This window comes from Melopsittacus undulatus, chromosome 4 (genome assembly GCF_012275295.1).
Source record: "Melopsittacus undulatus isolate bMelUnd1 chromosome 4, bMelUnd1.mat.Z, whole genome shotgun sequence".
Lineage (NCBI taxonomy): Eukaryota > Metazoa > Chordata > Aves > Psittaciformes > Psittaculidae > Melopsittacus > Melopsittacus undulatus.
The window spans coordinates 2,978,562-3,266,919 of NC_047530.1; the positions used below are offsets into that span (position 1 = coordinate 2,978,562).

The 288,358-nt window shown below is 41.8% G+C and overlaps 5 protein-coding genes across 6 annotated transcripts; 2 read left to right on the forward strand and 3 right to left on the reverse strand.

The window, feature by feature from the left end:
* The first annotated feature begins 6,303 nt into the window (after positions 1 to 6,303).
* On the forward strand, positions 6,304 to 19,066 carry LOC101872209 (acyl-CoA (8-3)-desaturase). Its single transcript, XM_034062330.1, has 12 exons — positions 6,304 to 6,514; positions 9,891 to 10,001; positions 11,431 to 11,628; positions 12,028 to 12,129; positions 12,288 to 12,416; positions 13,770 to 13,830; positions 15,614 to 15,690; positions 16,516 to 16,613; positions 17,153 to 17,249; positions 18,035 to 18,114; positions 18,542 to 18,667; positions 18,854 to 19,066. The coding sequence occupies exons 1-12, from the start codon at positions 6,311 to 6,313 to the stop codon at positions 18,903 to 18,905; spliced, it is 1,335 nt and encodes a 444-aa protein (XP_033918221.1). The 5' UTR covers positions 6,304 to 6,310; the 3' UTR covers positions 18,906 to 19,066.
* Positions 19,067 to 29,549: 10,483 nt separating this feature from the next.
* Positions 29,550 to 48,311, reverse strand: CAT (catalase). Its single transcript, NM_001281560.1, is given in 13 exon segments — positions 29,550 to 30,063; positions 30,525 to 30,611; positions 31,195 to 31,302; positions 32,086 to 32,216; positions 34,461 to 34,599; positions 36,009 to 36,161; positions 37,267 to 37,458; positions 37,941 to 38,066; positions 39,108 to 39,212; positions 40,008 to 40,138; positions 41,644 to 41,754; positions 42,693 to 42,864; positions 48,102 to 48,311. Coding segments are annotated over 13 exon segments (1,587 nt in total). The 5' UTR covers positions 48,168 to 48,311; the 3' UTR covers positions 29,550 to 29,997.
* Positions 48,312 to 70,909: 22,598 nt separating this feature from the next.
* Positions 70,910 to 208,792, forward strand: ABTB2 (ankyrin repeat and BTB domain containing 2). The gene is made up of 17 exons (XM_005154176.3): positions 70,910 to 72,072; positions 158,091 to 158,237; positions 160,892 to 161,102; positions 184,272 to 184,424; positions 190,173 to 190,338; positions 193,818 to 193,907; positions 194,376 to 194,477; positions 196,668 to 196,761; positions 198,000 to 198,135; positions 199,707 to 199,933; positions 200,614 to 200,792; positions 201,578 to 201,683; positions 201,789 to 201,891; positions 202,511 to 202,601; positions 204,399 to 204,467; positions 205,089 to 205,202; positions 206,539 to 208,792. The coding sequence occupies exons 1-17, from the start codon at positions 71,208 to 71,210 to the stop codon at positions 206,734 to 206,736; spliced, it is 3,051 nt and encodes a 1,016-aa protein (XP_005154233.2). The 5' UTR covers positions 70,910 to 71,207; the 3' UTR covers positions 206,737 to 208,792.
* A 6,791-nt stretch (positions 208,793 to 215,583) lies between these two features.
* NAT10 (N-acetyltransferase 10) lies at positions 215,584 to 240,947 on the reverse strand. The gene is made up of 28 exons (XM_034062012.1): positions 240,838 to 240,947; positions 238,557 to 238,648; positions 237,747 to 237,918; positions 237,320 to 237,442; positions 236,143 to 236,204; positions 235,210 to 235,324; positions 233,968 to 234,075; positions 232,974 to 233,107; positions 232,488 to 232,581; positions 232,024 to 232,122; positions 231,334 to 231,470; positions 230,102 to 230,226; positions 229,652 to 229,802; positions 229,081 to 229,177; positions 228,197 to 228,313; positions 227,416 to 227,517; positions 227,234 to 227,308; positions 226,686 to 226,802; positions 226,374 to 226,507; positions 223,985 to 224,033; positions 222,959 to 223,052; positions 222,756 to 222,866; positions 221,796 to 221,968; positions 221,292 to 221,411; positions 220,451 to 220,549; positions 219,974 to 220,047; positions 217,408 to 217,491; positions 215,584 to 216,336 (listed from the first exon to the last, which is right to left on the reverse strand). The coding sequence occupies exons 1-28, from the start codon at positions 240,943 to 240,945 to the stop codon at positions 216,243 to 216,245; spliced, it is 3,060 nt and encodes a 1,019-aa protein (XP_033917903.1). The 5' UTR covers positions 240,946 to 240,947; the 3' UTR covers positions 215,584 to 216,242.
* Positions 240,948 to 248,205: 7,258 nt separating this feature from the next.
* Positions 248,206 to 283,108, reverse strand: CAPRIN1 (cell cycle associated protein 1). Of its 2 annotated transcripts, XM_005154254.4 has the most exons (19): positions 282,952 to 283,108; positions 282,454 to 282,644; positions 273,304 to 273,366; positions 271,353 to 271,439; positions 268,899 to 269,137; positions 268,701 to 268,783; positions 267,025 to 267,162; positions 265,611 to 265,663; positions 265,438 to 265,524; positions 260,524 to 260,679; positions 259,600 to 259,708; positions 259,099 to 259,160; positions 256,926 to 257,036; positions 256,230 to 256,379; positions 255,895 to 256,045; positions 253,878 to 254,072; positions 252,607 to 252,707; positions 251,749 to 251,812; positions 248,206 to 250,622 (listed from the first exon to the last, which is right to left on the reverse strand). In XM_005154254.4, exons 2-19 carry the CDS (start codon positions 282,640 to 282,642, stop codon positions 250,558 to 250,560), a joined length of 2,103 nt encoding a protein of 700 aa, XP_005154311.3. In that variant the 5' UTR covers positions 282,643 to 282,644; positions 282,952 to 283,108; the 3' UTR covers positions 248,206 to 250,557. The 2 variants fall into 2 exon arrangements, with proteins under 2 accessions (XP_005154311.3, XP_030909457.2); XM_031053597.2 differs by lacking the exon at positions 265,438 to 265,524.
* Positions 283,109 to 288,358: the final 5,250 nt, after the last annotated feature.

Genomic DNA, 288,358 nt, shown 5'->3' on the forward strand with positions numbered 1-288,358 from the left:
GGGCTTTCCCTCTGAATTTCCAGCTTTTCCACAAATCCTTTGTCTCTACTGACCTCCACTATGTTACCTGACTTCATCTTTTAGAAATTAGTGCAAAGCAACACAAGCAGAAACCACCTCTCCTGTCTCATTGTCAAGAGGACCTGCCAACACAGTGCTAGGTAACTATTAGAGCACAGCCAAATACTGGGGAACATCTGGAAAGAGCACGGTTAACACCAGCTCTGCACCACATCAGCTGCTCCACTATAACACTATTTGTCAGAGTCTCACTCACCTGAGTCTTTTCTGTGCCCAGGAACATGAACAAAGTGCAGTGAAGAATTCCTAAAGGTTTACTAGAGGTCCTCGCCAGCATTGCCATTGCTCCAACAATATGACTTTGTTGTGTGGCTCTGGAGGAAGTGTTCAGATTGAGCTACATGCTGCTGGTGATATCTTCCATAGAACATATCTTCATATCCTAAGCAAAAAGGGAGATTTAATGGTCATCAAGTAGCAACAATAGTTGTGGCATTTTTAACTGGAGAGGAATATGGATCAGTGTCTTTAGGACTGGTTTCTTATCCACATGGTGTGCAACCTCTAAGGCTTTTTGCAGTAGTTTTGTAATCAACTTTTGTGAGAGCTATGAACAGTTTTAGAGATTCTCTGTTATACTTTTACACAAGTCCATTGCTGTTTAAGTCCTTTTGTCAACCAGTGAAAATGATGGGGCATTCACAATTTCTGTTGGCAATGTTGCTGTTGGTACTAAACTGGGAAGTGCTTTTGACTTTTTCAAGGGACAAGAGGCTTTGCAGTGGATTCTAGATATATTGCAGCATTGAGTGACAATCCATGGCACAGAATATAACTGGAATGCCTTCAGAGGAGGGCAACAAAGCCAGTAAAAGGGCAGGAGACACTCCTATAAGGAGTGTCTTTGGGTTTGTCTGGTTTGGAGAAAAGGAGGCTGAGGGGAAACCTCATCACTCTTGACAGCTTCCTAAGGAGGGGAATGGGAGAGGGAGGTACTGATCTTCTCTCCCTGGGATCCAGGGACAGAACACATGGGAATGGTTCAAAGCTATGACAGTCAAAACAGACTGGACATTAGGAAGCATTTCTTTACCAAGAGGGTGGTAACATACTGGAACAGCCTCCTAGAGAGGTGGTTGATACCCCAAGCCTGCCAGCATTTAAGAGGCATTTGGTGCCTTAATGGTTTTGATAACATGCTTAACCATGCCAAGTGCAATGTCCTACACCTGGGTTGGAGCAATCTCAGGCACAGCTACAGGTTGGGCAAAAAAGAGATTCAGAGCAGCCCTGCAGAGAAGGACTTGGGGGTGTTGGTCAATGAGAAAATGAACATGAGCCAGCTTCAGTGTGTGCTCCCAGCCCAGAAAGCAACCATATCCTGGGCTGCATCAAGAGGAGCGTGACCAGCAGGTCAAAGGAGGTGATCCTGCCCCTCTACTCTGCTCTTGTGAGACCTCACCTGGAGCATTGTGTGCAGTTCTGGTGTCCTCAACATAAAAAGGACATGGAACTGTTGGAACAAGTCCAGAGGAGGCCACGAGGATGATCAGGGGCTGGAGCACCTCCTGTATGGAGACAGGCTGAGAAAGTTGGGGCTGTTCAGCCTGGAAAAGAGAAGGCTGCGTGGAGGGCTCATAGCAGCCTCCCAGTATCTGAAGGGGGCCTATAGGGATGCTGGAGAGGGACTCTTCATTAGGGACTGTAGTGACAGGACAAAGGGTAACAGGTTAAAACTTAAACAGGGGACGTTTAGATTGGATATAAGGAAGAAGTTCTTTACTGTGAGGGTGGTGAGGCACTGGAATGGGTTGCCCAGGAAAGTTGTGAATGCTCCATCCCTGGAGGTGTTCACGGACAGTTTGGATGAAGACTTGGGTGCCATGGTTTAGTGTGAGGTGTCCCTGCCCATGGCAGGGGGATGAAACTGGATGATCATAAGGTCCTTTCCAACTCTAACTATTCTATGATTCTATGATTCTACTTTTGGTCAGCCCTGAAGTGATCAGGCAATTGAGCTAGATAATATTTGTAGGTCCCTTCCAATTCAACTCAAATATTTTAGTCTAGCCTAGTCTAGTTTAGTCTATCCTAGTCCACTCTATCCTTCTCTGAGCCACTCCATCCCATTCTATCCCACCACCATGAGAAAGTTCCTTCTTGTACAAATATGAAGGTGTGTGACCTCCCCATGCCTTTGGTGTCATCCATCTAGCTAATGTTTCTCTGGTGCTCAAGAATCTGCCATGTTCATGGCATGCAGAAAGGGAACTAACAGAGTTCCTTTGAGAGTCAGCAAATACATTAACCACCTAGGAGATGATGAGTTTGGAAAAGTCAGATTTTAACCTGCATATAGAATCCCTTTAGCCCTGCTCTAAACCATTATTATTATTGTCATTATTATTTTCATTTAGGCTTGATGACATATATTATCACAAGCGTTCCAGAAAGGACCATAATGCAGGTTTGGTCAACTTCACCCTGATAAAAGGAGAGGGAGAACAGACTACAGAGAATAACAACATGGGATATGTGACAGAAGAATTGGATATCAGGTAGATAGCAAATCATAACTTGATGTTTATCTTTTTAGCAGTTAAGATCTCCTATTGTGAAAAGTCAGATTGCAAAACATGAAAGCAAAGAGCTGCAATACTGTCAATGCCCAACTTTATCTTAAAGGGGAGTACCAGCAAAGTAGCTTTGTCTTCAGATCACTGGACTGGCTTATACCAAATGTATTGTTTCATTGTGAACACTGGCTGATATAATAGCAATTATTATAATCAGCATTTCTATCAGAGTATGGCTACAGGCTGATACAATAGTATTATTATTATTATCAGCATTTGTATCAGAGTCTGTGTAGAGGCTGATACAGCAGTAATGACATGAGTGCCACACAACCCATGTAACAATCAGTTCCTTCTCTGCAGAGGTTATGTGGCTCATTCTTAAGTAACTTCAGTTATCCAAGGGGTTGACATACATCCATTAACAGTCTGGCTACCATTTTAGGTGCTTGAGGGGTAGGTCTTCAAACCTAAAGCTTCAGTTAAGCTGTTGCCTATCTCTTGGAATCACCACGTTCCCTGTGATGTTCATTACCTCTCACTAACATTCCCAAACACCAGTTCCTGAATCATGCACAGAAGTTGTTTTGAGGTTGTTTTTAATGTCACTGGTGGCAGTCTAAGGGCACACACATCTTTCACCCAGTCAAGAAGCAAGCTGGGGGCAGTTGAGTGGCTGGGTGCTTTAATGTAATGAAAACCTCAGGGGAAAAAGTTTTTCTCATACTGATCCAGTGGTAGCTGCAGCTTTACAACAAAAATGACATGAAAAGAAGGCAATTTTATATACGGGACAAAGGGGAATGGCTTTAACCTGCCCGAGGGGAGACTGAGCTGAGCTCTTAGGCAGAAGCTCTTCCCTGGGAGGGTGCTGAGGCGCTGGCACAGGGTGCCCAGAGAAGCTGTGGCTGCCCCATCCCTGGCAGTGTTCAAGGCCAGGTTGGACACAGGGGCTTGGAGCAACCTGCTCTAGTGGAAGGTGTCCCTGAACATGGCAGGGGTTGGAACTGGATGAGCTTTAAAGTCCCTTCCAACACAAATCAGTCTGGGATTCTATGATGTTGTTGAAGCTTTTTAACTTTGTGCAGGATTTTAGGGTCAGAGGAAGCAGCTAACAAGATACGACCATAGGATAAGGAGGGGCTGGATTCTTACTCCTTTTCTGATGAATATTCAATATTGAGTAGTCAGTGTGAAAGGAAGATAAAGAGAACAAGTTCTGCTGTGCTCCTGAAGGTGTGTACTGGAGATGGCTTATCTCCTGTGTTATAAAAACATATTCTGTAAGAAGAACCAAACATAGAATTACAAAACCATAGAATGGTTTGGGTAGGAAAGGACCTTAAGATCATCCAGTTCCAACCCCTGACATGAGGAACAGCAAAGCCCAGGAGAAAGAAGGAAAAGCTTCTTTCTGACTGCCTACTATGACAGAGGAGAAGCAAAGAAGCAGATCAACGATAATGATTATTAAACTTCTTTTTAAGGCATCTTATTGCAGTGGGTATGATTGAGAGCTGGGCTGAGAAATCAATTTTAGCCTTTTCACATGTTATTATAAAGGAAAAGAGCCATAAACACTATTTTAACAACTTAACTGTGCCAATGATGTGAGATTTCTCCTGGTTCTTTGGATCAGCATTTCTAACTTGCAATACAGTCTACAGGACTATTCGCAAGTGAGAACTTTCCTATCCCAAGCAGACTCAAAAGTAAAACTGGACCTAGGAAATAAGCTGCAAGTAGATGTGTGAGACATGTCACAAATACATAGAAATTAATTCTAAAGAAATACTGAAAACCATCACACAAGAGTCATTCAGACTAATTAATCTCAGCTTTGATTATATGCTTTTAAAAACTCTCTTACTTGTGTGCTCCTCCACTGGGGTTGATGCTGATGTGTGCTTCAATGTGTGGTTTTCTATGGAATAAAGAAATCATAGAATGGTTTGAGTTGGAAAGGACCTTAAGATCATCCAGTTCCAACCCCTCTGCCAAGAGGCAACACTTAACAGGGACACCTCACACTAGACCATGTCACCCACAGCTCTGTCCAAACTGGTCTTGAACACTGCCAGGGATGCACTTTTCTGGGCAACCCATTCCAGTGCCTCACCACCCTCACAGTAAAGAACTTCTTCCTTATATCCGACATGAACTTCTCCTGCTTCAGTTTGAACCCATCACCCATTGTCCTGTCGCTATAATCCATAATGAAGAGTCCCTCCCCAGCATCCTTGTAACCCACTTCAGATACTGGAAGCTGCTCTGAGGTCTCCATGCAGCCTTCTCTTCTCCAGGCTGAACAGCCCCAATGTTCTCAGCCTGTCTTCATACAGGAGGTGCTCCAGCCCCTGAGCATCCTCATGGGGTGCTCTGGACTTGCTCCAACAGCTCCCTGTCCTCCTTATATTGAGGACACCAGAACTGCACACAGTGCTTCAAGTAGGGTCTCACGAGAGTAGAATATCATTGACTTAGTCATGGTTTTACAATATTTTCAGGACTTTGTGGTCTGTTTTGACAAGAGAAAATGTTGTGCATCCTATGGCTGTTCAGAAAGAGAAGAAAAGCTGACACAAGGATTGTTTTGCAATTAATACTGATTTCCCTGAGTCCCAAGTCAATAGTTTACATACGAATTTTACCACCAAGAAGAGGGGAAGGAAAAGCAGTTTCACAACCTGCCATCAGAACTTGGCATCACATTTTGTGTGTGCATCCCAGTCTTAGCCAAGGCAACGGAAGCATCAAGCTCTGGGAAAGAGGATTAGGTTTCCTGAGGCAGGGCACTAAGGAGGCCTCCTCCTCTCTGATCTCTTCCTGCTGTGAGTGATGGAGAACTGGAAATACTGGAATATGGGTTTTAATCAGGTTCTAAAAATAATGTTGAGATCTTAGCTGATGTGCTCAGAAGGTCAAGGGACCAAGAGTAGCCCTACTGGGTGAGATCCTCTCTGCAGTCCTGCATTCAGCTCTAGGGCAGCAACACAAGAGGGACATGGAGCTGTTGGAGCGAGTCTAGAGAAGGCCATGCAGATGCTGCAAGGGCTGGAGCAGCTCTGCTCTGGAGCCAGGCTGAGAGAGCTGGGCTGGGGCAGCCTGAACAAGAGAAGGCTCCTGAAGGGGAGACCTGAGAGCAGCTCCAGTGCCTGAAGGGGCTGCAGGAAACCTGGAGAGGGGCTTGGGACAAGGGCCTGTAGGGACAGGACAAGGGGAATGGCTTTAAGCTGCCAGAGGGGAGACTGAGATTCAGTTATTTGTATACGATTTGTTTGTTTTTTAAATTAGGCATAAGAATGTGGGTAATTCGTGTTTCTTTCCAAAGGGGCTCATGGACCATAACATCCAGACTAAGCTGCAGTATATTATTTCCGTGGTTGACAGCAGGTTAATCAGAGGTGTATTTTAATTGAGGTTTTCCCTGTCAGGAGCCCTGTAACCCTGTGCTGGAAACAGAATGAGCAACAGGTCAGGTGTCGGATACCCCTTACCTGTAGTAGCTGCTACTCTTTGCAACCTGGGGTTACACTGGTGCAGTGATGGAGCAGTTGGGGGGGGGGGGGGGGCAGGCGGGGATGCGGCGGGGGCTCTGCCCACAGCCCTTCGCTTTTCCCGTAATCCCGGGATGGGGCGGGAAAAGGGCGGAGGCCGGGCGTGCGCCACCATTATATGGATGGGGAGCGGGAGGGGAGGAGGAAAAGGGAAGGATGGAGCTGCCCGGGGACCCCGCTGCGGCCCCGGCGTTGCGGCACTTCACCTGGGAGGAGATCCGGGAGCGGGACGGCCGCGGGCAGGGGCCGCAGGAGAGATGGTTGGTGATCGAGAGGAAGGTGTACGACATCACCCGCTTCTGCCGGAGGCACCCGGGGGGAGCCCGTCTCATCTGCAGCCACGCCGGGCAGGACGCCACGGTGAGGGCCGCGCTCGGAGATGCGGGGCGGAGGGCGCCGGTACCCGGCCGGCACCGTGGGAGGTGACTCCGGTGGGATTTAGGGCATGGAGCAGGGTCTACGGGTATGCAGTGTCACTTTGTACCCCTAGACTTTGAAGTGCAAGCTTCCCAGCCTTATCCTATGGGAAGTGGCAAATGAAGAGGCTTTGCCGGTGGGACTGTAGCTGTTTATCCAGCTCAGATCTTCAGGATTACTCTTTATCTCCCGTTCTTGCTTCTGCACCTACTGTGAATTCCAGGGATTGCTTACAGCCAGGACAAAGCTGCCACAATCAGAGCATCAGCCCTGTGGCAAAAGTAGCTGCTTCCAGAAACATTCCTTTAGGGAAAGCATCCCTCCAAAATGCCACCTGGCTTAACTTTGAGGGAAAATCAAAAGACACCATTGCTTTCCCAAGCAGAATTCCAGAGAAGTTTCTATAGACATGGTATGTGGTCCTTCTGAGCCTGGAGATGAACAAAATCAAAAGGATTGGCCAGTTATAAGTGCCCAGCTGTTGGGGTGTCAGTGCATGGGTGAAAGGACTTCTGCTCATCGTGTTTCCTGGCTTGACTGACTTTCCTTGGCAAAACTTGGTGTTTTGTTGCCATGGAAGCTTGTGGTAAACCCACATCAGAACGTTCAGCTGATTCCCTGGAGTTCTTGCCTTTGGGCGTATGCAGGAAGGGTGGAAAACGGTGGTAAATTAACATCTACACAAAGGCGTGACAAATGCGATGGCTACCTTGGTGTCTATTGTAAAAGGAAAAACCCGAGACAAATAGTTCCCTGATCCCTCATATATACGGGATGTTTGAGGCTTATGGATGTAATATTCAGTGCACTAAACTTTAATTTCAGATTCTGTATTAGAATCCCAAACTGGTTTGTGTTAGAAGGGACCTTAAAGATCATCCAATCCCAAGCCCCTGCCATGGACAGGGACTCTTTCAGCTGCACTTTGCATTCTGCATATTTCTCTTATTAGTACTGTCTGACTTCTTTCAGTTTAGCCCCCTGGAACATGTTGGGTGATGGATGAACTTGGAAAACACAGATATTTTGTTTCTGGCATCTGAACTGGTCCTTATAAGTTGGCTCCACATGCAAATCATTAACCCCTGCAAGGCTTCAGCTGCTTTTGTTTGACACCAACTCTACTGCCTTCACACACAAGTATGAAGCACCTTAAATAAGCTGTGCACCACAGTGGAAAAATGCTGGGATATGCTGGTTTTTAAGCATATGTAATTTATCTCCAGCTTAAGGCCTGTAAATGGTATTAATAAGAAGGGGGTTTACTTTGCTCCCAGGTGGTTATATCCACGCTGAGTTGCTGTAGGAATATACCCAGGATATTGTGGGTGAAGTAAGAAACTCCTCTTTACTAAGATTAATTTCATGAGACTGAATCCAACAGGCTCTTTAGTCAGTTTGGGAGGCAGAGATAAAAAGAAAGGAAGAAAACATTAAATAAGAAAATCTTTAAGACTTTCTTGAGGTCTGTATATCTTGGAACAGGTCAATTGTTCAGTTTTTTGCATGTGTATTCTAAAATTCTTCAGAAATTATCTCATCTTTGACTGGCAAATTTTACCAAGACCCCATATCACAGAAAGATAAGTTAGAAGAGGGTGGAATACACAGAAAGTTCTCAGTAAGAAGAATGTGTGGAATGGAAAACTGAGTATAATGAATGCTACATTAATAATACCAAGTGTAACAAAACTGTGCAGAGGAGTCCTTTTATTGCTGCTTTTTGTTGTGGTGGTGTGGTGTTTTCTCACAAAGGGCAGAAGATCAGAGCTAGCTGTGGACTGAGGTGAATTAGAAAACAGGAGCAACAATCTTGACACTGGAATTTGGGGCTGAATTTGGCAAAATTTGGTCGAATCTTCAAACCTGTAAAAACCTCTGGTGTTGCCACATCATGAAATAACCAGGTAGATCATTTTGCAGAGAAAGTGCTTGCTGGCTCTTTAGATTCATCACTGTTGTGTTTGTGTGCATGGTATCCAGACCCACTGTATGTTACATATATGCTTCAGTGTTAGCCATGTAGTTGCCCAAACCTGAGTGCTTTTGGAGCAGAGAACAGAAATTCTACAGCAGTTTGCTCAAAGATTAGAGAAACAACTTCATTTTGTCACAAAACCATTTGCCCAGAGTAACTCTGGGGCTGGAATGCAGTGAAGCACTGATTCCAGTCTGTTCAGGATGACTACACTGAGTTGAATGAAAGATGCAGATCAACAGTTTAAAGGCGTGGATGTACAAAAGCAATTTTCCATTGTTGGAGAATCTTAAGGGGGATTTGGACTAGACATTAGGAAATCTTCCCTGTGAGGGTGCTGAGGTGCTAGCATAGGGTGCCCAGAGAAGTTGTGGCTGCCCCATCCCTGGCAGTGTTCAAGGCCAGGTTGGACACAGGGGCTTGGAGCAAGCTGCTCTAGTGGAAGGTGTCCCTGCTCATGGCAGGGGGTTGGAGCTGGATGTGCTTTAAGGTCCCTTCCATCCCAAATCATTCTTTGATTCCTTTTCTACAGACTGAACTTGAAGCTCAGCTCAGTCTCAGCTGTGCCTCAGGGCTGCAGCTGCCCCCTCCATGCCCTGTTGTCTCCCCCTCTGCTTTTTTGCATCCTGTCCTTTCTGTCCCCAGCCCTGCCTAGAAGCTGTCACCACTGCTTTGTCGTGCTTGCATCTTCAGGACTGATTAGCAACACCAGACCTGTGTTTATGTATTAGGTCCTTGCATTCATTTCCTTCTGAATACTTTGACGTACTAGAGAAAGTTCTCTGGTATCACTTGGTTCTCAATGACCTACTTCCTGTTTTAGTTAATCTGGGAGTGGAGTTCTCTACCCAGTGAATAAGAGGAACCACTTTTTCCTTTGAAGCATTCAGATTTAAAGGGCAATTTTGTCTTGACTAATTGCACAACAACTGATTATTCAGGTACACTAATATGAAAGATCTGAATGACAAAGAAGATGGAAAAGTCACTAATATTAGGGTTGAGAAGAGGGAAAAGAAGAAAGGCAAGGGAATTAGATTGTGCTTTAGGCATACAGTGGAGTTGAATTCAATTTGTTCTCTGGAGCTTGCATACCTGTAGTAATTGCAGTAGTGGAAATCAGACCTCTTCCATTTGCCAGCTGAAATAAGATCTCATTTAAGAGCATAGCACAAACACGAGAAGTAAAATGTCAACAAAAGCTCCAGGAGATAAAGGTCAAAGAGTCCTCTCTGCTGTTGTGGTTCCTCCACAGTGAATGTCTTGCTATGCACAACAGACTGAACTTGGTATCAGAGAATGTGGTTTTCTTACATCTTTCTTTTCTCTCATACATTGCAGGATGCCTTTGTAGCCTTCCATGTTGACAAGGCGCTGGTGAGCAAGTACTTGAAGCCACTGCAGATTGGGGAGCTGGCCCCAGATCAACCCAGTATTGAGCCCACTAAAAATGTAAGTCTATTTTGTAAATCAGATCAAAGGTAGATTAAAGGGAAATATTCTGAGGAGAGACCTTGCTCTTCTGTATCAACATAGCTCCTGGAGAAATGGGAGCCAGGTTCTTCACTTTTTGTGCTACTGCTTAGAAACAATGCATGCATATTAGTCTAAATCCACATTATGTGGCTGAAAATGAGATTCCTGAAAATGATTTTAAATTATCACAGCAACTCTACATGAATAATGGAGCCTTGTTTTGCTCTCATGGAAAACACAGCTATCACCTTTTCTTCCCCTTGCTTTGGGGAAGAGCTGACCAAAAATTAAGTAACCCTTTCTAGTTGATAGTAAATGTTCAGCTCCCTTCTGTTGTAGGTATCTGTAGGGAGAGACTGCAGGTAGAGTGTTTTAGCCTTGAATGATGTTTCACAGGCTGTATTGGCATTGCTGGTTTGGACAGCCCTCTTGTAGCTGTCTCAAGGCCATTCCCAGAATAATCATTCACAGAAGCACTGTCAATGGCAATGTGAGAAAACTTCGAGAGAGGCACAGACAACAGAACAAGAATAATCCTGGAGTACAAATATTCCCTGGGCTGTACGGTCCTTGTTGCTTCCCACTATCTAAGACTATTTGTTTTCCCCATTCCTGATAGCCTGTCCTGACTTCTCCTTTGCATAGCCCCACACTGCACACTGAAGATGTAACTCAGACATCAGAAACCCAATTCAGAGCAGTCTGCCTGTCCCAGGATGGCATGGCCACACTTCCTATATAGGTGGGAACCTCATGAACCATCTTACCTTGTCCATGTCCTGCCTATTTCTCAATTCCATAGCCGGCCTGCACCAGGGCCTGTGTGTGCCTTGCTCCTTGGAAACCCAAAGTGATTGGGAAAGCAAGCTGGCAAGCTCCTTTGTGGGTTGGGCTGTATGGAGACAGGAATTAGGCTTGGGAAGCATCTACAGAGCTGGGAAGGACAAAGATGGGTTGATCAGGCATCTTTGCTGTGCTCCTTTCTTCTTCCTTGGTGCTCACCAGCCTGAGGCCAGCTGGGCTGTAAATGTCATTTTCATACAGACATTTAACCCTATTAATCTCAGGAAGGGTAAAGTGAAGACATACATTCATCTATTGGAACTGGTCCAGAAGTGGAATAACTTCATACAGAAGAGCTACCACAAGGTGGCATGCTGTGTTAAGGCACATTCAGTACAGATGATGGAAGAAGCACCAAAGATACAGTCTTCGGAGTCTGGGGTACAGACATTGTGCCCTGAGATGGCTGCCTCTTGCTATTCTGCTCTTTGTAGACACAGAGAATCTTTGTAGGAGAGCAAAGATAAAGCTTACTAATGCGCAAGCCCAGATCCTTTGCCCTTTCTCCCCTCCATTGAAGTAGTGCTATACAGAGAACATGTAACACTGGTGCTTCCCACAGAAAATGCTGGTGAAAGACTTCCGTGAATTGCGTGCTACTGTTGAGAAAATGGGACTTCTGGAGCCAAATCAACTCTTCTTCTTCCTGCTCCTCACTCACATCCTCCTGTTGGATACTGCTGCTTGGCTCATCCTCTTCTACTTTGGAACATCCTTCGTGCCCTTTGTTGGCTCTCTGGTGGTGCTGACCATTTCCCAGGTAAGCAGCTAAGTCCACAGCATATGCACATGGGCTTGACTTGCACCAGCTTTCATACACATAGTATCTTGGCAGTTATCTAGTCTGTTTCCTTACTTGACATAGTTGTTTGCCATGAGAAAACAACCACTATATGACATGTGTATACAGATGATGTAAAGAAGGAATTCTGCATGTGGGGAGCTGTCATTAAACCTAGTCTGAGATTCTTTCAGCAAGATGTATTTGGGGGGAAGCCTTAAGAGTATCAGGATTTCATAGTTCCTTTCCAATTGTGACTTTGGAGCAAAGTCTGAGCAATAGGTCTCAGTATTGCAAAGGAAAGGATGAGTGTAGAACTGTCCTGATCTCAATTCCTTGTTTTCCTCCCCTCCCAATGTTTTCTTTTCCCTCTTCCAGGTCCAGGCTTCATGGTTGCAACATGATTTAGGACATCTTTCAGTATTCAGGGCGACAAAGTGGAACCACTTGCTGCATAAGTTTGTGATGTGCCACTTAATTGTAAGTACCTGATTACTACTACTACTTAGATTTGATGGCTTTCCCATAAAAGTGTGGGTTCTGAAGACTCTGTGGAGGACAGTGAGTTCAGTGTTGAGTAAAGGAGGGGAATGGGAGGAAAGCTGGCTCTGAAAGCATTGTGCTCTTCACTAAAACAGGGGGCATCAGCCAAATGGTGGACTCTTCTGCACTCCCAGCACCATGCCAAACCCAACTGCTTCCGGAAAGACCCTGATATTGATATGCACCCTTTCCTGTTTACTTTGGGGAAGAAGCTGTCTGTGGAGGTCAGTGTGTGTGTGTGTGTGTGCATTCGTGTACCAGGAGATAGGAAGAATACCCTGGTCAATGAAAAGCTATGCTATAAAGATCTAAAATTAAGATGTGATGACAGGCTCTGGAAAGAGATTGCTTTCATCTTGTGTCTACTTTCTTCAGCTTTTGTAAACAATTCACATTAAGTTCCTTTAAAGATTTCTTGAACAACTGGCAAGTAACTGCAAACAAATTACACATGATGGACATAGAATCACAGAATAGCTAGGGTTGGAAAGGACCTTAAGATCATCCAGTTCCAACCCCCCTGCCATGGGCAGGGACACCTCACACTAAACCATATCACCCAAGACTTCATCCAACCTGGTCTTGAGCACTGCCAGGGATGGAGCATTCACAACCTCCCTGGGCAACCCCTTCCAGTGCCTCACCACCATAACAGTAAAGAATTTCTTCCTTATATCCAGTCTAAACCTCTGCTGTTTAAGTTTCAACCCATTACCCCTTGTCCTATCAGTATAGTCCCTAATGAACAGTCCCTCTCCAGCATCCCTGTAGGCCCCCTTCAGATATTGGAAGGCTGACATGCCTCATATTGGGTGGAAAATCCATCAACAAAAAGACTATTAATGGTTCTAGCACCTTAATGATCTGGTAAAACAACTCAGTGGCCTTTACCATCATGAAACTGTCACTCAAATGTACAGAATCAGAGAAGAAAGTAGGGGCAAGGGGGAAAATACATTAGTATTTTTGACTAATAATATAACTTAGCCTTGAAATATCTAATATTTTACAAAATGAAGTATGAATATGGTAAGAACCCAAACCCAAGGAAATTCACCAGTTAAAATTCCCTCTATCCACCACCAAGATACTTTTTTTCATAACTTACTGATCACGCTATCTTTTAATGGATGGAAGGTTCTGGTATAGCTTTTACTGCATCATTCTCTTCCAAGCTAGTAAATAGTTGTATCTTTCACAGCAGTTTCCTTCCTACCACATACCAATATAGGAATTCCTTATGGGTTGTTGTCTCTGTTCTGGCTTGTCATAAATATATTTGGAACTACTTTTTGGCAATCACTTATTTTCCTTTTCTGGAGAAAAATCTGATGCTTGCTTAACAGTTTACCTCTGAAGGACTTTACAAAGCTGTAAGCCTTACATTAATGGAGTGAGGGTTTATGGTAAAGGTGTGTTATGTATGTAAACTAATAGGACAGGTACAAAGAGGGTGACGATAGGCTGTGGAAGTGTGCAAGAAGAGTGCCTGTGGGGAAGAAAGAATGGAACCCAGCAAGTTACCTGTGCAGTTTGCATAGCTTTCACTCCAATTGTTTTGCTGTTTCTTTCCACAGCTTGGGATCAAAAAGAAAAAATACATGCCATACAATCACCAACACAAATACTTCTTCATCAGTGAGTATCTTCATTCTCCTGCAATACAATGAGGGGTACTAATGGGGCTTGTAGGTCTTTTTACCTGTAGGATTTGAGCAGGACTCAAGTGTCCCCATCAAGGATCATAATAATCAATTCCCATCTAATTTTTGGAGGAGTTGGAGGCCTGAATGGATAAAAATCTGAGTAGCCTGGTCTAACCAAAGTATAGCTGCTGCTCTTCTGAGATCCTGAGCTTCTTTCCAGCCTGAATTATCATATGATCCTATACGAGATCATGTTTCTGTGCCCTTCCTGATTGGAAACACATTAATTTGGTTTGAGAATTCATAACCAAATAGCTTTAAGTTTGTTCCAGGGTAGAAAAAGTAGTGAGATAGGCTTACCCCAGGTCACCTTAAAACTGTGGTGCTTTGTAAAGAGAAGTCTGCATCTATTTGGACAAATACAATGAGAAAAACTCTTAACTCAGTAACTAAGGAAGTTACTTGAGAGAGTGAGATGAGGGCTGCAGGGACTGTTGATGTGAGCTGAGTAATGTATGGCTAATGAAAGCAAACATTCACAGTTTCTCCACTGTCAGTGCCCTGATCTCTAGGCTCACCCCTGGCCTCTTCTTCCCATCTTAGTGAAGCTTTTATTCCTTTGGCAAAGCAGCACAGTTTCAACACGGGTCAAGTCAAAGTCACCTCTTGTGACTCTCCAGAATAGCCTGAAGTCTCAGGATACTTGCTTGGAAAGTGGACAGTGTGACTTTGAAACATAAAACCCAGCAGCAATGGGCACTTCCAAGGTGTGATTCATCCAACCTGGTTTTGCCCTTGATCTCTAAAGATGGCAGGAACTCACCCCAATAGTGGCTTTTCCCTCAAGTCACTAAACAGATCTACCAAGGTTAGTTCAGATGTGCATAGCTCAGATGTACAAGTCAGAGATGCCTAGCTAAGGATGGTGATGGTATCCCAGATCTTCCATGGTGGGTCTGAAAGATGTGGTATGACATCGTAATTAGTAGTGTTCATATTTAGATACTAGTCTGTGGGGTTGGCTTGTTTTTAAGTACAAGTGAGATGTCCACTTGGAAGATGGAGTTTGCATTTGAGTTCTCACAACCTAAAATCCATGGGAGGATTTTATACGTACTCCTATTGCTCCTCTGCTTTAAATTACAAATGGGGAGCCAAATAACCTTTGGGAAAATACTCAAAATACTCATTTGTGGCTGTCCCTCAGTTAAAAGCCTAAAATAAAATCTCAGGTTTGTAACCACTATCAGGTTAATGGCAGACCTAGAAATGTTTAGAGATACTGATGTAGCATTCTAGCCAGTATCAGCCAGTTGCTCTCTTGCAAAGTGATTTACTGTGATGCTCAGAAGGATTCTTAAGTTTCTGGGGTCTTGTCCTCCTTATTTCTCAGGATTCTACACACTCCTTTTTGTTTTCACTCTTCCAAAAGAAGCAGTGCTCATAGCCTTTCTCCATGAGGAAACAGAAGGCAATGTACTGGGAGGTGACATGAGCAGTAGCAGGCAGTCCTGCTGAAGAGCAGCAGCTGTCCTCAATCAAGCTTCAGAGAGCTTCTTGTCTTGCCTCCGTTTTACCTCTTGAGGTCAGCAGGCTCCCATATTGCTCACTGATGCCCTGCAGTGATGCATACTGGTGTCATCCAGAAAATTCCATAGCCCTAAAACTTCTTGGGATATTCTCCGTATTGATTAATGGCTGAAGGATCCTTTGCTTCCAGTTTCTCTGTTACTCAGTCCATGACATTACCAGTGATAATGAATTCTCCCTTACAGCTCTGCCTCCACTCCTGTTTCCCACCTACTTCCACTACCACACGTTTTACATTGCATACACAAAAAGGTACTGGGTGGTGAGTATTACTGCTTGTGCAACCAAGAGGGGGTCAGTTGTGGGCCTTCCATCTTTCTTCTGAACATAGAGCTAGCTTCTGCCCAGAGCTCAGCCCATGCTGTATGCCATTCAGTTAAGCCTAACAGGACAGTTTTGTGCAGAGTTTTCAGTGTCTCTGCATACTTTCTGCTACACCATTATATTCCCCAGCTCAAGCATAGGGTCCTGAAAACAAAAGGCTGTTTTAGCTTGTACTGCTTTGCCTCATTTGCAGAACCAGGAAGTGTACTGTCCCCTTTAGTTTGGGAAGCAAATTGGAAGGTCTATAGTGGTAAGGAACAGGAGGATATGGATTTATAGGAACTGTTGTCCTTGATTTGTAAATGGTATGCATATACTTGGCATTATTTCCTATGCAGGCAGCCAGAATTAGTGCTTTGTTCTTCCTTCTCTTGTGTGTGTTACGCATGCAGGAGAACAGCAAACTCCAACCACAATGAGATCATTGTTGGTCTAACACTTAGCTTACTATGGAGTCCTGGGCAATGATTTGAGACAAGTCAAATCATGTTCCTGAATGCATAGTCATAGTCATTTGCTAATATATCAATCTACTTACCAGGTGTAAATCCTCACATTCATCTATATTATAGGAAGCTGTGAAAAAGTACTATCATCTTGTGTTAATTTGGATTGCTTCAGTTCTAGTTTTGCTGATTCAATTCAGCAACAACTTATAAAAGCTAAATGTAGATTATTCTCTTGTACATACAACATGAAGCTTAGAAAAAGATTTAAGCAAATGTAATTTCAATGATTCTCTTGTTGCCTCTGCTTTTGGTAGGACTTGGCCTGGATGATGACTTTCTACATCAGGTTCTTTTTCATTTATGGATCATTACTAGAAATAAAGAGTCTTGTGGCATATTATTTTATATTCAGGTAATCTTTCTTTAGCAGGTTCTTCAGCCTTCCTCTATATATTCTTTCCATCTCTGCCTGCCTGCCTTTCTCTGCCAGTTCAAGTTTTATGTCATCACATTGGCTCTGGAGCAAAGAGACTTCACTGAGTGCTGTTAAATACCTGAAGTAATTCAGTGCTTGGGTGTTGGGTCTGCTGCTGATTAGAGAAAGAGACCATGTAATAGAAACATCTTAGTCTGGGCTTGCAAGTGCTCCAGCAGCATTGGCTTGAATGGACACTAAGCTCTCTCCACTTGGAGCATTTTACTGATTCTAATCAGTGTGGTCCTTGGCTACAGATAAAATAAGATGAATACCAGGCTCCGTCAGTTTTATAACAAACTATATTAAATAATCATGGGTTTCATAAGGAAGTATGAAACTTCCAGGTTTTGGAAGTTCTTCCAGGTGCTGGATTAGCAAGGCTGATGTTCAGCTATGTGTTTGTAAGTCTGGTTGCGGTGTTATTTCAGTGGCTTGCTTACCTGTTACTGAATTCTGGCCTCTTGTCTGCACAGGATGATGGAGAGCAGCTGGTTTGTCTGGGTTTCACAGATGAACCACATCCCTATGGATATTTACTATGACAAGAATTTGGACTGGATGTCTACTCAGGTAAAATATTTTTCATTCTTAAGAGTTGTGACCATACAGGTACAAATTCTAACCACAGAACAAGCAAGTTCTCTACTGCACTAAGGGTGAAAACCTATTAGGAAGTGGGAAGTAAAGGTTAATGGTATAATAGTATTCAGCTATGGTAACAGTAAATAGGATAGCAATGAGATGGTCATAGGCAATTTAAAATCAAAGCTAGGTCCCAGCGCTATTAAGGTGTCCCTGCCCATGGCAGGGGGAATGAAGCCAGGTGACCTTTAAGGTCCCTTCTAACCCAAACCATTCTATGATTCCATCCCCTAAATATACCCATCTTCTCACTTATTGCATCATTCTGTCTTAGACCTTTTCCCCTTACATGGAGATGGAAGTTTGTATCCTGCTCTTGCAGAGCAATTACACTAGTAGAATGGCAGTGTGGTGTCCCCTCTTTGCAGAGACTTACTGGAGGCCAGCAGAGCAGTCTGACCACACAGAAGTACTCTGCCATCTCTGTTTTTCCTGCAGACAGATTTGAGAAGAGCCAGGAGGAACTTCTGACTGTTCACATGCACTCACAGGAGCACAGAGCCAACTCCTACTTTTACTAGGGTCCATGTTAGTCTGTCTATGTACATCTGCTGGTCCACAAAGCTGAAGGAGGATTATGAGCCCTGGCTTGATGTAATTCAGCTTAGGCTGAAAGAAAACAACAGAACAGAGTAGCACAGCATATTGTGCTCTTTAGAAAAAGGCTGCAGTCACCAATCTGTGCTGACTTGCTTTCCTTTCCTCTTTGCTAGCTCCAGGCCACATGCAATGTTGAGCAGTCCCTATTCAATGACTGGTTTACTGGGCATCTTAACTTCCAGATCGAACATCAGTGAGTACGCACCACAAGAGAGAATATTCTTCCCTCTTTAACAATGTGGTTTTCTTTTCCCTGTTCTTCTTTGCTCTGAATTCTACAATGAGTTCTGGGGCATCAATGAGTTTGTCTTTTAAAAGGCTGAAAACCCTAAACAGAATCACAATGCAATTCAAAACCTTCACTAGACCTCACTCGGGAGGTGAGAATGCCAAGTGAAAACTGAACATGGGCAGGACCTATGAAATCATACAGATAGCAACACAATCTATCCAGAGTAGTAGCTTGTAAGCATTAGTGAAAATGTACATGCTAAAGCACTGATTATAGTCTGACATTGTAATTTAAGCCTACCTGTACTAACTACTTACGCTATTACTCTAGAGACTGAGATACACAGGTGAAGAGTGGGCTTGAGAATTTGTCTGTCTCCTCTTCACAGCCTGTTTCCCACAATGCCAAGACACAACTACTGGAAGGTGGCTCCTCTGGTGAAGTCCTTGTGTGCCAAACATGGCATCGAGTACCAATGCAAGCCATTGCTCACAGCTTTTGCAGACATTATCCAGTAAGTACAACACACTGGCCAAAGAATTGCAGAAGGATGTAGGAGAGATTGGAATACTGAGAACAAGAATTGTCTTGTTCTCTCACAAATCAACACACACAAACCCTCATTTCCCCTATCTCCACCAACGTTCTCCTAAGTAACTGCATAATGTAGCTTCCTGTGCTTTCTCTTTCCCTCTCTCAGCTCTCTGAAGAGCTCAGGAGATCTCTGGCTTGATGCCTACCTACACAAATAAGAAGATGAGGCTTGATGGTACCGTTCACAGCCTGCCATTTCTTTCCATTCCCAGCAAGCTGAGGACCAGGGACTAGAAGGGACTCTATGGCAGAAAAAAATGGATAAGAACTGAAGGATATGATTCCAATAGATATAAAGTTACTTGAATTTTGCTTCTGATTTTGCCTGGTGTTTTGATTCAGATATGTTAAGAGTGCCTTTTAGATGTTTCTGGGTGATGCCTGGACAAACCCAAAGCACTGAGAAAGCCATGGTGCACATCATAGGGACCTCATACACCACTGCAGGTCAATTAGCTCTAGTATTGAGATAAGGATTAAAGTAACAGCTAAATTTAGGGTAAGGTTTCAGAGTTAGTGGGAGGCATTGGCTAAGCCAGAATCCAGGTCCAAAGCAGGTGCACACTGACTAGGGCTCCCACATATAAGTGGTCAGGAAGGTATAAAACATTAGCTTACCCAAAGAGCTTTTGAAGCAGATCCAACAGCAGCTGGACTGCTGAGGCTTTCGTGCTTCCTGGTGTGATACAGGGAATACCCACACTGTGATGGAGGAGGAAGGATGAGCACTCTCACTGCCAGCTAGGGAGCTTTTTGTTCATAGGTGTATGAATTATGGCTTGTAAGTTATGAAATCTTATGTGTCATGAATAAGTGGATTCACATGATAGAGCAGTCCAGGCAACAGGGGACTGATCCCTTGTTTGCCATGGGGTTTTGTGATGTTTCTTAATGAGCTCATGAAATAAAGTTTAAATCACAGAGCACATTGTCCTGTAACTCTGACAGATCCAAATGGACCATAACACAGGGGAGTTGACCCTGACCCAAAATACAATAGGTCTGAACACAAACCCTAATGGTCCTAACCCTCAACCTGATCCTAATAGGCCCTAACACTAAGCTAACCCTAACTGTAATGGCCCTAACCATAATCCTGACTCTTAGGCCCTGACCTAATAGTAACTCAAACCCAAATAGGCCCCAACTACAACACTGACAATAAACTCCCCTTCCTTAGTGGCTGTAACCCAAACACCAATAGGTCCTAAACCTTACTTTAACCCTAGCTTTGATGTCCCTAACCCTAAACATAATGCTAACAGAGTGTATCACTAAGCATAACTCTAATCCTAATGACCCTAACCTAACCCCAACCCTAACAATTATAGGCACTAACTCTAAGATCAATACTAATAGGCCCTTACCCCAACCGTAATAGACCCTAACCTAAACCTAACGGCTCTAGCACTAAACCTAATCCATTGAAACAGATTTGAGATTTTTTTTAACCAAATATAGTAAAACACAATTTTTACTTCCTGTTCCTTGATACATAGGAAGGAGTTTATATTACAACTACTGGAGCTCATTCCTGGTGTACAGTTACAAAAAGTCACGTCACGTTCCTAAGCATCCTGGAAAGTCTTAGAGGACAGTAAGCTTCCTTGCTTCCTGGTGAGGTCTACAGCTCTTAAAATGAACCTGAGAGTTAGGATTACAAATACAATCAGGTGAGAAAGGTGGGACAAGAAAGCAGCAAAAAGGGTAAAGCTGGATAGTTGCTTTAACAAGCCTGGCTTGCAGGAGCAGCCATGTGAACTCACCATGATGCAAAGCTGCTTAACCCAGACTACATCCTGGCTACCTTTTGAATCAGCATCACACAAGGCTGAGTGCTGGCTACGTATATATATTTGGACTCAAGCGAGGCCATATAATGTACGGGAACAAAAGTACAGGATCCAGAATCAAGGTTTTAAGTGAGACATGAACTTACGAGTGTCAAAGCTTACTAAGACAAGGCTTATTAAGCTCAGGCTTATTAGGGCAGACTTTGAGAGTTGAAGAGTAAACTGAATTATGAGTGGACTCAGATTTTGGCTCTCCCAGGCAGAAGGTAAGTCAGAGAAAGAGGCTAACCTGGGTACTTTGAATCATCCTTGAGAGGAGGCAGTATCTTTCCATCATATAGTAAGAGAGTGTGTTCTGATCCAAAGTGAGTATTGATTCGGAGAAATCCAGTTTCAGTATCATGGGGAATGTATACTCAGACCCTGAAAGAGAAGACTGACTTTGGGAAAGGGGACTTAGGGAACACAAAAATCCATTTGAGCATCAGCAATTAAGACCACTTTCTTACAATAATGGAAGTGATGAGGTTAATAAATAGAAATCTCACATGGTAAAAAACAAAATACGAGAAAGCCTCTGATTAGATAGTGAATGGACTTTGTATTGTTTGTGCAAGAATTGAATTACACGTGTCATGCTCAGCACCAACTTTTACTTAAAACCTTTAACCCAGTACAGTGAGCCAGAACATGTAAAAGATTTATTATTAAACCATTTTCTGCTTGGAAAACATGCAATGCTGCTTAGAGGCTAACAGCACAAAGTACAATTCCCAAACCAGAAGAGTAAAAGAAACAATTCCTGAAAATTTTGTGGGAACAAAGAAGGAATCAAAATGCTATCAGTTATTAAAAAAACATTTCCACTATTTTAAAAAGCCTTTTAGAATTACCTTGAGTAGTTGAAAATCATTTTTGTGGGTAGATAGGAAGTTGGATTTTGAACCAGCATCTGATTTTTGGACCTTTAGCATCATTTGGTTTCTCGCGCTATCTCAAGTCAAAATGCACCTAAAAAACAAAAAAGCTGCAAATGTTTTCATTAACTCTGGCCCAAGAGTGTGCAAATGAGGAAAATAGTGCAAAAAGGTTGAGCTAGATTGAGACAAAGAACTGTGAATAAATGCAAAATAAAGCCTAAGCAATATGGATCAACACCAGAGCAACTAGATGTTGTCAGATTTTCTCCACGTATCTTCAACCAATCTTATCAGCATGGTTTACATGAAAGGCTGCCTGTATTACCTCAGGATGATATTTAATAGCTTGGTGAGATTTTACAAGGAAGATATCACTGAGAGAACCAAGGATGGAAACATATACAAATACATTACACAACACAATAGAAAAGCACAAAACCAAAATGACTCATACAGAGGTTATGGTACATGAGAACAGAGTGGCAGTAATATTAGCAGCACCACCACTGAAGTATCTTCTTTAAATGTGAAGAAGATGGAAATAATATATCAACCAAATATTCTAAAATTTAGCCTTTATTCCTGCAACTCTGAAATGTAAATTCCATTAATTCCAATGAGTGTATCTTGAAATCCAAGGTCCAGGACAGGCAGTTTTAACCAGGAATAATATTGAGAGTTTGAATGAAAAATAAAGCACTTTTTCCAGTAAGATCTCTCTGGAAAAGGGTGTTTTAAGAAATCTTGGTGCACTTGAAAGATTTCATTCTATATATGGCACCTCAAATTAATAACAAGATATTAAGTAGATTAACATGATAACTAGATATTAAGTAAATTAAGCACAATCATAGTCTTCTGTGTTATAAAGCTGAATGGTACATAATAGTTAGGGTTGGAAAGGACCTTAAGATCATCCAGTTCCAACCCCCTGCCATGGGCAGGGACACCTCACATTAAACCATGTCACCCAAGGCTCTGTCCAGCCTGGCCTTGAGCACTGCCAGGGATGGAGCATTCACAACTTCCCTGGGCAACCCATTCCAGTGCCTCAGCACCCTTACAGTACAGAACTTCTTCCTCATATCCAATCCAAACTTCCCCTTTTTAAGTTTGAACTCGTTACCCCTTGTTCTATCACTACAGTCCCTAATGAACAGTCCATCCCCAGTATCCCTACAGGCCCCCTTCAGATACTGGAAGGCTGCTATGAGGTCTCCACACAGCCTTCTCTTCTCCAGGCTGAACAGCCCAAATAAGCTTTAAACAACTGCTGTATCTATTAAAATGCTGACAGATCTTAGCCAAACTTTTTATAGTATAATCATTGTTTATTTCATGGAAGTGCTGAAAGCATTCCTCATCCTGCAGTCTTAACAAACTTGTACATATGCACCTATCAGAGGCAGAATTTCACTAAAACACTTATAACTTGTTTGTTTTAAATCTAAAGAAAGCACTGCATTTAGGAAAAACAATGAGTGTGCAAAGCACCTTGGTCTCTGCACACATGCAATGAGCAGGGAAAAATGAGGAGTGATTTCTTCATTCTTGCTTTTCCAACTTCCCTCCAAAGTTTAGGCATTATGCAGACCCTGAAGACAATAAGAGAACTATGATTAGGCAGAGCTCCATGCTTTTATCTCCTTTGTATGTGCCAGTTTTGATTTCCTCCCCTCACCCCAAGCTACACAAAAGGTAACAGCAGGCTTATTGCCTTATTTAACTGGGTTTAACAAAAAGATTAGAAGAAAAACATGCAAGTGAGGCAAAACATGTTAGACTTCTGTTAAAGATTACACCTTTAAGCAGAGCAAGTATTGTGTAAAGCAGCACTTGTTTGGCCAGCTTCCTTGCCAGGGTTTAGGCTCCTTCCACTTGAGCAGAGGCAGCTGGAACAGGTCATGCAGACCTTTGCTCAGGCAGGGGGTCAGCCATGCACCATTTGGGCAGACATTGGCTAAAACAGGGAACAAAAGATGGGGTTTGGTCAAACAGGTAATTTACTTTGCATCATCTCCTTTGATCTATTATTTCATGACAATGCTAATGTGAAGAAACAACATGTTTCATGGAGTTGTTTTCTAAAAGCGAGGAGGAACCAGAAGAAGGCTGGATGGGATCAACCAGGGTGAAGTAACTGCAGAGAACTGAATAAGGCAAGCTGAAGGGAAGGCAAGAGATGGGGGTTTGGCTTCAGACTTCACAGTGGTCTCTGTCTCCTGGACACCCTAACAATCTTACAGATCACCACAACATAGAAAAGGAGATGCCAATTTCCACAAGAACTCAGTTACCTGCTTCTTCACACACTTCCAGTGGCAACCACAGCAGCATCTGAGAGTGAAAGCCAGGTTTTAAGCTGAAGACTCCCCTACCTAATATCCCCAGGGAAGGCTGTCTTAAGGATTTTGTATTTTCATTCTGTCTGGGGGGTGTTGCAACTGCAGCTTAATCTGTAAACAGCAGCTCCCATTATCCTTATTCCTCAAGAATTCTTACAACATCTATGCACAAGGTCAATGCGAGATTCCTGAGAGTTAAGTGAGGAAAATAGGAAAGAGATTATCCTTCCCCAGCTATTTATTTGTAGAAGAGTGTATCCACTTGTGCGTCAGTGTTGTTGCTGTCGATCCTAAATCAATAATCACTGTGAAACAAGGGTTTACTGCACTGAAGGGGGGGGGGGAGGAGGGGGGGGTTGGGTGTGTATGCAATCAATAGAAAAGTAACAAAGATCCCAATATTGATCCAAGTTTTAAAATGGTGAAATCAGAGCCATGAGCAAAGAAGAAAACACTGAAGTTGACAGAAAATCTATATCAAACATTTGTGATTTATCACATGCTACAACACAGGAAATTAAGTTTTCCTTCTGACTTGTTCCATTAGAGCTTTACAATATTTGAGTTGAACTTTGATTACAGCAACCGAGCTGTAATCAAAATGCCTTTTATAGCCTTGTAATGATTTGAATGAGGTGGATTAAGATAAAGGTGAGCATTTCTGAGGCTTTCAAAAACCTATGAAGACACTGCATGTTCTTCTGAAAATAAATGCAAAGTAACTGGTGCCTAATGTTTTTTTTCAAGGTAAAGAATCATAGAGCAATGGTGACACATTGCAAAGAGCAATGCATTGTCATTTAATGTAACAGGCTGCAAAACTGAGGATGAAAAATGTCACAATATATAACAGTACAAAACCTGGCTGCTTTGGTAAGCAGTATGCAAAGATATTTCATTATTACCATTAAAACAAATACAACTATCAGTTTACCAAGCTTCAGTGCGTGACCTGAAAACAAATTGCAGTACAGCTCCTGAGGGCCTGTTTACTCTCAGACTGCACTGCAGTGAGATTTCCAAATGCTCTGGGGTTAAAGCTTGACTTTGGGTGCAACCTCACCATGACAAAGTTCAAGTTTTTAATCACACAACCAAATCATATGGCTCTCTCCAGGCTGTAAAAGCATCACTGTTACCAGTGAACTGACTATCAAGCTACTTCACTTGTTAGTGTTATACCTCTGCTTTTGTCATTTAGCCTCGATTAGCTTTCCTAGAGCGCAGAAACATGCAAACATTGACAATCTTGTGCAAACCTGGGGCTTTTTCAAGAATCTTCTTCAGTCTAAATGATCCATCCCCCCAACATCATCCTGAACTAGAAGAGGACCTCAGAACATGACACATGAGAGAAGTTTTCAAAGGAAAAGTATATTGATACTTTCTTAAAGCAACAGAAGAGAAAGGGAGTGGGACAGATGCTTTGCAGGTGCCTTAAACAGCTTTGTGAGATGATGGTACAGCACAGATGGCATAGGTCTTTAGTTCTTAGTCTGGATTCAAGAGCTAAGTGAGAATCTAGCAATTGCTGACAGTGAAAACACACATCTGGCATAACTGCCTTAATTTCATTTACAATCACCCAAACAGAGCCTTAGTGATTTTCCTAGTTCTGTCCAAAATAGCTTTATGCAACTCAAGTTACACCCTCAGTGTTAACCGAGTCAAGGCTATGCTCAAGTCCAACTTTGCATGTCATGACCACACAACTGTGAACCCAAACGACAGTTCAGATAAAGTCCTGCAATATTGCCTAGGAGGAAAGATCAAACTTTACCATTCACTGCATATCTTCATGTAACTAACCATCAGTGAGAGATAGGAACATGCAACTTACCACCTCTGCAGTAGTGGTTTGAAGCCCCAAACCCCACAGCAAACTCAATTAACATTTAACTTGCAGATAAAAATGAAACTGTTTAAAACAAAGGATTAAGAAGCCTCAACTAAAGATATGTGGGTTCTCAGGCTTAAGATAGGCTTAACAGACCACAACCACCTCCTCCTGTGCTATTAGGTGAGGAAAGAACTCTTGCTTTCCTGTAATTTTGTGGGAATATGGTGACTCAAATACTTAGCTGAAAAATCACATATCAGATCTCCAAATGATAGCTTTCACCAGGTAATTAACTGGGTTTGAGACAGAAATTCAGAGCTTACCTTTACCAACATGCTTAAAATAGTAACTATCTGATCCAAATCTATCTCACCCTTGTTTTGCTGAAGAACATTTAGCAATCCCATACATTCATCACCTGGCACAGCCCACTTCAACAAACATCCATTTAGATTCTGGAATCTGCTCATGTGTTTTTGGCTATTCCAGTCAAAGTCTTTTGGAAAAGGGAAAACAAACCTAGGAATAAAAAGGAGTAGCCTATGAGAAGGAAAGGTATTCCTGGAGGAACTATAATTTCCAAACCATAAACTCATTCCCAGTAAATTCATTCCCAATTCCACTGTTACAGATGTGCATCTAAATAGGAAGATGTTAAGCAATTCTCCTTCACATGCAACTGGAAATTGTATTGCAGCAACCTATCAAAGGAACATTTGATTTTACTTGAACAAAACACAAAGTCAAAACACAAATGAGGTTGTGTTATGTCATATAAGCAGTCTTTTTATTCTCACAGTAAGTAGCTGTAAATGGATTTATCATCTTGTTTATTTGAAGAAAGAGCATTATTGTCCTTCCAGTGTGGCCTAACCCTCTCAAGTGCCCTTTGAAAAGGCTGAGTTTTACTGTATAATACTTGTCACGGGCAGTTTAGCAGCACAGAACATAGGTCAGTCTTTTAAACACAACTACACAAACTCGGAGGTTTCAAAACAAAGGCAGCTGCAGAAGGTACATAAGACCCACCCCATCCATTCTGTCTTCTCAGCATTACTGCACAAGATGTTTCCTGTCTCTTCCTCATATTCCCTAGTGCTTGATTTTCTTTTCCAACTTGACATCATTCAGATTTTAGCCTAACCTGTACTCTAAACTGGTATAAATTACAGTGAAATTTATTAGTAATAATCATTTATGGGCATGGTCAGATAAAGGCCACCTGGACAAAGTTTATAAATAGCTGCCCATGTTCAACACTCTACTAAAACCTCCACATGTCCATGTCACAGTGTCCTCTCCACCATGGGGTCAGTAAGTGTACTTATCACTGCTTTGTAAAGGTTACCTTAAAATGAGCACGTGTCCTTACCTATGAAAGACGCAGGAATATAGGAACAAAGTAACTGCAGTAAGAAAAGCAGAACTGAACAGAATTGGTAGAATAAATCTCCATACTGACAGCTTTTGCAAGGTAGCTTTGAGACCCTTCAATTCCACATACTCAAACTATTAAGAACTGTCCTCCACTAAAGTTTTAGTGAACTGCAATGAAAAACTTACATATACTTATGACAATTCTGTACACTACCAGCAAAGCTTTTAAATCAAATGTAACAAATGCCTTTTCAGTAAATAGAGGCTTAAGTAAAGCATCATCAATAAAACCCACAGTAAAGCAGGAGAGCAATTTTTCCCCTTTAATACGGTACATGCAATTGTAGATGCTGCTGTATCACAGATGTGAGCAGCACTCCCTTGTCTGAAGGTTTAAGAAATTAAACAGAAGATTCCCAGCAAGTAATTTCACATGTCAGAGCTGAGCAGAATTCAGTGCTTGGCCTCTAGATACGAATTCCAAGCATCAGCCTTGAGTCCAACACCTTAGCTGGCAGTCAGGGCCTGTGCAGACCAAATAACTAAGTTTTGAAACCAATACCAACTACCTGAGACTTCAACAGCTTCTGCACAACCTGCAAATAAAGAGATGAAAGCATCAACTTTCTACATTAAACTCTTTGAAAACATCAATGCAGAAAACAGGAAGCATGTTGCCAAGAAACTTTCAAGTTCAGTTTTATTTCAGAAATAAATGAGGAAGACAATGCAATCCATTTAGCAGACAGAACCAAAATTAGATTCAGCTTTGCTCATTCTCTCACAAATCTCATTAGGATTCTGTGTTTCAGCAAGAACTATTCCCACCCATTCATGTGGCTCTTTCAATTCCCAACTGCCTGATCAGGTAAAAATCCAGTTGATCCCAGAACAGAGTATGCTATTAGTTCATATTATTTGACTGCATCTATATCACAGCTAATTTTTCACAATAGGTTAGTAGATAAATGAGTTGGAGAAGTAGCAAGATTTCTACAATTTAAAGTAACAGCACTTCAGTATCTATATCTGCCATCACTTCTTGGAATGCCAAATTAGGAAGGACTCCTATTCAAAACACAACTCAACACACACCCTGAAGTGTACTGCATAGTGAAAAAAAACCTGCCATGACTTTAAATTCATATTTGCTTAAGAGCTGGTAGCTGGACTCTGAAATCTTTTGTATCATCATTCATGCTTTCTCCAATCCAAATGCTAATGAAACAGTATCAGCAGGCCAACGAGGAAAGCAAGTATTTCAAATGAGGGGTACTGATGCACAAGGATCTGGCCTAATTATGTATACACCGATCTTCCTCTTTGACAAGGTTAAGAGGAAGAAGGAAGAGGCAGGGTCCTTATTATAACTAGTCAGGCTTTCAGAAGCATGGTGAATTGCCTGATCCTACTGTGTACACTTCTGAAACACTTCGTCCTAACAGACCAACTTCAATGTGCAACAGGTATGACATTCTTTCATCCAAAGCTCCAATAGTCAGCTTGGACACTGATTCCCTCACAACTGGCTAACACTTCCCGAAAAATTCTCCAAAGAAAATAAAATACTAGGTGAGATTTTGACCCTTATAAATCAATGGTTTAAGCCTTGATTTTGTTGTATGCTTGTACAGTAAAAGCACTCAGATGCTGACAATGCACTTTCTTAGGCAACCATGACTCAGATTCAACTAAGGCAGTGGCCAGAAATTCCATCATTATCATTTAATTACTGCTCTAAGTTCTCAAAAATAAACACTTTCATTTTGTGACAGTTAGTCAGACCTGATTGAAGATCATACTCCGAAACTGAACACAAGAAATATTACCAAGCTAAACTCCTTTGGCTGTAAGCAATAATAATATGGAATGCTTTTCAATCCAAATTGCACTAAAATCTGTTGCACTGATTAACTAAATTGCAAATACTAGGCAACATAATATGCTTAAAATCAGGCCTTATACATATATCTAGGTATAGATACCCACACTCAGACAAACATGCCACTTCAATTAAATTTTAACTCTGAGAACTAGCTCTGACTTGATCAATAGGTAGCAACAGCTGATGACAGCAGTAACATAACAGAATTTCAGGAACCACTGAGAAGAGTTTTGAAAGTGCCTGATCTTAAATTTGGCCAAGATAAAAATATTCAAGCATTTGGAGGTTAATTTCTCAGATACTTGGAGCATTAATATTTTTCTATTTAAATTCTGGCAATTAGAAAGAATAATTCCCACTCACCCAAAGAACTGTGAGATACAATCAATTTTGTTGAGAAGTGTATGTAGTAAGAAAATCCTTCCCTATCTCTAAGGTCAGTTATATCCCAACCTAGCATTAGTAAGCAAAGGTTATCTTAAAATATATATCAGGAATACAATTTACCTACATTCAGAATAAGCTTTGTCATTAGTTTCATTTTGATCATGAGGAATGAGATGCAACTAATGTTTTAGTCAAATTATTGCATATTATTTTACTTCTGAAAGGCCAAAAATGAAATTCAAAAGGAAGCACCTACAAATGCATACAAGTATTTTATTAGACATATTGTGCAACAGCAACTTTTCAATATTAAGAAGTTTATCCATACGGATAATCACAGTTTCATTACAGAAGTTCTATTGTGTGACTGAGCCAGGCAAAGTTTTACAGTAAAAAAGAGACCATATTTTCATTAAACTTATGTTTGCTTCTACAAATGAAGAAGATTTTTAATCATGAGTTTCCTTAAAAACACCATATGTTGTTAACAAGCAGTAAAGCACTAGTGTTGAAAAGGCACTAGGTTGTTGGCTTCTGTTACCTAGTTTCCAATACAGATACAGGCACTTGAAAGCTTAAGAAATTGAGCCTGTAAAACAATTCTGTATTTGTGCAGAAGTTGCTACATTCATTAATCTCTTCCACAGGTTGTCCTGCAGTTGTTAGGACGCAAAACTGATAGAGTGGATCTCTGCAGCACACTTTACAAGTTGGATCTCTCTTTGGCAGACATACGAGATGTGGACTGTGTGTATGTCCTGATTACATCCTAAAAACAATACAAAAGAAATATTCAGAGCAGGTGCCATTAAAAGTTATTAGGGGAACTTCAGAAAAAAGTGAGTACTTGAAGCAGCAATGTTGTTATTCTGCTTAGCAAGCAGAGGCTAGGAAAGGCTTGTGGAAATGTTTCATTACCATTACAAAGAGTGTGTAATCAGTTGGTCTGTCTGTAGAATCAACCTGAACACATTGCATAGCACATAGTCATCTTCCAGAAACCTCACAAAAACCCAACTAAAACAAAGTAATCGCACATCACTGGTTAATCAACATTTAATTAAATGTAATTAGAGTGATGCTTCCTCAGTCTGCGATTCTACACACATTGACTTCTGCCATTTAAACCAAATTGGAATCAAGACTTACTTCTCACTTTGCTGGATTTACAAAAGAAGCTAAGCCAATCCACAGTCACTCAAAATTCAACTACAGAAATCATTAGCATACCTTCTTCCCACTGTCAGCATTGTACTTGTCCAGCAAAGCCTGAATACGAGCACCATAGTCAGGATGAACATCAGTGAAGTTTTTCACCTGAACAGGGAGACAGAACAGAAGAAGCAACAAGAATTTTTTCCTCCACTCTAAATGTATCCCTTAACACATTTTCTGCTCTGTGCTCTAGAAGCAATAAATATCATAAGGAAGGGGATGAAAACTCTTTTCTAAAGAATTTAATCCTGACCAGCCAGAAAGGAACTATGAAGATCTACAAACACCATTTCTATTACCTTTGCACAGAGCTTTTTCCTAATTTGGACAAAGTTCCACTGGGAAGGATAAAGATCCAGTTCCTCCTTAGCCCTCCCTGCCTTATCCTTTAGAGCAAAACATTACACTGGCAGTCACCCTATTTTTGAAACACAATGACATCCTTGATGTTCAACATCAATCCCATTTTTCCTATCAGGGAAAACTTACTTTAACATGTTATACATTATTTATACCTATGTGCCTATTTACACAAGTGTTCTGTATTGACAATCTCTGTGCAAGAAAAATCCAGAAGAATGAAGAATTCCTGATCTTCCTTTCCATATGGATACTGCCAAAGCTACTAGACTGCAAGAAAACCTGGAATAAAAAGCAAAGGCTAAAACCCAAATAGGCCACTTACAGCTCTCTTCTGAATGAAGAGTTGTGCATCCTTAAGATGATCAGCAATGTTTTTGCACAGCCTTTGGCGTTCATCCTCTTTCAGCACTTTGGTATAGAAGTCTCGCACCTTAGGATTGTAAACAAAGTTTTATTTTGCAATTCCCAAAACCATGGTGATCAGGCACTGGAACGTGCTTTCCCAGGAAACTCATGGAATCGCTCTCCTTGGAAGCATTCAGAAACTATGTAGATGAAGCCCTCAGTGGTATGCTTTAGTGGTTGCCTTGGCAGTCCTAAAGTAATGGTCTGACCCAATGATCTTTTCCAACCCAGTTGATTCTATAACACTTATTCTGCCTGTCAATAATACTTATTAGACTTTTAAGATTCATTACTACTGAAAAAGAATAGTTTTCACTTACTAGTCATGCAATAATTACAATACTCAAAACTCAAAAGGCAACCGATATGTGGTGGGGTTTTGTTTCTTTTGTTTTGGCAAATCTACTAACAGCTCCTTCCATTACTAGCTTGAAATAACTGTTGCTTACTGAATTAATGGAAACAAATATTGCTGGTGTGCTCCAATTCAGGAACTGACTATCATTACATGTATACTCTAGTTTGCATATCTGCAGACACTAATCTCAAGATGACAGGCACAAACTCTAGATATTGGTGCCCAGAATAAGGATGGCAAAGGTCTGTGATTTCACTAATGATCCTGCCAGCAAAAAAATAATCAGTTATCAAATTAAACTGTATTGAGATCTTCCAAGCTCTCTCAGGTTAGCCTAGATGCTTCAGAGAGGAGCCACAAATGAATGATTCTTATTACTGTTCTCTAAACCCATCCTATAAACTCATCTTATGTGAAATAGGCAATATAAATCCTTTTCATACTTCATACCTGAGTCACATTATCTTCATTGGCACTGTTGAAGCGCTGCACATCTCCTGAAATAGACATGCGGCTCTCCTTCCACACAGGCTGATCTTCTGGACCAGTAAAACTGTTTGGGTAATAGTTTGGGGCACCACCTGAAAACAAAACCCCACAAAACCAAAACAATGAGACACCAGCTCAGATTACTTCATAAGACAGAAAATGTTCTTTGGCTAGAAGAGGCAGAGCTAAAGCTAAATACTCTTGGGTATAAAACAGTCACTATTGGGTAAACACTGACAGAACACAGGCTGCTGAAGAGAGGCAAAGCTGAAGCTTTAGTTTTGCCTTTCACAACCTCTTGGAAATCAGACAGCAAAGCAGTTCAACAAATGGACTGAGTATATGGAAGTAAACTTTTAAATGTAGAAATGCAAAGACATTTAGGCCATCTCTATTATTATTAGAATAGATATTTTTGCCTAGAAGTAGAAACAAAGTAGTAGTAATGAACTTCAGTGAAACCATTTCTCTGACATATTTCTGCATTTTGAATAGTTAATATTGTAGAACTTTTTCTATCAAGTCCCCTGTAACAACCATGTTTCTAGAAGTTTTTAAAGGAATATAAACTAGGGACATTACTGAATTCATTTTACTGCAGGTGCTCTCCTGCAAAACCCCTTTCTGCTGAAGTCTTATTTCTAAGTTTTTATACACATCTTAAGCTTGACTTGGTCTTCACACCTCCAAACAAAGTCTCTTTTCCTGGATTAATAGAAGAGATATACACCCATTCTAAATAAGTATGTAAGGATGACAAACATAGAATCATAGAATAGGTAGGGTTGGAAAGGACCTTAAGATCATCTAGTTCCAACCCCCCTGCCATGGATAGGGACAGCTCACACTAAACCATGTCATCCAAGGCTTTGTCCAACCTGGCCTTGAACACTGCCAGGGATGGAGCATTCACAACCTCCCTGGGCAACCCATTCCAGTACCTCACCACCCTAACAGTAAAGAATTTCTTCCTTATATCCAATCTAAACCTCCCCTGTGTAAGTTTTAATCCTTTACCCCTTGTCCTATCACTACAGCCCCTAATGAATAGTCCCCCACAAGCATCCCTATAGGCCCCCTTCAGATACTGGAAGGATGCTAAACATTGTGCTTTCCAGGAGCCAAAAAGAATTCCCCCCTCCTTTTTACCCATTCTTTACAAAATTGAGTCTCTTTGTAGCAAAAAGAAGTTATATACATCAAAACTGAAAAACAATTAAGAGACTATCAACTGCTTTAAACAAGGCTGAAGTTCTATAAGGAACGTGCATGTGCTTCTTGTATAGTCTCAAAAATGATGAAGATAATGCATTCTACAATCTACACAAGCAAGCTTGTTTTTCACAGCAAAGCTTTGATTCTCAGTTCTTGTACAAGATTGATGAGATATACACTAGGTCCATAAATAAGGGTGATGAAGGCAACACAGCAGCATGTTCAGATACCAAATTTCTTTCAACAAGATCCCTCAAACAGGAGATAATAGGATGAAAGCCAGTATCTTGTCAATTAGCATCATATCAAGAACACAGGAAACAGAGAAATAGAAGTTCACTTTTTGTGCTAAGAAGAATTAATCCAGTTGGCCCTCCTCAAGGATCTATGTGATGATTGGTACTATTCATCACAGTCATAAAGTTACCTGAAAAGGGAGCAAATAAATTGATAGCTTAGCTTCTACAAACTTCAACTCAGTTAAAAATCAAAGCTAGCTTTTTATACTGACACAATGTGTCATGATACCAAAACAGTGGATGAAAAACTGTTTTTCTTAAAACTATTTTATTTGCCATGTAATTCAGATGAAGAACAGAAATGCATGCAACTTTATATACGCACAACTAAGGGTTCTAAGATATGTCATTATATCACAAAACAGATCTTGCATTCATTTGGATAGGTTGAAGTAAATTGCTTTCTGACTGCTGGTGAGCACCGAGTTAAAGAGAGTATTGGGAATGGTATATGGACAAATGCAAGGCACTCTACAGGAAAGGGTATATGGAAGATTTGTATCAACTGTAGGTAAGGCCAACTCGTCTCAGAAAAGATCTGGTAATATAAGTGAAGGTACTAAAAGGTTAACAAAGATTATGAGAGGTAAGGAACAATTTTCACATAAAAGAAAAAACAAGAGTGGAAAGTTCAGGAAGTTACAGTGATGTTTCAGTTGGGGGGAAAAAGTCAAAACTGGATGGTTGAGGAGAAAAAGTAGCATTTCTTACAGCGTAAGTTAGTGATATCAAAAATCCCCCATCTGTTAAACAAGCACCTTAAATCCCTTGTGAGCAGAAAAGAATTCTACAAGTACATGCATAAGATATTTTTGTTAGTACCTTGGTTGTCAGAAACGCACATCGGTCCATCCCTCTGGTAATTGGCCACACGAGTTCTGAAGGGGCAGTTCACAGGAATTTGTAGATAGTTGGGTCCCAGACGGTGTCTATGAGTGTCAGGATACGAAAAGAGACGACCCTAAAACATTTATCAGAAACATTATCTACTACTTGCTGAAAGAGATCACCCAAGCAGTGCATATGCCGATTCAAAGCTCTATATATAAAGTAGTAAAAGGGAGAAGAATATTTTCTTTGCATATATATTCTTGACATACTTCAAATTATGTCCAAAGTGACACTGGGCCACAGACTAACTTTACTGGAATACCACCAAAGAGTAGCAGGCTGAGGTGTGTTTATGCAGCTTGGGTATTTCCTATCAGTTTCAGAAAGCTAAACCTCTTCTGAAGGAGGAAAATGGTTACGCACGTACAGATGTGACTGTAATAGTGCTAAATGTTACTAATAAATAATGTATTATTTTTCTGCTTGTTTTCAACCTTAGATTTAAAAGTTGTTTGCATCTGAAATATGGGACTCCCTTATTTGCTGAACTGAAGCTGAATCACATCTAGTGACATCTGTGCCAAGAAAACAGACTTACTCTGATCATGAAGTCATAGAATAGTTAGAGTTGGAAAGGACCTTAAGATCATCCAGTTCCAACCCCCCTGCTATGGGCAGGGACAACTCACACTAGACCATATCACCCAAGGCTTCATTCAACCTGGTCTTGAACACTGCCAGGGATGGAGCATTCACTACCTCCCTGGGCAACCCGTTCCAGTACCTCACCACCCTAACAGTAAAGAATTTCTTCCTTATATCCAGTCTAAACCTCTGCTGTTTAAGTTTCAACCTGTTACCCCTTGTCCTGTCTGTGGAAGCAAAGAGGCCAACCAGATGAACTGCATGACAGTTCACGAAATTATCCTGTTAAACTGTCAAAATACCTTCTTGTTTCTATGGATATTATTTGAAACAACAATCTAGTTTTAATCTGAAAAAACATAACATGCAAACATTCGGGATTCTGCAGACAGTACAGACTGCAGCCAGCCTTATCACACACTTTGACCTGCAAGCAATGTGAAACTACGTCTAAAGAATAGTCTTACTGATTCTATCACGGATTAGCTATGTCTGTACTTCAGAGCATGTGGAGTCCACCTCTCACACTTGTAAGAGTTTCTAAGTCTAAGATATACTGTAAGAGCATTAATGAATATGCATTGCTCCTTTGGTTTTATCCCATACTTCTTGCCAGACTGACAGATCTCCTCACCAACTTTGCTAGCTGCTTCAGATGCCCTCTTTAATTCTAGATTATCTATCCTTTTAGTTCTTTCCCTTCCCTTTTTTATTCCCATTTTAGGTGAGCACATCAAGTGGTGATTATTAAAAACTATCACCAAAAAAGTAAGTTAAAAATTGCTTTCCATGGGTCGGGTTTACTGCTTCTACACAAACAGGGATAGGAATGCTTTAGAAACAGCAATGTAAATGTAACTCTTCAGGTGAAATCTTACATGCTTTGTAGTTTACCTGCAGCATTTTGTCAGGGCTAGGTTCAATACCAGGTGGCATGTTGCTAGGATCAAATGCCATCTGTTCTACCTCTGCAAAGTAATTGACAGGATTCCTGTTCAAGACAAGCTTTCCCACAGGGATGAGGGGGTAGTCACCATGTGGCCAGATCTGCAAGACATAACAGACATTATAATCAACATTATTACAGTATTATACAGCATAATTACTAGGCAGCTATGCCTGATTTAAGTCTTGATTAAGAAAATATGATACTAAAGAAATTAATTTTTTCCTAAAATTGATAAATGTTTTATTTTAAGAAGTCTTTTGCAATTAACACAAAATACTAATGCAATTTATTTCATCATCCCAGCATAATCTCAGCTGCACTTGACTACTTAAATGGAATACCCAAAGGCACTTGAAAACCAGCCTAGGAATGCAATTTCATAGGTGGAACTTGGTAGCATGATTGTTTTCAGCTACTTCCAAATGCAACCAGCTTAACAAGCCTTTTCTTTCCCATCTTAACTTGTACTTTCAATTTTAAAAGTCTTTAGCCATTTTGGGAGAGGAATATTAGAGGAAAAAAAAGCAATACAAATTGACCTTGGTATTTTCAACATGCCATTCCTTGGAACAGCAATTCAAAGTTGGACAAAATCAGACCAACAATCAGAAACAACATGATTAACACTTAAAAGTAGAGAGCTCAGGGTGTGACTACACGATCAGAGATCACACTCTTGAAGGCCAGTGCAGTTATAATCTACAGGCCTGGAATCAAGCCCTGTCCATATTACACTGAGAAAGAGTAACATCAGATATAACATCAATATAACTTAATTTCCAGAATTTCTGACTCATGATAAACACATAATAAAGAGTACACTTAAACAGAAGGGGGGAATAAAAAGGACAAATTAACTTTATTAAATAGTAATTAGAAGTAAGTAGCATAGTAAATAGAATTAACTATTTAATTTATAAAATACTTATTTATGTTTATATATATTAATATTTAGATTTAAATTATATTTATTAACTGAAGTATAGTAAATAGACTTAAATAGTAAATAGAAGTAAATGTTCTATTTACTCTAGAATAAAAGGGCTAGATGAACTAGCCCTTTGTTTATAGGGCTAGTAAGAAAACAGTGCTACTCCATGGAAACTGCTACTCTTAACAGATAAGCTCAGATCTGGCATTTTGATCTTATAACCTTTCTTAAACTACCTTGAAATAGAATATTCACAACTGTATCACAGATACCTTAGTTAAATCAAAAGGATTAAATGGAAATTTCTCTGCTTCTTCAAATGTCATAACTTGAATGAAGAAAGACCATGACGGATAGTCCCCTTTGGCAATGGCATTGTAAAGATCACGTATTCCATAATCAGGATCAGTAGAAGCCAGCCTTCCTGCTTCTTCAACAGGAAGATTTTTGATGCCCTGATCTGTCTAAAAAAAACAATTAAAAGCAGTAGCACCAGTTACAACATGAAGAAGTACTTCAGACATCATTAATAGGAACAAACTTTAAGAAGTGGATTTGTGCATGTGCACCAAATGATAGCAACAGAGTCTGATGGGATGTTCTTGCACAGCCTCACACCCAAAACATCTAGTTCAGAGCTCAGCATACAAGTAGACAGAGTTCTTCAATAACAAGAGACAGTCCCCCAAATAAGAGTTCTTTAGAGTCTACTAAATACCTATGGTGTCATAGCAGGAAAACTGATGCCCATTATATTTGTTAAAGACATGCAACTGATATAAAATACCCCACAGACTTTTTTGGTTGAGTCTATGCACTAGAAGTCTCTTGTGACTTGTCAAGTTTAACATCTTTAGACAATCTATTTAACCTGTTTTGTGGATTCTGTGATTTATCCAATCTGATGTACACTTCCAATAGATAACTGGAAAATATATATCAATACCTTTGCATGGAATTTGCAGTAAACTGCTCTTCCACTAGCATTCACCAGTTTAAAAGTATGTGATCCATATCCGTTCATATGGCGATAACCATCCGGAATACCACGGTCACTGAACAAGAAAGACACCTAAAGAGAAGAATCAAACAGTATTAATGGACTCACCAGATCAAGGATAAAGTGACCATTCAAGATAGAATTTGTTTCTTGCATTAATCTGCAATTGCTGGAAGCTATCTTAATGTTATGAATTCCCCAAGGAATTTCTAGTTTAAGAGTATTAAATAAGACTGCTTTGGTTTTTCACAAAGAACAATTGTGAATTAAACCTATGTGAGGTTTTATGCCCACATAAAATATTCAGTCAAGTACAAGGCATTAACCCCAAGGCATTAACCTGGTGATAATGTTACAAATTCCCCTGCAGCAGGTAAGCATGAATAACTTCAGTTACAAACATAAGTGATGTTTCTTTGCAGGTTAAAGACAAAAATCTGAAAGTTGAAGCCTTCAACAACTCCAAAGTCTTCAAGCTGTAAAAACACCACCATGCAAACATATTTAAAATGCTGATTTTCTTTAGGCTTGTGATCATAAACAATGCTTGTGGTACTACATCTGTACTGCAAGGCTTCTGTATGTACCCATTTTCTTTAAAATACATACAACTGTATTTTTAATTATATATTAGCTTTTTTGCATAATATCTAGATAAAAATACACATCAGAACAATTAGAATTCACTGTGAATTCTAGTAATTTTTGAGTTTATCTCATGAGCAACACAATACACAGCTTTAAATAAACCAGTATATCATAGCATCACTTTCCCAGTCCTTTACTGTTCTCTAACATTAACAGTTTGTTGTCATCAGTATCTCTGCCGCTTCAGTGATAGAAAACTTAGCAACTTCTCCTTCATCCAAAAATATAAAATATGATTGAAAATGGAAAATCCCACCCATTTCATAGTCATTAAAAGAAGAAAGCCTGGACACATATATTAATAGCCTTAAGCTACTGTTGGCCTTTCACCTTTGTACTGTTCCCAGAAGATTATATAGACTTCTAGATAAAACATGGAAACATGGAAAAAGAGATTGAAAAAAAATATGCAGTCATAACATGATTTTCTTAATTATACAAAAAGAAGCCAAAGGGGAAGCTTACTTGATGCAAAGACTCAGGGCGAAGACTCCAGAAGTCCCACACCATGTCTGGATCCTTCAAATGAGTCTGAGGGTTCCTCTTTTGGCTATGGATGAAGGATGGAAACTAATTTGTCCAGAGAGGAGGAAAGGGAAAAAAAAGAAGTTCTTTAAGACCTCCAAATTACATGGGGTATACTAAGCAACTCCTGCTACAAAACAAGACAGCCAGTTCTTTCATTACACGTAACTGTGAAAGGAACAGCAAACAAAGATGAGACAGAGTTGCTAGATCACTGAAAAAAAAATCTTCTACTGTCATACCTCTCCTGCAATCAAATTCATTGTGTGGTAAACTGAAACATTTACAATTAGATTGAATAGGATGTTCAAAGCTAAAGAATGTTTTCATTTTGTGACTGATAAAAAGAGAGGTAAATCTCTTCCACACAAAGAAAGCCCCTCTACTTATAAAGTGCTGTTAAACATATACTAAAAGACAAAAATAAGTCAGATTTAATAAAAGAACTTGAAAGAAGTTTGTAAAGTGAAAAGTCTTCCCCTCCTGCAATAGCCTCTGAGTGAAAAACCTGTTTACAGAGCAGAACAGCCAGTTTGAACACCAGTAAAACTGGTCAGATCCAAAGTTAAAAAATTAAAACCATGGTAACATACTTATTTACTGGCACTAGCAAACACAGCTAAACGTGTGCTATTTGCACTATGAAATCACATAAGTAACCAAGCATTGGTTCTTAAATCAAGTAGCATCTTTTCAAGTAAAAGCCATTCAGACCATTTAGCACACAACAAAGTTTAAGTGTGTCAAAACAACCAGTTTTGTTTTTCAGTGAAGGAAGAACAAGATATGAATGAACTTTTGGACTCTTTCAAAGTACCTTCCTCTTTTATGCTTACTCACCAGCATTGCGTCCCGAATAAAGAAGATGGGAGTATTATTTCCTACAAGATCCCAGTTACCCTCTTCTGTGTAGAATTTCATTGCAAAGCCTCGAGGGTCCCGAACTGTGTCAGCTGACCCAGATTCTCCAGCTTGAAGAAACACATATACGGAAGTGTTATGATAGGAAATGCCTACAGATTGTAAGCCTAAGCCTACAGAACTTCAGAATATGACATAAAATCCTAAAAAGGTGGGGTTTATCAATTTAAGTCTTTAGCATATAAGGAATTTTTGCCATATTTTCAGTAATACTTCAGGTATTGAAAGTTTCCAGTGAACAGATGCCCACCCAAGCATCTGGGCCACAGTTAAAACTAAAACAAGTATATCCACTTGAGCCAATTCAGAGTGCAATTTGCATTATCAAACAGAAAATGTTAGATTGTAAGGCTGAAACACTAGTTTCTGTGCTTCAAATCCCAGTGGGAAAGTTCACATTTGGAAGGTAGCAATCTAAATAACATGCTTCAAAAAAAAAAAGGGAACTTCATATAGAAGAGTTGTAACCCTTTTAATTCCCCTCCTGCTTTATCCAAAGCAGTCTTTTCAATGGGTAACTTTATACCAGAACAGAAGTGCTTACTACAATACCGGAGGAAAGGTATTCCAGAAATATACAGAAACAGCTAATGCTAAACATAGTGATAAAATAACAAGGACACTCATTCTCTCATTAAAGTAATTGTGTAGTACAGAAGAGCTAGGAAGAAACACATTCAAACAGAGGGGAGAAAGGGAAAGTAATGATGCAACATCACGCTGCAGCACACACAGGTCAAACTCAGCTGTATGTCTTCTGCCTACTACAAAATTACACAGTCCCTTCAGTTTTGGTGACACAGAGAAAAGCTGGTAGGCTAAAACCAGCGGCTCCTTGAGCCTTTTTGAACAACTCCCTCTGCAATACTACTTCCAGAACTGAATCCTCATTAGGATTTCTCTTCTTTTAAATAAAATGGTAACACATACATTTTGAAGGATCTTTTTTTTACCAGACAAGATATTGATCATAATGCATGATTAACTAATATAACTTAAGATTTTGCTTGTTTATGCATTCAGCTATTATTTATCAAAGATTGGTTATTTTTCCCTGCCTCAAACTTACTTACAGCATTCATCCCCAAAGCATTCCTACAGAATAAGGGGTGTTGAAGGCCAGGTTGAACAGAGCCTTGGGTAACATGGTTTAGTGGGAGGTGTCGCTGCCCATGGCAGGGGAATTGGAATTAGATGATCTTAAGGTCCCTTCTAACCCAAACTATTCTACAATTATAGATATTTCACTTTCAAGTGTTAACCTGAAGTAAGTAACTGTTGATTATGATCCATCCAGACAATCTTTCTGTCAGGAAAAAGTTTGCTCAGGGTATCCTTTCACTCACATTCCAGACTGAAAAGTATCTGCAGAAAGCTCTGACAGAAAGATGCAGAAGGTGCTGAAGTCTTGAAATGTAAATGAAAGTCACAGAAGAGGAACTGATTGGCAGAAAGCATTTCAACTACCTTAAGTATTCAATAATAATGTAAATACTGCTGTCAGTGTAACTGCAGTACATATGTAAGAAGATACACAGTAACTCTAGAGCCTTACCAACAGTGGAGAATCGGATAGCAATCGGAGTTCTTTTTCCAATGTGTTCAAACACTTTTGCCTTGCAATACTGGGTAATATCATGAGTAACTTCAAAATAACCAAAGGCTCCTGAAGAAAAGTAAGTTCAACATATCAGATCTAGATACCTTCCTTCCATTCACAGTAGATCTGCTATTCTATTGTGGTCCAACATACTTGAAGTAAAAAGGAAACATGAAATATACCATGTTTTGGTGCAGAAATATGAACGGTTTAACACTATTGTTACAAAATAGGATTTACATAGCACAAATTACTGTCTGCTAGGTGTTCACTCTCACCTCCTTAACTGAGCATTAACAGCTGCCAACAGCAACAGAAACCTTGCAAAATAACCTAGCTTTTGGGATACTCTTCTGCCAAGATTTGCATATTTATCTTGGAGCAAGACAAGTATTTCTTTAATGCTGGTACATATTGCAGAATTTTGGTGCACCTGGAAGCTGGATGAAGCAACAAAAATTCTTCCCACCCCCACAGAGGTATTTTTCCCATGTGTATTTATATTACAAATTCAGTAACATTTTCTTCTTCTAGGGCAATACATAATAATAAAATCAGGTGCCAGTTCTATCTTACTAAGATCAATAACAAATTTTACAACTGTTTCAGTTTAAGTATTAGATCATCATCTTGCTTTAGCAGACACATTGAATTATAAAGACAAGAATCTCTACCAAGTTACATGCAAACAGACATTAAAACAGAATTAGGAAAAGTCTTCAGTTCCACAGGAATGGGGTACTATGTAGGAACAGATAGTGGAAGCAGAGATTATAATAAATACAGTAAAAATCTAAGGGCTTTTCTTTTTATCATTTTTTCAGTGCTTTGAGTTTTGACATTGAGTTCTTTTAAACCAAACCATACCGCTTTGTTGATATAAGTTTATTATAATCAATAATGCTAAATTATATAGAATAAAATGCACTTTATCTGTCACAATCTACGAGTGTTAACTTCACAGTCCAATTCGACATCAAGAAAAAGTATGTTTTGAAACATACCTGCTCCCTTTGCATGCACGACTCTTTCAGGAATCCTCTCTCTGTCAAAATGAGCCATCTCATCAGTGAAAACAACATCTTGAACAAGAAGAGGACCACGTGGCCCTACTGTCAGGATATTCAGCTTATCCCCTACAGGGTTCCCAGCACCAGTGGTCAAGACATCTGGTTTCTGAAAGCAAGAGAGTCTCAATTACAACAGTAGAAATTAAAACTCCTCTATATTTAAGACACACAATGTGCATGCCTATTCAACCTTCCATGTCACAAGACATATTAACAAGTATATAGCAAAATGACACAAGGTTCTGGAACAAGTTACAGAGAATACAAATGTCTAGCTACATCAAAGCAGCTGGGGCTATTTAAGAAGGGGAGACCAAGTCACATATCATCAAAGATGTTTTCCATGGTTCAGTAATGTTACTTAAGACTACATTTTTCTTGAAGCAAGATAGATGAAGTGCCAACTTTAAAATGGTTAAGGTTCAGTCTGCCCCCACCTCAACAGAAGAGGATGGAGAACGAGATCTAGAAAATGAGTAACTGATGGAAAGTAATGAGGGAAAAAGGAGAAGGTGGTAATGGCAGTACAGGAATGGATGCACAAGGGAAGAGCTATAGTCACACAGCATAAAGACTAAAAGGAGGTACCCATGATTACTGTTGGTCTGGAAGAGCTGTAGAAAATACAAGAGCATCTGAGGAATCATAATTCTGGACTCCTGACCCATGGAGGGACAAAGATAAACAAAAGCCCTAAGCAGCCCTACTGCCAACAAACATCCCGTCAAAAGGACAGAAAACCACAACTTTTTTCCTAACATCATTATTGTCTTTAAAGAAACTGCTCAAGACATCACATACTCGTCCCTTCTCCCTCTCTTTCACATCAAGTTTCAGTTAACCCTTCTCATAAGCTACTTACAGCTGCAGCATCTTGTACTATAGGAGTGACCCTGTCCAAGACAACATCAGAAAACACCTTCTGGAACTCTGCAGCATTATAATCAAGTGTACTTCCACTTTCTTAAAACAAATCACAGCAGAAAAGACTATCTCAATCATATATGGGGTCATAGGCTCCCCTAAGGTGACAACCCTGTTTTACTGGATGCTGTAGAAAATGTAGCAAGAAGAGTACATCAGCTCCAGAGACCCTGTGGTCACATAAGTCAGTCTTTCCTGGACTACATACATTGTTAAGAGCCAGGGCAATGTCCACAAAGTACTTCAACCATAAGTTAGTACAAAAGAAAACAAACAAAAGAAAAGGTTTGCAAGAGGGTGAGCTCAAATATTCGGGCCACAAATAATGACCAGGTAACAGTAAATCAATGGGCACACATTGTACTAAACTGATAACCAGCCACACTATGCATACCATACTAATCTCTTCTCCTAGCAGGACCCATGCACCTGAACTATGGGAAATACAAGAGGCAATCCACAGAGGCAGAAGAAAGAACAATTATTCATATCCACAGCCAGAATTCTGGATGAGGCAGGATATACAGGGGGAATTGTATACACCTTTAACTCATGTACATGAATAACCACATAAAAGACATTTGACAGGGTAACTGCATTTCCAATGTGTTCTTACTAATACACAATACACAATTCCGCAGTTGGCTTGAATTCCCAAAATATCTAGGTGCTTTATTCTTATTCACCACTTCTTTAGCATAAAGTTATAAGCATAAATTCAACTCCTTCAGGATGCCTGAAACCCTAGACAGCAATGAAATCTGTACAATTAAAAGAGACAACATATATCCAGGTACAAACAGGAACACTATATTCAGAAAATTACAAGGAAGTTACCACTTTAGTTTTATTTCTGAAGTTAACATCTGCTTAAATCAAAGCATTCTCTAGTTTGTCAAGGGAAATATGCAAGAGTAGAAACTGTTCTCCATGTTCTTCCTAATGCTCACATATCACATGTTTTCTACCTGATATTTTGCTTGGTTTTAAATGAGCCAAAGGAAACTATTCCACTGCTCGCTTTGAGAAATCACCTAGTTAGACCACATGGGAACTTCTCCCATCCCATAAATCTGTACGCATTATTATGTATGCTTTATTAAGTTTTAGCTATCATTTTTAAAAAAGGAATTGCTTAAAAATTGGCATTACAAATTAAATTTCTGAATTGGAATTTTATTTCATACATTGAAGTAGCATACCACCACATTCAAGGAACTTTAGGAAAAAGAAATATCATTCATCCATTCCATGATTCAGTCGGGTAGGCAGAAATAGTCTGCTTTGGTATAATCACCCAGCACAAATTAATGTTATCAGCTAATTACAACTGATAATTGTAATTATATTGTATTAATAAAAATACAAATTAATATTATCACCTCATTATCTTGACCCATTTTCTGTACTGAGGTATGAAAGCTACAAGCGACCCCTCTTAAAACCTATTCTGAGCCTCCGCTTTGAAAAGTCCCTTCTTAGAACACAGTGCAGTCTGCAGATATTGAGCCTATAAAGTACTCACACATCACATCAGTTTTAATTACACTTTTAAAGTCCAGAAACTTTTTCAGAGTTTGCTTTGGGAAAACTACTTTATTTTTAATCTAGCTTCCAGCACTGCCGGTATTTTTATTATTAGTTTTGCTGGTTAAAAGCTCCAAGTTTCTCACAGATAAAACCCATGTATTAGTTTTTCTAATTATAAACTCACTGATTTTTTTTCATACTGATAACTGTCATACTCATTTAAGATCGATAAGCTCACTGTAATGTGATGAAAAAGAACAGCTTCTTCCAATGGCATCCTTGACTTAGAATCATAGAATAGTTAGGGTTGGAAAGGACCTTAAGATCATCTAGTCCCACCCCCCCTGCCATGGGCAGGGACATCTCACACTAAACCATGTTACCCAAGGCTTCATCCAACCTGGCCTTGAAGCATTTTCCTCTCCCTGTGTTATTGCTCATTACAGACATTTCCATCATTCCCACGTGTTCTATGTACACAGACTCTTCCACTTCATTTTCACTCTAAGGCACCCTGTGACAAAACCCCTGTGTACTGCTTCAGCATAATTTGTTAATTGACTACTGTAACTCTGAGAACAGCAAAATTGGGGACTGGTAACACTTGTAACATGAGACATAGCTCTTAAGACCCCACCAGTCTATACAATGACTTCTAAAGTCACTAATACTTATGTCATCGTGAAGCAGCAACCAAGTTTTGCTCATTCAACTGAGAAACACAAAAGTTATGTTGAATTAGAGCCCTGTTTATCCTGGAGTTCTCCATAAATTCTAAGCAGCCCAGTACATTAAACCACACAGTGGTAAGTCTGTAATGAATATACATACACATGCGACATTCTTTTAAAAGTCCTAGCAAGAGCTTAGTAGAAGATAGAAGGAAGGGAAGTCTTTCCATAGTCTTCAGGAAATTTTGAGTCTGATTCACCTATGCCTTTAGAATACCTGTGGTGTGATCACCTCAAGGGTATAAAAACCCCTTTGCATATTAATTGTGAACTATGTATACAACAAATAATAAAGTTTTACAGAGGTACCACAGTGCTTCTCAAACCAATAGGATATACTGTTGTCTAAAACCCACTTCTCCTATAATGTTAACATTTAAGATTACTATAAATAGTAGCTAAAACCACAACTTTTTGAAACTAAGTCTGTCAAAACCCACAGCTTTGTGGTTCTTCGCTCTCTTTTTGTGTAGCTAGACCTTTGAACATGAAGTTTTGGGTTTGTTTTTTTTTTTAAGTGGCAGGATATAGTCACTTTAGCTTCAGGATAATGGTATGTAGGGCACACAAGGTAAGTTCCATCAGTGTGTAGCGAGAGAAAAAAGAAAAAAGGCAGTTTTAAGAAGAATTCTCATGCTACCTCTGGCCCTGAGTGTGTTTGATGCCTGTATTTTCATATGGTTGGGAGCTGCATGCAGTCAAAACCTTAAAAGATAAGAACTTTTGAATCTGCATGTGTGTTTTATTACAGCACTAACCTGGCATGACAGAAAGAAGAGAAACAAAGCCACGAGAATTTTAGTCACAGCTGTTGTAAACACCATACATCAAAGTACATACTTCCAGGCATTACTGATACCTTGCACCTTAATACAAGTCACTTTAAAATTCTAATAAGTCCTCTCTACTCTCTATCTTAAGGTCTCATGACTCCTTATGCAACACAGACTTTGGATTGCCTCCCAACCTTCAAATTAACTTTGGCCTGTATTCAAATACTGCTTTGTTATAGAAAAGCCACCATCCATACAAAAAAAAAGTATTATTCATGGTACAAAAAGAAAATATTATGACACATGTTAGAATACCATGAAGTTGCAATTCATCACTGGAAAGTAGTTTCACACAGTACCTTTTACAACCAAGGGGAAAAAAAACACATTCAAGATGACTAAGCAACTATGAACAGTGGGAACGAAGGCATCCAGTTGTGGATGTGACTACTGCTACTTGTATCTTGTAAGACTACTGCTTGTATAACCAGCAGAAAGAGGATTTCATGCCAAATACACACTTCTGTCAGGAAACACACAGACACAATGACTTTATGAAAACAACTTTTGCAGCATTTGTACATTTGTACATTTACCCAAATATTTTGGGGTATAATCTACATCTTCAGAAGATTCAAGTGTCATGCTGTTGATTACATCTTCTTATGATTTCAACCACTTGCCCCAAACCACTTCAACCTGGCTAAGTCTCCGCGTACTGCTGGATGAACTTGAGCTTTTATAGCATTCCCTGCTTACATTTTCACTGGGTTCTACCAATGTGACAGCAGAATCGAAAACATTACTATGTTATTTGAGACGGAAATGAAAAACAAACACATCGCTGCCCAGGGTCCTGCCCGCTGGGGCGCAGACGAGCCCCGTTCCTCCCCAAAGGGGAGGCTGCGGCCGAGCAGAGCTGCTGAAGCAGCCGTGCCAGCAGCGCTGGCCGCCCCTGCCGCTCCAGGCCAGCTGGCAGCAGCCAGTCCCTCCGCGCCCCGTTCTCCCAGGCACAGCACCGAGCCGAGAGCTCCGTGTTCGGGCCTAGGTCGCCTCGTCCTACGCCGCTGTCCCGGGGGACAAACCCAAGCCCAGGTCCTCCACCCCCCGCTTCTTCTCTGGCCAGAGGAACGCCCCTGGCCTCTACATCCTCCAACACCGGAGCTCACCCTCTTCCCTAAGCGCCCATGAGTAGGGCAGTGGCACCCACAGCCCCACAGTGCCCCCACGGTCCCTTACGCCGCAGGCCAGACCACTACCGCCCAGTGAGGTGAGCCGGACCGGCCGGACAGCGGATCAAGCAGCGAGCGGGGTGCCGTCCCTCACACCTCATCGCGCACCGGGGAAGGGGCGCAACATTCGCCCCCCGCAGCCCTGTCAAGTACCTGCGAGCCCCGCTGGCTCCGCCACTGCTTCAGCTGGTCCGAGGCGTCGTCCCGGTTGTCAGCCATTTTGCAAGCTTAGGAGACCCCCAAGACAGGAAGGGCAGCTCGGAGAGGAGCGAGCGTGGGGCAACCCAGCGGGACTGTACTGGCTACCAGCGCGAGGGCAGCGCCAGTGAGGTCACCCCACAGGGAACCGCCGCCGCCACCACCGCGCCCTGCAGCACCAGCGGGTAGCGGGAGACACCGCACCTACGCCTTCTACCACAGCACTACGCCCGCCCCCCGCTACCTCCTCAGCCAATAGCACCGCGCCTAGAGGGCAGAGAGAGCTGTGATTGGGTGAAGGGTACGTCAATTAGGCGGTCTGAGGAGGTGCCCGCCTTTTCGGGTTGAAGGGGTGGTGGCAAGTGGGCTTGTGGTGTTCTCTTGCTGCTCGTGTTCGTGTGTAGTTAGCTAGCATAGATATGTGTAAGTAACTTAATTTTTGGGGTGTGTTTTCAGTTTTGAGATGTTGGAACACAGTTGTTGGTGTGGGAGAAGGTAATCAGCGGCATAGGAAATTACAGGATTAGGGCACTATGAAAACTGCAATTACTTAGGGAGTTTCAGAGGCAGGGTTTGTTTCAGTGGGGAAAAAAAGTGGTTTAAATTGCAAAATCAAGGTTACCAAATGTAGAGTTAAGTGTTTGCTCTTGTACCTCAGATGAGGCTCAGGTGATGCATTAAATAGTGGTCATAATTCATATGTGCCTAATTGTAAACAGTATTTCTTTGGAGAGCTAAATTTGTAACCTTAAAATAAATCCAACTTGATTTAATAATAATACTCACTAGGTTATGGTTACAAATGATGAGGTAAATACAGTTCTGCCGTTACGCAGCTGTATCACTACAGGTGACAGAAGCAGCTTAGAGGCAGTTGGATTTCCTATTTCTGAGGTAAAACGTGATGTAAAACCCTTCAGCAACATGAATAATCTATCTGAAACTGTTAGGTTGTGTGACACTGGGCACTGGAAAGATGGATGAGTATCTCTATCTACCAGTTATTCTGTGGATTTGCACTTCAGTGTGTTTCGAGTTCCTGGCCCCAGACAGGTGGAGAAGACTACATATATATATGCTAGAATCATAGAATAGTTAGGGTTGGAAAGGACCTTAAGATCATCCAATTCCAACCCCCCTGCCATGGGCAGGGACACCTCACACTAAACCATGGCACCCAAGGCTCTGTCCAGCCTGGCCTTGAACACCGCCAGGAATGGAGAATTCACAGCTTCCCATTCCAGTGCCTCATCACCCTTACAGTAAAGAACTTCTTCCTTGTATCCAATCTAAACTTCCCCTGTTTAAGCTTGAACCCATTACCCCTTGTCCTATGCCTATAGTCCCTAATGAGGAGTCCGTCCCCAGCATCCTTGTAGGCCCCCTTCAGATACTGGAAGGCTGCTATGAGCTCTCCACGCAGCCTTCTCTTCTCCAGGCTGAACAACCCCAACTTTCTCAGCCTGTCTTCATATGGGAGGTGCTCCAGCCCCTGATCATCCTTGTGGCCTCCTCTGGACTTGTTCCAACAGTTCCATGTCCTTTTTATGTTGAGGACACCAGAACTGCACACAATGCTCCAAGTGAGGTCTTACAAAAGCAGAGTAGAGGGGCAGGATCACCTCCTTTGACCTGCTGGTCACACTCCTTCTGATGCAGTACAGGATACAGTTGGATTTCTGGGCTGGGGACACACATTGCCATCTCATTGTATCAGATGAGAAACTGGTACATTTTCAGATAATATTTTAGAAAACTAAAATATGCAAACCTTTCACTTTATTAATTCTTCTCTAATGAGAATGACTGGGGGCAATCATAGCAGATAGACCTTTCCAAACAAACAGAAATCACCCAGATCTGGTTTGCAGAAGTCACTGGTTTATAAAAGCAACTGAGCCAGCAAGTTTTGTGTGTGTGTGTGTGCATGCTCATTTGTTTCCTTCCCCCTGTCATTCTTTATCAAGAATCCCAGTATGGTTCTTTACAGAATACATCTTACAACAGCGAAGCACAGCAGCTCTGTTTACCCACAGCCTGTCAGAAATAAATGAAATGGGGAAAAATGCTTATCTGCCAGACTATGTTTACTTTTTTTTCTCTTAACAGATACAAAAATAGCATAACAGACATTTGCTTCACCTGGTATGTGTTATTATGTATTAGTGCTATACTGTATGTATGTATCTATATGTATAGATGTATACATAAGGTTTACTTACATACCCTATGTGTATCACTAATGGTATTCCTTTTCCTCAGTGGTAAGAACTCCCTTTTTTCTGCTTCGGCCTTGTTTGAGACATTTCTTTCCTGTCTTCAAGTCTCATAATCTTTTGTTCCTCAACATGATAACCAACATTATAAAGAAGAGCAAGAAAGATAGACTGCCTGTATTTCTAATATCTTTATACAAAATATATACCATCAGCCTACCTCTACCACAATGTCTGTGCAACCTCTGATCACTCCCACTGCATTCAGATGATCCTTGGAAAAGATAAACAGGAGGTAAACTTTAGTTTAAATATAGTTTAGCTTGGATTTCCACAAAAATCTAAGCAGTCTTTCTACTGATCAAAAAGCTTTTATACTATCAGTCAAAGAAAAAAGTATCCCAGCTTCACAACAAGGTGTCAAGCCACAGAAACTTTGGTTTCAAGATGTTAGCTCCCACTTTGTAAACTAAGTTTGTAGGCCTCACTGTCAGCTGTTTCTGAGAATATGAATGATCTTTTCAGGTACTTATTCAGACTTATGTAGTGTTCTTCCATGCAGCCTTTATTTTTTAAGATGTCTTTTACAACAAAATGGTCTTTTCTTAAGGAAAGGCTGGTTGACTGGTCCTGTAGATTTACTATTAGGAGTACATACACATATATTTTTTAATCAAGTAATTGATATTTCACTTTGCTTAACAAGCAAAATGAGGGCAATGTGGACATTTTAATGAAGAGTTACTGTTTGCTTTTCCTTTAAAGTTTAACACTTCCTATCAACAAATGGGTGTAGATAAACTTGTTTGCCACAAATTCATTTCAAAGTAAGAGTAATTGGCAAAAATTACTTCTCTTTCATTTTTCAAAAATCTTTATTATAACTGGAAGACTAGAGGAAAGGTTATATGTGTATATACATATATGTATGTTTGCATAAAAAAACCAAGAAGAGATTAAATATTGGCTAAGAAAATATGCAAAAAAAAAAAAATCCAAGGGAGAGCAGGTGGCAATATTGGTGGCATCAAGAATGTTTACATACTAGGTTTACTAAAACCAAGCAATTACATTTGATAAGGGCATATGCAAACCTAAGTATGAAACGAATATGAAAATTTTCTGTCTTCTCACCTTAATGTTCTATCTTTTCAGTGAAGAAAGCACTGAATGGTGCTTTAAATTCATAGAATTACAGAATGTTTTGGGTTGGTAAGGACCTTAAGATCATCAAGTTCCAACCTCCTGCCATGGGCAGGGATGCTTCACACTAGATCATGTCACCCAAGGCTCTATCCAGCCTGGCCTTGAATACTGCCAGGGATGGAGCACTTCCCTGGGCAACTGGTATCAGTGCCTCAGCATCCTCACAGTAAAAAACTTTTTCCTTATATCTAACCTGAACTGCTCCTGTTTTAGTTTGAACCATGACTCCTTGTCCTATCCAGTTCCTCTCCAGCATCCTTGTAGGACCCTTCAGACACTGAAGCTGCTCTGAGGTCTCCATGCAGCTTCTTTTCTCCAGGCTGAATAGTCCCAACTTTCTTAGCCTGTCTTCATACAGGAGGTGCTCCAGCCCCTGATGCCTTGCTATGGGTATCTTTATTCATTTCCTTCCCTGCCCTCCATTCTGATATTTGATTCCTGCGGCATCTTATTTGCCTGCGTAAGGCTCCTGTTATATATACATTAAGTCAACAAACTTCAAACAATTCCAAATTAGTCATCTTTATTTACCTGGGGAGACTGGTTCTATGTTGCTGCTTGCCTTTCCAAGGCATATTCCAAACCACACTTTACCCTTAATTAAGATTTTGTGAGATTAAAAGTCAGAATACTTAGCATTTATATTTTGTTTTCCCTATTTAAAGTGAGTTTAATCACAAGCTGCAAGGTCAGTTTCACTTACATGCAAGCATACACACAAAATCCTGCTGAATGTAAAGTTTTCACACAGTGATTTACATTCAAGTGGATGACGTAGAATTAGTTGAGTGGAAGGTCAGTAGCGTCTGTTGCTTTGCTAATCAAGTTACATAGGTACCTAAAGCTTTCATGCTACATATATCAGCCATCTCAGCTGGCTGACTTGATACCTACCTCCTGCTTATGATTAAATCAGATTCACAAATGTTCCCATGTTCTGTACAACATATCTGTTGAGTAGGTATGCTCAGAGTAACTCTACTACATAGCCAAAGCATTTAACTTCAGCACAGAGCACAGAGGCATGACTTTTATTCTAAAAGACCAGAAAAGAGAAAAACGGGATGGAGAGTGCTCATTTTTAATTAAGCTGATTACTGCTAAGAATAAATCACAGGCTTGGGAGTCTTCCTTTTTCCCCTTTCTACTAAAGATATTCAAACTTGTATCTTTCACAGTATCCAAAGTGTGTATCTAGAGATGAGGCTTGGATACATTTTCTACCTGTGCCTAGTCAGAAAGAAAAAAAATAAAGGCTCTAGTTTACATGGTAAAGGCTCAAGTAATAAAGATGTAATTGATATTACTGAATATATTTTCAGCCGTGAAAAAAAAATATATCTACTGCACCTACTCCAAATATGAAGTAATATAATGAAACTATTCTCAATACTTGAAAGAATAATTGGCCTTGTTACGAATATCCAACTTTGGGATATTTACAGTACCTCAGGAACATCTTCAAATGATTTTTCCAATGACTCTTTTGCTGTCATGTCTGATGTGATCATCGGAGCAGAGAAAAAGCTCCAAACAAGGAATATATACTACTATGAACAGTTCACCTACATGACAGAGGATTGAAGGGTAGGTATGGCAAGTACACTCAGAAAAAAAAAAAAGAGAAGCATTAATAGAACAGATTAATGTTCATTGTAGCACAGCAGATGGAACACGTTGGCTGTCTTGATTCCAAAGTGGAAATACACACCCAAACCAATTTTATTTGTCAAACAGGCAATTAGGTGGACATAAAGTTCATGCTATTAGAGGCCAGTCAACGTCTGGGTGACAGGTGGCAGGATGTTAGACATAGTATATGGTGAGAAGAAGAGATGGAATATGAGATAGGTAATAATAATCTGAAGGTCTGTATATACTCTGTAAGTTATGTCTGCTTAAGCTATCATGATAATAAGTTTATCATTTAGTAACTTGCATTATTTGTAGCCTTTTTGATTTTTGTATTTTCAGTCATCAAATTCAATGGAAATGCTGAAAACACTGAAATAAAACATCTTCAGAAGAGGTGGACTTTAAGGGATGGTGGGGAGAGCAGTACTAGTGGGAAAGGTAAGCAGGCATCAATTTAAGCTGGCTTTCATGGGAAATAAATAGCACATGTAACTTGCAATAATGTACTAAATTTTCATTAACAGTACTCCTCCTCATCATCAAGAAGTTGTGTTTCATATTTACTGCTGGCAAAACAGCTGCAATATACTTCTTGAGATACCTGAAAGAAGAACAGTAATAGGAGAAGTAATGCAGTATTCAAACATATATTTAGCATTCTGGATATCTCCACTTTTGTATTTTTATTCCTAGAAACTACATTATTAAAATTCACAACATATAAATACAATTTTCTGTCATTAATGTACTTACTTTTATTTGGTTTTCTTTCAAGTTAGTGCACCCATAAGTAAGCTTATGGATGGTTTTCTGCATTTCTTATTACTAGCAGCATTGTCTGAAGCATTTACCTAATAGCAGTTGATAAACCCTCTATTTTGAAACATGGTTTTGCCCATTAATGCTTCTGCATAAGAATTAAAGCTAGGCTCAGCAATAATTTTTTTCTGTTGTTAGAATCAGAATCTCTTAAGCTTTTAAATGGGTCAACCATCCAGTATGACTTAGTCACATGTGCTTTAAATTAGTCAAGTGTTTAATTGGCTTGCTGGATGTTTGCATGTATAAATATAGGTGCTTGATCCAAGAGATATCTTGATTCAATAGGTGTCATTTTATGTGTTCTAATTTTGTAGAAAGAAGAGAATAGTAAATGAACTGGTTTTTCAAGTCAGTTGAATGTTCAGAAATGTAAAGGCAATTAAAAATGTTGGCTGTACCACATGACTGGAAAATCAGGCTATTATTTCATTGTCAGTAAAAATGAGATACATGCTTCTGAAAATTTTTGATAGATTTCTGTAACTGAATACATCAGTACAGCTCTAGACTGGTATATAAGGTTTATTCATATAATCTACTAATATGCCAATAAAATGAACTAAATTGAAGCTGCTACTTGGATGTATGAACAGGATCTGTTTGCCCATTATGTATGTTCTATGATCCCTAAGGAGAAGAAAGCATAGTCTGATGCTCTGCTGAAAAATATCAATATAATACATCAGATTAAAACATAGAATGGAGAGGCACACCAGATATATGCTGTGTTAGAGGCCTACAGAATATGAACAAAAGAGACTGCACATCTACCTAACAATATCAACACTGCTTTGTCATTTGGGCATTCCATTTTGAAAGAAATCCACTCATTAGAGGCATTTTGAGTGCATGACTGACAGGTTACAAGGTGTATAACGCCTGTAATGATGAATTTAGGCAGGGTTCATACCTCAATTTTCAGTTTAAAACAGTGTTGAAATTTGTCATCTGATCACACATTGTTCTTTACAGTGGTGATTCCTGAATTTTCCTGTGAATATATTATCACAGTCATGACTGGAAGAGACAATAATGGAATCATAGGAAGCTTATGGAGAAAAAAACAAGCAAACCAGCCAGTGGAATGGCAAGAAACAAGATGGATTTGCTGTAACCTCAGCAAATGCAGACGTTGGGAAAGAAGGCGTGCTGCATTTGTAAGGTATGAAAAGAGAAAATGTCACTGTCTTTGAAACCAATGGGTAAGTAGCTGAAAATTTTCTGTACATGATCTAGTCACTAAGTCAAAACTGTTAAACCAGAGAGATTTAAGTTAGATATCTATATAATGTTTAGTTGTCTAAAGAAAGGCTTGGCTTGATCTTTTTCTGCTTAAGTTAGTTGTGAAAGCTGTGGTCCTCTGCAGGCAAAAATACATCAAAGACTGTCACAATGCATGTGACAGTTGTAATATGTACATGTGATATTAGTATGCTGAAGTGCCAGCAAGTATTTTACATGTATAATAATCCAGTGTGCTGACTTGATGGGTCAGTTTCCCACAGAATCACCTAGGGGTAATTGTTGCAAATTCACCCTCAGAGATTTGCTGCCAGGGTCCTATTAAGATAATATTTTCTAAGTTTAACATGTTTTTAATCCACATGTAGTTTAATATGTTCTCTCTTTCACCCTTACATTCCAAAAATACAAATATACTTTAAAACATTTCATAGAATCATAGACTCAGCTAGGTTGGAAAAGACCTTTAAGATCATCAAGTCCAACCGTTATCCCAGGACTGCCAAGACCACTACTAAACCATGTCACTGAGGGCCTCATCTATACATCTACATCTATTTAATGCAAGCTAATTTGTAATTGATTAGTTTTCAGTCTCTAAATTAGCTGAATAGGAGATGCTGAACATAACTCAGATTTTAAAGATAATTTTAATGAATTCTGAAATAAATGCAGTTTTAAAAATCTGCTTTGTTATAGAAGAATTGTGGCTGTCTTTTCAGTTGCTCTCTTTAAGAGGAATAACAGCAATAGACAAAAAACTTGAGGTTTGTCCCTTGAGATGGTCACAAATAGAACCAAGGAAATAATAAATCCTGGGGTTTTAACACACTAATCAGTATTGTTTGAATTGATGGAAATTGTAGGTCTCAGTATCTTTGAAAAACCTGCTTTTATTTTGTGTGAATATTTTAGCCTTTAAGTAGGTGTCATTTTATTTTACATCATAATAAGAGGCATTTAAGTATGCAATACTGACAAAAAGGCTGCATGTCATCTGCTTATCTATCTTAATTTTGGCAATAAGAAGGACTACCAAATATTCCAGGGTTTCAAAGAAGGAAGGGGCATGGTGAGAGTGAAATACAGCACCGTTAGCAGCATATTAGATACATATAAAATAGTTCTTCCAGCCTGGAATAATTGCTCCACCACAGTGCCTGCCAGATGGTCAGCAGCTTGTTGATGCCCTTTGCCCCAGCAATCTGTGTAATGGCAGCATCTGAGTAGCTGTTCCAGTCCTTCTAATAAAGGCAGTTTTTCACACTGACTAGTTATGTGCTGTTACAGGTTGCAAAGATGGCTATTATTTTGTTTAAGACTTATACACTTGCCAGGGGCTACTTCTGATTTGTGCAATCGTAGAATAAAAAGCCTTGACTGTGTTGATCACAGAGACATGCATGGAAAAGAAACCAAGCAGAATTTCTTCTGCGTGTTTAAATATTCTTAAATCCAAAGTTCTCTTCTTTACATTTTGCCTAAGTTTTCTAGGGTTTTCTGTTTATGGAAAACTCATTGCCTCAATAGATAAATTGATATTATCGAAGCATCTAACATACTTTTAAAAAGGCAAAATAATGACATAACTACAATAGTCTTCACAGGGTTTAGTTTGACACTGGGATCAGTTTTAGATATCCTAAAGCTCCTGATTTGTATGTGTGTGGAGGTCTACATTTCTAAAATGTGTGCCTACTTTATTAAAGTTAAAAGAGTTAATAGTTACTTTGACATATGAGCATACAAACTGAACTTGGCTGTTTCATGACACCCAGGAAATGGTGAAACTTATCTGGAAACTGTAACAAATTATTAGTTTGTTGTTGCCTATTTTTAATCCCCTTGAGGTTGACATTAAGTTACCAGGTTAATTATATTGATACATTTCTTTCTAGCTACTTAACTGTTCACTGCACACTGGCTGGCCATTCATAAGATATTTACAAGAGGTTTACAAGCCATTTCCATTGATGCAGGGATAAAAATAAAATACAAATCATAACTTACAAACCATCAAACTTATAAACATGCTGAAACCTTTTGAACAGATCATAGAATCATAGAATGGTTTGGATTGGAAAGGACTTCAACTAGTTCCAACCCTCCTGCCGTCTACTGTGATCTACCAGCATTCTTAGCTGGCTTTGCTTATATTCATGTCCTGGTTAGATTGGTTAATATCGGTGTTGTTCTGTGTTTGAGCAGCATAGTTGAGCTTTCATCCATAATGTGGACTTCTAAACAATTTTAAGACAAAATCACATTTTTCACTGAATGTGCTACCTTCATTATTTTCAATACTTTTAGTGTAAAAATGTTTGATAAACTTTTACAGCTACAAGTTCTACATGATACCAACCACGTAAATTAGGGCAAGTTTGGACCACCAACTACTTTCAATTTACCAAGAATGAAAGCAGCTCTTTTTCAATAGTCCTCTGGTTATTATATTATTTGGCTGAGAAGGGCAATATGATTTCTTTTCATTTTGTTGTTAGTACGGTAGGGGGTTCTTTATTTTTACAATGTGCTAATACCTTTTCTGTTTGGTATTGTTATTCATACACTTTCCTGAAATCTGAAAGGAGGTTTCAAGGTATGGAAGATTGAGGTATCTTAATTTTCTTCCTGTATAGCAGGGGCTTTCCATCATCATCTTCAATATTGATGGGTTTGTTCCTTTTCCTGATTATCAGTCATAGGGACTGTAACCAATACATCCTATTCACAAGTGGCTCCATCTTACTTGAAAGTTAACTGCCAACTACTCTCCTATAGATTGAAGATAGACCTTGGTCTTTCACCTTGTATTTTAATGCAGGAGTTTTTTGTTATGACCCAGTTCAATGACATCCCATGACATCCACCCACCATTAATCATTTAATTTTAATTCTTTTGTCAACCTCTGATACATCTCTGAATCATCATTTTATTGAGCACTGACGGATCCCATGCTTCATAATCCTGGCACCAGCCCCACTTCTACTGAATCACACAGACTATTCCTATATTTATTTCCAGGACCAGGTACTGAGATGTGCTATAGAACATTATATAGCACTGAGATACTTCTCTTAGGATGGTGTGTCACAGGTACACCTGCCCAGTGACGTAGGTGGAAAAAAAGGGAATTGGTAATTTCCTATTCATTGTTTACAGCATATGTTTCATCCTGAGTGCCAATAACAAATTGGCCTGTGTCAGTTGTCTCCTTGTTGGAAAAAATATTCCTGGGTTCTATGAAAACAGGCAACCCTGTGTCAAAACTAGAATTAGGTATAGAAGAAAGTGGATGGTGTTATGTTTCTGAAGGCTTTGCATGTCGTCTATGTGGTTCTCAAGCCAACAGCACTAATGAACAACACAGCTACATATGCATGTACTGAATTGACAATGAGTTTTGGAACCTTATTGTGTGGAAAGCCCCACTACAGTTTTTCACATGATTTTATTTTTTGGGGTTGGAATTAGATGAGGCCTTTACAAATGTGATTTAGTGGTGGCATTGGCAGTGCTGGGGAATGGCTGGACATGATCATCTTAAAGGTCTTTTCCAACTGAGATGATTCTATGCATGCTCTGCTGCTGTAGCAAAGCCATAGTGGTGGTATGCATATTCAGCATTTTCACAAGAATGGTGAGATGGTAAAATATTGTTCATTCACATAAAAACTAGGAACAACCATACTGAAAAACTCTGAAGAGTGTATTATGATGGTCCAAAAGTACCATCATATAAACCTCAGTTTTCATTAACTAGTACACTCAGCTGTGCAGTAAGTGTCAAACTACAAACTCCTGCTTCAACATACCAAGATTAAAACTTCTTGAAGAAGCTTTCTTAATATGGGCAATATAATCTGGTGATGAAAACTAGTTACTGTGCTATAATGGTGTTATACAGAGTAGAAAGATTTATCTGAAACTCTATTCAGAATCTTTGAGAGAGAGACAAAGATTTTCTTTATCTCAAGCTTTCATGTCTCAGTGACCTCCTAGTGTTAAAGCTTTATTTTCTGTTTTTTTGTTGTTTTTTTTTCCATAAAAATGCCAGTATCAATGGTCAGTGATACTTATGGGTGAGTTATATAGCACTTTTCACTTATGCCTTATAAATTTTAGATGTAATTTTATTAGCATGTCAGCCTCTTTTTTGGCAATCATTTATTTACCAAATCAGCATTATATGATATTGACTCTGAGGTATTTAAGCAATATGAAGTATATCTCAAGCTGAAACATTTGCAGGATTCTAGTCTAGTTTTATGTGCAGGTAGGCAAGGTTTCCTAGTGGAAATAACTAAAATCTTTTGAGTTTATCAGAGAAATGAAGGTAAATGAGGGGTCACAAAGTAAAAAGGGTAGTAAAGAGAGAATTCTGCAAGTGAAGACATTGTTTTGCTCTGGTATTTCCCCCTTATTCTAAAATGTTTCACACTGTTCTATTAATTATTTTGTTGCTGGAGTACTCATGTACTGTAATTTTCCCCACAAAGGTGATGTAATTTTTCTCTCCTACCTTCCAGATGAGTGCTATGGTGCTAGCGCTGCAGCAGTTTGCTTGTCTCTCTTGCTTGTCTTTTGCTGCTATGCTGGTTCAACATGTTACTGTTGTTTCACTACCAAACCAGAGCAGCAAATAGTTGGTGGCTGAGAGAGTTTCATGGAATACAGAAAGAATCAAGTTCAAACACTAAATTTAGATGAGACTTCAAATGAGCCGTGTGTGGTAGATGACTGTTCTGGCTACTGGGTCCTTCGTGGCGCTGAGGATCTCCTGAATAAATCTGCACTGTCGTTTGGCACAGTGCTCTCACTTTTCAGCTCAGGCGTGTGTAGTCTAAGATGTATCTAGTTCTCTCTAGGTGGACCTAGTCCCTCAGGTCTCTCTAGGTGGAATATGCTCAGGCCCTTGCTGATGAACCCCTGGTGTATCCGAAAGAATAGGTAAAAGACAATTTTAAAGACAGTATGGAGGGCTACCTCCACCTGACTGTCCTTCAGTGCCATCCCAGAACACATTATACTCATGGCTTTAAATTAAAAAAGGGGGAGGTTTAGGCTAGATATTAGGAAGAAGTGCTTCTCTGTGAGGGTGGTGAGGCACTGGAACAGGTTGCCCAGAGAAGCTGTGGCTGGCCCATCCCTGGCAGTGTTCAAGGGCAGGTTGGATAGAGCAACCTGCTCTATTGGAAGGTGTCCCTGCCCATGGCAGGGGCTTGGAACTGAATTATCTTTAAGGGTCCTTCCAACACAAACTCTGATACTCTTCCATGCTTATTACTCTGCCTTATTCCATGCTCTAGTATACCACACCCAGCCTAAGCAGGATGGCTTCTGGAGGGTTGCCAAGTAACTTTGCCAAGAAATTTGTCACTGCTCAGGATAACCTGAAAAACAACCCAGTAATTCTGAAAACAAAGCCATCAAGGGTTTATAGTGTTTTGGCTTGGGGTCATGAGAATACCTGGGCATAGCTCTGTTATATCTGAGATGGCCTAGACTGAGGTGCCAATTCCAGTTTCATCAGCCTTACACACTGCCAGGAGGTCTGGTGGCAGCTTGGCACTCCTGAATTCTGCCAATAGCAGTGAGCAGGGGCATTTTAAGTTTCAGAAAATTAAAGAGTCTATGTGAAGGAGAGCATGTGATTGCATTGAATGCATAAAATGTATGTCCTGGCAAGAAATAGCTCTGACTAGAACTGAACAACCAAAAGTTAGCCAACAGTGAGCACAGGAGGCCTGATAGGACGCTGTGGTAGAAACATGTCATACAGAGTGGATGGCATAGCATGTACCACAGCAGCCAAGAATGTACTCTGCTAATCATCCCAAAGGTGTATTCCAATGCAACATGAGGCATCTGATGTGTGACCAAGGTCTTGATTCGCTCCTCACTGAAGGCAGGTTAGAAAAACATAGCAGTGAAGTTCCCCTATGGCATTGCACATCTTACAGAATCACAGAATGATTTAGGTTGGAAAGGACCTTAAGATCATCCAGTTCCACCACCCTGCTATTGCCAGGGACAACTCACACTAGACCACGTCATCCAAGGCTCTATCCAACCTGACCTTGAACACTGCCAGGGATGGAGCATTTACCAATTCTTTGGGCAAACTCTGTGTCAGCTCAATTCTTATGCTCACTCAATTTTTCCCATCCCTGTCTCACTTGCTTTTTCCTTTGTTTTTCTTGCAGTTGCATCTTGTTACTCAGGAACATGTTACTGCAAAGAGAGATGCCTGTGTCAGTAGGCATGACACTTTGTCATGATGAACCACCTCATCAGGCACCGCTCTGGGAGCATGATATGTAAATGAGTAAGTTTAAACCTCCTCCTCATGCAAGTTTTGTTTTTGTGAAGCAAGTGTCTGCAACAGTGCACTGTGGTGTGTCCATCTCACCAATGTATTGTCAACAGAAAGGGGCACTCCTTTTTCCAGAGGTTTTATGTTAGGGATAAGGAAAGAAAGCAGATCTCTCTTTCTAGTTTTATAAACAGAAAGATGGTGGCTTCACTGGCCATGCAGTTCAGATGTTAACTTGAGCAATCCTGTAACTAGTCTAAGCAGCTCCTAACACAAGGCGTTGTGCACTTGATCGCTCTATGAGAGAAGACACCTTGTGGTGATAGTACCGTACTATAGGACATTATCTGTTAGAAAATGTGTCACGTGTGCAATGCCTCAGTTGACCTGCACCCCCGTTCCACGAGATGTGTCAAACAGCAGTTGTTCACACAACAATGGAAAAGCTAGTTCTCATCTTTTCCTCTGAGCATTCTTCATTTTTCAGTGAGTTGAATTACTACACATTTAATAGATATCCTGGAGTAGATTATGTACAATGTGGTATTTCCTCACAGACAGCCTCAAGAGGGAGTCAGTGGTTTACTGTGATACAGCGAAGCTGCCTGATGCTACAAAGCTTGGTATTCCTTGGGAAAATAAAGCTTTGATCAGGAATATTCAGGGGGATGCAGAATTTGTGCACAGGGCCTGCAGAGATTGTGTGAAAGTATTAGCACTTATGAGAGCTGGTAAGAACCTTGTGGAATGAAATCCTACATCAGCTGGGAATCTGTTGCAAGACCGATATATGGCAGCGCAACAATACATACAGCAACTGTTGTCCTAAGGTTCTGAATAATTTCAGACAAAGTAGAAGAGATTTCTAATACCTGGATTGTGCCTTTTCATATTCCCTATCATTTGTCTTCAATTCTTTTCAGCATTGTTTGCCATTGTATATAATCACTATTTTCAGCATGGACTAATAATGCTCTGGGGCATCCACTTTATAGCAGTGTTAGAGGATAATACTTTACCCGACCATTTCCTGACTGTTAAGGATTATGAAAAATACAATATTCAACTATAAATGTCTGTCTGTGTGGCCATTATTTCTATTGACTCTGTGATCATAGTGGTTAACTCTTGGGAATGTTATTGTCAATACTGTATTACTGGCTAAAAAAAGAAAAAAAAAGAGCAATCTGAGGACATTCCAGGAAACATGACAGATATCTGTGACAATCTATAGGTGTAATTTCTCTATCAAGTGCCTCATGAGACAGGTTAGTATCACAGCCAGTGAATGGCTACAGTAAGTACAGTTTTGACCTGCAGTTAATCCAAACGTGAGTATTCTGGCACATGGGGCTGTAGCAGGTTTTCACACATATGTACTACAGTAGAGGCAACATGATATGTGAGCCCCTGACCAGATAAGTGAGATTATTGCAAGTGCATCCAGAGAATTAGTTTACATTGGTAGCTAAGACTATATAGACTTGTCAGTGCTGGTGTTATACCACAGCTAGATGTCTAGGTGACTAGACAAATTTAATCCTAGTGGAAGGTGTCCCTGCTCACGGCAGAGGGGTTGAAACTAGATGATCTTAAGATCCTTTCCAACCCAAACCATTCTATGATTCTGCTGTAACTTTATAGCTGGATGTTGTAAATTAATAGCTGTTAAATGCTGAAGAACATCATCATTATTTGCAGCTATTTTGGTAATGCAGGCACTGTAAAATGTTAATTAACAGGAAGTGTTGAAATGAGAAGTAGTGGGAAAATAGGCCTTGGTAAGTTTAAGTGCACCATTTGCCTTGAATAATGTCATGTGATTAAACAAATACTCTTCTATCCCCTTCATTTGATCTGATTTCCTCACTAACTGTCATTGGTAAGACCTTGCTGCTAGTGACTAAGAAAGTCTGATACAGTACCAAGTTATCATCCAGGAATTTTATGTATTTTTCATAGGGTTTTTCTTATTCTGACAGTTTTCTCTACACTTTGTCATCACAATCATTTTATTGTGTTATTCAAAGGACAAAAGGATCAAATGTATTCCATAATTTTCACAGTTCTAGAATCTCCCAAAATAAGGCCTTCTATAACACTTTTTCAGTTGTCTGATGCATTTAGAAGAAGTATTTTTATATTAGATCCAAATTTCTGGGCATAAATTTTCAATGTTTATTGAAGAATGCATTTCAAATTAGGTGAAATATTACAAGATTTGCTTGTGTTTCCTGCTTCAAGACATTTTCAAAACAAACATGGAATAAATGCATTATAGATAAAACAACTATTGAGGAAGGAGGCTATTTCCTCCATCTAACAAGCATAGAAAGCATCTTCGATATTACTTTCATTCTCAGAAAGTGTTTGATTTAAGGATGTCTTTACCTATAAAATGTGTACTGAATTAAGAGAGATTGTGCTCAGCTAAGGGAGACTGAAAACTAAACTAACTGAAAACATTTGAAGATAAGAGGATTCAGCAGCAGTGTTAGAAATACTAATAAAGATAGGGATTCCTAGCATAGGCAGAGGACCTGACTTTGGAAAGCTGCGCCCAAAAGAGTTCACCTACATGAACCTCACAGTGCAAAAAGCAGGATTCAGAGAGTCACATAACTGTTGAGGCACCTCTGGAGATCAGCTAGTCCAACCTTCAAAGCAAGGTCAGCTAAAGCAGGTTGTTCATAACTGCATCCAATCTGGTTTTGGATATCTCCAAAGATGGAGACTCCACAATCTCCTCTGGCAACCTGGGCCAGTGTTTTACCACCCTCACAGTAAAAAGTTGGGGGGCTTTAATGTTTCAATGGATTTGGTTTTTATTTCAGTTTGGTTCTATTGCTTCTTGTTCCTTCACTGGACACCACCAAGAACAACCTACCTTCTTTACTCTGTTCCTATCAGGTATTTATACACAAAGATACTTTTGACACCTTCTCCAGGCTGAACACTCCCAGCTCTCTCAGTCTCTCATTAAATGACAAAAACTCCAGTCTCTTGGTGTCCCTTTGACGGCCTAACTCAGTATGCCCATGTCTCTCTTGCCCTGAAGAGCCTAGAACTGGACTTTGCACTCTAGATGTGTCTCATCAGTGCAAAGAAGAGGGGAGAATCACCTCCCTCCACACAACTAGCTCACATTCAACTTATTTTCCATCAGAACCCCGGGTCTTCTTATCTGAAGTTGTTTTCCACCTCTTCAGCCCCCAGACACATGGAGTTATTCCTACCTAGATTGCAAGGCTTGGTACTTACCTTTGTTGAGCTTCATGAGATCACTGCTTGGTAATTTCTTCAGCCTGTTGAGTGCTCTCTGAATAGCAGCACCAGCTTCATCAATCACTCTTCCCCTTTTTTTTTGTCACCTGCAAACTTGACAGCTGGCCTCCAGCTCAACTCTGCGATGCTGCTCACAAGCCTTTCAGCCCAGAAGGTCAATCAACTTTAAGTCTACCTCCCTGATCACTTATCTAGGCAATTATTCATCAATTTGCCAATGAGGATGTTACAATCCTCAGTGGATGTTACATTTCAGGAGTGTTGAAAGCCTTGCTGAAGTGAACATAAACATCAATTGCTCTTCCCTCATCCATCATGCCAGCTATTTCATCACAGAAGGCTGTCAGGTTAGTCAGGTATCATTTCCCTTTCATAAATCAACTCTGACTACTCTAAATCACTTTTTTGTCCTCAGAATGTTTGCAAATGGTTCCCAGGATTATTTGTTCCATTTCTTTCCTTGGGTAAAGATGAGGCTGACCAGTTTGTAGCTAGTTGCTTTGAATGACTTCTGAAGGAACACAGTTGGCCAGTTAAGCTGTCTGCACAGCAGCAGCAAACCATTCCTATATTCATCTCAGCAATCTGCTGTACACATGCACAGAGATTACACTCCAAGTTCCTCACCTCTCTAATTACGTGTATTACAAAAAGCAGCTTTTGAAAGTAGAAAGGATATTTTAATGAATTCTCAGTGTTTCTTATGTTTTTCATATCTGAAAATGTGTGTCAGAAGCATGATGTTGTATAAAATCTTCAGCAATTGAAGTATTTTACTTGGTCTTGCTTAACAGCTATTAGTCATGATAGATATGACCCCTTACTCCTTGACAGTAATCATTTTGAGGTAGTACGTTATCGATCATTGCGAACAACAGAAAAGCTGATCTGTGCTTATTTTCTGTGGTAAACAGATTCACCTTCCTGAAAAAAGAGTGACCTTTTTTAAATAGAAATTCTGTTTGAATTTACAATCTGAGGATGTCAATGAGGGAAGTTGTATAAGAACAGGTAATGTCTTTTATTAGACTTTCATTAGAGTAGAGAAAGTAGCCAGGAGCATTTCTGTGCAATTCTTAATGGCAAGATGTGGTTTTAGACTATGCTAGATCATAGCTAAAACCAAGACAGGGAGAAGGTCAGATCACTATTCATTACCAGCAAGCTTGAAGATTTCTTCACCATGCTCTCCATAGAAGATTTCAGTGAGTTCTAAATACCTGGCAAGTTTATACAGGGGATATTAGTATTTCTAAGCCTTCTGAAGAAAAAGGCTTGGCCTGAAATTCTACCTTTTTGAGATTGTGTATTCTCTTTTAACATCTTCATTAGTGCTATCAAATGAGTTTACCAACGAATTACTGATTAACACAGTTTGAAATAACTACGTTAGAGAACATTAGAGGACATTCTGAAAGTATTAGAAACTTTGAAAAGACCATTCTGCACAAAATGAATGGGGGAAGGAGCTGACTTATTGTATATTGGGACTCTTCATTAGGGACTATATTGATAGGACAAGGGATAATGGGTTTAAACTTAAACAGAGGAAGTTCAGGTTAGATATAAGGAAGGAGGTCTTTACTGTGAGAGTGGGGAGGCACTGGAGCAGGTTTCTCAAAAAAGTGGTAAATGCTCTATCCCTGGCAGTGTTCAAGGCCAGACTGGACAGAGCCTTGGGCGATATGGTCAAGTGTGAGATGTCCCTGCCCATAGTAGGAGGGTTGGAACTAGATCATCTTTGGGTCCTTTCCAACCCTAACTATTCTATGGTTCTATATTGGAAAAAGGCTTAATTTCAGCATAGATACAGCTGGTACCTCCGTTATTACTTGGTAGGAGGTGAGGTCAGCAGTGAGTATTTCATAACTTGCTGAACTGGACCATCAGCTCCAGTCAGACAAAAAGATTGAGGGCCTTTGCTGGATGTACAAAACAGACCAGCTGTATGTTATCTCTCCATCAGCATTGCTTTAAAAATGTGCAAGATATGTTCTCTTACCTGCAGTAAACCTATCTTTTGGGGCATTTGATTTAGACTTGATACAAGATTCACCTGCAGTAACCATGGAAGCAGGTCATGTCGAAGGCTGCTTCACAGTTGAGGCTCACTAGCACAGCTGCAGTAAATAAGGCTTGGAAAGGGCTCCTCTCCCAGGTGCTTAGTGGTTACTGCTTCCGTGGTTTGGTTTCACTAAAACACTTTTCTTGAGTGGTTTGCTGAGGATCGTTGTGTTAGTTATTTTTTCCCTTTCTTTTTCCTGTTGAACAAGTTTGAGTCATCTCTACTTCAAGTGAGTAAAATAAGCTCATATGGGATGAGGTGTTAAAGGGTGTTGATGCTGTTAAATTGTCTGTATATGAATATTATTTTCTAGGAACACACTGAACTTTGTGGTTCAAATAAGTAACATTAGTTATAGGTGACTTTCAAAAGTATTCATTTGGAGTTTTTGGTACAGGTAAAGTTTAGGGAGCTTTACATTTCTGTACATTGACTGTTACATTTCCTTGAAAAAACAAACTGAGGGATTGATTTTTTTTTTTCTGAAGTGGGTTTGCTGTTTGTTGAGTTGCTATTTGCGTATTGGAGAATCCTGCTACTTTTTAATTCTAATTATTTTTGATGTAATTTAGAGTTTTAAAACTGTCAAAGTCTGGAATGTGTCACACTTAGAATAACATTTGTATCAGAATTCTTTACATGAAGGAAAATGGGGCTTCTTGAGTGGTTTTGTTTGTTATGGGACTTCTACTGTTACATCCTTTATCTGTTTTCCCTGTGTTCCTAAAAGTTTCCTGATGTCTTCTACTTTCTTAACTCTTTAATTTGGAGAGAAATGATTATGAGGAAATCTGTCTATAGAAAGTTGACTTTTATTGTATGAAAATAACTTCTGATCCCTAATGGCCCCACTTGAAACATACACAAAAGAGCCAAATACTTCCCATGCCTTATAAATCAGGGAATGTTCAGATATTCTTATCAGTGCCTTGATATCTTGTAATCTTGAGTGTTTGGGTTGGCAATTTTGTATTAGCCCAGCAGAGTAATTGCTTTGTGGAAAATATAACTCAGTTTTCATGGCATAATCTATAGTTTTTTTACTAATATATGCATCTACTCTGAAAGTGAACCCTATAAAGAAACTATTTCTTTCCTCCTCATGATTCTTTCCGCTGCTCTTGGAAATGTGTTACCAAATTATCTATTTCCACTTCTCTCATACAGATAGTGAATTATCATTGAAGAGCACAGAGTGCATGATGAGCTTGTTTGGTCACAGAAAAGTAATGAATATGGAAATGAGAAGTGCTCGTAGAGAAGCCTTGTTGTCTGCTCCTTGTCCTCCCACACCAGTTTTGTCCTTGTTATGTTAGATATCTTGGATTTTGAGCTTAAGTCTTCAGTAAGGAATATCCTTTCCATGCTTGGGGGCTTCTGTTTGTCTTTGGAAAAGGCCTTTGCAGCAGAAAGAGAGAAGGATTTATTGGACAAAATGTTATTGTGTAAAGAAATACTCCATGTGTAATTCTACAAATGGGAAGTAGTGTAACTCCTAACAGTGAGAAAAGGTGGCCTGAGGGGAGTATGAAAACAGACATTGCTTGTTCAGTTGGATTATTTTTGTATTGTCAAATTACTTGGAATGATAGGGATAACAAACTGTGTGGGAGAATGGGAGAGGTGTGAGAAAGAAAAAAGTAAGAAATGACTTGTAGGAATACCAAGGAGTTGCATGACTGGAGTTTTCCCAAATAACGTCAAGTTCCCATTGGCCAACAATGTGATTCTCAGTGGCAATTTATGCTTGAGATGAATCCTAAGGATGAATTTTAGAAAAAGCTTTGGCAAAGAGGCATCCCAAAGAATTCACAAAGGCTTTTTAGTGAGAAAGAGGTGGTAGAGCTTGATCTCACTGCCTCCTTCCCATTTGTGTAGAGTTCAGCATGAAGAGATGACTCTTCTGTGTGTTATCTTAGAGATGTGGCCAAGGAACTTACAGGTAGTACTAAGAGGTAGTAATACCATTGTTCTGGGGAGGCAGTGGAAAGATGCTTGGGTGTGAGGGATAGGTAGCCCATGGCAATGTAACAGAAGTCCCAGTTAAGAAGTCTGCAGCAGTCCCCAGTACCTAATATATAGGATTAAATACAGATGTGAGTGGAAAAATGGAGTAGTGATTAAATGCATCAGGGACAAAGCTCTGTGCTTTGAAGCAGGAACTGCCTCTTGTACATCCAGGCAACTATTTACTCCATGTACTGCCAGATGTGTTGTCTTTGTTGGACTTGAAACTCTGCAAAATAGAGCACAAGCCTGAAAAACACGACAAAATAACAGAGTTAGCTTTGATCTGGAAAAGAACAACTGAGATACTACAGTTGTGCAATAAAAATACCTCTTTCTGAACAGACAGTGGGGCACAAGTGAAGTGCTGAGGTGTTACAATTTTTAAATAACTTGGGATGACTTTGGGAGAGTTATGTCTGGTTTTAATAGACAATTTCTGTCTATTGGTGGGCAGAAGCAGTGAAAAAGCAGTGAAAAGAGCAGTGAATTATAGCTGGATTTAGATCTAAGAGAGATAAAAGAAGTTGTTAAAGAAAAAAAGAAGTTTGGAGGGTCAACTGCGGAGTTAGTAGGGCCTGTTAAGCACTTTGGCTTTTAGTATGAGCAGAAGCTGCTTGATCCTGTAAACACAAGTGCACAAGTAAAAGATCTGCTCACAGCATTCACTACCTGCAGTCTTCATATGGTGGCACCACACTCCAGGCCAGACTGGTGGGGTTGCAACCCTTTTGCTTCCTCTGTTGCAACTAGTTGTTAAGGGGAAGTATTTCACAGAGACCAGACTGCTGCTCTGAGTGTCACTGTAAAATATTTACCTCGGGAGTTTGTAAATGTGCCTTTTTAACCACCACAACAACAAAGTCAAAGCATTTAATGCGTTCACTGTTGTGTTGTGTCATCACCATCAGCCTATTGCTACAAAGTAGACGAGTTTAAGTGAAGTCTTTCGGCCTCATACAACTAAAGACAGCTGAGTACGAGGTTTTAAGTATCAGATGTAATTTCAAGGAGCAAATGGGCACAAAGCTTCTGTGTATCTTGCATACCTAAAGTCAAGTGCTGTTTGTAAATAAGAAAGCTGTTCAAAAAATCAATGTTTAACATATGTTAAATGACAGCTCTTTGCAGTGCCTGCAGTTTCCTGTACAGAGGAGTGAAGTGGGGCTGAGCTTTCATAATGTGGGCTCTTGGCTGCCTTCACTGTCCGTGTTGTATTCTTGTCACCTATTGCCAAGGTAATCCAGGGGCTCATGGACGGGCCTGGGAGCTCTCGGGGTAGGGTGGCAGTAGACAGTAGCGGACTCGTGCTCTTTGGAGGGTTTACTTCTTGAAGAAAGGTCTGAAAACTGCATTTAAAGGTTGAACTAGAAGAACGTGAGAACCTAATGGGTTGGAATGAGGTTTCTGCTGCCTCCGCCGCCACCCTTTCTCCCCGGTGCAGCCGAAGGGGGGAGCCCTCGGCCCGGGCAGGCCCCGCGCTTGGGCGGAGGGACGGGAGAAACAAACCAGGCACCTCCGTTCCGTACCCAGCTCCCGGTTCAAGGTCAGGGCTGTGTAAACTGCTGCACAAAGGCTCCTTTCAGCAGCTGGCGCACCGGCTTCGCGGCCTGCCGCACAATCCCCCATTCATGCGGTGACCCCCGCGGGGCCAGGCGTGCGCGACCCTCACCCCGGGGAGCCCGGTCCCTGCTGTGGGCTCATCCCGAACGCTGCGCAGGGCGGACGGCCAGCTGCCCAGCGGGGCCAGCGGCAGCGGTACACCCGTTGTCCCCCGGCCCCGCAAAGCCGGCGGAGCCCCGGCACTGCCCGGCCGGCCCCGCCCCTCACGGTAGTATTTGCATATTACCCGCCCATCTTGAATTTAATTGGCGGAGACTGTCTCGGTCAGCGTCGGTGATTGGTTCTTCTCGCCGCAGCTCATTTGCATGTGGCCGTGCGGGGCGCCCGGCAGACCTGCGACGGAGAAGTTGAGTCGGAGCCGCCGCCAAGTGTCCCGCTGAGCCCTCCCCGCGCCCTGCCCGGCGGCCTCTCGCTCCCCGTTGCCGCCCCACCGAGCCTGAGGATGGCTGAACGCAGCGTCCCTGCGGGATGGAGGTAGCCGGCCCTCGGCGGAGCCGGCGTGCGGGGAGGGCTCCTGCCCGCTGTGCTGAGAATCCTCCCGCGCCGCTGGTGTGGCGGGTGGCTCTGGGTCGGTAGGAGCAGGAGTGATCTGCGCCAGCCTCACCTTTCGTGCTCTTCGTCGTTGGCTTAACCCGTCTTTCCTATGGCTGGGATATACAGCTCTACTCTGAAGACCCTGGAGGATTTAACTTTGGACTCTGGTTATGGGGCAGGGGATTCCTGCAGGTCCCTTAGTCTCTCCTCTTCCAAGTCCAACTCCCAAGCCTTCACCTCTTCTCAGCACAGAGGCAACTGGTGGTACTACTCGGGCTCCATGAACAGTAGGAATAACAGCTGGGATACCGTGAACACTGTTCTGCCGGAAGACCCCGAGGTTGCAGATATCTTTTCCAAGTGTCCTAAGCTGCCGGATCTAGAGGAATACCCTTGGACTGATGAAGACATTGGAAAAATACTCCGAAAAGGGAAGGGAGATGGCAACACCAGAACCTTTTCTCAGGAAGCTGTCAGGCGGCTCTCGCAGTTACTGAGGCGCGCCTTGATCAGGGTCTCCAGGGAAGCTCAGCGGCTCAGCGTGATGCACTCCAAGTGCACCAGGTTTGAGGTGCAGAGCGCTATCAAGCTCATCCAGAGCTGGTCGCTGTCAGAAAGCTGTGTCTTGGCCACCGTCAAGGCTCTCTCTCTGTACAGTATGAGTGCTGGAGATGGACTGAGGAAAGGTAAATCAGCCAGATGTGGCCTCACCTTCTCAGTGGGGAGGTTTTTCAGGTGGATGGTGGACACCAGGATCTCAGTTAGGATCCATGAATACGCAGCCATCTCGTTAACAGCCTGCATGGAAAACCTTGTAGAAGAGATTAAAGCTAGGGTTTTGGCAAGTCAGAGCCCAGAGGGTGGAGGAGGGGAGATCTCAGCTGAAATCTTGGAGATGGTTATCAACAATGATGCTGAACTTTGGGGAGTGCTGCAACCTTATGAGCATCTCATCTGTGGGAAAAACGCCAATGGTAAGATCCAGCTTTTACCATATCTAGTCTTCATACCAGCAAAATTTATGCTGATCATTGATCCCTATGGATTTGGGGGTTTGTTGGGGATTTTTCTTTTCATCTGAATTGCATCTTGGTTGTGGTTTGTGTGTGTGTGTGTAAAGTAGACATGATGGTGTTACCAGGCAAGAAGGATCCTGCTTTATTCTTAAGATGTACCAGTTAGAAAAGGTGCAGAGGCTGTGGGAAACCAAGCCCTGTTCTAACAAATGTCTCCTGACTTTCTCCCAGCTGCTGTTTTGAACATTTTTACTCTAACTGGCGTGTAAACACGCTTCTCTGTAACCATTGGATGAAAATTGCTTTACAAGCAGCTCTTCAGAAAATACCACTGTTGTTTTTAAACAAAATTTAGATTGTAGCGAGTCTCCTGTAATTTCAATATAAGGAGGTTAGTCCCACAAAAAGCCTGGAGAGGGAAAACAACATTAATTTAATTTTTTTGTGGTAGTAAAATTCAGTTTCTGAGCAAAAACTCATAACTACACCTAAGTGTTACTTTAGACTTCCTTCTAGTTTAGCAGAAACCTGTGTTGTAATTACACTTGTGCAACAAACAAGAGCCTGTGCTTGGCTTGCCAAAGCGAGTATGCGGGCTGGTGCCTCAGTAATGAGAATAACATGGCATTAAGGTACTTACCTCTGTAATTTGTTTAGAAAGCAGCCTTTTTGAACAGTTAAGCAAATAAGCAGATAGAGGAATGTTGGCGTCTGCCTGTGAGACTGAGGAGCAGTTTGGAAGGCTTAAGTCATGACAGTTCTGCTCAGGAGCTGCGCTGTTTATTTTGCATTGTCACACTGAGGAGTGCTGTATTTTTTCCAGGGAAAACTTGGAGAAACGTTCAATTTAGAAAACTCTTCTGTGCACCACACACAGCTGCATGACTGCTGCTGTAACCTCGTTGTTACGGTCAGATATTCCATGCATAATACCTTTATGATTTAACTCCATAAACCCAAGTGGCTTGGTCCTCTTCAAAAGATAAACTCTTGGTGAAAAGTAAGTTAAAGGAGAGGATTCTCTGAGGAAAAAATATACTTTAGGTGTATTGTACTGAAATGTTTTGTCAGAGAAGGGCTGACTCAACTTCTACTTGGGTGCATTGATTCCCTGCACTTATCCCAGACCAAAGCAGTAACATCGTGATGCAGATGATTAGTGGATAGGTGTAGGGGCTGGCCCTATGGGTCAGCCAGGTTTAAATTACAGTTTAAGAGGATGGCTGCTCTTATGGTGCTCGCAAAACCTCTCCGTGCACTCTATCTGCCCTCAGTCTACTGTCAGTGTTACTAAAGGTATGTGGAATAAATGTGAAGAGCCCTTTGGGATGTGCTCTTGGCACTGGTACAAGACGTAACTGTAACTTTCAAAGTCGGAGACATCTACTTTTTTAAGGACAAGTTCTTAGACTGGCAACTATAGAGGTATGTGGATGACTTGTCCTCTGCCAAAACACTTGTCAGAATTCTTTATGTACTATGGGAATACTTGTCACCAGGTCCAAAAAGAGGACTCAGTTCCCTCTCTTGTCCCTATTTAGGGAAGCTGGAGTAACATGGTGTTGTTCTGTATAGTAAAACATGCACCTCTCTGCTCATTGCTTCTGCCACACAGGTTCTGTGTGTAAAATGGAGAGGAAGTCAGTCCCTCAGTGCATTTTTTTCTTCAGAGAAATCTTGGGAAAATGGCAGTGATTGAACAGAAGCTGGTGTTCAATGGGAACAAGAGTGACAGTGCAGGGAAATGGTTATAAATATTCAAACCACCAAATGGTCAGTTACGATAACGGCTGCGGAGTGTCATACCCAGCAGTTGCTGGCCACAGAAGGATTGGCTTCTGTTGCCTCTTTTGTTGTCCCTGTCTTGCAGATCAATTCTGTCGATAATTGAATGCATTTTTTAAGTCTGAAAATTGAATAAACCCCCACATGAAGGTATCCTGTGATCTCCTGTGACAGTCTGTCACTAGTATTTTACCTGACACAAGTCAGTGAATCTTCTAAATGGCTTTTCTTGCAGTTGTAAGACCACAAATGGTTTTATCTGGATGCAAAAAAGCTTGAAATAACTTCTTTATTCTTCTCCCCATAGGAATTGTAAATGAGGAGCATTCACATCATGCTTCTCAGTGCTTTCAAATGATCTTGTCTTTTACATTAATTTAAATCTGAGGTAGATCTAGTGGTAAAATAACTGGCTATGTTCCAGTATAAGGAAAGGGAAAACTTGCTTTACTGTCATTTTTATGTCTTTTCTAGTAAGAGAATTTTAATGGAGTGTTTGTAAATTGTGAACTTGGCATGTGTTTGTTGGGTTTTGTTTTATAGCACCGAGTTTGATGTTAGAGATAAAAAGCACTTAGAGGTTAAGTTCTAACTCCAGTCAAGCATTGCAATCTCTGGATGAAATCCACAGCAGCATACTACACAGAATATTGCACTGGATTATCATAATGGGCCTTTCTGGCATTATGATCTATTGAATATCATTTTCATTATTAGATCAGGATAGTGTGCTACTTTGGCATCTAAGAAACAGTAAGTAAATATATAAATCTTCATAAAATCAGTGACTTAATCTCCCATCAAGACCATATAGTCCAGTCACTACTATAAAGGCTTTGGAGGCTGAAAGCTTGATGTTCTGTATTGCAACAAATGTGTTCACCCTTCACACACCAGGTGTTGATTCAGACTTTAAAACTCTACATGCTTAAGGGGAATTTTAATATTATTTTCAAGTAAATAATAACCTGTGGCTTATTTATTCACCCTTTGTGTGAAGCTGTTCTTTAATTGACTGTTTGCTGCTTCCAAGAGACATTTTCTGCTGTCAGTGTGAGTTCTGCCTTCACACTTGGGACTTAGTCTCTGCCTTGGGAAGGATGAAGGAACTGAGATGATGGAACATCATCTGAGCTTGTGGCCCTAAGGAGTTCTGTAAAGCTCTCTGGGTGTGTTAATGCCTCCAGGACTAAAGTGGTTTTAGACAGGGTCTAGGTGAGATGTTGCAAAAATAATGCGATGCAAAGCTCGAAAGAAAATGAAACAACATCAGCAAAAATGATGAGCAGCTACAGAACAACATAGCCACTGGAAGGTAAAAAACAAAGTCCTATAAATTGGAATGCATGTTTTAAGTATATGGAGATACATGATGTGTATTGCTTTGATACAGCTAAAGTAGATAATGCATTTGGTAGTTTCACAGGATTTTGAGACATGCTAATTTGAAATAGCCTATTCATTTAAAATGTTTACTGGGAGATGAGGAAAAATACAAACTTAATTTGTGAATGTGATTCTTTTGCTTGATGTTCCTGTGTTTGGTGTTAGGATCTGAACTGTCAGCACTGCAAATCCTTTCTGATGTTACTGCCCTATTAACTGCAGCACTTACATTGTACTTAACTATGGGGTTATTGCCAAACACTCCTGTGACAGCCAGTTCACCTGCTGGGCTATTTAATGCATCAGCACATCCTGGTGCTCTGTAGATGTAAGTGTTGACAGATGTGTTTGTGGGGAGGAAAGAAAAGGAGGGGGGAGGAAGAATTTAACTTGATAGCACTGTTTCTTCATGTTCTTACCTGAAAAACTTGAAGTTCTGTGTGGACAAACTAATCCAGCCTCTGTTTGTTTGTAGAAACAGAGGCTGAAATAAGCTCTATTTGTGTCTTGAGGCATTTTTCTTAGAGAGAGGTTGAGGGCGAATGTGTGATCTTTACTCATGGTGGGAGGGAATGATTCAAACCCTATAAAATTAGACCAGGGATGAATTTTCTTCTCTGACACTACACACTGTGGCACACCCTATCAAGTGTGGACTTTGGATTTAGTATCACAACCTAATCCCATTTTCTCTTCTATTTCTCACTAATAGAGGTTAAAATTTGCATCTGTGTTTTTTTTTTTAATACTGAGGATTTTTAAACTGTGCCATTCTAAAAAGTCATTTTTCTAATTACCAAAATGATCTGAAATGATTATTTCAGTGTAGTCATGGTACTGTACTGAAATCCAGCATGGGGGAAAAAAATGTATGGCATTTCAATAACTTAGACTGTCCTTTTGTTATCTGAACTGAACAAACTGGTGTGCTCATAAAGAGCCTCATCAATTTTAATAAGCTATCAGCTCCACAACTATTCAGGAGAAAAACTGCATGTTAGAAGGGGGGCATTTTAGGGAAGAGAACTGCAAATGCAATCAATAAACCAAGTGGAGTAGAAATAGAAGGCAAATACAGCAGTGCCACAGATGGTTTGTGAATCATTTAAAACCATATACTAAACAAGTGCCTCTGTCTTCTGTGTTGGCATATCTGAAGCTGTCATTTGAAGCAATATTGCTTTCTGGGAATTCCTGGGCAGGGCTGATAGACCTACGTGCAGGTTTCCATGTGAGATGAGCCGCTTATAGCTCTGATCCCATTTAAACTATGGCTTCGTTCACCTCTGCAAATGTACCCCCAGCATATCTTGTGTGCTTCTACTCCTACGTGTTCAAGGGTTTAGATTTATATCCACAAACCTACAGGGACAAATTCTTTAAACCTAAATATTTGTGCTTGTATATACATGTTCACATCTCCTACAAAGGCAAACCACTAGGTGCACAATTAGAAATACAAACATCTGCAGATATTCATCTTGCTTATGTTAAATGGTAGATCAAGTAAAGCTAAAATGCTTCCCTCATCCCATCCCCCTCATAGTGGGCTTTATGTGTGTATATATGTTTTCTTTAGTGATCGTAAGGGAAAACTTCATTAATGAAGCTATAATGCTGCCTTAAATGCCTTCAAATTGCTGATATTACACCATGGCAATAGAATTTGTGTCCTTTCAGTTGGTTAAGGTGAAGTGCTGAAACTCCTTCAGTGTATAGCCATTAGTAGCAAATGCTGATATTTGGATTTCAAGTGGAATATCACTGATGACTTAACCCTGTGAAACTGTGGAGTTAGGCCTGTGAAGAAGGAACCTCTTGCAGAGAAAAGTCTGTGACCTGTTGTGTCAAGGCTGGAGTCTGTTATTAATGCTGATGCAGGGGTTTTGAACAGAACACATACAGTGGAGGCCAGGTCAGAATTTTATCCTTGGTATGTAAAACTCTAAGTTCTAGCAGGGTTTTGGGGTTTTAATATTTATTTATTCATTCATTTTTCAGGCTGACTTTTCTGAACCTAGCCACCAGAGTGGAGATTTTTCCTGTGTACCACATCTCATTTCTTATGTGATTTGAAGCCTGAACTCATCTGATCTGGTTGTTGTTGAGCTTCCCTAGCTCATCTCAAGCTTTACAGATAGCCCCTTCTTTACTGAGACAGTGCATGGATGTTGTATATATTCTAGTTGGTTTGAAATCTTAAATCCTACCTAATTTGGGGCTATTCCAAAGCTAACTGCAATAGTACCATAGAGTGGCAGTGAATTTTGAATAAACTATGTTTCAATAATGGGGTTGAGATGACAGATTTCTTTACAGTGAAAAATCTTGTTTGGGTAGTAATGTTGTTGTCATGTTCTCATGTTGTAATGATTTATTTCTGTTGATGTACCTGATATGATTCAATTGGTTCAGTTAATGGTCCGTTTAGAGCTTCCTTCCTTATCTGATTCGGGTTTTTTGTCCCTTTCTGTAGCTTGGTATTGTAGCATATGGGTATGCAACACTGCAAGGGAAATGTTTAATCTTATAAAGCCCTCTGTATGAAATCTAAGTAAACTACTGGAAATGCTTACTTAAAATAGACTATAAAATTCACTCGTGGGCTTAGGACTCAAGCATTTAAATAACTTTGGAAAGAACTGAAGCTCAAAAGTGCCTGCTTGGGAGCTTAATCCCAAGATCTTCGCGATAATCAAAAAGAGTGTGACCAGCAGGTCGAAGGAGGTGATCCTGCCCCTCTACTCTGCTCTCATGAGACCCCACATAGAGCACTGTGCATTTCTGGTGTCCTCAACATAAAAAGGACATGGAACTGTTGGAACAAGTCCAGAGGAGGCAATGAGGATGATCAGGGACTGGAGCACCTCCTGTATGAAGATAGGCTGAGAACATTGGCCAGTTGAGCCTGGAGAAGAGAAGCTGCTTGGAGACTTCGCCCTGAGCCTCCTTTAGTGTCTGAAGGGAGCTACATGAGTGCTGGAAAGGGACTCTTCATCAGGGACTGTCGTGATAAGTCAAGGAGTGATGGGTTTAAATTTAAACAGGGGAAGTTCAGGTTGGAGATAAGGAAGAAGTTCTTTACTGTAAGGGTGGTGAGGCACTGGAATGGGTTGCCCGAGGAAGTTGTGAATGCTCCATCCCTAGCAGTGTTCACGGCCAGGTTGGGCAGAGCCTTGGGTGCCATGGTTTAGTGTGGGGTGTCCCTGCCCTTGCAGGGGATTGGAACTGGATGATCTTAAGGTCCTTTCCAACCCTAACTATTCTATGATTCTATGAAGTTCTTCACTGTGAGGGTGGTGAGGCCCTGAAACAGGTTGCTGAGACAACTGGTAAATGCTCTATCCCTGGTGGTGTTCAAGCACAGGCTGGACAGTGCCTTTGGTGACATGGTCTAGTGTGAGGTGACCCTGCCCATGGCAGGCGGTTTGGAACCATATGATCTTAAGGTCCTTTCCAACCCAAACCATTCTGTGATTCTGTAAAATGCAAAAATAAGGCTAAAGATTATATTAATCCTATGATCTTCCCCAAGTCAATATGTTGTCCTTTCTTTCAGCGAACTGAAACATGAACAGGTGTTTATCTTGAGCAGTGTCCATTGTGCCAGCAGAATTCAAACGAAGAGACAAAGGCTTCTAAACACAGTAAACCCACTAGATACTGACAATGCCCAGCAAATCTCTCTGCAGTCTTTATTCTTCATGTTTAGAAACAAGATCAAAAGAATCCTTCGTTTACATTTTAGCCTTCATTTTGCATTTAGTCAGTACTAAGTTTTCAAGGCAGTATATGTGGTCTCTGTTTCTAAACATTTTCACATTGTTCCAGGCTCAGGACTTTGCAATTTCACACTCTGGACATTAAGAAAAACTTCTCCCATTGACTAAATTCAACTCCACCAGCAGTCAGCAGAAGAGAATGTCCATTTGCTCCAATTGAACTAAGATAATTCAAGCTTATGAACAAAATAATTTCTGATGCTGCTTTTGTTTTAATAGGATTCATTTACATGTTGTTTTGAACTTAACTGCCTAACGTGGCATTTGGTTAAATCAAAGTAAGCCTGAGGCAATGGCAAAACCAGTACAATGGGTGGCTTCATGTTTTCTTAATTTACAAATTGGGACAAAAATATTTCAACAGAACCGATTCCTTCCTCTACAGAACAAGAGCTACGTTAAAACCAAACTGTTGGACCTTGTTGAGGCATCTAAGTCAATTTAAGGATTCGAAGTTGTACATTTCTGAACTGAGGAGAACCTTTTAAATGGAGTTGTCTTGTTGGCCTTATCACAGGAAAGCAGTAATAGACAGAGGAAGGGTGCACAGTGCACAGATGCTGAAAGGTTTGTTCCTTTCACCCAAACACATCCAAACTTGCCTTCTGACTTAGGTCACAAACCAAGCTGGAGCTGTGAGCTCATTCTGGTCCCTGGGAAAGGTTTGGCTACAGTGGGTGTAACTTGGTACGCTTGGCAACTGGAGCAAGGAGAGACCAGGAATGGGACAGGCCAGCTGTGGGCAGGGCATGGCTCAGGGTTGCTTGTCACCCTGTAATTACAGTGTCTGTCTGCCGCCTGCTAGGGTGGTGGTGGCAGCTTTTGTGAGCATGGTATACATGGGATAGAATTAATAGTGTGAAAGGAACTTGTGAGGGAAGGGTAAGCTGTAACTGCTGCTGTCTTCAGCAGTGGAAACTGAGAATCAGTCCTTTCAATTCAAGTTAAATGGAGTCTGAGCTAGAAAGTCCTTTTCTATCAAAACCTACTTGCTTCTGTCTTACTTGCAGATGAAAGTCCCCTACAACTGTAAACTTCCTCCTCATCTGCTCAAGGCCTATTACTTAATGATGTGATTTCTTTAACTATAGTCCAGCTGAAGGTTTTTGTGGTGGTCTTCTAGGAGGCAGTTGTTTGGATTGGTCTTTACTGCGATCTTAACATGAAACAGTTCTTTGAAATACATGCAAGAGAGATGAGTTTGTGGACTTTAACCTGTGAGAATCACTAAACCAGGTCACTGGGGTTGCTGTGAACGTGCTTACCTTCTTCCTGTTGAGCAAGCAAAAACTGTCTGGTGTTCATCATACAGGTTTGACCGAGGCAACTCAGGTCAGTTGTGAGCCTGAGCACTTGTCCATCTTGTTCTGGTTGTTTAATTATTATGCCTGGACCATTTCTTCCTTGGCACTTGTTTGATGTTTACTGAGCACTTATCCTGCTTCACATCTGAATTGAGCAAAATAGTAGCTTCTGGAGGATGCTGCAAGGGTTCATTCAGTCATCTGTGTGAAGCACTTTCAGGCTGTGGGGTGACAGGGACAGAAGAAGGCAAACCATCTTCTCAGCCATCTTGGGGAAGTACGCATGGATATATTTCATGTGGGCTTTCTTCCTACACTACCTATGCTATATTACACTGAGAATCTGCATCTCAGTTTGTTTGCTTATCTTGTGCACAGCTAACAACTCAGCCATTTGATAAGTTTGTGAACATGAAGTCTAAGCCCTGATTATTTTTTGCTTTATTTTATTTAATATAAAATAATAATGAAGAGAAGTTTCTAAGTGACCAACAGGACACTTTGTAGTGTTAGAGGGTCACAACATTCATTAGGAGACCTCATTTGGCTCTCTCTGTCCAAAAAATAGAAAAGCCTTGACATAAGCAAAAAAAAGGGAAAAACTGTGGAAAATGTGCTTAAGTAATTCCTGTAGTTTTTGTGTAGCAACACCAACATGCTCAAGTTAAGAGTTATTTGTGGAATAATCATGGGCTGCAGACTAAGAACTGAAGCCAAATAAACATTTCAGGCCAGCTTTTCAGTTCATGCATATAGATTTATAACAACTGATAAATTTGCTCTGGGGCTTTGAAAGATCAAAGGAACGGTTGTTTATTGTATTTTGGGGATGAGAGGAAAGGAACATTATGGAAAACATAATCTGCTTGTCCCATTCTTTAGTGTTTATACTGTTAGGGTCCATGTTGGGTACTTCTGTTACTTCTCATTCCTAGCCCAATCTGCACTTTGTTGCTTGGGACCTGGAGAATAAAGAAGAAAATATGACTGTGTGTTTATGCTGGGACTTGGACATTAAGAAGATAAACATGCAGAGGCGTAATTATCTAGTATTTTCTTGATCCTATATAATTCTGTCTTTTCCTGCTTAGTTCCAAGATGACAGTGAAAAGATTTTCTTCTAATATTTACATTTTCTTGCTTGTGAATAAAGCACGTTACTATTGCAGCGGAAGGGCAAAAGCTGAATGTTGGCAAGCATCTAAAGCAGGGAATTAGGCCAGTTTCACCTCATATTCTTCAAACTTTTGGGGTTTTGATGTTTTTGTTTGCTTTATTTAAATGACTGCCCAATACTTGATGCAGCACAGACTCATGTCAAAACTAGTAGAATCATAGAATCATGGAATAGTTTGGGTTGGAAGGGGCTTAAAATCATCTAGTTCCAGCCCCCTGCCATGGGCAGGAACACCTTTCACTAGGCCGGGTTGCTCCAAGCCCCATCTGACTTGATTGTGAACACTCATTTTAGCAACCTGTGCCAGTAACTCACCACCCTCATAGTAAAGAATTTCTTCCTTGTATGTAACCTAAATCTCCCCTGTTTCAGTCTGAACCCATCACCCCTTGTCCTGTCACTACATTCCCTGATGAAGAGTCCCTCCCCAGCACCTTTGTAGGTGCTCTTTCAGGTACTGGAAGCTTCTCTGAGGTCTCCATGAGGCTTTTCTTCTCCAGGCTGAACAGCCCCAACTTTCTCAGCCTGTCTTAATATGGGAGTAGGTGAAAGCAAAACCCCACTTTTCTAGTTGCTTTTAGGCAGCTTGCTCATCTTAAACTTTGATTCCACTTGGATGATCCACTGATGATCCTGCAGATTCTTTTAACCTGAACCAGTGCGTATCTTTGGCATTCTCTCATGCATGAGGAGGTGGTGTGAGGACACTGCTAAGGCTTATGAGGAGCAGGAGAGGTGTTCCTGTGGTGGAAACACACATGTGGAAGTGGAAAGCACCCCTTTGTGCACCAGAAGCTGGATCATGACTTCAGAGTTGTCTTTTTGGAGTATTTTGTTCTGTACTAAATTTGAGAAGAATCAGTAACGCAAGTCACAAGAAACATTTAATGGCCTGGTGCAACCTGTGAGTTTGTTCTCGGAAGAGCTCATCTTTCTGCCTCAAAAGTGGTCGAGAGGTTTCCTTTTCATCTCTTTCATTTTTTGGGCTATTTCCTGAGATAATACCACAGATCTAACCAAAACCTTGGGGATGGGTGTTGTAATAATACAACATAATGTACTTCCTCTGTGGGGGTGGCTATAATTTCTGCTTAATTGCTCATTGAATTTCTGCTCTTTGGTTTGAATGATATCTTCCCTCCACCCCCCACCCTGCTTTGTGCTCAACTTGCACTGGCAGTTTTGTTTAGTCTAGAGATCATAAAAGTGGCTCTGGAGCTGAACTGATACAGCTTCATCATGGTCTTAGTATGGTTTCTGGTACTTACGTCAAATTTATAAGGTGTCTTTGGATGCTTTCACTGAAGTGATAGTTGAGCTTAGAGTGGAGGCAAGATGGAAAACTCTTAATAGTAGCAACCAAGACATACCACCTTTATTGCTTTTAATAAGCCATATCACTCTGTGTCAATATATAAAGACTTCTAAAGCTTGTCTATGGGCTCTCTACTATTCTGCTTTTCAAGAAGTGTTATCAAAAGTTCTGCAATATGGTTGGCAATTTTGACTTGAGTTTCACTTTTGCTTGAACTTAGAAGATGCTTGAGGGTGATGACAGTGGGATCATCAAGTAGGAAATGCCAATGAACCGTGACTGAAAGCAAGCTCAGGATCCATGGGAGAAGTGCTGCTTACCTGAAAGCTTCATCTTGCTGGACTGAAAGGAATCATTTCCATTAGGTTTATTGGGGTTTTAATCAGTATCCAGGTTTGTTTATGGTGTAGGTAGAAGAAGAGAAAGGCAAAAAGTCTAGAGAATGAATCAGAATTGTGAACTAGGCTCAAAGGGGGGGGGGGGGAATGTAGTTGTTTATTGACCAGTGTTGAGAGACCAGAATGTTTCATTATGGAATAAAGCAGTGGCTGATGGTTTTTTAGTCTGTAATTCCTTACAATAACAAAGAAATGATTTTGCTTCTCAGAAAAGACTGGGTTTTTTTTCTGAAGCAGTTGCCTGGGCTTTTCCTCTGAAATCACTTGGATTGAGTCCACATGTTTGAGGAAGTTTTGTTTTAGTACTTTGTAATAAACTTAAGGGCTTTACGCCTTGGGGTGGGAGAAGCTTTGATGGTGACTATTAACTGCATGGAAAAACTGGATGTCTTGTCGTGTGTGCTGGGAGGCAGGTGGGATTTAAAGCATCTGTACATGGAGGTAGTTTTGTAGCTGCACCAATGAGTGTGATGTGGGTGACTGGCATGTTCTTGTTCTTATTATTCCATGAAAAAGGTGTGTCCTTCCCCCATAACACACCCCCCCCTCCCCCCCCCCCCCCATTCTCTCAGGGCAGTGCCAGATGCAGAGTCTCTTATTAAAGCCACACAAGGAAGATTCATGTTGAACACTACATTTCCCAAAGGAAAGCAACCCTGGAATTATTTCTGGAACCTTTTTCCTGCGTGTATAATCTCTGGTCTCATATTTTTGTTGCTGACATGTGGAAACGCCACTTTCAGCCTAGGTTATTTTGTGGGATGATGTATGTGCTGCACATCAATACATTTGGGGAGGGGACTGTTTTGCTTTGGTTTTGAATATTCCCAGTGACCTGTGACCTGCTGGAATTGGGTGATAAAACAGTGTGAATTTTCTTCTACCTTGACAGCCGTTCAGAACATCATTTTCCTTTTATAGCACGATGCTGTATGCGTAAGGGGGTGTGATTGTGGTTTTTTATGTTCACTGCAGAAAGCCAGAGCTTCCCCAAGGCAAGCGCAATTTATACATTAAAATGAATCGGATTTATTAGCATGAAGGTAACTCTTGCCATAGAGCCAAGATAATACATATGTTATGGAAGAAGATCCTAAATTGGCACAGGGCATTTGGCCTACCACCATCTGCAAAGCCTGCACTCCAATTTTCTGCTGTTGCCATGGGCTGCAGACTCAGACAGGAAATCATGGTAGGATGGGAAAGGGTCCAAAATACACACAGCTAGTATAAGGTTTGCAGTTAAAAGCAAGGCAGAGAACAGACTATCTGTTCTGCTGAACAGGCAACACAGAGTGAAACTGGCTCAAGTGTTTGCGCGCGCGCACTTTAAATGTCCTTTTATATTTTATATGCCTTCTTTTTTTTAAAGCTTGAATTTTTTCCATGTAAAGTAACATGCATCACTTCAAATGATCCATTTATATACGAGGGGCCTGATTCAACCCTCACTGAATTAGCCATGCTGGTCTGAAAGAAGAGTAAATTAGTGGAGAATCAGGCCCCTGGCACACATGAAGTAACCGCATGGAGTTTTGTCTTGGCATGTCAAATGTGTCTTTCCCTGGACTTGCCACCACTCAGAGCTTTGGCTTAGGGCACAAGGCCTGGGTTCTGTGGACTAGTCAAACATATGGAGCTCAGTGTATAGCCCTAGGAAGCTGTGTCAGGTCTGTCAAGAGACAAGGATGCAGATGGTTTTCAGTTAGTGGAGCTCGATCGCTTTCTAGCACCATAGGGTCAGAGTATTCCATGTATTTTCTTTGAACTACAAGTTGAAACGGGGAATACTGGGGTGACTTGGAGAGCAAACAGTTTCTTACCTTTCAAATAGAGAGTAAACAAAGTAATCTGCAGGTAGTGATCTGTGCTGTTTGCAAAGCTTCCAGTGTGTCTGAAGAGTAGTGTACAACTGGTCCATTTATGCCCCCTTGACAGAGGATGGGTGAGAATAGTTTCCCCATCAGTTTCTAATTGACTTTTTATAGAGAAGATGCTTCTTAACTAAGAAATAAGAGCAAAATAACTCCAAGTGTCACGCTAGTGGCATGTTCTGGGCTGACAGAATAGGAGCTCAGCAAAGTTCTTGTGGCAAAACCTGAACTAAAACTTTTTCTGACAGGCTTATCTGTGGTTTTTCATTCTGACTGAAGGGAACTGGTTTGTTCTCCGGGAGTTTTCCAACCATAGCTTTTATTTGGCTGTAAGAACTCCTTCCCTCTTGCCTTAGTTCTGTTTGTAGTCTCTTTTCAGCTGCATGGAAGAACAGAGCTGCGAACAGGAGTAAGGTGAAATCTTTATGTTTCAGTGCCAAATATTGCTGGATGCAGTGGTGATGTATCTGCCAAGAACGAGACTTGAAGCTACCAATTAATCCCATTTAGAAATCAAATACCTGAGGTAGCATTTAACCCTAGGGGTAAGATCAATGATTTTCAGTCTATTTCATGACCCCATATTTTCCAGCAACTGCTGCTTTTTACAGGTGCAATATAAGCTCAAAAGGACTTAATTTTTATTTTTTATTTTAAATAAAATGTGACTGGAGACAATTCTCAAATTGCAAAGGGTCTCAGCCAAACCATCTGCCCCAGTCTTCAGCAGAGCATTGTGTTTCTGAAAGGCATTCTAGTGAAACATCAGCATTCTGCAAAGTTTGAGCTGATTCGACATTAAAAGAGGTGATCCAAAAAGCTGCTGCTGATTTACATGTGAACACTGCCAAGTATCTCTCTGATGAGAGTACATAACAAAGAAATGCTGGAGTGATTGAGTAAGGCTGATTTGAATGATCTGTTGTGGGTTCTGATATTCCACAATTATGAGAAACTACTGTCACTGTATTTTCAATCTGTGTTTTGCTTAGAGGTAGGAGATCTTTTGTTGTCAAGTCACTTGGGGGGAGATATAAGATTTCTTGCTTAAAGATATTCATGAAGCTTGCATGGGATGGCTTCATCTGACTTTGTCACCCAGAGTGACTTCTAGAATCATAGGGTATGGTTGGAAAGGAGCTTATGATTAGCTAGTTCTAACCCTGTACTATAGGCAGAGACACATTCCACGAGACCTATTTGCTCAAGACTCTGTCCAGCCTGGCCTTGAGTACTGCCAGGGATGGAGCATTTACTGCTTCTTTGGGCAACCCATACCAGTGCCTCACCACCCTCACAATAAAGAATTTCTTCCTTATATCCAATCTAAACTTCCTCTGTTTCAGTTTGAAACTGTTACCCTTTGTCCTATCACTACAATTCCTGATAAAGAGTCCCTCTTTGGTATCTTTGTAGGCCCCCTTCAGATACTGTAAAGCTGCTCTGAGGTCTCTATGCAACTTTCTTTTCTCCAGGCTGAACAGTCCCAACTTTCTCAGCCTGCCTCCATACAGGAGGTGCTCCAGCCCCTGATCATCCTCATGGCCTCCTCTGGACTTGCTCCAACAGCTCCGTGTGCTCCTTATGCTGGGGACACCAGAACTGCACACAGTAATCCAAGTGGGGTCTCATGAGAGCAAAGGAGCAGGATCACCTCCTTTGACCTGCTAGTCATGCTTCTTTTGATGCAGCTCAGGATATGGCTGGTTTCTGGGCTGTAAGCGCATGCTGAAGATGGCTTATGTTCAGTTTCTCATTGACTAACATCCCCAAGTCTTTAGGAACTGAGAAATTCTAATTTGACTTTTGGGTCTGACTATGGATATGAATCAAGAATCCATTGCTTTCTTAACCTTAGTCTTTTCTTAACAGTTAAAGAAGAGCTTGCTCATGAGAATTGGTAAAAATGTACAGTATTCATTGTATAGGAGTGGTTCATCTGAGGACACTTCTCTGTTGCTCAGGGACAGCAGGTTACTTTCTGTGCATGGTATGTGATGAACAGCATGAGCCTTAAAGGACTCTTGTGGGAGTGATTTCTTCTATTTTTTGCTGTTGGAGAGAAATGAAGCAGTTCATATAAAGCAGCTGCTTGTTTTGGAGCAAAATCAGCGTAACACATTAAAGAACCCATTAATCTCTTAGCTTGACCTCCATGCATTATTAAAAATGTATTGTATCTTTTGTTCATTTCAGAATGCCAGGGATGCTAAGCAATATGTATTCAGATCTACAGGTTAAGAAATTAAGTTATAATAGGGAGCAAAACCAAAATGGACTTTTGTTAAGTATTGGCTCTCCTTATAGTTATTTTTAAGAGTAGAGGAAGGGCATATAAATACCTCCACAAATAAAGAGCTGCTGTTATTAACTCTCATCTTGTTCCATGGTTGCTATGTGTAAATTTTTGTCCTGGGATCCTGGCTGCTTCTCTTTGTTCAGTCCTTGCCAACACGAAAGGCCTCACTTGCAGGAAGTCTTCCAGGAGGGGAAGAAAAAGAAACAAACCAACTTCTCCATCTCTCCTCCCCTCAAAAATCCCAACATTCATCTTACAACAGAACTTATTTAGGCTCTTAAATTCCCAGTCTTTCTTATATACTGCCTATATATCCCCTGTGCAGTCCTAATGGTACCATAGAATCACAGAATATTTTGAGTTGGAAGGGTCATTGGAGCTCACCTACTTCCAACCCCCTGCCATGGATGGGGACTCCTTCCATTAGATCAGGTTTCTCCAAACCCCATCCAGACTGGCCTTGAACACTGCCAGGGGTGTATCAGGAGAGCTTATATTATAATCATGGTAACTGTGTACTGTGAATAAATGGGTCCACCATTAAAGCCTAGATTAGCTTTGAGATGGAAGAAGGGGTCAGTAGATGACTTCTCCAAAAGATTGAGTGATTTGGTTAGAAACCTGCTCTATGATTACATAGGAGCATAATACAATGGTCTGTTTCTGCAAACCAAAACATAACCACAAGATCAGGCTTTCATTCACTTTCAAGGAAGGTGCTCAACCAGCATTTTCATTTTATTGGGAGGGTGCAGTCAGTTTTATGGTGTTCTTTAATATATATAAGTTCATAAAGCTAGCAATCATAATTGGATATAACAGCCAGTAGGAGCATATGAGGTGAACCAGAATGAGATCTCTTGGGATCTGAATTCTGTCTTCTCTTAAAATACACATGGCTTGGCACAGTGAATAGCTGAGGTCGAGAGCAAAGCAGTGATAATTTTCTTAGAGTAATGGCATTCATGTAGCTGTGCTCATGAGCTGAGTTCTGCTGCCTGTCCTACAGCTTGTGCACTGGACTCTGGGTTTATTTTACATCTATAATGGCTTGTGTCTGCAATAGAGCTTGTTTCAATAGACAGTGATGTAATGGATCAGAATCTGACCTTGCTGTACTGCTTTCCCACAACTGTTGTGCTGTAATCACACAGCTGTTCGCAGATAGTTCTTTTCCCAGTTGGCTGCTTTGGAAGACATTATTCTTTGGCCTTAACTTCCTAATACGAGTAATCAGCCACTCTTTGGTAACCACATTCAGAGGGAGCAGGCAGTGGTGTTGAAGGCATTAAGTGTTGCTTAAGTATTTGCTTCAGCTCAGAGTGTTCAGGCCTTTAATGAGAATTAGGTTTATTTTTATGGGTGGTGAATTATGTGCTTTCTCCTTCCCTTTGCCTCTGTCTTTTCCTCCATTTACAACAAGCTAAGACAAAAAGCAGCACTTCATATGTAACACTTCATTCCTTTCTTAGATATATCCTGTGGGCTTTTCTCCTTTAATGTCATGAGTATGTGCAGTTATATTCAGCATCCCCACTGACATCATGAAGGTTGCATCGGCTAATAGTTCACTGCTGTTTTGGGGGGTTTAGAGGTTTTTGTTAAGTATTTTTGATTCATTCATTGTGAGAGTACTGTGAGCTTATGAATTAGACCGAAGAAAGGGTGGGAGGAGGAATATAAATGGCTATTTTGGGAACTGGAAACCTTGACTGTATAGAATAACTACATGATCACATTAAAATAACTGAAATGCTGGCTAGGAGAAGCTCTTGGAGGTCTAGTCCAACCTCCCACCCATGGCTGCATAGCCAGAACTAGGCCAGGTAAGCCATAGCTTTGAGTCTCTGAATCTTGGAAGTATCTGTGTGGTTGATCCTCCAGCCTCTCTGAACAACCTGCTCATTTTTTGGCTTCTAACATCCAGCCTGAGACTCCTAAGCCAGTGCTTGGTGCTGTGCCCTTGGTGCACCATGTGTTGCTCCTGAGAAGAATTTGACTCCGTAATTTTAGTAGCAACCCTTCAAATAGTCGTAGGCTTCTTTTAAGTTGGCCTTTGACACCCTCATAGCCAGCCTGTACAAACCCAGCTCCCCCACACGCTCCCTTTAAGCTGTGCTCTGCAGATCCCTGATCACTTCCAGGTAGAAACCCCTTGCTTGTCTCTCTGTACTTTATGCATGTCTCTCTTGAAATGAGGAGTCTAAAACAGCAAGCCCATAAACTTGCTGAGGCAGTTTGCAAAGATATTAAATAATCTGGACCCCAATATCAGCCCTGCTTTCTCTGCTTGTTATCATTCTGCCTGATAAATGCTGTCTACATAACATAGTGCTGTATATTATGTGATCTGCTCTCCTCTCTGCCGCGAGTGTGGAGAGGGCCTTTCTGGTTAGAAACTGCTGTTGAATTCTGCCCAGGCAGAGTGCAGGGAAGCAGTGGCAGAGCTCCAGGGATGAAGAGGCAGAAGTGTGGCAAGGAGGAGGTAGCAATCAGGATGCTTTCCAAAGCACTTGGCAATCCTGGGTCTTCTGAGTCCTGTCTGGTTTCTAAAAACTTGGCTTCTCTGTGATGCTGAGCTGTTTTATAACTTCTGGCCATGTGATTTTTCTCTCTCTGCCTCTTTTTAATTTGGGTATTAAATGAAGCTAATGATGCCTTGAACCTTTTGTAAGGTATCTGAAGTTCAGTGAATAAAAGAACTTCTCAAGCAAGCATGTTGCATTGCCTTGTGACCATACGTTCATAGATGTCAGTGTCTGTCATGTCCTGTCACTTACAGAATATCTCACATTGTATGTTAACATTGCCTGATCTTTGAGCTGGTGTTTGTACTGGAGAAACACCCAGAAACCCTGCCTTTGGAGCTTGCTAGGCCTGGCTTGAATGCCAACACTTTATTAGGCATCATCTGTAGGCGAGAGAATTTGCAGCACAGTTGGACAGAAGTAAGCATGGGAAGATGAAGTGCCATATGACAACGCTCTAACAACAGCAAGAATGAGCCCAGCTTGATTGGGTCCAGGCTGGCCACTTGTAACCACTGCTGCACTCTCCAGCAGAGAAAGATGTGTCCTGGGGTTGCTGAAGTCCTGGGCTTGACAGACTGTGGTGAGTGAGATTGTGGCTTTGTGCGTGACAAACAAGATTGGGAAAAGAGAAGCTTCTAATGCAGGATTTTCTTTCTGCCAGAGCAGGAAACTCAAGCATCACTTGCTCTAAGGAGTCTCCAGAGAGAAATGATTTCATCACTAGAGAGTGCGCTTCTTGTTACGACAAGCAGCAGTTCTTGAGTTCCTTTGTAGCCCTTTGTGCAGTCAAAACTTTCTGATGTTTTAAGATTTAAAAAAAATCCCAAACAGAAAGAAACCAACAAACCTCTCCAAAAAGACCATGTGTCATAGTTGAATATTATTACATGCTTGCAAACTCCTTTAGGTGTCCACTGCATCAGAGCCATAGTGTCAATGTTACTGCAGTGTATGAGACTATCAGTATTTTAACTATTCAGACTACTTCAAAACCAAGACTTTGAAGTCTGGCTGTGAGGTCTGCTTCTGCCCAAAATCTAGTCTCAGGTTTCAGAGCTGTTTTGCTTCCTTGTTTCCCTCCCTGCTCCTTTCCTGTTCCCCACAACCAGTGTTGAAGGCACAACCTACCTCATCATTTCAAGCTTAGGGGATGGGAAAGCAGGATCTGCTGGTTAAATGCTGTCATTCTTTATCACTGACTGCTCTTCTCAAAGTTGCAGTCACTTACATGAATGCTGCCCACGTGTACTTGGAAAACTGAATCACTCTGCTCTATGCAAGTGGAGAACTGAGAAGCAAATATGTTAATTTCTCTACTACAACATTACGATGTGGAGCATTCATGAACCAAAGACTCATTCAATATGTCTCTGGAAAATGTGGCTCTAAACACTAATTGCTCCTTCTTCCTTACACCAGCAGGAAAAGAGGTAATGGATTATGTCTTAACCTTACACAACCCTTAAGAACAGCATGTCACCTACAAATATTAATGGACTAATAATATAGGTAAGCAGTTAGATAATTTTATACCAGTTAAAATAACAGTGTTGGGTTTTGTTCAAGTTGCAGCGTAGCCACGTTCCCTTTGCTTCTATCTTTCCTTTAGTTTGCTTCTATGTTATAAGGTTTTGAAGAGAGGTGGAGAGCAGGACACTGAAACTTTCTCTGTATTAACTTAGTTCAGCTCTAGAACAAAACTCTTCACAAAACTTGAGCTCTTAAAGCCATTAGTAAAAATAAGTGATAAAACTTGTTGCTTTCTCCTTTGTGAGAATGTTGAGATTATGCTTTAAGAGTGTCAGTTCTCGACGTAGGGTCCCCCCTCAGGCTGGCAGTACTGATGGAAAAAGAAGAGAGACATCTTTTTGACATACTTATAAACACTGGAAATGTCAGCAGAGAGAATCCTGACTCATATTTTATTTACCCATGAGGTATGCATTACAAATATTGGTATACCCCAGAAAATGGTGTTCCCCTGCCTTGAGTAGCATAACTAAATTGAGGTTGTTAGTAGCAAGAGGAAACTTGCTCCCTACATACAAATTCATGCCCGTCTTTCTCTAATTGAAGTAAACCCTCTGTGAAGTTGCTACCCAGAAATGACCTTACTAAGACTGTTTGCTCAAGCTCTTGGCAATTTTGAATACTCAATGCAGTAGCCAGAAAGCAGCAAAACCCCTATGAGCTAGAGGATAAATGAGGTGGTGTTGTCCATTATGCCAAAATGCTCTCTAGCTCCTGCTTTTAGCTCAAAAAGTGATTAAAAAAGTATTCTAATATTGCCTTGATTAGTTACACCCTGCCATGTGAAATACAAACAAATGGCTCTATGTAGAGTGCTAAAGTGCCAGAGGTTAACTGTGCTCCAGCATTTCATATTAACCCAAGTAACTGTAGTAAGCTACTTAAATACAGACATTAGGGGAAGAAAAAAAATCCTCCACTATTTTAAGTCTGTTGCCAGTGAGTCTTTGAATTTAGGTAATTTCATGCATGCAGAGGTAGACTTTATTTTTCCTTCATCAGCTAAAATAACAATGAAGCTGAACTTGGTGTATTTATTTAATGAAACACAGGATCCCTGCCCTGATGGTTTTCATCAGTCCCCTCGCTATGTGGTAATTAGGGGTTCTCTCCCATGGCTCTGTTTTTACTTAACTCTCCGAATGTGTAGCCAGTTTAAGTTTCCAGAGGTACTCACAACTAACATTGCCTTATTTACATGCAGATTATCCAGAGGGGACTCTTAAACACACACTCACATTACAGAAATACAGACGTTTGTGCACTTACTCAGTAAACAGTATTCTGGAGCAAAATGTTATCTTGTGTGAGTAACTTAATTCATTCCACTCTGTGGATGTGATCTGCTCTTTCATTTCTTGTACACAAGGGTTTAGGAGCTGAAGAGGGCTGAGAGCCAGGACTGCCTGCTCTTGAACTGCTGCTGGATACAGCTCTGCTAATGCAAATACATACCTGAAATCAGGTTCGGCTATAAAGTTGCCACAGAGAAGCCCTATGTGCAATACAGGTCAAGAAATGGGCCATTGCTTTCTCAGGCTGGACAGAGCACATTGGTGGAAAAGAAGTTACAGCCAGCTTCTCATCTTTATGCCTAATAGCAAGCTCTGTGAAAGTGATCTGAGAAGTGTTCATTTGTGTCTCTAAGTCTGCAGCTGGGTACTATTTCCTCCTGGCAGTTATGGAGTCACTGGAGATGTGAGGAAGTAGACCAAATCTATAGCATTTAAAGCTCTCTAAAACAGCTTCCCTGCATCATACGTGATGTTAAAAATACTAGGTGGCAGTTTGGGCTGATATAAAAGTTTTATTGGTATGAATTTGAGCCAGCCACATTATTCAGGAAGCCACTACTGAGTTTTCAAGTCGTCTGAAATGTGTGCTAGTAAAACTCTTTTATAAAGCAATACAACCACATGCAAACTCCTTGTATGACTAGTCATCGGTATCCTGGGATTTAGCCAGTGGGATGGTTGTGATGTGAGTCTCAGCTGCTGGTTTGTACAGGTATCCTGCTTGTAAAACTAGGCAGAAAGAGTGAGCTTCTCCCAGCCTCTCCTCGTAGCAGAATTTAGCAAAGTGATTATAGAGAAACCACCTTTGCTTTACGCTGAAAGCTATTAATTAAACTTTCTCATTGCAGCTGAGGCTTGCTGCTAATTCCTTTTCTCTGCTGAGCATTAAGAGGGGAATTTGTCAAGTTTTATCCCACACAATGTGTACTTACAGCTGCTGTAGGATCAGAATCATGTCTCACCGGGGGTATCTGGTACCTCTTTTCTGTGAGTAGAAATCAAAGTCTTCCCCAAAACATGACCATTGAAGCAATGAAAGGAAAACAGTGGGGCTTGAGGTTTGCATTGGGAAGGGAAGAAGTTCTTTATTTCTTGTGCACTGTGCACATCTAGTAATAAATTACTCTGAGAGGTTAAAACATTTTAGTTGCAAATACAAGTTAGTAGCTGGAGTGATCAGGGTCAGAGCAGGAGGTTGCTAGGCTGGACAACTGGCATGTGAGCATTGCTTCCTAAATGTGGATATACACCCAAATGCCTTTAAAGCTCTTTCTGAGACCATGAATGTACCTACAATATGCCCTTGCTCCCATCCTTTAGGCATACTGGTAACTGTGAAAATGCCCTCAGAGTAGAAATGCAGTATTAGGATGCTGAAGGTATGTTGCATTCTGACTGCAGCAGGATCTGTTATTATTTGTTTGAGAAGCTGTTTAGATTCTTTGCTAAATAGGTCTTTCCAGGCTTGTTCTCTCACTCCTTTGATCTGGCTTGGCACTTCTCTCTTTCATTCTGTTGTAATTTCTTGCTCAGCTGTTGTTAATCATCACAGCTTATGAATTTGGGTCCGGACTTTGGCTCTGCCTTTAAAACTGAAGGGTTTCATCTTTACAGTTTTATCATAAATAACAAAATTAAGGAATTGGTAATAGAATGTGCTTTAAACAGCTTCATTGGGAAGCATGTTACAATGCCTTGTGAGAAACCTGTTTAACTGGTACCAGTAACAGTCTCCTAACAGCAGCTTAACATCAAACCTATGCTTACTAAACACAACCCCCCATGCATTTTTAACAAATGGAATTCTCTTTGGTGAATAAAGCATAGATACAGAAGTTCTTTTAAAGATAAGGTTTGCTCTTACGTGTTTCAGAGGAGCTGGTGTGTGAAGACGGGCTGCAATTTGGAAACCCATAAGGAGGTAAAGACTGCAAAAACATTGCTCAAAATTCTTCCCCTTTCATTTTCCTTGCCCAGGAAAGGGGAAAGATGACTGAGAACAAGAATTATTATGAGCAAACAGTAGGGAATGTAGCACTGAAAGGATTTACTGTTCCAGTGTAGCCCTACACCAGTATACTGTGCTCACTGTAGTGAGTTCTGTAGTAGCATCCTATGTAAAGCACAGAGCTGAGAGAGGCTGGACTAGGGGTGTCTTCTGCTTTCCAAATGAATATTCCAAATCAGAAGTAAATCCTACTTTTATGCTGTCTGAATGGCCAGTTGGGAATCCTTAATCACTGTATGAGAGCAAAGTGTTTGCAAATCTCTCCAGGTTTGGCCACATTATTCCTGTGTGAATGTAATAGTATGTGGAAGGTTGTGGGTGAATAAATGAGATAAGCTATAGCCAAGGCTTGAAAACACGGGACATGCATTCCCTGCTAGGGCTGCTCTGTTGGAAAAGGGAAAACAGATCCCTTTGGAAAAAGAGGAAAAGGAAAGTAGATCCCTTTCTGAAAGCAATTTATGGGACAGCTTTGCTTGCATGGGAGTCACTGTGTTTTTATAGAGCGAGGCTTGACTTCATTTAGTTTGAATATTGCTGCTAATTGTACAGCATCATCCCCATTGTATCCATGTCACACAGAAAAGGCAGTTGAACTGTCCAAGACCACTTTCAAGTCAAGTGTTAGAGCTGGGATTGAATTCTTGATGTTCTGGCTCTTTCATGGGTTGAGCTTTTGTGCTTCCTGCTGTCTAGCTGTAATTTTAGAGGTTGTGATTACAGAGGGGAAGGAGCACTCGGCACAGCACCAGTAGACAATGAGATCTTTAACAGTGATTTTATACTATAAGCATCAGGTCTTCAATGAAAATAACAAAACCTGCAAGGCCTCACTGAAATAAACACTGGGGTGTGAAATACATCTTTAACAGCTTGCATGCCTGGTATTTTTTCTCCAGCCTTGTAGGCTGGGACCGTCAGGAAGGAGAGCAGTGAAAATACAAATAGCCACTTAACTCAAAGGATTTACATCCTGCTCAGCTGGGACATTCTGTCAGAAATACATCTAGTGTATCATGATTAAATGCTTTAAGGAATACTTCTCACTATGCAGTCACCCACATTGGAGTAACATTTCCATGTTGTACTAAAGCAAACCACTGTGCATGCTCATTACAGAAACATGTTTGTGCAGCTCTCCGTAGATCGCATCCAGCAACAACCTACACAGACCCGTCTGGTGACACAGGATTGCTCAGCCCAGCAGCTCTCTGACTTCTGCTTTATGATAAGCTAAGGTGGTTTCCTTCTTGCAAATTATGGGAAGGTCTCTTTCTCTTTCTATCTGAAGCACAGACTCATCTATTTTTGGATTCGGTTTATATCACATTCAGGATGACTCTTGCTCAGTACGTCAGAAAGTTTGTCATCATTCTTATTTTAAGTATTATACAGCTGAGTAGAATTAGGGCATACCATACACATGAGGAAACCTTCTCCTTCCCTTTTAGCTATACTGAAAAGCTGTATTAGTTGACTCTGTGTTTGTACAGATCACTAAGCATTGTCGGCAGGGTAATAAGAGGTGGAGAAGCTCTTGTGAAGAAGATGACACACAGAGTTTCGGTATCCTGCTTCTACTTCCCACCCTGCTTACAAAATACTGCAGCGACTCAATCCAGGAGCTATAAAGCTTATTGTTATTATACTAAATAACTTGTGATTTTTATGAAGTACCTTTTGATAGTGTTTTATAAATAGTAAATGAGCTTTGTAGCATGTAGTTAAACCAGAAAACTATTGCAAAATCAAGAAAAAGGAAAAACTAAAATGTGTGCATGAGAACTGTTTTAATTCACAAAACCCAAAGTGTCAAAAATGGACAGAAAATCCTCAAACATCTTTCAGTGGACATTGCAGTGCTACCTAATGCAGATGTGTGCTGTTAGTTTAGGGCTTCTGTCAGCTGAATCATAGAATGGTTTTGGTTGGAATGGACCTTAAGATCATCTAGTTCCAACCCCACTGCCATAGGCATGAATGCCTTACAATAGACCATGTTGCCCAAGGAGCTGTCAGACCTGTCAGTGTTCAAGGCCAGGTTGGATGAGGCTTGGAGCAACCTGGTCTAGTGGAAGGTGTCCCTGCCCGTGGCTGGGGGTTGGAACTGGATGAGCTTTAAGGTCCCTTCCAACACAAACGCGTCTGTGATTCTATGATTCCTGAAATCCCTTCTGATATTGAGTAGCTATTGGAGCGTAGTCTTCTTGAACCTTTTGGACAGAAAGTTGCGCTATGCTTAGGCCACAGAGCATTAACCATTTACTTAAAAAAAATTACTGTGATTAGAGGTTTTGCAATGGGTTTTGGTGTTGAGACACTCCTGCAGCTGAGCACACTGAGAATGGGGCCACCTTCACAGATAAGCAGATTTGTAGCACTTTACATATTATTGGTTACAAAGCCCCTTTCCGTGTTGAAAGTGAAATCTCATTCTCTTTCCCTTTTGTTCTTCCCAGAAGGAGAGTTTTCATTTTTTACTGCCCTATTGCAATGACTCAATGATGGGGGATGCATCTTTCTCTTTTTTTCTCTCTGCATGCATGGAGCTGCAATAACAGCTCATTGCTCTTTGTTTTAGAAAAACTGCCAAAACAAAATAAATGCATGAAACTGATCCTTATGTTTATGGCTCCTTTTAGGACTGGAGCACAGTTCAGTGTTACACTAGATAAGAACAGTTTTAGCTTAGGTAAAAATAGGTTCTGTTATTCACTGTTTCTTATTCTAATTACAAATATAAAAAGGCAAAGGCCTGCAAATGTTCACTGGCATAACTTACATATAAACCTAAAGGTTGCAATTTATTGCTTTTGAGTCAAGCTCTGACTTCATAAAATGGATCTGATGTTCACCTTAGTTACAGTGGTATATCTGAAATGAGCATCTGGACTCATATCTCTTTATCTAAAAAGAGACTTGTTTTAAACAGTGGCCCTTCAGATCAATAAAAATTAGTGATTTAGTAAACTTGGTTCTTTAAGGGGAAATTTAAGTTCTGCATGGAAATCTAGGCTCATTCCAAAAACATGTGTGACCATAAATTTACCTGGTTTGGTAACAGCTTTAAATTAGACATTTGAAAGAACAGATTTTACATAGCTGTACTAAACCTCTGGGAACCCTGATTTACGAGTGGCTGAATTTCCTTGTTGCTAAATTTGGTCTAAGATCTCTCTTCCTCTGGGGAAAAATGATTCCATGTCATATTAAACTGTTGGTCTTGCTGGTTAGGTGTAAGCTGTGGGGTGGACTTACTCCCATGTGCCTTGTAGAGCTGGTCTAACACCTTCCTGATGTTCCTACCACAAGGCAGGGCAGGACTTGAGTGTGCATCTCCTCACCTCCTCCCCAGGCTGCCTGATTGCCTGGGCAGCTAAGTTTTCTTCTAAGGAAAATGGGAGTTTCCAGTAGACTTACTGGAGGAGGACAAAGACCAAATAGGGCCATACCACAACAGGGCAGTGGTTATAACAGAGATGTACAGAACTTTCCTTCCCTTTGGATAGTTACAGTATTTTGACATTCAGATTTATAATTTCATGTAGCTTAGAATCATAAAATCATATAATAGTAAGGGTTGGAAAGGACCTTAAGATCATCTAGTTCCAACCCCTCTGCCATGGGCAGGGACACCTCACACTAACCATGTCGTTGGAGGCTTTGTCCAACATGGCCTTGAACACTGCCAGGATTGAAGCATTCACAACTTCCATGGGCAACCCATTCCAGTGCCTCACCACCCTCACAGTAAAGAACTTCTTCCTTATATGCAATCTAAACTTCCCCTGTTTAAGTTTTAACTCATCACCCCTTGTCCTATCACTACAGTCCCTAATGAAGAGTCCCTCTCCAGCATCCTTATAGGCCCCCTTCAGATACTGGAAGGCTGCTCTGAGGTCTCTATGCAACTTTCTCTTCTCTGGATTGAACTGCCCCAACTTTCTCAGCCTGTCTTCATACGGGAGGTGCTGCAGCTCCTGATCATCCTCATGGCCTCCTCTGGACTTGTTCTAACAGTTCCATGTCCTTTTTATGTTGAGGACACCAGAACTGCACACAGTACTCCAAGTGAGGTCTCACAAGAGCAGAGTAGAGGGGCAGGATCACCTCCTTCAACCTGCTGGTCACGCTCCTTTCGATGCAGCCCAGGATATGGTTGCTTTCTGGGCTGGGAGCACACACTGAAGCCCCAAATCCTTCTCTGCAGGGCTGCTCTGAATCTCTTCTGCCCAGCCTGTAGCTGTTCTTGGGATTGTTCAGACCCAGGTGTAGGACCTTGCACTTTCATGGATAAACTTCATAAGGTTGGCATCAGCCCACCTCACAAGTGTGTCAAGGTCCCTCTGGATGGCATTCCTTCCCTCTAGCGTATCAATGGAACCACACAGCTTGGAGTCATCAGCAAACTTGCTGAGGGGGCACTCAATCCCACTGTCCATGTCACTGACAAAGATGTTGAACAAGACTGGTTCCAAGATCGGTCCCTGAGGGACATCATTTGTTACTGGTCTCCAGTAACTTCTGCAAGAAAACAAGCCAGTTGTTCATAAAAGAGGTATTTTTCAAGCAGATGTCAAAAGAATCATAGGTAGAATCAACCAGGCTGGAAAAGACTTTCAAGATGAAGTCCAACTGTTCCCCAGCACTGCCAATGCTGTCACTAACCCATGGCACTGAGAGCCTTGTCTACATGGTTTGTGAACACTTGCAGGCACGGTGACTCCAGCACTGCCCTGGGCAGCCTGTTCCAATGCCTGAGCATCCTTTGCAGAAGAAACTGTTCTTGATCTCCAGTCTAAACCTCCCCTGGCACAGTTTCCTCTTGTCTTGCCACTTATTCCCTGGGAGCAGAGACCAGCCACCTCCTGGCTCCATCCTCCTATCAAGTAGTTGTACAGAGCGATAAGGTCCATGCTGAGCCTTACCCATAAATATATATCCATCTAATATCCATACCATAAATAGTCTAAAGAGCTTAATGAAAGGTAATTGGCTCCTGGAGGGGGGAAGTTTCATTTTCATCACTACAAATTGAAACCATGTTGTAGGTGGCTGCTTGCAACAGAGTCTAGACTCTGAGAACTGAGCTGGGTTCACCCTTTCCCAGGAAAGGTTCTGGAGTGCAAATTATACCCTTCCAATGTGGGTGGCAACTGCATCATGTTATGTTTGTGCTGTTGTTGATGGCTTGGTATCCCAAAACAAGTAACACCTGTGTTTAGGTGCAGTTGGATAGTGCTTAGTAAATACAGTCTCATCCTTCTATGCATTTATGATCCATGTGATTCTTGTGGTCTTTTGCTGTGATTTGTAGTCTCTATCTAATGGAATATTATTTTGGTGACATGGTTTAATGCGAGGTGTCCCTGCCCATGGCAGGAGGGTTGGAACTGTATGATCTTGAGGTCCTTTCCAACCCAAACTATTCTATAATTCTATTTCCTAGTGAGTTTTTCTGGCATGATTTTCTTTTCGCTGGATGTGAGTTGAGTGATTTAAATCCAGTTAAGTTGAAGTAATGAGACAAAGTGACTTGCACAGGTATTAGTATTCCTTTCCTGTGTTGGAGGAGTTATTCTAAGGGAACATGCTGTGATGTTAATGTACAAGGGCTTACATTGTCTCTCAGCATAGTTAAAATATGATGATTAGCATAAACACATTCTCCTTTGCTTGATTCCTGAACTGCTACAGAACAGAAAAACAAGACTGGCTTGATCTGTGCCCTAAGAACTGATGGTCTGGCTTTGTACACAGCGTGAAAAGGAGCAGAGCTGTTAAGTAAGAGGTTTTCATTGCTTCAGACTCACTTTTGAAAGTGGAAATACTCTTGAAACTGAAACTTGGAAGAGTCAAGTGCTAGTGGAATTAAAACCAGATCGAACACTTGTGACAAAACAAGTTAACTGCGCCATCCAGTTGAACCTTGCTTTGAAATGAATGAGCACTGAGTTTTGTTCTTGTAACTTGAACTGGGTTTTATTTTTGGAGGAATACTTACTAAAATATGCATCACTTGAGAGTTTTTCCATGGGAAGACTTCAATGCTAAGTAAGCAGTGGTAAAAATTCTGTAAGGCTGTCTTCAAACCATATAAGTGGAGCTGCTCCGCATTTACTAGGGCTGTCCCCAGAAAGCAAACAGTGTACAGAAAGTTGTCTACAAGAGTTTAATGTCACTATGCTGATGAATGCTAATGTTTATGCAGTGTATACCCAGAAATGTAACTGAAGTCTGTAGCTGGGAAAAAAAGATGATCTTTTTGAATATTCTTAATACCTCTGAACAAAGAGAAGAGATCAAAGCCAACCAACCAACCCCAGTTTTGTTTTATTTGATGGATTTCTAAAGGCCTCTGTTACTATAGTAACTCCAGAAGGGCTTTTAATTACAAAAAATAGTAAAAAAGCATCAATTATTCACAACTGCTGGGGGGAAACCAGTGGTATAAATGCTCTATGGAACAAAAAATAGGAAATCTGAAGGCAAACTACTGCAAACAAAGCTTCCCATGAAACACGCCAGGGAATAACGCACCACCAGCACAAACATGTTGGGCTCAAGCTCTCATGGAGCAATCCCCTGTTAGAGGGTTCCCCTTTGGCTTGAGAGCAACAAAATCCCTACCACTGTCCAAATAAAGCACTTCCCTCTCCACTGATGCAGATGGTGGAGCTTATTCTTTATAGACCCTACATTTAATTACAGTGTATCTGAGCAGAGCAGTTGTGGTATCACATTAATTAGCAGTTTAGAGCACTCTTCGCTATGGGAAGTGTGGGATATCAGTGTATGTTGCAGGTTCTGGTTGTATCAAAGAGGAATCCTTTAGCAATAATGAGCACCTTTCAAATAATAATTGCATTTAAAATAGCTGCTGTCATCTTTAACATCAGCTATGTTTCCAAAATGCATTTATACTCCAAACAGACCTATATTGACAGTACCAGAGTAGAAGAATTTGAGGCATATCATATGAGCAGTTGCTAAATGCCATCTCCTGACTTGAATGAGTGCTGAGTTGATGTATTTGGCAGGCCTGAAGTGGCTGTGGGAGGTTTTGTGTTCCCTGACACCACAATGGGACATGGTAGTGAAATGTTGGTTATGAATCTTTCACTTTGTAAAAATGGGATACTTTTTAATGACTGATATTTGGAATCTCTGTATCTTTTGTTTTTCCTCTGCAAGAAAGCAGATATTACTTGTTTCTGCTGTATTCCTAACTCTGGTATGTCACACATCCCAAACTTTATTTAATTTTCTGGCAAAGTGTGTAATTGTATGTCCCACTAGTAAGCTTACCTCTGGTTCTAATTTCAGTTGTAACCCAAACCCAAGTGGCTATGCCTGTACTAAACTACTACCCCCTGTGCATCAAAAAGCTTGGATTTTCTTGAAGAAATGAGTTAATATCCAGTGTTAGAAGTGACATGAGGAGTAGCTAATGCTGCATAAAACAATGATGGGTGTGGATAGATTCTGACCATGCTGTTAGCACAGATCTCAGCCTCTTCATTAACCCCTGACAGTTCTAATACCAACCCTATACTACCAAGCACTATGGTTTGAAGTTGTACTTGTGGTTGTGAAACCTGACTGGAGTTGCAAGCAGGTTTGGTGAGGTTTGGTTTTAGCTTTGTAAGTCCAGCCCAAATACCTGTTGCATGTGGAGATGCAGGCTTTGGGTACAGGTGTCACAAGAGCTGCAGTATACCAATGGGCAATGAAGTTGGAATCTTCCTTGGCTGTACAGCAAGCACCCCGAAGGTCTCAGAACTCTCACACTGTCTTCCTTCTGACAGTTCTATTAGTGAAAATCAAACACTTGTTTGCAATAACAGGCAAAACTAAGTCATTACGACTGTAGGAATACTGTTGGTTTAATTCTTTTCCTGCTAGTGTGGTTCCTATTGCTAGAAGGAACATTCTGCTCCTCCTATTAACTGCACATGTTTTTCTATAAAATAGAACAAAAAGGGGTGTTTCTGTTAACTCCCCAGAATGTATTGGTGTGGGCTCTATTACTTGGCCAGAGTGAAAATGCACCAGAAGCTATTGAAAAAGCCTCTTAAGACTGGTGGAAGTTTACACAGTGTCAGCCAGTTATAGAATTACTCCTTGGAGATACTTTTGACAGCCCTAGTGCTGTATGCTTGGTCACATTTTTCAGAGTCTGGGGTTATGTGATTCCAAGGAGCTATGGTTAACAAAGCTTCAGTGTTGATGAATTCCTGGGAAGAAATTTGTCCCTCCTTAACATCTTGCATTTTCATGTAAGCTGTGAATGGACTGTGAATAGACTGTGTAGCAAATGGTAACTTCTTTCACCTGATACATAAACCATGCCAATTTAAAAGGAATCATAAATAGCCCAGATAATCTATTACTGTACATTGTAACATGGGTTTCACAGACTGATTAATAAGGAAGGACCTTAAATTTCATCCAGTTCTAACCCTCTGCCATGGGCAAGGACACCTTCCACTGGAGCAGGTTGCTTCAAGCCCCTGTGCCCAACCTGGCCTTGAACACTGCCAGGGATGGGGCAGCCACAGCCTCTCTAGGCAGCGTGTTTCATGAATACATCTTTGTTCCAGGATGGTGGTCTCCAGTGTGAATGTGTTGAGAATATTAATGAATCTGTCCTTGTAAATGGCTTTGCAATCTTCAGCTGCACGTGCAAATTTTAACTGTTCCTCAAAGAAGCCAGCACAAAACAACACCCTGCAGCAGCATCGTCTTTAGTTATCACAGATGATCAAAACCTGGGTTAGAAGCTTCATTTGCAAACTTTTTGCTATCAATAAGGTATGTCTGTTGGAGTTTCTGACGTGAATGAGCTTCACAGCTGTAAAAGTGCTGTTCTGAGGACAGAAACCTTACAGCAGCAGAGCCACTTTAAATCATAGGCCAACAAGATATAGGCACTGGAAATGTTTGCTTGCAAAGCAGTACCTGGATATCTGGAAAATGTACCATCCTTTAAAAGTTTATTACATGCACATACACAGAAAAGAATCACTGTCAAAGCTATTCAAGATCCTATTGCACTGACTGTGCTAACAAACTGGTGTCCACTTCCAAAAGCTCCTGAGCAGGTGAATGCAGTGAAGCTCCCCTAATTAGTCACAGGGGACATAAACCCATTTCAGAGGCTGATTCACAGTGAAAATGACTATTTTTTATTGGGCAGCACTGACCTGAAGCTTAAAAGTAATATTTACAAAGGTTAATTTTAACTCAGAGAAGTACTTTTCCATCAGCTCCATAGCTTGAGCCATCCCTTAGTGTAACTTCTATTTTAGACTTACTTGAAGGATGCTGGAGAGGGACTCTTCATCAGGGACTGTAGTGATAGGACAAGGGGTGATGGGTTCAAACTGAAACAGAGGAAGTTCAAGTTGGATATAAGGAAAAAGTTCTTTACTGTGAAGGTGGTGAGGCACTGGAACAGGTTACCCATAGAAGAGGTAAATGCTCTATCCCTGGCAGTGTTCAAGGCTAGGTTGGACAGAGCCTTGGGTGCCGTCATCTAGTGTAAGGCATCCCTGCCTATGGTAGGGAGTTAGAACTGGATGATCTTAAGAAGTCCTTTCCAACCCAAACCATTCTGTGATTCTGTGATTATTTGTCAGTGTATGAAGTGGACCTAATGATGCTAAACTTTGGGACCCACAGCTGTGAAAAGTCCTTGTTTTATCTCTGTCTTTTAAAATCAAGGGTTTTTTTCCACTAAAAAGTTACTGAACGAGGACTCTGACTTGGTTGTGCTGAAAGTCACATGCAAGAAAAGAGCAGATGTGGTCTATAATGTCTCAAAATAGTAAGAACAGTGGAAACAACTGTTTGAATTGTAACTTTTCACAGTTAAAAGTAGCATGGCTGTTGTGTCTAATAGCACAACCTCCTTCAGGTTCAAACCTGCCACAGATGATGAAGTTTCCATTAAAGGATAATAAACTGTATGTCAGCGTGACAAAAGAACTCTCTTATCTCTTCGGAATAAGAATGCTCTTTGAAGAGCTTCATAAAAGACTGGAGTATGAAATAAATCTAGGGGATGGTTATTTTGAATTTCTATAAAGTATGTCAACCCGAAGGCTAAAGGGATTATCTATGAAGTAACAAAATGGGAAAGATGAATGCTTTCCTTCTATGTAGTGAATGACATCTCTTTAGAAAGCACAGGTATAAAGTGCTCTTCCCCAGCAGTGGTTCAGATCAGGAATGATTCTTGAAATTAGTGGTGCCTTTCAGATCTGAGGAATCAAGCTACAGATGAAAGTTAATTCAGTTTTAGGTTGAATGCAGGTCTCAAGTATAAATAGGTGTTCATAATCCTGATCCAGTGTATGGTTGTCTACCTCTGGAATTGGAACACCTTCTGTCTTTTTAGCTTTGCTTATACCATTAGGTGAATTAAAGTGATCAGGAGCAAAGATAAACCAGAATATGCATATCCATGCATGAATTTACTTAGGAATTGCTGTCGCTGAACTAACTAAATGTTTGCAAGCCTGAAATCAGAAGACGGTTGCATCTAAATATTTAAATTACTTGTATTTAATGTTCATGTATTACTTATTCCTTTTTTTATTCATGAGCTAGCTAAATACTAAGCTCTTACTCAAAGGCAGAGCTGCAGTGGTAGTGAGGCTGAGGAAGGAGTTGCTGTTTTACTCACTGTGTATACTTACATACACAAACTGGGCTCATACTGAACCAGAAAAGAAGAGCTTATTTTGCTGCTTTCAAGCTTTAGTGCATTAACTATTTAATGAGTAGGTACATCTTGTTGTTGTCTCTTTATCCCAGAATCAGTTCCTGGGTATTACTTATTGAACTGAGAAACTGAAAATTAAGCAGTAGAATATATTTTTATTATTAACTAGTAAGGGAGTAACTATTTCAATTTCCTACTATTCCTTGTATGCCAAAAGTGTAAAAAGTCCCTTTAAGAATGAACAAATGTGGCCACTGAGCAATATTAAACAGATCTGGCAAATGGCTTAGTTGTATGCCCAGTAGTAACTGGCCAACAGTAAATAGCTCTTTATCTGAGAACTGGCATATTGTACATAATGAAAACGAGAGGAAATTTTTTTTACCCTGCTCATAAAAAGACAAAAGGAACAAAAAAGACCCCAAGCTTTGGAAATAATTGCCACAGTACTGTGTTTTTATGGAGTATATCCTCTGAAAGCAAAAGGAATGTAACTTTCCTCAGGCTAAACAGCTTCTGTCATCTCTGCTGACAACTCCAGAGTTCCCTTATCTTCCAATCACCTTAGAGGAAGCCTTGGTTCAGTGGGTGAGTATCCGTGGGGTTTAAACACAGAATAACGTGGCCTTTGGAGATGAACAGAATGGGAACACTGGTGGACAGCCAAAATTCAAGTTATTCAACCATTTGGATGCTTTTGGTGCTATTTCATTCATGAAATGCCAGCACTCCAGGGGAAAAAACAAAAGGGATGTAGGCAAAAGCTACTAGAACTGAAATTTACAAGCCCCTCTCATTCCCATTTATGTTTGGCAAAAGGCAGAATGAAATTAATGATGCCAAATCCTCCTTCCGTGCAGTGTGTGATAGCTGAACTATCTTAGCTATGTCAGTGTTGTAAATGATGGAACTGATAACGCACTAATATGATCCTTTCAGGCTCGTCGTTTATATTAATGAGTTTTAGTCATCTAAGGCAAACTGATAACTCCTGATTAATAGCTCAGCAACTTCCAGCCTGGCATCAAAGGCTGATCTCTCCCTTTTTTCCTTGCTTGCTTTGTTTTTAACTCCTTGATGGGTTCTGAGTTAAGACTGTTAATAATTAACTCTGAGCTTAATTGAAATCCAGATGTTAAATTCTTGATGGAAGTTAATTTAATTCTGATCATGGCTATGGCTGATTTCACTCTGATTCCTTTATTTTTTTAGATAGCTTTGAACTTACAAAACACGAGTGTGATTCATTTCACTGGTTTTTTTTAGTGTTTGCAGTCTGTTGGAGGGCCTATTAAACTAATAAATTATGATAGAATCATCAAATAACTACCAGTAGAAGCAATTAAACCCCTCAGAAAAACCCAACATTATCAAGAAAAGGCAAACTGCTTTTCTTAAATCATAGAATCCCAGGCTTGTTTGGGTTGGAAGGGACCTTAAAGCGCATCCAGTTCCAATCCCCTGCCACGGGCAGGGACACCTTCCCCTAGAGCAGCTTGCTCCAAGCCCCTGTGTCCAACCTGGCCTTGAGCACTGCCAGGGATGGGGCAGCCACAGCTTCTCTGGGCACCCTGTGCCAGCGCCTCAGCACCCTCACAGGGAAGAGCTTCTGCCTAAGAGCTCATCTCAGTCTCCCCTCGTGCAGGTTAAAGCCATTCCCTTTGTCCTGTCCCTACAGACCCTTGTCCAGACCCCCTCCCTAGGTTTCTTGTAGCCCCTTTAGGCACTGAGAGCTGCTGCAAGGTCTCCCCAGAGCCTTCTCCAGGCTGAACAAGCCCATCTCTCTCAGCCTGGCTCCAGAGCAGAGCTGCTCCAGCTTTAAGCTGTTTTTAATTTCTATATACTTGTATGAAGAAGAACAGATACCCCATTTCTGGACTGTATACCATGGTAGGGAGTACAGAGAGTTACAGGTATGTGCATGTAAGAAGTCAAGTAACCATTAGTTGGTTGAGAAAATGGGTGAGAGTGTTTGGAAGTAAGATTATTGAGAGTGAAACAACAAAGCCATAGTCAGTCTCTGAGCAAGTTTAGGGTGTTCGTAATGCAGGCAGCTGCTTACAGGTGAAATCTTGGAATCCCTGATTGTACAATATCCAGTCCCTAGGTTTTCTGTTTCTACAGTCAATACAGGATTGACCAAAACTGTTAGAAGAGTCAGTGCAAATAAGACAACATATTAATATAGGCTATACTACACTAATACCCACATTAGGCTTCAAAACACTCCACTTTTGAAGTAGAGGATTTCAAAGGCCAAGCAGACAACAACTTAGTCAAGTGTTTGTGCAGTGATTATTCCAAATGCTCTGCATCTTCCTGTAGAAGGAAATATTGGAAGATGCTAAAAATTACGTGGAGCAGCTGAAGTGCTTGTCCTGACACTCAGATAATCCAGGTACAACCACCCTCATTGTTTTCCAGGAGGAATATTGCTGCAGTTTTCTAAATAAGCCATTCCTCCAAATGAGGAAACCTGAGATGCTGAGAAATCTTGGCCTAGAAATCAGAAACACTGTTCAGTATTGCTTTAGAATATACAGTAATGTTGACACCTTGCCTTGGTGCCCGGTGTTTGGGCTTTAAGGCTGTCCCACAGATAGCTTCATGTATTTAATGTGCATAATGATGGGAACTAGATTTGGAAAAAAGCCCAATCTCAATGGAGAAAGGGAGGAAAAAAAATGAGTATTGGTACAAGTTTAGTCTTCCCTTTAAATCAAGACATTTTACAGTCACAAGATATCCCAAACATCTGCTAGGAAGATAAATCCATTGTAGTGGAAATTAAATGCATATTTTAAATTCAGACAGTTTTGTATTGTATTGTCAGGGATGGAGAGGAAAATAAATGTGAAAGCCATTTAAAAAGCTTGTGTAGAACTTGCCTGTGTGCTAAAGAATGTTGGCCTTTAGAATTAGACCCTAAATTAGACTTTCTTGTCAGATTTGACTGATTTGTTTCTCCTCGTAAGAATTCTTTTCATCTTTAGAAATTGATTAAAAAAGAAGTTTAATATTCTGCAACAGGATTATACATTTGATCAATGAGCATCTGCTATAGTTTGAGATTCCTTCTTCGCTCATAAGAGTGCTCTGGTTCAGTGTGTGCTTGACAAAATCTGGTTCAGGCTGTAGCCATCACTTGTCAGCCCCTTTAGGCACTGGGAGCTGCTCTGTGGTCTCCCTGGAACCTTCTCTTCCCCAGGCTGACCCAGCCCAGCTCTCTCAATGTGGCTCCAGAGCAGAGCTGTTCCAGCCCTTGCAGCATCTCCATGGCCTCCTCTGGTCTCACTCCGACAGCTCCATGTCCCTCTTGTGTTGGGCACCCAAGAGCTGGACACAGAATTGCACGGGGGGATCTCATGACAGCGAAGTAGAGCCACAGAATGGTTTGTGTTAGAAGGGACCTCAAAGCTCCTCAAGTTCCAAGCCCTCGCCATGGGCAGAGACACTTTCCACTAGACCCAAGTAACTGGAGGGGGAGCATCACTTCCTTCAACCTGCTGGTTACACTTTTGATGCATCCCATGTCCCATGATCATTTTCTGCATATTCCTCTGTTTCTTCTCTGAGCTTTGTGCCAACCTCTGTAACCACTCACAAAAAAACCCACCCTGTTCTATCAAAATACTTAATGTGTATTTAGTTTTCTCAAATGGAAAGACATTGAATCAGCTACATATGAACAGCTACTTCGTCATAGTTGTCTGGAGATACCATTCAGTATCCCGTGAGTTACAGAACATAGCTAGGAAACAGTGTTGTAGAAAATTATGGGTGCAGTTTTATGTTACACTGAGTTCAGTCTAAGTTTAGATTGCCAATGAAATGAGATCCTGTTTTCCCTGAGCCAGCCATGTGCTTCCACTGTTGGTGTTTGCTCTGGCAACCCTCTGACTGTGGGCAAGTTGGATCAGTTTGCTGACTTAATGGAAAACTTGCTTTCAGAACTAAAACCAAGTTTTCCATTGGATTGGATTGCTGATCTGGGATAGAAAACTGCATAATGTTCTGCAAGATTGATGGTGAGAATATCTACTTTAGAGAAAAAAGAAAATAGGATTTTACCTTTTAACAGCAGCCAGCATCCCGTAAAGCTGTGACCTTAGGTTATAAACTCTGATTCCATCTAGTTTAAGTATAGAGAGTACTTAGAATCTTTTTAAAACATCACTTGGCACCTACAGGGTGAGGTCCTGGTTCTGACACACTGGATGTGAACTGCCTTGTGTGGTTAAAGCACATGCTAAAGCACTGAAATGGGTGGAATTTGCATAGATAAATACAACATCCCTGGTATCACTGACTCACTCATTGCCAATGCATTACCTGCATTACCTACCAGCCATGAGTTATCTCATGGGTATTTCCTAGAGAAAATAGGTAAATATGGAACTTCCCTGCAGTAACCTCTTATCAGAGGGTGTGGGACAAGTCCTTAAACACTTTGGTTTGACTGGACAAGCAGGCTTCTTCCTGCTTCAGGCCAGGTTAATGTTCTGGGTGAGTGCTTCTCTCTTCAATTTGGTGACTGACTTAACAAGCAGGAAACTACACATCCTTTACTCTCAGTTCCTGTGGGCTAATCTAATCTTTCTGATAAATAATACATGAAGTAGTGGATGGACACACTTCTTGTTTGCTTGTTTCTAGAAGCTTTATGCAAGATCTCATCTCACTCTGAACCACTTCGTTTTCATTCACTTTAATATAGATCAGCAGTAACTCTGAATTCAAGGCATTTATAGATCATAATACTATCCTTTAGCTTTCCTCATGGAAGCAGTGGCTACAGGTAACTCGATGAGATATACACTGCAGAATCAAAATTTAAGTCAGTGAAAGTTATGGCTTGTTGCACGAAGTTGTATTTACGGTGGGAACAGATACTGCAAGATAATATGTAGCAACAAACATGTTTTGGTACTTAAAATCGGGGATAAATGGTCGTAAACACTGTCTATCACTCTCCTGCTTGTGACAATGGAAAGTAGAATAAAGAAATTAAGTTCCTATGCTCAGGAGAGCAGTAGCTCTGCTTGGTCTGTCATGGACCTATGAGCAGAGCCAGCTGGTGTAGCTGCCCAGAGAAATTCTTATCACAGGGAGGAGTAAAGCCACACTTAGCTGACCTTTGCATATCTTTAGGGGGGGTCTGGTAGAGAAATTCACTCTGCTTTGGGCACTCAAGAGCTGGAGCTCTACAGATCAATGGTCTTTATTACAGTAGCTAATAAAAAGAGCTTTATCAGGTTACCTTGGTTTGTAGCTGGTTCTTACATCTGTCACTTTACAGCAAGGGCAAGCCAATCCTGTGGCTGTGAGGGCAGCTGTGCAGCAACCCAAGTGTGGAGGCATCACATCAATGGGAGTTTGCATTGAGCAATCTTGGTGAGAGCTCACCAGTGAATTCTCTCCTCCCAGCTATGCAAACAGGGCTGCAGATTTCCTCTGCCAGAGCACTCATTTTAACTGGTCTGAACACATACATTGTGGTAAAATCATTAAAGAAATTGGCAGTCATGCTATCAAATATCATAGAATCATGGAATGGTTTGGTTGGAAAGGACCTTAAAGCTCATCCAGTTCCAATCCCCTGCCATGGGCAGGAATGCCTTCCATGAGACCAAATTGCTCTAAGCCCTGTCCAACCTGGCATTGAACACTGACAGGGACAGAGCAGCCACAGCTTCTCTGGGCTGTCCATTGGGAATCAGAATGTAGAATCCCAGCTTGGTGTATAAAAGCATGGCTTTGCAGAAATATTCTGTGGCCACTTTAAAATCCCACTTGCTTTTGTTCAGTTACAGCATCAGGGGATAACAAAATCAGAGTCACAACAGTGTAAACAAGAGTGGAGTCTATGCTTTGACCCTTGAAAGAGAGTAGGAAATTCAGATAATTGCTTTTGATTCTTTGCACACACCAGAAGATGGGGAGTATTGCTTAATAGTGGTGAACTTTACTGTAGCATTCAGAAATTCTTACTGATTATAGAATCATAGAATGGTTTGGGTTGGAAAGACCCTTAAGATCATCCAGTTCGAACCCCCTGCCACTGGCAGGGACACCTTCCACTAGACCAGGTTGCTCCAAGCCCTGCTCAACCTGGCCTTGAACGCTGCCAGGGATGGAGCATTTACCACTGCTTTGGGCAACCCATGCCAGCGCCCCACCACCCTCACAGGGAAGAACTTCTTCTTTATATCTAACCTGAACTTCCCCTGTTTAAGTTTAAACCCGTATTTGTTATGTATAAATATTGTATAAACCTTTTTTTTCCCCTAGCATAAAACTCAATTTTTCCCTGTTTTGTCACCCTTTTTCCTTACAACCGCTAGACTTCCTAATATTCAATTTTCAGGTCTGATCACTGAAAAGGATCAAGTGTAAAAGTTGTTTTGATTTCTTTCAGCATAAACTCTAACCAGAAATACATGATATTGCCAAACAGGAAGGGAAAAAAATGAGGGCAGTGTGAAAGCTCATGGTGTTGTAAGTGGAAGTGCTGCTCCCCGAAGGATAGAGCTATTTCAGGTTCCCCTTTTCAAATGGAGCATTACAACATATAATGCAGCAATTATTTTGTTGGGGAGGTGTTTCATTACCAACCTGGGGCTTGGAGGTGATGAGAGAAAATTTGTCTTGACCTTCCAGGGAAGCCATAAAAGAGGAATGATGCCTGAATAATAAATGTCAGGGAGAAATGCCTAACAGTGTTGCTTTCGTGACATCTGTGCATTGTAGTAGAAAGAGCTGGAATAGGGATCATTTCAAAAGCAGGAATATTTTCTATTGTTTCTTTGCATTTTTGACCTTCCTCCTTCTCCTGGTTCAATCCCTCTTCAAATAGGGTTTAATTTTTTTTCCACAGGATGTGTGTTTTCCTGGTTTTCCCTTAGGATTGGAGAAAACCACAAAAAGCAGATTTGGAAGAAAACCTGATTGTAAAGTGAGGGTGATTGGATCAGGTTTTTATTTACTATACTTTGCCATATGTGCAGTGTTTGGTATTGGTAGCTACGTAAGAATGAATCTTGCCTGGAGAAGAGAAGCTGTGTGGTACCAGCTTCCAGTATCTGAAGGGGACCTACAAGGGTGCTGCAGAGTGACTCTTCATTAGGGACTACAGCAATAGGACAAGGGATAAGGGGTTCAAACTTAAAAGGAGAAGTTCAGGTTTTAGATATAAGGAAGAAGTTCTTTACTGTGAGGGTGCTGAGGCGCTGGCACAGGGTGCTCAGGGAAGCTGTGGCTGCCCCATCCCTGGCCAGGTTGGATGGAGCTTGGAGCAACCTGCTTTAGTGGAAGGTGTCCCTGCCTGTAGCAGGGGGTTGGAACTGGATGAACTTTAAGGTCCCTTCCAACTCAAGTCATTCTATGATTCTACCTTCTCCCTTTGATGATCTCATGACAGTAGGAGCAATAATCATAGGAAAGAGAACACACTGGAGTAGATACTGTGACACATGGTCCTGCTTTGTATCACTGCTCAGGGTTTGGGGTAGGAGTGCAGGTTGTTTTTAGATTTAGGTGTTGTGGGTTTTTAGTTCTCCTCCCAAATTTACATTTAATATTTTTCAGGACCAGCAGTTGAGGTGGTTGCTCAGTTCTGAAACTTATTATTCTGTAGTTCTGCTGTTTATTCCCTGGTTGTAATCCCAGTTCTTTCTATACTTCAGCTCTTTCTAATAGCTTTGGGAAAGGCTGATTTCCTCTCTGAGTGATCTATGAAAAAAAACACTGATTTTAATGGAAAAATAAATTGTCTTAGAATAAATAGTCCACTAAACAATGTAATTTGTAATCTTTCCTTCTAAACAAGCATGAGCGTTGCCATGTGTTGTTGTTCTCCTTATTTTCTATTCCTCTAGATCTAATGGAGATGGACATTCTCTTTTGCCAAGCAACTGTAAATGCCCCCAGAGAACTGCTGATCTGGACAGAAAAAATGATTGTTATGTTGAGCTTTATTAATGCTCCCAAGGACCCTTGTGTAATGTTATCCATCATGCCAGAGTGTGGGAGTAACTTCTGATTGTATCTGGCTTGAGTGATCTGCTTCATTCACTGTGAAGTTTTACATCCTCAGCCATTTCAGATACTGATCAATCAGCTGGGTTTCTATGGGTGCTTGACAGTCTTCTAACTGAAGTGTTCTGTCCTTGGCTCAGATAGAAGCAACCCTTTAGAGAAGTAAATCATGTGGCTTATCCAGACTTTATTGTATCGTTACTTGTGTCCTTAAGGTGTTTTGGATTCTGAGATTTGCAGTAATGCTTCTGGACACAAAAGGTTTGCAGTTGTTAGAAGAGGTGCAAAGAGGAGCATTTAGGTCACTGATAGGCAATGCAAAACTCAACAGCCAGGAACTTAAGACACTCATATCTGAAGGGCAGTCAGTATCTGAGAGGGCTCCCAGCTGCAGAGCTCAGAATGCAGCACCAGTGGAGAGCCACTCCCTCTGGCAAAGATAAGAAACTACTGATAAGGAAATAAGCAGGATCTTGCCTCTTTTTGAAGCCAGTTTTCAACTTTCTATTCCCTTTGGGAAAAAAAAATCAAGATCTGCTGGTTTCAAAATGTTGCCTGAGCATAATTCCAGCTTGGAGTTGGAGGAAGCACAAATGATGCTAAATGGTCTCCAAAAGGCTTTCTGACATTCACATAGAAGCTAGCTACTAACCCTTTTTTTAAGTCATGCTGCTTGGGTTTCTAAAGTTCACCTCCAAACACAGGTGGACTTCCACCCTCTTCCCCCTCCATTTTCCACCTCACTTTTCCATAGGTAGGGGTCTTCAGTGGCTTCCCAAATTCCAAACCATTGCATTTGTGCCAACTGAGCACTCTTAATCTAAACTGCCTTTAGTGGCATTCCCTAAATCCTTTTTCATTCCCAGCAGTTGCCATTCTATGCTATCAGATGCTATTCTCTCCCTTCTAGGCTCCCTTTCTTCACTGACTTCCACCTTTCCACAGCTCCTTTCCACATACTTGCAAATACGGGTGTATCAGAGTGTTGCTGCTTTATTTTATTCTTTGTCTCTTCCCTAGTGTGGCCTTTTGCCAATAAAAAGCCTTTGGTAAATGTTTATGTGAGACATGCCTGTTATAAAACAACTTCTGGTGGCTGTCATATCCCTGGAGGCGTATGTGGACAGTGATGATGTGCTGCTGTGATTTCAGCCAAGGCTGGCACTGCTCAGTTTTGAACCAAACACCCCGTAGTGTGCTGTCTGAATCTTGTAATCTTTGTATTGAGGCAGTAGGTATCTAAAGTGAGTATTGGTTGTTGGAGGTTTCAGGTGACTTGTGTAAAATACAGGTCTGGGAGAGGGTGATAGATTATTTGTAAAAACAGAAACTTGATGAATTGGGAGGACAGAAAACATGATTCATCTCTCAGTTAATGTCATTATTCTAAGCCTAGAAAAACACCCAAGGAGTGGCTGTAACTTTAAGTGATCTCAGCTCAGAGCTGGTTTTGATCACTGGGAGATGTGCCAGTTCTCAGGGCTTCTGGAAAGCTTTGGTACCATTTTGACATCATGACGCCTGTACATAAGAAGGCCTAATGAGACTGTCAGTAAGGTATCAAATATATGTGTACATATATGTATACATACAAAAAAGACTTAAAGCTTTTCTTGTGGTCCTTTATCTCGTGACAGATCAGTCTTTATTGTGTCTCAGGAGAACAGCGTCACTCCTGGTATGTTTTCTCTGCTCTTTTTACTGTCAGTCCCCCAGTTTTACCATAAAGAGATGGGTTTAGAGAAAATCTGATAATGTCTGTATTCAGATGATCACATTTATGCATGTTTCCTGTTGTCAGATAGTTGAGATAAGCAAAAGCATTTTTCCAGATTGTAAGCTGGAAGGAGCAATCTTCATTGCCTTTCAGCATTGCAGTGGCAGTACGGATCATGACAGCAGCCTGTGGTTTGGGTGTTCCCTCTTCAATCAAATTGACAATGACAATACCATGACAAGTGACTTACTGTAACTCTTCACATGAAGTTAAAAGAAAGCTCAATTTGTGTATTTACTTACTTTATTAACAACAACAACAAATCATGATAACCAAGCTGTATGGTTTTCTTCATTTCCTAGAATACAAATCCCTATTTTAGGAGGTTTCCGAATAGGGTCTTTGTAACATCTGTGTCATGAACATGAAGATGTTTAAGAAACAAAGATGTGATGCAAGTTTAATACTGATTTGCGTAGAGCTTAAGAAGAATTAAACACCCATTTCCTCCAAAACTGCTTGCAGAAGTAGGAAGAAATGCTACAGCAGCTGTGAACAGACTCTCTGAAGCCTTCTAAGTAGGTAACGTGGAAGCTAACACTGAGACTCAGACAGTCAAATAAGCTGTAAATAGTTAAAAGCTGTCTCCATCTCCTGATAAAAGAGTCACCAAAGCTCAGCTGGTTGACAGCCTTGTTATGCTGAGCTACTGGAAGAAATTGAAGCTGTCCTGGTGTATGTTAGAGAGCTGTCTTGTTGCTTTCCTCACTGACAGTTGTGGACTTGGATGCTGAGCCCATTTCCTTCTGTTTAGGTGAGCATCATGGAGTGTATGCGAGTTGTAGTCTCTGTTTTGAACAGAATTGCTGAGTTTCACCTAGGAAGAGAGAATGCAGGGAGTTCATCCATACCTGAAAGGGATGCAGGAAGCCAGTGGGGACAAAAATGGTCTCACCTCTTGGATCTGGCCACCTCACTTGTTAAGCTTCAGGATTTGCATTAGTTTCCCAAGTTCATCTCAGAAATGTGTAATAGTAATTCAGAGCCCCCATGTAATTCTGAGGAATGGATTCTCCCTCTTGCTCCCCTGCAGGGACCTTCAAATGCCATCTTGGCACAGACTATGAGCCACGATTTTTTTTCTAACAGATAAAATTAAGTGCTGGTCACATGCAGGATTGCTATTATGAGTTTGTCTCACCTGTAAGCCTCATCAGCAGTATACTACATTTAGGCATCTGTTATGGATTAAGCTGGTTCATGCAGACCAGCCCCCTGACTCTTCTATTGTTGCTGGTTTTCTGGCCTTTGTGTGCTTTTCTATTTGCTGATGGTAAGTGCCCTCCACAGCATATGGCTCCAGAAGCATGGTGTCTACACAAAAGCCACCCTGGAGAATAAGATAAAAAGATTCTGTGTGGGCAACTACATAGGAGGAATCTTCAAAGGAGTGATATGAAGAGCATCCCTTGAGACTTAAGTCTTATGATCATCTGGACAAACATGGGACCAGTTAATCTGTGTGGCCCACTGGTGAGTTCACGGTTTCTTTCAGAAGTTTCTGACTGACTGAATGAAGAACCCTATAGGAACCTGGTAGCCTGGTAAAGGCCAGTTACTCTCTCGGATGCCAGCCAACATCATTCTTGGATTTATGTTGCTTTAGCTGGCTTGTTTGTCAGGGCTGGTGCTTCCCCTTCAGAGAGGTTAATTTTGTCTCACTTTCTGAACACAAGGGAATAAAACTTAGCCTCTTTATTCTTTTGTTTCCCCTCTGCCCATGTTAATGTAATTTGACAGCCTGGCGAATAGGATTTGTCAAATACTGTAACCTTAAGCAACACAGATATTGAAAACTGTGCTTTAAATTTATCTAATCCAGATGTGAGAACCAATAAAATGCTCAGATGAAACGAAATGTCAGGCTCTGTGAGGAGGGAGAGGGAGAAATATTATTTGCCACTTCTTCTTCCACATAGCATAAAGTGCAAAGCAGGGCTCAATCAGTTTATGTTAGTCTCCAAGAATAGAAGCAGTTTTTGTCATTTCAGTGCTGGTAGGTAATAGTAAATATAATTGATATCAAAATACTGAATCTCACAAGAGTTGTTAAGGAAAAACAATTTTGGGCAGTAAAAAGGTGAATCTTGGTAGGTGTTTATGAGAAGTTGTTGAGATGATCTTCAGCTCAGAATGGTAAGGTCTAATAAAGCAAATCCTGTAGTATCATGTAGGAAATGCTTTGGTTACCTCTCTCCTATTAACACAAGGCACATTTCTCTCTTTTAGTAGTACTAACAAAAAAAGCCACCAATTTAACGACTTTTAGGTCTGTAGGAGTTACACAGTTGGAAGAGTGGGGGGAATAAAGCTATAAAGCTTGTCAGCTATTGCTGCACATGTGCTGCATAAGTGAACTACATCCTATTTGGGAATTTCCCTTGTTCCATGAAATACCTTCTCAAATGATGTGCATAAACCAAGTTCTGTTCCTGCAATATTTGTTCTCCTGTATGTAAGAGGAGCCTGAAAGATGTATAATAATTATCTTAAACTAATTCTCAGCTAAATCTCTTCATTCCCTCTGGTGACTTTTCTTTGGCAGAAGGGAAGAAATAGTGAGTAATGCTAGGCAATAGTTGTCAAATAGTTCATTCTGCAAAAGTGCAGTTTAATTTTAGCTACAAATGGGTATTCATCAAATTCAGGCCTAATAAGTATGATGAAAATTTGGAAAGTTTAGAACATTTCCATTTTAGATTTAAAAGGCAAAGATTTTGATGTCAATGTGAATTGCATTTAAAACTTGCCTGCATTTAATATAAAAGCTGAAGAAGCTTTCAATCAAAACAAAACAATTTTGGCTTTAAACTGACAGAGGGCAGATTTACACTAGAGGGAAGAAATTCTTTACTGTGAGGTTAGTGAGGTGCTGGCACAGCTTGCCCAGAGAAGCTGTGGCTGCCCCATCCCTGGCAGTGCTCAAGGCCAGGTTGGACACAGGGGCTTGGAGCAGCTGCTCCAGTGGAAGGTGTCCCTGCCAGTGGCAGGGGGTTGGAACTGGATGAGCTTTAATGTCCCTTCCAACCCAAACCAGTCTGGGATTCAGTATTTTTAAATAGGAAGCCAGAGGTGGGATGCTCAGCTCAGTAAGGAAATGCTGGTATTGAGAACAGTAACTTGTTTTGTCTATGGTATTGTTGTGGTATGATAAAATAAAATGAGGCTATTCTTTGACTTATTTCCATTCTCTACCATATGAATTAGGTGTCCAGGAATAGGTTAGAAATTAAGCTGTTTTTAAAGCATCACCCTTAATTCCACTCTGAGAAAAAAAAAACACTTTGCATATTTGAATGAAGTCAGACCTGAATCAAGACCATCTGTGGTTTTGATGACACAAAAACAAAGCATGTATGATAAGATTGTGCAAACCCAACCTAACCACTGGCTTTGTGGGTCTGCAAATGATGATTTACTGAAGTCAAAAGCTGTAGAAAAAAACCTCAGAGGTTTACTGGAAAAAAAGGAATATGAGAAAATGTACATGTCAGAGGTTTTCTTACTCCTAAAACGCTGAATTAGAACAACTAAGGGATGTATCCCCTAATATTATTACAGTTAATCACATTAACTGCTCATGTTGGAGCCTTGTATTTTATATACTGAGTTGCATGAAGTTAATGCACTAAGAGACTGGGACACAGCACGCCTCAGTGAAGTTATGCTGTATTTCAATGGCTTTCTGCATTGTCATAGCACAGAATTAGTTCTGTGATTTAGGTGGCTGCTACTTCTTATATCTGAAGGTGGAAGGTTTTATTTTTTCATGTTAGCCAGCCTAATAGATTATGATATTTAAGAAGCCTCCTCAGGGTGATGTAAAGGCAAAGCTTTTATCAAAGGTGGTTATAGAATCATAGACTTATTTGGGTTGGAAGGGATCTGAAAGCTCATCTAGTTCCAGCCTCCTGCCAAAGGCAGGGACAAATTCTGCTAGACCAGGTTGCTCCAAGTTCCATCCAAACTGGCCCTGAACACTGCTAGGGATGGAGCGTTGTTGGAGTGCAAATCTGGGGCAAAGTCTGTAGTTTCTGATGGAGTGTCCAGGTATCCCAACCTTTCCAGGCCATGCTAGGCTGCATTTTGTGTACAGCTATGGTAGAAATTCAGGCTACTGAACAGCAGCACTCCATTACACTCATATTTGCAGCTATGTAGAAAGGAGCTGTGGAAAGGTGGAAGAGAAGTCAGTGAAGAAAGAGTCTAGGAGGAAGGAGAATAGCATTTAATAGCATAGAATGGCAAAGCTTGGGGAATGGGAAGAGTATTTAGGGAAGGTCACTGAGGGCAGTTTAGATGGACACTCAGTTTGCACAAATGCAATGGGTTTGGAATCTGAGAAGCCACTAAAGACTCCTAAACTATGGAAAAGTGAGGTTGAAAATGGAGGGGGAAGATGGGCGAAGTCCAGCTGTGTTTGGAGGAGGGGAACCTCAGAAACCCAAGCAGCATGATGTAAAGGCTTAGTGGCTTGCTTCTATGTCAAGAAATATATTACTCCTGAAGGAGCAACATCTGAGCAGATAAAATTTCATAGCCATAGATGTTTTCCCTGCTAGAAAAGCAAGGTGCCGTACTGTACTTGAGAGGGAGAGAATGCCCCCTAAGTTATTCTGACCATAGTTTTATATATGCTGTCACAGAGATGTTTTTCCATCAGTCACAGCTAATTCGGATGGAGACAACACTGCTGGAAGATGCTAGTGAAGGCAGATCCACTTGAAAAACTTCCCCGTTTTTTAAACAATGCAGTATCTGTCTGGATCCTGGCTCTCTGAAACCTCAGTATAACCAAGCACAAAGGTCTAAGTAGTAAAAGTGTGATTTAAAATACTCTGTCCCATTCAGCTGATCATATGATCCAGCCTCTTGGGTTCATTTGATTCATTCATTAGCTGTGTAATCCATTTGTTTCTGCTGTGGTTCCATAAATCACATGCTTGCCAGAGTGGAGAGAGTTATTTGAAAGGATGGAAGATCCATTAAATAGAAATGAGAGTATGTGTAAAATGTTCACCCTACATAGCTGGAGGGAATGAACATTGGGCTTGGTACAGTGCAGAGTAGAAACCCCAGCAAAACCTCAGCCACTTCCCCTCTTTCTTCTGAATGTAATAAACATGGCACAAGGCTATTCCCAAGAGGGACATACTGCAGCTTCCAGAAGTGGGGATGGCTTTCTTCTGTCATGCTCAGCCATGGCTTTGTATGTTTTTCATCCAAATTACAACATGGTTTGAATCTAAACAGACATCAGTTCTGTATGCCAAGCACATCAAATACATGTGGCAAGGATAACAAGATGGCAGAATGTAATGTGGCTCCCAAAGTGGCTGTGGGATAGTGCAGTGAAGAGGAGAGGGAATTGGAGGGAAGGGCTGAGCAGGGAATGGACCCCCTAAAGCAAAGCAACTAATGGAAAAAGCGGTCAATGAATAGAGGTATTGTATTCAGTGTGGTGAAAGAGATTCCTCAGGGAAAGGTTAAGTTCCAGGATAAATGAAATCTCCCTTCAAATGGTGTTCTTCCCTATCTAGATACAGGCATGACCATCACCTATTAGGAAACAGAATTGAGGGTATTTATTGCTTCTCTCTAATGTACATGATTCTACAAGTGTCTTTATTTTTGCCTTGTTTGGAAGGGCTGTGTCATCAGGAGGTTCTGCCTTTCTGGGAGATATTTTAATCTACAGTCATTCAAATACCTCTTCCAGCTTTTTCTTCCATCTTTTTATTCTTGCTATTGATGGGAGGTAGAGACTTTTTCCACAGTTACTGTGAAATATCTAGAGAACAGAACCAACACTGTCTGAATATCCATACCTTGATGTTTCTCCACCTTTTGGGGGTACCAGATAACTTTTGGAAAGGGGGTACATGTGGAGAAGTGCTAGCTTTGGGAGCCTTAGGTTTACTTGTCCAGTGTGAGCTCACAAACTAGTGTGGAAGCATTCACAAACTGTGTAGATGAGGCCCTCAGTGATATGGCTTAGAGGTGGTCTTGGCAGTCCTGGGGTAATGATTGGAAGTGATGATATTAAAGGTCTTTCCAAAATAACTGATTCAATGATTCTACAGGGGATAAACAAATGCTCAAGAAGTCTATAGCGAAAAGTTCATGGGACTGAGGAGGGAAGAAACAGATGGAATGCCTCTTCCAACTGGTTCCAAGGCTGGAAAGCTGTACGATGTCACGATGTCATTCTTGTGACATCGTGGGCTCTGTTTCTTTGACAGCTGTGTTTGGGTTTGGGGATTTTTTTTGTTTAAGAGATTGCTGTTACAATTACAAAGTCAAATAATATAATCAGAAACACAACTTCATTTTTCATAGAATCCCAGACTGGTTTGGGTTGGAAGGGACCTTAAAGCTCATCCAGTTCCAACCCCTGCCACAGGCAGGGACACCTTCCACTGGAGCAGCTGCTCCAAGCCCTTGTGTCCAACCTGGCCTTGAACACTGCCAGGGATGGGGCAGCCACAGCTTCTCTGGGCACCCTGTGCCAGCGCCTCAGCACCCTCACAGGGAAGAGCTTCTGCCTAAGAGCTCATCTCAGTTTCCCCTCCTGCAAGTTAAAGCCATTCCCCTTGGCCTGTCCCTACAGGCCCTTGTAAAAAGTCCCTCTCCAGCTTTCTTGTAGGCCCCATTAAGGTCTTTCAGCACAAAAGATGTTGGGTTTAGCTCAAGTCATATTGAAAAGTTTTAAAAACCATGGAGTGTAGTCTAAAAATGCAGAAACCTGGATTCCTCAATCTTAGAATAGTATCCCAGGATTGTTTGGCATTGGTTGTCTACATTGTCATCACTCTGTGAAACTCATGCAAGTGCTGGATGAAGTCCACTCACAGCTTACTAACTGCTTGGGGTTATTCAAACACTGGTTAGTTATCAAGTACATAGGTAATATTGACTACTTATTAGATCAAAGTTATTAAACCAGAATTGTCTGCAATTGTCACTGTAGTGATACAGAAGGACTGTTATGCTTGGTTTTAGAAAGTTCTGCTGAACTTCTTGGGAAAAGGCAGATTCCAGCAGTAGTCATGCGAGGAAAGAGGCACAGAAAAGCCCTTCTCGGAGTGTGAGTGAGACTGCAAAGGAAACAAACAATGTGTGGTAGGTGTAGAAATGGCTTAAAAACATAAAAATCTGAAACATGTTCTCTTTAGCATACGGACTCACTCTACAGCTGCTCCTTCTCCAGCCAGGCATGCAACAGCTTCATTGCCGCCCTCCCTAAGGACTTGGCATTGCTCAGTCTGTCAGGACCAACAACAACACAGTGCTGCTGAAACAGATGAAGCACAAGTTGAATGGTGCCAACACTTTATAATGTTACAGAGTTTTTACCCAAATGGAAGGGTCCTGAACTGAACTGCTTTATGTTCAGTTCTTTTTACAAATGTACGCCTCTTGCTTCTAGTTTGTGAGAAACATACTTTGCTCCTACTCTGACGTTTGAGAGATGATGCACATTTCTCAGTCTTATGCTTTGATGTACTCTATTTTGACAGTTGCTTCAAAGCTTAAGTGGATTGGGCTCCAGGGGCTTGTAGATTCAGACTACAGTTTCAGATGGATGAGGACTAGGGAGGGAAGTCAAGTAGCATAAACAGTGTCTGAACACTGCGAAGCAAAAGGGTCTTAGGCAGCAGAGCCAATAGGATGATATAAGCTGAGTGCTAGAAGCAGAATTGCAGGACAGATGAGATTAAGTCATTTCTTCCTAAAACTTTTCTCTCTGAAGCTCCTTCAGTTTGTTTTATAGAGCAATGCAAATGGTCTAAACTCAAGACACTGACTCTCCTCCTGTGACCACAGGTAAAATGTTTTGTTTCCAATCTGGAAAACAAGTCAAACACTTCCCCTCCTCAGTGGTGCAGGAATTAGCTTCCATGTATGAAGTATTTCAATGTGCTGTCATTATTCATGGTTCAGAATGGATTTCAACCATAGATATTTTTCCCTGTGGTTCAGAAAAGACCACATCTACCACACTGCTCTCAGCTTTATGCATTGGAATTGCCAGAAAGAAACAAATTGGCATGAGCTCAGAGGAGAGCAACCCAAACAGCTCAGGCACTGGCTGGAGGGGTTACATTAATCGCACCAGATGAAAAGAGATAAATCTATGTAGTTTGGTGAAAGGTGTTCCCCTGGAGTTAATCACGCCGTATGATTTTAAAGATGTAAATGTTGAAGGATTTGCTGAGTGTGCTCCAGAGAGGTAGTTGGCATGGAAAAGGGAAAGCAAAAAGGAACTTCAAGTTGAATACCAAGGGAAAAGAATTTTCTGACAGTGGATCTGCTGCTCCAACAAGCAGACTGGCAGGGAAGTGCTGAAAGCTCCACTGTTTGAAATGTGAAAGTCTCCTGGATGAGGCAGAAGCCCTGGACTGTGATAAGGATGAAATCAAGTAAGTCTTGTCTGCTTCAGTTACTGTCATTTGAGAGGCTTAGCTGACATTATTGATACAGCAGTAATGCCCAGGAGCTCAAATTAGAGATACATGCTGCAAATACACACAAATGAGCTTTCCCTATCTGTTCTAAAACCCTTCTAGACCTAGACTGACTCAGGACTTAGCACTGAAGGGCCACAGCCAACACTCCTATGGATATTCACCCTTTTCTGTTCCTATTCTAGCAGAGCACAAGGGAAGCCTGATGGCAAGACCCATTTGTCTAGCACAGCACAGCTGGCCTTGGAGTATCTGAGAGGGCAAATAGATCCTACTTACTCCTCCTCCATGCACAGACTGTGGTACCATAGAATCATAAAATAGTTAGAGTTGGAAAGGACCTTAAAATCATCTAGTTCCAATCCCCCTGCCATGCACCTTTTCAGTTCACAAACACAAAAGTACTGTCCCAGGCTTCTACTCCTGATCTGTAGTTGCAAGAACAAGTGTCAGAAGGTTGAGAAACTGCAGAGAACACCTAACGAGGAAAACTGAAGGAAAATCAGTTAAACTTCCCAGTAACTTATGAACATCTTTGCCCCTTCTTAAATGTTTGTGTATTTCTCAGATTCCAGGTGTTCCTATGCTGCAGCATACACCAGAGTTGACCTGAGTATTTGAGGAAGGATAGCTGTGGTGCCCTGGAATTCCTTGCAGGCAGATTTAGCCTGGTAGTCCTAGCAGGGAGTATTAACCCATATTTAGTGCTGTGCTATTGCAATTATTGTGCTTACAGTGATTAGGCTAACTTGTTTAGACTTATCAGAAGCATCTCTGCAATGCTCAGCACTCAGCTAAGCACTTTTCTTAGGCCACAGCATCAGCAAAAATCAGTATTTCTGCCAGTTAAATAAGACAAAGTCCTAAAATCAAACCTCTCTCATTGTGCACTTCATTTAGATCAGGCAAATCCCAACTGTTCTATAGAGTTAAGGAAGCAATCAACCTTGATCATGGCTTTTAACTTCCCAGGCACTGGGATTGATCAGAGAACTGGATCGAATGTCCTTTGTAAACACAGCAGTACATTCGAAACCACATGTGAGAATTTGTAGCTCTGAAGGCTTAATCATATTGCATGAGAAATACCCAAGTATCTGCTTAGCTAGGAGCCTGTAAAACATCTGAAGCTAGGACTTCAATGCAAAATCCTGTATCCTTTTCACATCTGTGGTTGTAAGCATACATGAGATCTTATAAATAGTGCTTCTGCCAAGTTGTTACCTATGCTGAGGGAACTGTGGAGGATTTTACTCCTAACCTCTAACTCAGCAATAGTCCAGGAATGGAAATTAGAGAATCATAGAATACTTAGAGTTAGAAGGACCTTAGAGCAATCCACTTCCAACCCACTGCCACAGGCAGGGACACTTTCCACTGCAGCAGCTTGCTCCAAGCCCCTGCGTCCAACCTGGCCTTTAACATGGCCAGGGATGGGGCAGTCACAGCTTCTCTGGGCACCCTGTGCCAGCACCTCAGCACACTCCCAGAGAAGAGCTTCTGCCTAAGAGCTCATCTCAGTCTCCCCTCTGGCAGGTTAAAGTCATTCCCCTTGTTCTATCCCTACAGGCCCTTTTCCAAAGCCCCTTTCCAGGTCACTTTTAGCCCCTTAAGGCACCAAAAGACTTTTACAAGGTCTCCCCAGAGCCTTCTCCAGGCTGGACAAGCCCAGTTCTCTCAGCCTGTTCAGTTCCATTCCCTTCCCCATCAGTATTTCATTGCTTATCTACAGCTTTCTCCTGTCTCAAGTCTCAGCCACAGCAGAATAACTTTTAACATCTTGGTCCATGATTTGTGCTCAGCAGCACTTTGTATTTGCAACAGTGCCTGAAGTTTTAGGGCATCCCAGATGGAGGGTCTACAAGGGGAGCTAAAATCCAGAAAGATGCTGCTGTGGAATTTCAGCCTTTTCACATTATCTGGTTTTTAGGATGCTTCTGTTTTGGGGTATTAACTTTGAGATAACTGGGTTTTAGAAAGCAATCCAGTGGAATGAAAACTGCAAGTTTAGTGTTGCTGAAACTCTACGAATTCCCTGCTGTTCCTGTGCTGGACACAAGCAGGCAGTTTTTATCAGGATGTGTGCTGCCAGGCAGTTAATACTGTTGTCAGTATTCTGGTTCATTAACCAACTAAAAATGTGCCAAGCTATAATATTTTTGGTGATGTTGAATCCTTCACTTCAGACTCACTACTTACAAGGAGAAAGCCTATGCATATTAAAAGACCCTATGCAAATTAAAGCCAAGGCAACAATTCTATTCCCAGGATCAGTTTGGGAAGTGAGAGCAGAGTAGCTGATTTGGCCAGGCTGTTGTAGCTTTCCTTATCCGCTCCCTGCCGTCTGTACCTCAGGAGCCGCTCTCTGCATCCCGTCACTAACACTGTTCCAAAGAGAAATGCTGTGATAGTAAGTAGTAACTTGGCTGTCCCATTCATTAGATATATTGTGACTTAATGATAACATTAATTGAATTGGCTGAATAAGTGCTCTTTGGGCAGGATGCCAGTCTTTCTGGGAGCCTGTGTAACAGACGGGCTTCTGGGGGAAGTAGAGGAGATATGAGTCCGTTTTACAGTAGGCACCGATTTGGTGTCTGTTCCCATCATCTTACGGCTCTCAAGTGATATTATGGCTGGCTGTAGTCTGATGCCCGTGAGAGCTGTTGGGGTTTATTTTGTTCACAGTGATGATGATTGGAATTAGCACTCCACAGATGGTGTTCCCTGCCCTGGTGGCATGTTCACCACCAACCACGCTTGCTCTTCTTGTTTGGCTCCTGATCACTAAATGTTCCTGCCCTTGTCCCAGACAGGTCAGCAGTGCTTTACCTCTTTTACTTTCTGCCCTCCTTAGGTCTTTGGCATAAGAGAAATCAGAAGGCAGGAAAGCTTTTGTTGTCATCTTTCAGGGATTCCTAGCAGCAGGTTTGCCATTCTTCGTTTCCCTTCACTACACCTATGTGTTGTTCCATGCTCCTCCACAGAACTTGTTTTGGGGAGTACTGTACCAGTTGGGATTCAGAGTTTAGCTTTCCTGTGAACCTCCCACCACCTCAGTAAAGGCAGGATAAACTGTGAGAGTTACTATTGTTGTCATCATTGAAGCTAAAGGGATAACTCCTTCTGATCCATACTCATACACAGTATATGTACATTACCAAAATCTAAGTTCTTCTATTACTTAATGATTATTTTTATTCAAGGGCAGCTATATATAATAGGAGCTATTTCAATTATTTACTGATTCTATTGCTTAGATGTTCTTTGGCTTTAAATGAAAATATAAAGGCAACAAGTGTGTGTACGTAGCTAGAAAGGCAGTCTTTTTAGGTATTCTGTTGTGTCCTGAATACGAATATTACTTTTTCCCCCCTTTTTTCCCCTCCTCTGTCAAACTTTGAGCTTCAGCAAGCTGTTCCTAACTACTAACATATGTCTGGGGGTGGGGAAAGAGGCACAGGAAAGAATACTCCAAGGAGTACAGTAGCATTTCTGCATTCAGTAAGTTAGTCATCAGCTCCTTCAGTTGTAACACAAAAAATAAAATGAATGGTCTGTAAAGGAGCTGTAAATCTGAGCAAGCAATTGCACTCTGCTTGCACAGTGATCACATAGCAGATCATAACTGCAGTTTACCTACTGTTTTCATTATGGGGATCTCAAAGCACTTAGTGCTTTGAAGCAGCGAGATGTTTATTGCCTCTACAAATGAAACCATGAAGAACCAGACAAAACTAGGTCTTGAATTTCTTGATTCACAACAGGCATTACTGTTTTCAGTGTGAGATGCTGCATGGAAGGAGTTTTGAAAGCTCAGCAAGTAGTGATGGAGTGGGAGATGAAACTTTAAATCCCTAAGGACCATGAAATTGTGATTTAATTCACAGAATCACAGAGTGGTTTGGGTTGGAAGGGAGCTAAAAGCTCATCCAGTTTCAGCACCTTGCATGGGCAGGGACACCTTCCACTAGACCAGGTTGCTCTGAGCCCCATCCAACCTGGCCTTGAACACTTCCAGGTGTTGAATTGCTATCTGCTGAGTATTTTTGGTGAAGGCAGGTAGCTGTAGAAAGAAAAGTACTAATAGTTGTCTTTTAAATCAATTTATTTTAATACATGGTATGTGTGTGGTCAGTATCTCCATTAGTTTTTGGTCTCATCTAATATTTGAGTTGCCCATAAAACCTCTATGACTGTTGTTGGGAGTGAGCAAGAGAAACAGTGTCTATGAGGAGTAGATCTTCCACATAACTAATCACATTTGCGGTCCACTTGTACTGCAGCTTTTAGGTTTGTGCTTCTGTGCATTCCTCCATCGTTATCACCTGTGTTTCACACTGTGCAGGAGCTGGGCTGGGCTGAGGCTTTGCTTCAAGTCTTGTCTTGAACACACGCTCTGTCTTTATTCTTTTTATTTTCTTTGTTTCTTTTTTTTCCTCTTTGTTTGCTCAGACTGAAAACTTTGGATACAAACCTCAGAGCACAAACCTTTAGAGCTATGCCAGTTGTTTCTGGAAGCTGATTATTGTGTGTTAGTAAATGAACCAAGTAGAAAGAATGTTAAATATAGCAGACTTGCAGCAACAAGCCTCCTGTCAGTAAGAAAAACACTAACCTCTCCCTAATTGATGAGATAGCAGCAATTACAGCCACCAGCTGGTAGGAAGGTGAGAGACTAAATCAGGAACAGGAATAGAGTTGTAAGTATTATGCAATGAGCTGCTTCATGTAGAAGAAAGCTTCTGAAAAGCAGAGCCGGAGACAGTTTCTCATACCACACATACAATATGTGCTGCTAGTACTGTCAGGAAAAGCTCTGTCCTATCCTATCCATTTCCCTTGCCCCTCTGAAACTGGTAGATGCTGAAGTGGGACAGGAATTTGAATGCTGACTCAGAGGCATCAGCATGTATTCTGTCCTGGTTGGTTTGATTCCTGCTTTTCCAGCTCTAGCAGGATTTCTACAAATGAAGTTTCAGGCTCTCAAATGCATCCACTTGCCCAGAGGGGAATAATGAAATCCAGAACGTAGCAATTCGAAACATTCCTGATTCCAAAGCGATCCCCTGAGTCACTCAGTTGAAGGGACAGGATTTAAGAGTGAGCTCAGTTCAAAACAAACCTGGAGTTCATTATCAATTTGGGCTGATTTAATCATACAAGCCTTTTATTATTCCTTTCTGGGACTCCCTGAGGTGAAAGTTGTTGGATCTTCCAGTGTAGAGAGAAAGTCCCTCACGTCAGTGACGTGCAGCACAGCTTATTCACACTGTCTGACAAAATCCAGCTCTCTGCAGTCCAGAAAGGAAGCTCATGCTAAAAGTAGGGCATGGTCAGTTTGCCACAAGTCAGTGAGCTCCTTGTGCCTCACTGTATTTACCCATAAAATGGATGTGATAACCTATTTTGATATGAAATACGCACTCTTCCCCTTTTCTTCCTGCATCTGTAACATGCTGCATGAAGTGACCACTGTGTAGAGCAGATACTGTGTGAAGGTAACAGATGCTGAGGTGGTATCAGGTATCTACAAAGTTCTCTCCTAGGGTCTGGCGTTGTAAGAGCATAGCTGATAGTGAATTGATCTCAGGTATCACTGCCTGTACTGCATAATTAATTATAACTTTATACGGCAAGGAAAGGAACAGAGCAATGCTGTCTCTGTGTTAATGGTAATAAATGGATCTGCTTACTAAGGATCTATGTCACAGTTCAGGAGTTTGTTTTAATCTTTCCACTGGTTTATCATTCCATCCAGACTTTTCCATTAATTAATTATGTGGTAATTAATCCTTGTTGCTGTTCATCTATCTGTTCCATCTGAGTAAATTTGTCTTACCCAGGTGACTAAGAACAAAGGCATTTATGAGCTCCTGGCTGTGCAGAAAGTGACCCCAACTGAACTACACTTTTAATCCTCTGGGTATCAGTCACTTCTGCTACTCTGAAGTACATATACCTCTGTTTAGCAGTAATATGTACATAGTATTCATAGTAGTACATATACCTGTGTTTAGCAGGAATATGTACATAGTAGTTGTAGTAGTACATATACCCTTGTTTAGCAATAATATGTACATAGTAACAGTAGATATACCTCTCTTTATCAATAGTAGTGGTACATATGCCTGTGTTTAGCAGGAATATGTATGTAATAGTTGTAGTACTACATATACCCCTGTTTAGCAATAATATGTACATAGTCATGGTAGATATACCTCTGTATAGTATAGTATATGTGTATAGTAGTAGTACATACCTCTGTTTAGCTGTAGGGCATCTTTACACATATGCTCAGAATTTCTTTTCAGTGTGTGCCTTACACAGCCTGGCTGGGATGTTCTTAGTGTCAGCAAGAAGTGGGCACTGTGGATGTGGGATGCCAGTGACAGCAGGGAGGTAGGGCTTCATCCATGAGCTCATCCTCTGTATAGACCTGGAAAGACAAGGGGACAAAGCACATGTTCCTGCTGGCAGTGGGTGCTCTTCTCAGCCAGGAGTTTGTGCCAGATCCCCATGCATGTAGAGAGATGTGATCTACTGATATGGTGTGGTTCTTGCACATGAGCAAATGACATACCTGGCATGTAGGAGCTTTGTCCCTGAACAGTGAGCCTATGAATTTGGAGGCTGGGAGCCGTCATGATGCTGGGATTATGTTGGCTGTTGAGAACGTGGTCTCTTTGCTGAGACCTCTCAATCTGTGAATAGTGGACGTCATTTATATGCACTCCATGCTCTTCGTCAGTGGGGACAGCAGCTAAAATACAACACTTTTGCTTACAAGCTACAAAACTGCACATGTTTTGCAGTTGTAACCTGAGGATGTCATTTAATCTTGACACTCTTCAGCTGCACAGTAACCATGAAAGCTCAAGTGAGTCTTATTTTCAATACAGAGGGGAGGTGTATGCATTATTCATGCTGCAGAATGTAATGCAGTAGGCAGGTATTTCTGTTTTCATTCAGGTTGGTTATTTGCCTGTTAGAAAACTTAGGAAGTAAAATAGGTTGGGTTTTCCCCCCCTCTGCTGATCACACTTTATCCTCTTTCCTCATACCCTTCTTATCTATTCCTAATTCTCTATAGAAATGCTTCACTGAACATGTCAGATGTTTAGTATTCTGTTCTCTGCATGGGCTCTGGCAATTTTAAGCAGTTGCTTTAGAAGACCCATAAGTTGGTTTATTAAATATAAGTAATCTGATCTTAAATCTTTATTTATAAAAAATAAAGACACTGAAATTGTAAAGAAAAGTTGGTTAAAATGTGAGCATGAATCAAAAATAGCTTCTGAGGATATCTTGAGTTGTGATTGTTCCTCGTGCAAATGCTTCATAGTCAAATTCTGATCTGATTTAAAGCCCTGGCAAGCCTTTGATGTCAGTGAGGTTATGCAAGGCTGGATTTGCAAGCCTCTCACCATTTCCTCCTACAAATACAACCCAGACTCTCAGTCTCATCAAAATGAGCAAATGGTTTACTGGGCAATTCACTTGGTTTCACCAAGGTTTTCCCAAGCTGGGATGTGTAAGTGAGGCAGAAATGAATATAGGCCACCAGAAGCAAGTCTGATGTACTAAATAGACAATAGCCTAGGAGGGAGGCTGAATGCATGAAGGATGGGTATGTGTATCTATACTTCTTGTTTTTCCTCTTTAAGGCAGGGGTTTCTTCCAGTTTTGAAAGGAAACTGCAAGCTTAAGTCATTGTTATTTTATCTGGCCTATTACCAAATACCCATTACCAAGCTGCACATTATTACTGTTGTTTCTTTAAGGTAAGAGATGTGGAGGCTGCTAAAGCTTTAATAAGCATGTCTGCAGATGGTGGTGTGTACTTCATAGCTCAGCTATTGCCTGTGCTTTTAGCAGAGCCTTTCATCTGCCAGAAGAATGCCTGAGTCTTAGTCTCTTTTTGCTCACGCTGACGTTGGTACCTAAGTTGCATAAGTCAGTGGCGTCACAGCATCCTGGTGTATGTAAGAGGAGAAACAGGTCTCTTATGTTCTTATTTCATGTGAGAGTCTTGTCTTCTCACGATTGCCACCTGGGTAGTCCTGTTGTTGCAGTAGGCTGTCTTCAATGTGGCAATTCAGTGCAGTTAATAGGGCTACTTACATATTCATGGTTTCATATGGGATAGTTTAGGCAGAATGTTTGATGGTCCAGTGTGCTGGTTGTTACAGTGGAGGAGGGACCATTGATAGTTTAGCTACATGTCATAGAATCATAGAATAGTTTGGGTTGGAAGGGTCAACTATTAAACAGATGAGCTATTATGCACTGTAAGCAGGACCAGCCCATCATAAGCTTTCTGTCAGTTCCAAAGCTCACCTCTGGGCACTGTTTTTGTATATTAAGACACTGCATGTTCTATCTGAGAGAGCTTTCAGTGTGAGATGAGCTCTGACAAGCAGCTCTGATGATTACAGAAGTAGAAATAATACAGAAGGAAGATGGAGATGACCTAAGGAGAGAAAAAGGGTGGCTGCATGCACAGAGAAGTGGAATTGTGGCTGCTCCGTTTGGCAGAGTAACTCAGCCTGCTGTTATCACTAGAAGTTGCTCCTTCCTTTTGCCTGCCTGTGCCCCTGGCAGTTCTATATCCCTTGACTTGTCAGTGCTTGTACTGATGAAGCATGGTCAGGATCATGAACCCAACTCCAGCCTGGGCCACAGCCTCTCATAGGGAAAGCAGAATTGCTGGAAAGAGTATAACAATTTGGGGTTTGTTTGCTTTTGTAGCTTCTGGACATGGCCTTTCCTGTAGAGCTCCCGTGACTCTTGAATGCTCAAATAAGAGAGCCCGAAGCCCCAGGGGCTGCTGATCACACTGGCCTTATAGTAGGGGCTAACAGTAGTAGAGTGTGTATGTGGTTTGGCTGGTAAAAAGAAGTGAAACACGGTTTTAAGGAGCATATTTCCTTTCTCCCTCTCCTCAATGCATACAGATGTTATTTCAGAGGAGACTGGATTGGATATAAGGAAGAAGTTCTTTACTGTAAGGGTGGTGAGGCACTGGAATGGGTTGCCCAGGGAGGCTGTGAATTCTCCATCCCTGGCGGTGTTCAAGGCCAGGTTGGACAGAGCCTTGGATGCCATAGTTTAGTGTGAGGTGTCCCAGCCCATGGCAGGGGGTTTGGAACTGGATGATCTTAAGGTCCTTTCCAACCCTAACTATTCTATTCTATGATTCTAAGACTCTGCAACTACACTGGTTGGTAGAAGTCATAGGCCATGCTGTATCCTAAAGCCATCTCTCGGTCTCATGCATCTGTGTATGTCCACACTCTTGTAACTTCTTATAGGTTCCACAGTGGGATTTATTTTCTGGGACTTACTGGAAACATCTGAGAAAACTCAGAGCTAGTGACCCAGCTATGTTGTGATTCTCGGTCTGGTTTTTATTATGCTTGTGGTTTTCACTAGATTTGCTTCAGCTGTGATTTATTTTCATCTTCTCCTCTGGCATTTACTGTTTAAGCTTGTGTATTCCTTGCCTTTTGTTGAGTGTTACTTCTTTTCGGTTCTCGGAGTTGTGGGATTATTTTTAGGTGACAACCAGGCTTTTGTCTTTCTCCTGAGGGCATGGCACCGGTTGTCCAGCTCTCAGGCTCCCTTTGCATCTCCTGATTGACTTGGAGTTCTTGAGATTTTTTTCTGTTACTGTTGTTTTTCTGAATGTAAAAACTATTAAAATTGGATTTATTCTTCTAAAAGAAGGGTCTTCTGGCTTGAACAATGTTTCATATACTGAACACACGCTGATTTTGGCATTTAATAATTGAAAGCTAAAGAGGAATTGGGAGGGAGAATGCTGGGCTGGAGTAGCTCTGTTCTGGAGATGGGCTGAGAAAGCAGGGCTTGTTCAGCCTGGAGTAGACTCCTTAAGGGGAGACCCTAGAGCAGCTCTCAGTGCCTTAAGGGGCCAACAAGAAATCTGGAGAGGTGCTTTGGACAAGGGCCTGTAGGGACAGGCCAAGGGGAATGGTTTTAACCTGCCAGAACAGGGGAGACTGAGCTGAGCTGTTAGGCAGAAGCTCTTCCCTGTGAGGGTGCTGAGGCACTGGCACAGGGTGCCCAGAGAAGCTGTGGCTGCCCCATCCCTGGCAGTGCTCAAGGCCAGGTTGGACACAGGGGCTTGGAGCAAGCTGCTCTAGTGGAAGGTGTCCCTGCCTGTGGCAGGGGTTGGGACTGGATGAGCTTTAAGGTCCCCTCCAACCCAAACCAGTCTGGAATTCTATGATTCTTTTTGGGGTGTTGAAAGAACTACCCAGGGTAAAGGCCAAAAAAATCCAAATAATTTGGGCTAAAGTTGGGGCTGTTCAGCCTGGAGAAGAGAAGGCTGCATGGAGACCTCAGAGCATCTTCCAGTATCTGAAGGGGGCCTATAGGGATGCTGGTGAGGGACTCTTCATTAGGGACTGTAGTGATAGGACAAGGGGTGATGATTTAAAACTTAAACAGTGGAAGTTTAGATTGCATATATGGAAGAAGTTCTTTACTGTGAGGGTGGTGAGGCACTGGAATGGGTTACCCAAGGAAGTCGTGAATGCTCCATCCCTGGCAGTGTTCAAGGCCAGGTTGGACAGAGCTTTGTGTGCCATGGTTTAGTGTGAGGTGTCCCTGCCCATACCAGGGGTTGGAACTTGATCATCTTAAGATCCTTTCCAACCCTAACTATTCTATGAATTTATGATTCTACAGCTGCCCATAATTGTCAAAGAGCAATGGGTTGAGCCAGTTTTGCTAACAAAAAATGCTGTTTTTCCAGGGAGCTGAAATCCTGCTCTGAAGGTGACTTTTCCAAAGAAAATGTGAAAACAAATCCTCAGTTCTGTCTTCTTCAGGAGCTTCTGGGGGACTTATTTGGTGGAAAAAAGCTGGAAAACTGTTAATTTCAGTTAGGGTCTTTAGTGGATTACTTTAATATCATAAAGAGTGGTTAGTTGGTATTGAAAGGCATCCAAGAAGATCTTTAAATCTTTATTTAATTCATTATGTGCAAATTTTGGGGCAAGTTTTCAGCAGAGATTGTGGGGTGAAGTAGAGCCTGACATTTTCTCTGTAGACTTTAGGTTATTCTATTCTCAGAGATAGATAAAAGAATAGATAAAAAAGAGCCCAGGATGCCATTCGTTTCCTGTTCAGTGTTTCTGTTGAGGGCTTTTATTTTTGCCAGTACCATGGGCTTTTCCAAGCTCTCAATCTGTGAGCTCAGCGCTGTTGCCTCCAAGACCTGTGGTCCAACACTGTGCGTATTGTTTGGGCAGGAACTTCTCAGTCGATTACCATATGATTCACAGCCTTGCTGTGATACCAGCTCCTGGCATGTGTGTCCTGCTCCCACACCCACAGAGCTCGCATAAATCCTCTTATTTTGCTTACATTTGTTTCTTTTGTAGTAAAAAGGGTGGCTGGAAACCTCAGTTGTGGAAAACAAGTGTGGTCAACTCCAACAAGGTTTTCTGGCTTTCCTTCCTCTCCTCCTCCGTGTATGTGTACATACAGAGCACAGCCTTGTCTTTCTTTCCTAAGCCAGAATCCAATTACGCTATATCCCTGTTCTGTTCCCTCTTTTCCTCAACCATTAACACAAACCTCATTATTATTACAAGTCTCTGGACCTTCCTGCAGTCTCATCTACAAAACCTGTGCAAAAGATGCCAACTCTTCTGCCAGCACTTCAAACACAAGCATGCTGGTTCTGCTGATGTTAGTGACTTAGTCTGACTGTTAAGCTTGGATTAAAGAGTAGCATGGACTGTTTAAATGAACAGTTTTATCCACAGTCATTCCTGTGCAGCAGGGAAAGGTGGTGTCTCAGGGAATTTAAACATGAAGGTTGTCTGCTGTGGTCTCTTATCTTGGGGCTTGAGCTTGTGCCTATTGCCTGCTTGTCTGATAGAATCCTGCTTCTTATTTTCAATGAGCCACCTAGCAGTCATGTAGAGCAAATCTGAACTGAAGTTGTAGCCCTGGGGATGGTGTTGGTGCAACTGGGACGTCACCTGGCTGGGGAATATGAGGCTCTTACTGGAGGTGCTCTGCATCCAGTCAGTGTCACTTGTCAAAGGTCCAAGGGGAGATTGACCTCTGTGTCTGGTGGCTGCTTTTCAGCTTCAAACGTAAAGGAACCAACCCAAATCCTTGGTGAGCAGGAGGATGCTGCATCAGTGGGGAGCAGGATGCCCACCATAGGCTTGAATCTGCCTGGTACACCAGAATTGGCACTTGTAAGGAGACCAGGTTTAGACATCTGGTGGTAGACTTCAGGTAGGGCTTAAGTGTGAATGCCTATTGAAATGTTATGGGTTTAGTATTGCAAATGAAACTCTGTGCAATCATTTAAGTCATTTTATTGTTTGCAAGGCTCTGTTCCTAAGTAGAAGTATGTGACTGGTAAACCACAAAAACTGGAAAAGAATTTAGGGTGTGAATAAACCTTTTCCTCCACTTCCCACCAGGCTTCAGCTTGCTGCAACCCAATGAGCTAAATACAGTGAGTGCTTTCTTAGTAGGAGGGTTCTCCCCCCCGGCCCTTTTTCTTTGTAGCCGTAATACTTTATTGGGGTTCCCTGTGCCAAAAAGAACAAGTTTGATATCTCTCTTAAATGTTTGCTATGATAGAGAAGTCAGTAATTGTGTGAAGCTTCAGGAATCATAGAAATCCAGAATGATTTGAATCATAAGGGGCCTTAAAGCTCATCCAGTTCCAACTCCCTGCCACAGGTAGGGACACTTTCCACTAGAGCAGGTTGCTCAGGAAGTCAGTTTTGTAAATAGCTCTGGTTTTCCATAACTGACATAGAACTGATCTCTTTCTGCTGTAGTATGGCAAATGATCTTTAAGATATGGTTATTATTGAGGATTGTAAATGTAGAAATGACAGCAAGGGCTGCCTCCTTGCAGCTTCCTCAACCCTTGCTTCCAGTCGTATGAGCTACAGCTCATACCTTGGGTCTTGTTTTTGTTGGTTGATTTTGTTCTTCTTTGTAAACAAATAGCTATCCAGACTTTATATGTGTCAGGCTAAACTGGTTGCAATGATAGGCTGTGATACAAATTAAGGATTAGAGTTACTTCAGGCTAGTTTGTGTGCTGTGATTTATGTGCCATCCCAAAATCACTCCACTTCCATAGTGAGGGATGAGACAGATGATGTTGAATAATAAAATGAATAAGGCATGTTTATTTAGAAAAGAAAATAGCCTGTGCAGCAGCAATTGCATTCTCATTGGTTGGGAGAATGCATGAATGTTGAAAAGAGATTAAAGAGGCACAGGAATGAGCCAAGATGTTATGCTTTTAAAGAGAGCGGGTAGGGGAAATTCATCCGTTTCAGAGCCTGGCTGTGAGCCTGCCAACCCTTAGTCATGGCCTGGTGAAAGGCAGCAGAGAAGCTGAGCTGACCATTTACTTGCCTTTTATTTTTGGAAGGAGCTGGTTTGGAAACAAAACTAAAATCAGGCTCTCTTACATGACGAAAGAAGCTATTATTTTTTTGGCTCTTACTTGTGAAAGGATGGCTCTGCCTGCCACAAACTCCTTTGTGATTGAGGTTTGCAGTGCCAGAGCTCCCCAAGGGATTGGAGTGGCAGGAGCCAACAGGGGTGATGTCATTAACGTTGGATGAAGTCGAATTTGCTCAGAACCAGGCAGGGAACGTGGAAAGCTGCAAAGAAAAACATAACTTTGCCTTAAAGATGACAACTGAAGTCACAAACAAAGTAACATAGAGAATAAGTGCAATTTCAGCATGGCTTGGTTCCATGCAAGAAGTGATGGTGGAGCACATGAGCGTAGCTCAGCCTGAATAGCTGTTGATACAGTCCAGTCAGGCAGTGGTGGGGAAAGGCCTTTTCCTTCTCTGAGAACTTTAATGGATCACATGCTCTGACTGGAAGCTGTGCAGATTCATTACTCATTGCAGAACTATGGTGAACTATCCTCTCTGGAGCTTCTGCTCTCCAAGCACCCGCAGCAACCTGTTCTGTGGGACACTCTCTGACTCTTCCTGCATCCACTGGTGGCCTTTCTTTCAGGATACTCATTTCCCTCTCCCTGTTTTGCCTGGCTCACCTGGTGGTTGAAAGCAATATAAATCTGAAACAAAGACTTTGGTCAGAGAGAAGATGTGCTACAGAAATGAGCCTTACACGTAAAGAATATATCCTCCCATGTTCAAAATAGAAATATTTAATAAAAATACCTTTATTATTCCCCAGTTCCTAGGCACAGAAAAAGAGACATGGAGTAAAATGCCTCAAAGGCCTTAAACAAAAGACCCAGCTGGGGGACATAAGAAGTCTAATGCCCTGTTCCTGTGTCTAACAACATCCTTTTGTAGTCTACCTTGTGACAGACCCAGCCTTTGCACTCATCTCCTGCTCAAGACTCCACGTTTCAAACAAAGTGAAGCTTTGTCTGAAGCACAAAGTGAGGATGGCTGCTGGAGCTGCGTGTCTTTCAGCCTAACCACAACAGATTGATTTATTTTTTGTTTCTTTTTTTGCTTCTCTACTGTCAGACACTGGCAATAAAGAGAATTTCCTATGTGTAAGTCATTTGCCTGCTTCCACTGGCATGCCCAGACTTGCCTTTTATCTCCGTTCAGTCTTTAAAGACCCGGGAGAGCACAGATAGATTAATAGCCTTATCTCATAATTTGTTGTAAACCAGCTTCTTTTCAGAGTAATTGGTTTTGAAAATGCTTTGTAGCAATAAATAAAGATTGCATTTTCATTAGGACACAGATTTTGCTGCAAACATAGAGGCAAACGATCAGCCCATGTCTGGACAGAGCACTTCTGGGCTCTTCCCTTGCTTGCTCTGCCTTGCGGTCTGTAGAGGTTGAGAATGAAGTTTTAATTGTGAATACCAGGATCTGTAATTGCAGCAACACCTACCTTGCCATAGACAATCAGCTGCTTGCTTCTCAGGTTAGTACTTGTATTCTAAAAGCTAACTTTGTCATGACTATCTGTTTGCTGAGGGTTGTCTTGCTGGTTAGGTTTTTTTACACCCAAGAATACTTCGGAGGAAAAACAGAGTTATGAAGTAGCCTTGCTTTGAGGCTAGTTAACAGTATTATGTTTTATATATTGCATCATATGTTCTATAAAGCAGCAAACTGAAGCCTTTCATCTTGGTGGATCATGAGTTTAGTGTTCCCGATGATAGGATCTTTTCCCTGTGAACACTAAGAGCTTTTGTCTGCCATACCGCTTCCTTCCGAGGCATCTTGGAGTGTTTTCCAAGCATCTCCGAAGCATCGTAAGTGGGAAGCAGTATTGTTAACTGTTTAACAGATGAGAAAACTGAGGGAAATGCCTTACATGATTTAGTGGCAGACTGGAATAAATTCACTTTTTCTGTGTCCCATGAGCTCTGTACTAAACCTACTGTTGCCTTTACAGCCTACTAAGTCTTTTCCCACTATAGCCTTTTTCAGCACAGTCTTATGGTTTACAGTGCTTGTGCTTTATCCTCAAAATAGTTTTCCTTTTCTGCTGAGAATAGAGAAGTTTTTCTTCAAAATACCTATCCTCCCCCTGATCTTTAGTTTTAATCGTCCCCTGCTGAAAAACTCCACATTAATCTGATCTCAGCTTGTCCTTCCAGCAGGAGAGAGGGCTTTGCATAGGCCCCATCCAGAGCAGGGAATGTCAGCACCGCTCTGGGTTATTTAAGATACATCTACGGTGTAATAAATCTAATGTTGTCTTCCTAATAGTACAATAACTTGGAAATGAAAGAAGTCAGCTGGGGGAATATGAGTGTTCTGGAAAAATCATCCAGAATACTGAGCTGGAACAGGGGTTTGGATATTGTTGTGGAAAAATCTTGGAAGCTGTTAGGCTGGTGCACAGAAGCAATGAAGGAAAACAGTGGTGCTTGTTTAATGAAAGGAGAGGAGAGGTGGCAGACTTAATGCATCCACTCTGAGGTTATTTTTCATTCTCTTCTGATAGTGGTGGATGTCTTGTTGGCACTATCCCTTAGGAGAAGGTGAACATGAAGTAAGCAAACCAGAAGGTTACCAAACCAATACTAAAGTAGACTCTAGCATTGAAATGATTTCTTTTTTCTGATGTACCTCCCAGCTGAGACAGTAAATTAACCATGTCCATGTGGAAATGCTTTGAGATGATATGCTATCAACCAGGTACCATGTAGTATTGTCCAGGGTTCAGCTGTTACAGTTATTTTTTATTCCTTCTTAGTAGCTGGTGCAGTGCTGTGTTTTGACTTTAATCTGAGAGCAATGCTGATAACACACCAATGTTTTAGTTGTTGCTAAGTAATGCTTACTCTGATCAAGGACTTTCCAGTCTCTCGTGCTCTGCAGTGAAGAGGGACTTGCCAGGAGGAAGCAGATACAGGACACCTGTCCCAAACTAGCCAAAGGGGTATTCCATACCACAGCATGTCATGCCTAGTGTAGAAACTGGGGGCAGTCACCAGGAAGGCCCAGATCACTGCTCAGATCAGGCTGGATATCGGTCAGCGGGTGGTGAGCAATTGTTTTGGGCATCACTTGTGTTTATTGTTGGGGTTTTTTTCCTTTCCCTTTTTAGTTTAATATTCTCTCCCCTTGTTATTTCCCTTATCATTATTATTATTGGTAGTAGCAGTAGTAGTTTTGTATTATACTTCAGTTACTGAACTGTTCTTATCTCAACCCATGGGATTTACATTCTTTCACTTTCTTCCCCATCCCTCCTGGAGTTGGGGGGGAAGAAGTGGGAGAGGGAGTGGCTGCATGGTTCTGACTTACCAGCTGGACTTACACGACAACGAGTACGTTGCATAAAGCTACGACAACAAGTATGTTGCATAAAGCTGTTCATTGGAGATGTATTTCTCCTGGAGACTGCTCCATGTACCTTGTGTTCACCAGTAACTGTTCAAACAGGAAGAGAATTATTGAGAACCTCTTCTGTTCTCCCACCCTTTTCATCAGAATGTGTCTGACTTCCAGAGCACTGCGTTTCCTGCTCCATCACAGTCCTTGGGGAATGATTCTGGGCAAGGGCTTTGATGCCGCCTCCATTTCTCCTGCTGAAAAACAAAGATAGTGATATCGATCTTTCCTTTGTGCAGGATCTGTGGTAGCTGAAGAAAGGGGGTCGATAGGTATTGTTGCAAACTTCAAACTACTTTAAAAGGAGGAAGGGCTGAGTTGACTGAAATACATATATCAGTGTTCCTGCAAAGAGTGGATTAGGGCTATTCATTGAATCCCAGAAGAAAGGGGAGGAGGAATTCTTGTTTTTTCAGTCTCTTAGACAAGACATTCAAAGAGACCTCTTTCTTCCCCCCTGGGAAATGCAGAATTGGAAGCAGTTCCTAAAGGCCCCAGTTAGACCTGAACCTCAGAACTTTAACCATGTCTGAAAAGGGAGCAATGGACTCTTTGTGGTTTGATGTAATGCAGTTCTTACTCAAGCCAGTGCATGAGATCATTTAACTGAAATCAGTGAAGGCATGAGAACTTCTGTAATTGGGGTTGAAAATCCTCGATTATATACTTGAGAGTCATAGTTTTCCATCTGGGATGCCCTTGGTATTCATGGAGGTAGCTGATAGAGTGGAAACTTGCTGATAAGTTGGAGGGAGCCTCTTGATCCTGGGCACATATTTGATGGTTTAAAGAAAACTTTAGGTCAGATACTAAATGCTTTAGGTTCAATGTTGTATCCTGGAACTTCCCCCAGCCCAAAAGGATTAAGAGATTATTGTGTTTTTTCCCAGCATATTAACTCTGGTGGGAGATTAATGGAAGATTACTGGAGCTGTTTAAGAGGATTCACCATTCTAAGAACTGAATATTCAGAAGCTGAAGGTCTTCATTAGAATACTGAAGTGTGTTGGGGGGGGAGAGATGGAGAAAGTAGGAAAAGTCTTTCTAAAAATCCTCTTACATTTGCCTGAAGATCTTCATAAAGAGGTAGATTCTATTTAGTAATACGTTATGCATAGACAGAAAGACATCTTAAAGAAAGAAGTCTTGCAGAGTGTGTCAGCATGGAAACCTGTGTCCCTGTGTCCTGAGGTTTGCATTATTCTAGGGATCAAAAGCTCTGTGTGTGAGCAGAGAATTTCCTACCTTCTTTTCCTTTTTATCTTCTTCCATAGTGTATCAGTAATGCTTGTACCGCAGCATTTACCCGGAATTGCAATACATTTTGGGATGACCAATTAGTCAGTGCATCTGTGTGAGTAACATCAAAGGTACTCAGAGATTGCCTTTTCCCTAACTGCCCAGCAACTACAGCCTCCAGGGCTGAATATGGCAGTTTAAAAGTACAGAGCTTTACACAACAGGTTAGGCCAAGAGATTAAGAAAAAGTGAGTTAAAGCAGTTGGAAAGATACTGTTCGTGATAAACTATATCAGGATGTATCTTTAAAGTTACAGCTTTCAGAAAATGAGTGATGTGATCTTGAATACCTCAGAATATAGTATACAAAGTCACCACATTAGGAAATGAATTAATGGTTCAAAGTTGGGAAAAAGCAGCCTGTGGGTTATGTTCCATTCTGTAGCATGTCTCCTCAGCAGGCATAGCCAAGCTGAGTCAAAGCACCAAAGCTCCCTTTGTGAATCCTCTGTCTGTGTAGTTGCATGAAACTTTTGACTTCCATTTGAAAATGATGGTACCAGAATAATCTTCTTATTGTCTCCTCAGGGATACAACTATAGGAACATCTGCCTAGCTGAAATAACTGCTCTCTCCAAAGCTTTTTAGACCTACTCCATGACCCTCAGCATCAACACCCTTTGATGGTGGTGTTGGTCTACATGGGCCAGCCAAGCTTCCTCTCTTGTTAGTAGCTGTTCTGACTGGCCCAGCATAAGTACTGTGGCAACAAGCACAGACTCTTCCATGCTTCCCATCTCTCTGTGGCCTCCAACTCAGGAGGGGTCCTGAACAGGCAGGCCAGGGCTTTGAGCTGTGGCACTGGGGAGTGCTTTGGACTTGGCAAACACATTAGTCCAGCCCTGACTTCTCTGCATTCCCCAGATCAGTGCATAGGAATAGCTGAACATTTTATATGTCTGCAGGATAGTGGTTTTGCTTTCGTAATTGGTAGGACAGCGTTACTGTGTGTGGGCAGCTCCTGCTTTTTATTTCCTTTCACCCCAGCAGTGGCTGTATTTCCATTTTCTAGGAAGCACTGCCTGTGAACTACCTCCTTTAATGTATAAGAAAGTTCCTTTAGATACTTGAAGATAAAAGGCATCCATAACACTGCTTCAGGATTAATGATGTCGTGCCAGCTCCATCAGAGGGTTTATGAGTCTTGGCTTCTTAGACTCTCATAAAATAGGTAATTTATCAGTTGTGCTAAATGAGAGAAATCACCCTCCAGCTGTTGGAAACATGGATGCTTTGATTGCACTGGTAGAGGAAGGGAGCATTATTAGATGAGCTGTCATATTGTAGCTGGCTCAGTGCTGTATTTTATTCTGGAGTGAAATTGTCCAAATATTGAAGAAGTGTTCTGTCATTATGATCTTTAATATACTTCAGAATCAACTGACCTTTGTGCACGTACTGTATTTTCCTTTTTTAAACACAGCACCACACACAGAGTTCTTTGGCACTATATTTAAGTCTATCTTATAGCAGTAGCAGTGGTTCTATGGCTTTTGGATTGGAGCTGCCTTGCATTCATCCATCTATAAGTGTGAACCATGAAAACTCATACCTGATAAGGGCGAATTCTGGAAGTGTTAGTAAAAGATACTCACTGTGCTAAGAACATTAGAATGCTTTAAAAACAAACACGGACCACTTCCCCTCCAAAAAAAACCCCCAAACCAACAACCAGCCAACCAATGAAAAACCAGCCTCAGGAGTGAAGAAAAGAAACATCTTTATTTCTGGTTACAGGTATTAAGTTTAGAGACAGAGAAGCAAACTGACCATGAGAGAACCCAGACCTCCTGCAAAACCATTTCTCCCTGCCTGTTGTACCAAGCAACTTGCTAATTTGAGAGTAATATTGTTCCCATTCTCAGGCTATCGAGGCTGATGTAATATTTTGGCTGCAATCAGGTGGATCATAATAAATTTTCTGGAACCAGATCTCTGGTTTTTTTCATATAAACAACTTCTTGCACTTGGCAAATTCAATTTGTCTTAGAATGCCAAAACTGTGGATAAGTTTTCTACTGACTCCTAAAAGTAAGTCTTTTACTGTTTTCTCTAAAAGCAGAAGAGATAAATTTAAGGGATACAAGTTAATTTATGACTCTAAGTATTTCAGCAGTTTCTATTATTTCTACAGGACGTGATAGCAATGCAAGGGTGTGATTTTGGGACAGCTTAAGCCAAACTAAATTGGGGTTGCTGCAGTCTCACCCATCCCCTTTTGCCTCCAGATATATTGCTACTGCCCCTTTTATGCCTGCACTTGCATTTATGTGTTTATACAGTGCTTAAGTTAAGGCAAGGAATTAATGTCACCAAAATTGAGCCTACTGAGAGGATAACAAAGAGAAACAGATCCCTCTGTTTCCTGAAGCATCTTATGATTCAGCTGCAAGCTGTCCAACTCTGACAAAAGCAGAGGCCAGGAACACAAAGCTCAGGGTCAAAGAGGAGCAGCCGTGCTCCTGCTCTCCAATATGGGAGGTAGTGTAATGCAGGTTTAAAACAATGTAGGTGGCAATGAGGGTACCAAGCCTTCAGCTTTTTAATGCCTTCAGTTTTTAATGCCTTAGGCCTCCTGGAGATATTCCCTCTTATCTATTTCAGTCTGCATGGAATGGGAATGTGAAGACACAGAGGTGCAATCTCGCCTGAAGCATGATACAATGATGCTGATCTTTCATGAGGTCAGCACCTTAGAGAGGATGAGAGGTGAGTCAGTCTCCAGACAAAGGTACCAGGTTAGACAAGTGCCACTCACCTGTGGGGTGGGTGGATGGGAGAGCTGGGATTTGAGCATCCTGCACTGTTGGCACTGCAGATCCAGAGGTAGCTCTGAGAACAGGCCATCTGGGAAGTGAGAATAGTAGAGGCTACAATAGCTGCAGGACTCAAAAGCTGCAGGTTTGGCACCTCTCAGTGATACAATGGACTTTTAAACACTATATAATACAGCTCTAGCTAGTGCATGTGGCCAAACTTGAGGTTTGGGCTTGACTCACACCGAAGTTTTCTCTGCGTATACCAACTTTTTTGCTGTCTTCTGGTTTTGGTAAAACTGCAGTTGCCAGATTTGAGCCAGACGTCTGCTTTTTGCTGCTGGCAACACCACTAGGAACTGAGAAAGCTTTTCCATCCAGTCCTTGGCTAGGTAATTACTATCCATGACCTGCTGGTTTACTGGTAAAAATGGGATTCCAGGCAAAAAGTCAAAGGAAGAGTGGAAAAACCTCTCTGCTAGAGATAGTTTGGTGGACACTACAGTGACATTTCTCAAGGTGAGATAAAGGAGATGGATTGCTGATACCTGAGTGAGACACCCAGCAAAATACAAATAGAGCAATAGTGCAGCTGGAGAGCAGGATTCCTACTGGCTTTACCCAGCACAAAGATTTCCACATTAGTTGCTGTCAGTATAGAAACCCCCTGACATTATTAGGTCAAAGGAAGGTGCTAATCCATCACAGAAAATGGCTCAGCACTTGATATATATCCACTTATCTTTGCTCTGCACAAATGCTTTGTTCCTTATCCCACTTTGAATCAGGTCAGCCTAATATATTGGCATCTCAATCATCATTTGGCTCCTACTGAGATGAAGAAGCAGTGGTTGGGCCTGCAGGGCTGTGACAGTAAATCAGTGATTTATTAGTAAGAATAGGGCAAGAAGGTGGAGAGAATCTTGGAGAAAATAGGTATTTTGGAGACTGTAGCATTTTTCTGTGCATGTTTGATTATTCTGCCCTGAAGAAGTGTAAACCAGCAAAACCAAACTCAAGTATCTTCAGGTCTCAAATTCTCAAAAGGGATTCTTTTTCTATTTGTGTCTTGCTTATGCTGATCTTGAAATGGGCCCACAAAGGTGCATGTGGAAATGGAATGACTATGCCCAGACAACTACACTGGGTGTCAGATTCCACTGGTGTTAAGCAAAGGCTTAACACCAGTCCTGCTCTGCTGGATGACCCTTTGTTTATTGTGCCACTTTTCAGGGAGTGAGGAGAGGGGATGGGAGACAAATGATACTGGAGGTTAAAGGACATAAAGTGTTACAAGTTCCCCAAGATCCTGAGAGGTTTTAGGGAAAAGAAAATAATTCCAAGATAAGAAAGCAGAAGTGGCTCTTATTGGACTTTTTGTTTGAGTTTTTTTTTTCCAGTGCTCTCCCATTTTTTCACTAATTCCTTCAGTAGGGAATGTTTGGATTGGTTTTTCCCCTTCATTTCCCACCTTCCTTCTTCCATGTACTTGTTTCTAGTGCTTCGGAGTCTGGTGTGTGCTCCATTCCCTTCCTTGTGACCTGTATTTCTTTGGGAGAAAAAGATGGGTCTTAAGTAAAATTAAAAATCTAAGTAAGTCTATGTTGTGGATTAGATGGGTTTCAGATCTCAGTAATGTGTCCTATCTCTTATTCCAGTCTTTACTCCTATCTCCGTAAATAGAGCTGCAGTGCAGGCTAGTTTTAGCCTTTACCAGCTTGTCTTGTTTTAACAGAGCAGTCTCTTACTTGAACTGTTGCTTCACTCACTTGGTGAAGGGATCCAAGTGCTATTTGAGATGAGAAGTATTCTTAGATAGTTTTGAGCCTCCCCAAAGCTGCATCTGTCATGACAAATTTGAAAAGCCTTCCAAGCCATTTTTGTCTTGGCAATAGTCAAAGCTATTGATGTTCATAAGATATAATGGTTGCATACAAACAGCTGGATCCGAAAAAAAAGCGATTACTTATGTGGTATGGGATTATTTATGCGTTATGGACCTTTGCTGTTCAAGTACTTCCATACTGTGCATCTCTGCTTCACAGCAGTAGAGATGCTGTGTGTTGCCATCAGAGAGAAGATGACGATATAGAGTGACGTAGTGTGGATTAAACAGGGAAACACCATAAGAAATGTGAATTTATATTGTAGCCTAATGGCTACAGAAGTTTTACAAACACAGGTAGTGCTAGGATAATTTCTTGAAAAGAAAAAAGAAAAGGGTTTCCAGCTATGTTAGTTTCTGTCAATGGAAGGTTCTTCCTCCAAGATTCTTCGTTCAGGAAGGTTCTCTAAAATCTTAATCTTGTTCAAGTGAGATGCTGCCATAGGAATAGCTTCACGTTTGGGAGCAGGGTGGTTCTTTGTTGGAAGTGGGTGCTAGCTGAGATGGGGGAGAGGAATGCAACAACATGCTAATAGCTGCCTGCTTGTCTGTTTGCAGCTGGCTTATGGCCTTCTTCTTGTCCTCTTCTCAGTGAGTGGGTTGCTGTGGTCCTGCTGCTTGAGTAGCCTCTGCCTATGACTGTAGTCAAGTTATATTAGCATGGTGTAGTTCAAGATGACTTGAAAGATAACTGACTGCATGATGTTTAAAGAACAAGCAGCACAGTCAACCACAGCAACTGAAGGAGGTCACCTCTGCAAAATGATGTTCCAAGGCTCAAGAGAATAATCATATGCTATGAAATGGTCATGGCAGGGGGTTGGATCCAGATGATCTTTAAGGTCCCTTCCAACCCAACCCATTCTATAATTCTATGAAATGGTGTAATTGGAAAGTCACATGCAAGACAACACAAAATCAGTCCATTATGGATATGGTGCATGGGTGTAACAAAGATATCAAAATGTATTTTCCCTTTTAACAAACAAACAAGAAAGATTGAGATTCGGAAAGATGGTAAAAACCTGAAATATGTGGTAATGGTTCCAGATTCCTCACAGAACCATGTCCATTCAGCCTGAGCACAATAAATGTTGCTGCTTTTTATGCTCATGCAAAAAAAGATGCTGGTCTAGAATAAAAATACAGGCAACCTGGTTTACTTCTGAGCTTCTTTAGAGTTAGAAAACAATGCTGGGGGTCCATTAATCTGAGTGGTTTCCTGACCAAGTATTTAGATCTTAATGTAAATGTCTATAAATAACATAGTGGCAACAGCATTCTTTTGAAAGCCAAATTCAAAGAGGTACTGTTTGAAAAGTGAATGCTTGCTTAGGGCAGTTATATTTAGTGCTCTAATGGAAGTGTACAAGTTATGCTTTTTATACCAACTATAAATGGCTACAACCAAGAGACTTGGACTTTGAAATGCATTTGGCACTTATGCAATGGGAGAGACAGGCCAGAGGCTTGTGGAGGAGTTGTTGGTTCTGCTAGTTTTACAAATAGTGCCAAATTCTTACAGTGTTGCTACCCCTAAAGGTTACTTTCAGAAACAGATATTGTATCTACTCCTGTTTGTAACTGGTGTTGAGCCTTGGAAGGCTGAATCCTGGGAAGAGTCCAGGCATGATGATGATGATGCCTAAGTGGCGAGTGGGGAAGGACAACAAGAAAGAAGAATGCAGATGAAGAAGTAAGGAGTGAAATAGGTGCTAGAAGCCAAAGCAAGTGGCTCATCATGGAGGCAAGCCAAGCACGAATGTAGATGGTATGAGAAGGTCCTTTAGTACCACACATGATGTGAGAAATAGGCTAAGGTGTTGCTTAAACCACAACAATTGCAAAGGCAGAGAGTAATGTTCAGCAGTTGGTGAGTAAGTGGAATTCCTCAACCCCACTTATAAGTTTCTGAACAATTGGTCATTGTTGACAAGATCGCCAGGATACTTTCATGTGAGGAAGCAGAAAGTTGCAAAATGCTATCATTAGTAAGAGGCTGATTTGCTGTATTGTGGGGGAACAAAGCCTCCCAAATACTTCCAAGTGTTAGAGGGAATAAAAGAAATAGCTTCTGTTCTGAGATAGAATTGTTGCTGGGCTTTAGTACTATCAAAATACTCCTAGATAGTAAACCCTGTGTAATGGTGCATGTCAAATACAACGTTATCTTTATGGTGGAGGTTTGTGTTTATTCTTGCCACAAAAACTTGTGCTCACTAAAGCTAATATTGGGCTCCAGGCAGTTTTGGAATACAAATGACAAAGCCTTGTGATGGGTAAACTACTCATGCGCATAAATGGTGGTGTGAGCAATTTACTATAGCTATGGTGACAATATTGGAGATTAAAGTCTAGCTATCAAATCTACAATATATGTTCTTTTTTTGTGAATTACCCAGGATACACCCTCCCAGTTCTGTGTTGTCTGGCCAGTGACTCAAAACCTGACTCATTTTCATCTGCAGGCACGGTATGCATGTGATCATCTGAGTGAGACTCCAAACCGTGCCCTCCTGAGGTCAGGCTTTATGGTGTTAGGGCTGTGCTGTGCTTCACTTAGGTAAAATTTCCATTTTATGTTGAGTGACAGATGTATATTTCACCCTGACAAAATCCAGACTGGGTAGCTATGCAGCAGAAGGTTGCTGGAAGCTAATGGAGATCATCCTTGAGTCACCTAAAGAGAAGCAGTCCTTTAGGAGCAGTAGTTTGGTTACTGTTGAGTTCCTATTTCCATAGAATCCCAGACTGGTTTGGGTTGGAAGGGACCTTAAAGCTCATCCAGTTCCAACCCCCTGCCACAGGCAGGGACACCTTCCACTAGAGCAGGTTGCTCCAAGCCACATCCAGCCTGGCCTTGAAAACTGCCAGGGATGGGGCAGCCACAGCTTCTCTGGGCATTTCATCATGGCAAATAAGCATAGGATAAACAGCTCTTGTGCTGCTCTGATATTTTAAGTTATTAACTGATGTCATTCCAGTCTTGATGTTTATTATTAAGTGACCACAAGGTCTAAAGTTGTATTTTAATGGCATGTTTACTACATCCAGGAGAGTCTAAGGAAGGTAGATTTTATCAGGCCAAGGACTCACCTCTATAGAGAAGCTGATGGGCAGGGGTCATGTAGAATAAGCTTTCTCAAAAGATTAGTCTGGAAGAGCTGAGAAGGGCTTGCCTGGGATTACTCTGGAGTAACACCCTGGTCAGATTCTCCATCTTGACATTCCCTAAGAAAAGGAACTGGGAGTGACACAGGATATAAATTTACTATCCTCTCTGTGTTTGGCAAGCATACAGATCATGGGATGTATAAATAGAAGAATTGAGCGCAAGTAAAGAGAGGTCATTATGGCATGTACAAAGAGCTTAGTCAGACCACATCTGGAGAACTGGGCATGATTCAAAGACCATATTTCAGGAAGGACAGTGAACAATAAGGGAAGGATTAGAAGAGGGTATTGTAGAGGGTATGAGGGCTCTAGCTGGTGCCTGCAGTTGCTGTAGTGCTACTGGTTACTCCAAATGAAGCTGGTTTTACTGTAAAAGCACCTAAACTGGAAACTTCTAAAGAATTCCAAGGGAATGGAAAAAGAGATATAAACCTCCCTAAACTTTCTAATCTCCACAGTAGTGTCACCAAAGACTTGGTGTTCCTGGAGTTGGAATAGTTTGCCTGTTGTATCTCTTTCTAAGAATAAAGTTTGGGGTTTAGCTTGCATATGCTGTTTCTTAAAGTGTGTGTATGTATGTTTCTTCTTTATAATTTCTTACAGTGTTTTTGCTGTTTGTCAGAATAAATGTCCTAATGTTCAAACCATGACACTCTACTAGGTTAAAATCCATTTTGCCTCTCTTAACCCTCTCATTTGGGTAAAGCTGCTCATATCATAAGCTCCATGGAGGTGGAATTATATATTGTCACAGTCCTGTGTCCTTTCATCTCAGAAGTAGCTTTGTCTCAGAGAGCTTTGGGGTTGTTGGAGATAAAAAGGTCTGTGTAGATGAAAGATGGACTGTTGCTAAAGGACAAAAAATGTTCTATTGACACATACGGGAAATGGGGACACTGCTGAAATGCAGAGTAGCATGAAAGGGTATGATGAGAATGAGAGATGAAGCAAGAATGCTGCTTCTGTCATCCCACCTTCAGCAGGAACTAAGCAAGATCCGCATTTTCCAGATAAGTGAAGTGGGACACTGAGATTGAGTAAACTGGTTAATGCTCAGTCTTCTGTCTGTTGGACCACAGTCATTTTTGGCACAGGATTTTGGGTTTGTATTTCTTTGACAGCATTCATCATCTATTTATACCATACCTCATAAAACTGTTTTTTCATTGATATTTATGGCCCAATATGGGATTTTCTCTTTAATGTGCCTTACTGGATCTTGAAAATAAGATTTGGACTTCGTAAAGAGCTGGTTCTGATGCATGAGCTTGGTAGTTCCTTCTCCTTCTGTCTGTTTCTCCACCTAGGGTATGGAAATGAGAATTCCCATCTCATAAAAGCAGTGATAACTTATCTTGCAAAGTATGCTGCTACTGCTGCTGCTAAAGATAAAGTTTGCTGTGTTTTTTGGCAGTCATTAAAATATAAGCCAAGGATATGTTCCCTTGTGCTTATGTTCAATTAAGCACTTGGGGCCAAGCCAGGTTAGTGGTTGTCCAGAAGACCACAGGGATATGGAAGTGGGATTAATGACTCAGTAAATACTAACTCGGTACTAAACCAAAGCCTTTCTCCTACATTTGTAGCCATTTGCGATCCTGTATATCACTGTTGGATTGAAGTATAATAGTTCTTATAGATACTTCCTACCTCCTCCCCTTCAACTTCAAGCCCAATTCCTCCATTTTCATAGCAGAAGTGAGGCAAAGTGTATTAAACATCTCCAAGTGTGGGATGAAGATAGGGCACAGTTAGTTACCTAGGAGTAAGGGAGCATTTAAGTATCTCTAGTGACTGTCAGTAGGCTTTTGCTCTTCCTATGGCAGTGCTCATGGAAGGGCAGTGTTCCACCTTGTGTCATTGCTGTAGAAGCAATGAGCTCCACTGCTTAGACTGCTTCTGGACCCCAAGGAGCTGCAGTGACCTGCACCCCAGAAAGAAGGTAGTAGATTTGAAGAGTGCTTCAGTCTCTATTTTGAGGTATTTTGATACTTCAGTGAAGCAATGCCTGTTGACACTGAGCTACAGGAAGGACCTGACTGCATGCTTTCAGCCAACACATCTCTGATAACATTCTTGCAGTCCATGCAAGCTGCGTATTGTTAATTTGAAGGTGACATTGTCTCTAAGAGCAATTACACCAAGACAGAGGCCCATGTGAGTGCTGTGTGAATCAGATCTGTCCAGAAATTACAGATTACAACATTTATCGGTGCAGAGATCCAGCTGAGCACTTGCAGAAGATTTAAAGTTGATCTCTCTCTGCTTGAAGCTCCTCCTGCTTCTGCTTTCCCTCCTGTTTTCAATTACAGAATTACTGTTTAATGTGGATGCAGATACAAGCAACTGTGTTTGATTTTTCTTACTGCTGACAGAGACAAACTGACAGGGATTCCTGCCTGCTTTATAGCAGAAGCCACATTATTTTCCTATATGTTAGCAATTATATGCATTGTTTCCTGATCCCAAGTCATTCTCACAATCTATAGCATGACTGCAGTTGATTATAGAGCCTGATGTGTTTAGATTTGCGTGAGTTCTATCAGGAACGCTTTGGTTGCCTGATTTTGAGAGAGGTGGGAGGATTTGTTTATATTCTGTCAGAATGATTCCTTCTCATTTAATAAAGTAAAGGAGGGCTGAGCTTTCCAAGCAGTGGTAGGTCAGCAAGAAGAAAACAGCAATCCAGGAATTGGCATTAATTCTAGGTCCTCTGAATTGATTGGCAAGAGGGAACTGCGTGGCATTGTGTTGCTTGGTAGACTGGGAAACAAAGAACAAGGAGAGCCTTGAATGCTCCTTGCCATGAAGAATTACAGGACTTTGTGCAAGGTGACAGCCATCCTGATGTCACAGCCAAATTCCAATGTGGGAACTGCAATTGCAATTGGATGAGGTTTTTAAGCGGGTCCAATGCAAGCGGTGGGATTTGGCTGTTTGCTTCAGTACAGTCAGGTCATCACCTTTCGCCTTCCAGTTTCTGGCCTTCCAAATCACAGCTCAGCTCACTGGGATCAGCTGTCATTCTCACCTAGCTGACTGTTTCTCATGGAACTGATTAGAAGCCAAACAGTGCGAAAGTACACTCATGCTGGAGACCATTTTTTCTTACTTAGTTTCCTAATCCATTTTTCTAGCATATTCACAGCGGTTCTGATTTCACATAAATGCCTTTTTTCAGTGTTAGGAGCTTTTAGAAACCTTTTCTAACATATAAATACAATTCTGAATTTTCTAAGGGCTTTTGTTTCTGCTTGGTTTTGCCAAACAGACACTTGTTTCCTGTTATTCTGAGTTGTATTATGGGAGTGTTCAGTACCGATTGCTGCTGTTTAGGTGCAATACAAACACAATACATAGAGAGAATCCCTGCCCAGAGAGCGTATGTTTATTCTGGCCAAAGAGAGAAATCAATATAAACTGTATTGTCTCATAGACTTTACTAGGTTCATTTAAAGGAGTAAACAAATAAGGAACTCTTTCTGTGTTAGTAATTTACAGTGTGTACCCCTGTCCTAATTATATTCCTGATTCTTTGCCTAACCTCTTATGAGTCCAGCCAGTGCCTGTCTGAAATAAGGGAATTAGCACCCTGGGTGATTTTCATGAGGAATCCCAGACAGCAGAATTCAAGTGCTTTCCAGACAAGTCTCCTTGGCCCTTTGCCATGTGTGAATGGCCTCATCTTAACCTCCAGACATCGTGTAAGTGTTTAAAAGTCATCAAATGGCTGATGAGTTAATCACTAGGAAGTTGTCTCCTGACATCAAGGATGTAGATTAAAGTACAGAAAGCACAGAGAATATCATTATAGCAAGGTACAAATGGAGGCCAGTCCTTTTCCATGAGTGTAACATGCAACCAGCATGAAGCACGAAGATAATGTGTACTTTAAAAATCATTTGAAATAAGGGTTTTAAACATTCATATCTTAAAATAAACTTCAGGAAAAGGCAGCATTGGCTTGTATTTGGATATCAGAAGAGCAGAACTTGGTTCCAGCCTCTGGATTATCAAGGGACATTCAGAGATGGGCCCAGGATTCCTTACAGAGGTTGCCTTGCTTGAGGATTGCCCAGCTCAGGGACACCACGCAAGAGTTCTGCACAGCCCTGCTCATGGGAGCAAACATGTTGCAGCCAAAGCTCTCAGCACAACCACTGCACCTCTTAAAGCAGAAGGATATCCAAGAGTGTGAACACTTTTCCCTGGACCTGCTTCAGACTGTGGAAACATTTTCAGTTGCCGTTAAAAAGCATCAGATTACAGACAACAATTTCAAAATCAGAATAATTGGAGTTTAAGGAACTGCTTAACTGGAATTTCACCCAGTCGTGACTGCCTTTTAAATCCTTGGCAGCAAGTGCCCATGAACAGGTTTTGTATTTAACTTGAAGTAGAATAAATATGCCTTTATTTCCAGCTGCTATTTCAAAGGCTGTGGAAATATTAGGAGCAAAGTGTTAGCCAGCCATTCCGCAATCACAGAGCTACAAACGTGCTTTCAACTGGACTGCTACAAGGTGTTGCCTCATGCCATTCTAGAGAGGTGACTTCTTAGCTCTTGGTGCTCTTGAGGTTTGATCTAAATCATACTCAAATGAATAGACTCTTACTAACTTAGGCTTGGATCCCATACTTCAAATCTTGGTTAATTAAACCAGAAATCATCACCAGAATGCCAGGATACAGCCAGGGATGTATGGGAAACCCAACATAGCCCACATCAGAGAAAACGCTGTAGGAACAGCGCTGTGTACGCCTGAGTGCTTTGTTCCTCTATGGTAATTATGTCCTGGGTTCACATTGTTGTTTTGTGGGGAAAATACATTCTTGGACATCAGAAAATAAAGGGGCAGTTTTAATGTGATTTCAAACAGAGAGTGTTTTGATATGAACTGATTTATTTCAGTTACAGTGTTGCTTATTTAGCCAGCTGTGGTTAAAACTAGTGTTGTGCAGAAATGTGAATGCCAGAGAGAACTGGAAATTGTGCCCATATGGTTTATACCATTGGCTTGAACAAGGGGGATTCAAACTTGAATAGGGGAGATTTACGTTGGATCTAAGGAAGAAGCTCTTCCCTGTGAGGGTGCAGAGGCACTGGCACAGAGTGCCCAGAAGAGCTGTGAGTTCCCCATCCCTTAGAGTGTTCAGGACCGGGTTGGATGGGGCTTGGAGCAAGCTGCTCTAGTGGAAGGTGTCCCTCCCCAAGGCAGGGTCCCTTCCACCCCAAACCATTCCATGATTCTATTATTCTATGGATGCTTTTCCAACTCCGCACACTTAATGGAAACATCAGAGAGGACATCCTGATTAATGCAGGATATTCTTCTCCTTTGCTGCCCATTCAGTTACTGCTCTCTATCTGTCTCCAAAGTAGTGTCGAGAGGTGTGTTTTCTCATTCCCAGGCCTGCTCATACCTATCGGGACCTGCCAGACGTGGGGAGCCTCTGTGAAATGTAGTGTAATGAGGCCCTGATTCATACCCTGCTCTGATCCCAGGGAAATTCCCCAGTGGAATCATAGGGCTTTGGCACGTGGCCAGAGTCTCAGTAACTTCCTTATTTCTCTCTCGTACTTAGAGGATATTCCTAAGACCTACTACGGCACACGGGAACATAAATCTTGCTCATGACTATCTTATATGAGTAATTTTTCCCAAAGTAAATAAATCACCCCTCTTTCCTCTTACCCTGACAAACTGTTAACTGCAAAACTGAGAAAATGCTGTTTCATTTGAGAGCCAACTGAAATCATTCCACAAATCTTTAATTCCTTGTTAGAAAACAGAACCAACTGCAACCGGCTGGCACAGAAAATGTGCCCCCTTTTTTTTCCCCTGCCTGCCTTAGTAATGTAACTGCCAGTTTCTGTTTTTGCCTCTGTAGAATTATGTGCCTCTATTTGAACCTTTTGACAAATCAGTTTATTTTCATTCTCCCTCTGCCATAAATTCAATCCATATGTCTTTAAAACATCCTTTCATAGCTGCAACATGGAAAAGGAAGTGGCTTAGCCTCTGTATAGGAGGCTACAGTATATTTAAAGTGAGCTCTTCTCTTTTGCATGCTTCACTTCTGTTAGCTCTTAAATTCTTCATTTCCTCATTATTCAGGTTACAGGGGGCATTGGCAGGGTTTTCTCTATTAACAGTGATGTACAGTGAAGAAGCACAACAGGATAAATGATTCCCTTCTCCCCAAAATATCCAGGAAGTTTTTGATGCTGCTTTAGTACCAAACAGGATGCAAGGAGGATGTGAAAAGGGTAGGAGAGATCAATTCGGCATAAAATATCAAAAGCAGACCCCAAGACAAAGAAACAAAGGTCTTGCACAATGCGCTGCCATTCATCTGGCAGGCGTTTGTTTGACAAGAATACACAGCACCTATGTGACAGGAGGTCATTGCAGTAGGAGTGATGTCCACATCTGAGACTGAGACAGGGTCAGAAGGTGAGGGTGGGAAGGAAATGTGGGTCTAAGCTGAAGTATATTGGTATGGCTGCACATGGATAAATCAAACCTACAGGATGCAGCAGGGGAAGAGCGCAGGGAGTTGTGGGTGTAAGTGTCTTTGTCTGAAATCATATAAAAATTAGGCCAGGATGTGCTACTGGAATTGCAAGATAGATCCCATAATTAAAAACATGGTAGAAACTGAACACAGCTGCAAATCTGGTAGCAACACGGGTACAGAGCACTGGCTCAGGGGGCTGCAGGCAGCTTTTTGGAGTCCACCTGACCTGTGGATGCAGTGTCATGCTGTGATTCATCACATCCACCCTAGGGTGCCACTGGAGGACTCAGGTTCACTCACACCCCAGTCTCGGTCACATATCCATGCTTCTCACCTCATGTCAGCTCTAAAGGTCACATTCCCAGCCTTCCCTCTGTGCCACAGCGAGCAATCTCTAATTTGCCAACAATGCAAATGAATTGTAGGGATACGCACAGAGTAGGATGAGGTCCCAATAACAACTACACAAAACTGGAAATCCATCATTCTGTTCAGTTACTGTGAATTAATGCTCATGTCTGCAAGAATCATGGAAGCATAGAATGTTTTGGGTTGGAAAGGAACTTAAAGCTCATTCAATTCCAGCCCACTGCAATGGGCAGGGACACCTTCCACTAGACCAGGTTGTTCCAAGCCCCATCCAACCTGGCCTTGAACACTGCCAGGGATGGAGTTAACCATTTCTTTTGGCAACCTGTTCTAGTGTCTCACCATTTTCAGAGTGAAGAATTCCTTCTTTACATCTAATTTAAATCTCCCCTGTTTCAGTTTAAATCCATCACCTCTTGTCCTTTCACTACAGTCCCTGATGAAGAGTCTTCCTCTGGCATCCTTGCAGGTCCCATTCAGATACTGGAAGGCTGCTATGAGGTCTCCACGCAGCTTCTCTTCTCCAGGCTGAACAGCCCCAACTTTCTCAGCCTGTCTCCATACAGGAGGTACTCCAGCCCCTGATCATCCTCGTGGCCTCCTCTGGACTTGCTGCAACAGTTCCATGTCCTTTTGTTGGGGACCCCAGGACTGTGTGCAGTACTTCAAATGGGGTCTTGTGAGAGCAGAGTAGAGGGGGAGAATCACCTCCTTCAACCTGCTGGTTATGCTAAGAAGATAAAATAGGAGGAGTGTGTGTGTGGTAAATGTGTGTGTGCGATCTAATTATCTTTCTAATCTCTCCTATTGAGGGGTCATTTATAGCGATGAAAATGCAGTCAGACTCAAAACTTGTGGGTGTAGTTTGACATATCCAAAGGTTCCCCCATGTAGAAACCACAGTCTGCGCATTTGAAACTGCACAGAGGTTCAAAGAGCTGGCATAGCCCATGGGTTTGTTTGCAGAGTTGCAAAGATTGCAGTTACAATTTACTTCAGTGGGCTTGAGATGATCTTCCACACCTCGAAAAATCAGGCCCTTCTATCTAACAATCTGCATATAGCTGCTCCAAAGCAAGCTGTGTGTGCACAGCTGAGTTGTTGTGTAAACAGTAGGAGAGACTTCACTAAAGCTTTTCATGTAGCTTTATCTCAACTGCAATTTGTTTCTAGCTTTTAAAGGCTGTAGAAACACCCAGCCTTACTCCCTAGAGCCTAGTTTCACTGCTTCAGCCTTTCCAATGGTATTTACAGCACTGTTTGATTTTATTTGAACTCTTCAAAAGGCCATGAGTCTCCCAAGAAAAGTGCAAAACATATCCAAGTTCCCTATTGCTAGAGAGCTGCTTTTCCTTTCCTGGAACTTCACTTGTAATGGACCTGTGTTTGCTCTCATCCCCAGGTGTGCTGTCTCTACCTGCCTACTTCAGCCCATACAACGATGGCTCTGTGTGCAACGATGGAAGGGCTGATGCTTATGCCCAGCTGGAACTCCGAACTTTGGAGCAGTCTCTGTTGGCAACTTGCGTTGGAAGCATCTCTGAACTGAGTAAGTTTGGGCTGTAATCAAACCTGGCTTGCTTTCTGTGAAGCAGGAGAGCCAGTCCCTCCACTGTTGAGGTCAGTGGGAGTGTTGCCATTGTTGACAGTGTGAGCAGTACTTGGCTAACGTTGTGTAAGATTTAATTGCCTTGTGGTGCTGTTTATGGAAATCAGGTTGTTTCATTAAACTGCTTCATATTTAATCACCTTGGAGATATATGAGATGTGACTTCTCTAGCCTTTTGGTAGTTAGTGCCAACAGAAGATGGATGCTTTTGCCTAGGTGCCTCTGGAGGCTTTCTTGTACATTTGAGGAACAGAGCAGTGGCACCTCCCTCAGCTGGTGAAGAGGCTTCTCTTTGTTAGTGTTTGTGCAGTGGAGATGTCAAGGGTGCAGGATATTCAAGGAAAAAACTTTTGGGTTACTTAAAAGACAAAAAGAGGGAGAAAAAAAAATCTGAGAGCACTTTGGTAACAAAAACTTGTTCAAAACTTTCTTTTTTAATGCTAACCAAATGAAATGTTCCATTCCTAAATTACTCACAAAGCCCCTTTAAAGAAAACAAAAATGATTTGTGTTTTCCCACTCTACTTTTCCCTTGCAACATTTTTGCTGGCATCACTTTCTTAGTCTCCACCATCTGAATGCTAATGAATGTCAGAGCCAGTTTGTGGGTTTCACCATTTATTTTGCAACCTGCCTTAATTTGAGGTTTTCAAATTCCTTTAACACACCTCTATTTATCCTGGAACACAAGAGAACATTTGTAGCATGGGCCTAAGATTGAATACAGCTTCCTCTCTCTCTTCCCCCATCCCAGCTTTGGCCAACTTGGTCATTACATCTCGTGAATAGATCTCCTGATACAGTTGCCTACTTTTTCTTTTTTTTTTCCTTAAACATTGCTGCACATTGCCAGAAAAATCAAGAGAGTGAGTGTGCAAAGGAGAAGGAACATTTTTCTGCGCTGAAGATTTGAATTCCAGATGCGTTTTGGCTATAACTGCGCAAACCCTGTGTTAGTACCAATGCTATCCCTGTAAAACATTTAGATCCTGGAGAATCAGGAAAGTGGAAAGGCAGAGATGTTAGGAGGCTTTTCCATTTTGAAGTGGGTCCTTAAGCAGAATGTATTACGCCACAAATGAGTGGCACAGCTTTACACTGCAAACAGAACTCTTTAATGCTCCACTGATCTGAACCACTAATAGCATTATCATGTTTAGACATGCGTTAGTTTTTGGAGGGGGCTCTCCCTAACTGGTGTAACACTAGAACCCCCATGGGTTCAGCCAGAGGTTGGTTGGTAAATTCAGTGTCTTGCTGTTAGATATAAATGAACAAATAATAGCCTCCTAAGTATTTCAGAGGGAGGTGTGACTAGTTCATATGTGGCTACATTCAGGACGCTCTCTCAGGAACCACCTTTGCGATGGGGCAACTATTTCAGTTCCATCCTTTCCCAGTATTGTAACTGTAAGACACAATAGAGTAACGTTTCCTGTGAGAGTTTTCGGGGACTGTAAAATATAAAGCAACAGAGGATTCTCCCAAAGCAAAAATAGATCCTGGCTATGTATAGTAATCTATAGGAATCGTTCAGCTCACTAGTATGGTAGTCACACTAATCAAAGATTTAATGTCTGAAGCCTTTATTACAAAGTTCCTGAGAGGTTGTAATGCACCACAATAAAAGAAGAGTAAACAGGGTGTGCCCAAGGCAAGCTTCTTGCACAAAGACCAGTTTTATGTAACTGCATAGCTGCTGTCTTGGGGTCATTGCTCTGTGAACTTTTAAACAATCTGCAGTCTTAAAATCCTTTCTGAGCAGAAACTGTGTAATACAGGTCCCCTTCTTCCAGGCCTCCTCAGGTCCACCAGTGCTCTGATTCATTGGCTCAAGTTCAAAGACCCAAGAGGACTGAGCAGCCCAGAGAGCTCTTGGATCAAGCTTCTTTACAGAGCTCAGGGGTAGATATCTGGCACAGGTTGTGACAGTGATAAGGATGAAGAATGGCTTCTTAAGAAGAGAGTCAGGTCTTGTTATTCTGGAGAAACCCACAGCTAGAGAGAGAGTGAGAGAAGTAGACCCCTTAAAAGAAGAGATTTCTATATTGAATATAACATCATTAACTTGTCACAAGTTCATGGGTAGGAGGGTGGAACATCATAATCCAGTTGAAAGACATGGGAACAATCTCACAATATAAAATGGCAATGCCAGCGATGAGACTATTTGTACTGGTGCTACTAGCTTTGCCTTGGGCAATCTACACTCCAGGTTGGGCAGTGGATATTATGCAGACATTAGTAATTAAGCAGGCAGGCAAGAAACTGGGTATATGTGGTTGGAAAGAGGAGAAAACCAGGATGGAAAAACCACAGTGCAGCTGTTGCTCTGAATGTATGGTAACTGAGAGAAGTTTCATTCTGTTTGTAACTAATAACTTGTCATTTGAAAGAAAGTTTCATTTCCCATACAACAACCTGCAGAGTAGCAGCTTGAGGACAGCTTATACCTTGGTTGAGGAAAAAGATTAAGTGCACACAAAAGCCATTTCTCTTAGCTGAGAGAGACTTCATTTGCTTCAAAAGGTGTACTTAAGAGAACGGTGAATTAATAGTAAAGAGATGCTTTTGCATTCTCTCTCTTTGTGCAGGTGATTTGGTATCACGAGCAATGCACCATATGCAGTGTTTGAACACCATCCGCCCAGGCATGAGCCCCATTCGGCAAACCCGGCAGCAGCAACCCATCTCCTGGTCCCCTGATGCTCTCCACACCCTCTACTACTTCCTACGCTGTCCTCAAATGGAATCTATGGAGAACCCCAACCTGGACCCTCCAAGAATGACCCTGAACAACGAACGGTACGTAGGTTGAACTGTTAGTAATCAAGGAGTTAGGCTAAGAAGGTCTCCTTTTGTAGCGTAGCTATTGTGTGCATGGGCAGCTTTGTGGATGCTACCTATCAGGCATCAGTTATTCCTGCAGTCAGGCCAGATTATGTTGTCAGCCTTGCCAAGTTTATGAAGCCTTGGAATTGGAACTGGAAAGTGAGCTGTTTTTTCATGCAGTCTTTCCGAGCGAGGCATATACTATATGCTGCCAGCAAGGCTTGTCTAGAGATGCTGCCAAAAGTACATGTGGTTGCCTAAAGCAGTAAAGACCATACCAAAGAAAATGTTACCTTCTCAATAGCACCAATTAACAATTGTCATCATTCTCAGGAAGAGCAATGTTGTTCACTGTGGGGAAGTTTGAAGGGATTTATGAACATCCTCCTTAAGGATTCCTTCAGTTGATGCTGTGTGTCTGGTATAGAAAGACATTTATATAGGAAGCCAATAACTAAACAGAAAATGCAGTGGGTCTCCCTGCCTTCTGCCAGCACCATAACTGACTCTGAAATAGGCTCATTATTAGAGTGGTCAGAAATTTTCCAGAGGGATGTTTTTTCTGTTAGAAACCTCCCTGGTTTCCTTCCTGCCCAGCTCCTTGGCAGTCTGCCTGACAGGCTAGTGGCAGCAGAGAGCTGAGGAGCCCTTGGAGCCCTGGCCACAAGTTGAGTTCCTTGACAGGTCAGGCAGCTCCCCAGCTCAAAGACAGACTGATAGCTGGTTCTTGCAGGGAGACCCAGGCCTCTCCACACTTGTCAGGTTTCCAAAGTCTGAAATGCATATCCAATTTTGTATCGATTTCAGAAATCTTACCTTAAATGGGAAATTCTGGTTTCTGATTAACTTCATCCAGTATTTCTGCTAGCATACTCTGTGGATGCCTTTTAGCCTACTGGGTATCAAGGCTCTGTCCTGGCCCTTCCCAAAAGCAGGTTGTGGTTGGGAAGTTTCACAGTGTAGTGATGTGTTAAAGCTGGAGGGGGAGGCCACATTCCCTTCTTGTTGGAAAGGTGAGCAGGGAAAGGAGAACATCTGCAGCTTTGTAAACAACATGTTTTCTTCTTCCTACTTGGGGCTTTACTCAGCCCCAGCTTCTAAAATTGATATGAAATCATGGTAACATCTCAACGATGCTCTCAGCCTGCACTCTCTTGCTCCAAGTCTGCCAGCTGATTTCAGCAGCCCTAAAGGCTTCTTATAGCTGTGTTCACCACCATTGGAACTGTGGCTGAGGGCTTCATGGCCAGAGCCTGGCTACTCAGAAGAGAGAAGACCTTGAGAATAACAGTAGGTTGAATTGTATCCTTTTAAGGCTCTGAATTGTCAGGGTGCAGAAAAACATACTGGGTGGAAGGCAGCCTCTATAATTTCAGTCTTGGTAAGTTACTTTAGGTTAAGGGGAACTTCAAATAAGGATTAAAATATAAACTTACCACCCTCAGAGTCTTTGTAGCTGCCTCCACTGGTCACCTGGTTTTATTCTCTTGGTTGTTGAACATCTTTCTGTACTGTAATGTAGTTTCTGCTCTTTGAGATATCTGTCTGGTGGCAGCTCAACTGTTTTACAAAGTAAAAAGGTTATCTTTCCATTTGATCCTCCCCAAGAATCCTTTCAAAAAGAACAATTAAAGAGCAGAACTCAAGCAGCAGAGAGTGGGAACTGATGTATGAAGAACCAAGAGAAATTAAGTGAAATAGAGTAACAAAGGGATAGGAAGAAGCTGCACAACTCAGAGCCCGTTGGTTTTGGGGCTCACTAATCTCAATCAAGTGCCCTACCAAGTGCAAGGCTGTTTATTTTGCATTTCATGTTTGCACACTGTGCAAAACCCGAGTTTTCGTGAGGCCAGATTCAGCAAAGATGTACCAGCAGTTCCCACAGTTGTACAGCTGAAGCGGCTAAACAGCTTCTATCAGAAATGTAGATTAAGCTTTCTATTTTGTGTTGTGCTCTTTTCAGGCTCTCAGTATCATGATGTTACTGCAGCAACTTGTTTTGTACACTGAGGATAATAAAGTAGTTAAATCAGGAGTGCAGTTATCTCCCCAATTGCCCCCAAACAATGCTTTTCACATGGCTCACCGGACTTCTATTGGAACGCAGGCTGCAACTCTAGTCTGATTTAAAATCCACATTAGATCCTATAACAGCTGTTGTAAGGGAAATTTCTGCCTTTTTTTCTGACCAGTACTTAGCTGAAAAGAAAATTAAAGAGGATATATTAAAATAAAGCAAAAACTGACAATAGGTGGGGGAAAAAACAGAACCTGAGGACTATCAGGTTAAACAATTGGCTTTGAAAAGGTTATGAAACTTGGAAATGAAATTAATAGTGCCCAGTATACTACAAATGAACACCCAACCCTGCATTTCATTTGCTCCAGGGTGTATTTGTATGTGTCTTACTGCATCGATCTCTGTGTGTGCTACTTAGCATAGCCAGTGGGATAAATGCTCCTAGCAACACTTTATACAAGAGACAGTTTACTCTTTCCTAGCTTAAGAGGGAAGATGGTTGAGGCTGCGTGTGAGATGCCAGACTCGTGGCAGGATAGATGAGGGCACTGATTCACCTAATGTGACTTGGCAAGGCTGTGCAGCCCAGTTCTTTTATTCTTTCCTGAGCTGTGCTAAGTCAGCTGCAAACTCTGCATTGCTCTTTTGTGTATTTGTGCTCTCTCTTTCTGGAATATACTTGTTGTGTGCACTGCAATCCCAATTTGTTTTCTACTGAAAAAACCCCCCTCAGTCACAAACAAGTACAGTAAGCCTGACCAACTCTGCATTTGCTTGTGCTTCAGTTACTGGGCTCTGGTATAAATCTATTGGAGGTGGATGCTAATCTGAAGTTTAGCAAAGAGAGAGATGGCTGAGAGAGCGCAGACTTGGTAAAACCAGATCTTGGAAAGACCCATGGGCCACAGTGATTCAGTGGAAAGAACTGTAGTTGTTCATTTAGAGAACTGACAACCTGTAATCCATCTTGCCTGGCTTTCTGTTGTCTGTGAGCTTTCTGTGTGTCACACTGCACAGTGTTATGAAAATGTAGGGTCTGGAAGGCCTTTACTGTACTTCAACATGAAGGCAAGCATAGAAGCCTGTTGGAAGGTGTCATATGCCATAAAGGGCTTTTCAAAACCTGGCTGAGCATCTGAACATTTTATATAGCAGTCTGTATAAGGTATGAAAACATACATGCTTGCAATTAGGTATGCAAGACACCCCAGTGAACAGAGCAAGTTTAAGCTCATATAAGCTATGTGCCTTCTTCATGCTAAACACCTTGGCAACCAGAGAACTGAGGTTGTGGGTAAACTGTAGAGTCCTGCAGGAATGGGGTGGATATAGTTGTGTCTTTAGAACTTGGCAGGTAGAGGAGCTTTCTGGTTTAGCCTCCAGTATGTGAATGATGTGGGATAGCAATAGACTGAAGCTCTGGGAAGTTTGTGAGTTGGTTATATCTGGTTCTGATACTTACCTCCAGGCATTGAAGCAGTAAGAGGAGGGGAGGCAGAATGATGGAGAAAGCACTCAGGTATCTTAAGCGAAATACTTGCATTTCCACAGTGAATGCAGCTGCTTGCTGTGTGACCAAGCCATGACCCACTTGGAACCCCAAAATGACCTTATTTACTGCATGGACAATAAACCATCTGCTATTTGATGTCAGATAGGCCACCTGAGGAAGTGTTTTGCAAATAGAGTGCCACTTGTGCAATACTTTGGCAAAGGGATTAGAGCCTGAGGTGAGACCAAGCTGCCTTCCGCAGTAACGATACACCTGAGGGCCTGAAGGCTCAGAGCCTTTTGGTGTCATCACAGAGCACAACTGCCTTTGTTGCTGCAAAAAAACCATCTCTTCTGGGCAATAAGATACTTGAGTTTCTAGGAGATCGTAGTCTGTATTGTGTCAGAGATCAGACAGTGTGGGTTTGGACCATGAAGAGTAGACATGTGGCACTCCCATTGCTCTGTTTCTGCTCTGGGCTCTTTCCCATTGCTTATGTCAGGCTGGCTGAGCTTGGGAGCATTCTGCAGTGTGAGCTCATGTCCCAGAGCAGCAGAGCATGTTTGCTGGGATTGTTTAGGATCCCATGACTTGAGAAGGACCATCCAAAGGTAAATGAAGTTTCTTTCTCCCTTCTTCACTTTCTCCCAAGTGGAATATAGAGCTTTTGTCTTATTTTTAATGGTGTGTCAAGGCAAGAATGCTCTCTCAGTGATACTTATCTCAGGTAGTATTTGTCTGCTCCCTATACAGCACAAATTGAGGTCAGTATTGTAGTCTTATTTTACAGCTGGGTGGACTAGTCTATCCTGGCCAGGAGAGTGATCAGCCTTAAAGCTAGAAATAGACATCTTTGATGGCCCTCAGCCTATCTCATTGTGATTATCATGTGCACACAGCATTTACTGTAGGAAAGTTAGTATGATCTAATTCCTAAGAACAGGCAAAAAGTTGGATCCTGCTTCACTCTGTATATGATTAAGTCTTTGGTAGGCTGAGCTTCCTCCTCTTCCAGCTACCCTATTAAACAGTTATACATTATGTTTGCCTGTTGTTATTACTGTTGTTCTGTAGAATGTTCTAAAAGTAATTCTTGGCTTATTCACCAGTGCCCATGGATGTGGCCATGCCAGAACTTTTTGAGCTATCCGTGCTGCACATGTGCCAAGTTTTACATGTTGTCTGAGTTTGCTGGGGCATTATTTCATTCCAAACATCAGTGAGTCTATAAAAGAGTTTACATCAGCAGAAGCACACAGACTGCACCCATCTGACTCTGCCAGTGAAAATCCAGTAAAACACCAGGGAAATTCCTGAGCTGATGTAGGATTTGTCAGCTGCCAACAGTAAAATGTGGAGCTTGCCAATTCGATGGAGATTCACAGCTCTTTAGCTGGTAAAGCTGTGGACACTGCAAGAAGCCAACTACAATCACACAGGGGGCTACCTCATAAGAAAAGAGAGAGCTTCCTTCTGTTTTCCATGTGCAGGCATCTAGAAAGCTTCAGATCTGCTGCTTCTCTAGGGGAGTGTGGTTTGTGATGTAGTTCTAAACAAACCTGAGCTCACCTTGTTTCTCTCTTGTCACAATAAATCCTTCAGAAAGGCTCCTGCTCATCTTGCTTTCAGCTGGGTGGCTGCTTTAATCTACAAGGTTCAAAAGCAACCTAAATTGTTTTCTACTCCCAACAGGAGTCCTCCCGTTACTTCTGCTACCTCACATGATCCAGGGCCCATGTGTAAGCCTGCAAACCATATTTTTCCTTAGAGTATGTAAAGGAGGACTACAAGAAGGATGGAAAGGAACTTATAAGAGCAAGTGGTGATAAGACAAGGGGGAATGGCTTAAAACTGAAAGAGGGTTGATTTAGGTTATTAGGAAGAATTAGATATTAGGCAGAAGTTCTTCCCTGTGAGGGTGCTGAGGCGCTGGCTCAGGTTGCCCAGAGAAGCTGTGGCTGCCCCATCCCCTGCAGTATTCATGGCCAGGTTGGACACAGGGGATTGGAGCAAGCTGCTCCAGTGGAAGGGGTCCCTGCCAATGGCAGGGGATTGGAGCTGGGTGAGCTTTAAGGTTGCTTCCAACCCAAACCATGCTATGATTAGATTTTTTAGTAGGATCAAGCAGGAAAAATGGTCTAGTGTCTACTGTCCTGTGCCACAGTGGCTGGGCAGGAGGTGAAGGAGCTGACCTGTCTGCTCAGGTTTTCTCTCTCTGGAGGATTTCCAGCAGTGCCTGCTCTGAGACATTATTTATTGGGAAAGGACCAAAAAAATGCATCTGATGCTGCCAGAAGAAAAGACTGCAGGCCTTTCATGCTATTATTGAGTGCTGTTTGCTCAATGCTATATTCTTCCAATACTTAAGGTATTGATTTAAGTCATCATTGGCTAGAACACTTGGTGTTTAATGTCCTGTGGCATATAATCCAAACTTACTCTGGCTAGCATGGAAAACAGAGATGGAGCTAAATTAATAGTTCCTGATACAGTGTCAAAATCCTGTCTGAGCACCTCCTGATCAAGTTTGCATTTTGGCCTATTGTGCTCCTTAGATTCAAACAGTCTTGTTTAAACCAGACTGAGCAGAGCAGTGGCCTTACAATCTTATTTTATCTTTCATACTTTGTAAAATGCAGTCTGTCTTCAGGTACATCAGAGACACATCACTGACTTCTACTGAGAGTAGAATAATCTCCAAGTAGTTTGTGCATCTGCTTTCCTACAGTGCTGCTTTTCAAGTGCCTTCTGGCACAGTTTCCATATCAAGAGCCTTGCAGTGGTGGATGCAAATAAAGAGCCCCTGTCCTCTGGCTATTTCTTGTCCCCAGTGACCATCTGATGAAGATGGTCTCCTCATCATGTTTTCTAAATTGAAAAAGCATTACTTTGATAGTAGTACCTTTTTTTCCTGATGATCTTTAGGTGTATCATTAGAAATAATTAGAGCCTTCAGCTCTTTCCCTCGTGGTTACCTGCTTTCTTCCCCTGGCACAGCTAATGCACATTCCAACATTGCTTGAGACAAGAGCGACTTGGTCACATGGATCAAGTTTATACAATGATATCAATTCATATTAAAGAAAAGACTAACATCCCAGTTATTCATGTGAATTGTCTCCATAAAGTCTTACATGGGCATCCAGCTGGCAGAAAAGAAAGGAAAATCAGGAATAACCTGCAGAGCCTGCTGCTGAGCCCTGTGTTTGCTTGAGCTGCATCCTTAGTGTCACTGAGGAGTATCACTGCATTCAGAGCTGGTTAAGACTTTTCAGGACAAATGTTTTCTCCAGATGGATGTTTCCAGGCTCTCATTGATCTGTCATGAGGCTTTTTCCCCCCCTCTACTCTTTTTAACTGCAGGTTTATGGAATTTTATTAAGTGCAATAGCTACATCATTGTCTGTCTTTCAGATTTATCTGTGGCCCAGCCTTTCCTAATTCAAATTCAATATATTTATGTCTGAATTCTTCTGTTTTACAGCCATATCCTATTGTTACCATGCCCCATCAGGAACAGAACTTGATACACTTCGTTCAATGAGCTGTGTCTTTGAAAAGGTCTGCAGTAAAATAAGTTCTGGGATCTCCTGTCTGAAAGATCTTAATATCTGTCTGTCTACAGCTGCCTTAACAGTCAAGAATAGGTATATAGGAATAATAAAAGTGGACCCTGATTCAGTCATTTGCCTGGAGAGAGTATAATGCTGTAATCATATATTCATGTTTATGTATTTAAATCCACTTGGAGTATCCCTGAAGTCAATGGTGTGATTACAGAAAGATGTGTCAGTGAGCATATTCCAGTCCCATCCCCATGCAATAGTCCCATTGATTTTACTCCCCTCTCGCCAACTATTTTGTTACAAATGTATTGATTAAATAAATATAGGGGAACAGAAGGAAGCCTGACATTGAACTGTGGTATCATGAAATTGCTTGTTCAGAGTGATATAAAAATGTGTCCCTCTTTATTTTAAAGAAATAAAAAGAGCTATTTGCTATTGATGAAAAATTAATTTGGTAGATTTATTAGAATAATAAGAGGGATATAAACAGGTAAGATCAGTTTCTCCACCAACATTGAGGAGAGAATCTGTTACCCTGTATTGTTGCCTGTTTCAGATTCAACCAGTTACTGTCAGACTTAGTTGTGATTTTGAGATATTCAGAAGGACGATGGAATGAGTGACCCTATTTCAGAGGCCAGTCAAACTACAATCAGCGTGTATCTATTGACTAAAATTAACTGTTCACTGGCAGTGCTGTTCCCAACCTTAGGCAGGATTATGGATTTGCTGAGCCCATACTAAATAGTTGCAATATATTGAATAGCTTCCACAGATTTCAGAATTGAGAAGATGTGATTTAACAGGAGTCAGTAGCTTTATCACACTTGTGGTGAGGAGCTTTCACCTTCCTGCTCTCTATGGTGACATCTCAGCACATATTACAGTAACATATAGCCAGAAAATAAACAGAAATACTTAGAAATTGCTGACTTTTTAACAGTCAGAACCTGTGCTAGTGGGACTCCTTCTGCATAGTGCTCCTGGTGGTGTCCTAACTGAATGACTGAAGAGATATCCAGGATGCAATGTTTATGTGTTTATTACTCTGTGTGTGTGTGTGTCCATGCATGCTCTGAACACCACAGCACTGGCTGTGTGAAGATTAAAGTCCCATTCAAGTCAATAGGTGACAGTCAATAGTTATGTTTGGGCTCCTGGTAATGCTCCTGCCTTTATTTTGCATCATCTATGGAAGTGTTTTCAAGTCTTAATTTTCTGAATTGTTCATTTCTTACATAGTTCAAAGACCATAGTGACAGGACAAGGGGCAATGGATTTAAACTGAAACAGGGGAAGTTCAGGTTAGATATAAGGAAGAAGTTCTTTACTGTGAGTGTGCTGAGGCACTGGAACGAATTGCTCAAAGAAGTGGTAAATGCTCCATCCCTGGCAGTGTTCAAGGCCGGGTTGGACAGAGCCTTGGGCAGCATGGTCTGGTGTGAGGCATCACTGCCCATGGCAGGGGCTTAGAACTAGATGATCTTAGGGTCCTTTCCAACCCAAACCATTCTATGAGTCTATGATTGCAAAATTGGAATGTGAGGGATAACCTTGGCAGTATTGAAGGGAATTAATTGCAAACCCCGAGGATCAAATCCATCCAAGTGTAACTGCTGAAGCTGGCAATGCCATCTACTTTGAATTAGTTTTTTCCCCACCTCTGTCTTTTATTTTGTTGTATAAGCAACCACTGCTCAATTACTTTTAAACTCTGCTATCTCACACCTGGGACAGACCAGCCTTTCTTCCCCATTACTGTCTGTAAGCAATTTGTAGTGTTGTTGGAGTGTTTCCAGAGTAGCCTGTATCTTCTGATCTTGCTGTATTGGAGCAGGGGTGTGGTACAAACATAGATTATTTAAATTCTCTGCAAAGTATCAAGGAGAAGAATCTCCCTGTAGATGGGATTGAACAGCTCAGAGCAGACTTTATGGAGAGTAAAAGAGGCTGCCTTCATCTGCAGGCTTGGCACACAGGCAAAATTACAGGTAAAAAAAAGAACATATGTAGATGTATGTGAAACCATACACCAGCTCTCAGGCAGTCTAGAAACTGCTGCTTATGCAGTGATTTCCATATGCAATGGTTAAGGATGGTCTGAGGAGTCTTCAATGTCACGGATACAGAGGAGACAGGTCACCTGAGAGATTACCAGTTTCACATGGTCATGGGCAGCCTACTCTAGCTGACCCTGGTTTTAAGCAAGGTTTGTCTAAGCAGTTTCCAGGGGTGCCTTTCAACCTCAGCTGGTCTGTGGTTCTAATTACAGTATTTGTCTCTTAAAGCTGTTTTACCTGTGTCAGCCTGGTAACTTCCCAATCATTGATAGGTATCTACTTAGTTATGCAGGTAGACAGCAGGCAGCAGCTGGTCCTTACCACCTACCTAGAGAAGTAACAAGGCATTTGATAGTCTTTGTCCTCTCAGTTACAGAACACTGGTTTGAAGAACACCCCTTTCTGCTTTCATAGGTACTTTACAGTGGACCTCAGTGCTTCCTGGAAATCCCCAGAAAGTCCTCTCTTTGACATAAGCCATTTCTGGTGAATGTCTCTATTTGTAAACATGCCTGAAAACTATGTAGATGACTTTTGGCTGTCCGGTTTAGCAATGAAGAGATGACAGCCATTGTGCATGTATGTGTGTGTGCTACCACCCTGCAATTACTACAACTACAGCTATGGTAATTACTGTAACGACTGTAAAGATGTCCAAGTTAAGTTCTTGGCTCCTGCTCTTAAGATTCCATATGTTCACATAAAAAAGAGGGTGCAAGAAAATGAGAGCCTGGCAACTTAGCTGCCAGGGCTGGTGCCAACAGGAATCTTCAGTGCCTGTAGGCACCCTGTGTTGTGTATTGTTTGTAGTTTGCTGTTTCAAGAGAAGATGACAGAGCAGCAAGTTAGCATCAAAAATGAAGGAAAAAACATCCAGGGAAACTTAAAATAGAAGTGTTACAGCATGTGTTGCTAAAGGGCATTGTAAAAACACAGAAATCAGTAAGATAAGGTCTCCTGGCTTCTTTTTCCACCTTTTGGACAGTGAAAATTGTAGAGCACTGACCAAGTGTCTCAGTTTCTCTACTTGATTCTTACTGGGTTTGCTGTCATTTAAGATCATCCTGTCTCCATTTTTCCTAGGCATAGATCTTTAAAGGCAGTATCATGATACCAACATAGTGCTCTTTTAACTAAGTAAAGAGCACTAAGTCTGTGGATGAAGGGTTCTGAGCATATTGCAAGAGCAATGGTGGTTACAAGCCACCAGGTTGCATCGTTTTCAGTAATTGCTGCTTCCAATTGAAGTTAATATTATTTCCTATTGGACTAAATTACAGCCCTTCACTTGCAGAACTTGCCTGTTTCCTGAGGAAGGAGTTAGCTGATGCTTTAACAAAGGCCACACCAAATAAAGGTACAATTCTGAGCTGTTGCTGTACAGCAGCCAGGACTGGCAGCTTGGTGGGGTTTTCACTCTTACTATTCTTGACATCTTTGTAGCAGAGACCTAAGAGTTGAGCTCTGCTGAAGAGTAAATGTTTCTGGGTACAATTTACGATAATAGCAACAATCATTCTTTCACATTGACCTTATGGAGATTAGAAACTAAGCTTTCCCTGGGGTAATCCTAGATTGGTATGTCTCTGCTTTGTTTCCTTTTTAAAGGAGACCCTGCCATTTTGCACTTCCTTGTCATATACTTAAGAGTGAATGTGCTGCCATGACCTGGTGGTCAGTTATGAAGCTAACTGCACTGTTTTCATCACATGTTTTTGCAGTAAATGCTGAGCTGACTGTTTTAAAAAGCATGTCTGCTCTGCAAGACAAATCCTATTCAAATGAGTTGCATGTCTGAGCTGATTCAGCCCTGGCTCATGGATTCTTCTAGGGCTAAACAACCTTGTGTTGATTCTATGCATGCTGGTTTAACGTGTTTGCTTAGAGAGAAAAGAGACTAAGCTGTGTTTACTGTTTATCATTGTAAATCTGGAGTAATGCTGTTGCAAGGTGTAGTTTCAGTCTGGAGTTAGCTACAGAGAACTTGAATGCCACTGAAGAGTTTGTACCCAAAGTTCTTCCATGGAATAAAACATAATAGCATAGTGGCTAGAGAAGAGAAGGGGGGAGACAGAAGCTGGAAGTTTTAATCCTAGGCTTGCTGGAGATCTCTCTGCTACTGTAAGGAATTCACTTGGCCATTCCTCACCTCTTCAGAAATGCAAAAGATCCTTCCAGAGAAACATGTAGTTCATCTGAGACAGGTATCTCAGTATTGGTAGGCTTTCTCAGCAGGAAAGGATGAGTTGTCCATGATGCAGTATTAGAAGATAGTTAAGCTAGTTGAGAAGATTATGAGCACGTTACTCATGTTGTAATTTCATGCTAATATAACCTGTGTTCTATATGTATCTTGCTGTAATTGCATTGCTTCCAGCATCCAGACTGTGTGATTAGGAACTACCTTTGTGGAGCACTGCCCTGTGCCAGGAAGTCAGCGCTTAGTTCCCTCTTGTGGCTGCCAGATTCTTCAGGAAGGATCTCTCCAAAGACTTGGTGCATTAGAACATCACAGAAACATATGTTCCTTAAACGACTTTCCATCTGGGCATTCCATTCTTTCTTATTCAAGAAGCTACAATAGTTTAATTAACTCTTTTAGTCTGCTAAACTCTGTGTTGTGACACTAAATATGCTTAAGGGTAAATGGCCAAGCTCAATCTGCCTGTACACGTAGAAAGGGCATTCACCCCAGTGTAAGCTATGTACTTCTTTATTCACATAGCTGGAGCCCAGAAGTACCTCCTATGAAGAATGGCAAATTAAGGCTAATTTATTTCTCAAGTAATTTTGTTTCTTCACGTTTTTTTTGAGGTAAAAACTTTGGGAAGAGGTGTTTCCCAGGTTTTGTATATATTTTACTGATTACTCTTCCTTTGTGTTTGGAACGCAGAGCACGGGGTGTTGATAGAAAAGTTTATTCAAGCAACAGGTAATGAAGTGTAGAGCTGATGAAAACTTTGGATAACATTTTTCAACAAGCTGAAAAAGAATTGTGCACGTTGCACTTGGGGTTAGAATTGATGTATGTTTAGTTGTCACTTTTAACATATCATTCATCGATGCTTCTGTGGTTTTAAATCTGCTTTCTGGCAGCAGGATTGTAATGGGGCTGAAAAGCAAAAATAACCTTGTAATTTGGTATTGGAAACAAAACTTATTAATGTTGTGCTAGTCATAAGCTGGAGCTTGAAATTCCTCTGTGTTCCTGTAGTAACCACAAGGCTGCACCCTCTGCAGTGGTCAAAATGAACCAGGTTGGACCTGTTGCAGGAACAGGTTTTAACTGTGTATAAGAAAACTCCGTTTCCTTACCCCCTATTAGTTTTATCTGATATATTAATAGAAGAGTAAATTAGTGTATTAATTTAAGTGCACTTTTTAGAGAGAGAGATGGGGAAACAGATAACCTTGATCTTGAGAGTTGGATGACAGTTGGGTTATCTACCTCCTATTCTGTACTGCAGATGTCATGGGTATAAACCAACACTGGCAGTGTTTTATTCGGCTGTTTGCAAACTCAGCACAAAATCTGCAACTCTGTAGTTCAGAATAGATGGGATGTAAAGCTTTGGTAGTGTGACAAGTTGCCTCCTGTTTGTGCTGGTAGTCTTGGCAACTGCATGCATGGGGGTGTCAAGATTTGAAGGTAAGTGCCTTTACATATCTTGCAAGACTGTTGTTTGTGGAGATTCCACTTACTTCTCATGTAGAAATAACTGTGTGTTCTGAGGAATGGTTGAAGTTACCAGCCAGATTCTGCAGTGCATATGTGGATAACATTGTCCTCCTGGAGATACTGGGAGAGCACGTGAGTCAGCTTTATGAGCTTACAGTGTTTGAAAGACTTGAGACTATGAAATCATGAGTTCATGATATTTTATCAGCTATGCCTATTGTCTGCAGCACATAAATTTATTATAACAGGAACTCTACAACTCTGGCTGTAGATCTATAGACCTTTTCCTAAAAGAAAGCAACATAGTCCTTGTAGTTCAGTAGAGATGTCAGGAGGCTTCTGATACCCAAGGTGGTAAAATCTTCTTAACATGACTTTACATTTGTCTGCATTGTTCTTGCCAAGAACAAACTGTTATCTGCTGAAATATCTCCTGCAGGTATACATATTTTATATATATAACACACTATTATATGAAATTCATATGCTGGAACAGTCAAAGCAGGAGGCTGTTCTGCAGCAGTGTTGGCAGATCCAAGGAACAGTGCTGAAAGCTGGAATTTGTGGCATCTGAGAAGCACTGCAGCTCCAAATGTTGAAATTCAGTGCATTAATGCTCTAAATTTAGGATATTTGGAAACTGAAAGAATTTGAGCCTGACCAATCAAATCTACCTATCAGACTCCTATAGTTAAGCAGTTACGTCTACCATTTGTCATGCTCTTTAGGCTCATTGATATGACCATAAAAATCACAGTGATATAAGCATCAAAAGAGTTGAAATTGGGAATATTAAACACAAAATGGAAGAGTGAGGGGATTTCTAGGCTGGCATAGAAGGACTGACTTCACAGTTGTTGTTTTCTTTAAGTTCAGGATGCTTCTATTGCTTATATTTCTTATTCTATGCAGTTACACGGCACCTTATTTAATTAAGGAAAAATGCAAATATATAACTCCTTGCGCTTTCCAGCAGAAAAACAGAAACACATTCATTCACCACTGGTACCAAACATCTTTGGATGAAATAGACCTCTCTTTCCATTCCTGCACAGCAACTCTTCAATATTTTAAGACAAGAATTGAGAAACAAAACAGAGGCATCTTGAATATAGGTGAAATAAGTTCATTGAGCAGCTTGCCATTAGGTTAAAGTGATGTTCTCTTGCAAAATAATAGGTTTAAAAATGCACACTGTCATCTATTTCATCCAGAAGTGATGTTAATCCTCCTCCTTATCTTTCATTAGTGACAGATCTTAGGTGTCTTACCTAATACTGGCTTAGAGAGAAGGCCACTGCCTGTTCATTCACAAATGCTACACCTGTGGGCTTGATTTCCTTTCATTCAAGAAAATTTTAGCTGGTTTGTGAGACTTTCTGTGATTGTAGGATAGCAGCAGGAACCTGGGCTGGATACTTACACTACTGGGTGGAGCGGGTACCACACATTACATTATTGTGCTCAAGAGAGCTCCAAAATAAGTTCATTTCATCTGCATGTATTGGTGTTTTCCTCATGCCTTCATGCTAAGTTAGTTTCTGGAACTTCTCAGACTCCAGGAATGTGAAAAGCCAAAAGATTACTTAGATTTCCATTAAGAAAACACACCAGCATCAGGTGAGACCAGCGATACAGGAAGTCCATGCTCACAGTAGGTGTGACATGGCACAGAAGTATAACGTAAGTCAAGCCATTAGAAAAATTGAAGTTTCATCAACTTTTAGTCCTGAAAATGAAAGTATCTTTTTCCAACCTTGAAATTTTAGCCTCTATTTTGTCTTGTATAATTTCTCTTTTGAAATACTAATCAGGTTTCAGCCTGTGCTGTGAGTAGGAAACTTTTCCCTGTTTATTCCCTTTTCTTTGGTGAGGATTATCTCTGTTCAGCTGAACAAACTTTTCCTGTTACAATTAAACAGTTTTCAGTATTCCAACACTGCACCAAAATGTTTCTCTTTGTGGCTCTTTGCTCACACAGTTGTAACTCAGGAGCTTCAGGCAATGCTCTGCCTGCAGGGTTTTACAACTGGGCCCTGAAAATCAGTTCTGTGATTGAATCTGGCACATTGGTTTTGGCTGGAGAACCAGCATATGTTTTTAACATATGCATATTGGCAAATCAGATTGAAGTCATAAGTAAGAAGCCTGTTATCTCAATCCTCTGAGTGGGAATGAAGTGTAATGGGAGAAGTCTCAGTACTGGATAGTGAAGAACTGCACAGACCCCAGATAAATCTGCTTGCAGATAGCAATGGGTTGTTTTAGATTGCTGGTGTAGCTGCTGGAATGAACCATAGGAGTTACCTCTTGTTTTTATTGCCCACAGGATCAAGGCTAATCCAAGAATAGCAGACAACCAGTTCTGGCTCTCTGCCCATGTTTATCTCTGCCTATCACATATTGTGCTGCTACAGGCTCATTTCTTTAATGCATGTAGTTTGTATTCATGTCCTGCTCCAGAACGTACCAGTGTTTTCCTTCGCAGCAGGAATTGTAGTGCGTGGCAAGGTTTCCTTGGTCTGCCTCTTTGGGAGAGGTCCTGGGAAATAAAACATGGAGCAAAACATGCCAGCCATTGCTTATTTTCTGTTAGACAATGATGCTAATTTAGGGAAAAATGTAGTAATATTTACAACAAGGACACAAAAGGACTTCTTCAGATTTTCCATGTCAGTTGATTTGGAAGAACATCCAAGAGCTTGAGGCAGTTTGTGACCTGTCTGTAACTTGGCACAAGCACATCTGGGCTTTTAGAAAGGTAAATTGTTAAAGTAAAAATGACAGACAGCAGTTTCTGGGAGGTGTGCAGATGAAGTGTCCTTCCTGCAGGCCTGGGCAGCTGAGGGGCAGCAGAGATGTGCTGCTTTCTCTGTGAGGGTGCTGAGGCACTGGCACAGGGTGCCCAGAGAAGCTGTGGCTGCCCCATCCCTGGCAGTGTTCAAGGCCAGGTCGGACACAGGGGCTTGGAGCAAGCTGCTCTAGTGGAAGGTGTCCCTGCCCATGGCAGGGAGTTGGAACTGGATGAGCTTTAAGGGCCTTTCCAAACCAAGCCATTCTGTGATCTTGTCCTTAAAGCATTTGTGCATACAAAATGGAAGGCTTGCAAACCAGGGTAGTCACCTTTTTACAGGAGCAGAGAAAGGTTTCACAGGTCTGATGCAAATAACCTGTCCAGAACCACTGTCCGGTGGTGGGAAGAGCCCATACATTAGTGATGGTGTAAGGATACTCTTGGCTGGTGAGAGACCAGAGATTTGAGACCCAGATCCTTTGGAGATCTGTATAATTGACCTCTGCAAGTCTGGTGGTACAATCTTGACAGGCATAAGTCACTGACAAGCGCTCTTTTCTGTGTCTAGTTCAGCAGATGTAACAGCAAGTCAGACCTCATAGTTGCATCTGGTCTTGGAAGCGATATAAACGTACAGCTGTGTATTAACTGAGGTCAAGACTGCAGTTAGACCCAGAATCATGCGGGAGTATTTCATCTCCTGGTAGTTTTCAGCTTATGGAGGACATTGCGGTGTTGGGAGGAGCAAGAAGAGCACGATCGGTGGTTTCCCTTCCTCTGCGTTTCCTCTGTGGAGGTGGCTACTCACAGTACCCATCAGGGATCAAACAGCTCTGGGAGCATCTGGGGGAGGCAGATGGAAGTCAGTCACATCTTTGACCACACAACTGAGACCATATTGTTGTAGTTAAAACTATCGTGTATATCTGACTCTTATCATCAACTATACACAACTAAAGTTGGTTTTAATTATTTTCCATCTGTCTAGAAATCAAGAGTTCCCTTTGCCACAGCTACAGATGTTACAAATATGTGTTTCTATATGAGACACATGGCACATTCCAGAGCAGCACAAGTACTTGTTTTCAGCCTGAAAATGGAATCTTTTCCCTGTTTTCGAAACAAAGTTTGTAAGATGTGATTGTCATAAATAAACCACAGACTTGAGGGGTCTTTTTACTCATAGTGAGTTCCTGATGATTACTTCATGGGTTGGTATAATAAGCTTGAATTTAGCTTTGATTTGCAATGAACATGAGGTAAAACCTGTCTGATGCTGCACCGTAGTTCTAAGTATGGTTTGCAGACAAGAGTGGAACGGGTGGTATTTCTCTCTGTGGTTACTAACTGCCAGTTCTAGATTTAAACTATTCTTGTCCTGTTTTATATTCTCACTTAGAGGAAACTGTGAAGGCAGATTCAGTGGAGAAAAGATCCCTATAAATAAAATATTATCCAGATGTTTCTCATTCTATTAGTGTCTGAAGGATAAGTCCTAAACTGGAAGCTAGTGTCATGGCACATCCAAGCCAAGACCTTAGTAACTTGATAACGATCCATTAAAACTTGAGAACTCTTATCTTCTAAGATATGAGCCAGCCATTTTTTTCAGGGGAAGACTTTCTTTTAGGGCCAGTTGGCTGTGATTCCTGCTTCCTTTTCTGTGAAGATCTGGGACTTTCTGCTTTGAGAGACATGGCATTTGTTGAGATGATCCTTGAATGAGATCCAGCTTGGTAATTCCTATCTTTTCTCTGTAAGTGTGGGAGGTTTCTCAAATCCACTAAAATATTTTGATTCTGAAAGGAACGACAACAGACCGAAGCTGGTTGTGTTTTCGAGCGAAGATTTTCTGTTGTTTCTGAATCATCATTTCTGTTGTCATTTTGTTCACATATAATTACATGCTCAGGGATTTTCTTTTCCCCCTGCAGCTTGAAGAGGGATTTAGTGTTTGAGAATCTAAATTGTTAAATATGCCACTCTTCTCCACACCATCATGGCATGGTTTCTGTTTTGGATACTCTGTCTTGCCTCAGAGTCTTTTCCTTTCTCCAATTCATGAGACTTCACTCTGTTTTCTTTCTGACTCTGTTGCTATCCTTGGGATTTTTCCCTCTTGGTGTGACATTTAAGTAGCACATCTTCTTCTAGCCACCCTCCTACATGATTCACTTTCTTGTTGCAGATTACTGTTATTCCCACCATTTTTCCCCTATATGGTTCTGCTCATTGCATGTGGGTTTCCCAAGACTCCTAACTAAGAGCCTTGAAAAGCTCTGAGAAAACCTGCTTGACTTACTCAGCAATGTGGCAATCGCTCCCAGCATCTCTGCTAGTCACATCACTCTCTTCTGTATGTACAAAGGCACAGTCTTGTTGTTTCAAGCTTGTTTCTTTAAAACAATGAAAGAGAGAACAGGTAAGACTAATCTGTAACATTTTATAGCTGTCCTTAACTCGCTTTGTGTAAGTGATTTTGAGCTCCATCATCTTAGGGTAAAATGGGACTGAGCCATGGTCCAGCATTAAGCTCACTGCACTGAAAGCCCTTCTTCTTTCAGTCCCTTGCAAAAACCTCAATGATCTCTAAATATTTGGGATTCTTCTCTGTGTGTAGCCTCTGTGTAGCTTCAGTGAATCAAATATAGGGGAGTTATCATGGTCTACCCTACTCTGACCATAGGTATGCTGTTATTTACATGTTTTGCAATGCTGAAATTTGCATGTGTTTAAAATGTTAGCAGGGGCTTACAGAGGGGTTGTTACAGAAGAAGGGAATACAAAGCTGTTCAGTCAAACCATTTAGATAACTAAAGGACAGGCTGGGTGGAGACTGTGCATGTGTTCCAGGGCCAGCCTAAACTGCCAAGAAGGAGACAAAGTTTGCCGTTCTCACCTACTTCCATTAGGAAGCTGTTTTCTTTCCTCCTTTAGAAGGAGATTCTTGTTTAGAAGAACAAGATGTTTCTTTCTTGATGTTGCTGTCACTGTTGGCTCCCTCTTTGTTTTGCTATAGCAAAGCAGGAGGTGATGAAAAATAGCATAGCAGAGGAGGAGAAGAGAGGTGGCTACGGGGAAAACATCTCCTTTCTTCAGCAACCTTGTCACTGGACTTTCCTGGGGTATTCCAGCATCCCCTTCATGGGGATGCTGGGGGAAGGAGGTTGGTAACATGGTTGTTTCTTCTGGGAAGACTTACTACTGTTTTATATCTGAGATAGCAGGGTCTTCCTCACCTTTGAAGGTCCAGCTCCATGTGGATTTTCCTGGCATTCAATGTAGAGGAAGGATGACAGAATTTTCCGACTCCTCTGGAGCTCCTTCCTTGTTGCATGCAATTAACATCCCTCTGCCAAAAATTCTTGGTCCCAGTGCTCTTAAAAATCCTCAGAGGAGCCTGCTTTGGGAACTAGTTTCTTCATGATGCATGAATCATAGATCATAGAATTCCAGGTTGAATCTCAAGGATCATCTGGTCCATTTTCTTGGCAAAAGCACAGTCTAGACAAGATGGCCCAGCACCCTATCCAGCTGAAATATCCAGTGTTGGGGAATTCAGTGGAATTCCAAGGACTGATTGTTCTGATTGTGAAATATTTTCCTCTTGTGTCCAATTCAGAATGTCCCCAAGAGTAACTTGCACCCACGAGTGAACACTGACATCCCACAGCTTCTCCTCAAGGACTGCTACACATGATCTCCTCATGCTGGTCATGTCCTCTGCCATTCTAATCAAATGACTGTAGTAAGTTGTCCAGGAAAAGAGTTACAATTCACTGTAAATTCCCTGCCAAGTGCTGCTTGGCATCCTTCTTGGTTATGCCTAAAGAAAACAACTTATTTTACTTCAAATGAGGGGAAAAAGCCCACAGTAAAGTCCATTCTTTCCCAAAGCACATCTCACCCAGCTCCAGCCTGATCTCCTTGGGAATGGAGTGGCTGTCAAATTCTAAATGGAGAAAATTTCAAAGAACTTATGGATAAAATATTGACAGCCCATGATGGTACCAGACATTGCTGTGATTCTTTACAACACTGTAATAGGTGAGCAGCATCTGTTTTACTTTCCACTGCTGTGTGTACTTTCCCAGTTTACATGGGGTATCACTTGAAGTCAACATCATGGCCAGGAACTGAACAAAGCAATGGTGGCAATACAGACAGTATTGTGTCCCTGATGAGCTGCTGCAGCGAGTATGACAGTTTGCCAAGGCTGGATCACTTCATGTGCAGAGTTTAATGAGCTGCCAAATGCTTCTAAATGTCAGAAAGTCCAGAGGAAAATGCCCAGTATAGGACATGGAAGAGACAGAAATTAATTCTTTAGCTTGCAGCATCTCCCAGTTAATTTCCCATGAAGATTTCTCCCGTTTCTCTCCTCCAGTGTGTTTCAGACTGTGAAATGATCAGTCTTTCCCTAGAGGCAGAGAACTGCCCAGGTTAAGGGCCACAGAGCTGCCAATTGTCTGTACTTTCTAGAAAAGGAATAATTGCATTTGTTTTCTTCCTGCAATTTGACCCAGTGTTGGTGTTTCATTCAGTTGAACTGCATGTCTCTTCTCACTGCTTATCTGATGTGGTGTCCATGAGCAAAGTTGTACCCACGAGCAAGTCCACAGTATGAAGAAAGGAAATAGTGGTTAAAAGGAGAAATTGAACTCTATTTATAGTCACTCCTGGTTGAATAATGACTTATCCAACTTGAGCAGCAATGTGAGTGGTGGGGTTTGAATGGATGAGGACAGCAGTAAGAGGAAAACATCTTTCCAGACATTACTTTTTGCAGTCCAAAGCCTGCTCTCCTTTGGGCACAGGGTGGTAACTGGGCAGTCTGTTTTGCTATGAGTTTTATAGCCTTTGGAAAAATCTGGTGAGATTAAAAAAGATGAACAAACAAACCAAATCTTCCTCTTTCCCATTCCTCCCAAACCAGGTTTTCCACATTCAAGGTCTGCTTGTGCATGGAAGCCATTTATAACCCTGGCACATGTGAATTCTTTACAGAATGGAAATTTCTCCATGTTAGGTGTTATTTCTGGTGCAGACTCAATGGTATTTGCTGTTGGCTGACCATAGGCTCTTGCTGCCCGGTGCTGGGTGTAACAGTTACTAAGGTTTGACTGGATCCACATGGTTCTCTAGCCAGCACTGTTCCCACCATGAAAGTGGCAGGGAAGCTGTGATGTGGCCTAAATAGCTTATCTACCACAAAAGGTGACAGATAGAATCACTTGTAAGATGAGCTTTTCCATTGCTCCTGAGCTGTTCACCCCATATGATTATTTAATTCTGGTGCTTTTAACCTACCTGTCTGTCCTCACCACACAAAGGGAGCTTTGCAACCTGTACTAGAGGCTCTGCTGAGTACATAGAAAATCGAGATGACTAATTTAAGCTCCTCCCTTAAGTACCTGAGTTTAAAAGGGTGTAAATGCCTCCTCTGCAGGCCAAGATAAGGGTTGAAGTTCTCTGGAACAGACTGCTGCAAGGCATCTCCTAAATGCCTGTTGATGATTGCTGGTTTTCCCTCAGGGAATTGGCTGTTCTGGAATGATTCATCCCATCCCATGTGTCCCAGACAAGGTAGAAAGCCTAAATGGTTCAGGGAATTCAAGCTGGACTTTCAGGAAGTCTTTCAAATGACAAAACTACTGGGTCATTTTCAAGAGGGACTTTTTACAAGAGCATGTAGTGACAGGATAAGGGGGAATGGTTTTAAACTGGAAGAGTGGAGATTTGGATTAGTCATTAGAAGGAATCTTCTGCTGTGAGGGTGGCGAGACATTGGCACATGTTACCCAGAGAAGCTATGGCTGCCACATCCCTGGCAGTGTTCAAGACTGGATGGGGATTGGAACAACCTGGTCTAATGGAAGGGGCTTGGAACTGCATTTTCTGTAAGATCCCTTCCAAATCTAACCATTCTATGATTCTATGATTGGCAATTCACGATGGCTCAGATGCTTAAAAAGATCTCTGATTTTATAGCTGCTACTTTGTTACTCATAGGAAAAGAAGGAGCAGACGGACAAATAGTGTGTGTGTGTGTGTGTGTGTGTGTAAAACAATAATGGTGTTTTAGAGTGCACCTTGCAACTAGCAAAATGGAAACAGATGGCAAATATTGTAGAGTGGAGTTATTCCACCCTGAAGGATGTTTGAAGTCATACAAGGAGAGTTCAGCTTGCAAATCCCATTATTGATGTATGGTTCTTAACAGTGTTTACTCTGACTGTGCTCGCCTATGTGCACACAGGCACATACACACACAGCTTTCAAAATGCCTTTCATGGGAGCAGCTGCTTTCATTAATACCAAAATCATTTTATAGTTTTTGGTATGTGTCTTTCTCTGAACTCTGGAAAGGAATTGGTACCTTTTCCCCCCAGTTATTTGCTCGTCGATGCTTAAATGAAAAGGCTTGTTGTTTTTTTTCCAGCATTAATAAATTCATTACTGGAAATGAGAAGAGTATTTTCAATTACAGCTACAGTTCTGAGCCTTCCACCAGGGTGACAGGCATCCTTGGGGAAAAATCAAGCAAATAATCCATCCCTCTGGCTGTATATTGAGAGGATGGATGAGATGTGTTGTGTATGAGAGTATTATGCTACCCATATCTTCATGTCTAATCTCAGTGATGCATTCATTCTTACAGCAGGAGTAAGGGGGTCTCTTTATAAGCTATCCCAAATGGGTATTGTAGCTATTATTATTACCTTATTTATATTCCTTTATTGCTTTGCAACACTTCCTATTGAGTAAAACCTCACTCTGCTGGATGCTGTACAAATTAGGAACTTGTTTTTCTACAAACAGCTTACAATTTAAATAATGTACATTTATTCTTATGCAGCGAAGCCTCTGTGTTAGCTGGTATCTCTTTAATTCTACCCATTCCTTCCCAGCAGAACAGTTCACATTAAAACACAGCTGCATCAGTTCTGCTGCATTCTGGGATGTCACAAATGGAGACCTGAGCTCTGCATGTAGGAAATGCAGGATGTAAAAAGCCATCCAATGGTGGTAGTGTAATGTAACGGTCAATGGAGGTATCACTGAATTAGCCCAGCTTAACTGAAGTTTCAAACAAGTGTTACTAACCAAGCAGTGGAGCAGCCTGTACATATGGAATATTTAGAACCACAGGCACAGTTACTGTATAAGCTGCATCCAAACCAAAGCATTGGCCACTTGAGCTAGCAGGGCCTGACCTATACCTATTAATAGTAGAAGCAGGTCCCTTATATTCAATCCAACCCTGTTTCCCACATGTATTGCATGAAACCAGCATGTCCTGGCATGACCCCATTTTGGGTTAGAAGCAGTTCAACTAACCAAGGCTGAGCAGTACCAGTTCCTTACACCTGCTGTGACCTGCCAGTCTTGCTGAGTGGACAGAGTTTGCCCCTGCAGGTGGGCTTTAGCTGTGTCAGCCTCCCACAGGCAGGCCGAGGAAGTGATTAAGTGTGCAACATACCAGGCCAATATTAACTCTACTGGATTTTTTTCCTTGTTTGCACAGACCCTTCATGCTTCTGCCACCGCTGATGGAGTGGATGAGAGTGGCCATCACCTACGCTGAGCACCGGCGCAGTTTAACTGTGGACAGTGATGATATCAGGCAGACAGCCAGACTGCTCTTACCTGGACTGGACTGTGAGCCCCGGCAGCTAAAGTATGTGCTTTATAAGCAGCTAAAGTAATTGTAACTTCTTACAATATTCTTTCTCTTGCTATATTTCACAGGAACAAGATCTCAAAATACTGTACAGGCAATACATGTTTCACCCTTTAGTCCTCCAAGAGATAAAGGAACCTCGGTCAAACACTGCAGCTGGGGTAGAAAGATATTGTCTTGCCAGAAGAATGAGACAGAGAAGGGTTGAAATACAAGTATTTGGACTTTTATGCCTCAGTCTTAATTCATGGAGTCATAGAATGATGTGGGTTGGAAAGGACCTTAAGATCATCTAGTTCCAACCCCCTGCCATGAGCAAGGACACCTCACACTAGACTATGTAATTGCAAGATGATTCTTTGCTTTTTGAGATACCTTGATGAAAAGTATCAGTACCTTTTAAAATCTTCCCCTCATGTCTACATTGAACAGGGATTTATAATTAGCTTGGTTCATTAGCACATCATAGGTATTTTATTCAGGTTTGTAGTTGCTGTCATTAGCACTGGTTTTATTATCAGGGTTACATCTTAAACTTCAGCACGAGGTAAGTTCTTGTTTCTTGCATGAATTTTATCCCCTCTATACCTTTGGGTTAAATGAGTGGGTGGGACACTTAATAAGAATGAATAATACTTTTATCATGCTCTTAAGTGATGAAATGATCACCTGAAAAGATAAAAATACACCATTCTCTTAGAATTACTTTTCATGAACAACAAAAGCAACAAGAGGCTTTCAGTCAGGAGTCCTGGATCTGGTTTCGTTGCTTTTCACCTTGCCTTCTGGCAGCCAAAAAGTCTCTTACTTTTTTCTACATCTCTGTCTCCCTGTTTGTGAGTTGGAGGCTAGTACTTATTACCCACAAAACCTGATGTGGAGCTGAATTAGCTGGTGAGTATGGTGGTGCAATTACATGACTGAACCTTTTATCTCAGCTCTCAGTTCCTGCCTTTCTCCTGAGACGTGGTACCTAACAGACTGAGAGTGCTGCCAGTCCTGTAAAAGTGAAGTTAAGCAGGTGATCCTCAGCAGTTATTTAAACTCTTTGGCTCCAGACTGGAAGGGAGCAGCTGAACTTGGACTTATTCCTGGAAGACTTTTCTTCTCCCTTTTCCCTGCCAGTGTACGTGTGCTTTGTGTCAGTTGAAGCACAGGCTACTCTGGCTTATGTGTGGATGGTAGGTGCTAGTGTAGGCAACTTTATATGGGCTCAACTAATTTTACAGATGTGCCTAATGCTTGCCAAAACCTCTGAAGTTAGAACTACAGAATCATATAAGTTCTTCAATGAACAGCACTGCAGAAGACTAACCTGATCACCAGTACTTCCAGTCAGCTTCACGGGTTCTCTTTCAGTCTCTCCTTTTGAAAGGCTTTTGATTTCAAAACTAATCCAGATCTTTCACTTCAAAGGCATCCCACTCTCTCTGCACTGTTTATTTTTCTGTGCACATTAACATACAAAGCAGTTTTATAGATCATAAAATACAAACAAAAAAGAGGGCCTGGATTTGGGTGTTTGATTTTGCTCCTGATGTGAGCCAGAAGGAAACATTTAGAGACAGCCTTTGTGAAAACTGGGGTCGTCTCAGTAGCTTAAAACTAAAGCCATAATGACACATCTATGAAATGAAGCTCTCAATAGAAACCCAGGAAGTACAAAATAATGTCAGCAGTAAATAATAGTGAAAAGCAGGTACAAAGGTAAAAAATATCTCAAGCTATGTGGGATATTCAGGCATAATTCCACTGAGTTGTTATGGGTTAGCAGTACTGGCCCAGGGAAGGAGTATGTTAAGGGTTTCTATCCAGTTTCTTGTCACAGAAAAACTGGCAGTTCTGTAAGAAAACCAAGATCCTTCACACCTTTTACTTCAACAGTCTGTTCCTCCATAGGGATGCATGCAGTGGGCATTCCCTGCAGATGAAACAACCTCTGCTTTAAAGTAACACATATCATCTTTGTAGTAGAGGACAAAAATCAAAGTTAAGCTTGACCAGGTCTTTGTTCTGAACCACCTTGCCTGAGTTTTATTTTCAGAGGTCTAAGGATGTTCCTTCATGTGTGGTATGAGAGAAAGAGCATGAAAGATTTAAACTAACAGAAAAAAACCATGAGGAGAGAGCAGTGCCCATTATATGATCCTTTAAAGCAGTCATTTGTAGCCAGCCATTACAGCACATGCAGGGGAAAAGGAAATCTTGGCACTGAATCCATGTTTACCCCTGGCTTGCTGTGTGACTCCAGGAAAACTGCATATTGTTTTTCCTCATGATGCACAGACTAAAAGTCACATAATGATAGTTCCTTGCAGTGGTGATGCATCAGGTTGAAATTCCTGAAAGAGAAGTTGTGCAGAATAACAAAGTGTAAGTAGCATAACCTGAAATTCACACCTCTCATATCTGTTCTGTGACACAGACTGCTTGGACAACATAGTCCTTCACAACAACTGCTTGTGTCTTAGTGGATGAAGCTTTCTAGCAAGATGCTCTCAGCTTATGTGTGTCAAACAGTTTATAAACATCTTCAGTACTCACCTGTAACTAGGTAAATGATAAGTGAGGAAATGGTAGGTTGCAGAGAACTGTGTTTCATTTCCACATACTTATACATAAATGTTGGGATTTTAATAGAAGTTGTTATCACACAGTGGGTTTTTTATCATTATTTCCTCACTGCAGGCCAAATTTCAATCACTCATTACCAGTATAGTTGTAGTTACTACTTGTGAAACCCAAAGAGCACATCAGGCTTCCGCTCCCTCTTCAAACTATCTCTTCCCAAACTAAGACCTCAGCCCTATCCCTTTCCCTGCTATCTGGCCTCTGACTCGCAGATATCTCCCTGCCCACCTTCAGCCCTTAAGTTCATGCCCTGTGCACAGCTGGGTGGGTGTATGTGGGAGCTGCATTGTGGACAACTGCAGGAGCACAGCCTTTACTCTAGGAAGTGTGCAAGTGTTTGCCTCTCTTCTCCACAGGGTAACAACTCACACATGGAAAACCTGTTGTGGTTACAACTGCAGCACAGCAGTTGCGTGTATGTGAGCTCTCTCCCCTGCTCTTGTAGGATGCTCTATCTTTCATCACACTTTAAAAGAAAAACATGTGCATCTATCATAGAGGAGCATCCTGTCAATCTACCTCTGCACAACATCAAGTGTATACAGTGACTTCTGCATGGGCTGAGCCTGCAGATCCCCTAGGAATGAAGCTCACAAATTATAACTTTAAATTCATTACCTGAGCTGGCCTCCTGGCACCTCTACACCAAGGACTACAACAACTTTTCATCAGGTCTCTCTGACAGTTCTCTGCTGCTCTTTTGTTCTGTTTGCTCTGCAGAGCTCATGGGGGAATTGTCCTCCTATCACCTTTGGTTCAACACTGCCTGCAAATAGCACTGAGTGGCATCATGCCTGTTGGCAAAATAGAAACAATGTGCAAAGACAGGTACATCCCTTCAAAACTTATTTTCTGAGGTTCACTGGATTTCAAGTGAAGTAATTTTATTTCACTTTTTTCCCTAGGATTCTTCTTCTTCTTCTTCCATACAAAATCATTGCATCATATTCTACATAATATTGCAGCATCATGATCCTGTACCAATTAATTTAGTAAAATAAGATTATTAATTTACTAGCCTAGCTCTAGGATTCATATCTGCCTGACATTAAGCCTTTAACCTTACTGTCCTGTGCTCTGTACTTTAGGTGCCCTCATCTCATATCTGGGTGCTTCAGAGATCTTGTCTTCTGTACTCAGCTGCCTCAAAGACACACTTAATTTGCAGATGTATCTCCAAAGAGCCAGTGACTCCAGGATTGTCACTTTGCTTTCCTGCTGACAGTTCCCTAAACTGTACCCTTATATAGTTCCTTTCTGAAAGCAGCTGTGGTGAGATGCTGATTTCCCCCATCCAATGTGACCAGTCACCAGCTGTGGAGGGATCTTTGTTAACTCAGCATGTTGTTCATAGCATCTGCTCACCATTTGTTACCCACCATCAATGCAAGTTCAGAAGCATTAAAGAAATGACCTGCTGAATTAAAATGTGAACAGGATTCATCCTGAATCTTCTTCATGAAGCGATGAGTGTTGTACTTATCTGACAGGCTGCACAAAGCTTCCAGAAGAGGTTGGCCTTGTTGAAAGCATCTCAGTTTTCAAAGGAACTTGGCAAGCTGCTATCTCACTCACTGAGAGTTTGCACAAGAGCCTACGTTGAAAACCAGACAACTAGTAGAGAAGGCATTCACCCCAAAATAACATCAAAGGGCTGACCACATCAATGGCCAGCTGAGATAGCAAACACCTCCAATTTGGCAATGTTTCTTCAGTGGAGGAGATACACTTGCAGGGTTGGAATTCAGAAGGCTCTGAGCAGATAAGGAGAGGACTTACAGTAATCCCTGGGCTCCTTCCAAATGAGATAAAGGTCTTTTGATAGTCATCTGAGGGATAAAGGTTTAGTAGAGCCTCACAGAAATGTTAAGACACTTCCTTTTATTGAGGCATTGGAAAAGAGTTGAGAATATTGGAGAAGGCTGCATGGAGACCTGGTAGCAGCCTTCCAGTATCTGAAGGGGGCCTATAGGGATGCTGGTGAGGGACTATTCATTAGGGACTGTAGTGACAGGACAAGGGGTTAAAACTTAAACAGGGGAGGTTTAGATTTGATATAAGGAAGAAATTCTTTACTGTGAGGGTGGTGAGGCACTGGAATGGGTTGCTCAGGGAAGCTGTGAATGCTCCATCCCTGGCAGTGTTCAAGGCCAGGTTGGACGAAGCCCTGGGTGCCATGGTTTAGTGTGAGGTGTCCCTGCCCATGGCAGGGGGGTTGAAACTAGATGATCTTAAGGTTCTTTCCAGCCCTAACTATTCTATGATTCTATGATTCCACTACGTAAATTTGATTTTGATATCATATTTTTTATTCTGTTGGGGTTTTTTTTCCAGAAAAGAATATGGATTGATCCGTTCTTTCAGAAATGTCTCTTATTGCAAAATACTAGCTAGTCTGGTAGGCAGACAGCATCACTGTTTACCCTAGCACTATACTGGTACTTTATTAGATATGCTTTCTCTCCACCTCTTTATCTTCCTTTACAGTATGTTCTTGTATATGTTTGATGGATTATCCTATAACAAGCAGGGAAATACGAATATGATGCCCAAAATATATGCAGCTCATTATTTAAAACAAATGTGGTTTGAGTGGGTTTTTTGAGAGAACACAACTAAGGAAACCCAGTGGCTGCAGGTTTTGTTTCCTGTCACACTGGTCCCACCACATTAACCTTGCTGATGCAGTAAGCCTGGATGCTTGGTGCCTGGTACGGTATGGGCATATTCCAGCACCCCATTCCTGTTTTCTTGGATAAGGTGTAGCAGAAGCAGTGCCTTGATCCATTGTAGTGTGGGGCTGGGTGGAAAATACCACTCTTGGCAAGGAATAAGAACTTCTTCCTGTCTTTCCTTGGAGAAAAGCACCAAGGAGGCTTCTTTATTTGGACACCCTTTTAATTACATATTTTTCCAGTGCTTACATGAACTTACTGTCTCTAAACTAACTAAAACTTCCATCCTCAATGTGAGTGAATTTAGCCAGATTGCTAAGAAATGATGACACAGTGGGGAAGGCAATAGTTAAAGCCATGGGAATTCATAGCCTGATTTCTGCAGGAAATGGGGCTAAAAATAAAAGAAGAAATCCAGAAATGGTTTTGTCTTCCACAGACCTGAATGCTGCTTTAGTTCCTTCCGAAGACTGGATGCTAAGGCTGCTACTGAAAAATTCCAGCAGGATCTGGGTTTCCGAATGCTAAACTGCGGAAGGACAGATCTGATTAACCAAGCCATTGATGCACTGGGACCTGATGGGGTGAACACCATGGATGATCAGGTATGACATATAACAACACACACACAGAGATTCTCTGCATGAACAAATGGCATGTTCCTTTCCATGTGGCAAATCTATACACGGGGTCGTGTTAGTTGCCTGTCCAAGGCTTTTCTAATTCTAGCTTGTGTTTTAGTCTGAAAATAACAATAAAATAACCCCCAACCTGCACCCACCCCCTCACAACATCCCCAAGAAGCCCATCAAAGCCCAGAGGGAGTTGTTTATCAGCTGGAATGCAGGTCTGTTCCTTGGATTGCGGGTCTCAGATGCTGATAGAGGACAGGTTAATACACAGGCTGCAAATCTGGTGTCTTAATGCTAATGTCAAAACAAAGTGGTGTCTGCCAGTGACACTCTCTTCTGGTTCAACAGCCCAAATCCACTCTGGGTCAGTGATGAGCGACCAAAAGGTGTTACTGGCTGATGGCTTTCAGGCTGTCTGTGCAAAGTGAGTTACACATGTCAGTACAATCCAACATACAACAGCACTGAGAACCCCAGCGGCATTGGTATCAGTCAGTAGTAGCTTTGTTGAATGTCCATCATGCTGATGTGTCTGTTATTTGATTTTTTTTCCTGTTTCCTGCTCAGCTACACTGTACCATAGGGATTTGGTCATCTGGGGAGTCTTTAGCTGCTTCTGCTTGTGCTGTCAGTCCATCAAGTAACAGCAGAGTCTGTTCTCTGGGGCATCATTCAATGCATGGCATTAGCTTTTAATTTAAGGAAAAACCCAACCTCCCCCAAATAAACACTCTTTATGGCTGTCACAGCAACAGGAATGAGCTGTCATGTCTCAGAAACAATAGGATATTTAGCAGTAAGAATTATTTATCTTCAAGTAGAGAGGTTTTCTCATAGACAGCATTTACTGCAGCAGCATTTCAGATTGAATTCTGAAGCTGGCACATCTTCCATAGTGCTTTCCACAGTCCTGCAGTTTTTAAGTGTGACTGTACACACACACACACACACAAGCAGAAACTACTGCACAAGTTATATCAAGCTATATAGTTGCCTTATTTACACGTTCAACATAAGAAGCTTTGTAGTCACAGAGGTGGGGTGTCACATCATAGATGCCTTTGATAATGACTATTAAAATGACAGAGGTGGCAGATTTATATTTGGAAGGTTTGCCACTTACTTCCTGTATGGCTTTTTTCCCCCCATAAGTTTTTGCAGTTCCTGTTTTTGTCACCCTGAGGCTTTTTATTCTTTTAAAACATTTTATTTTGCATTGTGAGCCTTAATGACTCAACACCAAAGACACAGAGCCAAGACCCATCACTTCTCACTGCAGGATGTTTCTTACCTCTCTTCAGCCAACAGGGAGCTGTTTGGCCTTTTTGTATATAAAAGACCGTGCATTCTATAGGCAACTCATTGCAAAGAGAAGTTTCTGCTGTCACTTATTTATGGTCTCATTGTCATCCTATTGATGTCATCCTTCAGCCAGTCCTACTGTGAACAGGAGGACAGTAGCATGCTGGTGGGTCTGTGTTCTCTGCAGAACACTGCTTCCACATCTCAAAGCAGTGTTTTGGCACTGATCAATGAGAGCAAGACAGGTGTCCTCTGGAGACATTGTTGCTCTGAAATGCTCCAGTGATTCTGGAGCAACCCATCTGTGCAGCAAAGCAAGTGTCCTCCATGGCACTACCAATCCCAGACAGAGTTAAATCCAAACTCTACCAGTCAGCTCTGCTATGGCTGGAATACAAAACCAAATTTGAGTCTTCTGGTCTAGTGGAAGGTGTCCTTGCCCATGGCAGGAGGTTGGAACTGGATGAGCTTGAAGGTCCCTTCCAACCCAAACCATTCGATGATTCTATGATTCAAATCGAATCTTTGCAGTTCACTTGTTTTGCTCTTCCTGTAAAGGAATAAGCCAAAGCCAGATGTTCACAGTTGAGAAAACTGACTTAGGCATGGCAACAGAAAGCAGGTCTCTGTCCTCTCATAGGATAGAATGTTTAATGCTGACACTTGGTAAGCTCAGTTGATTTGTCTGTATTTCTTTTCATCATGAGTCTTCTTGACACACTGCCCAGTCATCAGGCATCTCCAAGGCATCGCAAATTGGTGTGATCATCTCCCACCTGACAACTGTGGTTGCAAATCCTACAACAGACAGAACTGTTGAACTAATTTAACCTGTAGGCTTTACATCCAGGTTCAGATTTGACCACCCCCATACTATAAGCATGTCCATACCCACCATGAGGTGGGTGTTCAGATCCACTTCTACATGTATGTGTACGGAGATGTTTTTAGAGGATGAGAACATAGATTCATATATTCAGAGTTTGGAGCAGGACCCTGTATTCACTTCCAATGGGGACCAGGCAGCACCCTGGTTTCACAGGGTTTGAGGTGTTCACAAAAAGTTTCTTTTCTTTCCATACTGAGGAACAAGCAGGGAATGCACAACTGATATTAAAAACTAAAAGGGAGATAAAGAAAAGGCGAAAGGAAAGGGGAAGTAAATCTATATAGACCTTTAGTCTATAGAACCCTGACTGGGGCAGTAAATACAGGCTTGTGCCTGCAGATCTGAATTAAATTCTCAGTGAAATTTACTTGTCTGCAATGAGCATGAATCCTCCAAAGCCCCACAAAAGCCAAACCCATCTCCCCCTACACCCCATCTTTGCAATGTGTGTAACTAACTGCCTCAATTGCTGGAATCTTGGAATTGTGGCTGTTTGGAAATACACCTTTGCAGATACATGATCAGACTCCTCTGTGTGATATGCAATTCCATTTTACATTTTCCTCTCTGAAGATGAAGCTGTTATTGCACAGTGAGGATCAGAGATGCTACCTGTGAAAAATTGACATGCTCACAATAATTAAGAGGGGAAGAAGCTGTAGGATGGGAGCAGGAATGGATTTTACCAGGCTATTTCCTTTCTGTCCTTGGCTACTTCTGGAATGAGCTCCTTAAGTAAGGCTCATTTCTCTCATAACTCATTTCTGAGCTGTCATGGTCTAATGGTTAAGTAGAGAGGGAGAGATTTATGGGATTGAAATGCTGGAACATTGTGTCAAATAGGATTTTAGCAATGGGGATAAGTCACCAAATAAATGAATCCTGTGTATTTTTGTTATTTTCTGCTCTTGGTTCATCTGGCTACAAATGATCTCAAAAATTATATTTCTTTTTTGGCGGCCATGAGAAAGCTCAAGAATTGTGGACAAAACAGGGACGGGATTTTCAGTGATCCCTTTTGTATCCTTGCAGGCCCCTGATGTTTTGTCCACGTCACTTAGTACATTGTGCCCACTCTGCAGAGAAACCAGCATGTTTTGAGCATACCCATAAGGTGTCCCTACACACATGCACACCTGCACATGCACACACATGCTCTTCTGTCCATTAAGATCCAAACTCACTCTGCCTGTGACAGTGTCCCTGTTGATAGGTATAGAAAGATAACTTCTTTTTTATTCCTTCTTCTTTCTTCCTGAAGGGTATGACCCCACTAATGTACGCCTGTGCTGCTGGAGATGAAGCTATGGTCCAAATGCTTATAGATGCTGGAGCCAATTTAGATATACCAGTGAGTAACAGAGGACCCTCTGCCTATAATTATTCATCTGTAAATAACAAGAGCAGTTATGAGATCTCTCCTAGCAACTGCAGGCTTCCTTTATGGAAGCTTCTGAGCAAGGCATGGCTTTCAGAAACCATTGCTTCAGGGATTTGGGAGGGGGAGGAAAACCTTCAAAACCTCTTGGAGCACTCCATGGCTCCAATTATGATTGGCATTGGCAAGTCTAATAGGTATAGGGGGAGTAAAGGGGCTTTTTCCTTCCTGAAAGAGCTGCCAGTAGAAGAAACCAATAAGCCCATTAAAAAGGCCCAAGGGATTGGATGGAGTGACTGGTGCGAACAGTGTTCTCTAAATGGCCTAAGTAACCATTCCCTGGGGCTGTCACTTCCAAAGGAAAAGGCAGTTATGTACAAGCCTGAAGGTTATGGCAGATAGGCTGCAGTAGTTAATAACTACCTGGTTCCTTCCTCCCAGGTTCCCAGTACCTCTCCTCGATACCCTTCAGTTCATCCTGACAGCCGGCACTGGACCGCTCTTACCTTTGCTGTGTTACACGGGCACATCTCTGTTGTGCAGGTAAGCAGAGGGAATCCCTAGGTTGGTAATCTTTACAGGAGATGCAGAGGGACTGCGGTGCAGCACCCTAATTCTCAGGCTTCCCAAACACTGGTGCATCACAGGCTCCATGTGGGGTTTGGTGGAAGCCTTCTAAAAACCAGTGAAAAATGGCATGTTTTGAAAACAAGGAGAATGCAACCAATGCTTTTCTTGGGAACTGTGAATTGAAGACACAATCCCTAGCAAGGCCTGAGTAACAAAACACTGTGTGTTCCCTTATTTTTCTCTGGTTTCAGTATTGGTTTGAGGCTTGCCACTTCCAGAACAATGTGCACAGTCATTTCTTAGATGAACTGGTTCTTCATGTGGCGTGGTTATAGGTCAACTGCTTGATCAGGATGCTTCTGAAATTAGATGTGAATTGGTTTATACTTTAGCATATGCAAAAGTTCTGCTTTTTGTTCTAACAGCAGCAAATCAGCTGTAACTTCCTTTATAATCCTTGAGAACTTTATGAACAAGACTTAAGCTCTTGTGGGACTTGACTTGAACCTCTTGTATCCTCCCTGCACTCTTTGCTGGGGAATTAATGTGAGGGGCAGCAGAATGGGGTGAACTCCTGGAAATTCTACCTGAATCCCAAGAGAAATCCAAAATTGGTCACAGCAGATAGTCAATTGCTGGTGAATTGAATTACATTCTGCTCAAAGAGGGAAAAAGAAAAGATACAGCAAAGGGAGGCTGCACACCCTCATTTTTTGTTGATGTGCATTTGTAAATAGAGACAAAGATTAGATTCCACCTGGGAAACTGCCAGAGCAGCCTTTGGGATGACAAAGGTTGGACAGCCTGAATTTACATGTGAGGTAAGAGATGCAGTCAAGCATACCAAAGCTCGTGTTGGATTGCAGGACCCACAGTGTCTTTAATTTTGGTTCAAACTTCTAAACATTGTAGGAGTTTTTTTTCATTCAGCAGTTGTTATTCTAAGGGTAGACATCAGCTTCTGCCAAAATGGGTGTGTAAAATTGCCTTTCCAATTGGAAACTTGCATGGAATAGCTGGCATCTCAGTAGAGAAACAAGCCAGCAGTTGTGCTCTGCCAAATGTTTTATAGTAAAATGTGACTGTATGTGCTATGTATGCCAAGGCCAAGGTCGTCACTAACTGGGGATAGCTGGAGCTGTGAGATTGTGGTAGCGGTACAGGATAGAACCAGCTGGCCCCCTACACCCAACAGTAGAACCTTTGCTGATGGTGATGTGCATAGAATCCCAGACTGGTTTGGGTTGGAAGAGACCTTAAAGCTCATGCAGTCCCAACCCCCTGCCATGGGCAAGGACACCTTCCACTAGAGCAGGTTGCTCCAAACCTCATCCAGCCTGGCCTTAAACACTGCCAGGGATGGGGCAGCCACAGCTTCTCTGGGCACCCCGTGCCAGCACCTCACCACCCACAGTGTATACTTTGTTCCCCTGTTCAAGTCTGAACCCATTAGCCCTTATCCTATCACTGCATCCATGCTCTGGGTGCTCCAATGCTGTCTGCCAGCCCTACGTGGCTAGAAAAGGTCCCTATCATCTTCTCCTTTCATCTGAATGGGGGTGATCTCCCTTGCCAGCAGCTCAGTGTGTCTACTGAAAGCAAGTTCTGTGTGGCAGGTTACTGCAGCTGCCAGGGCCTCTTTACACAGGCTCCATTGGGTGAGAGAGACCAAGAGGCATGTTTGGCCTCCAGGGCTAATTCCCTGGAAGAACCTTGTTTCCTGCACACAGCAGGAAACTAAGTAAGATGGACTTCCTGCACTGAGGAGAAGCTCTGCTTGTGGAACTCTTTAGAGTTGGGCAATTACAATTGCAAAGCCATGTTCATAAAGGAGATTAAAATAAAAACAAAGAGGTGGTGTTCTCCTGGCTGCCAGCTGAGCACCTTTCCAGCACAAACTCAATACTGAAAGCACAGTAAAGCAAAAGGAAAGAAGAAAATTCTAACCTGACATTCATGTGGAGTCTTTAGCCCTAGGCTGAGCAAGGAAATGCAAGAGAAATTTGCCTTGTAACAGATATTTTGCTTTAGCCTTTGAGCTGGTCCCTTTGTGTGCGTGCAGCCTTCCCTGTGAATCTGCTGGTTTGCTGTTTTACACACAGCCTCTTCTGTTTTATCCTGCTGAATTGCTCTTTTCTCAACTCTTTCATGTGTGTGTTGCAGCTGCTCTTGGATGCTGGTGCTCACGTCGAGGGCTCTGCTGTTAACAGTGAAGACAACTATGCTGAAACTCCTCTTCAGCTGGCTTCAGCAGCAGGTAAGCTCCGTGCAGCCTCCTCATGCTCTGTTTCTTTGCTACCACAGAATAACCACAACCAGTTCATGTGTGGTCCTGCAAAACATGCTAGGAGCCACTCTGCACTGCATTTAAGCTACTATAAGTATAGTAAAGACACCAAACAGGTACCACAATGAGCTGGCTACTAAAAAGGCAGCATTTTGTTCATTTCTAAAACACCAGGAGGAACACATCTGGGTTGGCAGCAACTAACAGCTGTTGGCATGTGGCAGCAGCTTAATAGGCACTGAGTGCCTGTTTTGCTACTGGTCCCAACATTTACCCCTGCCAGCAGCCACCCCAGTACAGCTGACTGGAACAGCCCCTTCACACAGGGCACTGTCAGGAAACATAAGCCAGCTACTGTCTAGTCCAGGCATGTTGTGGATCTAAATAACTTCCAGATGCAAAAATTAACACATTTCAAGTCAGCCTGAAGAAAAATATCTGCTGTATGAAGAATTTTTTTTCATTAATTTATTAAAGACAAGTAAAATCCTACATTTCTTCTACCTGTCCTCAGAAGAGTTTAGCATTCTGTGAGCAAGTCTGTGCCTGCCTAAAATACCTGTTGGTTTTCAACACTTTTCACCTCTAACTGTTTCTGGTTTTTCCATTAACTTCTTTTTGCTTCATATCTGTGTATTTATGAAGACAAGACTCTGGCTTGCTCTGTTCCAGGATTTATTGAAGGGATAAGACGTGGCCTTTCCTCCCCTCCCCATGACAGATACTCATTGCGCTGTGTCTGCTGCCACTGCTCACTACTATATCTAATGAAAAGGGTGGAAAGGAGACCTGACTGAACATGTCCTGAACCAATATACTTGGCTGCAGGGTGGTTTTATGAAGCTGTGGCCAGTTAGTGCAGCAAAGAAGAGCTCCCTTCTGGCTTTCTCTCAACCTCATCCACCAGCCAAATAGCTGAGACTCTGATCTAGTTGAACTGGTTGCATACAACTCTGCTGGTGTGCACTGAAAACACCAGACCAGTTTATTTTCCTTTTCATTCTGCCTATAGTTGTGCCTTCCTAGGTAATTTAAGTGCTTTGTGACTCAGTTTCTCTCTCTGAGGTATTATGAGGCCTGATCCATGCTTGCAGGATGCTCTGAAAGCCTCAGCTGGTAGCATAGAAGTCTGTTACCAGTCCTATGTGATGTGCTTCAGAGAGGTGTAACAGATGTGCAATCATTATGTTTCTATCAATTTTTCCTAGGGAACTACGAGCTGGTCAGCTTGTTGCTGAGTAGGGGAGCTGACCCACTCCTGAGCATGCTAGAGGTCAATGGTATGTCATCATCACTGCACGAAGATATGAACTGCTTCAGTCACTCAGCCGCACATGGGCACAGGTAAAGCTCTATCCATGCTCAGAATAGGTTTTGTTTTCCAGAGGCTATCCCTGTAGGCATTCCTGTGTGACTATATATTATATTTACATTCTACCCAAATCCCTGGGTGGGCAGTTCAGAAGACTGTGTTAAGACTTTCCTGACAGCAGCCATTCTTTAGTGCAGCACAGTTTCTCAGGCTATTCTAATGCCTTTTGAGCATTTTGGGGAACCAAAAGATTCTTTAAACTGGTAATTACTGTTACACCCTTTGGAGAAAAAATGATGTAAGACTTTCATTATTCAGCAACTGTAACTGATAAAAGAAAGGGATTATATTTTGGTCTAAAGCACAAAATACAATAGAAAGATCTTTCTTTGCTTTTTCTTACTCTCTCACTTGCTGGTCTCATGCTGCAGCACAGAGAGTAGGAAGTGGTGCTAAGCCATACGAGAGCTGACTAAGATCCACTGCTGGGTAGGTTATGAGGTTGTGGTTCATTTTCTGAGACAGAATCTAATCACATGAAGGTGGTAAAAAAAACCTGCAGCAGAATTTAGTTGACTATCTCTGGTTTTTGGATGGCTGACCAGATCAGTCATTAAAATGCTGAAGAGCCAACCTGGGCTTTCCAACCCGATTTTCAGGGTAGTTATTTAGAAACAAGACATTACTTACAAAGTCATCCAGAAATCCTGTTCCCAGAACAACAATGTTAGTGTAAGAAGCCAATTCAAACAGCCTGAAACTGCCCATGTATATCGGCTGAGAGATACCCACAGGGTCTCACAGCTAGCTTAGCATGGTACCTTGCTTGAACACAGTTGTGCTTTACAGTGGTGCCAAAGCTGCGCCTCCAGGTACAGTGCACATCTGGATACACCAGGGAAAATGGCCCAAGCCCAAATGAGGCCCAAATTTTGCAAAGCTGGAATGGCCTAATGCAGTTATTTATAGTGTAGAAGTGCATAAACACTGTTCTGTTCCCAATTCTTTCCCCCTCCCACAATCTTCTGCAGCATCTAACCATGTAAACCATGAAACTCAAGGCCAAAAAGCTTGAGCTCTGAAGTTAAGATTTACTGGTGTCTGTTAGAACCCCACTGCCTGTATCAGTAAATAGAAACCATAACAAAAGATGGTCCTGCATGTCCAGGAAGTGGGTCTGACTAAAACAATGTAACAGTGGTTGACGATGGTCATTTGGGAAAACAGAAGGAGTTCTAACAGACGCCACTAAATCTTCAGAGCTTAAGCTGTTACCACACTTAAGCCTGACAGAAGGAAGTGCACTTCTATGCCATAGTATAGACTGCCATAAAACCCACTTTGCCCTAACACTCTGAAATAGGCTCTGGTACCACTGAAATACAGGAGTGTATTCCATGCCTTTGCTACCAAGGCATCCATTTCCAGCATGCAGGATAGATCAGGAGAAATAGTTTAAATGTTGTTCCATATTGCCAGCTAGAAATATGTCTTTGAGAAGGAAATCAGTACTTTGCCAGACCCTGTAAACCCAGATCACCCCAGTCCTGCCTGAACTATTGATATTTCATTTATTACTAAGTGGTATCTTCTTCCTCCTCAGGAATGTTCTGCGCAAGCTCCTGACCCAGCCCCAGCAACTGAAGGGTGATGTCCTCTCCCTGGAGGAGATTTTAGCTGAGGGAGTGGAGAGTGACACCTCTAGCCAGGGCAGCTCCAGCGAGGGGCAAGTCAGGCTGTGTAAAACAAGAATGAAGGCTTTGCAGGAGGCCATGTATTACAGTGCTGAGCACGGCTACGTTGACATCACCATGGAACTCAGGGCACTTGGTAAGGGGTTTGTTTTAAGCACTGTGCTCATTTAAGGTGTAAAAAGCTTCCATTTGAACAAGAATCTGTAACCTCAACTACACAACTATCCCAGGCTGATAGGAATCTGCTGTCTAATGTAAGGGTTTAAGACTCCTCACAAGTTCTTTTCAAATTCCTGCTGATCAAGGACATCCCTTATTTTTGGCTGGATCCTCTGTTCCCAAGTTTCAAAAGTAAGGAGCACGTCTCTTTGTCAGATACTCTGATACCTCAAATTCACTGTTCAAAGAGGCTGGTCTCAAAATCAGAGGTAACATGACAGATTAAATGGTTGAATGTGAAAGAGCAGACTTGATCTAAAGGTAGGAAAGAGAAGCTTTGAAGCTTGTGTGTGTAGGTACAAGTAACCGGGAGGAAAGACCTCACGCTATGGTTGTGGAGGGTTAGGAATTCTTACAAGTTCAGTTCAAATCAGTTGTGACTAATCATGAAGCTAAATACACAATAGGGGGTCTCTGGTCCTGGTACCATCCTTTCCTAGATAAGTCACTGTTAATGACTCAGTTCAGTTCTCTTTCATAACATAAGACAAAGGAAATGTATCTCTTGTTAGGATGTAGGGACAAATCTACTTCAGTCTACTCACAGGTACTTCAGCAAATCATCATCTTTCACTGTCCTTTTTGCTGTGGCTACAGGAGTCCCATGGAAACTCCACGTGTGGATCGAGTCACTACGGACAACCTTCTACCAGTCCCGTTACTCAGTTGTACAGACCCTCCTCCGGGAATTTGTCACCATTAAAGAAGAGGACTACAATGAAGAGCTGGTTAATGAAGGGCTGCAGCTCATGTTTGATATCCTCAAAACCAGCAAGGTAATTATTAGTTTTGTAACAAAGCGTTTGGATTTTGCTGTTGTACAAGGCAGCGCACAGCGATGAGTGAATGCCCATGCAAAATCCCTCATGAATTAGGGTATGAAAATGATCCTGATAGTATTTATCTAGATTTGTATGCAGTCATCACAGCAAAGACATTCATTTCAAAAGAAGCACAAGTTATTCTGTTAAAGTCCAGTTCAGCAACTGGCTTTTGATACCCTGTGAACATAACAGGAAGAGTGACCAATACAGCACTGGGAAAGTCAGCTTCTCCAAGTAGTATCTTCTGGGGGTTTTCTGAACAATGCTTTTGTCCAGTGACATTTCCCATCTACTTTTTTCTTTTATTTAAATGTTGCTTGTGACTGTTTATTCCTTGCCCTTTGTGCATGTCCAGAACCAACCTGTTCCCTATGTTAGCTGTCCCATTTTGCATGTAAGTTCACCCAGTCTCTACCACGTTCTCCTCCAAGAGGCTGCTGCCCTTTGAGTTAGGAGGGGTATGCCTGCCCTCCAAATGCAGAGAGGATACAGTTGTAATGCACAGACAGGGGAGACTGAGGAATACGTACAGCTCCAGATACCTCTGTAGTTGCTCACTACAGTGTACACTGTACTGCCCTTGAAATGAAAAGCAAGATACAACCAGCCAATTACTGTTGGGAGATTGTTCTTGCAGCGTGCAGTTGCTGTGAGCCTCAAATGAGCTGTTACAGCATGTTTGAAACCTGCTCCATGCAAAGTGCCAACTGATGGTTCCTGTTCCATCCTCCTTACAGAATGATTCCATCAATCAGCAGCTTGCATCCATCTTCACCCACTGCTATGGCAGCAGTCCAATACCCAGCATTCCCGAGATCCGGAAGACACTGCCAGCTCGGCTGGGTAAGAGGCTCGCCTCAACAGTAAAGTTCTTGTGATTTTTGGCTTTTAGCATCCACAGTTTCAAAGGATATTTACCCTCTTTATTTTTTCCCCTTACCCCAACAGATCCTCACTTCCTAAACAATAAGGAAATGTCTGATGTAACTTTTTTAGTAGAAGGAAAGCTGTTTTATGCACACAAAGTCCTGCTGGTTACTGCATCCAACAGGTGAGTTGATTTTCACAGCTAAGTGCTAGAGGAAGGTTTGACCCTTTAGACACATCTGTGTTTCCAGCTCTCATTCCTCACTGCAGTAAGGCAGCTGTGAAGGATACAGACAACAGACCATAACTCAGGTCTGCAGGAGCAGCCATATCATCTTTACTATTGTTAAGAATAGTAGGAAGGTAAAGATGAGTTTCTAAGCCACTCTTAATAAGTGTTACAGATTAGCAGAGCTCTACCGACATAAACTAACCAGTAATTATCCCTAATAACTCTTATAGGAGTTGGAGTGCACATGTCCAGCCACTCACTGCCTTTCCATGCCCCTCTCAGAGTTTGCTAGCTAGAGCTACACTTGCTCCAGCTTGCAGTGATCAGTTTCTGTGTTACTGGCATAGTAACAGCGGTTTGCAACTACCATAGGGTGGGACTGGATCAGACCTAAGAAATGTACAGGTTAAGTTGTCTCTGAAGTTCTAAACTGTCATTTAATTGAAAGGGTTTAATTGTCAATTTACAAAGAAGAAGGAAGGAGCTTTATTTTCCCCTTGCTTAGGCTGTTTGTCAGTAGGTAATGAATATGTCATGTGCTAACACAGAAACCTATTAAAACCATTTTCAGGTTTAAGACGCTCATGACCAATAAAACAGAACACGACAGCCATGGCAGTAAGACTGTTGAAATCAGTGATATGAAATACAACATTTTCAAGGTATGTATCTTACCATTTCTTTATTCTTTTCATCTTCTCACGTACTTGGAAGCCAAGATTAAGCCAGAGCTTAATATTAGAGGTAATTTACGAGTAGAGGTGGAGCTCACTTCAACACACCAGTATTTCAGGAATATTCTGATCTTTGTCAAAACTCTTCAGGTAGAATCAACCTTAAAACAGAAGCCTTCAGCCTGTATTCTTATTCTCTTCGTAGGCAGCTGACTCCTCCCTAAAGCAGGAGAAACTAGTCTGCTACTGAAAGTAATTTTACACTTGTAAGACACCATTTCCATACTTCTTACAGCACCATCTTCATGCTGTGCTAAGCAAAAAGTAAACTTACAGCAAGAGGTGGGCTGCCAGGCTTCGTATCAGTTCAAATCAGATGATCAGAAATCAGTGGTGTCCCTTTCAAGAAAGGCTTGGAAATGAGACTTGCACTTTGCTTTTATGACATTTCCATATCTAATGGACCTAAGGTTCATTCATGATGGAGAGAAAATAGGTTACTGAACATGCACCCAAGGCAAAAAACAAGTCCGTGAAATGTGATAGTGAAGCTGTTCCAGTCTCCCAGATCTGCATTCCAGGCTTGGAAAAGAGGTAGGGAACAGGGAGCTCTGAGGTGCAGAACAGGTTCTGTAACTGTATCACTTCAGGGCCAAGGCTTTTCCTTCTTCTCTTTTTATAAGCAAACAAAATAGCAAAGCTGTTGGTCAGCAGCAGTCATCTCACACAGAGGGAATGCAGATGACCCTGAGAACATCCCTGTTCTGTCTAAAAGGGGTTATACAAGTTTTGTGCTGCAGAGGGGACATCCAAATTTTCCTGCTCAGGTCATGACAGAAAACAAGAAAATGTAACTGACGGTAATGAAACAAACCTCCTTAAACAATATTTTGACATCAAAAGGTCTCTAAAGATGAACTTTGCTTCACTGGAGAGCGCTAAGGATCACAAAGAATTAAAGCAGAGAAATACTTCACAGAATTAAACAATCTGACAGTGAAAATTGGACAAGCTGATGGCATTCTACAGCAATTTCAATTACAGTGCACAGAGGATGCTGAGCCACCAGAGATCTGCTTAGAGCTCTGCTGGAAAGCAGCTTTGCTCCCTGTAATTCTATTATACAAATAAGGCAATTATAAAAATAGCAGCTTAGTTCTGTTCTCACCACTGTTAGAACCACACCTGCTTACACAGCACCCATGTCACTGGAATGACTTCTCTTTCCACCACCTAACCTAATCTTTCCCTAGATAGGACAGTACCGTTTCACTGGGGGGTGTGCTCATGTACATCAAAGAGCAGAAGCTGCCTCTTGCTCTCCCTGCAAACAATTAGGCCTTTTCCTCTGGCCCTGATGGGGGGCTGGAAGCTGATTAGAAGCACAGCAGGGGAGGCAAGCGGCTGGGAGGTCCCAGGGACACACATGCTCATGGTGTGGCAGTTGCAGTGCTGGAGCTCTAGCTGGCAGCTCCGTGTGTGACCTGCCTGCAAGGCTTAAGCAGACCGGATCCAAGACACAGTTTTGCAAGGACATCCGTGTTGCCCAGAGACACGCTGTCACCCTCAGCCTCAAACCCTCACCAGGGCTCTTTTCAGAGCCTCAGGAAGAAAAGAGCATTGGAAAGCAGGAGATTTGCAACACTAGAAAGAAAAGCCCAGCAGCAGAGGCGAGAGCCAGCACACCCCATGGCTCCTGCCCGCTCAGGAAGGGGAGCACAGCCACTCACATCCCCTTGCACCTTCCGTGATAACAGCTTCATCCTGGCCCTCTTCCCATTTCAGATGCTGATGCAGTATTTATACTATGGAGGAACAGAATCCATGGAAATTCCCACCACTGATATCTTAGAGGTGAGAGTTTTTCTTTCTAAGTCTTGCCAAGTGCACTGGGGTATAAACAGACCTTGAAAGTCAAAATCCTGGAGCTAACAGCAAGCTCCCAAACTAGGAGTGTATCTAACAGTTTGAAATGAGCTTTAAGTTTCCCAATATCATTGCTGGGAAATAACAACTACCAATTACAGTTTATTATGTCAGTCTGGTGCTGGGGGGACGACACAACAGCAGGGAGGGAAATTGCTACAAAGCTTTTGGTACCCTGAGTTACGAATAGGCCCTTTTACAATGCTGCTCAGTCACAAGTATTCTGATGAAATTCAAGCTTGAAGCTAAAGACTACACACAACTATTTTTGTCAGAGAGGAAAGGGGCTTTGAGCTGTCTACAGCTCCTATGTCATGGTGACAGCGTAGCACAAATACACTTCCTGCAGGAGCAGCAAGCCTTTGCTAGGAGGGGAAATCTGCCCCTTTAGCTAGGCATAGAGTGGCCTTTCTGCTCTTTCATGAGGACTTGGCCATTAAAACAGGGAGGAGGAGATCATTCAGAGAGGAAATCATCAAACCTGTCTGTTTGCCTTCCTAAGCCTTTCAAAGCCCATGAGCTCAAATAGCTTCTCTCTTGTCCTGATAGCTGTTGTCGGCTGCCAGCCTGTTCCAACTGGACGGCCTCCAGAGACACTGTGAAATCCTCTGTGCCCAGACGATCAGCATGGAGAACTCTGTTAACATCTATAAATATGCAAAGGTACGTGTCCAACTGTCCTGTGTGGGAATCACACTGCAGCAGCGGGCAGGCTTTCTGCAGGCTTGGTTTAGAAACCAAATACAATAGGCCCAGGGTGGGCACTGCTGTGCTGGTGACTGCCCCAGCCGCAAGTGAGATGTGTTAAAGCCATCCTGCATGGCCCCAGTGTGTTCTCTGTCTAAAGCAATCACACATGAAATGGATGCAGATCCCTGCAGAGCAAAGGAGATGTGTTTTAGCAGGCTGATACAGCAAGGGCAGCAAAGCCCAAGGGATTCAAATCCTCCCAGCAGCAGGGGCAATGGATCATCCTATAGCAACTAAGTAAACCCTTTCCTAGCACTCTTGAGTGCTAAAATGCATTCTTTACAGAGCAAGCATGAACTATTGTGTGACACAGGCATTCACCCCTATAGCAAATAACACAAGTTATCAACAAAATCAGAGGGAAAACACTGTGCCATTCCTCAAAGTTTGCAGGGGCAGATCCCTTAAGGACATGCACAAAGGGCTGATGATGATGTGCCCGGTTACTTTGCATCCCCTTTGTGTCACAGGGATCCTTTTCAATTCCTGACACTCACACTGGACCACTCTTCCCATAGAACTCAGGCTGGTTTCTTTCAGGCCCTATAATTTAACAGTATGTAGTGGTAGAGGGGGAAGGGAGCATTCCCTACTGGCCTTCAGTGCTTTTCCTTGAATTACTATTTGCACAGAATTCCCAGAAACAGACAGGGGAACCTGCACACATTTAATCCTGAAACTGAGTTTCATTGTGCTGCTGTTACTGACCTGCTCCCACTGGTTCTGAAGCAAGAGGGAGCCAGATCAGAGCCACAAATCCACCTAACATGGTTTAGAAGTGTAACATCCTCCCTATTCCTCTGCATTCAGCTCCTTCCTCCAGGAGTTCAGCTCCCACCCCATGAACCGTGCTCCAATTGCCCTGAGCTGTGTGTGCCATCTGGCAGTGCAGTGTTTCATGTTGCAGCACAGCAACTCCCAGCTCTCACAGTTAAACAGGTACCTCGGCCACTTCAGCAGCAGCTGCTCTCTGCTCCTTTAAGAGGAAAAGGCTGGAGTGCAGGCCATCAGGGAAGGAATTAAAGCTGCTTCAATGCCTCCCTGCATCCACCTGTGCCTGCAAAAAGCACCAAAGGAAATGATCAGCCATCAAGGGTCCTACCCTCAAAGTGTTTTTCCACTGTTTTTGCCATCCTTTTTCTGTCTTAGAAACTGTTAAAGGGAAAAGCACTAGAAATAAGAAGCTCAGGCATCTCTTTTGGGTCTGTGCCATGCAGGAAAGGCTTAACTCATCTTCTCTCCTCTGCAGATTCACAACGCACCTGAACTTGCCTCTTTTTGTGAAGGCTTCTTCCTCAAACACATGAGCTCTCTGCTGGAGCAGGACTCATTCAAGCAGCTGATCTACAGCAGGAACAGCAAAGTGCAAGGCCTGGACCCACTGCGGGACTTGCAGACAGCCCTGGCCGCCCGCCTGCACTCCGTGTACGTCACCTCCAGGGTGTGAAGGAGCAGGAGCAAGGCAGGAGCAGGAGCACTGGTTCAGTGTGCACGGGGAGGTGTTGTCAGGCAGAGCTGGGGCTTTCCTGTTTGCCTTCTGGATCTTGCTGAAAGTCCCCTACAACAGACCCCCCCCAGGCACCCAAGGGGCCGAGCCTTGTCCCACTGACCAGGGGGGAGTTGGCTTCTCTGTGCTACTACTGTCACAGAAACACTGTCACAGCACAAACAGGAACTGAGGCTGCAAGTGAAGAACCTGAACCGAAGGGAAGATCAACGCTGCCATTTACACAAGCACAATGCAGGGCTGTAGAGCAGGGAGGCAACTGACCTAGACCCAACACCTAGTAGGTAGTCTTGTCTGTCTACGCACCCTAATGGCCACCTAGTTCACACACATAGAGGTTTTACTTGTACAAAGGCTGCCTAGGAGTTTTCTAACCCTACAGACCACTGCCCATTCAGCCAGTGACCCAACTGGGGTCTGGCACACACCAACTACTCCACTGTAGTAATAAACACCAGCATCTGTATACATCAAGAGAGTCTGATGTAAGTTTTCCCCCAGCCTGTTTTCACCTTGAGAGAGAGATCTTGTAGATGTTCAAAGCCAAGTAGAAGCTAATACTAACTCTAAAAATTACTCACTGTTTAAATCCAGGATGAAGAACTGAGCTGGAGGGGGGAGGGGAGAATTGGGGGGGGTTGTATTTTTATAACATAGTTTCACTGTGCTAGTTGTAAATATGGATCCATATCAAGGTGGGAAGATGAGACAACTCTACCCCTTCACTACCAAGGTTTGATAGCCCCAGTCACTTCTACCTTAGAAACCTGTTTCTGAGCATTATCTGTGAGAGCTGACACCATAAGAGATGCTTTCTAAAAGACTCAGGTGTAGCAGGAGCTAGTGCTATGCTGGAAAGCTACCCAATAGCATAAAGAGCAATAAAAGTCTCCCTGGAACCCAGAGGAGCAAGTAACTTGATGGTTTGTTCTCTCTTTGGAGCTATATGGGATTAGAAGCCCTGACCTCCAGCCTCTGCTTCCACAGCCATTCCGTTGCATCATGGAATGATGTTTTCTCCACAGATATACTACTTGGGAGCATGGTGAATACCTGGCTGGTTCCTAGAGGTGGGCTTAGTTACATTGAGGCAGCAGCACTTAAGATGCCTCAACTTGGATGCCTGAGAATCCATCATCCCTTTGTTCCCAACAGACAGATGTTTCTGGTCCAGGATTACTCATTCTAGGCCATGTTCTAGCTGTCTTTGGAGAACTAGGAGATGGTTCCATCTACAGTTCTGAGTCTGAAGCAATGGTTTTGAGTGTGCTTTAAGTAATCCCCACCACAGGAGGCAGCTGTATAAAACCACACCTTGCTCTTATCAGTAGCTATAAGGAAAGAGCTTCAGATATCCCACTGATCTTTGTTAGCACCCTGCAAAAACATTTGCTCATCATTTGGTTTAGGTGGGTGAGGGAGAAGAGGAAGCCAAGTGGGCAGTGGAGAACTACTGCTGCTTAAAATCCAACCATTAATAACTAAACACACTGGAAGGAGGTGGCTCAGCTGGGCCCAAGTTCCAAAGCACAACACAGACATGGCTTAGGTAGATGAAGGGAAAGAGAACAAACAACAGCATCTCCCAACACATCCATGACAGCCTGACGTACCCTCAACTCCTCAAGTATTTACACGAGATGCAGACTGCATGCATGGATAAAAGCTGTTAGTCCAGGCTCAGTTAAACCAACACGAGTGGTCAGGGCTCACTCCACTTTGTGCTTTAGGTGCACATCCACTCCTGAAGATCACCAGCTGCAATAACCCTATTTATTATCAGGAAGCCATAGAGGGGTTTCAAAGCCAGCACTGCAAACTACCACAAAAGGCTTTATCTTGGAAAGTATTTTCAAGTAGCTGCTCCAGCGATCTCTGTACAAAGCTATAGGTCCTCTTTTGTTGCTGTAATATGACAATGCTTTGTTAATTGTACATTATTGTTGTCATTTATGTAAATGTACCAGGATTTTATTAACAATGTAATTTTAAAATACACAGCTTCTGTCATTTATTCTGCTCTTCAGACAAGGAGACAAACCACATTTAAAGCCACTTCTGTAGAGAAGGCTGCTGCAGCTTTAGCATCTTAAATTTGTTTTGGTGTATATATATGCATCATCCTATGCTTTAAAATGAGGGATAAAGAGGAATTAATTTCCCTTTCCTAGGCTGAAACATGTTCTCAAGTTTATAACCAAGTTTGCCATTAGTTTAACCTGCCTTTTCCCTGCTGAAGTTTACCTGTTTTCCATGGAAAAGCAGCAGATGGCTGCATGGTGACATCAGAGCAGCTTCCAGTGTCTGATGGGGGCTGCAAGGTTGCTGAAGAGGGACTCTTCATTAGGGACTGCAGCAATAAGACAAGGGGTGATGAGTTCAAAATGAAACAGGGGAAGTTCAGGTTGGAGGTAAGGAAGAAGTTCTTTACTGTGAGGTGCAGGGTGCCCAGGGAAGCTGTGAATGCTCCATCCCTGGCAGTGTTCAAGGCCAGGTTGGACAGAGCCATGGGTGGCATGGCCTAGGGTGAAGCATCCCTGCCCATGGTGGAGTGGAACTGGATGAGCTTAAGGTCCTTTCCAACCCAAACCATTCTGTGGTTCTAAGATCCTATGGTAGTGTTGAAATGCTAATTCTAAGATACTTCTCTACAGCAGAAGAGACAGCGAGGGTTAAAGCAAATGTTAACCCAGTGGTGTTTGAGCAGTAGGAGTTAAACACCTTCCACTCCCTCCCCAATGAAATGGGTAAAGCCAAGTCCCACTTCCTCCCAGGTCATCTCAGAACCCCACAGGCTAAACCAGCTCCAGCTGGTGTATGTATCTGGTGCTTCACAGCGACCGGAGCAGGACTCTCATCAGAGCAAAGAGCATTGAAGAACACTCCAACAGCCACAGTCAGGCATGCAGCAGTGCAGGCACAAGGATGTTTATTTATCTATGGGGCAAGAAATATAAAGGTTTAAGAGCAAGAATGTGACCCAGGGCTAGAATGTGACCCAGGGCTCTCTTTTCCTCCCCTAAATTTGCCCCCTAAACCTTGCAGCTCCCCATGGAGCTGGAGGAATGGCTGAGCTGTGACTCAGAGTTTGGTGCTACCCCAACAGAGCTTAAATGCTTTCTAGGATATAATCTTAGAATACTTATGGTTGGAAAGGACCTTAAGATCATCTCCTTCCAACCCCCCTGACATGGGCAGGGACACCTCACACTAAACCATGGCACCCAAGGCTCTGTCCAGCCTGGCCTTGAACACTGCCAGGGATGGAGCATTCACCACCTCCCTGGGCAACCCATTCCAGTGCCTCACCTGCCTCACAGTAAAGAATTTCTTCCTTATATCCAATCTAAACTTCCCCTGTTTAAGTTTGAACCCGTTACCCCTTGTCCTGTCACTACAGTCCCTAATGAATAGTCCCTCCACAGCATCCCTGTAGGCCCCCTTCAGATACTGGAAGGCTGCTCTGAGCTCTCCACGCAGCCTTCTCTTCTCCAGGCTGAACAGCCCCAACTTTCTCAGCCTGTCTCCATACAGGAGGTGCTCCAGTCCCTGATCATCCTCGTGGCCTCTTCTGGACTTGTTCCAACAGTTCCATGTCCTTCTTATGTTAAGGGCACCAGAACTGCACACAGTGCTCCAGGTGAGGTCTCATAAGAGCAGAGGGGCAGGATCACCTCCTTTGAACTGCTGGTCATGCTCCTTTTGATGCAGCCCAGGATACAGTTGCTTTCTGGGCTGCGAGCACACACTGAAGCTGGCTCATGTTCAGTTTCTCATCAACCAATGGATGCTAAATATATTTCAGAGGAAACCACTAATACAGCCAGAACCTGTGCTGAGCTGCTGAAAATCTCTTCATAATGCTTTCTTTCCTTGAATATCCAGCCACACATCCAATGGGAATCACCCAGCCCCTCTGGTGCAGCATGACTCAAACACCAGTCCTATAACAAATTACCATCACGAGCATCTCTCAGCATTTGATTTACACCAGCCACAAGAAGCCTGCTGGCACCAACACGAGGGGTGGATTCTGCCTCCTGCACTGTGCCACTGCCCCAGCATGCCTGGAAAACCACCAGTACAAACACTGAGAATCATGGAATGCAAACACCTACAATTGCCTTTGGAGCACATTTACTCCAACAAGGAGATGAAATTGAAAATTCCCATGAAGCTTGTTGTGTATTGCCTGGAAAAGAGAAGGCTCTGGGGAGATCTTGTAACAGCCTTCTGGAACCCTAAAGGGGCTCCAGGAAACCTGGAGAGGGGCTTTGGACAAGGGCCTGTAGGGACAGGCCAAGGGGAATGGCTTGAACCTGCCCGAGGGGAGACTGAGATGATCTCTTAGGCATAAGCTCTTCCCTGTGAGGGTGCTGAGGTGCTGGCACAGGGTGCCCAGAGAAGCTGTGGCTGCCCCATCCCTGGCAGTGTTCAAGGCCAGGTTGGACACGGGCTTGGAGCAGCTGCTCCAGTGGAAGGTGTCCCTGCCCATGGCAGGGGTTGGGACTGGATGAGCTTTAAGATCCCTTCAACCCAAACCATTCCATGATTCTATTTTATACAAGTGCTGCCCTTGTAGCTCTCGACAGTAACACAGCAGAGTCTGCCCAGCTCTGGGGAAGCACAAACCTTTGCTGGCTGCAATCACACCCTTCAGGGAGCAGAAGGGAATACACGGAGCTCACACATCTGCTGAACATGCTCCGTGCCTTTCAGCCTCAGCTAAAACCTCTTTGCTCTCTAACAAGGCTCATCACAGCAGGCAAGCACCGGCTGACGCAGCACCACTACTGACTGGCCCTGTGCCCTCACCAACTGCTGATCAAGCCAGCAGACATGGTGGCTTCCTGCACCTGCCACAGCACAGCCCAGCCAAGGGGACTCCAGAGGGAGCTGCTGCTCTCCTCTTTGCCTGGAGGAACAGGGCAGCGAGCTGCTGGCACCATGGTCTGTGGTGAAGGGGATTCAACACTAGATTTGCCCCCGCAAAGGGCAGGTTTTGAGTACAAGAGATCCATTCATCCCCAGCAAACAGAATATTGCACTCAGCTCTGTTTGCTTAAGGAAAAGAGGCAGGAAAAAAGGGGTTTGTGATAGGATGAAAAATCAGAGCACAGCAGGGAAGGCAGCTTGGCTCCAGAGCTGGAGTTGTTTCCATGCTGCCCCTATTCCTAGTGTCCATAACTGGAGCACAAGCAGGCCACTCACAACAGCTCAGCTGCATGGTGGAAGCTCATTGCTTCACGTTCACACACCAGGCAGGCAGCTCACTACTATAGACTGAACAGAGGATGTCACCCAACACTCCTGTCTCCACCTTTCATTCAAGTAGGAGAAGGCAGCAACCTGTGTCCCTGTTCCCTACCTCTCCTCATCCTCACCCTTCACGTCCCTGCTAACACAAGGCATTCCTGATAAAACACATGCCATGAGACGTGTGCAGTTTCCAGGCCTTTACCAAGAGCCAGGCTTGCGATTCAGAGACTACATAGAGAAGGTGCAGTGACATAAACAAAATTCCAGCTGTGGAAGCATAAAAACCTCCCAAGGGAATAGCAAGATGGCCAAATGGAAAAGGCAGAACTTCCTCCTGCCCCTTCCATGCCCTGCCCTTATCCAGTCCACCAACCTTGGCTTTCCAGACAGCTCACTGCTCCCTCATGCAGCTGTGGGAGGCAAAGCCCCTCCTGAAGGTACAGCCAGGGCAGATCCTCAGCTCCACTGGGTTTACTTCCTCCCTGATACACCAGAGGTCAGCTCACTCCAGCTGTCAAAATAGCCCATGGGTCTCCAAGCAAGCAGGATGATTCCACTGACAACCAGGTCACATCCACCCAGCACCTGCAGGGAAAGCTCAGCCAGATCCAGCTTTTCAGTGTTCCTCCAATTAGGCACAGTGCTCCATCACTGCAGGCACAGGAGATGACAAACCAGGAGCAACGGGACACAGCAGTGATTCCAGCACTGGAAAAGGCCATCAACTGACCCTGCAGGTTTAAAACAGGCCTAAGACCCTAATGTAGGCGGTTACTGGGGTGTGCAAAGCCCTGTCCTCCCAGCTCAGGAGGAAGCACAGCTGAGCTGGTTTTGCCCCTGGTTAAATGCACTTCAATTACTCCACCAGGCTCCTTCAAGCATTTACAGCCCCATCTGCAGGGAATCCAGGCACAGGAAGACCAGAAACCTGCTGTGATCAGAGAGAAACACACTTAAAACCAAACCAATCCCAAAAACCAGAGCTACAAACCTCACCCGCTTCTCAGATCAGTGTTGATGGCATTTTTAGTGCACAGAAAGACACACAAACTCACTTTGCAGTTGGACTGTATTCAACTTGCCCTGACTCTAGGTGGAATTTTAACCCAGCCTGACTGATGGGAAGCACAGACAGAGGAAAATGTGGCTTGACCAGACTTGTTAAAAACATCAAAATCAGAATGCACATCTCTCACTTATTTTAGTATCTGAGGGCTTTTTTCCACTTTGCCGTTCAAAGAGCAGTAAGACAGAGGCAGATGAATCCAAAAACCTGCCAGGAATCATAAAACATACATGGAAAACCTGAAAAAGAACTGCAGACACACACTTCCTGCAGAAATAGAGAAGTTCTCCTCAAAACCAACTCCCACTTGCACAGCCCAAATCCTCCGAGTCCTTTACAACACCTCGAGCACAGCCAGCTCCCAGACAACAGAGCAAGAATTACTACAGCCTATGGAAAGTAATGGGAAGATTTCAGCTGAATAGAAACATTATGATCTGCTTGAAGAATCCAGATGAATTCTGCTCCTACCTTCCACGGGGATTTACAAACAGGTTACAACAAGTCCTGCTGGACTGTAGGACTTCCACAGATCTGCTCCCACTCAGCCCGTCATCACGAATGCTTCCATGGACATTCCTTAAGCCAGTGCCAGTAACTCACACACCAAAGCTCTCATTACTGCTGCCTACAAGCACAAGTCCGTATTTCCTGGAACAACCAGGATCTTGGGTCTGACTTCAGGCTTACACATAACAGCTTCATCACAGGCACGTGCAGGTCAGAGCTCTGGCAAGGGCCCAGTCGAGCTCATACACTGCTACACAGCTCTTTAGAGTGAGTTTATAAATAGAGACTTTGGCATATACTTCATACAAATACAAGCTGGTTTTGAACTTCTTGGGCATTTGATCCACAGCTTAGGCCTTAAAAAGCACAAACCCATTTCTGAGCTCTAACAGCACATGGATGTTCTATCATAAAACTTCTCTTACACCTGAGCTTTAAACCTATTGATAGAACTAGAGTTTAACAGCCCTCCTAAGCCATGCATTGCAATTTGCACCACTCCTGCACTTTAAGGAAGTTCAATCAGCATTTTCTTAGCACAAGAAGCAATGTGTAATAAAAACAGCCTTCTGAGAGAATCCAAATAATTACTGATGCTTTATTAGTGCAGTTTCACCATGCTTTAAAAGGACTCTAAAAGGGTTTAAAGCTGTGACTTGCAGCCTGCTAAAGACAGCTGAACCTTGCCAAGCAGAGCATGTGAAGCCAATGATATTCAGTGAGTAACCATTTGATACCAGTGCATTACCTGACCACCAGTTCAAGCACATCTTTGTTGTCCCTTCCTCAAGCAGCAAGGACATGACTGACTTAGGACAATCCATAAACCTCCCCTAGTAATCATCCCTCAGACAAGGGTGACCAACTCAAGAGGTTTCTGCAATGAGCTAAGCAAGACACTGGAAAACCACAGTCCTACAGGCACCCATGTGTTTTTGATGCTGCAAAGCCTCTGGGTTAGAGATCAACTTCCAAAAGGCTGACACTTCCCTATTTTTAACAAGAACAGCAAAACCCAAGAGAATTCCCACTCACCTTTCCTCCTGAGGACTTCCTAAGCAGCTGTGAAGCACCTCCACACTTCTTGCCTTCCCTGTTTGCTCCTTTCACAAGTTCTTCAGAGCTGGTTCAGGGCAGGCTGCCAGTGCTGCTCTTTCACACAGCTGGGGATAACGGGGCCCCTCATCAAGCCTTTAAGGGCTGCAGCTGCAGGTCTGCCCTCTCAGGGCTCAGCTGTGCCCGGTGAGGGGGATGTGCTATTGCTGCTACCTCTCACATAGTGGCTTGTTAACCATGTTATACACAGGCTGTGTTGTGCAAGGGCCACGCTTAATACAGTTGCTTCACAAAACAGCCTCCTAGTGAAGAAATAGTGAAGAAATAGTCTTTACCCAAGAAGAAATTGTTTCCTCAAGGAATTGCTGGAAAAAGGAGCTGAGATCTGTAAGTAAATACAATGCAGCTGAGTATCAGCTGTAGGTAAATCTTTCTGCTCCAAGCCTCTAGGACATGAAGCTGGAACACCAAGATGGTGCACCAGGGTACCCAGGTTTGTGGGACAGGGACATTCTATGTCAAAGGTTTGCCATGGTTTTGAAGTCTGACAGCCAGCAGACCTACACCTACAGTTCTGCAGCCACAGAAAGTCCCAGCTCCAGACTGGTTCTCAGTTACTGTCAAGCAGGAGCCACTGAGTGGCAGAGCTGGAGAGTTCAGTGGCTTCTCTGCTCAGCAGTTCTCTGAGCTCAAAGAGAACATCACCAAGACCAGGTATCAGTATAACAGTGCTTATTTCCTGGCAACCTTAACAAAAATACTCCACCAAAGCCAAGCAGCAGCTCTAGATGAGCAGACGGCAGGGAGACAGAATGGCCAAAGCAGCTTGCCCTGCTTGAGAACCAGGAAATGTAAATTACTGAGCTATGGGAATGCTGAGACCTTGTGAGCAAGTGTGAATGCAAACGAACCACCTTTATTACCTCTCCTTGAGGAGCACAGTGAGTAGGAACTATAGACAACCTCCCACACTAGAAGTGTTCATTGCATACCCTGAGCTCCTGTGAGGATGGATCAAATCATGAGTCTGACAACACAGTCAGCGTGCACTGAATAGCCAGCCCCAAATAAAAAGTCAGTTGTAGTTCACAGCAAAAACTCCCTCCTGTTACAAAGGAGCAGCAGCACTACTGAAACAGCAGCTGCAGGTATCAAGATGTGCTGCAATGCTAAAAGTGGAGTCAAAGCCTAACACATTTCCATCCTTTCTTATCCAAACTCTTTTTTAATGAAGACACCAAGCATTAAGGTGTGGGAAAGTTTATAGGTGAATCTGCCCTCTTGGAATGGAATCTCTGTAACTGCTAAAGCACCTCCGTAACATCCCAGTGTGTCACACACTCAAGCTCTGCAGTCACACTCTCTTCATAGACTGTGCCCTGGCAGTGTCACTGTGCTTCCCATAATACAAACACTTTAAAAATGCCTCTAAGGCTTTTCCTTCCCTTCAACTTTCACCCCCAAAAAGAAAGTCTTTAGATTGAAAGGAGAACAGTACTTCTTAAGTACAGACCCGTCACTTGTTAATTCACAAGTTCATTGATTGGCTTTAAAGTCATTTCTTCCACTTCGGCTTTAGCTCTTTAGTCTTCTTCAATTTCTTCCGTTGCTTGGGTCCTCTTGCTGTTTCTAATTTTCTCTTCTTCTCACTGGGAAACAGGAACAAAATATCTGTTAAACTACACTAGATTCCCATCCAGCTGGGAAATTCTTGTTGTAAAAAGGGGGAAATGGTCTACATAGAAATGTGGTTGGGAGAAAATACTTCCAATTTCTTGGGTCATTTAAGCTGGTGCTAGAGAAAGCACAAACAAGAGTATGACCTAGATTTTTTAGTGCCTTCAGACACTGTGATCGAATTTGAATCCCAAAAGGTCTTGACTTTTAGCTCTTGTCATTGCTTTTTAAGACTTTAAGTTATGTGACCTATAGGCAAATCATACAGAGCATGTGGAATTTAGAGTACCTAGAAAAAAGCATGACCACTGACAAGTTTAAGTACCTAGTTCTGTTCCTGCATTAGCAAACATGACAGAGCTCCAATCTTTACAAGCACTGACAAAGGTCTCTCATTCCTGTAAGGCTTCTGGAAGCTCGCAGCTTCCAGCATTCATGAAAACAACTATGAATATACAACGGGTGGAAGAGAGATCACATAATTACTTCAGCTGTCAGGCACCCCAGGAAGGGGAAATAAGCAAACAGGCAAGTCTCAACTCTAAATCCCCAAGGAAAAGATGTGGAAAGGCTCCATGCTGGGCAAGGCAGAAGAAATATTGATGAAAAGGAAGGAATTGCAGAGCCACAGACTCAGTATTTTGAAGGCTTAAGCTCACATTTGACAGACTTCTTTTTCCCCAGATTCCCATTTTCTCCCATGGGACAACCACAGGCTCCCACCCATTAGCTCCCACAGCAAATGGGACAGGTACAGGTATGAGTTCTTTCTTTAAACGTGACTCAGGGGAGACATGGTACCAACTTCTGTGCATGGTCAGGATCAAGACTTCACCATGTCAATAGAATAAAGTTAAATAAGCAACTAGGTTACATTAGGACAGGACTACAGAGCAACAGAGAATCTACACCCTCATTTTTCCAGGAAAACTGGGAATCTATCATGGATACTAAGTTCACTTTATCTGATTTAATTCTTTAGCTTCACTGTAATGACAAATGTTTTAGTAAAGACAGCAGTGGAGTATTTCAGCTTTCTTCACCTTTTCAAACTGACGAGAGCAGCATTCTGTCCTGCTTTGCTCAGCACCTCATTCCATTCTTCATCGTCACCCCGGATAATGTATCTAAGTGAAAAAGGTAAAGGAAAATCCAAGTAAAATTGCTAGCCAAAGATAAAAAAAATATGGGGATTATATTGTCAGGCACACAATACTCTGCAAAGCCTCAGCAGCCAACCAAACCAGTATTTGGCAATACAGACAAAACTAGACTGGCAAAGGGATACACAATAGCTTGTCACGACTCTCAGCAGACTCAGTCCAAAGTAGGTCAACAGCAACCAAAAACTGTCCCCCTGCAAAGCTGGTCAGGGTCAGATGGAGCTCTCTCAGGAACATGCCCTATTGTACACATCACAAAACTGTTTTATGAAGCCTCTCCATAGTAAAGCAGAGGGCTGAGTAGAGAACCTCTGTTATGAAAGCAAAAAATGAGGCCACAGAGGTTATACTTCCCATAGCAGTGGAGTACACTTCACTTTGCCCACTCAGTTTCTTAACCTTCCATCACTACAGCTTTAAGCCTGACAACCACAATCAGATCTATATTCACTATAGATTACTTTATAAAAGCTTGTAGGTTTTTCTTCTTTCCCCCCTCCAAAAAAGAGGAGAAGGATGGTTGTGGTGGTGAAGGAAGAGGATGCAAAAAGCAGTGGTTTATAATGGAAAGCTAACTGAATTAGCAGCTTCTTTTAGACCAGCAGTAAGCTTGAATTGTGCAGTTCTGCGCCAACCTGGGAAAAGCTGAAGACCTGCAGCTCTCTTTTGAAAGGAGAAATCAAGGCAACAATTGCTATTCAAATAAGCTCATGTTCTGGTGTTCAAGTACCTTGGAAATCACATACAAATTTAACTAGGCAAAGCAGTCATGTAACAAAATGGAGTGGTTGCTCTCCATCTCAAGTTCTTAGAGGTTTAGAATAGGCTTGCTTTGTTCATATGAGGCTGAACAATACTGGACAAAGCCTTTTCAAACCAAACCGAACAGCTCTGTCTCTTCTATTAGTTTTCTATAACCTGTATTGAAAAGTGTTCAAAATGGATTTTTGTCTGCCTCTTCTCATGGAAAACAAGAATCTACTTCTGGGTGGAAAAAGGGAACATGGTCCAAAATGACAAACAGATATGTAATGCCACCAACACTAAAACATGGAATTAAAAGTTAAAAAATGATGGTTATATTGTTTTCCTAATGTGAATTACTTGCAAGTCACTTCAAATCACATCCATTTTCATCCTCTCTTCAAACAGGCAACCAAAGATTGAAAGAAGCTTTTATTCCTTTTCTCAGACTTAACAGATTCTAGAGCCAAACCAGACAACTTTCCTAGGATGTCAGTATAGCAAACAGGATTTGTAAGACAAAAAGTGGGAGAAGAGAGAGAAGGGAGACAATCAGTGGCATGTGTAACTCCTGACAGTCCAGAAAGAGAGACATCTGCTGACACTTCAAGTAAACTGCTGGTTCAGCAGCTCAATAGCCTACAAATTGCCCAGCACTACAGCAGTTAAAAGGCATCTCGTAGTAATGCAATGTACCAAAACATTAATGCACACTGTAGTTAGTAAAAGAAGCTCTGTCTGGTTGTTCTTTTTCTATTGGTTTGAGGTTTTGATGTTTTGGGGTTTTTTGGTTACAGAATATTAAAATTAGCCAGGTACTATTTTCACTTGAGCTGCACACACAGGTAAGCTGGATAGCAGACAACAGGACCTGGGCATCCTGGTTTGAGGAATGACTGTTTCTAAAAGCAGAGAAGATAGTAAAATGACAAATAGCCTGCAGCCAGGCAGCTTGCTTTACTACTCCATATTACAGAACTATGTAACTAATATATATATAATATACATACTCTACACAGCCAAGATCAAGAATGACACATAGATACATAGAGCTACTGCTGTGACAAAAGAGAATAGAAGTAAAAGACTAATGTGCTCAAGCTCATGTCAGTGGTACTGAAACAGAACTGAAGACTGATCCAGCATTCCTGTTTGCAGCACAACTTCTATTTGCAGGACTGCAACAAGCAGCCAGCCCCAGCTCTTAACAGCAATTCAGTTCTACAGCTTCATTCTGATCAGCTGTGATTTGCCAACTTACAACCTCTGAATTCCATTCAAGCTACCAGCAGAGAAAGGGAAGTTGGTAAGTTCACTCTTGGGAGTATGACACACTTCTCACTCAGGCAACGAATTTCATGCACTGAGGTGAAGAGGCGAATGGCCTTGAACTGAAGTTATTACTGAATTTAATTTGTACTGTGGAGAGTGTGAAACAAAGCAGCTGCTAACAGAGCTGACTGAGGAAGACTGTCATTGGCTGTCAGGCACACAAAACCCAAGGCCTTCATTAGTGTAGCAGCATCTCCTTATCTTACCTGGCCACTGCAGAGAATATTCACAGCTATTTCCCATTTTCTGATGGTTTGAGATCGTGATACTGCAACTACAGCCTTGTGCACCACACTGTGCTAGTGACCCAGCATTCAAACAGGTATCAGGGAAAAAACTGGGTTTGAGACTAAAATGGATAAATTCTTACTGTGTAAGGTCCATTTCCCTCAGCTTCCCCACTTCTTGCTTGTGTTTTTCTTGGAATTCCTTTGCAGCTTCTTCCTACAACAGCACAGTACAAAGGATGCATTCAGTTCTAAGCACAACAGTGCAATGGAAGGAAAATGCCTTTCCCACTGAAAGAACAGTACATGCCCTAAAACAAATACCAGATGATCCTGAAAAGCTTCACACTTTTATATAACCTCATTTCTATGTTGTTTGTATACATACATGTGTAATATATAAAACCATCTTGGTAGATTCTGCAGAAAACCCATATTGCAAATGAACAAAGCATGACTAGAAGCACGTAACACAAAGCCGTCAGGTTTCAACTGCCATAATGTGACAGACATGATGTGGAATTCTTTCCACCCAAGAAAATCTAGATGACAAGGCTTCTACACTCAAGGGAATTCCATGAAGTGTTCACATATGTATCAAGAAGAAAGTTCATAATTACCAAGTCATCATTTAAAGACTTCAGTGTTGGCTCCATTACAATATCTTTTGTGGCTGCCATCTGCTCCTCCACAGCTTTTTCCTGCACTGTGTTGAACAACTGAAAATGAAATAAGCCAACACATGTAAGACTTGCTGTTTCTTCTGGGTTAGTGCTCTAACATAAAAAGAAAATGCTGTCTGTCCCCATGAAACTCTTCTAACCTTGCTAATACTATCAGGCAGTTTATTTTGATGCATACATTCCATCATACTGAAATAAAAAGCTCAAGGCTGCTTCCTGAAGGCAGAATGACATGCAGCCTTTACAAAGAGCATAAAAATAAATCAGCAAGTACTCAATGTCACTTACATAACTGTAGAGTACTCATAGTTTACAACATCCTTTATTAATACAGCATCATTTGATTAACATTTGCAGCCAAAAGCTGCACATGTATTTTTGTATGTTATTTTCTTCAAGGGTGTTATGCTGAGGAAGTCACCTCTCCAGTGAGCCACTATGACAGACTGCACCAGCTATACTACTGTATCCTGAACACTGAGAACTAGAAGCCCTAGGCTCAGCAAGCAATTGCAAGCAGTTTGCAAGTATTTTGTCTGTCTCACTATTTGATGACTCACCACATGACTCAATTTATCATACACATCCTAAGCACTATTATTTGGGAAAACACTATATAAATGCCATAAATTTTCCACTGGGATTTTCATATCTTACAGAGGAATTTACAGTCAGTTGTTGGGGGCATGTTAAAGATACACAGTTTTTATTGAGCTCAGTACTGGAATTACATGTTGGTCCAATGCAACTAAGTCAAAGCCTGTCATGATGCCATTACCTGCACTACTTTGCGGATGATCCTGTTGAAGAGGCCCATCAGCTGACTGCTGGGCAGTTCTAACTCCTTTTCCAGTTGGTCTAGAGATTTATGCTGTAGACCAATTCCTAGAAAAAGGGCCTGAGGAAACAACATATATTTCAGTTATAGAGGATTTTAGAGCATATACAAATATATATTACTCTCTACACTCCCTACATTTAACTAAGTCGTTGCTCTGTTCAATAAAAGGCTTCTCTGGTATGAGCTGAAGCTTTGCTCAGATGGAGCACCCCTGAATTACTCTGCAGATGGCATTTGCCACTCCATACAGACAAATGCCTTTCTCCTGAAGTATAGAGAAAAGTGGAATAAAACTATAAGCAGGAGAAATCATGAAGAGGACTACAAAAGAAGCAATTAACTGAAACTAAGTCTTTAAAGATGACATGAAACAGGAAACTATTCCAAAAGTATATATACAAAGAGAGGTGAAGCATGGCTTATTCTCACAGTGACACGTACCGACTGTGCAGCAGAGAGAGAGATATCACCCATCTGGTTGAGAAAGAACATCCTGGCAATGGTAGGTACCATATCCATGATGAGATGATAGTCCACCATGTTGCGAGAGTACATCTCTAACCTCTTCAGGTCGTACGGGATGAAAACTGATTCTAATTCAGCACGGCTGATGACTGATGGGGACAAGAAGAAGACAGCAATGTCAAGACTGCTCTTTGTAGCTATTCAGAATCTCAGTATTTGAGACAATTCTTTGTACCCCTGTAGCAGCAAACAAAACTCTCTGCAACACAGATACTAAAACCCCACAAGAGAGATTACCAAATTCTCTCACGAGGATATTGAGAAAGAATAATTTGCTTTCAAGCCAGAAGTGACTGTTAGAACTGTCTTGTCTGGCCCCTTTCTTATACTGCCTGTTTCCCCCAGCAAGTGCTGGACTGACCCCAATAGCATGCAGTTGAACTGAAGCCTTGCTCTTAGAAAGACATCACATTCTAACTTCCAAATTTCTAATGACAATGTTCTTCCTAAGACCCTAAGCAAGCTGCTCTGCCTACTGACCCTTGCTATTCAAGGCTTCCCTTTAAATTCCATACTGGATCTGACAGGTGTCAGTATCCATCCATGTTTTGTCATGCATTTAGCTATTACAGTCAGAAGCCCTCTAATTCTGGGTTACTTAAATCTTTGCTCAAGAAAGCAAAGAAGAAAAAACACTAATAAAACACCAAAACCCCACCACTCCTTATTTCCATTGGTAGGAAATGTCCTCTTAGCTTTTAGTTAGAAATAAAAGCATTCTTCTGGATAATAGGAACAAACACAATGACTGACCAAGAGCAATTCATGGCACTTCACAGGAGACATCACACAATGCCTGTAGTTGAGAACTCCCATAAACATATGCATGGATTTTAAACTGCAATCTAACTGAATGTCATGTGCCAGGGTACTCACGTGGCTGGGGCTGCTGTTTGATGTTTTTGTTCTGCAGGATATTCAGAGCCAAAGAAGGAGAGAATGTGCTGAACTGGTAGGAAAGCAGAGAAAGGAACCGCCTCCTAAAATCTACAGGACAAGATGATAAAATAAACAGCTACTGTGGACCTCTAGAATAAAAAGTCCAAAAGAGTCTCTAGTGTTAGCAAAATCAAATTTACCTTTCCAGAAGGCAGTAAGCCAAGGCTCCTGTTCAGTGTCCTCTTCGTTCAGTGTCTTCAGCATGATGCACGAATGCTCACCAGTCAGGTCATTCTAATAAATAATATATAGAATCATAGAATTGTTAGGGTTGGAAAGGACCTTCTGATCATTCACTTCCAACCCCCTGCAATGGGCAGCGACATCTCACACTAGACCATGTCACTCAAAGCTCTGTCCAACCTGTCCTTGAACACTGCCAGGGATGGAGCACTCACAGCTTCCCTGGGCAACCCATTCCAGTGCCTCACCACCCTTACAGTAAAGAACTTCTTCATTTTATCTAACCTGAACTTCCCCTGTTCCAGTTTGAACCCATCACCCCTTGTCCCATCACTGCAGTCCCTGATGAAGAGTCCCTCTCCAGTATCCTTGATATTGCTCATCATGCCCACGAACCTTTTGCACTCTGTGCTCAATTGATAAAGACAAAAGTCTTTCAAATAGACAACAAGACATGTATCAACTGCTACTGATCACCACTCCTTCATGGAAAACCTTGGAACATCTAGAATTTGGGAAATCCCAGTGCTGAGGGATTTTGGCTTTGAGGTAACCAGGAGTCACCATTTTTGGGAATTCCTGGTACAGCTCAAGAGCCAGGAAAACAAAAGAAAAATGCAATTACATGAGAGAAATTCTCCCCAAAAGTCCTATAACTGCTAGTGCTATCTTTTGTAAACACCTACAAAAACAAGAGCAGTTTGTTCAAGGGCCACTTGTGTATTTTACCAATAACCACATTATTAACCCTCAAAATCTGCATTTTTTAAAGTGCAAACTACTTAGAAGACCACATTTACAACTCTAAAACTTTACTCCTTTAGTTATCTATAGGCCTGAAGAACAAAAAGGATCACAAACCAAACCCCACATGTAGCCTCAGGAAACTTTCCTGACCAACTCACTTCTCACAGAAGCTAATGGAAAGCTGCCCAGTGATTTCAAAAGGGCTGGATTTCATTCAGAAACAATATGCTACTTACTGGTGTCTGCCTCAGATAAACTGGCACAAATCCAGCACGTTTCCAAAACCTGGGAAAACAGAAAAGAGAAAACACACTGAGAACGACAGAGCTGTTGATCCTACAGTAATACTTGTGGTTAAATGCAATTTATCTACCATGCAAGAACAACTGTTGAAAAGTAAGTGGAAATCTGTAAGACAGCCTGCCACTAATGAACACAGACAGAAAGTAGTGGCAACAATCAAACTCACTGAGGTTCTAACTTAGAGGAGTGAAGAGTGATGACTGTGATACCAAATAATGAACAAACTTTCAAAGACTGACAGACATGACACAAGAGTTATTGCATTTGACACAATTCCAGGGCCTCCCTTAGAAACAGGAAGACAGATTTTGACCAATAACACCACAGACTCCTAAGGGAAGCCCTGGGGAGAGGATGAGGATTTACAGTTACTTCAAAGACTGATGATTTTCCCTGGCAACTTCCAGGTTGCAAATAGTCACTTGTGGACAAGGGAGAACCCCAGACTGATGAGCAAAATCCTGCTGGCTTCCCTTTCCATCCTCCTGCATCTCAGTTGTGAGCTGCTCCTCCAATTCATTTTGCCCAGGACTAGCATAAGACCTGCTGAGACCAAACATATGGCATCCCAGACAAAAGAAAGAAGCCAGGCCCCGGAGCAACTGTCACTGGCAGCCTACCTCCGCAGGCCATGGGATGACTCCTCACTCATCAGCTGTGCAGCATGCTGCAGATTTCAGCAGGAAGCCCTACAGTGTACCCCAGCCTCTCCCTATCCCACTTTTAATCCTTTTTATCTATCCCACAAAGCTAACAGCCAAATAACTGAAAGAAAGAAGTAATAAACCCCTTTACTCTCCCCCTCTGCCCTGAGAGGGACCATTCAAATAAAGACATCTGAGCCATTTCCTTTATAATTTGCAAAGACCAAGACTGTTTCACAAGAACCATTTATTTCTGATGCTCCCCTCCATAGCTGAACAAGTCACCATCACATTTTGGCATGAACTTTGCAGCCATATTCACTATCACATTTTGGCATACAACAATTTACCATGACATTTTGGCATGAACTTTGGAGCATACTCACAATGGAACAAACCAGGCTACAGCCCCTGTACCTGAAACACCAAAGCTGTAACATAATAACTGACTGGGTCAGCCCCAGATTGACCTCCACTGCTCTTAACTACTTCTGAACTCAGTCTCATCTCTACTACAGCACCCTAGGTCCTCTGCACGTGGGATATGAGAGCAAGGAGACAAGGTTTTAGGTGATAAATGACTATGTTTTTAAGCTAGCAACTGGAAGAATTCTGCATTACTTTGAAACTCCTCCCCAAACTACGTGTGGATTCACAACTTCCCAGTCTATGGCTGAGAAAGTCTCAGGAACCAAGACAGTTTTATAGAAAATGATAATATTAAAAAAGTCTGCATCTATTATAAAATTCTATGTTTTTATATAAAACGATATTGGAATGTGGTGCTAAAACTGAAGATAAATTAGTAAGTCATTTACTGCTGCAGTAACTCAGATCCTCCATGGTAAGAAAGCAAGAAGTAGCCACAGCTGCTTGTGCAAGTCATTTACATTAGCTGGGAAACTAACAACTAGCTTTGCAGTCAGCAGCAGCGCAAGCTTCTACAGGTCACAGGAAGTAGTATTTAACTTTTCCCTACTTCTTACAGGCTGCTCTTCCTTCTCAGCAAAACTCAGCAATTAAAGCTGGTTACTGCTAAGAAGGGTCACAGAGACAACCAAGAAGTGAATGGGTTTGCCCTCAGGAGACTGAGGAAAAGCTACCCTGAAGAATGCGCTTAGGATCAACCCTACTGTACATCAATAAAAGGTTTTATAAGAGAAATGGTTTTAGAAACCAAGTGAAATATGTAGAGATAAAAAGAATATCCAAGGTGTAAAATATTCATTCAGAATATAATACTCATACACTCTGCTCTCGTGAGATACCACTTGCAGCACTGGGTGCAGTTCTGGTGTCCTCAACATAAAAAGGACATGGAGCTGTTGGAACAAGGCCAGAGGAGGCCACAAGGATGATCAGGGGCTGGAGCACCCCTGTACAAAGATAGGCTGAGAACACTGGGGCTGTTCAGCCTGGAGAAGAGAAGGCTGTGTGGAGACCTTAGAGCAGCTTCCAGTGTCTGAAGGGGCCTACAAGGATGCTGGAGAGGGTCTCTTTATCCGGGATGAGAGTGATAGGACAAAGGGTGATGGGTTTAAACTGAAACAGGGGAAGTTTAGATTGGATATAAGGAAGAAGTTCTTAGTGTGAAGGTGGTGAGGATAATAATATATAATGTTATAACTTATAGTCATATTTTTGCACTATATAACTAGCAAATAGAATAATGTCTTACTTGAGTAATTTTGGTGTTAGGCCATAAGACACCCCTAGATAGTCCAGGCTTTCAGCTTGTCTCTCGCTCAGTTTGAGAAGTAGAGGAGGTAAGTCTTTCCGAGGTGTCATAACCTCTTCTAATAAACTAACAGTCTGAAAAAGAAAGTGGAAATGGGTTAGTAGCAATCCTCACAGAAACTGAAAATGACATTTCTTATCCTGCATAAAAAAATGAGTATTTCCTCTTTACAGGGAGAAATCATTATCAAGACTTACAGTGACAAACAACTTAGCACAACAGAAAATACAGGAAATGTACTGAGCTCCATACCTCACTGCTTACAGTTGCAATTTCTTTTGGCTTTTGAACTGGTTTTTCTTCCAAACATGGGAATTTGCCTTCATAGTACATCTGCAGTAAAGTCAGAGCTCTGCTGCCATAGCCCATCTGTCAAGTAGGAACAATACATTCTAAGCAAACAAAATCAGTGCAGAGATCACTCAGTCACTGCAAAAACCACATTTTCTTTGCTACACAGCAGCTCCATGAAGGACACTACAGAACCTGGATGCCTGAAATCACATTGAGAGCCCAGTTTAGGACTCTGTAATAATTCTTGGTGCTTAACTCTGGCACTTAGAAAATGCCAAACACCAGTGTGAACATTTGTCAGTCTCACAATAAATACCACTGGATCTGGACTGTATACTGCTGCTCAGGATGCTGGCACTGGTGTGCTGCCTCCCAGGGGAAAGCAATGCCTCAGCCTGCTGGGCATCTGATCACTTCTGTGTGCCTGACCTCATTCTGTTACTGCTGCTGGCACTGTCCCCATGCTTAAAATGCTAAAAACAACTGGGTTCCAAAAAATACTTTACCCCCTGATAATCTGGATGAACAGCAATACGAACAACACGGCCACCAGAGAGGCCCCCAAAGTCCGGATCTTGGAACTGCATAAGAGACAAAAGTCAATTTAAAGAACAGGCATGGGTACTCTGGAAATAACAAACAGCACTGAAATCTAGCTTGGGTGTGAGCACACAGCCAAATTGTTCACCTGCTCTGAAATGGTCCAGGGAATAAGATCACCAGAAGCTTTCTTTCCCCTAGAAAGGCTGTTCATGATAGACTGTCGAGAGATCTCTCCCTCCATGCACACCTGCCAGAATAGGTAGAAGACCATTAATAAATGTTTTCTTTTACAGTCCCCCCACTACAGCAGAAGCAAAACTTATACTCAGTTGTTGAGCCCATTGTGCAGTACTGACATTTCATGTGATCCCCTGCTCTGCAACACGATGAGCAAACATATATGCACCAACAGGTTCTGCCTCTAAAAGCTGTCTCAAAAAGTCCATAAACAGCAAATGTGAAAGCTCATCCCACCGATATTTCTCTTTAAATGTCATATATTTTTCATGTAAATGGGTCTTTTTCTTTAAATAAACAGTAGATCTAACTAGCTGCATCACACAGATGATTAAGAATCTGTGTAAGGAAGAAAGGATATAGCCAGATATCAGACAAGGGGTGAAATAGTCCTACATCTCTAAGCATGTACACCTGAGAAGTTTGCATTTTTTGCAGCCCTACTGCAAATAAGAGGAGCACTAGAAACAAGGGATAAGCAGAGTGAACCAGTGAACCAATTTTCCTTGCAGAAAGTTGAAATGGGAGGACAAAGTCATCTCTTGAAGCAGTTCAGCTCCTCAGAAGGCTTCTCAGCCTAAGATACCAATTACTCCTAGCTAGTACACTCCTGTCATACTACACTGAGTATAGTGTGTCACAGCAGTGTACTGTAAAGTTCACTTCACAGATATACTCTGCTCTCTTACCTGAACAACAGCAAGAACTTCTGGTAATGAATTCTGGGTAGGTGGAACAGGTGGCAAAAGGCAAAAAAGATGATGGGCAGGAGCATCAGACAGCATCTGGAGGTCATTGGGTGAGTTCTGGAGGGTAAAGACGTACCAGAAATAAAGAATTATTCCATAAGAAGAGCTTCGAAGTCCAATGTAACATCAGTAGCTGGCTCCTCTATTTTCTGAGTTTAGGACTGTTAGGAAACTTGGAACTAGTACAGTACTGATGGATAAGAAGCTCACAGGCCACTTCATGGCTGTTAAACTCCCAGGCAGCATCTGTTTTTCTCAACTGAAACCTCCTGTGTTTTGTATCTCTACAACTGAACTTTCTATTTTTATATAGCTACTTATCTCTTGAACTACCAAACCTTAAAGAATTTTAAGTGTCATATGTTTAGCACTCAGTATTTATGGACTTCACTACTCACTAGTGACTTACTAGTCACCCATGGTCCTGAAACCTTGAGATGAATTATTACTCTTTTCAGTAGAACAATGGTACTATTTGTTTGGTTAACTTGAGGCTACTAGAATACAGTAAAGAGAACTGCAAGAGAGGTTCATGACTGATACTGTTTTGACAAGTTTGTAGGCTCATCTAGCACTTAGTAAACAATTTCTCAAAACAAATATGTTCCAGACATCTGTAAATCCATTATATTCAGCCAAGACCAAGGAAGAGATCTCTCCTTTTTTCTTTATCAGAGAAAGAAGAATACAGATCTGTACATAAGAAGCAACTGAAGCTGTTCAGAAACCTCAATTAGGCCAATTCAATTAGACTGTCATAACAAACACTGCTCCCTCCATAACATTCCTAGCTGAAATTTTGATAGAAGCAGCACAAGCCTTACCTTGTAGTGTGAAGCCACATAGAGGGCCATCAATCTCTGTAGAAAAACTTCTGATGCTCTGTGGTAACAAAACAGTGTGTCTCTATTTACATAATATCTAACCACAGGGGTTAAGGAAACAACCTCCTTTGAAACAAGGCAAAAGTTCCTTGTTGGGTTAGAAGTATTTTCAGTACAGCCTTGGGCTCCGTGCTGCATTGTGCTCTTACGACTCTACAGTTCTATCCACAGAATGAGTGACTTTGGACAGTATTCATAGCCTTCACATCCTCCCACTGTAAAGCTAATCCTTTTATAACTCCAGCAAGGATTTCCCTTCATTTAACCCTTCTTTTGGATCACCTCTGCAATAAAACTAGAGTTTGGTATTGTCCTGGTAAGACACACCACCAGTCTTAAAGGGCAGTGGTAAGACCTTAACTCCAGAAGTGTGGTCTTACTAGACTTCTGTCAAAAGATCATGTGCTGAGGTTATCACATTAGCTGGAGAACTCACTAGTAATCAGCTTGCAAAAGCCTCCTTCACCTGCAAGCATATTGTGATGAGAGCACAACATCTGAGTAAGGATACAGGTCACAAGCCTCAGGCAGTGGGCAGCCAGAGATGATTCTGGTGATGTTGAGACAGTCCAGGCACAGCAGATCATTCAGCCACTTTTCAACTGGGTCGCCAGGGGCATATCTGATTGACTCATGGAGGGAGATTTCATGCAACATACGAGCTGCAAAAAGATTTCAGAAGAGGATCTAGTGTTGCAAGTTACAGCTAGCAAAGAATCCAGTAAGATTATTGTACTTTGAAGGGCTCCCAGATTAGAACATTATAACTCACAGAGCTTTCACCCCTTAAAAGCCTTTACAGCTGAAAATCATGAGGAAAAAACAGAGGAGAATTCCTGCATTTTCCTACACCATTACCCTCCAGATGTAAAGTACATGGACACATGGGATACATACAGGGCTTGCCAGCAGCAGCACTGGAGATTACAGTCATACACCAGCACAGACCACAGTGGAATACCTGAGGCGAGTTTAGCTGTAGCTGTAGATTTGTTCTCTGCTGTCATGGTGATTTGGGTCTGTGCACTCTGCTGACGGAGCTGCTGAATGAGCTTCAGAGACAGTGATCGACCAGTACCCTCATACCTGAAAAGCAGAAGACAAAAGCATGAAGCAAATAATCAAACAGGAACCCTGAGCATGGGGAAGCTCCAGGACAGAACTAGGCTGCCATCCAGAGCCCTGTGAGGGCCTCAACCATCTGTGAGAATCACTGCCTTTGCATGCTTGCAGCCCAGAAAGCCAACCATACCCTGGGCTGCATCCAAAGAAGCATGACCAGCAGGTCAAAGGAGGTGATCCTGCCCCTCTACTCTGCTCTCATGAGACCTCACTTGGAGCATTGTGTGCAGTTCTGGTGTCCTCAACATAAAAAGGACATGGAACTGTTGGAACAAGTCCAGAGGAGGCCACGAGGATGATCAAGGGACTGAAGCACCTCCTGTATGAAGACAGGCTGAGAAAGTTGGGGCTGTTCAGCCTGGAGAAGAGAAGGCTGTGTGGAGATCTCACAGCAGCCTTCCAGTATCTGAAAGGGACTTAAAAGGATGCTGGGGAGGGACTATTCGTTAGGGACTGTAATGACAGGACAAGGGGTAACGGGTTCAAACTTTGACAGGGGAAGTTTAGATTGGATATAAGGAAGAAATTCTTTACTGTGAGGCTGGTGAGGTACTGGAATGGGTTGCCCAGGGAAGCTGTGAATGCTCCATCCCTGGCAGTGTTCAAGGCCAGGTTGGACAGAGCCTTGGGTGCCATGGTTTAGTGTGAGGTGTCCCTGCCCATGGGAGGGGGTTGAAATTGGATGATCTTAAGGTCCTTTCCAACCCTAACTATTCTATGATTCTATGTTATTCTGCATGTAAGACAGGGTAGCCTAGCCTGTCACTTTCTCAGTCTCACCATATGGTAAGGAAGACATGATTCTTCCCTCTTTCCTAGCAGACTACAGAATTCTGTTTATGTATTTACTCCTTACAGCAGAACAGAGAAGGTGCAAGTCCATAAGAAAAGGAAAGCAGTAAGTTCAAGAACTGACTCTTGGTTATTTTAAGGAGCAGTTCCAGAACAGATCAAGAATCAGCATGACCTGATGTAATAATACGTAATAAAAAATGTACTGTAGATAGGAAATGGTCCACTGGCACTTGCACGACTGCTTTCTCAGGTAGAAAGTTGCTGCTCAAACCTTACCCATTGATTGTAGAAGCCATGAATACAAGATAAGGGCCCAGCAGGTTCTTCACCAGGGGCAGAGGAATAGCAGCAGCTTCATCAATCACAACAAGTTCAGCTTGACCCAGTTTCACAGAATCAGCAGGGTGTATGTACTGCAGGGAATGAGATTACACCATCATTGTCAGCAACAGCTCATCTAGGAATTAGGGAGATGTCAGAGTTAGCAGAATTGGTGCCCTGAAAAGCTGTTTTAGGTCCCTGTTCTCCAGGACCATCAAGCCAGAGACGGAGACATGAAAACAAATAGTTGGGAGAGGGTTCATGTTACCCTAACAAGGATCACACATCTTGTTTTGTGTATTTCCACACAAACTTATCTGCGGAGATCATAAAAATGAAGGAAATCTCATCACTAGAAACATATGCTCTTCCTTCACTGTCTCTTTCACCCTCCTTTGCTTTTGTTTTAAGATGAAACCCACAAGCCATTAAGGAAGTTTTGTAACCCACAAGTTATTCACAAACAGAAGCAAGATATTTTGTGAAAGTCTCTCACCAGAAAAAAGGTCTGACTTTAAAACAACATCAATCAGAACAGTTACACACCACATAAAATGCACATGCTTACAGTCAAAACATGCATGGGTAATGCCAACAGTTAGGAACAAAAAGTAGACAGGAAAGAGTGCAAAAGAGGCCAGTTACCTGAATGGTCTGTCTGTGCTCCTTGAACACATTCACCCTGACAACAGCCTTGTTAAACTCTGGATTTAAAGACTGAACAATCTCATAGTCCAGATGTTCCTGAAAGAAAACATTGTTAAACAGTAAGAACAAGCCAAGATCTAAGCATTATTTACCATTATCATCAAAATTAGCTAAGACAACACAGTTATTTCAGATTCCAGTTAAAAACTCTTATAACAAAAGCTTCAGAGGTCTGAGAACTGAGAAATCACTTACTTATGTTAAAAACTGTTTTATAAAGAGACTGATTTACCCAGCTTAAAAAAGAGAAGGAAACATAACTGTACCATGATTCATTTTTGCAGAATACTACCAAAAAGCTGGTAGCTGATATATGTAAACATAACTCACAGATGAGATGCAAAACCCCTCCTAAAACAGGACTGCTGTGAAAGTACTGTAAAGCAGTCCGATCTCCTTACCTGATACTGCAGCGCATCAAAGCCTTTAAAGATGAACTCAAAGAGAGTGTGAAGATTATCAGGGCTTGGAGATGTGACAAAGATATTGGAGTAACTGCACAGAAAAATAAAGCAGGAGTTTAATTCTTTTTGTAATGAATTTTACATATACACATTAAGTATGTACACTAAATATATATGTATACTAAGTAGAATGTTTTCTCTCTATGAGGGGTTGATTTTACCTATTAACCAAACCACAGCAGATTCCTTCAGCCATTTATTTATTATGTGTGATTATTTTGCTGTTTAAAGATTGAGGGGTTTTTATTACTACAAAACAGAAAAACTCAAATATCAGTGTATGCAGCAATCAAAAGACAGAAGAAGAATAAAAAGGAGAGATGCAGCACTTGAATAAATTACAAGTATATTCAGATCCTGCCATCTTTCCTTTTAAACTCATGGCTGCACATCAAGCCTGGGAAATTGGGGGGAATCACTCACCCAAAAGCTACTGCTCCAGCAATAGCCAGTCCCAAAGCAGCAGATTTACCCCGTCCTCTGGCTGCTGTTAATGCCACAGTGCTCTGTAGAGTCTTCTCAGAAATGGCTTCAATGAATTTTAGAACTGCTTTTGCCTGATGGAAAAAAATAGAAACCAAACTTCAGATGTGTTTAAACTGCATTACTTACACTTGCCACTACTACACGTCTTCTTTCCTAGAACAGAAGAAAGGAAGAAAAAGACAAGATAGGAGAGCAGAACATTAAAACCCAGATGAATAATATGCAAGAAGTGGTAATCTTTACCCTCTGAGTCCTTGAAATTACTCAGGTCAAAACACAGATCAACAACCAGTACAGCAACTCTCAATTACTACCCCTATCCCATTAACCACAGAGCATATTCACCAAGATGGGAAGAGGCAAACTGCTCTCACAGGAGGCAGATGAACATAATCAGGCAGTGAGAAGACATACTGTAAAAGGGCTTAAGCACTGCACAGCTCTTGGAGCCACCAGGCTGAACTGCAGCTTCTCAGGGGATACTTCCAAAACAGGAAAGATAACTGCAAGAGGGACTTATTTGCACTAGTCAATGATTTTCAAACTGGAGTAAAACACATGTAAGGGAGGCAGGAATATGGGCATATTAAAAGACAATATGCATTTTCAATTCCTATTTGAAACTGAAAAGAATAGAAACTTCAGGTTAAGTTTCCTGCTTCTTTCAAACCCTGAGAGCTCGTCATCTTTTTAAATGCAGGCTTCTCCAGATGAACTTCCTGTCTCCATTCTTGTCCTTCTACTTATTCTCAATTTCAAGAAGAAAATCACTGACACTGCCATTGAGCTGCTACCTCCAATTGATTTTTCAAGGAAATTCTAAGCCCAGATCCATCACAGTTACACACTCAGATTTGATCACATGCATGATGAGACACACTAAGGTGACCTGTCAAGCACAGAGTATCTCATGTGCAAACACCACACCAACCTGATCCAGGGTTTTACAGCCATCCACCAAAACTCCTACAGGCTGTGTATCCTGCAAGCTCTCCTTCAGCTCTTTCAGCTCCACGTCCTGTGGCCGGAGGCTATCTTCCTGTAAGACAGGATTAGTAAACTTGGGCACAATTACACATTTAACATTTCAATTTGAATGCATCTTCAGGAGAATGGTTACACAAGATGTGGATAACCTGCCTTCCTCAAGCTTGGAAGAAACTAAAGGATATTTCAGTACCTGGTGGCTGGAGAACAGCACTGCTAGGAAGAAGGGACCATTTCTGAAGAATCTAATTCATTTTTTCAGTCTTCAGGCTATGATCTTTGTTGTACTTCTCATGGCAAGTGTACATATTGCACCAATATATCAATTTTCAAAGCAATATAAGAGTTTCAAAGCCAAACTATAAACTTGGATGCAAAAGCAATCCATTTCAAATGGAAATTACTTCTGATTTTCCTTACTGACATCTAAAAATCCAAAGGCATCAGTCTATCCATCTAATAAATAAGCCTTTGTGCTGCTGTCAGTATTATTCTAATGCTAAGGGGGAATTGTTTTTTAAAATCAGTGCTTTGTTAAAGTGTTTTTACCATCTCTGACAGAATCTAAGCTGGTATTTCTTAAGCCACACAAAACAGTTCAAAAGCTTAAAGATTTCTGTCTAAAACTGGTTACCTTTGTCTACAGCTGAAAGTGCTAAAAGGATGTATTTCTAACAGTGCAAACTACGTCTGGTTTATATTCAGTGATTACTTCCTGAGATGTGGCATGTGTAGCACAGAAACAACCACCACAGCTTTTAGGTGTCAGGGGTTTCCTGAGCTTGTAATACACTTATTTCCCAGTGTTTTCCCACCCTCCAACCATCAAAAGGTCTTTTTATTTGCCTCATCCCAACTGTCCATCAGCTTGAAATTTCTCTATGCACTTTTGAAACAGCAACCACAAATATTATGCTTTGCTTCATTAGGTTAAACAGCAACAGAGCAAGATCAATAAATACAGGCAAGAATACACACAAAAATCTGTGACAGAGAGAAAAGCAAGGAGGAAAGGAAAGACAACTTCCCATGCTCCACCTATACCAGGTGTAACTTCTGCAGTATATTCTAATTCCTCTCTGCATGACTATGATTTGATATAAAGGAGGGTGAAAGGAAAGCTTCCTTCACACACCATGGTTAAACCAATTTCTTCCAAGGAAAACTGCTGACACTGGTTACTGACCTGGGACTGTGGTGGAACTGGTGTGATATTTGCAGTGTGACTGGAGATGGGCAGGATATTGAGTTGATCATCAATCACAATGCAGTTCTTGCATGAGGCCAGAGATAGAATGAACCTGAGCAGTGAGCAAAGGCAACTCAGTAAAAACACCAGTAACACAACTTAATTTTTGTGGTTAATTTAAGCTCTTTGCTAAACCCAGATCTAGTATTTACAGGTACAGCTACTTACAGCTGAGCTACAACTGGTAATATGACTCTTACCATAAAATCAGGATCACGCACACAAAACATGTATCCTCTTACCAGGATGTCTCCAGTGAAAACTAACTGAAGATCATACACCCAGATATCATTTAAACAGGAGGCAGCTGCATAAAAGTGTATGACTTGAATCCACAGTAGTTGTGGCCCCAAAGACTGCACTCAGTGCTGGTTATTCATTCTAATTTCTGACATCCTGTAACCACCTGCATACTAAAGACTGATTTCTACAGTTTTCCTGTGGCTGGAGGTAGGGCTCACTCACTCAGTAAGAGCTGCTGCTTCTATACAAGAAAAGCAGGGAGAACACCTTAACAAGACATTTCTACAACCATAGAGAACACTCATCAGTTTTATGTTTTACAGGAGTGCAGTGTCTGAACTTTGGTGCATCTGAAGCATGTTTCCACAGAGCATTTCAAGAAAGGAACTCAGAACAGTTCATAAATTTGGGCCTATTTGCATACATCCATTGTAACACATGCCAAAAGTTTGGATATAATCCCTCCAGCAACTGTTCATTTCCAGAACAGTACATGAGAACTTCACTGAAGCAGCCAAGAAGCCCTATTCCCAGGAAAACCTACAGGATGCTTCCCTAATATGACTACAGTTCCAGCTGTTTTCCTTGGATGTACAGCTCCAACCCTTTACACTCCTAATAACTTACCTCTCATTGAACCGTCCTATCACATCCTGGTGAGCCTCTGTTCTGTACCGAGAGTGTACATCCTGAAACAGAAAGAGAGTCAGTCTGAAGAAGGAACAGCAGTAACAGTGATTATGTCCAAGATGGCACTTTGACATGGATTTGATGGATGGACCACTTGGTGAATAAGGAATTGGCTGGATGATCACACTCAAAGGCGGCCTACAAGAAATCTGGAGAGGGACTTTTGACAAGGACACGTACAGACAAGACAAGGGGGAATGGTTTTAAATGGAGAGAGGGGAGATTTAGATGAGATATTAGAAAGAAGTTCTTTCCTGTGAGAGTGCTGAGGCGCTGGCACAGGGTGCCCAGAGAAGCTGTGGCTGCCCCATCCCTGGCAGTGTTCAAGGCCAGGTTGGACAGGGCTTCAAGCAAGCTGCTCTAGTGGAAGGTGTCCCTGCTCACAGCAGGGAGCTGGAACTGGATGAGCTTTCATGTCCCTTCCAAGTCAAACCAGTCTGGGATTCTTTTCCATTCCTGTGGACTACTCTCCCTTTCCACTAACACTGCATCCCAGGCAGGATTCTGATTTTCTGTTTGTTGTGAAACATCTGCATTTTCCAAATGCTTTTTAAAAATATACTTTTCCCAACAATTCTTTCACAATGGTCTTACTTATCCTTGCCCAACTTAAAGGTCAACTCTACCAGGTACAGAACACTTCAAACGCTTCAGAGATGGTAAGAAAAAATAATCTATCACTTTAATTCACTTACTGGCATTATTATTAAAAGAAACAGTTCCTTCTCTAGGTGTAAGCATACTCAGTGTGAATCATTTGTTTCTAAAAATATGCAGTAATTGTGAAGCTCACTTTACCTAGCAACAGGTCACAGAACCATCAAAGGGCCTACTTCTTACTTGACTTGCTGTTACATGTGCAGATAGAATAAATACTTGCCAAAACTATTGTGAAACAAAATATCACAATGGTATTTCTAAATGACAGCCTTTTCTTCTCTGTAATTTCAAGACACAGAAATACCTAAACATAAGATATCTAATCACAGATGAATGAAGGAGCACAGAAAATAATGGAAGGAAGATCACAGCCCATAACAAAAGCAGAATAAACCCGCCTAGCATTGCCACGATTTACCTGCTCAAAAAAAGAGATACATAACGTTGAACATACCATGGTCATTGTATAGAGCTGCTTCAGTGAGTTCATAGTCCTCAGGAGAATCACCACAATTCCACCACCTTCTACTGTTTCAATAGTTCTAGCGAGCAGGTTTGGAGTCAAGGCTTCAAAATCCTAGGAAATAAATACAACTGTAAAGTTGCCAAGAGTTTATCAGTGCAACCAGCAGCTACTAAAAGGAACAGAAAGACTAAAAACATTATTCCTCAGAGTTTAGCTCATGCCTAACATCTGCATTAACCACTGTCCCATTAAAATTCAACCAACAAGGCTATGTCATCCTCACAAAACATGTAAAAGATACACAAGACCATCATAATTTAAGTAACAGAAGCAACAAATACTGTCCTGCAGCATTTACGCTGAAAGCCACTGATACTTGTACACTCCCTTTTAAGGCAAAAGGCTGACTCCTTACCTGAAGTACACACATGCCAAAAGTGTTGCCAAGAATCTTGTGAGTCTCATTGTAATAGCAGTAGCGAATGTTTGTGGCTGCTATGAACAACTCAAAAGGATCATCTTCCTTTATGTTTAAAGTTCCGCTTTTAATCTTCTTCTGCAGTTGTCTCATCCTCTTCTTCCGGTGGCTGGAGAACAAAATTATACACAAGTTTTCTTGAAAAAAAGGTTTGAGAACAGTGTATTTAGGCCTAGGGTCATGTCTAAGTCTACTTTACACCACAGTTGCTGCTTTCATGGTGTGTTGCAACGTGCCATCAGACCCGTGTGGTGGGTATCACCCAGAATCAGCTGGGTTTGCAAGAAACCAAAGTGCTTCATAAGAATCAAATAGTGCCAGGTAACTGCCTTTGTGTGCAGACTGCAAGAATGACAAACCTAAGAACTAAAATTTAAGCATTTTTGCAAAATGTAAATATTCCAATGCTTAGTGTGCACTCAGTCCTAAATACGGCTGAGGCTGAGAAGCGCAGGAATCAAAGTTTGGGCCTTCTGAGGTTCAAAAGGTGAGGAAAAGATTGATCCAGGACAACTGAATCAGTGCTAGAGCTCCAAGAGGAAACCAGAGGTACCTAGTGCTGGTGTCAGCTGTATTACAGTAACCAAGTTTTAGTTCTGGAAGACCAAACTTCCTGTAGCTCCTCCAAGAACTAATCCTGGTTCTCATTACAACCAAATCACACAACCTACACTCAGTAGATCAGACACAGAGCTTTTGCTTCAAACAGAGCAGTGACCACAGCACAAGTCACAGGAGATATCTTACCTGCTAAAGCCCAGCTCCTTTTTGTAACACCACAGGACAGAGGGTCTGGCCTTCACAGTTGCTTTGGACAACATGTGATGGAGTATAACCACCTGCCAAAAATACAGGAACAGTCACCAACAACAGGGCTCATAAGGTAACACTGAAGAGCAAAATTCTTTTCTATACTCGACTTTACAGATATAGGTTTACCAAGCAGCCCTTTGCAAAACAGAAGGATCCCTTGACATGTTGTGAGGCTTATGTTCCTTTTTACACAGACTTGTGCAACTGAACCTTCTCCAGGGCTGCATGACATTGAAGACATCAAAGTACACCTCACATTTCCTTAGCACTCTGGCAGAACTCTAACAACTGCACAAATAGATTATTCCAGGCTAAATACAGTTCCTGCTATTTGTCACTTTAATAGAGATTTTGCACAATGTATTTCAGACTTCTACAGTTTCACAAGATTTCCTTCTGAATCTTTATCTGCTAGCAGGTATGGCATCCCACCTCACTGCTTCATGAGAGTGACAGAGCACTGGAACAGGTTGCCCAGGGAGATTGTGGAGTCTCCTACGTTGGAGATATTCAAGGCCCACCTGGACAAGTTCCTGTGTGATGTACTCTAGGTTACCCTGCTCTTGCAGGGGGGTTGGACTAGATGATCTTTTGAGGTCCCTTCCAACCCTTGAGATTCTGTGATTCATATCCTGCTGCTTTGGAATCCAACTCAATGAAAATCCTGAAAGCAACCAGACATGGGAGATGTCCTGTCAGAACTCACCCATCCGCCTGACCAGTAAATGAATGACAGGAGGATGGAGCCAACAGGGGTCTGGTCTCTGTTCCCAAGGAAAAAGGGATGGGACAAGAGGAAATGGCCTCAAGCTGCACCATGGCAGGTTTAGATGGAGGTAAAGAACAATTCCTTCCCCAAAGGGTGCTCAGGCATTGGAACAGGCTGCCCAGGGCAGTGCTGGAGTCACCATCCCTGCAAGTGCTCACACACCGTGGAGACGAGGCCTCAGTGCCATGAGTTAGTGGCAGTTGCAGTGCTGGGGAACTTGTTGGTCTTGATGGTCTTAAAAGTCTTTTCCAACCTGGTTGATTCTATGGTTCTATGACAACTTTCTTGTAAAGCCCCCTGATTGTTATTTCTTAAGTTTCTTCTGACTAGTTTATCCTTCCCCCATTAACTGGAGTAACTGAACCGACTTATCCTAAAATATCACGGCTTTGCCATGCTGCTCTTCCCCTTTCCACTTAAAAAACACAAGTCTAGAGTCTAAAGAGAAATCTAGTGGTTCATGTCTTCCATACAATGCTACTGTGTAGGTCCAGCCCAGGTCCTGGTGTGATGACATCTGCAAGATGACTTTGTACATAAAACACCACTCGAGGGCAAACCTACAACATCTTATGACAGAACTGAGACAGGGAAAAAGCTCCAGTTAGCCAGAAAACTAAATGTATTTTGCCCAGTTTAAAAAAAAAACACCAAACAATTCCAATTTGCCCATATTTTTAATGTAATATTCATGTATTTCTCAAGCAGATGTTGAAGGGCAAAGTCTCCCAAACCATTTGGCTTAAAATGCACTTAGGGGTGATCCTCCCTCTCTGCTCAACCCTGGTGAGGCCGCATCTGGAGCACTGTGCCCAGTCCGGGATCTTCAGTACAAGACAGACAAGGAGCTATGGGAGAGGGTCCAGCAGATGCCACAACGATGCTCGGGGTTCTGGAGCACCCCTCTTGTGAGGAGAGATTGCGGGAGCTGGGTCTGTTAAGTGTAGAGAACAGCAGACTGAAGGGATCCCGTCAGTGCAGATCAATAGCTCACAGGCGGGTGCCAGGATGACACCAGGCTCTTCCCAGTGGTTACCAGTGACAGAACGAGGAGCAATGGCCACAAACTGAAACACAAGTTTCACCTCAACGTGAGTCAGAACTTCTTTACATTGAGGGTGGCAGAGCACTGGAACAGGCTGCTCCATTGAGATGGAGTCTTCCTCTCTGGACACATTCAAACCCCACCGCGGGCACGTTCCTGTGTACCTGCTCTGGGTGGCCTTGCCTTGGATTAGATGGTGTCCAGAGGCCCCTTCCAACCCTGCTGATTCTGCGCCCTGAGACGAGTTCCCTCAGCCACGCTGAGCCACAACTCCTCCTCAGTGCACTCCACCGTTCTCCGCGTGGATTTACTGAGGTAAAACCCGGTTCCCGGCGGTCACAGACCAGCCGTTCACCCGAGGCCCGGTTCAGTATCAGCACCACTCCCCGGCAGAGGCTCACCTGGTCCTTGCCGCGGTCGCCGACCACCACGAAGAGGGCCCGCTGCCGCTCCGCCACCCCATTCTCGATCAGCACCCGAATGCGGTTGTCAACCTTCCGCCGCTGCATGGCTGCGGGGCGTGAAGGGCTCCCTCAGGAAGGGGCCGCCGAGCCGAGCCGAGCCGAGCCTAAGCCGAGCCGAGCCGGGCCGAACCGAACCGAGCCGAGCCGAGCCGAGCCGAGCCGAGCCCGGTCCCCCCGCCTCAGGCAGCCACCGAACGGGGCCGGCAGCTCGCTCCGAACCACGTGGGACCAGCGCGGACCAGGGCGCGCGCGTCGCGCTCCGCAGTAGGCCCCCCTCGGAGGCTGTCCTTGTCGTTCGCCTGCGCGGTACGTGAATATGTAATAATATATAACACTACGTAATCATGCCTAGTAAGTTTATGTTTTAAGCAGACTGCAAGCGGGTTTTCCACATGGGAGTGTGGCGGAGGAGTTATGGAAGCACACATGCAGTGAGCAGGACGCCGCCGGCGCGCTCGTTAACTCCCTGTTCCCGGTGTACGAACGGTTCCGTTTGCGCCCGAGGGCCCCTGCAGGGACCGGGAGACGACGACGGGACCGTGAAGAGGTGAGCCGGTGGCGGCGGGGTCCGGCAGCAGCGCCCCCGCCTCACGGAGACCCCCGGCACCGGTGGCGGCGAGGACCCCGAACGAGCCGCCAGGGGGCGCCACACGCGCAGCCACCGGGTTTCCCACGCGGGGGTTGCTCCGCACCGCGGTTTTCCCACGTGGAATTCCTCATGCCAGGGTTATCCCTCATGGAATTCCTCATGCCAGGGTTTTCCAACGTGGAATTCCTCATGCCAGGGTTTTCCATGCGCTTAGGGTTGGCTGGAGGTTGGTTTCACGCTTGGTTTTTACCCCGCAAGGTTTTCGCACGCAGGGTTCTTTCCCCCTACGACTGTATCTCCCTGTGCATTCACCCCGCCAGTCCTTCATCCCCCAGGGAGCCCTTTCCTTTCTATCCCTCACTTTTCCCCACATCTTTCCCCTCCCCCTCTATTCCTCGCATCTTTTATTTTTCCCTCAATCTTTTCTTTTTCTCCCATTTTTTCCCACTTTTTTTTCCCTATAAGTCTTTTTCACTCCTGTTTTCCTCACACATCTTTTTTTTTTTTCACTCAACTTTCCCCCAGGTGTTTCTTTCACACTTTTTGCCCCTGCCCCTGTTCCCCACACGTCCTCCTCCCTCTTTCCTTTACCCCACCCACTTTACATTTCTCTTTACATATACATCTGTCTATCCAGCTCCTGCCCTTTTCATTCTCACCTGTGTGAACTGTCCCATCACTTCTTGTATGTTACATTTCCCCATCTTCCCTGTCCTGATGTTTAAATTCTTTCCTGTGTTTCTTGTACCCCACTACTTTATGTATCCTCCTGTCTCTTTATTTCTTAGAATCATAGTTCAGGTTGGAAAGGACCTTAAGATAATCCAGTTCCAACCCCCCTGCTATGGGCAGGGACACCTCACACTAAACCATGGCACCCAAAGCTCTGTCCAACATGGCCTTGAACACTGCCAGGGATGGAGCATTCACAACCTCCCTGGGCAACCCATTCCAGTGCCTCAGCACCCTAATAGTAAATAACTTCTTCCTTATATCCAGTCTAAACTTCCCCTGTTTAAGTTTGAACCCATTACCCCTTGTCCTATTATTACAGTCCCTAATGACGAGTCCCTCCCCAGTATCCTTACAAGTCCCCTTCAGATACTGGAAGGCTGCTTTGAGGTCAAATGGTTTCCTATCTGTATGTACAGTGTTGGGTTTTGAATCTCATTTCTGTGTCTCCCTCTATCCAGCTCATTGTCCTTATTTCTTAATTCCTCCCTTTAGCTGGGGAAGGGGAACTGAGGGGTGAATCTAACAGGGTCCCACCAGCAGCTGCCTCCAGCCAGGAACAGCCAATCCCTGAGCAAGGAAAGATCTCCCCAAGCCATCCCCAGCAGAGCACACCACCAGCATCCTCACAGATACAAAAGGCCATCACAAGTAAGAGAAGCAACACTTCTCCTGCAGCATTTACACTGAAAGCCATTGACCCCAAACTCCTTACCTGAAGTACACACACGCCAAAAGCATTACCAAGAATCTTGTGAGTCTCATTGTAATAGCAGTAGCAAATGTTTGTGGCTGCTACAAACTCAAATGGATCATCATCCTTTATGTTTAACATTCCACTTTTAATCTCCTGTGCTTGCCTCATCCTCTTCTGGTGCCTGGAGAACAAAATTATACACAAGGTTCTTGGAAAAGGGTTCAAGTGCATCCAGGCCTAGGGTCATGTCTAAGTGGAAGTCAAAGGAAGTTTTTCCTCAAGGAAAAAAACAACCTTGGATCACAACTGTGTGTTTCCATGTACCTTCAGCCCAGGGTGGTGGGTATCACTGGGAACCAGGTGGGTTTGCAAGAACTGCTTGGTTGGCTTCATGCAGGTTAAGGTAACCCTTCCTGACTGTGTGCAGATTGTAAGTACATGTGTGAATCTAAGAACTACATTTCAAATTGCATTCACAATTAAAATTAGATTACTTTTTCAAAATGAAGGAATTCTAATGCTCAATCTGCAGTCAGTCATTACAGAGGCTAAAAAGCTGAGGAATTAAAGTTTTGACCTTTTAAGGTTAAAAAGGTGAGGGAGAGATTGGCCCAGGACAACAGAATTAGCCTTAGAGCTCCAGAAGGAAACCAGAAGTACATCGTGCTGGTGTCAGCTGTATTAACAGAAGCCAAATTTTAGCTCTGAAAGACTAAACTTCCTGTAGCTCCTCCAGTAACTAATCTCAGTTCTCCTTCCAACTGAATTGCAGAAGCAGACACAGCTGTTTTGACTCATGGGACCAGCCAGCTTGCAAAAGCCCACAGAGATACAGACCCTTCCAACAGCAGGGCTCAGAACTTTCTCATCTACCCTGTGGTTTACATCAGTGACTTTATGTAAGTGACTGTACAAGGTTAAACCAAACCTCAACAGCAAAATGTCTCTAAAACCCTTTGTTCTAAAGGAATCCTGCTGTTAAAACCCAGCCCTGGTGGAGTAAACTGTCCTTTCCATCCTAACAGTTCTATGATTCCATTTCCACCTACTACAGTGCTACATGAGCAATACTCTGGTGTTCTCTGGTACTGCTGAGGGAAGAAAAAAGTTCATTTGGATGCACAGTATTCCCATAGGAATAAGACTACAGAAAGCAAACAGAGAACATCTACAGGAAAATAACAATTAGGCTACCTTATCCAATACTGAATGATGAAGTCCCAAGGGATGTCAGGAACTTTGTGTCTCAATAAAAGCAGGTGGATTGTAACGTTTAAGCTCCACTGTTTAATAAAACTGCAGTGGTTTGGAAGTTCTCTGTACAAAATCCCAAGTTGCTCAACTGTGAGAGACTTCTCCTATTGCAGCTCAACCTGACCTGGCTTAAACTCTAGTTTCAGAAACATGATATTTACCCTTGAACTGACAACAAAACTGTTCCTAACCCTTCAATAGCAAAGTTGAGCCAAGTTATTTGCATAGATGCATTTATTCTTAGCTGTTAATAATGCCCCCAAAAGAGGCTTGAATTTGAATGTTTGAACAGTGAAGTATTTAAAAAACAGGTGACATCATAGGCAAAATGTGTTTGATACCATTGGATGGGCCTAGGGATAAAGTATTTGTTTCAAAATATAGCAAAAATGATAAAACTATTGAATCAATAATCATAGGGGCTGCAGAACAGTGTTGTGGGGGAGGTGAACCCAGATAAATCCCATCATTGAGATAAAACCACCAATCCAAGTGCAATTCCTTCAGGTATAGGTATCAAATACTTGCTTGAAAGGGAAAGATGTAAAACATTTAGATTTATTTTTCAAGTGCTTACATGAGCCATGGACCAAATTTGATTGAAACCTGCAGTGAAAGGACTGCAAAGACATATCTACAGGTATGTTTAAGGCTATCAGAAAACTGAAACCTGACAAACAGCTAAACAGAGTTCCTAAGACTTATTTTCTATGGTAGATGCATTGCTCAAGTTTATTCTAAGCTTGAATAGCTTCTAAAAAGGAAACACATTCTCATTAATAAAAGGCTACTGGATATACTAAAATGCATCTCAATACCAAGACGTCAGGTGTACTCTTGATCCACTACTGGGAATTTGAGCATGTCTTAAAGGAAGGAGAAATTGGTCACCATACTTGGAACTGAGCTACTTACACCCATCTGATTATAACGAAGTAGGGAGGAACAGAATCTAGCTTTTAAAATTAATGGGTTAATTCCTGCACCAAGAGCTAATGATGATAAATATAATGCAGAACATAATGCCAGGTCAGGCTGAAGTTTTCCTAAGACACATGCTGCTCAAACTGGCTTTAGAATGTGGGGTTTGGAAAAGATTTCCTTCCCTCCATTAAGGCTGGATCTACAAAACCAGAGATCATTTTAATGCATTCAATTCAAAGTGCCTAGGAGTGTGGTTAATGCACTAGCACCTCTTCCCTTAGTTAAATCGTTCAGGAAATCAAGAGATCCTGTGATACCACACCACAAACTCAACAGTTCCCAGCTTCTGAAATGCTAGGGAATGCACACAACTCAAAGCTGCAGTTCAGAAGTTCCATGGAAGTGTATGAGGGGCAGGGGCTTGCTCTCACATAGAGGAAAAGCCATTCAGTTTCCTTAAGTTTACTACAGCACAGATGTGTAATACTTGATGATCCAAATGCAACATCAAATCCTAAGCAGCACAATGTAGTTCTCAAAAGCACAGATCCTTTCCTCTTGGAAAATGCACGACCAGGACAGAAAACATTCCAGTGTAAAAGCATACAGTCTTTGCCAACCAGGAAGTCTGAAGAACCTTCCCCATCTCCCTCCCTCTGGAAAAACAAACTGGCAAAAGAGGAACACATTCTGCTTTAAGCAATCAGCCTTCTGCATGACCTCAGGTGTGCTCATCTAGTGTTAAACATGGGAATTTTCCCGAAGGTCTCATCAAAGCTTCCTCTTTATGCTCTGCCGCTGACTACAAGACAGCCAAGATTAGTATGAGACCAACCAAATGTTCTGATACTGATGTTGTGTTTGAACAAAGACAACAAATTGTCATTCAGACAAAACCAGAATTCAAAAGAAACAAGACAATTCTGCAATGTTTGATTTCCCAGACAATAATTGGGACTATATTTAAACCCACATTTAAAAAAGGAAATTATGTTCTAAGTTCGAAAGGGGAAGTTTATGGTTTGGGATCATTCCCTGCTTGTTCTTCTCATGAGGCACTGATCTTATGGCCAGTGGTGAAGACTGACCCAACCCATCTGCAAGAACTTAGCTGTTACTAGCTCAAGCAATTAAAGCCTTTCTATGCCCATCCATATCCAATGCAGATGGAACACTGCTGCCTAAAGACTAAAATACACACCTACGTAGTCACAAATGTCACCTCTAGGTATCAAGTTGTATCATCAAGTATCTGTTTTGATACTTTGCACACACTTTAATCAAGAAGTTTTGCATGAGCAAGAGGGATGATATTCATTTTCAGGGTGTGAGTGGCAGCCTCATTAATGGAGCTGGTAATGAGCAGTGTTCTCATGTCCCTTTGTAGGCACAGGAGTGATGGAGAATACAGCACAATTTTGCTCCCTGATCCCAAACACTTGCATCTCAAGTGTGCATTTATAATTGGTTCTTGCAAAGAAGAGGTAAGAAAAGCCAGCTACTCAGCTTAGGCTGTACCAGAAACTCCAAAGAAAAGAAGAGGAAGATCAAGATTTTTCTTACCATTTGGTTTTATACCTTATTCTGCTGGACCACAAAAGTTTTGCCCTGTTTGCTTTTAATTGTGCGAAGTTTAACCACTATTTCAGTATCATTTACCATCTTTCCAGTATTTGTCTAGAGTTAAAGGCTTTTTTACTAATGTTTCCCTCTCCAAAGCAGTTATTCAGATACCATTTGGAGGAATGAAGGAAGTTTGATCCATTCTCCAAAGACACAATTAAAGAATATGCCCATCTAACAAATCAGGTCAGCGGGACATTTTGAGAGGTAGTATTTAAGGGCACAAAGTTCTCAGCAGAACACATAAACTGGCTATTAACAGGAAATCAACATTACTCTTCCACCTACTCTGAATATTATGCTGTAGGGATTGCTGTACACAAAAGGTATTATCTTAGAAAGAAAACAGGGGTTAAGTGAAGTCTAGACCTTCCTCCACAGCAAAATCATAAAGATGTATTGATGAACTGCTCCTCTTTGGACAACCTGTACCCAGGGAGAACACAGAAGTAACCATAGCACAATGTTGACCTTAGGTATGAAACAATAGCTTATGATTTCAGAGTTAAATCTTTTAGGATGCCTAGGAAGGGTCCAAGTTTCCCAGACACAGTAACATTAGGCAGAAAACCTGATTTATCAGTTATTTACTCAAGAATCCTCATACTACAACCAAGAGGAAACAGGATGCTGAAGCTATAAATCGGTGCTCAAACACATACCACCACCCATTATCACAGTATCAGAGAAGCCCCTGCCAAAGTAAAAATCTCTCTCCTCACAGTAGCCTTGCATGCAAGCACTTGTAACTAACCAGTTACACTCTCCAAAGACTGATTCACATAAGAATGAAGTAAAACCACCAGAGGGCAACCAATGTGTCTACACACAGGCTCAGGCGTAGCACTTGATTATGTATGCTCACTCATGCTCTCCAACCACAAGCACCAAGCCTGAGTTGTCCTACAGCAGCACCTAACTAGAATAAAAACAACTTTGCCCACTGGCATCCAGAAAAGGCTCAGCGACAGAACCAGCCCAGAACCATCCTGCCTCAACATGTTCATTTCTATAATGCCCTTTCATTTCTATATGTTTATTTCTATAATGACCTTTCCCAATAGAAGCCTCCTACCTTGGAATGCTTGTGATCTTGATCTAACTTGGATCTAGAGCCGAGTTATGCAGTGAAGATACTTAAAAGCTCCTCTCAGCAGGCCAGAACAGCAGTTAGTGGATCTTTGTGCCATACCGTGACTCGAGCTGATGTTTCAGTATACTGTTTATTAGACACATGTATTGAGATTAAAGGAGTCAGTGCAAATTCCCAGATTAACCACATGTAATGTACTTGTTCTACGGTTGTTACTATTATAACACATCTTCTATCGGCACACAGTAGAGCAGCTACTCTAAAAGACCATTTTCACACATGGAAAGGCTCACAAAGCTGGATCTCAAGAGGCCTCTCTACTACCCAATGTTTTATTAATAAATTTGAGGTGAACATAAAGAAAAAAACAAACCCAAAACCTTAAGTGGAATGTTCTGATGCATTCAGCAGGCTTTAATTCAGTATGCTGCAAGTTCACTCTCAAACTACAATTAGCTATTTAAGAAGCATTTGGTGTGCAATGGAAAAAGCTGAACAGCTTGTGTTCTACCAACCATTTAAAAAGCCGATGCACAAAAGAAGTAATTAGAAAAGAAGAATTCACTGGTTTCCTACATCAGTTCAACATTAAAAGGTTTGTCTTTTTATTTTTTTTTCCAGTTAAAAAACAGTTGGGACTATTATCTCAGTAATAGCTTCCTAAAAAAGACACAGAACAGCAACTTCTCACCGGACTGCAGTTTATATTGTTGTATGGTATGGAATGTTTCTAGGCTTTGACTAAAACGACTTCTAACCATCAGCAACCATCTCGAGATGTCTGGTGTGGAATATTGTCTTCACAAGCTTCTCACTTTTCTCAGTATAAACATTTCTCATTTGTACTCTTCACACAGAACATGGGAAAGTGATAGTAACCCCTATTTGTATGGAGTTTCAGGTTATTTCACAATGAAGTCAAAATAGCTGACTACAAGTTCAGAAAGCTCAAGTTCTGATACAAAGTAGAAACGACCCTCTGAGTGAAAACAACCTTCAGTTTTGTGTACAACAGTTAAACAACATGTAGCTGTTCCTTAATTTCACCCTTCCACAGGTAGGAATTATCGGATGAGCAGTACTTAACATATATATAGCACTTTTCTTCTTGCACGTGCTATAGAATGCAACATAACTACCAACACCTCTATGGAGGCAGCTATCAAAATATTCTCCCCACTGCAGAGAGAGTGCATGTGCGCAAAAGGTAGGCACAAGTGATTTTTCCAAAGATTATATCACAAGTATGCAGTAAAACTTGAATAAGACTTGGTATTTTCCAGCTCCTAGTCTTATGCCATTTCTTTTATACATTGCTGCCTTGATGAAAAGGAAAAGTCCGTAGAAAGAAGTTCCCCAGAAATCACAGCTATTAGAATAAAATCAGAAACACAGGAGGTGCATTTACATCTAGTCAGGAAAAAAAGAGAATCTATCAGGGCAAAAAAAAAACAAACAACCCCAAACAAAACGTTATGAAATGTCACCCCATCACATTAAACTTGTTTCAGTCGTTGAAAACCAGTGTTCCAGGATACAATTTTTATAAACATGTTTTATTTGTCTTGCTTATACCATTAGAACTGTAACTGCTGGCTGTCATTTCCCTTAAAAGGGGAAATCAATTCAAACACATACTGGTGCTTTTCAAAAGATAGCAATTAAAAGGGCAGCAGCAGCGGGCATTTGAGATTTCTTAAAACCTTCAAGGCTGCAGGAAAGACAAAAGGACATGTGACCAAAAGTGTTATGATTATCCATTAGAGATTTCCATCAGTACCGGCATCAGTTATTTAGGTGATAATACAGCAAGGTCAAGTATTAGTGACAGACAATGTGCAAGTCATAAGGAATGATAGAGAATACCAATCCTTACAAAAGTCATTGCTATCAAAGAAACTTAAAAAGTGTTTCAAAGAGAGAATCTAAATACTTCACATCAAATATACAGTGGCCATCCAGGTTTTCTCTCACATTTGTTGCAAAACTCTTTTGGAAGTGCCAAATCAAAACTTTTTTTTTTTTCCATCTTTTCTTTTTAAAAATAATTACACAGTTACATTAGCAGTTATGCAAGCGATCTTAAATCCTTAGCCACAGTGAACAGGGCCCTGGTGATGAGGAGTGCTGCAGCTAAGGGTGCTGCTTCTTTGTCAAGAGCTGGCTATAAGCCCAGTTGTCTGTCTAGGGAAATATGCATCATCACGCATCTTTGAACAGTTCAGTGCTTCAACTGAGTATGAAAAAGCTGAAATGCACTTGCTCTATCAAGCCACACTTCACCTTTTCCATCCTTTCATGGGAACGTTATGTTTTGTCAACTGCCATCACAGTAAATCTATATGAATTTGCAGGTTTTATCCCAATTTGTTACATCACTTTAAAATGTCAGAAGTGAGTCTTTGCTTTTTCCTGCCACTTCAGTTAACCATGGAGATTGGATCACCCTGAAAATTGCCTTTTTTTTTTCTTTACTCTTAGCAAGGGTGAAAAATCTGAATCTCATGTGCAAGGCTCAAGATGATGCTTAGGACAGAACATGCAGAGTAAACGTTGTTTCGTTCCTTTCAATATCCAGGTAATATAAAGCTGGCAACTGTAGTCCTGTCATTATGGGTAATGAAAATAGTCCCTTTACAACAAACTTCCTGTAAGGGAGAACAAATAGATAATAACTCTTCTGGTAACATGTATAGTACACTGGCCAGCGTGTTTTTGGCGTTTAATGTAATCCCGTGAATTCGTTTAATTCACTTGCTGAGCATTCATTTGAGGCATCCCTCTGTTTGGTCTTGGGGGCCCTCCACGACCTAGAAAACATACAAAAAGGCTCTTGAATTTTGCATGGTCAGGTTATTTAAAGAAGAAACCTCCTAAAAACTCTGGTTTAAACTGTGCAAGAATCTCAGGTGTGTATCTAGACTACATATGGTTCTAAAAGCTCTTTCAAATCAAAACTCCACAGTGTATAACCTGTCTTTACAGTTTTCAGCTTTATCCCAATATTTTCTTCCCCTGTAACTAAATGCAACAATTTGAAGTAAAAAAACTTGCAGTCATGTAAGGCAATCATTCGTTCCACAGACAGTGGAATGTACAGCCTCAAGCTGTCCTCACTGAGAAGGTGCTCTAGTGATAACTCTAGATTCCAAAGGAAATGTCTGCACTGAGACAGTACAAAGTCTCAGCAAAAACCTACTAAAAACCCCACCAAAAAAAAACCAAACTGGAAATGATGTTGAAAATAAAACGTACAAGTTTAGCTAAAGCCTCATTATGTATGTGGCAATTTTGTTTGGTTTTCACAGATGGATACATGGCAAACTTATGACAGCACACCCCTGTAAGCTAAAAGCAATAATTCTGCAGGATCAGAGAACATATGAGCATAGAGGGAAGTTTTGTATGCTTAGGTCAACAGAGACCTCTGCAACAGATGCAGCAGCACATCCTCTAGTGCAATAAAGTAACATGCAATTTTGTAGGCTGACAGCTCAAGGCCAATGTCTGCTTTATAAGTAAGACTTACTTGCAAGTTACTAATGCATGTAAGTAAGCAGATCTTAAATCACAATAAAAAAAAAACCAAACTTTAAGGCTTTCATTAATACAAGGCAATTAAATAGTTCTGCTACATTTAAAGTATCAAAAGCAACTGTTGTTTTCACTTCTTGTCAAAGAATTCCTCATTCAACAGCTGACTTCCATCCCAAGTTCAAAGGATCACAGCACAATTCAAGTCAGAAGGGACCTTAAGAGGTCCTCCAACCCCTATTCAAAAGCGGGGTCAACTATGAGGCCAGAGGGAAGCAAGCTTATTCTTCAACTGTGACCTGCTGAATAAGGAGTAAGGTCGCTTTTTAAATCCAAAACTCCAGAAGCTGGAGCAAAACCTTCCATTCTACCCAAATCCATTATTCAGTACTCAAGAATTACCTCTAGGAGCTCCTCGAGGTCCACTTTGTCCAGAGCCACGTTTGAAATTCTGCTGATATCCATCCTGAAGCAAAGGAATGAATAAAATTAAAACTTAAAACCTAAGCTTTTGGTTATGTCTCAGGAAGCCAATAAAATAAGGAGCTGTTCACACAACAGCACTGACAAAACACCTGTGACTTCAGCATATAGTATTTTATTGGTCTAAACTGGTATTAGAAAAATGGATTCTTACTCCTACTAGTACCTCGCAGGTATAATAAAACATACAATAGCAAAATCTCTCTCCAATTACAAGTTATGCAGTTCAATAAGAATAAGAAATGTAAATGCTTATTTAGTGTTCCAATTTTTCAAGCTACCCAGAGGTCAAATAGATTCATTTGCTGAAGGGCCAGCCAATAAATGAAATGACATTTTAATGGCAGGATCAAAATGTCATCTCATTTGCTTACACATACTTGTCTGGGCATATGCAGAGTTAAGACATTCTCCAGTCAAAGCTTTGCTCAAACTGAGCACGCTTCTTTCAGAACAACAAAATTCTACACAGAGTAACAGAAATAGGCAACCCCAAACAAACCTGAAAAGTTCATTTCAATGTATTTAAGTTTCCTTCTCACTTATTTAGAGTTCTTTATAATTCATTTAACCTTGTTCTAGTTACTACACTAATTCCTTTAGAGAATAATCAGCCAAACAGAACACATTTCCCAATCATAATCAGCCATTTAATAGTCTATTTCTGTTTAGTATCTGACTTTTTGGTCTTTATTAGCAATAAAAAAAGCCCTTGAGTGCTTTCATTTTGCCTTTTCATAGGTAATTCTAGACTGTCACAACACAACAGTAGCTTACCCGCTGGTAGTTTGAGTAATCCCGAGGAGCATTAAACTGGGGCTGCGTATAACCACTGTTTGGAGTGTTGGAAAAGGAAGGACGGTAGCCATCATATCCTCCTAAGGAACAGGACACAAGTCTTTCATTTGGAAATGATAACCTATTACTCTATGCTAGCATTTAAAGAAAAGCAGTAATAGCATTTTAACTAAACCTGAGGAAAACCCTTTAGTAAGTACAGTTTATCTGCAAGTCAAGCAAAGATTAACTCTATTATTACAAGAATGAAGACATAGTAAGAACTGGGAGGAGGAGGTAGCAAGTCAATGCATTTCTCTAATGATTTGAGGTTTTATTTACATATTTAATCCAGAGCTAAACATAATACTACTAGGATCTAAATGTACCAGCTGTGACCTGCAAGGCCACAACAGCCAACATGAGCAAGAAGCTGCTCCTGTGCCAAGACTCTTACAAGTGCTGAGAACCATGTCTAAGGATGGCTCCAGCCCCAAGGATCTAATGCTGCAATCCAGATCAATTTTGAACAGGCATGTAGCAATCACTGCACTCCCTACTACTCTCAGCTGTATTGTTATTGTACAGGCTTCTCACCTACTCTCCAACCACTTGAGAGGAAGAGAACATGGCAAAAGCAGACAGCGCTGTACCCATTAGTCTAATCCCATACTACCTGACAATGAAAACATCTCTCTCCCCCATTCCAAAAGACGCATCTTTGTAACATTGACAGCCTCATATAGTAATCTGCAGGAATTATGACAGTTCTCGTATTTATCCAGAACTACAGTATCATTCCTCTGCCCCTGTTAATTCTCTCAGATTAATGACTTCTGGACTTCTCTGTTCTAGTATTTCTACGTTATTCAACCTATTCTCAATATAAAACATGGAAGTCTAAAATACACTACTTTTACCATAACTGTAAACAAAGAGCATTTCTGAAATACCAATTTGCATCTGCATTCCTCACTTGCTGCTTGTGAAATTGTTGGCTACTTCTGTGTTTGCAGGACATGCCTAATTAAACTAACACTAAGCCTTCAGTACAGAACAGAAAAGATACTTCTTTGTTTCCATCCTACTATGAAACCAAACCAAACACCTCAAATTTAAGTTAGCTAAAGCAATGCTACTAGTTCAAATATCTTACAGAGCTACTATTACAGTATTAAAACAATAACAGGTTGGTTTAACACTTTTAACTTGACACTCTTTGTCCAGGAAGAAGTCAAATTCAAATGAGTGAGTTTAACAAAGCTGTTTACCTCTAAATCCATTTGCCGGTCCCCTGTAACCGTTCATTAATCCACGAGCCCCACGTGAGCCACCACGAGACACTCCTCGACTGTTGTAATAAGGCTGACTGTTCCGTGGAAATCCAGTGTTCTGTTGGGGAGGTTGCTGGTGGTTACCTGCCACTTGATGAGTCTGGTCCGGGGAACCATGGTAAGTACCAACCACTAAATTGGAATGGGGCGGGGGGGAGGAAGGGGGAGAAAATGAAGTAAAAGAGTCTGCATTTGTGTTCCCACATACAGACTTTTCACACTCAATATTCAAATCCTCACCCATTCAAAGAAAAACCATTTGCAGAATTAAGTATCAAGCTCATTAGGCAGATAACCCACAATATTTAAACAACCTAAAACCAGCAGAGAATTGATGAGTCAGTGTTAAGTATCTAGCGTAAAGTCAACAGCAAGTATTCCTCATACAAGTGCAATTTTCCTATGTTATTTCAAACCCTTTAAAAATCAGTAACACATGCTCCAAGGGCAAATAAAACCACCCCAGTTACAAGTAATTAACCCACTTCTGTAACTTTCTCCCTTCTGAACTGGCAGAAAGCCACCAAGAAATACTTGCTCTCACTAGGTAAATTCTCTCTCTCAGCTGTGCTAAAGTGGGATTGATGGGAACATTTTAACCAAGCTGATGTTTTGACTGTGTACAGGCTGGGGGAGGCAAGAACAGGATGGACAGCTTGAGATTATCTACACTTTGAAGTAAGACAACATCTTTGAAGTAAGGTATGCCACAACATATTCACAGGAATCATTGCGTTACAAAAGCAATCTGAGGATTACAGGCTCAGTAAGTGCAACAAAAGATTAATTCTGTATGTAAGAACAAAACAGCTGTAAAATGTAACCGGATACCAGATGCTGAAGGAAGATCTCACCATTTGTGAGTAGTAAGTCCCTCTCATTTGCAGAAAGTCTCCCAACAGGGAATGCAACTTTCTGTCTTACCCATTCATCATACAGTGCTACGGAACTTACACAGATACTCACTTCTCCCAGCTCCCCATTGACTCTTGTGGAATGCATGAAATGGCTATCCTTTGGGGTGTTTAATGTGTGCAGGTTTTGTTCTAAAGCCACTGCGTTTTCTGTGCATCATGAGCTCCCTTTACTGTTACACTAAGTTTAGCATTTTATACTGCAGGGCCCACCTGCACTCCCCAGACTGTCTTCCTGCCTTGCACTGTAATATGGCTCAAAACTGATACAGATAAACAATGAAACTTGGTTCTCCCTCTTCTTATCCACCCATCCCAGTATCACAGCCTGCAAGGAAGGCAGATTTCAAGATCATAATCAGTTATACAGAAAAAGGACTGGGCTCCTTTTCCTCACTCCATGTCCGGCAGTTGTTAGCACTTCACCCTTTGTCATCTCTTTTCTCTGTTCTTCACTCAAAATCTCTCTCTGCATCTGCACATTTTATTCCAGTGGAAAATGAGGAAGTACTGGGAGAAGAATAGCTTTGTACATAGACTTTATTTTACTGTTACCATGTCTAACTGGTTTTAGCTAACAAAAAAGTCTAGAACTTTGTGAACCTTCCATCATCTGTCAGAACCAATTTGTATTTGTTCTCAATTCTAGCTTACTATTTCCTTTTTGGAATGTCATCTCATATGGTACAATCTTTTTTAAGCATTTAACCTTAACACCAGCAGAGCAAGTACTCCACTATAATGCTTTCACCTTTAGAACAATCCTTAATCCTGTTCATGTTTGGGTTTTTTTTAACCCATATAAAACTGAACCAACCAATTCTTTAACAGTTGGCAAGATGTATACTGAATTTCACCCCCAGTTGGGTATTAACACTGAGCCAGAATAACAAACTCCAGTACTGCTCAGGGGAAAGCTTTCAAGACTAGACATTTGAGAATGTGTGATGTGTTTTGCAACATCATCTAGGACTTTACAGCCTGATCATCTGCTTTACTGAGGCTACTGCCATTTTAGGTTTTTGCTAAAGTAACCTTACCTGTCTGGAGTTGCTCTTGCTGAAGATCTGATTGTTCTACTTGGTGAGGCTGATTGGAGAAACTCTGGTTGTAACTGGCCTGGTACTGGTTTTGCTGCTTAAGGGTTTCTGGCTCATTAACAGGAGGAACGGGTGCATTCATGTTGAATACCTACAACATGAGAAAAACAGCTCTTTGGTCCAATTCACTTCATTGCATCGTACAAAGAATTATCCAAGTCTGACAAATGTGAATAACCAGAGTATTTTACATAATTACAAGACTGATTCCACTGTTTGTACAGAAAAAGAATGACTACCAAAATAAAGGGACTCTATACTGATCTGCTACTTACTGTTTGCATGGATTGGAATGGAGCTGCATTAACATTGATTCCACTGCTATGCAAAGGCTTGCTAGATCCAGCCTGGAACACCTGTGGCTGGGATGCAGTGGGAAGTGATGATGATGATGGGGTCTGGTCTGCATTCAGTGACATTGAAGCCTAATAATTAAAACACACAACATTTAAGCAGCTTTTGCATAATACTACATAAATTTACTTAAAACCCTTACTTTAAAAAACCCCAAACACCACATAAAAAAGTGACAACCCTCAGATTCACCTCAAGAAATGAGTATTTTCTACTTCAGCTGAACAGCCTCATCACAACAGCATAATGGGAGAACATAAATCTACCAGTCTTCTCCTCCATTAACTTGAAATACAACTAGAAAAACTAGAGGGGGAAATGAACAAGTTTCTGGGCTAAATGCTAGCCAATGTATAAAATATAAATCACATTTCTTAAGCCAACAATATTGATGCTCATGTTGGCATCTAACTAAACAATCTTGTTAATTACAAGTATTGCTATGAAGGAGTAACTGGTCACAGATAAGTTCAAAATGTGGAAATTAAATGGAACAGTCCTATCTACAGGTGACTGAGAATTAAAAGCCAGACCTTTATTTACAGAGAATCATAGCCTAACATTTGATCCCACCTGCAAGCAGAGTCCTTTCCACCCCCTCTGAAATCAAGACTTGCCTGAATCTGGTCAATTGATTCTTTCTGTGGCCGTTGCTCTGTTGTGTGAGAAGGCTGGTACATGGGTTGGGAGGCTGTATATCCCTCACTTGTAGAAGAAACCAAGGGCACCTGATAAAATAAACCCCAAAAGCCCCCAAAAGTCAGCTGATGCTCACACACAGTTAGTAATGAGTATCAAAAAGCTCTAGAATTAGCACTCTCTATAAAAGTATGTATTCCAGCAAATCTTTACAACTACTATAAATTAAAGACTGCTTTAACAAGTAAGAGATTTAACCACCTCATCTTGACATGTATTCTAAACATGTCACACCACCCATCCCCTTCCAGAGTGTATTCTGTGGCTATTTCTCTACTGGCTGGACATGTATTTGCTTCTACTAAAGTACACTCTTTTCCTCATTTCCCTAGGCAACCCCAACTACAATAACAGGAAGCATGGGAAAAGAAAGACAGGAATATACTGCAGTTTAAATGAGAGAACTCCAAGCTCATATAGAAATAGACAAGGGCTGGCTTCCATTGGACTGGATTTGCTCATTTTACAGCCTTTGTTCCTCTGCACAGAGTCCAGTGAAAACTCTAACCAGCAAAGCAGGGGACTTTGCATTTAAGGCTATCAGGGACTTCAAGAGGCAACAGATAACAGCTTATGCGTGTGTTCACATCACCTTGCTGAGCATTCAAAAGCTAAGAGGTATATTAAGCTATTGCTTGTAAGATCCCAAAGAGAATCACTGGCAGCACTGCTTGAGGTTAAGGAAAGCAAGGAAAAAAAACCCCACAGACATCATCAACAGTAAAATAAAAGCCGGTGCAGAGAGAATTCTCTGCCATAAAGAATAGCCTACATCTACAAAACAAAACTGTGAAGAATGCTACCACTTCAGCAGGTACATACAGAGGAAACCAAAGGAAAAAAAGAACCACATTCCTGTTTCTGTACAAATAAATGACTCAAAACTTGCAGATCTAATCTGGACAAGACAAAGCAAGCAAGTAACACTACTCTTTCTCCAAGATACACAATCTATCCAGATTTTTCTTTTGCTTTTCAAATACCTACAGGATCAGATTTACTACTTGAGACGAGCAGAGTCCCTCAAGAGGTGCCACAAATGCTCAATTCAAAATCAGGAAGCTCTTTATCACCAGACAGTTCAGTATTATGCTGGCATATTTTAATGAAAAGGTGAATACATCATTTATACAATGCAGCAGCAAGTTTAAGAGATGCTACTTCAACATGAATTTTGGGAAAGCTCAGCTGAAAGCAGCATTCAAACTCATGAGTGCTCTACAACTCCAGTATTAAAGTACTATCCGAGCAAACAACTGGGACTAAATCCTTAATAGACCAAATAAAGAAACAGAACACAAACTATACAGTTAATCCATTAAATCTATTACATCTAATTATTACTCCATCTTGCACAACACACAGGGAAGCCTCAAGTTAAACTGCTGTGTTAGAGTAGCACTACACAAAGGAGATTTCCAAAGTCCTTTCTCTCAATCAGGCAAAACCACACTTAAAATTCACCACTGTAACATGGAATACAGATTATAAGTGATGGCAGCCTAACACACAGACAGGTGGAAGTCAATTTGTGAAATGAAAATCACATCCACACACTGAATTTGAAGGCTGGGGTGAGCTCCATAGACTGAAAGAACTGGTAACTGTTGAGAAGTCCACACACGAGGCCACTAGAATGAGCAGCACAAAGCTTTTGTGTTTGTGCCCTCCAGTTTAAGAGGCCTCAAATTAGAAGTGCAGTTCCTCAGGAAACTCATATTTCAACCCTGAATCCAACTGTTTGCCAAACAGGAAAATCATAGCATCATAGAATAGTTAGGGTTGGAAAGGACCTTAAGATCATCTAGTTCCAACCCCTCTACCATGGGCAGGGATACCTCACACTAAACCATGGCACCTAAGGCTTCGTCCAACCTGGCCTGATAAGACTCCATTACAGAAGATATTCAATGTCTGCACAGCATAAAACCTGGATATAATGATGTTCATAAGCAACAATGCTGAAGAGACAGTGGAGATCGGAAATAGGAACCTCAGCTTTGAGTTTCTCATACAATTAGGAATGCATTCCTATTATAGTATCAAAAAAGGCTGAAAGCAATTTAAAATACAATTTACTAAACTTTTTACCTGTGTAGCTTCTGGTTGCACAGGAACTTGGTTGGGCTGGGCAAGTCTTGACTCGGCATGAACTGAAGTAAAATAAGTTTACTTACTACATAGCACAATCAAACCTTTCAGAGAACAGCATTGCCATCTTTTCTAATTCAGTCATTTGAGAGCTGATCATCATAAAGATGATTATCCCTTAGCACAACCAAGCTATCCTTAAAAATTCAAATTTCCATGCAAACTTATTTCCAGTTACCCAAAACAATCCAACAATTTCCAAAAGATTAATCAAAACTCTTATTTTGCCCATTTAAAAAATATTGAAGATGTTCCACCTTCCCAAGCAAAACCTAGAAGCAAGTGAAAATCAGAAGCCTACGGTGTTCTTTAAAAGCACAAGTGCTCTGAAAGTGTATTTTTATTGAGGACCCTTCTACTATGTAGTAGCAACTGAAGCATTTCTAACAGGTGACTTGCAGGCTTCCCCAGTATTTATGTTTAGGATTTACCATTACAAACCTGGAGGGCAAACCATTTGTGGCATGTCCAAATTCTGTGCTGGATTCATGGGCTGTGCAGACACAATAGCAGGATCAAGTGTTTGGTTCTCAAACTCCAGCATAGAGTCCTAGGGAAAAACATCAAATCAAATCAAATCCAATTTATTGTATTTCAGAAATATTAACATTCAGAATACAGAAATGGCCAGGTCCCATTAAAGAAGTTTACTTCACAGTTAAACAATTGCTGGGTTAACCATTTTAATCAAGATATTAAACCCTCCAAAAACGTATTTATTACATTAAAAATTCAGTTAATTTATATATTAACTGAGAAAAAGATAGCTGGAGGAAGATTTTAATAGCCAGACAGAATAGATGGCAAACTGTTCTTTATTCTTTATCCTAAATTAGCACTTTGTAGGAAGAAACAAAAAAGGAACAGAAGAAGTGGATGCCTCATTTGTTACCAAGGTGTCTGCTCTTTTTGTGGAGGAGAGGCTTCTTCTGATAAAACCATTATCTTCCAGTGTTTTTCTAGTTGTCCTAACTTTGGATTAGAAGGGAGCCTTCAAGAAGCAACCCAAACACTACTGTCTTTACATGTAGAAGTTCTTCATAACACAAAATTTAGAACTACATTAGAGAAGCTGGTCTTACTTCAGCACAATACACTATGGCACCCAGTGATGCACAACTTTCTGCCTTCTCTGTAGACTTAACACAAAGACCAAATAGCTAAATAACCTTCTATTTGTACTTTGACAGCAGCACAGATCTGCAGGCTTTGGATGAGATCTTGCCATACAGCACTAACACTGTCTGCAGGACCACTGTATCTTTCAAATGAACTACAGCAGACTCTTTAAATCATGCCTAACAGCCGGGAGCTGCTATTTTCTTTCTTTGGTTCTAACTTCACAGTAGGGTGTGTTCATCATACCTGCATGAAGTTATACGGGCCCTGCATCTGCGCCATAAGGTCCTGTACTCGCTGTCTTCTAACAAGAGGATCTGCTTGAGCCACAGTAGTGAGCGTGTGAGGTTCAGGAACTGGAGGAGATGTAGCTTGTGTCTGTTGCTGCAGCGAATTTACAACCTAACAAGAAATAAGCAACCAACTGTGATTTCAGCTTAAGAGAACATTGCACAGAAGTGACTCAGTAGGTCTTGAAATTTACGGCTGTTGCCTAATTCATTATGGATGCAATTACTATAGTGTTCTTGAAGAAACATACTACATCCTCCTACAGTCATGCCAATACTGGTGGCCAGCTACTGGTCTGAGCACTTAATAGGATTAGAAAGTCCAGACTGTGCTCTATTTTCTTTCCATCTACTCTATTCCCAATTAAGAACAGTGCTAACAAAAAATTGTTCAATATTATGGGGATTTCTTTTAGAGCACAATTTCAGACAGTAATTATCACCATTTGGATATTTAAAGCTGGGGAAGATTAAGTTTCAGGTATATGCACAGATGGAGAACAATTACTGTCTCCTACATCTTTGGTAAATGTAAGTACAGTCAGAATTTTTGGATCTTTTAAAGACTTCAAACTTTAAGTTTTCACAGCCACTTCTAGGCCACATTCTCAAATGTCATCCTAGCTAGCTGATTTATGTTCTCAGAGAACAGCAGGCAGCATTGCATGACAGAAAGATTGCAAGACAGCACCGTGGGGGGACACCAGAAGCCCAGAAGCAGAAGCAAAACTCATAGTGAGCAGGAAAGCTCAGATTTACTGGCTGTAATCCAATACGGCGCACAAAGGTACAATGAAGAGCAACATGCTTTCAAATACCACCTTATCAAAGACAGCAGAGCAACCAGGAAAGCTGAACATGAGCATCTAAAAACATCCATCATCAAACAGCTTGAGAACAGACAGCTACAAGGACGGTTGAGCTGCACAAAGTTGCACTTTAATGTTCCTAATCAGTTCCGCTCTCTAGGCAACTCCCATTACATGAAGAACTGTTTTCAGTTTGCATTCATGTTAACAACTGTCCTTTAAAAAGATAATTGCCAATAACTTGTCTATCACTTTTGTACTCCCATGAGCTTTTAATTATTAATCATCTTCCAGACAATCGGGCAAGCCTTAAACTTACAGTTGCACAAGATATAAATGAACATAAATGCACCTGAAAGTTCAAAATACTTCTGTAAAAGATCTGATTTCTAATTAGAACTGCAAAAGCCAGATTTCTGCATAGCAATCATGACAAGTGACAGGTAATCCTGTAAGCACAGGCCTGATCTTTAAACTTGTACTCCTGCTATCCACCTTTCTTGCTCAGAGACTACTCCTTGTTCAGATGTACAAACATTGTTCTGTATGTGACATCCTGCACCTAACACCACTTCCCAAGCTCCAATGACTCTTTCCTTGACCAAATCCCTACCCATCTGTAATAGAAAATCAAAAAGTAATAAAAAATAACTAAACTAAAACACAACCACAATGGACATTCCTCTTCACGATCCCTTTTAGACCCGTATCTCCAATATTAGCCACAGAAAGAGAAGCAGTTTGACAATTCCCACGGATGTATCTCCTAAGGCTTTCTACACTGGAAAACAAGCACAACTTCCTTGCTGTATTACAGTCCCCAAATATCAAATGATGGACTGCTTCCAAACAAAGAACTAAGCCCTGTAAGTGGATTTTTCTTCCTCCTGACAATGTTACTTAGAGGACACATCTACACCTCTTGCACATTACAAAGTCCAATAATGAAAGTAAAGCAACAATGCAAGCCAGGTAGACTGGGTGAAACTTGAAAGGTCAAACCAGCAGCAACTCATCTCCCAACATCATTATTGCCAAAACCATTCTCTATTTAAGCACCATCACTCAACTTCTAAGTCCAAGCCAGTCATAAGAATTCAGTATCTGGAATAATCAAGAACACAGAACAGGGATAAAAAAATCTAACGTTTTCCTTTTTCACCAATAGTACTGTATTAACTTCACATGGTGCTTGATGTATTACATTTTCGGTTGCAAACATCTTTTTCTAATGGCAAAAGGAACAGTTTAGGGCCTATTCCTTTACTCTTACCACTACAAGGTACTTAGACCTATTACAATCGTAGTATGAAACTACTACAAAACCTTAAAATTTTACATATTAAGTTGCCAATGGACAGGCTGCAGTTCTAAAGCTATCAGCTGTCTGCTACATGAAAATGGTGCAGAGACAACTCAAACAGAAGGATCCTTATTCAAAATGCAAATTATTACCCAACCATACATCTCCATCTCAGAGCCACAGCAGCAAGGTCAAACTTTTAGGACAGCTAAACCTCTGCAGATCATATTTGACTCATCAAATTGCATGCTCACCTCTTGATACCCTGCCCTTGACCTTCTCAAGTCAGAGCTGCCCAGACACAATGAGAGGAGAATAACATGGTATAAAGAAGGCCAGAGGGCAAAGAAAAAGGAGAAGTAAAACCAGAAGTTTCATGAGACCACAAACCAACCAGGAATGAATTTTTATTCTGGCAGTCACAGAACAGTTTCCAGTTCTACACAAAATACACACACGTCCACCCAACCAAGGTTCCATAACTTAAGACAGAGAACTTTGCATTCAAGCAGATTCAGGTACTTCTTACAAAAGCAGCGTTAAAAACCAACAGAAATCAAACAAAAAAGCCAACAAAAATCCCCACAAACAAAGCCCCGCTGTTACCAAAAAAGGGCATTTTCACTAGACTTAAAACACGATATAATCCAACTGTAAATACACTCAGAAAGTCACAAGCAAATTCCTCCATGTAAAATTTCAGGAAGGCCCATACAGAAATGTCATTGTGAGACACCATCACTTCTTTACCTACAAACATAGCATACCACAGCAATCTTGAATGCATCACATCTACTCATGGGTTACTGAAAGACAAGTCTGTGATAGCCTTCCCCTTCACAAACAGTTATGGAAGTCTTCTGCTTAAATGTTCTCTTTCAGCTTTCAAAATTAACAGCTATCTTTCACAGCTCTTATTATACTGACACCACAACTACCTCAAGCTGACAAAGGCTCTATACAATGGGTATCATCATCTACCCTAAAGACAATTCAGCTGCATTCCCATGAGAAATGGGATTTTGGTGCCAATAAGAACAGCAAGAGTCATTTCAAAGACACTTACTCTCAATTTCCCCTTTTTGTGTTAAATCTGAGAAAATAGGTTTCTTAATTATGAAGAAGCAGTCTTTAGCTTCAAATTGTTCATTTATACATAGTCCAAGAAATTTGGCCAGAAAGGACAACTGAAGTGTATATTCTTTTGTATTATATTGTTCTATGAAAACAAAGCCAATATAATCCAGATTTAGCTGACTAGTAAAGACGTGTGGAAAACTGCAAGTTTCCGAAATCAATCTGACACAAAACTAAAGCCTGAATTCTTTTACCACACCAACATGGTTAACACGTATTATTATTATTCCCACGAGGAAGGGTCTGAGTTTTCAGTTGTGCAATAACCTTGCAGTTTAAGAGCAGAGGGAAGCACAACAGGCTTTGAGCATAAGGATGTGTTCTATAATCTCTTCATCTCTGCTACTCATATGAAGAACTACAGAGAATCAAAACTCTAAGATACTCTGGGCACCTGGTAAAAACACAGATGTAATTTGGGTATAATTCAAGACAGATTGAAGCCAATCTCCAGTTTTTAAAGAGATTTCTTAAAATGCATTCAATAGTGGTGATATTTTAAGGGGTGTTAAAGGAAATGGAATCCTATGACAAGGTACTATCAAAATCAATCATCTGCATACATAGCAAAGTTCTAGAAGCTTCACACCCATCCTAAGTGTTACTACATCTCTTGTCTTCTACACCATAAGATACGAATTTCAGCCAGACTGACTGTAAAATCAGACAGATTAGATAATCAGATCAAAATGACTGCTCTCTTTTCCACCACCTGAAGATATAGGAAACACGTCACACATAAACGAGCCTGAAGACACAAAGGAAGAGTTTAAAAAATGGACCATCTGTAATTTGCTGCTGCAGAGACTAAACTGAATCAAAACTTCAGTCTCCAGCACCTGAAAGATGCTGCTCATACCTGTTCCTACCAGACAGACACAACTCAAATTCCAACATAACCAAACATTTGAATGATTCCATGTGACTTGTCCTCTCCAGCACATGAAGAACACGAATTTAAGTATAGTAAGATGATGGACTCGTACATGTAGTTAAGTCTGCAGTCTAAATTACTGAACTGGGAATGGATCCCAATAGCAACATACCACAAACATCACAAGCGAACAATCACTCAACTGCAAAGGAGCAGCAAGTCAAATACTTGAAGAAACATAGTTCCTGAAAGCAGGGATGTACATACAAGCATATTTTAACATTAAATTATGTGCATATGCAATCCAGAGTAGGTATTAGTTGAGATACTAATTTCCAGCTCCCTCTCCATAGAACTGCTCAATGAAACACACAACTATGCCATGCTGTCAGCAGCTTTGTAGATAAACTTAAGTTCCACATTTGCAGCAAAGCTATCTTAAAAAAAAAGTCTAAAAACTGCAAATCTTCAGTCTTTTTAAGCCTTAAGACTTTTGAGTTCCACTTTGCAAGCAAGCCGCTACTGAACAAAAGCAAGCCCTCTGCAAACTTAGCCAGACTGTGTAGCTTTTGAGGTACTCCTGAGCTAAATATGTAATTGAAGGGTGAGTAGTGAGTCGAAGCCTACTTAAATGTATGTATTTTTACATATACTGGGGAAGAAAGAGTGCAATACTAAAACCTCTCATGAATTGTGAGTCAGCGGAAACAGGGATTGCAATTTTACCTGCAGTACACAAGATCTTACCTCAACCGTTTCAACTGTCCACTCATCTACCTGTTCCTTCTCACTACTGCTGAACTGAGCCTCTGCCATGAATTGTCTGTTTACATACTAAAATAAAAATAAGAAAGGGTATGAAAGTAAAAGTAAGTGGCATTAAAGCTATACAAAATGACAGTCTTTCCAGTGAGTAATACCTCAGTTGATTCCACTTCAGTTGGTTCAGTAAATTCTTCCGCTGGATCAGGTTCTGCAAGAAAAATGTACCATTTAGGTGAAGAACACCCACACTGCAGACATAGAAGATGCAACGATGATGAAAAGATCTTTCCCACTAAAAGTGGAATTTTGAAGAAGTCTGATGCTTTTCTGTAGTAGTCATTTATCAAAAAACATGTACTTTAAAGTGTTCTGAACTATCAGCACACAGGAAGTGCAGTTAGGCGGAAGAATGAACAGACAGACATCTACTCCTGAGTGTCAGTAACAGGTAGTGTTAGAAGCTCACTGTACATTAAGGAACGAGTCCCTTTATCACACATCTTCAAGGGGACAGGATTTTGATTACAGATCTGAAATTAGAGCCTCAATATTGAGTAAATACTTGACTTGTAATTAAGTATCTGCTGGGTTCAGAAGCAAACTTAATGCTACGAAGTACGTAAACTTTTAGTCTCAGAATGAACAAAAATGCCAAGACATGAACAGAGAATCGCCAAAGCAAAGATTCTCAGACTTTTCAATTAGAAAGGGGAAAAAAAAATTCCCTTTAAATTCTTGCTATGAAGAGTTATGTTCAGCTACCCTGAATTTCAGTTCCCTCCGCAACGTAATCAAAAGGGAAAAAAGGTCATGAATCTTCTTCTTAAGTTTGGTACTGTATTCTGGAGTTTGTCAGCATCCTGTCTGCTCCAAAACCTCTTCCCTCCTAACAAGGGATTAAACTGGTATGAACCACCAAAAAATAGAAAAGCCTCAGGCAATCAGAACTTTGATGTTTTGTCATTTTAATACCAAGGATGAAAAAAATCTGTTTATAAACCACAGATACATTCTACAGAAAAGCAGCAGAGAAAAGAGTTGTTGGCAATATTTTCATTTGCAGAAACCTGCTTCTAAGTAACTTCACTGGTAGCCTGAGCTCTTAGTTCAACAAATGACGCATTGTAGTCAAATGCTGAAATAAGTATTCAAAAGCAAGTACTAAGTGACGCTGTTCCCTCAGCCAGCTGATGCTCTGCAGTTAGAACACTCAGCCCTTCCTTGCACATGACGGAAAACATTTACGATGTGATCATTAGGAAGGATTAGCCCCTCCAAAGCAGCAGCTGGCAGGAGTAACCTTACAACCCTTCTGGAACACAGCTCTGGTTTTCTCTCCTCATGGCTTAGAGCAGGGCTGAATAACTGGCTGTCTGTCCCTATAGATGTTGCCTAGCCAGATACACCTGATCATCAAAAAATGACATTTCTATCCAACACACAAAGAATTCAGAGGCAGGTGAATTTTGTGCTTAAAACTGCATTTGTAATTTAAACATTGTGGAGAATCCAAAGAGACAAGACAGTACAACACAAATATAGTAATCACAAGGTATCTTCAAATCCTACCAGCTTCTGCTACAGTGTCTTCTACTGCAGGTGCAGGTGTTGCCTCTTCTTCCTCACACAATCCATTTTGATGGTTATGGGTGCTGTCAAAGTAACTAGTTTGAAGAATACGTTCAACAATCTCCTTCAGAGCTTTATCTAGGGAAACAGAAATTAATGTTAACAGTAACTTAATACTAATCATCTTTTCCTTCCTTCCCAAAGATCCCATGTAATTTACCAACTTTCTGTAAGCCAATTCCTTACAGAACAACTGCCAGTACAAACAAATAATTTTACACTGGTACCACCTTCATGAAGGTTCTTGCCCTGAGGTGTAGTGGCTCAGAGCAGCCTCTGTAAGCAGAACAGGCACAAGCTTGCACTCAGTGCTTCAGATGGATGCTGTGGTGTCTTACCCAAAACAGATCAGACACATTGGTAAGGTAGCGTTACTGATTGCCCAGGCCAACAAAAACCAAAACAGACTTAAAATGGAAAATTCACAAAGCATGTCTGGCAAGTCATAATCACTGTATGAGTCAATACATACACAGAGAAGAGCACATTAACATTCATCCTTATAAGAAGGTGATTATCACTAAAAGCTCATCCTGAGATCCAGACACAACACCCAGCCCAACTTCATCCAGTAAGAGAATGACTCAGTCTCCAATTAGCATTCATCAGCTCCCTCTGAAAACCAGCTCTGTGCCTTCTGCTTCAGCCACCTCTTGAAATCAAGTATGTGGTGCATACCTTTGGGCTCTCAAAGATCTAACATCACAACAACTTCAGACTTGAGTTGGTAAAAAAATACTAACCCTGTACCTCCTGAAAAGATTTCATTTCAACAATAATTTGAAGTTCTGCCACAAACAAGGGAAAAATCTTATTAAGGACACAGTATTGTCCTCTCCTTGTATCACTTCCCAGTAAAGCAGGTTAGGTAACAACTGCAATACTATCATTTAACTTCCTATAAATAGAACACAAAAACCTCTTTTTCCATAGCTCAATATTACTCTAATGTAATAAGGGTAAATTGATTCTTTTAAAAGGGGGGAAAAGTTGTTGGCCATTTTACCCACAAAACAGGATTATCTTCCCTACAACTTTCCTATTGATTTCCAATTAAGTCTTCAAAAATTCACCATGATACAAGAAAGAGACAACTGCCAAGCACAGCCATTTTTCTTAGTCTAATGTCAGAAGCTATGTATATACAAGAACTTACATTTCTGCAAGAAAACAGTAAAGAAATTCAATCTGCAGGATCAGACCCTAATTTATAGAGTTAAGTCATAATAGGGCAAAACCAGAATGCTTTTTCCAGGAGAAAAAAAGAGAGCAGAACATCACACTAAAAAAGGCCATGTCAGATTATGTATTTGGTCACATTATTGACAAAGCTCCTTGTTTACACACAGGTTTCCAGAACACAAATTGCCACTAAGCACCACCAGCAGCAGAATACTGCTGAAATAGCAGGAACAGCTTAAACGGAGTAATGCATCAGTAAAACAAAACACACGATGCACTATGTTCGCACTTCAGGAAGTTATTTTGTTACAGTCCATCTAAGGTCTGAATAAAGCTGTTATTTCAACTACCAAAGTTCTCTCAGATCAGACATTGTATTTGTATGTTCAGGCAGAAATTTAGTGCACTCTCTCTTCACAAAGACTTATACTTACAGGTTGTTCCACACACTGGTTTCTCCTTCCCTTCCAGTAAGTCCCAGAGGTGAACAGATGCTTGCTCATACTGCTCATTCAACCTTGAAAAAATAATTAAGAGTTAATTTCTTACCAAGTCTTTCAATTACCACAGTACAAACACATCGTTACTTGTAACTGACTATTATAAAGAACAGTACTTTACACTAAGCCTACCTCATGCTCATGTCTCGCTCAGGGTAAACTAGCTTATAAAACTCATCCAGCATGGTCAGCTCCTCCTCTGTCAGCACTGGTACTCCATTTGAGCCTTGTTTCAAGTCGTTGCGCACTTCATCATCACCCAACTTGTCCAAAATGAACTGTAGCTCTAGTACAGTCTTTAAACGTTTCTGTTCAGCTTCTTCTCGCATCAGCTGCTCCCTGCGAGCTGTCTTCTTTATTGTTTTCTGGATCTGGTTAAAATGGAAATATTAAATTGCTTAAATTTGGATTCTGCAGTGAACTCAGGGGAAAAAATAGATTTGAAATGTCTTTTAGTGGCAAAGAGGTGGATCTGGTGCTGAACTGCTACTTATCAACCTAACGCTACAGCAGAATAAGCTGTGAAATTTGAGAATTTTAAGCAGAATCAAAAGCCTGCAAATTAAAACTTTAAAATCAATGCCACAAACCTTGGATCATATTGGATCTTGATCATGTTCTACTTAAGTCTGTAGTTCTCTGCATGACTTACAAGCAGGTCAATCAAGTAACTGCAGTTACCACGTCTAAAGCTTTAGATACCAATGTTATCTGAAACAAGCCCAGCTTGCTATTACTGCTTCCTTTATGAATTATTTTGTAAATGCTAAGTGATTTTGATCTAGATCTAAGTGGCAGAAATGTACAAAATTAAGTACCTTTTAAACAAATAATGTGGCTATTTACAACTTCTGCCTTCCATAACTCAAGGAAGACCTTCAGCAAGTAGGAAAAGTACAGAGGAGGGCAACAGTACTTACTAAGGGAACAGAGCAGGGACCTGATAAGAAGAGTCTAAGTCTTGGGTTCTTCAATTTGGAAGAGTAAGAGTGATCTAAGACTTTTAAACAAGGCCATATAAAGGCCAGCAGATAACATGAACAGAGCTGTTATTCACCATATCCCATCATAGGAGGAGGCATTCATTCGAACTACTAGAAGATCAGCTTAAAACAGATCAACAAAAGTACTCATTTCTTACATACCATGGGAGAGAACCCCAGAGTGTTTTGCTGTGAATGGCTGGGGAGACAGCATCAGCAAGTTCAAAGAGGATTTAAACAGATTCTTGGACATAAGGTCCACAGACAGACACTAATGGGAACATGAATGTATCTACTCTAACATTCTCTGTTTGAGGATGACAGATGCTGGAAGGGAACGGATGAAGGATCACCATCAGCCTTGTGCTCTGCATAGTACCTTCTACAACTGCTGTCATAGTACTGGTCTAAATGCATCACTAGTCTGAACCTACAGGATGTTTCTTCCGTTCTTATTCTTAATCCATGCATCCAGAGTCCAAAATTCCACTTGCTCACTTTGTAACTATACAAAACTTCCACCTTTGCTTTAAAAAACTGTAACTTATGACAGTAACTTTCTCCCTCTGAAACATCTAAACTTTCTCTTTAAAATCAAAGACGTATCTTAAAGTCAGCTTCATGAAAACTAACTTCACCCAGGAAAAATTGCCAACCCGTGTGAAAGCAGAGCCCCTATTTATTACTCCTGGATTCACTTGCTTCTTCTAGCAGTCAGCTGACCAGGGAAATATGTCAGGATAAACTTGTCAGAAGAAGAAAGTTCTTCATTTCTATCATTCCATAAACATACATGAAACCCTGACGCAAGAAAAGCACAGAAGCAGCTTGGCTTAGAGGCCTACCCATTTACAACTATATCAGATGTAGAAAGCAGTTTATAATGTGAGGATGCTGATGCCCTCCAAATTACCACAGTTTGTTCCCAAACTAAATACACTTGTTAGATCAGTCTACTGCACTAACATCAGCTACGCAACAAATTCTACCAACACTGCTGCTCCTTCCATAACTCATAACTCCAAATATGCTACTACATTTAGAATCTCCCAGTCCTGTGGAATTACACTTTCACCTGCTTCAGTTCTTCCTCGCAATGACATTGCAGAGGTCTAAAGTGGCTTTTTGTTTGCAGCTCTTGGCACAAAAAAAAAAATAAAGCAAAGCCGTTCACGTAACTGGAATTGCCCATTAGAGTTTTAGAACTTATTCCTGATTACACCGTAATCCTCAGCCACTTGCCAAAGAGAGAAGCAGGCTTGTGAAATCGATTAAAGAAAAGGTTACTATTGGCAGGAAATTGCTGTCTCTAATGTTGTATGACCTATTTTGTGATCATTCTCTTTTCAACAGTTATGTTTTGTCAGAAAATGAACGCATTATTTTTGCTCCTATACGTTAATGTAGTCCATCAGAAAAATCTTTTAGGAATAGTCTTAAGTAAACCTCACACAAACTAGTACATAGAGTAAACCAGCCACACAAGAAATCACAAGCATTCCACCCCTGTAAGTAGAGGCAACTACTGCATCTAGTGTCAGTGAAATCATTTAAAGCCTAAGGGTCTGGATAGCTCACAGTGCACCACATGCCCTCTACTTACGTCTTGGCTCAGAGCCATAAAACTCCTTTGCAGTTCTTTAGCAAATTCCAGATTATTTGTCACTTCCTGGTATTTTGACACCGCATCCTTAAAAGAAACAAGAACACACAAAAGTAAACCATCACAAATAAAAATACATACTTCCAACAAACAAATCACCACATTTTCAGTTCCTCAGCGAGACACAGCATCCCTGAATGAGACTGCAAGGATGTTAAGTCGAACTTTGATTTTCACTGGCCGAAATATTGAGATCTGTGGTTATCTTTAGGGCCTCTAGTTTCCCAGATAAATAAGCTAAAGCATATGCTTATATATGTTTGTGCCCATGACATGCTGTTTGGCTTTAGCCAGTTTCCAACAAAAGCTAACTGGCAGGCCAGGGGAATGGGGAGAAGAGTAATCTGGCCACTCAAAACTGCTGAAGACATAAAGGTTTGAGAATTAATGCATTGTTATCTTGAGTCAGAGCCAAAAAGAGTCAAACCATATACAGAGCATAATGCTCCCTCCTCTAGAAATCTTCATTATTTGCTGTTTTCTTAAATCTAATACTCTGATTTGCACCCAAACAACCCAAGCTTCTTAACCCGCTTTGCAGTATGAGAAATTACAGAGAATCAAATTAGCTGGGGACGGGGGGGTGGGAGAACCCAGCAAAGACATTTACACTCCTGCTATGACTAGGTTAATAGTGGGTATGTTCTTGGTAGAACATTACCCAATAACAACTGAGTGGAAGAAAATGTAAGGTCCTAATTTCTTTCAAAAGCAAGGAGCATGAACTGGTTTTGCCTTTTTTTAGGGATTTCATTTGTAATACAGCTAAGAAACTTATGCATATATTACATATACACAAATTCACCATTCTTAGCCGATTTGTAGAAGCAAAAGATGCAACTGAAACTAACAAATACTTTTAGCATTCTCCAACCAAAAAAGGTTTTATCTTTATCAAGCCTGGCAGTCAGGCTGTGGTCTTCATGGTCTTCATACAACTCAATCACGAGCTTCTCTCCTCAATATGAAATTTCAGTTCTCTTCCCTGCTCAACCAGAAAACTTACTATGCTTTATCTTCACAATATGCCATTACAAAACAAAAATACAGAGTGGTATTTCAGCTTAGTTGGCACAAAAGAACCAAAGTGAAGCCCAGACAGATGAAGACATCACATGGACCAAGGGAAGCAGCTAATTCTTTAACTGCCAACAGCTGCAATAGTTGCAGAGTAAATTTATATCTTTCCTTCATTTCTTTCACTGTTAAAAATCATCAACAAAACATTGTTGATTACTGAGCATCTGGAAATCTCTTTAAGTACCAATATGCATGTTTGCATCACACAACTGAATTTAATTTGCTACTTGCTTCATATTTACTACAATTGGAAAACTGGTGTTGAGTCAAGCTCTACAACTTCCTCCTTTAAGAACCAGCATATATCCACCAAGTCCAGCTTATCTAGAGGTGCACATCTGCTACATTGACAGCTGTGATATACACACGGATGTAGCTTATTTTCAGAGCCCCTGGTGTAAGCTACATCTCTAACCAGACCGCACAGTATTTACAAGCTACCACTAAGTGACTAAGCTCCTTAAGTTCTCCCTGGGCACACTTTCCGTGAAGAAAAGGATGATGTCCAGAGAACCTCAAAGGTATCATTTAGCTCTTTCAACAGTCCTAGGCTGTAATGTTTGCCAGTGTTCACCACAACTTATTTACAAGCTAACCTCAACAAGCATAAAGCATTAAAACATGCTCCTCAACCTAGTCTTTCAGTTCTGATTAACACAAAACATAGGCAATAAAAAACTGAGGGCAAGTCAGAAGTCAGAAAAATGTAATTTTTAACAAGGAGAAAGGGGAAATGAAATTCATCCCTTCCTTCCCTGCCAAGATCACAGGACAATTTAACAGAGATTTGGTTAGTCTTTTTGCTTTTTACCAGTTGATCTTGATTCAGACGTTCTCCCTTGTTCATTCGTTCTTGGTAATCATCAAGTTTGCTCTGAAAAGAAACAAAAATGCTATTATGAAGAGCCCAAATCAAGTTATTGCTTTTTTTCTACTTCTGCTAATGAAATTAGGTAGTGTAATATTACAGTGGGCACAGACTGTAACACATTACACAAGTATGGAACTGTCATGTAGAAATACAGAAAAATTGTCTTCTGGGTTAAGGGACAAATCTTTTAACCCTGTTTTTTGGCTACGACAATACATCTTCACAACCAGCCTTATTTTCTGAGGAAATACGTAACCCTCCTAACAGGACAAGCACTCTCCATCCACACTTCCTTCAGTCCAAACAAGAGAGCTGAACACGGTTCTGAGTCACAGCCCATTACCACCGTAGCACTACAATACCTAAAACATGACTGCAAAAAAAACCCCAGTCAATGTTATTAAGATTCAGAACTAACTCTTTGTAATTGCATCAGTTAAGGCAGTTTTAAAAGCATTTAAAACAGTTTCTAATTCTTTGTGCAAGAATGCTCACCAGCACAATTCATATTAATAGCTCCAAAATACTTTTGTTCAAGAGCATTCAGATTTCCTCCTCATGGGAAGAAACTGAAACAGGAATCATTAGGTTAATATGCAGCAGGATCAGCTCTCTCATCTGTCTAAACACAAAACTACGCAAAACACGGACATTAGCCAAAAGCAGGTAAAACTTATGCATGCCCCAGTGGCAAGGATTCTACAGGTTAAGTAGAAAGGTTCTTGGAAGAGAAGCCAAGTCCGTCAGAATACCATACACAGCTATTAAGCTCCATGTTTTCACCATTTCTGCATTATCATACAGTTGTGTTTTGCATGAAATTTGCCTTGAGCTTATTAAAAGGAGGCTATTAAATGAATCTTCAATTATCTTCCCTATCTAGCATAACAACATGAGAAGGAAAGCAATCAGAAACACTTCATTTCGAATGGGAAAATTACAATCCCCATACAACCACAGTTTTGAGGTTCCATTTGCCACCAAGTGACAGGTTTTTTGTTGTTGGTCTTTGGGTTTTTTTAACCAAACTAATTTCAGTTAAAATATTTTCCTGGTATTTTTCCAGTTAATTCAATTTCTCTGCTCAATCTCAGACCTTTTGGAAAGAACAAAGTCTGTGAAACAGTTTAACAAGAAAGCTCCTCTCATGAAGCATTCAATGGCCAGCATCACTTACTGAAACACAAAACTACCCTTTATGAGACTTGGTCCTTTTGGTGACACCTAGTACCAACAGGAAATTCTACAGATTAGATACAGCACAACTACTTCACCTTTCAGTGCATCAGAGCCAGGAATGGCCTAAGCAAAGTCAGAAGTTCCTGAGCTCCGAAATAGCATCACTAGGAATTCTATACTGGGGACAGACACTAGCACGGTAACAGCTTTCAAACATAGCAGCCACAGTTCCTAATAGATCACAAAAATAGCCCTGAAGAGCATCCAACATATTGGAAATCTACCACAAGTATGAAATAAGGTCATTTTACTCTTCTACATACTCACTTTACAACAAATAACAACACAGCTGGACAGTCACAGGAGTAGTTTTCATGATTTAAGAGACTGTAGCTGAGCTGTAAAGTTAAAAGGGAGGGTAAAGAGCTCAGGCATTGCAATGCCCCAGTGCAAGGCCAGCCAGGTTAACCAACGCCTCCACTGCTTAAGGTAGCTTAAAACCTACAATGAACTGGCTTTGCAAAGAAAAGTTCCTACTTGCTCAAGTCACTTACTCCCATGCTGTGGATCACAATTCCCTTGGTCACACTGATGCAATTGTTTGTGAAGCTGCACAGTTAATAGACTGCTAATACCAGCCAGTTGAACAGTACCTACAAAAACACATTAAAAAAGCCCTAACAATTTATGTGATCCAATTTCCAACATAAACCCATAAACAACAACAACAGTAAACCAAACATGATGGAACACCAAATTCTAGAATACTATTTAGGTCAGCTTGGCTGAAGAAAACACATATTGCCAGATTACACTGCAAAACACTCATAACACATTTCAGCGGCTAAGGGCTCCTTAAAGAGACAAAAATACCCCAAATAACTGTTTCTGCACATGTTTTCCATGCAGCCTTACTTCAGCATGGTTGGTATCTTCAGATCAAGCATACTGTGCTAACAATATGCTTAATTCAAACAGGGCATAAATGTTTTCCTAACTAATCAAATAGTCTTAGATCTACTGTAAATATGTTGCTCATTTTTATTCAGCAAAAAGAAAGGGTATTATGTCTATTTCTAACCATTAGGCATAGAATGAAAGTTACTTCTATTAACTTTTTCTTTCTTAAAAACATTCATATCAGAAAGGTGAAAGGAGAAGAAGGAAAGCCCTTTCAGCTGCAATGCAGAGGACAAGGGAATGGGTAGTTATAGATTATCACAAATCTTTCAAAGTAAGCAGTTTTCTATCATCCCAAACACACTGTAAGGTCTGAAGGCTGCATTACACACTAATATTAAGGAAGCTGAGTGTTTTCTTTTTAATCTGCACTGTCAACTAACAGCAATTCCAGAGCAGCACTACTGCTCTAAAATAACTGCAGCAAAATTCCTGCTTAGCAACCTACTGCAGTGTCTGCAAGAAGTAAAGACTTTCCCAATTTTACCCCCCTTACACAGCTCCATCCTCACTCATCATGGATATAGATCTTGAGGCATAAAAGCTAAACCAGCAGAAAAGAAATACAAAAATCAAGTGGCAAAGTGAGCACATAAATTGTCTATTAAAGTGCTCATGAGTCAGCAGCCCCCCAGTTCTGCAGACAGCAAGTCACTGTGTTCCAGCTCTTTTCCCACTGACATACCTGAAGTGTTCTGGAGTTCCCTAGGAGAACAGCACTACATAGAGGCTACCTGGAGGTGGAGGCAGGTGGTCGGGTTCATTGTTTAAGTATGCCCTAGCCTTTATTTTAATAGGAATCCAAAACTGAGTTATTTTATTATGCTAACAGATACGATCCCCTCACACTCAATTTTCATTACATGCTCTGAAGTGCCTCAAAAATGTCATCCTAAAGTAAGGGAGAAAAAATGTAGTTACATGACATTAACTTCAAAAGCAATACTGGGTTTAAGAATGCCTGACCACTCAGTTGTGTTGTTACAGCCATTTACAGTGCTACACTATAAACTGGATCACTGGAATGATCTGATTAAAAATAACCCTTAAAAAAGAGGGCCAAGAGCAGGAGGGAGGCACTATATTTAACCAGATAATGCCAATGGTGTGGTTTATACCAGTGACAGTGGCACAAGTATATACAAGAAGCTGCAAGGTGGAAGGTAAACTCCCCAACCAGCTGAAGTAAGCATTTTGTAATGCACACTTCACTACAAACAAAAGATGGAGGGGACCACTGCATGTCTGAAGTATCTCAAAAACTGCATGCATTTTTAAAAGCATCAAACAATTAAGATAATCCAGAACTTAAAATAGCTGCCTAATACTTTGCACTGAAGCAAAAGGAAAGCCAATCTACAATACAGAAGTTTGTTAACGTGGTTTGTCTGTACATTGTATCTGCCCTCCAGCACCATCTCCACAGTCATTCATCAGTTTAACTTCTCAGCAACATGGCCAGAAATCACAATTTCTCAGAAAATGACAATTTCTTCAGAAAAATAGGCAGAAAAAAGACACAAAAAGGTGAAACACACAAACTGTATCAGCGTAACAAGTGGAAGTTCAGCACATACAAACTGTATCAATGTAACAGTGGAAGTTCAGAACCTCTCAAACCCCACCACAGTTCCCCTCTGAGTGCACTTCCTGCTATACACACACCTAACAAGTCCCAAGAAACTGTTTCAGTCCTGAGCTACAACCAAAAGGATGTAATGAAGCATTAACATCAATACTCTGGAACACAAAGCACTTGGAGGTCTTCCATTTAAACTGAATTTATTTTCAAAGCAACAGTTATGAATATTGCTGTGGGGTTTCCCCAAAGCCTGGTAAGTTTGCGGGTTTAGAAGTATCTCCATGCTGTATCAGGAATAGGACCCATTCCCTCCCAAACAGAGAACTTACAGATTCATGCAATCTCCAAAATCTAAAGCTTTTAAACTCCAATGAGTTGACTACAGAGATAAAAACAAGCCTGCTTCTTCAGTAACCAGAACTAAGACACAGATGACTGAAACTCCTTAAAGTTCTAATGGCTTCATATATGTATGTTCTCTTTCCAAATCACCATGCACTATTTCCTATAGAAACACTATGGATCTACAGTTTGACTATGCTGCATGAGACCTAAATCTTGTTCTACACATCATTTATGTTCAAAAACATTTACTTTTACAGCAGTGAGTTCCAAGAACACAAACTGAGCTCTCCCAACACATTCTGAGCATCTTTTTGTTCTGAAAGAGAAGTCTTAACGAAGTGCCAAAGCAGAAACCAAAGAACTTAAGTAACCAGATCTTTCATAGCTTGTAGGATTCATCATGTAACAGAGCTCATTATAAGAAATAAACCCTATACTACATGAAACAGAACACAGCAAGCTGAAACCAAAAAGTACCAACCACCACATACTTTCACAGATAAACCTGCATGGTTTTTAGATGAAGCAGCCTGGTTATCCAAACCAGCTATCAAAGAGGTTTCAAAGTAAGACTTGGGCTTTCAATACACAGTTTCAAATTAATTTTACTATTTTTTGGTTTCAAAATCACATTTAACCTCCTAAGACAAATCTGAAACCCAGCTTCTCAAAGAGAACTTCTAGAGAAATAAGCCTTGAACCTCCAAGAGGCCCAAATAATGGTGCAAAAGCACTTTAGAGCACCTCTATGATGGGCAACTTGAAGCATGGCATTTCCCTGCTATCATTACCTGCACCTACAACAGAAAACAGATCTCAGCTTTTACTATAGGTTCATAGCCATTCCCTATGGGAAATCCAACATTTTACTGAACCAATTCAAATCAACTTGAACCATCCATCTGCTGTTCCAGTGAAAATTCTTGTGCAGTAATGACAGATGCACTTTTCAAGCATTCATTTTTCAACCCAGTCAGGATTACACTTGTTTGGAAATTCAAAGACAGGCTGATAAAGCAACAGCATCTTAAATTACCAGCTACTGCTAGAATGTGCCACCTTTTTAAATGTACACACCAAGCTCAAGTCATGTCAAGGAGCTCACGCTAAAATGCTTACTCCGTGTTTACAGTTGCTCAACAATAATCTGTGATAACCTGCCCACACCTTAAAACATGTGTTAGCAAATGAGGTATTTTGTCCCTGACAGAACTCTTGGCTTTAAAAACTGTTTTTACAGAGCTCATGCTATATTACACACATTGAAAGCAAAAATAACTTTGTTTTCATTCCTCACTGTATCAAGACACAAGTTTGATCTACATTCAGTTGGCTTAATTTGGAAAGGTTTGTCCCCCTAAGAAGAAGGGACAGGGAGAAGAAGGAAATGCAGGTCTGAATTAAGTATTTTGTCCCAGGGCACCTGGGGAACTAGGAGGATTCTAACCCCAGACATCTAACAAAAACCCAGAGGAGTTCATGCAGCTTTTAAATTAACTAAGCTTGTCAACATAGACTTAAGTTGCACATCTGAAGATCTGGCAGAGAAAACACCCCTTCAATTACTCCCTCCCATGCACACAGAGATATCCAGTCATCCCTGAACAGAGGGAAAAACAGGACAGCATTCTTATCATTTCCAAATTAAAGAGATGAAGAGAACACAGACATTTCTAGGCCATGTTTTCACATACATTTATGAACAATTCAGTTTATCCTAGTCCCTTCTAACACAAGCAACACTCATTCTTTCAAATAATGAGATCACTTTCAAGAAGAGAAAATGAAAGTATAACCAATAATCTAGTATTACTAGTTCATACAGAAACAGAGCTTAATTGTAACTATAACTATTTGAAATTGTGTGCTGTATTTTGATGATCACATTGTTTTATCCTCAGAGTATAGAAGGAAACATGACACTAAGTAATTTACTTCAACATGTCCAATTTCTTCATAAAGAGTAACCTTCCCTCAAGTAAAAGCTGCATACACCATTTAAAACCTAAGATGGCACCTCTTACAAAGCAGGTGGATTTTATCCTTCAAAAGCATGTGTCAAAGTCAAGTATAGGTTTGCATTCAACCTCAAATACAAAGCTCTCAAAAATCATCTCTACTGCCCTTTGTTATCAGCTGCTGACAAAAAAGGGATTAAACATTCAACTAAGCACAAGTTTTCACTGAGATTCACTGCATTTTTCCTTCTTTCCTGTCTGTGCAGTACCCAGTATGATCTCAATTTCTGGATGGTTAAAAAAGCAGGACTGTATTATTGTAAAAAAAAGATTCAAAATAAAGGAAAGTGAATGAATGTGTGTGTATTTAAGTAATAGAATACTGATGCCCATGTGTACGATAAGCTTTGCTTTCAGGACCCTAAGCTTGCAATGCTCTCTTTAATAAACAGGGTTGATTTACTAAAGAACTGTTGATTTTCCCACCAAGGGAGAGGCTCCAGCTTCCAAATTCATAATTCTACTCTATCACACCAACAGCATGACTTCTATAGTGCTGAAGTCCTAATTCCATAAGTTTCAGGACATCTTCGTCCCATTAAGACCTAGTGAAATCTTTGAACTTTAAATCATCAGTGTGAGAGCACACCCAGCTTTTCTTTTTCAAAACCTTTGTCCTTGACAGAACTCTTGGCTTTAAAAACTGTTTTTACAGAGCTCATGCTACATTACACACATTGAAAGCAAAAATAACTTTGTTTTCATTCCTCACTGTATCAAGACACAAGTTTGATCTACATTCGGTTGGCTTAATTTGGAAAGGTTTGTCCCCCTAAAAAGAAGGGACAGGGAGAAGAAGGAAATGCAGGTCTGAATTAAGTATTTTCAAGGCCTTTGTCTTTTCTGTTTTACACCTAGCATCACATACTCTAAAAAGAGATGCTTTTGAGTCATTTTAATGGAGCATCTTTTAACAGAAGCCATGAAAAAGGCATTTCATCCCCTCTATTCACTTGCTATGGCACTTACAATGTTAAAAAAAGTAGTGACAGCGGTCACTGGTACCCAAAAAACCCACCCAAAACCTAGGACCAACATCATCAGTTTTCACTCTTCTACAAAAATAATAGCTTCCTACACATGCTCCTAACTTAACATATTATAAAAGTTGAGTAAAAGCCCATTCAAGTAGAATGGAAAGGCTATGACAAGTGTTCATTAGGTGTAAATTATTAATCTTAAGCAGGTAAATACTAGAAAAGAAAGCTGACCCACACACCAGTAAGTGTGCTTATCCTCTTTATTACTTCAAAGTAGAGAATTGATCAGAAGAATGTTTTCCTGCTCATTTTAAGTTTCTAAAATGTACACATTGAGCATCACAGAATAATGTTTAGAGGATTTTTGTAGATGTTAGATACAATTATTTCAGACCATTTTATTGCAGTGAAACTACCAGAGATGTACAGAAAGACCTGCATTCTTCTCAAGTTGAGTACTGGTGGCTTTGTGTCCACGTATATTTGTATGTATTAATGACATGTTTAAAATAGACATCTTGTCCTGTTTATGCACAACAGTATTCAGACAAGGACCAAGAAAAGATCCTCCAATTCTAAAGTATCTCTAAAAGCTCCTGATCTGCTGCTTTTTGTCCTTTCGTTTTTAAAAGCCAGGAAATACCACACACTTCTGGGAAACTACATTGTGTGTGTATTTACAGGTAAAGCACATCTTGCTTCATTTGCAACTCATTTGTACATACTAATTTACTGCTAATAATTCCACCTTATACAAAGGTAGGATACTAGTCTAGGCTGCTAAGATCTAAAGTGTTAAAGAAATAATACAAGAGCAATTGTGCCTATTTAGTTCTAAGAGCAAAACCAGATGGAGGGCTTCAACACATACATATTTTTTCAGTATTCCCTAATTTTAGCTTACTAATGGAGTGTTTTGAAGCGAGTCTTTAGGCTACGCGTATGTTAGTGTTTTGCTGATGAACACCTCATGCTCTGCAGGTCAGAAAGCCCTCTGAGGCTCATTTAATCAAGCAACAAAGTAGGCGCACATAAACCCTAAGTAACCAAGACACCCTTTTATTCTCTCACAACTCGAACCGTCCAAGGACCACGGATTTAGTAGCTATTTCTAAATATAACTGCCGAAAGGCCGCTTGCAGCTGACCTAAGACTCCCAAAGGGGTGAAGCTTAAGGCGATGAAAAAGGAGAGATGAAACAATCCCTGGGTGGGGTGGCCGCGGCCCCCGGCTTTGTGCAGCCTGCTCGCACAATGCAGTTCCGCCGGGGAGGCTGGGGCTGCCTCCGCCGCCGCCATGTTAGCTCCGCTTCCATGTGCCCGGGCTCCAACGGACCCAGCCGCCCCGCAGCCTCTCCCCGCCGCTCGTTCCTCCGGGACACGAAGCGGGAGCTCTCCGGCGACGGCGGAATAAAGGGGGGAAGCGGGGAAATCGGGGCCCGTTCCCTGCGGCGAGCCGAGAGCGTGGCTGGGCAAGGCCCCGCCGAGGGAAACAAAAGGCGGAAGGGAGGGGGAAGGGAGCAGCGCCAACGAGGGGTCTCGCTGGCAGTGAGGAGGGGGCCGCGGCTGCCGCCCCGCTATGGCCCTGAGGGTCGCGGCCTCCCCGGCCTATACCCACTGGCGGTGCCGCACAGGGCAGGGTGGGGAGTGCCCGGCCGAGTCCTGGGGCCGCGGGAGAGGGCGGACGGTAGAAAGGGCCTAGGGACCCCCAAAAGGGGAAGGGGAAAAGCCGGGAGATGAGACGTTCGCCCTTCTGGAACCTTCCAGCGGGCGGCCCCTGGGGGCGACGCCGAGAACAACCCGCGCAGGCCACGGGCTCCTTCACCCATGGACCGGGAGGGCACGGCCGAGTGGCCCGGCCGCGGGCACTGAGACGAAAACAGGCCGGGACGGTTCAATGTCCCTTCAGAGGGCCCAGCGCCGGGGGTAAGGCTCGGCAGGCGGCGGGGGCCTCCCGGGGCAAAGGGCCCGAAGGGCAGAGGCAGGGGTCAGCCGGGGGGCACACGGTATACGGGGGAGGGGATCACCTTTTTCTTCTCCAGGTTGCGCAGCTTTTTGTCGATCACTCCCAGGATCTGTTTCATGGCCTCGGTTTGCACCGAGGTGATGCTGCCGCCCGATGCCTGTGGAGCGGCCGCCGCTGCCGGGGCAGCCTCTCCGCCTGGGCCCGCTTTGCCGCTGCTGCTCGCCATGGTGCTGTTGGTAGCCGAGGGCATCTCTGGGAGAGGGAGACACAAGAGACAAGAGCAAGAGAGAGCGCGAGGCCGCGTTACCGGGGAACGGGCCGCCGCCGGGGACACGCGGGAGGGCGGGCGCGCGCGCGGCCGCTTCCCCACGCCCAGGGCGCGCGCACGCGGGCCGCACCTGCCGGTGCGCGCCCCCTTCTACTCCTCTCTTCCCCCCCCCCCCCGCGCAAAGAATTGATCACGTGGCCGCGCAGCCTCTCGCACCCAACGGTCATCCCCCGGGGGTTCGGCCTTCTGCCACCCCGCCGATGTACCGGAGGGCATCGCCACCCTCCTCACCGTGTGCGCCCTTGGGGAGGGGGGGGAACTCGGTGTGCTGCGCTCTTGCTTTAGTAATGGCCGCCTCAGCCGACTACCGGCCCCGCCGCCCGCGCTGCTCCTGCTACCGCTGCACCGCGCTACTAGGGCAGAGAGCGAGGGCGCGCACGACAGCGCGTAAGGCAAGGCGGACAGGGAGCGAGCGGCACGGGGTCCTCAATGCTTATGGGTGTCCGCGGAGAACGCCTGAGCCCGCCCGCCGAGTGCGCTGCGGTGCCGGCCGTTCCCAGACGGGAGGAAGCGCTTCTCGGCAGCGGCGCCGTCTGTCGGCTCGGCGCTGACGGGTCCTTCAGGCGCACGGCGGGCGCCCCCGCGCCAGACACAATAGACGGGAGGAGCTACCCGATTCGGGGTTCTCCCAGCTGCCGGCGGCGCAGCGTCTTCGCCGGGCCGGCAGACTAGCACCGGGATCCCTTAGGTTCTGCACCGGGATCCCTTAGGCTGTGCACCGAGCTGCCTGCCTGGCACCGCCTCCACCATTCAGCGCCGCTCATGGATCAGCCGGCGGCTTTGGGCTGAGGAGCGGGGCCTTGCCTCGCTGAGGCTGGCTGAGGTAGCAGAGGTCTCCCCTGAGGGAAGCCGATCGCACCGCTGCCGCCTTCCCGGCAACGCGGCTGCTCCCGGTATAAGCGTCACTGCAAAAAACGTTTTCTGCCTATTCATGCCTTTAAGGCACGTTCCTGTAACTGTGGGAGGGTTCCGGAGAGGTGGAGTGCCATAGGCGTAATTGGAAGTTTCAGTCACTGGAAGCAATTCTTCGTTTGTCTTTTCACATTGGGTTTCGTTTCAGAGGTACCTGCATCTCTCTCCAAATACAACCCCGAATACTACACGACGTATTTTACTTTTACACATCTCTGTGATCTAAAGCTGGACCGTGTCTAGCCAGCATTTCATAAACCTTCTATGCTGGCAGCAAATAATTGGTTCAATATTAAAGACATTGTACTGACATAGCGTTAGCTTTTCTGTGAAGGACATTTCTGAATGAATGTTCTGCCTTCTTAGTGAAGTACAGCTTAAAAATGAAATGCCAATGCGTTCAGCAGGCTGGGGAGCTAAATAACGTTGGTAAGGTTTTAGTATTTATTCAGTTGTCTTGCTGGAATTAATGGATGGAAGACTGGGAATATAAGGCCCTGAAAATTCAATTTCCATTATTTTTTTCTCTTCATTCCAACTAGGAACATTGCTTCTTACGCTTCTGCTTCCCATGTATGCCTGCATTTTCTGTAGCAGCTCAATGCTTTGTTATGTTGGATTATTTGCTTCCCAAATCATCTCCTTTTGCATAATAGATTATAAGACAAGTGCAGTGAATCACCCAACATGGTTATTTCAATTGAATAAACAAAGTATAACAAAAAATCTTCAAATATTCAAAGTCTGTTTCTTTCCACTATTCACCAAAGAGGTTTTGTTGATACCATTATGTTTACAAGGCTTAATTTCTGTGCCTTTACTCTTCCTAGCCCCTTACACAGGGGTTGATATTACCTTTTTCGTAAGTCAAATGCACACTGAGGCTTTTCAACAAAAAAATACAATGTTTTACAGTAATATGGAATTGTTTCATGCATCCCTGTGTTTCCCATTACACTGCCATTGCAATGCTACATAAGCTCTAGGCTCTCAACAGCTTAGCCAAGTCTTCACCCAAGTCATAGGATGCTGTTATAGTTTGTACTCAAATCCTGTACTGCTGAAGAGCTTAAAAGATATCTGTGATAAAAGCAAAATCAGAGCTGATAGGAGAATCACAAAATCCCAGTCTGGTTTGGGTTGAAGGGACCTTAAAGCTCAACCAGTTCCAACCCCCCACCACTGGCAGGGACACCTTCCACTAGAGCAGCTTGCTCCAAGCTCCTGTGTCCAACCTGGCCTTGAACACTGCTAGCACAACTTCTCTGGGTACCCTGTGCCAGTGCCTCAGCACTCTTAATTTGGTGGTGATATATTAGAATCCATGTTGGACCAGAATAAAGCCTGTTCTTGTCCACCAACATGAGATATTTATTCTTCCTGGGAAAGTGTAACACAAACCAGCAACTGTTCAGGATCTCCAAGTAGAAAAAAAAAGAGGTTGAAAATACTGCTTCTGAGAGCAGTTATTACATGAGATTACATGAGCACTAATTACATGACAATTACTGCATCAAAGCTCTTCATAATTACACTGGATGCCTTTTTGGTTAGCCAGAGACTGAATTGAGGCTACTGCTAAGTTTACATGCTAAAGCATAAGTAACTATAAGCAAAGGATAAAGTTCTTATTTTAGGCAGGAACTGCAAAAGGAGGACTTTTATATTATACCTGTTAATTTAGCGTGGGAAAAGCCTTACTAAATTAACAGATTTTTACTCTATCATGATGACTTCGTACCAAAAACATCTGTCACTGTTGTATTCCAGCACAATTCACCATCAGCATTGTGCTGCAATCACCCTGTATAGGTTTCAGCCAGATCTCCAGACCCTTCCATGGCCTCTTGGAGCAACCTGGGGACAGCTGGAGTACATGTGGTTCCCTACTCTGTGTCAATTTCTGCAGTAAGCTTCCAAAATTCCCTCAAAAATAAATGCACACAGACTGCACTGCATAGTTGATTTCAGCTGCTAAAAAATACCATAGAATCACAGAATGATTTGGGTTGGAAGGGACTTTAAGTCTCATCCAGTTCCAACCCCTGCCACAGGCAGAGACACCTTCCACTAGAGCAGCTTGCTCCAAGCCCCTGTGTCCAACCTGGTGTTGAACACTGCCAGGGATGGGGCAGCCACAGCTTCTCTGAGCACCCTGCTCCTGAAAGCCCTGCATAACAATTCCCCACCATCAAATAAGAGTTGAGACTTCAACCTCTTTAAGGAAGTGTTGAACCACATCTGATACATGAGTAAGCTTTACCTTGGCAACTTGTAGCATGACCAACTTGTAATTAGCTTGTGGGTCTCAACCTTTACATTTCTTAGAGATAAGTACCCCCTTAGTTACCATGTGTGGTATGATCTCCTTGTAAATCTGGATTCAGGTCTCTTCTTCTTTGATGTTAGCTGGCTGGTTGAAATCAGGCTTCAGCATAATCATATGCAGATCACATATTATTTGTAGGGAGCTGGCTTTGTATTTCATGTTTGTGAGCTGTGTAAATAAAGGCCAGCTCTGGAGCTGCTGATTTTTGAGTGTCGATTTTAAGTCACTATAGAGAGGCAAGAGAGGTGAGAAAGTTACCCCAGAAAGAGGCATGTAGCACTTCCACAAACACGAATTTTTAGACCACAAGATTGCTCAGATGAGGGAGACCTCCACCTCCCTGCAAACAAGATTTGGAAGACACTTAGCCTTGCTCTTCATGTTCCAGGGAAACATCTCCCATGCAAGATCTCTCTGGGTTTTTATGAATCTTTATTTTACATGAGCTATAATTGGAAAGTTTGAATGCACATTTTCCATCTGCTTCTTGCTTTCCAGCCCTCAGAAAGACAGATCCAGACACAGATGTATTTAGAATGCACACAACCAGACAGTTGTATGAAAAAAAGAAGATGATGGGGAAGAAATTCTCCAGCTGATTGGTGTGATCAGGGCTCAACTGCTGTATAGATATACTGTGGGGACATAGAGCTTCCTCACTGCAGTACTGTCTCAGGCAGGGTTTTTCTCTTCTGTATCACTTTTGTTACTCCTGATACATCTTCCCAGCCCTTCCCATTCCAGGTTTCCTCCCTTTGCCTACCTACTTTGGGAGTTTTGTCCAAGCCAAGCCTTGCCACTCCCTCTGTGGAAAATCCATTGAGAAGTACAGCTAGTACCCTGCCGTGTTGTTCTGTCTCCAGGTAAAAAGAAAGAAATTGCTTCTCCCCATGTCCTAAGCCAAGCAGGAGTGATATCTCATGTTAGTTCCTCTTGACCTCTAAGGAGCTCCTTGTCTCCTTGTAGCTGTGCCTTGTTCTGACCATTTCTATGGAGGCAATCAACTCACACAAATGGAGACATGCTCCTGTCTCCCCAAACCTGGTACCCCAGCCCTGTGTCCTTCCATCTTCTTGTTACCCACTTCTCCAATATCTGTCCTACATATCACTAGCTTTCCCACCCTGCTCCCCCAAACCAGGAACTTCCCTTCTACGCTATCACAGATCTAGTCATTAATCAGTTTCCTGACTGGTCTCATCAAATGATCTTAAACTTCAAATGCCACTGAGAGCATGACAGCAAGAGCAGGCATAGGGCTTAAGCTGAAAGCAGATCCTATTCCACTGGTGGTGCAGAGAAAATAAGAAACACCAACTATTACCAACTATTCTCAGTTCCCAGGTTTAGCATCCGAGGATTATGGTCAGGAAAAGAAAGGAACCAAAAGACTTTGACTTATAGCAACATTTAAACCAGGATAATGCTGAGGAGTCAGCAGTATCTGTCACATGCCTTTTTGGTTACAAACTAACTTTGGAGAGCAGAACTATATCTAGAGCCCTAGCAGCCCAGAGCAGGAGTCCTGTGTGGGAGCAGGAGCCTCAGAGAGAGTTTTATTGTCTTAAGAGGGGCCCACTCTGCAGATTTCAGAGCTGTGGTTCCTTCTGCTTATCAGGCAGGTTTATAAAGTTATTGCTTTGCTTTTATTTAGGTTTCTTTTCCCAAAGGAATTTGCTCAGAGGAGGGGAGAAATTCCCATTCTATCTAAGCCTACAGGCTGGCTAAGTTTCATAATAAAATTAAACCCAGACAAAACAAACCTCTCTGAATGAGGGCTGGAAGCTCTATATGTGTTTTTGACTGAATGAAACTGAATTACAAGGGTTTTTTTTATCACAAATGTTAACTATTGATGTGTTAGCAGCAAGGTTAATAAAAAATGTAAAAGATACTTGGGTTCAAAGGGGATTAAGTGATGACTAATAGTGTGTTTAGTCAAAACCAGCATAATTTCAATGCAATACAGAAAAAATTGACTAAATGCTTCTAAATGATGAATTTTCCTACATACGCACTGATGGGAAATCATTATCAAATGTATTTCTGTTGCTTGCTGTGTCACACTGTTCTCTCATGAAGCAATGGTTTGCAGAGGTCTTCAGCTTACAGAAGTAAATAACCAGGCTTGGGCACTACTTGGCTACACAGACTATATGCAAAATAGATTCAGCATTCTCATGTGTAGAGTGCTAAGGTAGGAAGGGAGTATGTTCATCAGACACACCAAAGAAATCTCAACACTGAAAAGCTGCTCAAAACTTCTTAGGGCTTTATATTTGTCTGAATTAGCTGCTTTGAATGGGCCCAGTTTACCACACTGTCCAGATTGTTCTATGCCTGTCCCCACTGAAGGAGATGATCCTGCCCCTCTACTCTGCTCTCAGGAGACCCCAC

Coding starts and splice junctions, on each gene's coding strand:
- NAT10 (XM_034062012.1), bottom strand. CDS start 240,945: ATGCAGCGGCGGAAGGTTGACAACCGCATTCGGGTGCTGATCGAGAAT. Junction 230,227..231,333: donor ATGGCTTCTACAATCAATGG/GTAAGGTTTGAG, acceptor TCTGCTTTTCAG/GTATGAGGGTACTGGTCGAT. Junction 229,178..229,651: donor CTGCCTGAGGCTTGTGACCT/GTATCCTTACTC, acceptor CCCTGTGGTTAG/ATATTATGTAAATAGAGACA.
- CAPRIN1 (XM_005154254.4), bottom strand. CDS start 282,642: ATGCCCTCGGCTACCAACAGCACCATGGCGAGCAGCAGCGGCAAAGCG. Junction 265,664..267,024: donor AGACACTGTAGCAGAAGCTG/GTAGGATTTGAA, acceptor TTTTTCTTGCAG/AACCTGATCCAGCGGAAGAA. Junction 257,037..259,098: donor TGCAACCAGAAGCTACACAG/GTAAAAAGTTTA, acceptor TTATTTTATCAG/GTGCCCTTGGTTTCTTCTAC.
- LOC101872209 (XM_034062330.1), top strand. CDS start 6,311: ATGGAGCTGCCCGGGGACCCCGCTGCGGCCCCGGCGTTGCGGCACTTC. Junction 18,115..18,541: donor AACTTCCAGATCGAACATCA/GTGAGTACGCAC, acceptor TCCTCTTCACAG/CCTGTTTCCCACAATGCCAA. Junction 18,668..18,853: donor GCTTTTGCAGACATTATCCA/GTAAGTACAACA, acceptor TCCCTCTCTCAG/CTCTCTGAAGAGCTCAGGAG.
- ABTB2 (XM_005154176.3), top strand. CDS start 71,208: ATGGCTGGGATATACAGCTCTACTCTGAAGACCCTGGAGGATTTAACT. Junction 158,238..160,891: donor TGGAAGCATCTCTGAACTGA/GTAAGTTTGGGC, acceptor CTCTTTGTGCAG/GTGATTTGGTATCACGAGCA. Junction 202,602..204,398: donor TGAAATACAACATTTTCAAG/GTATGTATCTTA, acceptor TTCCCATTTCAG/ATGCTGATGCAGTATTTATA.